We start from the raw sequence: 288358 nt of genomic DNA, 5'->3' as shown, positions 1-288358 counted from the left end.
AGTTACCATGTTTTGGTGCCTTGTTTTATTTTTATTAATGTAAGCAGAGTCAGGATGAGCATCATCTGGTGGTGAACTGTAGAGAGTGTGGAAAGAATTTTAAGAATTTGCATTGGCATGCACCACCCCCCACTTAGCATAACCCCACAGCAGCTTGGGATGGGACTGCTTTGTGACAGAAATGACTCAACCTCAGTTGGGTGGTACTTGCTAAACATGGGACATGGGTTCCAAAACCCCATGAATGGAGAGAGGTTGGGGACTGGTATGGGTACCTGATAGTATGGGTTCCTTTAGAGGGTCTGGAACACCAATTACACATCCTCCTCTCTCCAATGTTAAAGAGTAGAGCTAATTTTTAATTCTATTAGGAGTCTATCTAGAGACTGCTGAGCTGAATTCATGTTGGGCCAATGGTGCACCAGCACCAGGGCTCCCCTACTAAGAGCTGAAATCACTGAAAGAGCTGAATTGAGATCACGGAGTGCTGTGCTAACTAGTGGGGGAGCCTGAAGACCTATTGTTAAGCGGCTGGCAGAGCAGAGCAGTTTGCAGTGTGTTGGAGCAGCCCATGGAACAGTGAGCGGAGTGAAGTGGTTTGCAGGGACAGCTGGAGGAGCGGCACAGCTGGTGTGGTGGAGCTGGTCGTGGTGAAGGCTGCAGCAGAACTCCACGGAGAGGCAGAGCAGTTGGCCCTGGACCACGGAAGGTGCCCCTTAACACCCTGTGTGGACTTCCCCCCCTTTCCACCCAGGTTGCGGGGGGTAAAACTCTGCAGATAAACTCTCAAATTCTGGGGTGGCACTGACCAGAGACTTTTGGGTTGTTGGACTTTGGGGTGATTGGACTTAAGACCCTAAGGTGAAAAGGACATTGCCAAACGTACCTGGGGGTGGGGTTTTTTTTGTTTGTTTATGGTTTGTGTTATAATCCTGTTTGTGGTGTTTCTCCAGTGGGATGCCGCATTGTGTCCTTCCTTTATTAAAAAGATTTTGCTACACTCAGACTCTGTGCTTGCGAGAGGGGAAGTATTGCCTCCTAGAGGCACCCAGGGGAGTGTGGTATGTAAGTGTCCCAGGTCACTGGGTGGGGGCTCGAGCCGGTTATGCATTGTGTTACTGAAACAGAACCCCTTGTTGCTGCCAATTCAGAGGGGCAGAATGCTAACATTAAAAAGTATATTTTATTTTAAAAATTGACTGACATGCCTTTGAGTTCTGAGTAAACATTTAAATTAAAAGTAATAATTTTCCTAGCTCACCTTCTGTTTATAATCATTCTTCTAGAACAACTGAGAAAGGACTGTAAACTAAATGTCGTTATTTGGATATTATACTACATTCGGTAATGTAAATTGTTAAAAGTTCCACATAATGTCAATTAAATAAACTCCAATTTGTAGAGATGTGAGTACTCAAAGTTTCCATTGACTTCACTAGGAAATGCAGGTTCTTAGTGCCTCTAAAAAAAGGCCAAACTACTTCATTACCATAGTGTGGACTAAAATCCTGGCTAGATAGGCAGACTTGTTTAGGCAGCTAAATCTGCCTAACTTGAAGCAGGCACACTTGCAAAGTTTGGCCCTATTATTTTACACATAACAAACAGTGAACAGTTAGCCATGGGCCATATGCTTAGATGAAAGTCATATTAAATAAAGTCATAATAATCATATTAAATAAAGCCAGAATAAAGCAATATAAAGAAGTAAAGAAACAATTGAAAAAAGAGATGAAGGTGCGTCAGTTTCTATCATTTTATTGTTCAACAACCTCACACCAATAATACATTTTCCTCATCTGTTTCCAGATTCTCTTTGTGCAAAAAAAATCATATTTAAAGAAGATATAAATAACTAAAAATTAAGTTTTAAAAGTGAAATGGCACCTTAACACAACAATAGTAAAAATAATGAGACTTTCTGATATTTGCATATATCTCAGAATCTCACGGAGAGTAAAGCTGATAGCTTGCTAGTTTATAACATAAGATTAGAGAATTAATATAAGAGAGAGCTGTATACCTACTTGTTAACTCTGTTACATACTGATTCCTTCTCAGAGCCTGCTGGGGCTTTCCTAAGATATAACTTTACTAGTCAAGTATGCTATAACGTGATTTGGCCTTCTTCCAGCCTGAAACAAAGATGCCATAGTTTTACTTTGACCCATAGGTTAATCTGACTTCACTTTGCTCCATGAAATTAATTCTAAAAACATAAGAAATGAATTTTCCTGATCAGTTGTGCAAATATGATTAATAAAAGACATCTTTTTCTGTTTAAACATCACAGGGCCTTAAATATCTTCTAGTAGCTTGGAGACAAACTTTTGGCAATGGAGTGGATTGTACATCTGAGTGGTTCTGAATCATTGCAGAGATCAACCCATACGTGCATAATTCTGAGTTCACAGGGAAGCTGTTTAACATTATCTGTTGGTCTCCTACTCTTCACAATCAGTGCATCAGGAAGGGAAACCGTCATCACAGCCCTGACACTGTAAGAAAGGGGTCTGAGGAAGACACAGCTATTCAGTGGCAAAAGGGTGCTATATGGGTATCGAATTTCATTGAATGCCTGGATCTTATTAGAACGGCCTATAGCATGTTTTTTTTTCCTTCCTTATAATGTCTGTATACACACACAAAAAATGTGTTGCACTGTAGGAGGTCACTGCAACAAGTTATATTCTGTGATGCCAGCCAGTGAAATGTCTAGTTCTGGAGAATATACTTCAAATACTTAGACATATACCATGTATTACATGTCATGCCATGAGAGTTCTCATAAAAGCTTTTTGTCCAGGCCCATGAATTAATGGGCCAGCTCAACTTGTGTCGGTCTGTGTGTGCATAAGGAAAAATGAATTTGGTCACATTTTGTGCAATCGCTGGGGTAAGATTTTCAGTGTTGGTCTAACTCTGCTCCCTTTGCAGTAAAAGGCAAAACTCCTTACAGTGGAAATAGAGGGAAACCAATGCTGAGTGCTCTTAACAAACCCACCCCTCATATGCATTGTAAAATAAAGGCATACACTAGTAGCATGGCTGCACAGAAGGAAAATAATAGAGACCAGAAACAGGGCATCTTCTACCATGGACACTCAATAACCATTAAGAGGGTGGAGGGGAATCAACTCCCAGCCTGCTCAGGTTTCAAGGTTAAATAAATGTTATGTCATCTTTGTGAAGAGAGCGAGAGAGAGTCATCTTCACAGCAAAGATGAATGAGTGGGGGAAGCTGTGTGTAACAGAGAGGGCCAGAAATGTCCTGGAGGGGGAATCATTTCAAGATTTCGGCAGAGAGCAGCTCTGAAGGCATATCTTGTATGTAAGAAATTATTGTCACTTTCCTTTGGTGTAAAATCTCAGTGTTGGCAGTTTTTCATCCTGTATGGTCTAATCTCTTTCCAGGCCAGGTTTTTCTGCCCTGAGCTCATTTGTCATACACTGTAAACATGACACATACTAATATAGTTGAAGCACAGAGAGCCCCCAAAAGGCCTCACGTCATTTCTCATAAAGGGTTCATCATACTTCTCAGCAGGAAATTGTTTAAGATCTTGTTAACTTAGGTACCACAGTATGTGTGTAGCTAGTATTTTGGTTTGCATGTCCTTGTTACCTGGGAGGAGTCACTAAAGCACTTCACAAAGTATCCAGGAATTGCCTCTTCCTGCACTGAAATACAGCCTCCCCCACCCCCCAGCTGAAATATGCCAACTGGTTAAGGCCCAACTTGCAATGAGAACTGCGTGAGCAGCTCTCTGCTCCCTCCCCCTTTCCCTTCCTCCAGCCTTGAGCTGAATATGTGCAGGGTTCTGCCTGTGAAGTTTGGTTTACACATTTCATGCCACAGCAACATTACACAATAATTTATGTAGCTACTGGGCTCTTAGGTAGTTATAAGGACTCTTACTCCTTGTGATCTAAGCAAGGAACTGAATACTGAGAAGCATGTGGATTTATATGTACACAGATTTAGTTATTTATTTATGGGTGTTGTAGCTGGGGGTAAGCTTTACAGGAAAGGCATGTTTTACAGCTTTAGCCGAACCCCTGTAGACTCGGTTTCAGTCTGATCTCATCTGTCAAGGAATCCTAAAGCTGGAGTCCTACCACTGACAATGTTGTGTCCCCAAAGCTTGATAGTCTAAACAGGAGTCTACAGAATGAAATCTACTCAAATGTTAATGGTGGCTGCCAGGAAATGTACCGTGTCTCTGCAAAGAGAGTCTTACAATTATGATGTGTCTAGACACAAGATAAGAAAAGGGAGAGGAAGTAAGGTGGTCTCTGAGCTAGCTAGCTCCATATCCACTAAGGATGGGATTTACTTAATGCAGTCAGCATTGCCCTAGCTCTGCTCCTTTTAAAGACATTGGGAGTTTTCCTACTGACTGCAGTGGAAGCAGGACCGGCTCCAGGCACCAGCGCAGCAAGCAGGTGCTTGGGGTGGCCAACGGAGAGGGGTGGCATGTCCAGCTCTTCAGGGACAATTCAGAGGCGGGTCCCTCAGTCTCTCGGAGGGAAGGACTTGTCATAAACAGATAGCTAAGGGTTAATGTTCTTTTACCTGCAAAGGGTTAACAAAGGGAACCAAACACCTGACCAGAGGACCAATCAGGAAACAAGACTTTTTCAAATCTGAGTGGAGGGAAGTTTTGAGTGTGAGTTCTTTGTTCTTTGTCTTGGTTCGGTGACCCTCTCAGCTCTGAGAGTGATCTTTCTATCTCCAGGCTTTCTAATCTTCTGTTTCCAAGTTGTAAGTACAAGGATAGTAAGACAATAGGTTTATATTTTTTTTTGTATTTACATGTGTGTAGTTGCTTGAATGTGTTAAATTGTATTCTTTTTGGATAAGGCTGTTTATTCATTTTTTCTGTTAAGCAATTGACCCTGTATATTGTCACCTGATACAGAGACCATTTTATGTCTTTTCCTTTCTTTTTATATAAAGCTTTCTTTTTAAGACCTGTGGATTTTTTTTTTAGTGGGGGCTCAAGGGGATTGAGTCTGCAGCTCACCAAGGAATTGGTGGGAGGAAGAAGACAGCGGGGAAGAGAGAATCTCTTTGTGTTAGATTTACTAAGCCTGACTTTGCATACCCTCTGGGTGAGGGGAGAGAGAGATTGATCTCTCGGTACTTGTGTTTCAAGGACTTGAAGCAGGGAATCTCCTAGAGTACCCAGGGCGGGGAAATCTGGGAGGAGGTAAAGAGGGGGAAGGGAAGTGGGTTATTTCCCTTTGTGGTGAGACTCATGGCATCTGAGTCTTGGGGGTTCCCCAGGGAAGGTTTTGGGGAGACCAGAGTGAGACAGACACTGGAATTCTGGCTGGTGGCAGCGATATCAGATCCAAGCTGGTAATTAAGTTTGGAGGTTTCATGCTAGCTTCTCATGTTCTGAACTCTAAGGTTCAGATCTGAGTAGGAGAGTTATGATAGGACTGGCTGCCGAATTGCCGCTGAAGAATGAAGCACGGCAATAGAGCTGCCTCTGATAGCGTCTTTTTTTTCTTTTCTTTCTTTTTTTTTTTTTTGCCACATGAGGTGGCAAAAACGGTGGAGCTGGCCCTGAATGGGAGTGGAGTGAGGCCAATACTGAGCCCTTTAGTGTAGAATTTCAGTAGCGTGGCAGATTAAGACCAAGACTTTGAATTCTGCCCTGAAATGAACTGGAAGCCAGGGTATTTTAAATAGTACTAGAGGCATGAATTGGCTCCTGCTTGTGATATCTGTAGTTCACCAACTTCAGTCTTCAATTTAACAATTGCATGTAGGTCTCTGTGTAGACTGAGTTGCAGTAGTCTCACGAGAGAAGATGAAAATGTGGCTAGGATCTTATCTAAGAGCAAAAGGTCTGGTTTCCTGGACAGTCAAATATTGAAGGAGATATTCCGCACTATGCTGGCAATCTACATGTCCTGTCCTGTATAAGTCCAACATGAGCCAGAACTTTGCACCACTTTGACAGTCTATGCCCCTGAGGTCAGATGTCCCCAGTTCTTCTGCTGGCATAGCCACACCACCTCCCTGAAGGACGCTAGCTATGCCAACAGAATCACTCCTCTGCCAACATATTTGTGTATATACTGAGGGTTTGGTCCACATAGTTATGTTAGCTAGGAGGTGTGTTTTTTATGTGCCAGCATAATTTAGTGTAGATCAGGCCTCAGAGTCAGAGGAAGAGGGCTGCAAGTGGTATAACCTGGCTCTTCTAAATCAGAGATGGGGAATAAACCAGACCTGCCTGAGCTGTGGATGGAGAGGTTAAGCATAGGTAAGGGATGCGTGTGCAGGTCTCTTTGTTGTTTTGGCAAAACAAATCATGCTTTGTTTGAAGCTGTTTCTGTGTCACTGCAAATGTACACCGTTACAGGCTCCTAACAAAAAATATTGCAGGGTCCAACCCCAGTTCAACTGCTGAATTAGTCTCAGTTTGTCCCCAGGGGGTTGTAACCCAGGTCCTGATCTGAGAGTGGGCCATCCAACGAGAGTTAAAGGCCTGAGGCCTGACACCTGTGGGCAGGGGGGCGGGGAGTGCACTTGGAAAGACCCAGAGAAGGGACAGCGGTGCAACTTGTCTGGTAACCATGATGGCTGCTTAAAGACTTTAATACAGTGTAACAACTTAAATCGCTTTAAAAAACAACAGCTGCTTTATACCCTTAAAGCTGCTTAACATTGCATCTTAAAGCGGTTAAAACTCTTCAGGCACTAGGGCTGTTCCAGCACCACTGGTTCAGACCCACAGAACGTTTGCTGACCTGTGCAGTTGTACAGGGTTACAAAAGCACCCCAGGCTCATCCTGATTTGGGGTGGGTTTAAGGTTCCATTCAGGCATGTTATTGAAGACTGAAGGCAACCATCATCTCCTTGAGGCAATACCAGCCTGCCTTCTCTGCTAGGCCCCTCGCCATCTAGCCCACCCTGTTACTGAGAATCCCTGCTCTCGGTGACACTCAGTGGGCTATATTCTGAACCATCCCTATGGTTTTCCTCCTTCAGGCAGGAGTTCCCCCCAGTTTACTTCCAGGAGCTGGGGTTGCGGACTTGGTTCAGGCAGTTAGTAACTCCCTCTTTCCAACAAGAGTTCTCCTAGCCCTCCACCCAGAGCTGGGGGTTGTGGTTTATGCAAGTTGCAGGGGGTTAGCCAGGTGCATCTTCAGCTTGGCCCTTTTTCCCAATTAACTCCTCCAGCTTAGAGCATTCAGTAGGCAGTGTCTCACTGGGGTCTCGCTTCTATGAGGGAGGAGGCTGCGTATACACTGGTCCCTTTCCCAAAGCTCATCCCAGTTGGTTATGAGAGAGGGGAACCTTGCCCTACCCACTCCTAGTCCCAGACCCCTTAAAAACAGTAAATGGGTTTTCCTCTCAAATGCTACTTTATTCCTGGGACTGTTTCCTCTCTCCTAGTTTTGCCTAAGTCCTTGTTTGTCACACTTGCCAAAATCTTAAAGGATCATACTATATAAGAGTGGCGGGCTGACCCCTACTCACTGCTAGCCTTAAGGGGCAAATCTCCCCATCACAAGGCCTTTGTCAAATTCCCAGTTTGTTTCATCCAGCAAACACATTCAGTAGTGAATGTCTTCTAAAGCTTTAGCATTTGTAATCTTTTACTCCTGCATTTTGAACTTGAATTTGATATAAGAATTGTACACATTTTTTTGTAAATTAGAGCTGTGAATGCATCTTGTGTTGGGGTATTTCTATTGCTGGTCAAACTTTTCATCTAAATGATTTTTCCCTGCAATGTGGCTTTTTGGCTAAATGGAAGTATTGATCAACATTTTTTCCTTTTGTCGCGTTTTCAGGTTTTGTTGAAAACAGCAAAACTGAAACTTTTCATTCTTTGATAATCAGTAACCAAACTTTTAGGTTTTGGGGTAGTTTTTTTTTTCAGTGAAAACTTGAAATGTTTTGAAGAAATTTTTAATTGAATTGTAATTGAAAATTTGCCAATTACACCAGTTAATACTTCATGTTTGGTGACTAAAATGGCATAAAAGTAAACCCATATTCAAGGTTTAGATCTTCTCATTTTCATTCATTTGGGCCAGATCCAACTCCTCGTGAAATCAGTGTGAGTCTTTTCATTGACTTGAATGGGAATTGGACAAAACTCTTTATGCACACATTGGAAGAGTTTTCTAATTTTTTAGAAAGTTTTTACTCATATTGATCTCTTTGTATGTAGGTTTTTTTAAAAGAGGGGTAGCTAATGAATTGGGCAGGCCTCTTTTTTTGAGCTCCTTTGGAGATGAGGGTCAGAGGGCTACAAAAGCAAAGAAGCTAGAAGGTGAATTTGAAGGGTGGGGAAACACAAATTTCCTCTCATAGTTCTGCCAGTACATCTAACCGGTGACTCATAACACCTGCAAATCCCAGTCCTACATCACATCTGAGCAGATAATTTGGAATTATGTCAAATGTTATAATAAACTGTGTTTGGTTTTTTTGCAGTTGATTGGTAGCCTCTGTGAAATTAAGATACTGACACAGTTCACGTCACCCTTAACAATAAGTGGATGAGAATCTCGCACCCATAAACTGACAGGTTTATCATAGAAGCTGAGATTTCACCAGAGTTTAAGAGAGTAAGGTACCTAGATATTATGAAAATTCAATGGGAGCTGGGTGCTTCATTCCCTTAGTCTCTTTTTAAAATCCTAGACTAAACCACTATGACTCTCAGTCCTCAATAGCATTATTAAATATATATGAACCAAAAAGAGAAAATAACTCATCTGCATCCAATGAACCAGACCCCTCCTCTTTCCTATTGTTGCCTACCTTTCCTTGCTTAGCAGAAGCCTTCTCTCCCACCAAGATATCCAGTTCCTTTTCCCTTCTTATAGAATTGTCTCCAGTTCTAGTTTACTGCAAGTTTTTGTCTCCTGTTTGTGACCTCCTGAGCCTATTTATTTTCCTGGCCTGCCTGCAATGGCTCCGATACAGCCCTGAAATCTTTTGAGTGCTTCCCCTGCTACAGTTGACAGGAGCTAAGCCTTCTGGAGTGCAATAGCTATGCTGCAGGCAGGCAGTAGATAAAAAAAAAAATGAGTTCCGGAGCTCTGTGAACATTAGTGGTGCTGCATATAAGGAGACAATGGAAAATAAATACAGCTAAATGAAGGAAAAGATATTTACTTCAGCTCTTCTAAGCTTTACATTCAGGCAGACTCTCAAGTGGAGCTAGGGCAAGGGTGGAACCCCGGTCAGCAAATGGTGCCCCTAGAGCCGCCTATGCTACAGAGTTGAGTCTGAGTATGATTTGACTCCTACATTTAAGTACGTTAGTCCAATAAAACATTTTTATTGCAATACGCAAAGCAGAGTTGCCAACCATCTGTAAATTTACAGAAGGCTATTAATTTCTTTCTTAAATACAATGCATCCCTTCCCCCAAAAACTTCACTCAACATAAATTTTAAGTTTATAGAGAGATGTATTACAGAAAAAACATTTAAAAATAATGTCCACTATTATTCACTTTTTTGGCACCATTTCATACAGCATTTCAACATAAATACAATATTTTAAAAATGTTTAAATAAAGCTACAGTATTGGTTTAGAAATCCTTTTGTTTTAACCAGATAACTTTTCCTAAAGATTATAAAAAGTCAGTGTTAGGAAAAAATTAGACCACATCAGTAAAATGTTTGCCTTGTTTTAGTAAATTAACAGTTGGTTTGTTTCTTCTGATATAAAGTGCCAGGTTATGAAAGTCAATGAATTTCTTAGGTTCAAGGATGTCAAAATACTACTCCAAAGGGGACTGGATTAAATGATCCAGGAGTTCCCTTCCAGTTCCATGTCTTATGGTCCTAATGGTGATCATAGAAGGATACTTTAGAAAAGTTCAATCAAAATCCCAAGTCCCAAGAAGTTACAGCCAAACAGCCATATTTAAAAAGAAACAAACAAACTAGCTTTTGCAAGGCTTTCTTGAAATTCAGTTACCATCAATATAATTGAAACCAGAGATTCTACATAATAAGTTATCGATTGCCTTGCAAATAACTCCTAATAGAGCTGTCGATATTCCGCAAAGTAAATTGTGTTAGACCGCAGGGCCTACTTTCATTGTTAAATTTCTAAAATTTAAGATGAAAAGAATACATTTTACATCCATTCCAGATGGAAAACTTTTTACCTCACATATATTTTGCTACATATTTGATTTTGCATATTGCACACATGCAAAATATGGGAGACTACATGACATGCTGTATGCAACAGGGTATGCAAACCCCACTCTGGGCTGAGAAGGCTTAAAGAACAGTGCAAGGCCCAGATAGCCCCACCCATCCAGCTCTAGAGAGCATGCTTCCCCTGGAGACAGGTTTTAAAAGGGAGCAACCCAGCTCAGAAGGGGAAGAGTACAGACCTGCCCTGAAATCTCCTGCTGAAAGGGACTGGAGAAGCCTCCTTGAGGGGAATAGGACTACATGTTGAACCCAGCTGGGGCTAATGGTTTGGTTTCTTTTTCATTTTCCTTTTTTTCCTTATCTGGGACCAGAAACTGAGGGAGTGAAGCAGTGGTGGGAAGTGATGTAGGGAGGGTAGGCCAGAAGGCCTTTCCAGAGGCCAAACACACCTGGCTTGGATCCCAGTGGGCCTGGGCTCCCCTACCACTGCCTTCATGACCGGGTGGGTGCTAACCACTAGGCATCCAAGGACCCTATTAAGGACTGTAACTGAAATAGTTCAAAAGTGACAAGGTTTCTGACTGCAAACGATATATAGCTCTTGAACAGTTTGTGTAGAGAGAAAGTCACTTTGTCCTTTCAATTTCTGCATGATTTAAACAGTTCTTATGTCACAATGGCCATTCACCTAAAGGCTGTACTCAGTCTGCTTTCACTTAATAATAATAATTATTATTATTATATTAATATAATATTTTATTTTATTATTATATAAGCTAGGGAATTCTATAGTAGTTGAGTTCTGGAAGATTTCTAGACCTCCCAGTCTGTCCATTAAGAAGGCTCACACCTCATAAAGAAATGCAGTGAATAATACAAAATTTCTCTTTCAACTGAGAAAAACATCAGTAATGGCAGATTCAAGCTCTCCCTGCCTTACTCAGCATATCATGATGAACCATTCAACACCTCTGATGACACTGTAGAACAGACAGACCTTTGCAAAATGTAGGTGATGATATCAACCATGTCTTTTCTGCCATGTTGACTGGAAAGTCTCCACACTGTGCTGTTTGCTCTGACTGCTTCCCACTCCTTCCCTCACACCCTTGTCATCTCAGTCTCATGCATCTGGCCCACAGGGGGTTTTCAGCTCAGAGCCTAGGTTCTAGCTCAAGTCTGAACATCAGTATTGAAGTCCAAGCCCCATGAGCCCAAGTCAGCTGACCCCAGGCTCTGAGACTCAGTGTCTTGGGTTTTTATCACAGTGTAGACATACTATTACTCTCCTTCATCCTCCACTGTGCCATGGGGGGAGGCATAGCTCAGTGGTTTGAGCATTGGCCTGCTAAACCTAGGGTTGTGAGCTTAATCCTTGAGGGGGCCATTTGGGGATTGGTCCTGCTTTGAGCAGGGGGTTGGACTAGATGTCCTTTGCAACCCTAATATTCTATGATTTCCCTTCCCTTGTCTTTTTGTTTAGCTGATCTCAACAACAACAACAACAAAATATCACATGACATTTTCTGTAATCACGTTGATGGCTTTGCTAGTGTGTTATACTCCTCCCACCACCCCACGTTCTGGCTACCTGGACACTGCAAAAACAGTGTTCTTAACATGGGTCAACAATTCAGGTTAAAATAGCAGTGACAAAATGGTGACTCAGGTTAACAGCTTGAGTTCAACCCAGGCTGCTCTATAAACTGTAACTCGAGCTGTTAACTCAAGCTAAAAGCTGAGTTGCCATGTCTTCACTGCTGTTTTAACCTGAGTTAGCTAATGCAGGTTAGCTAGCCCTAATTAAGAACATACTTCTTTTTGCAGTGTACATATAGCCTCTGTCCTATCCATTAAGATTGTCTCTTTGGGGCAGGGATTGTCTACCATTGTTTGTACAGGGCCTAGCACATAGAGGTCCTTTCTTGGTTGGTCCATAGGTACTACCATAATAAACAGTCACAGAGTTCAAGGCCAGAAGGGACTACCAGATCATCTAGTCTTCCCTCCTGTATATCATGGGTCACCAACACTGCACAGTGCCTGCATACTAAACCCAACAACCAAAATTAGAACAAAGTATTATAGGCCACAAGAGACTAGAGTATTATGTGCCACAGACAGAGAATAGGAGGACCCAGGGTGCACCAGTGCTTGAGGCCTCTTACATGGCAGGGAAATGATTAAGTGAGATATACAGGGATAATCCTAGCAAGTGACTTCCACCCATGTGTTGCAAAGAAAGGTGAAAAAAATCCAATCTGACCTCTGGGGAAGTCCCTTCCCAACCGCACATACGGTGAGCAATTGAACCCTGAACATGTGAGCAACAACCAGCCAGCCATGCACCTCAGAGAGAGAATTCTTGATGCTACCTCAGAGTCCTTGCCCTCGTCCTGTGTCTGATCTCCAGCCTGGCCATCCCTAATGCTTCAGAGGAAGAAGATAAATAACATATTAATAACAAAGGGAACTCTGCATTGCTATTGAGCTAAATCAGAATTTCAAATCTGACTATTATCTGAGACCATTCTATATGTTTCTGCTTCTCCCTATGTTTATTTCCATTATGTGGCTGCTAATTGCTCCAGAACATAAGAATGGCCATACTGGGTCCGAGCAAAGGTCCATCTAGCCCAGTATCCTGTCTACTCACAGTGGCAATACCAGCTGCTTTAGAGGGAATGAACAGAAAAGTCAATCATCAAGTGATCCAGCCCTTGTTGTCCAGTGCCAGCTTTTGGCAATCCAGGAAAATGCAGGATCCAGGAAAGAAAAGTATCTTCCCTCCATCTGTCACTTATACCAACCACTGCAAGAATTGCTTGGTATATTAATGGTGTTTTCCACAGAGCCAGTTAAAAATTGTTTGACTGAAAAAAATCAGGCAAAAATGTGTTTTCAATGACAACAGAATTTGTGTGTAAAAATGTCACTTCTGTGGAATTTTTTGTTTTTTGCTGAAGTTTCAAAACAAAAGCAATTCAGATGTTTTAAAGTCTTTCATTCTGAAATTGTGGGAAAAAATCCCCCTCTCTTGCATCTTTTAAAACCATTTGCCAGGTGGAAAACTAGGGGAAGGTTGAAAAAGAGAGAGAGAGAGAGCTCAAGGAAGTGGAAATTGTGGGGGAACTAAAATTTTAAAAATTGTAGGATTTTTCTAATCAAAACAAAATGAAATTGAACAAAACAAATCTTTAGTTTAAAATAAATAAAAATTTGCAAAGCCTGTTTCTTTTAAATCTCCGCTCTGGTTTTCAGCTTCCTTGAAAACATCAAGCATGAGCCGTCACCCGATGTAATGGTATTATGGTCCTATTTGATGTGGCAAATCCTATGTCCCCAGATATGCAGGCACAGACTGTCTCTTACCCACCACACAGAACCACAGCCATTGACTCAGAGGACCACTGAGCTAGTTTTACTGGCTTTGCAAAGCTTTAAACTACATGTGTGGATTGCCGCATTCCATTTTTACAATCCTAATCCAATACATGGTAACAGCTGCATGTGTAGCTAGAGCTGGTTCTTTCATGGAGGCAAAACAAGTGATTGCTTATGACAATACAATATTAGGAGCAATTAAGGTGTTTTGTAACTGTTTCTGGTGCGGATGTGAAAACATGGTAGAGTTTGACATTTTGCAAATGGCTTGAACTAATGACTCGAACTGGGGGGAGGGCTCATAAAACTATGTGGACCTTTTTTTCTTTCTGTAGTTTAGATCCATGTTTCTCCCCCACCTTTATCCCCCTCTCCCTGTGCCCCCCAAGCATAATTCGATTAAAAATGAAGGCATGTTTTCCTACTCGCTAAAGGGAAGCAGGTGTTATGTATTAGAAGCTTGGCTGGCACAAATGGGTGCCCTGTATACAGCATATTAGTTCATCCTGCATGTAGATTTTTCATTTGAATCTGTCTGTCTCCCACTCTGATCTCTTTTCCTCACAATTTATGGGACTTTTTTTCCTAGTCTTCTTTCCACAGTTACCTCTGTGTATAACATGAACTCAATAACAATAAACTCAAATTCTCAGCATTCAGGTGAGTTCAACATTAAACAAAATGAGGCCACTCACTTCAAGTTTATTCACAGAAAAGTGAATGTGGGTGGCCAGAGCTATCCATGCATTTCCCATTTGGCCCAAGGCACCTCCAGAATAACTGCAGAAACAAACACCACTGCTTCTATCTGATAACAGCCAGCCTGTCTACTGCTTAGGATGACCAGACAGCAAATGTGAAAAATTGGGACAGAGGTGGGGAGTAATAGTAGCCTATATAAGAAAAAGACCCAAAAATCAGGACTGTCCCTATAAAATCGGGACATCTGGTCACCCTACAAGTGCTTTCCTCAGCAGCTGCCAGTGGGGCTGCTTAGACCAGGTCTACACTCAAAAGGAAAGTCTACCCAGCTATATCACTCAGAGGTGTGAAAAATCCACCCCCCTGAATGTAGTTAAGTCAACCTAATCCCCATGTTAGGTTAACAGAAGAATTTTTCTGTAGTTACCTAGCTACTGCCTTTCAGGGAGGTGGCTTAACTACCCTGATAGGAGAATGTCTCTTTTTGCTGCAGTGAGTATCTATACTGAAGCTCTCCAGTGGCACAGTTATAGCACTTCAAGTGTAGATAAGCCTTTGGTTCAGTGGTCCCTAAACTTTACCTTGCACCCACCCACCCCATCTGCGCCCCCACCCCCCAAGCCAGAGTGCAGACAGGAGTAAGGGGGCTGAGGTGGGGGCCACATCTGGGGGTGTGGGGTGGGGCCAGGAGCAGAGCCAGCACCCAGGGCCCCAGGTGTGGGCCAGCAGCCAGGACTCCGGCAGGGGGCCAGGAGCCCAGGGTGCAGGGCCAGCAGTCGGGGCCAAGGCCAGGAGCGGGGCTGGGTGGCATTCCCCCCTCACCCTTTGTGGGGCTGGCCTTGGCCCCAGCTGCATCCCCCTGAACATTCCTCCACACAGCTGAGAGATCTCTGCTTTAGTTAGTATAGTGTTGAGATTCAGGCTGCATGCTTTGCACTGCATTTGGTGATTCTCAGATCTGGTGTTCTCCCCTCTGCAGTTGAAAGTGCATAGCCATTGGAAATAAAAACCCACATCTTTTAATTAAATTTATTTAAAGCATGCCTTTATAAAAGACTGCCCTATACAAATCCCTCCTACCGCATCTCACAGGTAGAGCTGGCAGGAAAGAGGGTTTCATTGGAAAATGCCAATTTGTTGAACCCAAAATGTTTTGCTGATACATATCAGGTCTGATTAACTTTTGATGATCCACAGGCAGGGTTCTGCCTAGTTTCCTGAAGTTGCGGAAGACCTCTGGAAGCCCTGAGTTCCTGTTGTAGAGCCAGGAGCATGGAAGGCTGAGAGCCTCAGCAGGGAGCCTGAAAGCCCTGAGAACCTCAGATTGAGTCAGGGCTTCCAAGGTCCCTGCCATGGAGCTGGGTGCCTGGGAGCCTTGGCTCTGTTGGGAGCCTGGAAGCCCTAGAGCAGAGGTTCCCAAACTTTTCTTATTGCATACCCCCTTCCAGATCTACCAGCTGCCCACATACCCCTCCCCTTCGTATCACTGATACTTTGTGTGTTCTTTCTTAACACTACTTGTCTTTAACTGTCTGTCCATATTTCACTGTTATGTACAGATATAGTTATAGTGTGACATAGACAACCAAAAAAAACCCCCTAAGTTCTAAACCCAGTTAGACTGGAGAGTTGCTGGGCAACTGATCCTATCCTGTACAGTGATTGGAGTGAGGACTCTGCACATCAGCATCTCTATGTATATGTGTTCTCACTGGTACATCTTGAAGTAAATTAAATACCATATTTCATATAACAAACTCTCACAGAGTTTTTAAGCTTCGTCTGAGTAGCCTATCATGAAAATGCAATAAATGAAATAATTGAGAAATAAAATCCACCATTACACAATTTCTCTTGTCTTGCATACCCTCAGAGGTACACACACTAGAGTTTGGGAACCCCTGCCCTCCAGAGTGAGAGCCCTTGTTTGACATGGGCTTCCAATGCTGCCAGGCTCCCAGCTCTGTGGCAGAAAACCTAGAAACTCTGAGACCCCCAGCTCAAGCTGGGGTTTCCAAGTTTCGTGCCGCAGAACTGGGGGCCTGAAATCTGGAATGGTCTTCCAGGGTCTGTAGCTCTGGGGTAGCCCTGTCTTGAGGACTGCCCTGGGCTGGATGCCCCAAGGCTTCCAGACTCTTGAGCCAGCTAACTCTCTGGGCTGCCTGACTTCTGCAGCCTGCTTTGCCAGTTGCTCCAAGTAGTCTGCTGGTCCAGAAGTCTGGAAGCTCTGGAGTTACAGCTGACATTCAGTGGTGATCAACAGTGAACCTGACAATCATGTCAATTTCACTCTGCCACTGATGGTTCCAGGGAGCATTCCTCATTTCTGAGTCATCATGTATCAATTTTGCCAAAACAATTCTTTTTTAATTTGTAGTTTCAAAGAAACTTTGAAAAATTGAAATTTGCCACAAACCAGAAATTCCAAGTTTTAGCCAGCTCGACTCACAGGTAGTCTCTGCACACATACACACAACTGTCCAGACTCTAAATTCGCAGGTTGAGATGAACATAAGAAAGGCAAGAACTGCCATTATCCTGATCAGATCACATCCTCCAACTGATGGAAATATAAAGTTTCCCCATTATTGTTCAGGCAGAAGTCATCACCAAAGCTTTGCCTCAGAAAAATATTAGACCCCCGACAAATTCTGAAACTTGCTAAGACTTGATCAATACTGAAAAGTCACATCAACATAGCGACAATGGCCACGGTGAAAAAAACACATCCCTGTCCAACATAACTATGCTGCCATAACCCACAGCATAAATGCAACTATGCTGATGGAAGCATGTTTCCATTGACCTAGCTACCATAGTTCAGGGAGGTGATGTTCCTTTGCTGACAGAAAAAGCCCTGCTGTCTGTGTAGGCTGCATCTATACTACAGGTTGCACTGGGATAACTATGTCTGTATAGTCTCTGTAGTGTAGAAATACCCTAATAAAAAACTCTACCTATCCTAGATGTAAAGGAATCAATGAAACACTAACCACTCCCTGAAGACAATTTATGGGAAGTCAAGCACCAGCGGGCTACCTCCCACCTTACTGCCCACACAGATCGTCAAGATTTTCAGATAACCTATGGGAGAAGAAATTTGTGCTTGGTGGTGGAAAACTAAGACAGATGCACTCACAAATAGAGCTGGTTGAAACTTTCTGAACTTCAAATAATTGAACATTCAATTTTTGACTAAACCTCCTAAAAATATTCAACAAAAACTGTTGGTATTTTTTACCTGCCCTAGAGATAGGGGGATTTGAAAAAATGTGACTATGATATTGACCCTATTTCCTTGAGAAATCTCTTCTCCCTCCATGACTATGACCTCCCGTGGTGACTATGTTCCACTAGAGCAATGAAATTGTCAACCAACGGGTGGAATCTTGAGAGTGTAGGAGAAAGAAATTTCACAGCAGGTGAACCTAAACTGTGCAGGTCACTCTCGGAAGAGAAAAGAATGGTAACGGACATCAGTGTTCAAACTAAGAAGTCATTTCTGCCTTCTAGCTTTCTCACAATATGTTAGACACACACACAAAATAAACTAATGGAGCTACTTTTCTTTCAAATCAGGAAAGAATAAAGTCAGGGGGTGTGTTGTTTTGATTTCTATTTTTAAGATATTGAGAGGCACTCAAATGCTACTGTGCAAAGGATCAGATAAGTAGGCAGGTCAATATCAAACTGAGAATGTCAAAGATCCCAAAGTTGTGGATCTGAGGTGCTCATCTCTATAAGAAACTGTTGACTAGAATAGGAGACTAGAAAATGTTTTAAATGTGTTCTTCCTGTGTTATGTTTATATCAAAATAACAGTAATTTGTTTCTCATCTCATAAAGATAGTAGAATGGTCTTCTGGTTAGGGCATTTGACTGAGAATCAAGAGACATGGAGTCAACTCCCAGCTCTGTTACAACATGCCTGTGTGACCTTGGGGAAGTCACTTAATTTCTCTGAGTCTCAGGTCCTCATCTATGAAACAGGGATAACAGTACTTCCCTCCTGCACAGAGGGGTTTTGCAGATAGATCCGTACATACGTAGAAGGCATTCAGATGCTGAAGTGATGGAGACCATAGAACTAGAAAGAAATTTGTATTTAGCTCTTAATCTTAAACAGTGTTATTTCCACTGTTCCTTGAACAAACACATGCAGTTGAAGAGTACTATTTTCTACACTATTTCTCTAAAATAAAAATGTAATTCTTACACACTTTCCTTTCTTGAAGACATAGTATTTTAGTATTTTATTAGAAACAATACAAAATAAATTAAAGGCTGGGATGATTTAGCTTTGAGCAGGGAGTTGGACTAGATGACCTTCTGAGGTCTCTTCCAACCCTAAGGTTCTGTGATTCTGATTCTATGAAAGCTCAACTGAATTACAATAATATAATTTTAGTCTGAACCAAATTGGTTTTTCTGGTCAATGCACAAAGATGTTTCAGGCATACAGTAGGTGTCCTTTCCAGAGATGACTTTGAGTCTCAGAACAGGAGGTGACTGGTGATAAACTGAGAATTTTACAAAGAATAGATAAACAAAGGTATTTCAGGAAGCTTAGGAAAAATAGAGGGGAAATCGACACACAATTAAGATATCAACTGATCTAAATAGTTGAAAGTATCAGGTACAGTATTGGAAGTTAACAATGAAACAGCACAGAAACTGATGTAGGAGAAGTACTGATATTCCCCAGTCAGGTAAATTTTTTCGTGAAATGAGTGAAGACATTGACTCTGTGCTAGTCACTTCATATTCAGATGTTTGAACTGAAAAGGGAATAGCAAATATAATTCAACTGCATAGATATTATGAATCCTAACCCAGCAGGTTATTGGAATTTCAATAAGTCATGATTTACTGATTAAGCTTTTTGCTGCATTTCAGAGGCAACAATGCAGTTCTCATCCACTGCCTGGCGTGTCTGTTCCACTTGGAGATTTCACATGCATCCATTGTTGTGCATCGGCCTCTGACTTTTCACTTTCACAAAATTTCTAACCATGACAATAAAGCAAAAGAGCTGAAATGTATCTGTCTAATAGCATTTTTTAAATGGACATCCTAGTTCAATGAGTTCTACTTCATTTTAAAACTGTGAGATTTAATTAATGATAGGAGCTGGAGAGATTGTTGCAGGTAATTAAGATCTCATGAGGTAGAACTGATGCTCTCAACAATCCTTTAACAGTGATTATAAGAACTTGTTTAGAGCAGTAGCATTATATCACATGTATATAGATCAGAAGAACAAAGTAAGGAATTATCTGAGAAGGATCTAAACAGGTTTGCAATATCCTGTGAATTGATTCTTGGTGCCTTGAATTCTTTCTATAATATTTTCGTATAGCACACTAAAGGGAGATTGAAAATGGAATGTGATACAATACACTGTTTTCTAAAGCTTTTGCTGCTGCAAATCTCTACCAAGAGTTATTATTTGATCAGCACAGAGTAGACACATATTTATTGTAACTTAAGCTGCTCTGATACAAGAAAATCTGTTTTGTTTTTTCATTTCAACCAAATCCTAAAATGGTAAAAACAAGGTAGCTGAAATTAATTGAAAATAATGTGTGTAATTTAAAAAACCTATGTAAAGCTGTCTCTTGCAACTTCCCCTCCTCTCTGAAAACCCTCCCCCTTTAACTTAATATATTTACACTATTTTGTAATTTATAAAGAAATGCAATTCATATGTTGTCCCCATGGCCTGAGTGGTTAGCCAAAATTCAGGGCCTCTGTTACAATGAGAAATTGGTGATACGATAGGGATATATTCTTGGTATAAACTTGTTCAGTTACACAAAATATACACAAAGCCCTGTTTCCCTGAACACAGAAGAAACAAATAACAGGCAGTTTCCCTGCTCAGAAATCCCCAGCATATCATTATAGCAAGCACCATGTCCAAAGGAACCCTTACTCTCTGCTTTCATTCAAAGTCACACTCACATGCCATCTCCTGGCTTTCTGCCTCCAACACACATATAGTGTGTACTAATACCCTAGCCTTGCATTTGCGACCAGGGCAACCTCTATTAATATACCTGGGTTAGCTCTTGCATGCCTGTTGCCTTGGGCAGTTGCCACCATTGTCTACAGCTGTTTTTGCTACATAAGGCGCTTTATTTCACCTTCTGTAGAGCCCTAAAGAGTGCTTGGCACACCCATTGGCATCAGCGAGGTTTGTAATTGTCTTCGGATCTAAGATCCACCTGCTGGCCGCCACTAGCACCTTTCAGACTAACAATATTTTCACCTCCTATTTTTATAGCTATCATGATGCTTATATTTATAATGAGTGCTTTAGTAGCATGGAGACCTGAGACTGAAAGATGCAAAACATAAGAGAAAATCCCAAAAGTGTATTTGAGTTGTGCAGCAAAATCAGATCACAATTATATTAATTCATCTACATGCAGAGATCCCAGAGCTGAACCAAACCATCACATTCATGCCTTCCTTTATAGTGGACCAATTACTTTATCCCCAATATATTCAATGAGGTTCTGGGCCAGATTCTCAGCTGGTGTAAATCAGCATAGCTCAATTGATTTGAATTGAACTATGCTGATTTACACCAGCGAAGGAGCTGCTCTGGAGTCTCTGGCTATGGCTATGTTAGACAGCTTACAACAGCAGAGCTGTACCACTGTATTCTCTGTGTAGCCACTCTAAATTGACAGGCAAGAGCTCTCCCATTGGCTTAATTACTCCAGCCCCCACGAGCGGCAGCAGCCATGGCTCCTGCCGACTTAGTGCTTAGTCCACACTAGTGCTTATGTCAGCAAAAATTATGTCATAGAGTGTGGGGGAGGCTTATTCACACCCCTGAGTGACGTAACTTATGTTGATTTAAGCTGTAGTTTAGCCATTCCCTTTCTCCAGCAAGTATGTTCACTGATGGCTGCCATCATCCTCCCACTTTCTCCATTCCTACTTTCCTTATGCACTGAAACAGAGGCTTTGGCTACACTACAGAGCTCACAACAGCCCACTGTATCACCTGGCGGCAGATAAAGGAGAGGCTGAAGGCAACAATGTTCTTCATGATGAAGACAATTACAGAGTTTTAAAATTCAACTAATAAGTTTACAATTGGTGATGCAACTTGCTGCACTAGTCCAAGCCAACAGTAAAGAAGCAGTATAGTCCAGAAGAGGTGCACTGAAGATTCTTACTCAATAAGCTCCAAAGACTGATTTACGTGGAGCATGTATTCACTGTCCTGGTTGGAGAGTACTAGCTGCCAGATACACAATGCACTCCTCTGCTGGGAGCAATTAGTGACAGAGGCATAAATTGTAGCAATGACAAATTACCTGTGCTGTGGTTGGAGGTAAGTTCCCACTGAAGCACTAGCCATCTACATGTGGATATCACAGAGCTGACGGGAAATAAGGTGTAAAGAAGGAGGAAAAAAAGACTGTGATATAAGCAAGTCTCCTTTATTCCATGGTGATCTAGCTCAGGCAGTGCTTCATTTGTGCCAGGCCTTGCCGAGCTGAGCCCTGGCACCTCTCAGCTTGGCAGTTCATAGCCCCAGCACCTCATGGCTTGCCGCGTCAGTTATGAAAGTAAACAAAATTGCTTGAGCCCAGCATCAAATTGCTTGAGCTCCAGCTCTTCCTTCATTACAAATTAAGCACCGATCTCAAGGGACTAATGGGTGAAGACATGCTACTTGCTGAATAATTCAGTAGACATTCGTTGGCAATATTGCACTGTATAAATTACTATTATTTTCACTCTTGCTGTTTGAACTAACTCACAAAAGTTTCAGATCAATTTGTTTGGTGTGAAAGTGTTTCTGGCCAGTGGAAGCATCAAATCTTTTTTTAACGTGTTGGCATAATATGTTAAGTAGAGCTGACTGGAAATTGGAATTTCCATCCAATGAGAATTTGATATCTCAAAATTTGTTTTCATCTGAAATTGGGACAAAGTTGAAATATCAAAATTTTTCATGGAATGAAAAAAAAAAGATTCCACAATTTTCAAAGGTTTTGTTTCAGGTTGATTTGAAATTAAACTTTATCCACCTGAGCCAGCGTGGCATCTCCATTGGTTTCCTTCTATGTTTTCTCAAAGGTATGCTGCATTGTGATGTCTAACTTTGGACAGTCATTTCATAACTTAAACTTATGCAACTTAATTAATATTTGGGATGGTTAGGAATTGTTCATTGACATTTCTTTTTGGATGAAAATTGTGGTTTCTGTACAATGGATGTTTTCGGCAGGCACATCTCCCAAGAAACCCCTCATTCTCAAAGCCCAGGAACGGCTTCAGGAAACATTCACATCTCCAGACTTCATCTGTCCAGAGTAGAGTTTAAGAAGGTTGTGGTAGATCAAAGATTGGTTTGGAGGGCTGCAATTGTGTCTGTCTCCTTCCATCTTCTCCCTGCCCACCATGCACCATCAGAGTAGTCGTATACAATCTTACCTTATGTGAGGAGAGAAATCATAGCCCCACTTCTATGTGGAGAAGGAGCAGTTGCAAAGTACATTGGAATGGCTGGATCATTTGACCTAACCTTTTCAGGGGCATCATTTGCAGTTTGGCTAATCGAATAGCAATTTAACCCTTTCTGGAACAACATTGCTGTTTTGTTTTTCAATAGTAGTCTGTTGGAGGGCTGGCAACTATAAACACAGATTTGTTATAAATTTACCATTATATTTTAACAGAGCAAAAAATGATTTCAACCGTGACATATTTATGGGCACAGGGTTCTATATTATTGCATCTAACTTGTCTACAGGGGAATGATTACCGTCTGCATCTACACAGTGATACAAAGACATTACCTGACTGCAAAAAAAGTGACGTTTAGAGTGCCATAACCTCAGGCCATTCTTTGGCAGGCATTCTAATAATGCAGGTGCTCTTGGTCAGTTTTCCCACTGATTAAAATGTCATCTAAGGTGACAAATGAAATTTCTAGACCTCACATGATTTGATCCATTAATCTCCAATTTAATTCAATGGCAGAAACCTTAGCTTAAAGGGACCAGATGCAATGCGGCTTATTGTGTAATAATTAATGGTCACATAGGATTTTGAATGGTTAACTAACATAATCTGTTGATGAATTTGTGTTTTTAAATAAAAATTGCAAAGAGAGCTAAAATAAATCTGAGAATTTAGTATTAAGCCACATCTAAACATGGATTATTGGTTGTGTTATAATAGCTACACAAAATAAGATTGATCCACGTGGTGTAATTTTTTGCAGAAATAGTGTGGAATTGTGGTTTGTAAATCTATACCTGGAAAATTATGTTGGTGGTAATGGGTCGACAGCCACCTCTGAAGCTGTGTCATTCCCTATATCATATTCCATGGCAGGTGTCCAGAATCTGAGTTCAAGGTAGTGCTTGTTGTATGTACTTTACCAACCCCCTGTGTAGTCTGCTCATGTGTATCCTGCTGATGGTGAGCCAGCCAGGGATCTGGGAGAGTAAGGAGGAAGGCAGCATAGCAGCACAAAATCTAAATGTTGGATGAATCTGGCTCTCCAGGAAAGCCCTGTGGACCTTTGGAGATCCATGGGGCTTGTGAGCTGAACATATTGCCCATTCACAGGACTAGCAAATGCTCCCCCTGACCCAGACAGAATGATCTGGGAGAAAACTCAGTGAAGGAAATTTGAAGTGTGCTGCTCCTCCTTAGCCTGCCCAGTAGAACTTTCTATAGGTTGAGTTGGCCTAGTTCATAATTCCCCACAGTCTCTAGGCTGGTATTCTCAAAGGTGCCTGTGGGAGTTAGGCTCCTTTGAAAATCTCAATCCAAGTTTCTATACTTGCTAGTCTGCACTGTATTTTTATCATTTAGTACATGAAATACCATCTTGGTTTTAAGGAACTTTGTTACCATTTCAGCAGCTTTTCATTTAAATTATGTCTTTAATTAACCTGAGTTCATTCATTTCTGAACATTCCCTTCAGGATCAAGCACATTGCAAATGAGAGACCAGTTCAGCCTCATTTTCTCAACTCATTTTCTGCTTACATAGCAGAGACTGTCCATTGTCCTTTGTAACCAACTGTTCTAGGTTTGAGGGTTTACTTTTAAAAGCCACTTTCACAACAGCTGTATCTAACAATTCCAAAGTGATTATGAACTGGCTTTATGCACCTATCCTTAACCCATGTTAATGGATTTTTAACAGTGGGAACATTTCCCTAAACAGCCAGTCACTTACATATTTCTTTGTTCTGCTATAAGACACTGGATGAGCTTCCTACTCCTTTCAATAACAAGGTCAAGTACAATTTTACAGCATTTGCCAAGTGTGCAATTATCTCCGGCGCTGTGCAATGTCAGCACCACCCAAACCTTATAGCTCACTGTGACCTACCCCACTTGGAGAACCCTCTCCTTGAAATCCTCCAGGTCCCTTTTCTGAACTCACCAGTAATGACTTGTGACCCACCCTTCTCTCTACTGCTAATTATTCTCTGAAACTATCTAGCTGGTCTTCATATCTGAATGCAGGGTACCTAGCAGACTGCTGGTGCTATGCATGTAACAAAACTCCTTTAGATCCCTTAATGATGAACATCCTTGACCTCCCTGGTTTCCAGACGTTACCATCCCAGAAATATTTTGCAGATTATGAAAACCTGCTGGATTTTGCACAAAACCCCACAAAAGCTAAGATAAACTCTCATTTCGGGGGAATGTTTGTGTATTTAAAAATTTTAACTGTTTCTACTGCAGTTAAATTTAAACAAGAAATTCCTGGAAACATTTCTGTTGTTCTTAAGTTTAATACAAGTGGATCTTTACTAGGCTTAAATTTGGAACCAGATTTGACCTGATTATAAAGTTCTTACTCATTTCTCAGTAACACAGCTCTCTTCAATCTGAAATACGTTGCACAGCATTGTATTGATTCACTATGGGCTATTACTAAAATGAAACTATCTTATAGTCCCTTTATCTTGCAACTTATCATAATACATTATAGGGACCCTTCTGCTCCAATGTCTGTCTTTCCTCAAGAAACCAGTTCTCTATTGAAACAGGAGGATTATTAGCTTTCAAGTACTTATCATGGGGTTTCAAGAGGGACCTAAAAATAGTCTATTCTGATAACAGCTTCATTTGACAAATGTCAGGCTCTTCTAATGCGTCCCTTTGTAAGGCACAGGGCAAGCCAACATTTTCCCAGTTGTCAAGGAACACTCTAAACTGAAACACAATAGAATAAAACCTGACAGTGAACCACTGCTGCATCTATGTGCTGGTTATATAAGGTAACATCAGAAAATGAGTGTTTTTCAGATTAACTTTAATGTCAAGCCTGGTAGTATGAATATAATTATGGCTGATATTTTTATGCTGCAGATTGACAGACAGTTAGCAATAAATGCCTCATCTCCTGCAGAAAACGAGCAGACTTTCAGTAACCGAAAGAAGAAGAGTTTTTCCAATGTGAAGTATTTGTACAACTTTCATTCTTTCCATTTTTATTATTACTGCCTTGGAAACCCTCCATATCACTTTGTAGACTCTCGCTCTCTTCACCTCGCCTTTTTGGAGAGACTCTTGACTGTAGGTCTGCTTTCCATTATCTGACAATGCTTATGGCATTCATCCTCCAGCTGAGAAAGCAAGGCTTATGGTCTCCAGGGCAAATGGAGTCAATGAATCATTAAGCAGGAAGGGTGATTAGAGTGTTGCAGTGACTCCCCATTCAGCTGAACAGTGTAGTCAGGAGGGGTACACTGAAGATTTGGCCCCATGTAATTAACTCCACAATACACTTAATGTAGAGTGTGGTTCTTCAGCCACTTTCTGTGCAGGTCAGTGGATGGTACAGGAGTGCACCATGCCAGTAGGTGTTCAAGGAAGCAGACACAGTGGTCCAGATCCTTTGAAATTAGCCACCCAAATACCTTTGAGGATCTGAGCCAGTGTCTCTGGGAGTGCAGGGAAAGCATTGCCACTGGTGCTGTCTTTGAAAGAGCACAGCATGTTCTCTCTGCCCATCAAGATAAGTGGACAGAGGCCTTAGGGCCTGCATGCAGATGGGACTTTGATGACCTTGCTCCTTCCCTGCCTACCCTAGGGACTGTAGCACCATCTTCCCTGGTCTTTGCACTTTTTCAGAGTGCAGGAGAAATCTCCTTCCTCACACTCTAGTCTTCTCTCCTTTGCCTATTGTGACAAAGTTCCTCCTCTGCCTTGGTGAGTCCTGCGCTTATTGGTGGATTTGCTCACCTCAGAGATTCATGGCAGCATTCAGTTTGGCCACTTTTGCTAGTGGCTCAAACCTGCCATTCACTCAGCTAACCTCATCACTGGCCAGCATGGGAAAAGGGAGGAGAACAATCCTCGCAGTCTCTGCTGATCCACCCAGTGGGTTGGGGGACAGGCCAGGGACCTTCCCCTCTGGTGGGACCCACAGTCCAGGTCAATTCCTCCTGTATCAAATAGGGAGTTGGGGTGATAAGGGTAACCCAGACCCACCCTCTATTCCGGGTTCCAGCCCAGGGCCCTGTGGATCACAACTGTCTACAGTATTTCCTGTAACAGCTGCTGGACAGCCAGAACTCCCTGGGTTGCTTCCCCATGGCCTCCTGTCATAGCATTTCCTCTCAGATCTGAACCTTAGAGTTCAGAAAATGAGATTCTAGCACCTGAATCCTCTAAGCTTAATTACCAGCTTAGATCTGATAGCACTGACACCACCCAAAAATATAGTGTTTTGGGGCACTCTGTCCTCCCCAACCTTCCCTGGGGACCCCAAGAACTCAGATCCCTTGGGTTCTTAAAACAAGGAGAAATAAACCATTTCCCCCTCCCAGAATTTCCCTCCCTGGGCTATCCTGAGAGATACTGATCCAACCTCTTAAATCACCATATAGAGAAGCATCTCCCTTCTCTTCCACAAAGAGGCAAACAGATTCAAGGAAAACAGGGAGAGATTCTATCTCTCTCCCCTCCCGTCTCCCCCACCCGTCCTGGTGAGTTATCCCAATCCCCTGGAATAAAACAAGGGAAACGGGGGGAAAAAATCAATCAGGTTCTCTAAAAAGAAATCTTTTAATAAAAGAAAGGAAAAAGTAAAGAATTATCTCTGTAACTTCAAGATGTAAATATTACAGGGTCCTATAGCTTACAGACACCAGAAAGAGACTTTCCCCTCAGTAACAATACAAATCAACATATTACCAGCAACAACACATATAAAAGTTAACCAACCAGATCCACAATTGCAAATAGAGTAAAACAATCAAAAAGCCTAAACTGCCTGTTTTTACTTACTATTTGAAAAGAAACTTAGAGAGCCTGTAGTAATGTTGGGTCTCTGTCAGACCCTCCGAGAGAAGAACGCACAACGGACAAAGAACACACACGAAAGCTTCCCTCCACCCAAATTTAAAAGTATCTTGTCTTCTGATTGGTCTTCTGGTCAGGTGACCAGTTCCCTGCTTTGTAACCCTTTACAGGTAGAAGAGACATTAACCCTTAACAATCTGTTTTTGACACCTCCTCCCAACACCTTCTTTATCCTCACCTCAAGACCTTCCTTCTGGTGCCTGATGATGCTTGTACTCCTCAGTCCTCCAGCAGTACACCTTGTTACTCTCATTTCCTTGCACATGCCTCACTAACTGAAGTGAGGTCCTTTTTAAACCAGGTGCCCTGATTAGCCTGCCTGTCCTAATTGATTCTAGTAGCTTCTTGATCGTTCTGGAACAGCCCATTATCTTGCTCAGGGAAAAGGGACCTGCTTAATCTGGAGCAAATGTAGCTTCCTTCGATCACTCTCCTGTAGCCATCTGGCCTGGAGGTCGTCGTCTTTCTGGCATTGGAGACCGCTGCCCAGGACGCGGTGGAGAAGGGCCTGGCAGTGGGGGGCGTGTTCATCCCCCTGGAGCTGCTGGAGGACCTGAGTAGTCTTAACCTCCGTCCCTCCCTTCCTTCCCAATGCCGCCCTGCTACCCGTCATCTCTGCCCTGGGGAAACTTCTCTCTGTTGTCAGCCCTCTCCCACTGGGCTACAAAGACCCCGCCCTCTGTCACATCCTCTTGTTCCGTCAGCAGGTGCAGCCAGGACCGGCGCTAGTATTTTTAGCGCCCTAGGCGCACGGCCATTTCGCCGCCCCGCGCGCTGGTCCCACGGCTCCGGTGGACCTGCTGCAGTCGTGCTTGCACAGAGGGTCAGCTGGTCTGCGGCTCCGGTAGAGCTGCCACAGCCGTGCCTGTGGCAGCTCCACTGGAGCCGCGGGACCAGGGAACCCTCCGCAAGCACTACTGCAGCAGGTCCACCAGAGTCGTCTGCCGTGCCCCCTGGCAAAATGCCTCCCCCCCATAATCCTGGAGCCCTAGGCGATTGCCTAGGCTGCCTAAATGGAAGCGCCAGACGTGTGTGACAGAGAGGCACTGAAGGGGTCCTTCCTGATCCCCTACCAGGAGGCCCGCTACCGAGTGCATTACTGTATGGGGGAGGCCCGGTGCTATCTCTGCCAGGCAATGGGGCACATCTGGAGGGACTGCCCCTTGGCCCGTCATGGATGAGTGTCCAGGATCCCCAAGCCCCAGCAGGGCACTGGCCCCATCATCGCCAGGCCCCCAGGCTCCCCGGTGTCTGGAGCCACCCCTCCTCCTCTCCAGCCCACCACTGATCCTGCTTGGGTGCTGGGGGCACCTCCCCCAGCGCACCCAGATGAGCAGGAGGGCTCTGCCTCCACTGCGTGCACTCTGGCAGGGCCTGTGGAAGAGGGTGGGGTGGGGGTATTGCTGGGCATGGGAGAGGGCCCATCCCAGTGGGAATCTTTTCTCCCTTGGACCACCCCACTGCTACCTCCTCATGTCCCCGTGCCATTGCCCTTGCCCCCCACCCAACTCCTGCTGGCCAGCCCACAGATGATGCCGTGGAGGGCTGGGTCCGAGTACAGGGGAAGCAGGGCAAGTGGAAGGCTCAAGCTCCACTCCTTCAATCTGATGCAGAGGCCCCCCAAAAGACCAGGAAGGGGGCTACTGACACTGAGCCTTCTGCCTTGCCCCCAGGTGAATCTCCCCTGCTGGAACCAGCTGGGGACAATGTGGCAGCAATGGAGGGTAGCCCTGTCCCTCCTCCAGAGACCCTCTTCGAGGATACCTCCAATGGAGCCCCTCCTTCCCCCTTGTTACTTAAGGCCCCCACAAGCCCCAAGGCAAGCGTCGTTTTGGGTGCTGGTGAAGAGGTCCCTGGGGTGATGAGTGGTGATTTCCTCATCATCTTTGAGGAGATCGAGGCCCTGGGTCTGACCCCAGTCACCCAAGGGGAGGCGACCTTCTGCCAGTGGGCCTCGATCTGGGTGCTACCACCTCCAAGGAACTCCTGGTCTCTTCCACCAGCCCAGTCGCAGATAGCACCCTGCTAACGGCCTATTGAGGCAATGGCCAGTGCCACGCAGCTGGGACCTGAGTCACCAGGGGCATCCCTCGCTGCTGCCACGGGATGTTAGATGGGATGGGATTTGAGTTACTACAGTGACCCCGCCCCTTCATATGCTGCAAGAAGAGCTGCAGGAATTTCTTGAAGAAGTGAGTGGATCCCTCCAGCGTTGAGGGGATTTTCATCAAATCCTCTGTGCCGTAAGGGCCCTCTTGGGGAAGGGTACAGGGACTGTGAGGCAGGCTGCTTCGGCCTACCAGCGGGTCCACAGCTTCCATGACTCTTTGCTCCTACGGGGTAGCTCACTGTTTGCTGCACAGCCCAGCGGGGGCCATGAGCATTCCTGCCAGTGAGGATCCCCCCGAGCCTTCCTCATGGCACCCATCATCTTTGCAATATTAAATACCTGGGGCTGTAGGATGGATCTCTGCAGGATCCAGGTGCTCTCTTTCCTTCACGGGGGTGGGAAGGGAACTCTGTGGTTTTCCTGCAGGAGACTATAAGGATCCAGCCGTCGAAGCTACCTGGTGGCTGGAGTGAGGGGACAGGGTTTATTTTAGCCACCTCACCACCACTTCGTCTGGGGTGGCCACCCTGTTCTCCCCCGACCTATGGCCTGACGTGCTGGGGGTCGCCGAGGCTGTGTCAGGCCACCTGCTGCACCTCTGAGTCTGCATGGAGGGGATAATAGTCAACCCTGTCAATGTTTACACCCTCACATCGGGCTTGGAGCAGCTTCACTTTTATCAGCAGGCTTCCACCTTCCGCGGCTCCTTGGATCCTCGCGAGTGCCTGGTCTTGGGCGGGGATTTTAACACCACTCTCGATGAGTGGGACCACTTGGGGACTGAGCAGTGCCTGGGCATCCTCAGGGAGATTGACCACCATCCGGACGATGTCTCAATGTTCACCTTTGTCCAGGTGGAGGCACATCAGTCACGCCACTCCGAATTGGACCGCATTTACTTCTCACGCCGTCACCTTTCACAGGCCCACTCCTGCAGCATCTGGCTGGCCCCGTTCTCAGATCACCACCTAGCCACCATGATGGCCTCTCTCTGCACAGAAAGGCCAGGGCCAGCCTACTGGCACTTTAATAACAGCTTGTTGTAGGATGTGGGCTTCGTGGCGGCCTTCTGGGAGTTCTGGATGACCTGGCAAGGGCAGAGGCACTCCTTTCCCTTGGTATGGCAGTGATGGGACCTGGGGAAGGTGCGCACCTGGCTCTTTTGCCACAGCTACACATGGGGCGCCAGCCAACAGAGGGATGCAGCGGTAGAGTGGTTAGAATAGGAGGTTTTAGAAATGGAGAGGCATCTGTCTGACAGCCCCGAGGATCCATCCCTCTGCAGAGCATGCAGGGAGAAGCAGGAAGAGCTCCAGGCCCTCAAGGACCGTAGGGCCCAGGGTTCGTTTGTCCAGTCCTGCATCTGTCTCCTTCGAGAGATTGATCGTGGCTCCCACTTCTTCTACATCCTGGAGAAAAGGCGGGGGGCCAAGAAGCACATCACCTGCCTCCACATCACCTGTGTGGAAGGACCAGGGCCTTCTATGTAGGCATTTTCTCCTTGGATCCGACCAATCCTTATGCTTGCAGAGTGCTCTGGGATGGACTCCCGACAGTCAGCGTGGGCAACTGAGACCGGCTAGAGCTGCCTCTCACTCTGGCCAAGTTCTCAGAAGCCCTCCACAGCATGCTCATAATAAATCCCCGAGCATGGATGGGCTGATCGTGGAGTTCTACCACGTGTTCTGGGATGTCCTCAGCCCAGACCTTGTCACCATCTGGGCCGAGTCCTTGCAAAGCGGGGTTCTCCCCCTGTCATGCAAGTGAGCTGTGCTCGCCTTGCTTCTGAAGAAGGGAGTCTCCATGACCTTTGGAATTGGCGTCCCATCTCACTCGTCAGCACAGACCAATAAAGTCATAGCAAAGGCCACATCTCTGTGGCTGGCGTCTGTGCTGGTGGACGTGGTTCACCCTGACCAGACCTACACCATCTCAGGCCATACCATCTCTGATAATCTGTATTTGGTCCAGGATCTCTTGGAGCTCAGGTATAGGGATAGTCTGTCATTCGCCCTTCTGTCACTGGATCAGGAGAAGGCATTGGACAGGATGGACTACAGGTATCTCCTGGGCATTCTACGAGCATTTAGCTTTGTACCCCAGTTTGTGGGCTTTCTCCAGGTGCTGTACGCCTCCGCGAAGTGTCTGGTCAGGCTCAACTGGACCCTGACTGAGCCGGTCAGCTTTGGGTGTGGAGTACAGCAGGGGTGCCCCCTCTTGGACCAGTTGTATGCTCTGGCAATCGAGCCCTTCCTCTGTCTCCTCAGCCGGAGGCTGACGGGGTTGATGCTGTGAGAGCCAGAGCTGCAGCTGGTCATGTTAGCGTACACCGATGACATGGTCCTCATGGTCCAGGACCTGGGCAACTTGGTGAGGGTGAAGGCCTGCCAGGCCATCTACTCAGCAGCCTTCTCTGCTCGGATCAACTGGGTCAAGAGCTTTGGCCTGGTGGTCTGGGTCAAGTGGCAGGCGAGCTCCCTCTCACCCGCGCTTCAGGCCATCTGGTGGAGCGCAAGTCCGCTGCTCTATCTCGGCGTTTATCTTCCTGCCACGCATCAGTCTCTGCTGGAGAACTGGCAAGGTTTAGAGGGCAAGGTGGTAGAGCAGCTCCGGAAATGGACAGGATTACTTCAGTGCCTCTTCCTCTGAGGGAGGGCACTGGTGCTCAGTCAGCTAGCCCTGTCCATGCTCTGGCACCAGCTCAGCACCCCGGTCCCGGCCCTGGGCTTCCTGGCCAACCTCCGGAGGTCGATTCTGGAGTTCTTCTGGATAGGACTGCACTGGATCTCTGCAGGGGTCCTCCACCTGCCCCTAGTGTGCCTGTGCACTCAGGTCCATGTCTTCTGCCTCCAGGCTCTGCAGAGGCTCCTGTATGGTGCAGGTAGTCCGGCATGGAGAGTACTGATGCATGCCTTCCTGCACTGCTTCCGAGGGCTCTGATACGACCAGCAGCTCCTTTATCTCCATCGCAGAGGTCTTCCGTGAGACCTCTCCGGGTTGCCAGTAGTCTATCAAGACCTCCTCCGGACCTGGAAACTGCTCTCGGTGACCAGGTCCGTGGCGGCCACCGAGGGGGCAGATCTCCTTGCAGAGCCCCTGATATACACAACCACCAGCTCTGTGTGCAGGTGGTGAAGTCCCCCTTGGTGCACCAGAGGTTGGTCCTGGCAGAAGTCACCAGAGTTGGAGTCCTCCTGGACTATGACCGGGGAGACTGGCTGACTGGCTTGGCGCATGGGGCTCTCCAGGCCTCGTACTCCCCAGTGTGTACTTCAGGAGGGGAGGGCCACTTTATGGCCTACTGCTTGGGTTTTCCTCGACGGGTCCTGAGAGAGGGCACATCCCATCCACCCTCCATCCCAGGCCCTCCGGATCTTTTCATCAGGCCCTGCCCTGTGGACCCAACTGGCCGTTCCACCCATTTACCATGAGCCAGCTGCACAAGTTGCAGCCCATTCGGTTCTGGTCCACACCATGAAAACATCTGTACATGGTCGTGCTACACACCTTTCACATCCTTACCCTCGCGTCCTGCCCCATCACAAAGTGGCGGGACCTCCTGTCACCTCTGGAAAGTGAGGAGCCCCGGTGGGGCAGCCTATATTCCACCCTGGTCCCAAGGCCTACCGGGGATGTCAGCTGGCGGCTCCTTCATGGAGCCATGAGCACGGGTGTGTACTTGGCACAGTTCACTCTCCTCCCAGACACCTGCCCCTTTTGCGGTATGAGGGAGCTCCTGGTGCACGTATACCTGGAGTGCACCAGGTTGCAGCCTCTATTCTGGCTCCTCTTGGATATACTATTGCATTTTTGGTTGCACTTTTCCCCTCACCTGTTCATCTATGCACTCTCCATCTGTGGCCCCACAAAGTCTCAGGACCTCCTTGTCAACCTCCTCCTATCCCTGGCCAAAATGGTCTTCTACAAAACCAGGGAGAGGAGGTTGGCCGACGGGGTTTTCTGGGACTGTGGGGCCTATTTCCACTCCTCAGTCCTTTCAGGGATCCGGGCAGAGTTCCTCTGGGCGGCGTCAACTGGCTCCCTTGATATCTTCGAGGAGCAGTGGGCACTATCTGGAGTTCTCTGCTTTGTGTTCCTGTGCAGTTCTCTTTGTTTAGCCCTGTGACCTCACTCCCGTTCCTGTTATCTCATTAGTTGTCCCTCGCAATTATTTGGAATCCCAACATGTGGATCCTCCCCTTAGGCTGTGGGGAGGTCCTATACAGTGGGCGGGCTCTGCCCGCCCACTTCCTGGATCTCAGTAGGACCACTCTCCTGTAGCCATCTGGCCTGACCTTATCACACTACCAATCCAGCAAAGGACATAATGAAGGCCCTAGTCTTCACCATTGTAATTTGGAAGTTTGAGTGGTATTCAAACTGGCATCTGTCTTTAACAGTGAAAATTATTAACCATTGGAACAACTCATCAAAGGTCATGGTGGAGTCTCCATAACTGACTATTTTTAAATCAAAATTGGATGTTTTTCTAAAAGCTATGGAATTATTTTGGTAATGTTCTATGGTCTATGTTATACAGGAGGTCATATTAGGTGATTGCATTGATCCCTTCTGGCCTTGGAACCTACAAATCTAAGAGAGAAACCACTAAGAGGCAATAAAACAGATGAGTCCTTCCCTGCTTCTCCTTCTCCTGTCCCTCTCCTCACCCTTCCCTCTCTTTTAATTTAGTTTATTACAGATTTGTTACGTTGACTGACTCATTCATTCCTTGAAGAAACTGAATCTACGTTTCTGGAGGCACCACCTCCTGATGGTCAGACCTGAGACATTAGATTCAGGGAGCTGTTTTAGGTCTGAAACCTGCTACAGGGAGAGGATAGAAGTCTCCCATCCCAAATTTCCTGATCTTCACCTGATCTTTTTAATAAGTCCTTCTCACAGGAAAGCAGCACCTGCATCAGCAGAGATATTGCCTCCATAAGTTTTTTCTTGGTGATCATGGAACCCTTTATTCCCCCAGGGCTTTTCTGGGGAAGAGACCTTTGATTCCAAAATACTAGTGGCACTAAAAAGAATCCTCTGGCTGCTCCTTCCTTCAGGTTCTCTAGTAACGTTGTATTTTAATATTTAACAATGAGGTGCTGGTACCATGTATATAGTGGGGGTGCTGAGAGCCATTGAACCAAACTGTAAACCCTGTATATAATGGAAACCACTTCAAGCCAGGGGGTGCAGCAGCACCCTTAGCACCCTTAGTTCCAATAGCTCTATGTGTGCTAGTACACTGTAACTCCCAAAGAATTCATTGGCCATACTTTCACAGAGACGTTCATCTAGCTCTAGCTAACATAAATTGCAATGCTTCTCAGGTCAACCTGGACAACCAATTAAAAAATAATTAGTGTAGTTCATAAGCACATTTGTATGTAATTAATCTAAGTAAATGCATGCTAGCTCCTAAGAATTATTAAATATTTTTGTTAAAACCTGCAATACAACAGTCATGCCATGTGCTCATTAAAGCTTCAAAATTGCTGACACTACCTTCCAGGCACCTGATATTTAAAATGCAGAGAGCAGTGATAGTCACTTCTATATGAATAGAGGCTTAGAAATGAAGAATAAGAGGATATCCCTGTGGGTTTGTAGCGCCAGTAATTACTGCAAGTCAGGAGAACTACTGAAGCCTGTTAAGAGGCTAGTTTATACTGCCCTCTTCTGTGCTTTATTGCAGCACAGATATGGATTTCTTTTTCTGCCTTTATACATACTGTTTACGGGGGAGTTTGGATTCCATGAATAATGAAACTGGATTTGGTTCTTCACAGACTACACATTTAAATCCCTATGCTGTAAGTAGGAATGAGTACTTTACACCTGTCAAATTTAATTGACTAATTTCTGCTAGGAAAGTCATGGTGAATAGTTTTCCTTCTCTTCTAATGTACATAAGAAAGGCCCTAGTAGGTCAGACCAAAGGTCCCTCTAGGCCAGTATCCTGTCTTCTGATGGTGGCCAATGCCAGGTGCCCCTGAGGGAATGAACAGAACAGGTAATCATCAAGTGATCTATCCCTTGTCACCCATTCCCAGCTTGGGAAGATGCTGACCTTTGGCTCAATATACTCTCATTAAAGTCCATAGTAATTTTGCCCCTGGCTTCAGTGGTAGCAGACACACTAGTTAAGAAGGTGCCTATGTCCCACCTCTTACTTGTGCTCAACCCACTAATTGGCCCCATCATGCACAATGCTGAGTGTCCTCAACTTAGACTGTTGCCAGTGGGAGTTGTGGACACTCAATATTCTGGTAGAAGGTATTTGGCACCTAGCAAGATCAGGCACTAGATATATATGACTTGCCTGTTAAATGCTGTTGGCTAACATGGTAATACCGCATCTCAAATCTCCTTCCAAAAGTATGACCAAGGCACTTTTCACAAATTTCTATCAATACAAATATGAATGTATGTAAGTCCTGTGGCCTGAAGCCTCTGAAAGAAGGAAGATTATTGAATGAGTTCTCTGATGGCATGTGCTGGAGAGCAAGGGGAGTCGAGTGAGCAAGGCAGCATCTCATTTGCACATTAACTGTAGGTAGTTTGGGGATGTTATGGCATAATTTGACTAAGTTTTATACTTGGGGCTGATATTTTTTTGAGATTACCCTGTTGGAAACCCACCTGGGCAAAGCCTGGATAATGACTGAATATGAGGTCACCCTGATGAAAATTGAGGTTTGCTGAGGTGGGGTAAGAGGCCCTTGAGGGTGCTAAAAGGTATGGGGAAAGCAACTGCACTATTTTGTCTTCTGGTTGGGAATAGCTTTCTTGGTGGGGGGACTTGGGTTTCTAAAGCCACTGATCTCCTTATATCTGAAGGAGCTGAGCTAAGAGCTGTAATTGCCTTAGGTTGACAGAGCTGATAAGAAATTCCAGTCCTCTGCTCAGTAGCAAGTAAGAAGTCAGAATCTAGCGGCTATTCTATTCACCAGAGCAAGGCACAGTTGGGGACCTGCTCCCAGCAAGCAGAGCAAAGTGGCAATTGAATTCACCAGCAGGACACAGTTTCTAGAAGGATTGCTTCAAAACGAGCAGCAGAGCCTTACGAGCAGCTGCATGCCCTACCGTGGAAGCAGAGGAATTCACAGCTATGTCAGCCTAGCAACTCTGGTGAGGCCTCCCTGTCCTAACTACTGAAATCACTATAGCAGGACAGTTGGCAGAGCCCCAGAGCTTCCTACGAAACAGGGACCCTGATTTTCCTGAACTCCTGGAACGACAAACTGTAAGTGAGGAAGTTGGGGATCCATGAACTGAGATGGGAGTCTGAGAGGCAGAAAAAACTGCACCAGCCATTCAGTGTCCAATTGTTTGAAACTGTAATTATGCACACTGAGGTAAAATGGTGGTGGAAAGTGTTAAATAGTAAATATTTGTCCCATTTCAATCTGGTCTTTCCCTTTTCTCCCCCTCACCCCCTGACCCCAGTAAAGTTCATTTGTTTAAACCTCTATGCTTGCAAGTGGGTACAGATTTGGCTGGCAAAGTCACTCAGAATGATTATAGGTTCCCAGATTACCAGGTGGGGGCTCAAGACAAAATGAAAGATAATCCCCTAAAATAATGACCCATCCCTTGTTTCTGCTGGTGTGTTGGCAGAAGGGTTCTGTGACGGATTGGATCACAGAAACCCCCTTGGGAACTGCCACCTGATGTGCTGGGACTACCTCTGAGCCCATTTTCCCTGCCAGTTTGGGATTTCAGTGCCCTGCCTGGTTGTGCTAGACATACTAGCCTGCTACACATCCGAACCACATCCTCCAAAAGCTAGAGGCTTAACTGAAAACAGCTTAAGAAATGCTCCTGTCTCCAACACCCAGATACCCAGTTCTCAATGGGATCCAAACCCCAAATAAATCTGTTTTACTCTGTATAAAGCTTATACAAGGTAAATTAATAAATTGTTCACCCTCTATAACACTGATAGAGAGAGATGCGCAGCATTTTCCTCCTCCAGGAATTAATTACTTGCTCTGGGTTAATAAGTAAAAAGTGACTTTATAAAATATAAAAAGTAGGATTTAAATGGTTCCAAGTAATAACAGACAGAACAAAGTGAGTTACCAAGCAAAATAAAATAAACAATGAAAGTCTAAGCCTAATACAGTAAGAAACTAAATGCAGGTAAATCTCATCCTCAGAGATTTCCAATAAGCTTCTATTACAGACTAGACTTCTTCCTAGTTTGGGTCCAGCAGTCATGCACACCCCTGTAGTTAATGTCCTTTGTTCCAGTTTCTTTCAGGCATCTCTTTGGGGTGGAGAGGCTATTTCTTGAGCCAGCTGAAGACAAAATGGAGGGATTTCCAGGGGCTTATATAGCTTCTCTCTTGTGGGGGGAAACCCCTCTCTCCCCCTGTGTAGAATCACAGCTACAAGATGGAGTTTTAGAGTCACATGGGCAAGTCACTTGTCCATGCATGACTCACTTCTCTGCCGTTGCCCACATGTTAGCCCGAACGTTCCCAGGAAACCTCAGATGTGGATTGGCATCTATTAAGATCCACTGTTAGCCAAGTATTTCCATTTACTTGAATAACCCTTTCACACTATGTTGATCAAATCTGCCTTAGGTGCTTTCTACAGCAAACACTTTAAATACAAGTATAGAGCCGACACTCATAACTTCAGATATAAAAATTATACATGCATATGAATAGGATGAATATGTTCAGTAGAACATAACCTTTGCAAAGATATGTTATATGACATATCTAGCATAAAACATATTCCAGTGATGTCATAGTTACACTCATAAGCATATTTCTATAAAGCATTATGGGGTGCAACTTCACAGGTTCCATGTATTTTTACCTGAAATATGCTGTATAAAGTACTGAGGTGTTACAAAGGCCACCGTCTAGTACATGGCAGACTCCTTACACCAATAAGAACAGCTTTGTATTGGAACAGAGCTAAGTGTTCAGAAAGCAAACAGTAGATTTCAGGATGGCATAGCTGGAAGTCAACCTGTGGAACTCTTTGCTAGAGGATGTTGTGAAGGCCAAGATTATAACAGGGTTCAGGAAAGAACTAGATAGGTTCATGGAGGACAGGCAGGAATGGTGTCTCTAGCCTGTGTTTGCCAGAAGCTGGGAATGGGTGACAGGGGTTGGGTCACTTGATGACTAACTGTTCTGGTCATTCCCTCTTGGGTACCAGGCATTGTCCACTGTTGGAAGACGGGAAACTGGGCTATATGGACCTTTGGTCTGACCCAGTATGGCCATTTTTATGTACTTAAGTCCTGTGTTTTGAGGCAGAGGGACTTGGTGAGTGGTGTGTCTGGGCCATCTGTTGTTTGTTCTCTGTAAGGAATGAGTGGCTAGACTGTGGGCCCCTGAACAGACCAGATGAGAGAGGTTTCTGGGCTGTATGGCTGGGACCTTCGCATCTTTAAACAGACTCAGTGTTCGACATCTGTGTAGCTAATTCCTCCCTGAGAGCAAGGAGGTAGAGCTGAGCAGCAAGTTTTAATACCTGTCAGTTACCAGGCAAACGTCTGAGCAAGTGAACCATGGCTGCCCAGAGGATTCAGGGAGTCTGGGGTCTTTAGGGGCAGAGGGCCCCCTCCACCGAATCACTGCCGAAGACCTGGCACTTCGGCGGCAGGTCCTGGGGCGGAAGGACCCCCTCCCACCGCCAAATTGCCGCCGAAGACCTGGATCATAAGAAGCTCCATGGACCCAGGCCCCACGAGAGTTTTCCAGGGCCCCTGGAGTGGGTGAAGAACCCCGTTCCAGGGGCCCCAAAAAACTCTTGTGGGGAGCCCTGTGGGGTCCGGATCCTGCCCCTCCCCCCTGGGCGGCCCTAAAGTGAACAGGAGTGATAAACGGCAGGTTCGGAGGGAGTTTAGAATGGGAGTGTAGTTCCTTTTGTTTTAGGTATGGCTTTACATCAGGTTGCAGTTAAGGATGAATACCTGCTGTAACCTGCCTTGAATGTACTATGTTTTCCTTTCTGCTGGAAGACAAAAGAGATTTCTGATGCATTAAATGCAATCTGGTTGCCATTCTGGAGGTCATCTGGAAGCACAAGTTTCAACACTGCACAGCATCCAAGAAAATGGAAACTTCTTGGATAACCACATCACCACAGACACCAGAAGGGAAAGGACCAGCAACTAGGGAACTGAAGAATCAGACTGGAAATTTGTGACCAGGAGAAGAAAGAGACCTAGGAAGCAGTCAGTCAACTCCATTAGAAATAATGAATCATTATCAGGTACTCAGTGAGTCAGTTACAAAGGAACCTGTCTCTGGAGGAACACAACAGAAGGCTACAGGTGCATACCTGATGGGTATGCTTGAGGTATGAAGCAACAGTGACCAAGAGAGGTTCTTCAACCATCTTAGGAAGACAAGCAACTGTCATTGATAACTCTATATTAAGAAGAGCGAACAGAGAATTCTGCAAGGAACACAAGGCTGTCTTCCCAGAGTGAAAATATGAGCTGTAACCATAAAATTGGATGGGATTACAAAGTCTTCTGTCAAATCGCCACCAGTGATGATACACATTGGAACCAACAACTCGGTAACACTTTGAACTATACCAGTTATAGAAGACTTCTGGGATCTTGGAAGGGAGCTGAATAAGACGAAATTCTAAGTGATGTTCTCAGGGATACTTCTGCCCCACAAGCCAGAGAAGGGAGAGAATACTGGAGATGAACCACTGGCTGTATCATTAGTGTGAAGCTGAGAGTTTTGGTTTTGTGGACCATTGGGCCACATTACAGAGAGAGAGAGGAAGTATGGCTAGCATATCAGGAAGGCTTATCTTCTTGGTTGCAAATGAGCTAGAGCAGCAAGGAGGGGATTAAACTAAAAACAGTGGGAGAGTGCTAAGAAGGCAAATGCAGTACAAACTAAAATTCAGCATATTGTGAACAACTTGAAGAGATGAAACATTTCCTCTCTTCACATTCTTTGTCACATTTACTTTATGTACCAACGTTTAGAGTGTGGGTAACAAGCAAGAAGAATTTGAAATTATCATTGAGAAGAAAATGGCATTGCTAAAACCTGGTGAGACACTTTGAATGACTGGAATGTTAAAATCACTGGCTACAATTTCTTTAGGAAGAATAGAGTAGGTAAAAGAGGTGTGTGTGGTGGGGGGGGTGGCACTCTACATTAAAGAGACCATTATTGGTGAAGATAACATTGATAATTCAGATCCACACTATCTTGAATGCATTTGGGCCAATGTATTAATTAACAAAGCTCAGGAGGGGTTACTGCTGTGGTTCTGTTTCAGACCACTCAATCAAATCAGAGAACGGGATGAGTTTTTCCTTAAGTACCTGTCTATACTGTGTGGAAAGAAACATTGTGTTGTCTGGGGGACTACAGTTTGGGAGACATGCTGAAGGTCTCATGCAGCCAGTAGCAAATGTTTAGTGTTTCTAAAATGTATAGATGGTAATTTTCTAACACAAAAGGTACTGAATCCAACACAAGGTAACTGTATTTTGGACCTTACTGTGACAGATAAATATGAATCAATCACTGACCTGGAAGTTGGTAGTTGCCTAAGATCCTTATCTTCAAGGTGCTTCATGGCCTGGGCCTAGGATATCTAAAACACTGATGAAGATCGTGGTTGAAAACTTTGCTCTTCTAGCACGGTGGAGCTCTCTACAGTAAGAGTAAAGCTCCTCTGCGCTTGAGACAAAACTTTCTTGGGGGCCAGTTCAAGACTATGGCATAAACTCACACAGAGGACCGTTACACTCGTCACCACCTTCAACTCCAAGTGCAAGATGCATTTCTTTGACCTTGTCTTCTCTAATATGAATGAGTAGCATATATATTTTAATAACAAACATAAAACAAAAAACATGCCACAACAACAACAACAAAAAAACAACACACACACACACAGCCAGGGGAAAAAAATACGTGCCTACACAAAACGCACTTTTTCTCCCTCTTGGGAGAGGATGAGAATGCAACCAACATGTGACTGATGTTGGTCATGTTGTTTAAGGCCCTGCTGAAAGCTGCTCAGATATTACGGTGATGAGCACAGTATAAGAACCTAGCAAGAATTCTATTCTATATATCTACCATTTCTATTCAGCAGCTGAACGAGCTACTGTAACTCTATCCCAGAAGGATAAACTCTGCCTCTGGGCTTCCCGACAGGTAGAAAGAGTTCCTTGAACTTCTGCTTCAATTCCTCTATGTAGCTGTCTCATTTCAGCCATCACTACAGTTGCAATTAATGATTTTGGTTTCAAGGAGTGTGATCCCAATTACAATACAAATCTCACCAACAAAGAGCTAGATTTTTGTACTGTCTGTTTTACACCATCCCTAAATAAAGATTGACTACTAATAACCCCTAATGCAGCACTGATGCATTTATTTTCATTTCCAAATCAAGACAAAACATAATGTTGTGGTCCAGATAGTGACAGGTTGGCCTAAGCTTGATGTGGAACCAGTGTCATAGAGCAATGTTTCCCAAACATGGGTTGCTGCTTGTGTAGGGAAAGCCCCTGGTAGGCTGGACTGGTTTGTTTACCTTCCACATCCACAGGTTCGGCTGATCGCGTCTCCCACTGGCCACGGTTTGCTGCTCCAGGACAATGGGAGCTGTTGGAAGCGGTGGCCAATACTTCCCTCAGCCTGCGCCGCTTCCAACAGCTCCCATTGGCCTGGAGCAGCAAACCACGGCCAGTGAGATCCGCGATCGGCCAGACTTGCAGACGTAGCAGGTAAACAAACCGGCCTGGTCCGCCAGGGGCTTTCCCTACACAAGCAGCATCCCAGGTTTGGGGAAACACTCATATAGTATTTGATTTTAAGGTCGGATGGCACCATTAAAATCATCTTGTCTGACCTCCTGCATAACAAAAGTCGTAGAACCTCATCCAGTAATTTCTACATCAGGGTCAGTAATACAGCTAGGGAATAACATTTTTATTTATTTATTTACAGGCAATTTCAAAAAGTGGGGGGAAATCATTTTGAGTCAGACTGAAAATAAAAGTGTTTGGAGAACCAAAAAGGCAAAAAAAAAATAATTTCAGGTCTAATGAAACATGTCTGACTCAAAAAAAAAGTGCTTCTTTATTATTTCAAGTATTTTTTTTTAAATTAATTTAAAAAATAAAATTAAAGGATATTTCAAAACAAAAAGTTGTTCCAAATCAAAAGATCAAAACATTTCATTTTGAAAATGTCAAAACAAACCATTCTGATTTTGTTCAGATTTATTTTCTAAATGAACATTTCAGTGAAAGCAACACTAATTCTTGCCATGTTTCAATATCCCTGAATCTGTATTTTTTTGGACAAAAAAATTTGTCATTTGAAAGATATCAAATCTTTATTTAAAAACCTGAAATGATGGAAAATCTGCACATCCCTTGGGAATCATTTCTAATGGTTAATTACAATCCCTCTTAAAAATATAGACCTTATTTTCAGTCTAAATAAGTTTTAACCTTCAGCCATTGGAACTTAGTTTTAATATTGTTGTTGCATTGTTTAAGGAGCTCTCTAGTAATAGATGTCCTCTCTCATATAAGAACTTGTTGTTTGTGATGAAATTGCCACTTAACCTTCTCTTCAGTAAGCTAAATAGATTGAGATTTTTAAATCTCTCACTGTGAGGCATGTGTTCCAGTACTCAAATAACTGTTGTATTTCTTTTTCTGAAACTTCTCCAATTTTTCTACCCCTTTTTAAAAATATGAACCCCAAAACAGGATATATTATGGCAGTACTTGTCTTTCCAATGCCTATACAGAGTCAATATCACCGCCCAACTCCTTTTCAGTCCTCCTCAGTTTATACATCCAAGGATCATATTAGCTCTTGGATATAAAACCAAACACTATCAAGTCTCAGTGTTCTTGGCAAGATCCAGAGCTCTCCCAGCACATGGAAGAATGAGTATGCTTCCTCATCCGTTTGAATGGTGCAGCATACTTTCCCTTGTGTGCTCCCACAGCTCTTCTGGTGAGTGTGGGAGTGGACCATGGCCTGATGTCCTCCTTATATGGTTTTTTTCACTCCTTGGGGCAATAGGAAAAGGAAATCTGTGTATTCTCAAGAACTCAGGAACTGACTGTGATTGTCTCTAGCTCTTGGGCAGGGGTTATGTAAGTGGTGGATAGGAGAGGAAAGATATTTTTGTGTTCCTCACCACTGCACACCTAGACAAGAGCCAAGGACAATCTAGCCCTATAGATGTTGCAACAGTGCATATCAGTCATCATCTGTTAAGGCAGTCATGGAGTTAAATAGTTACTGAATCATATATAAAAGGAATTACTGATATATGAGTCTAACCCAATGCCTATTGACATCAGTGGAAGTCTTTCCATTGACTTCAGTGAGCATAAGACTGTGCCCTAAAACAATAGATTTTTGTTATATTTTAACAAATTGAATTTTAGTTCATTCAGAAGGAGATCAATAATGAACAGTTCCATTAATAATTACCAGGACTCTATACAAAATTTCATAAATTGTGTTGTGAGCTATATACAGCATGTGCTAGTTTTCTATAAACAAAGAAATTCACTCACTGTTTTCTAATAATAAGCATGTTTGGTAATTATCACTAGAACTATAAATTATTCATTACAATTTGAAAATCTCCCCATTTATGCCTCTGCTAAATTTGTCCCTGTCTTGTGATATCATAGCTACTTATTCAATGGAGATACCCTCTCCAGTAAAGAGACCTCTCTAACCTTATGAGTTCCCTTGCTATTCCAAGGTGAAAATGTTGCCGTTCCCTGTTGCCAATAAAGAGCAAGACTAAAAGCCAGCTATAATTTTCACTATCTACCACCAGTAAATTCAGACTGCTCCAAGACAGCACTGTTGCCAGTTCCTGCAATGTAGGTTTTCGGAAAGCCCCAAGACCTGGAGTCAAGTGATTACCTAAGATTCTCAGCTTTCATTACAAAAGTAAGTTTCTAGTCCCCATGCTTGTGAAGAAGAGCTTGAAAATGTGACCTGAGCATACACTGAAGCTTCAGAAACCAGAAGGTAAATTGAAAGAATCCAAATTGTATTTTTGTTTTTTAAAAAAAGCCCTTATTATTCGTAAGCTCATCTCATGATTTTATGAGGCCTGATGTATGATTTTTGAATGTTTGGGGCTGGCAGTACTGACACTGGACTACTGAAAGTGAAACCATAAGATAAAGAGCTATGTGAGATCTGACAGAGTTGTAATGCTGTTCTGAATGTGATTTACATTCCCCAATGTGAATGTGCACCAGAGCTTGGGTATATTAGAGATACTGTTGACAGATCACAGGACAGAGGTGAAGGAAATGAATTTTCAGAAAGCTAAGCTAAGTTTCTAAGCTGCTCATGTAAACCATCAATTGTGTGCCTACTGGGGCATGCAATTCCACTTGGACACAGTGTAAAATTTTCAGCAGGTAATGTGAAGGAGCAAAGGCACTTTTCCTAAAGAAAAGCACTTCAGCTACATGTCGGGGGGTGGGGGGAGCGGGAGGAGAGAGGTATACAGCTGCATTTTTAAAAATGGATACATTGAAATTTTGTTTTCAGTGCGTTCTAATATAAAACATATATTTGACATTTCTGAGTCTAGAGCTGGTGGCATCTGTCTTGATTCATTGCATGAAAAATAAGGCTTATATAATGTATATTATGACCAGCATGTGTGTCCCTTAAAATCAACCCACTTTTATTTTGGTGTCTAAATTTGACTTCCACCATCTTGGCCAACACACTGAGGATTCAACTGCGGAACCACCGGAGCTGAAAAGCATAAGTCTTTACAGCTTGAGCTAGAGAGCCAGTGTTTTAAGCTGAGAGCTGTAACTGAGCCTTATCACTTGGAGATCAGGCATGGAGGTGAAACTGTAACACACGCTGACCAGAGTGGGTCATATAAACATGGATTTAAATGCTTAACTTTGGGCACCAAAGTTTGGAAAATTTAGCCTGGGTATATCAACTCATGATTTACTCTACTCAGCTATTAGTAATATGGTTGAAGAACAAGATTTCAAAGATGGATGCCTAAGATTAGGCTCCTAAATCCATTTTTGGTACCTTATTTGAAGTGGCTTGATTTTCAGGGGTATTAAGTGACTCCACTTTCAACTGAATCTGCCTACACCCCTAAGGGGGAAACACTGTAAATATACACTGTGCTCTCTTCATCCTCCACCTCCCCCCACAACCTGTTTTGGGTAGCTAGTAAAGGATAGCCATCCCCTGTGTCAGACATGCCTTACCTCGTCTTCTCCTTTGTGCACCAGTGCAGGGGCTGATCACACGCTGTCCCTTTTTGAGTAACTCTAAGATTGCCTCTTTTAATTCCTCACTTGCAACTGTTTTAACCAGAACCCGGGGAGATAACAAAGTTTGCATGCATTTGGTGAACTAGTTTTAAAATCTTGGTTAATGCGCTAATCCAGCTTTTGTTCCCAGACCACATGTGAATGAATCCAAAGCATGAGTTTATGCTGTATCTGCAAATGACATTATAAAAAGCTCCATATCACTACTTCTTCATATCCTTCTCCTGGAGATTTGAACCTGTTACCTTCTATTCCCATGTCAGCTCTGGTCCTCCATCTACTTGAAGCTTTGATAAAAATACCAGAGTTTGGCCAAATTCCAGTGGGGGTACAAGTGGAGAGAAGGCTGATTTAGACCCCATATTACTTACCTACCAGTAGAGTGACCAGATAGCAAGCGTGAAAAATTGGAACGGGGGTGGGGGGCAATAGGCATCTATATAAGAAAAAGACCCAAATATTGGGACTGTACCTATAAAATCAGGACATCTGGTCACCCTACCTACCAGAGGAAGCTTGCTGAGGGCTGTGAATAAGAAATAAACCCATTGATATGGGAGATAAAGCTAATGAAAGATTTCAGATGAGGCTTTTCATACCTTACGTGTTCAAACACACTGCCTTTCTTAGATCAATCAAAATCTTACCCATATGCAGATTTCATGGAAATGAGATTTATTACACTCCATTTGGTTAGTTAAAAAATAGGAGGCATATATACAGTCATTTCTCCCCACAAGCTATAACACCTCCAGTGAAAGATGCGATAGCTACTATTTGTGATCCTTCCTTAATGCTTTTCCAGCTTGTCTCCAAAGAAATGCTATTAAAGGGATATTACCACATTTTAGGATACCTATGTAGTTTCCCACTCCTCAAAAGAAAAAAACCCTACTTGTTTTTGTCCTTTTGTTTTGAATATTGCTTCACATAGTTTTCTTCCCTTCCTGGCATTTTTAACATTCATCATTGTTGTTTGATTTTAAATGGGGAGTGTCTCTGTGTGTTCAGGAACTGTGTGAGTATAAAAGTATATAAATACCATTGCACTGCATGGACTCTTTCGGCAATAAGCCGCAGGTAATGAATCCCCCTGTGAGGAAAGGACAGGGGAAGAAATGTGTTTTCCTCCCTTATGTGTAAGTGATGGAAAATGGTGATTTATAACAATCAAATCAAATGTGCGTAGCTGTGGTGTTTAGATGTTGCTTATTATTAAAACTGGGAGCACCGGCTGTTGGGAGTCTGAAAGGACAGGAAACAGGAAGGATGGGGAAGAGTTGAGAAGGCAGAGTGAGAGTTACAGAGGGTGCAGCAGCAGCTTGGTAAAGAGGTTTCCACTTTAAAAATAAATTCCTGTTGAAGTTTATACGTTCCCTGCCTGGCTGATAAAACAGTAGCCTACTGAAGGCTGTTGTACTCACCAGAGTGATCATGCTTGATGACATCACATCAGGCATCATAGTGTGAAGTTCCCAGATCTGGCTCAATCCAGTGAATCCACAAATCTGAGCCTTGAATTATTTTGCATATTTCTATCATCTCCCCTCTTGTTCATTTCCTAACTAGTGTAAATAATCTCCTTTTTTTCAGTCTCTCTTCATATGAGATGTTTTCCATTTTGTCCACCTTTGAACCCCCTCTATTTCTGCCACTAACTTTCTGAGACGTGGTGACCAGTACATCACACATTATTCCAGATGAGCCTGTACTACTGACTTTTATAATGGCATTATACTATTTCCTATATTATTCTCCACTCCAACTCCTTAAGCATCCTAACATTTTGTTTACTGTTTGACTGAAGTCATACTCTCTTCATTGAACTGTACACAGTGATACCCAGTTGTTTTTTTTCCTGAGCTAATGAAATTAATTTAGAACCCTGTCGGGTGCATGTGTAGTTCAAATTATTCCCTCTAATTAACATTACTGTGCATCTGGCAACATTAAATTTAATCTACCATCACGTTGCCCATTCACTTCCATTGACTTCATTGGGGATTGAATCAGGAGGATTTAAGTGAGACTATATTAGGCACCAGCGCACTGGAGTGGGGATTCATCCCCAGTAAAGAGGAGTCAGTGTTTTAATCTCAGGTCTCCTTCATGTTTTCCAGTGAGTAAGGACATCTTTAAAACCCACCATGGGCTCTGTAAGCATCCACCGGTGGAGGCTGCAAGGGCATGCTTAGAAATTTTAGACAGCAAATGCAAAGTGGTGTGTATGACCGTTTGCGCACACAATGACAGAATGAATGGGGGATGGGACTTTGCTCACTACATCAGGAGCAAAGCGTTCCCCAAAACCTTGACCAGTATCTGGGCATACTGACAGGTAAATGAGTCATATGAGGATCTGACCATATTCTTTGCAGCTAGGACCAACCATGCACATGAAATTACTTTGTGTCAGTAACTATAGTGGTGACAGAAAATCACATAAGAATAAATACAACAGACATACATTTTATATGAGATGCAACACTGTTAAATACAGCATAGAGCAGGGTCCCAGAACCTCTTGTCAGAGCCCTCTCCTCTTGTTGAAAATCTTGTTTAGCCTTTATGGTTCACAGAAGAGCCCAAAGCTTTAAAATCTGATGAATATAAGTTTGGATAGCTTTGGAGATTGACGGATTTCCATGTTCCTCTTGAAATACACAAGCAACAACATGTAACACTATATCTGTCGGTGGGCTGTCAGCAGCAGGGATGGACCCTGGAACCTCTGGTTCAAGAAGCCTGAGCCACTACTACCACAGCTTGAGGCCACACCTCTTGGCTAGTCATAGCTTTGGTAGGCTCATCAGCATCTCTCTGTGGCCCAGCCAGGATGATCATACAGTGAATGGGGACATTTCAAACACGATGATTACTGTATATTTGTGATGTTATATATGTTATGTCCTCAGGTTGCTACCATGAAGAGTATTGTAAAAATGTTAGTGGTTCTTACTGCTAAAAACTAATGCCAGAGTTTTCAGCTACACAAATGGTACCGCATGAAATGGTAACCATGAAAAGCAAATTCACAATGAACCACACAGTGCCAGATTGGAATAAGAGCATTGCAAAGCTGATTTGTGGGCTGATGTTTTGTTTAATGTGGTTTCCATCAAACTGTTCATAAAATTCATGCCTGTAGCTATCCTCCATTCCTGTGTCCTTTGTACCTTCTTCTTGAAAATAACTTGTTCATTGAATTGCAGGAATGCAGAAAAATACTATCCAATCTACAGGAAACTGAGGGGTAATGTGTATAGATCACAGCAAATTCTCAACCAGTGGCAAAATGGTGCATTACACATCTGGATTACAACTCTTATTTGCATAGGTACCCATTGCAATTAACGGTGACACCTTCATATGTCTCTGAGACCTGGCTGGATGATGCTGAGGTCTAGTGTACATATGGCTCTTTTCAGCTGGAACAGGACAGCTGTGAAAATTCCATGTGGTGTTCAATGCACAAAGCGATTGGTGGCTGGGGTGAGGTTTATCTAAGCATCTGGATATTTCCAATACCTGTAACAAAGGGCCAAATTTATGTCCTTGCTGTTTTATAGGCCATCAGGTTCCATAGAAGAGGGTAGCATTCATGGCTAAATTCTCTGAACAAATGTCAATGCTGCTGCTGCTGAAATCCTCATAGAATATTCTTCTCAGGAATGTCAGCTTCACACCGACATTGGCGTGTGTCGACCTGTTAGTAATGAACTCATTGAGGTCTTGCCCTAAAAGTGAAGAACTTTCCTCTGCAGGGCTGGCCTTATGCTTGACCTTCTCTTTATTGTTTTGATTTGGATATTCTGTCACCCAGTTGAATAGTCTAACCATCACCATTAGACTGAGATTTTCAGTGGGGCCTAAGGGTGTTATGTTCTCAGTTTCCTTTGCAAGTTGGGCATCTCATATCCTTTGGCCCCTTTGCAAATCCCAGCCATAAAATTAGGGAACAGTCTGTAGCACCGCCAGAACTAATCTGTTATATGTGAGCAGATGAGTTATGTTTTGTCAGCTTTCTTGGTCAGCTTGGTGATGAATTGTCTCCAGCATCTTTATGCACCTTACATTTAAAAGATGAGAAAACATTAATGTCTTGTCTGTATAAAGTATGACGCTATAATATCATAAAGACTGGGATAGGAAGAGACCTCAGGAGGTCATCTAGTCCAACCCCCTGCTCAAAGCAGGACCAACACCAACTAAATCATCCTAGCCAGGGCTTTGTCCAGCCAGGCCTTAAAGGCATCTAAGGAAGGAGATTTCACCACCTCGCTAGGTAACCCGTTCCAGTGCTTCACTACCCTCCGAGTGAAATAGTTTTTCTTAATATCCAACCTAGACCTCCCATACTGCAACTTGAGACCATTACTCCTTGTTCTGTCATCTGCCACCACTGAGAACAGCCTATCTCCATCCTCTTTGGAACCCCCCCTTCAGGTAAAGGCTGCTATCAAATCCCCCCTCACTTTTCTCTTCTGCAGATTAAATAAACCCAGTTTCCTCAGCCTCTTGTCATAAATCATGTGCTCCAGACCCCTAATCATTTTTGTTGCCCTCCACTGGACTCTCTCCAATTTGTCCACATCCTTTCTGTATTGTGGGGCCCAAAACTGGACACAATAGTCCAGAGGTGGCCTCACCAGTGCCGAATAGAAGGGAATAATCACTTCCCTCAGTCTACTACCAACACTTCTACTAATGCAGCCCAATATGCCGTTAGCCTTCTTGGTAACATGGACACACTATTGACTCATATCCAGCTTCTCGTCCACTGTAATCCCCAGGTCCTTTTCTGCAGAACTTACTCTTAGCCAGTCAGTCTGTAGCCTGTAGCGGTGCCTGGGATTCTTCTGTCCTAAGTGCAGGACCATGCACTTGTCCTTGTTGAATCTCATCAGATTTCTTTTAGCCCAATCCTCCAATTTGTCTAGGTCACTCTGGACCCTATCCCTACCCTCCAGCATATCTACCTCCCACTCCAGTTTAGTGTCATCCTCAAACTTGCTGAGGGTGCAATCCATCCCATCATCTAGATCATTAATGAAGATGTTGAACAAAAACAGCTCCAGGACAGACCCCTGGGGCACTCCGCTTGATACTGGCTGCCAACTAGACATCGAGCTGGTGATCACTACCCATTGAGCCCAACAGTTTAGCCAGCTTTCTATCCATCTTATAGTCCATTCATCCAATCTCTACTTTTTTAACTTACTGGCAAGAATAATGTGGGAGACCGTATCAAAAGCTTTGCTAAAGTCAAGTTATATCACATCCACTGTTTTCCCCATATCCACAAAGCCAGTTATCTCATCATAGAAGGCAATCAGGTTGGTCAGGCATGACTTGCCCTGTTGAATTCATGTTGACTGTTCCTGATCACCTTCTTCTTCTACAAGTGCTTCAGAATGGATTCCTTGAGGACTTGTTCCATGATTTTTCCAGGGACTAAGGTGAGGCTGAGCGGTCTGTAGTTCCCCGAATTCTCTCTTTTTCCTTTTTTAAAGATGGGCACTATATTTGTTGTACCAATTATATTAGACCAGTAAAAACCAGCAGGATCTTATTAAAGGGGACAAGGCAAAGATGCCACATTTATTATGATAACAATTTGATTTATGACTAATAACTAATATCTTAATTCTTATACACACACATTATACCTAATACCTATACACACACACACACACATTCACATTATACCTAATACCTATACACACACACATACACACATTCACACACACACACCCACATTCATCAGGTGTTCTGCAGCTGCTGCATAGTTACCAGTCCTGAAGATAGCTTAAGTTCATGGCTTGATTTTGCAGCTTGGGTTCGTAGCTTGTGGCAGCTAACTGGCCAGGAAAGCTGGGCACAAGGCTGAGCTGGATCTCTGTTGGGCAGGCACCGATGTTCTTCCATGTTGGCAGCAGAATGTTACCCAGTCTCTCATCTCACCCTTCTTTTTTATAGGCTTTTAGTTTGGATTCAAAGTCTATAGGTCTTGCTGTGTCACACTGCCTCTGGGTTTAGATTGATCACTCATCAATTGCAGGCGTGACTTTCAGCCTTGAACCTGGCTTTGATCTTCCTTCTGTTGTTCTGTTGTCCTTTTCTTTTTAGGGTGGATGCTTCTTACTTTGTTTAGGGCTGTTGTCTAGGTCTTCAGCCGTTGGTATTTGAACTTTATCTCATCAGGACAGGCTGGGGCTGGAGGTTGATTCCATCTTCATACATACCTCATTCACACATCTAAACTAAACTAATAAGATTACAGCAGGGTTTGCAAAAATGAAGGTTGGAGGAAGCTTTTACAAAATGGAGTGAGTGTTTTAAAATGGGGTTTGAATTACAATATAGAACAGAAGTTACAGTATAGGCAAGTGTAGTGAATGGTGAACAGAAGTTACATTAATAAAGTGAACAATTGAAAACAATTTCATTTATCAGTTCTACATATTTGCCTTTTTCCAATTATCCAGGACCTCCCCCGATCACCACAAGTTTTCAGATATAACGGCCAATTGCTCTGCAATCACATCAGCCAACTCCCTCAGCACCTTCAAATGCATTAGATCTGGTCCCATGGACTTGTTCATGTCCAGCTTTTCTAAATAGTCCTTAACTTGTTCTTTCACCACTAAGGGCTACTCACCTCTCCCGCATACTGTGCTGCCCAGTGCAGCAGTCTGGGAATTGACCTTGTCTGTGAAGACTGAGGCAAAAAAAGCATTGAGCATTTCAGCTTTTTCCACATCATCTGTCACTAGGTTGCCTCCCCCTTTCAGTAAGCGTCCCACACTTTCCCTGACCACTTTCTTGTTGCTAACATACCTGTAGAAACCCTTCTTGTTACTCTTCACATCCCTTGCTAGCTGCAACTCCAATTGTGTTTTGGCCTTCCTGATTACACCCCTGCATGCTCAAGCAATATTTTTTACTCCTCTCTAGTCATCTGTCTAAGTTTCTACTTCTTGTAAGCTTCCTTTTGTGTTTAAGCTCACCAAAGATTTCTCTGTTAAGCCAAGCTGGTCGCCTGCTATATTTGCTTTCTTTTCTGCACATCGGGATGCTTTGTTCCTGTGCCCTTAATAAGGCTTCATTAAAATACAGCCAGCTCTCCTGATGCTGCCCATCAGTTCCCTGAGGGAGTCAAAGTCTGCTTTTCTGAAGTCCAGGATCCGTATACTGGAGTCCTCAGAGAAAACCTTGGTATTGCTGTTTACAGTAATTCCTTTCTTTGTGCTAAAGTTATTTACTTTGGAGCATGTATAATTTATATATAAAAAGTGCTTTTTATATGAGGGGAAAAATAAATATAAAATGTATTTTTAAAACTCACTGGTAACAAAGCTAGAGCACAATTATTTTCAAGTGCCGGAATCAGAGGCATGTTCAGCAAATGTATTGGCCTTTTTAATGTTCTGTGCTGTTCCTTACCCATGTTTTCAAGAACAGAACTGACCTCATAAACTTACTCTATGAAGAACAACATTTAACAGCCCAGGGGCCATTTAACTCTTTGTGATTTTTCAGAGAAGGATCTTAAATACCCATTCCCACAGTCTGATCAGGTACCAAGAATCATATAAAGGAGAATCAGACCTTAAAGGTGAATACAATTTCAGTGGAGCAGAGAAACTCTGGAAAGAAAGATTCAGTGTCTTCTTTGACATCTTCACCTATAGACTTTAAGGGTAATGGAGTTTTACCAGAGACTCGACAACCTCTGCAGCTCTAAAGTATGAAAAAGTCTTCTGTGGGAGCACCCAATGGGCAATCATGCTGCTGAAAATTGATCTCCATGCCATTGATCCACATCTGGTAAAAAATGAAGGATTGAACTAGATTCTTTGGAAACTGATATAGAAATGGTAAGTGCTGATAGTGGCACTGAAATTACCCATGATGGGTGTACATACCCCACACAAAGTCAGGCAGGGAAGTGGTTAATGCTCTGCAAAGAAAACCAAGCAGAGGGCTTGCTCTGCCCCAGCTAAGCTGCTCAGCCTGTCAGCTGGAAACAGAGGATGCAAAAGTCAGGATTTTCCCAGTAGAGCAGGGAATTTGGATGTCCCAATTTTTGGTGCCCAATTTCAGATACCGTAAAGGGGCTGGAATTTCTAAAAGTACTGAGGAGCCAACTTCTGAGAATCAGACCTCTTGAAGGTCACTCAAGCTGAATACCCAAAATCACTAGTCATTTTTTAAATCTAATCATAGTAGTATATTTTATTCCAATTGCACTAAAAACAATAAGAGGGACTGTGATGGGGTTTCCACTCCACACAAGACTTGAAGGGGTTAAGGTGGTCAGATGGGCCAATTAACTCACCAGGTTGCACCTGAGGGAGGAGTCAGGAAGCAGAGATTGATTAAATGAGGCTCAGCTGGGCAGGAACAGGAGTGGCCTGTATAAAGCCCAGAAGCTGAAAGTAGAAGGGGGCTGCAGGGACTCCCTGAGAAAAGGGAGTTTGGGTTGGCAAGCCCAGATAAGAGGGAGAGCCAGAAAGGCTCAGGGGAAAACCAGGACGGGATAAGATAGGACAGACTTTGACTGCTAATGAAAGGGTCTCTGAGTTGGAACCTGGAATAGAGAGGAAGTCTGGGTTCTCCTATCAGCCACTGCTGGGGAAGTTGCACAGACCACAGTGGAGAGTGGACTGGCTTGGACAGTTTCACCCTGAAAGACTTTGATACTCCGGGAAGGGCGGGGCATAGTGACCAGTCTGGAGGGCCAAGTCAAGAGGAGGAAGCCCCAGGACAAGAGAACCCCCTGCCCCAGCCCCAAGTCTCCTCCTGCACACTGAACCCCTCAGCCCCAGCCAAGAGCCCCCTCTTGCACCCCAAACTCCTCATACCTGGTCCAACCCAAGAGCCCGCACCCCCAGCTGGAGCCGTCACCTCCCTTCCCACCCCCTCCCACTGCCTGCATCCCAAAGCCCAGATGTTTTTTCTCCATTCATCCCTCTGTGAATAAATATTTCCCTTTCCTATATTCATTGTACTGTTCCAGGGTGTGTGTGTGTGTGTAAATATTTCCCTTTCCTATATTCATTGTACTATTCCAGGGTGGGTGAGTGGCTGGGTGGGTGTGTGTGTGTGTTCACTCTAGGGGTTTGGAACAGATGCCTCTGGGGTGGAAGAGACTTTCCCTGCTGCATTCCTGCATGCACCTTTTCTTGGCTGGAGCTGCCAGCAGAATAGACTCCATCTTGGCATTGAGGGCACTAAAGTTACACCTATTTTAGATGAGACTGTAAATAATAGTCACTATTACACAAAATCCTCACCCAGAGCCAAAATACAATAGCTAATTGAATTAAGAAATGGATTATGACTCCTAAAATAATTTGAATTGATTAATTGGATTAAAATAGATTGAATTGGCCATTTGGATTAAGGCATAATCAAACTTCTCCTTTGCCAAAGGATTTGAGTTCACAAGTTAAAGGGAAAAAAGATAAGGGACAAGAAATGTTTGTCAAAAAGGGCCTGGACTAGAACCCTTTTCCCCAGTCCAATTTAATGAAGCACACGTAATCTCTTTCCTAGTAGCTGAAATAACATTGTGTAATGGAAATGAGCTCAGCAACACCTCTGTAGTCATTATACAAGATAAAAATCCCTAGAAATCTGTTTAAATGTTAATAAATTGGAGGGGCACACTAAAAGGAGTAGCTAAACATTAAACACCTTACCAGCTATGCAAAGCTACCTTGTCTGTACTCCCTCCCATACTGGTTATTGATTTTTAAATTACATTGTCTTTTTATTACTTTTCTCTAAATCTGTCTCTGTAAGAACTGACACAAAATCTAATCAAACTGTAAGGAAACCATCCATTTTATCTAGTTATTCAGATGGTTGGTGAAGAACATCACAGCCCCTGGTTCTATTATAAGTAAGGAAATCAAGCAGCAGCTTGTTCTTTCTGATTGTAAAGGTTTTGCTATGGAAGCATCACATATCTAAAGATAACACCTGTTTAGGGATCTATTAAACAACTGTGTGGGAGAGAAACAAAACAATACATCAAAAGCAGAGTAATTTTTTATTGAAACACTTCTGCAAATCCAAGGCAAAGAACAACATTAAGGGTCTGATTTTAAAAACCAGCTTCCCATTGTTGCAATTGCAATTTTGCATCCACAATCTGTTGCCAGAGCTGCTACTTTTAAGGTGTCTTTAAAGCAATGGACACGGTTCCTGTCAGATGTTCTTCAACTGAGGCTCATATAGTCATGCAGCGATCACCAAGGCTACAGAAACTGCATTAGACTTTCACTTCTTCCATCAGTAACTCACATCAGGCTAAATGTTACCTCCCACCCCTACTTCAATGAGTGCAGAAGGTCTTCAGTGCAGCAGAATCTTCATAGTTCCTCTCCTCAGTAGGGCAGAGGCTATGTAGGGGTTAGCACATGCCATGGAGATTTGCTTCATCATAAGGCTTTCAATAGCAGTGTGGAAGGAAGATTAAGCATGCAGTGGGTGAAGGCCTGTGGAAGAAGCTGGAGAGGAGAAGGAGAGTAACCATTAGATTTGCCACTATTCATAGCCACAAGACCAAACCCTCCCTGAAGGAGAGCACACAGCCTATCGTCCATATAAGCTACAGTGGGGTAGCTTTGAAGACACCCCATGCTGAGCTGCCACATTTGAAAGGACAATTCTTTCCTTTTAGACCCTCTGATGTTTCCTTCACAGAGCCAGTTGGGCTGTAGTCAGGATAGGGCATCATTTGACCTTTCAATAGACAAAAGTACAAGTGTCACCAAAAGTGGTGATAGGATCACCTGGAGGAACCTCTCTCCATACCCACATAGATGATACTTGTACCTTCATCGTTGTGGAAGACTTGAAAGCCCAAAGCTGGATTAACTGGCACACAAGCTCAAGACTACTTGTGTATTTTTCTATATAATTTTCCCAACAAAATGCTGCATTCAGCAGAAATGTGACGTGAGTTAATTTTGTGTGAAAACCAAAAAAAAAAAAATTGTAGACTTTTATGGAACACATCAACAAAATTAACAGATAAAGGGGAAGAAAAGGCTACCATAAATCACATGCACTAGTCATAAATCAATGAATATTGTGTTAATCAACTATTGTCTTTAAATTAGGTTGTTACTCTTTACTGGGAGTTCCCCCCACCCTCCTTTTTTCTTTACAGAAAATGAAATTTATAGGACCATTAAAATTAGAATTGGAAAATAATCGGATATTTATTAATATAAGAGAAAAATGGCATCAGAATGACCAAATTCTTGTATATTGTATATATTCTTGTATTTTACACATTTCAGACTAATAGTAATATTTTATGATAGATCGTGTTTGTTAACACTTGAGATTACTACAAGAAAGAGATATTTCAGTTTCAGTTTAAAAAATAACATTAATTTGTAGTAAAGTTTTCTGAATCAAGACTGAAAGTTTTGGTTCTCTTTACCAGATGGTATGGGTAGAGCATATATATCTGGAGCAATATTGCATTTTTGAAAGTTAGAAGAAGAATTCAAAACATTTCTTTGAGTCACATTTTCCACATATTTTCCCTTTCTTGACATTACTCTTAGCAGCCAGCCTCTCTCTGCCCAGGGGCGGCTCTACACAGTTCGCTGGCCCAAGCACGGCGGCATGCCGTTGGGGGGGGGGCGCTCTGCCAGTCGCCGGGAGGGACAAGTGCATGCCGTGGGACAAGCAGACTCTCAACAGGCATGCCGCCGAAGGCTGCCTGCCTGCCGCCCTCCTGGCAACCGGCAGAGCTCCCCCCGCGGCATGCCACCCCAAGCACGTGCTTGGCATACTGGGGGCTGGAGCTGCCCCTGTCTCTGCCATAATAATGCTATACATTGCATTTGAAATCATATAAGAGAATGCTTTCTTTTTTTAGAGAATTTTGCAAGGTTCTGAACTCCCAGCATCAAGAGGAGTTGAAGGGTCCTCTGTATCTCGCAGGATCAGGTCCTTAGTCCCCAATCTAGAAAAACACTTTAGCATATGCTTAATTTAAGCATGGGAGTAGTCTTATTGATGTTAATGGTGGTACTCATATACAGGCATGTATATAAGTGCTTTCCTGTTTCAGATGCTACATAAATTGGCCAGAGAGAAATGTACTCCAACACTCTGGGCCTATTTTTCCCTGCTGCATAAGTATCTCTGGGTGCATCGTCAAATATAGCTCACCTTTGCCTTAGCCAGACAAGGAAAGGGAAAGAATCATCCAGCATCAGCATAATTATCAGGCCAGAACCATAAGAAATAATTCATAAAGTGATATTGACTTTGACCCAACCCCTTCCCTACCCCCTCTTCCCACATACAGTGAATCTGCCCATCAATCTGCTGCCTCCAGGTGTCAGAAATAAGCTTCTTCATACTGAAGTAACCAATTAAGTTTTATTGCTTTATTGATGCTGAAGATATAAAGTGTCTATGTACAGCATCTGTCATAAAATACTTGTTTAAAGCTCCCCTTGTTGGAGACATCAGTATTCCAACAGAAAGATAAGAGAGATTTAAAACTTGTGATGTGGATATGTTTTAGAATCTAATTACATGCGGTAGGAACAGATACAAACATGGTTTGCCATCAGATGTGCATTGGATCTAAGATGTAGTTATTTTCAGTGCTAAAATGTTTTCATAAAACAATCTTATGTGCTGTAGAATTAGTCATTTTTCCATCACAAATTGTTCCTTTTCTTTTATTTCTTTTCAAATGCAGTTCCATATTAGGTTGAATTCTTATATCCCATGCAGTAGAATTATTTTATAGATAATTCATCAGAGCCCGCAAAATATTAAATGCTGCTCCTGAATGGGAAAGTCCACTGTCAGAAGCCATCTCTGATGATAATGGTATTAATTTATAGAAATATAAAGAATAAACTAGACATGAGGAATCTGACTGTTATAAATCTGCCACAGATCAGTACAAGTAAACACCATTAAATAGAACTGGACTGTAAATATATTCACATAACAGCTTGTGACAGAAAAAGTTTACAAAGCAAAAGAGATTGCAATAAAAATAGAAAGGTATCTTTCGCGGATATCTTGATATATGGCCCACTTCTGCATTTTTCACATAAGAGCTTGAAATGTATTGGATTCTTCAAAGAAAAGAAAAGAAATACATGTTGCATATCTGATACAGTCAGGCAGCCTGTGTAGATACCAGGTATCTAGGTTATGAAACCTTTTATATTTAGGCAGCATTGCTCCTTGTACACTGTATGGGTATATCTTTTTCATTTGTGGATTTATAAATAACCTTTAGCGTTGAAACAAAACAGTACATCTATTGTCACCCCAAAATAATACACTCAGATTCGTGGAAGGTTCCATTCAAATGGGAGATGTGCATGGATCATGTTAACAGGGACGTTATCAGTTCTGAATGATTTTCAAGATGCAGGCTTGCTTTGCTGCTAACATTGTACAGTGCTGCAAATCAAGTGTGCCCTTAAGAAAGGTCAGAGTCAAGATATTTTAAATATCATGGGATTTTTTTCTCTTAATACAAAAGGCCAAGCTTTATTGAAAAGATTAGGAAAACTGCAATTGTAAATTCCACAAAACATAACTGGTTTTAATTGTACTGAAATAGATGGTACGTTATTTCCTTCATCTGTAAATATGAAAGTACTGAAAATGTGTTATATAACTGAACATTAAAACACATTCTTTTTCAGAGAGCCAAGCATATGCATCATAAACTCATCCTCCTACTTTTGAAAAGCAGGGAGCTGGAACTAAATATTAAACCAACCAAACCTATCCAGCCAAATATTCATTGATATAGCCCAGTGTTTCCCAGACTTGGGACGCCACTTGTGTAGGGAAAGCCCCTGGCAGACCAGGCCGGTTTGTTTACCTGCTATGTCTGCAGGTCTGGCCGATCGCGGCTCCCACTGGCCGTGGTTCGCTGCTCCAGGCCAATGGGAGCTGCTGGAAGCGGAGGCCAGTACGTCCCTCGACCCACATCACTTCCAGCAGCTCCCATTGGCGTAGACCAGCGAACCACTGCCAGTGGAAGCCGCAATCGGCTGGACTTGCAGACAGGGCAGGTAAACAAACCGGCCCCGCCTGCCAGGGGCTTTCCCTACACAAGCGGCGTCCCAAGTTTGGGAAACACTGAAATAGTCTATTCCCCAATCCTCTTTCCTTCTCTCTTCCTTTTTGCCTCTCCTCTCCCCATTTTCTGAATCTACCTGTCTTTCCAATGTCAGAAAGTATCATTTGGGCCAGAGTGGGGGAAAGCCTTCAGTATTCTTTTCTGCTGTTTGCTTCACTTATATAGAGACGGTGAGAGATGGGTGAGTAAAGCTTCAGAACTACTTTATTCAATAAGAATGGCAAAATTCTTATATATTTGCTATCTTTTATGTCCTGATCCAAATCCCACTGCAGTCCTTACAAGGCACTCGGCACTTCAAGGGATTGACCCCTCAGCTGGGCAAATGATGGAGGGGGGTGTCCTAAACAGATAGTTAAGGGTTAATGTCTCTTTTACCTGTAAAGGGTTAACAAACAGAGGACCAGTCAGGAGACAAGATACTTTCAAATCTCGGTGGAGGGAAGCCTTTGTTTGTGTTTCTTGGGTTTGGCTTTGTTCTCTCTGGATCCTAAAAGGGACTAGACATGCAACCACGTTTCTTGCCAATCTCCCTGCTACAGTCTCTTATATATTCAGAATAGTGAGTAGTAAGTAGAAAGACAGTTATAGTCTTTTGATTGTTTTCTGTATTGCAAATGTGTAGTTTGCTGGAAGTATTTTAAATTGTATTTTGCTGGGGGGAGGCTTCTCTCTAGTGTCTATAAGCTGAAAGACCCTGTAACTTTTACCATCTAAATTACAGGCACAACTTTTACTTTTTTTTTCTTTTTTATTAAAACTTTTGCTTTTTAAGACCTGTTTGATTTTTTCTCCATGTTGAGGCTCAAGGGAATTGAGTCTGTACTTACCAGGGAATTGGTGAGAGAAGGGAGAGGGGAAAGGTAGAATCCCTTTGTTAGATTCACAGGGCTTGAATCTGTCTATCTCTCCAGGATAGCCCAGGGAGGGAATGCCTGGAGGGGGAGAGAAGGGGGGGAAACAAACCTCATTTCTCTGTGTTGTGATTCAAGGAGTTTGAATCACAGTAATCTTCCAGGGTAACCTAGGGAGGGGAAGCCTGGGAGAGGCAACGGTGAGAGAAAGGGTTTAGTTTCCCTGTGTTAAGATCCAGAGGGTCTGGGTCTTGGAGGTCCCCGGGCAAGGTTTTGGGGGGACCAGAGTGTACCAGGCACTGGAATTCCTGGTTGGTGGCAGCTTATCAGATCTAAGCTGGTAATTAAGCTTAGAGGAATTCATGCTCTGGTACCCCATTTTTTGGACTCTAAGGTTCAGATTGAGGAAATATACCATGACAGGGAGAGAGGATTGTTTTATTTTTTTTTAAATCCTGAAAATCATTGAATATATTATTTTACTATTTTATTTGACCATCTCTCATTATGACCCCCGAATTTCAGATGTGTGCACAATTTGAATTTAATGTACATGTGGCATTTCAATAATTGCTTATACACATCATTTTTTTAATTATTATTTTTCTCCCCTATTTTAGGCCCCAATGTTGGAATTTGGTCCATGCAGACTCATGCACCCATGTAGAGTACCTGTGATTCCATACTAGCGTTAAGGTCCACCCACATGAAACATATTGCTCTGAAGTTGCATAACTTGTCACTTGTGTGTGCAAATACCTAACTGCATATGCTGTCACTTTAGCAGTATACCACAAATTAAGCATGCAATTTGAAAAGCGGGCCTTCTGTTCATTTTATACTGGAAGTTAATGACTGAAGTATCTAAAGGTAGGACACTATTATGAGGAGCAGGACGCACATATCTTGATGCATGGATGAAGTTAAACCATGTCCTCTACCCTTTTATAGGGCCTGATCCAAAGGCTATTGAAATCAATTGAAAGACTTCTATTGACACAGTGGGCTTTAAATCAGGTCCATAGTGTGTATGAATACACAGAATTGAAACTCTGAATTCAGAGAGAATTTTTCTTCAGACTGCAAGAGAAGCAAATGTGCATATTAAATATTTGCAGCTGGTGTAATACCTTCTTTTGGTCAAATCAGACCTCGTCTGGCCTTAGATTTAAGGGGCTAGCCAGTAGAAGCCATGCAGCACAGAGCATTTGTAAGTGTAAATGTCTGGATCTGCCCATGCTATTGGAGATGGATAGTGTGAAATAACAATTCTCATGTTTAAATGAATTGTGCACTTCATAGTGTCCAGTAGAAAAATCTAAGATGAAAGCATCTCTCTCACAATTTCTATTCCTCTCTCTTTCCCTCCAGGCATAAATTAACATATCAGATACCTGTCTGTTTAAACTGTCTCAGTGATTACTTACACTTGGAGTATAATACCTATCATTTAAACACGTGCTTGAAAACCCTTTTGTGTTGAATAACTTCCAGGACAATCAGGTGCTTAAGCAAATGGCAGTTAGTTTTATATTTGTAGTTGCAATATTATTTTAAAATTATTATAAATGGAAGATATATCCATCTTATTTCACTGTGCTTTGCACTCTGGAGATCACTAGTACCTTGCATACTAGAGATTCTAACATTAAAGTCACTGGATAGCTTCCAAATCCAGTGCACTGTTGCTATTTAGTTATTGTTTTTTAAAAGTTCCCAACATAAAGGAATCATTGGGTCAGTAATTCAAATGTATAGAAATGACAGAAACTGTTCCACAATTGTAATTAATGAGACTATTAGACTGAAGTAAGTTTTAAGTGATCTGCCTTTCCATCAGGCTATCAACAGATAGGAAAGGTAGGGCTAGTTAGACAGCATAGTCTTGTGCTTGGAGCATTGAAGTGTGATTCAGATATCACGTTTAAATCCCACTCCAGCCACAGATTTCCTGGGTGACTTTGAGACAGTCACTTAATCTACCCTATGCCTTAGTTCTTTATCTGTAAAACAGTAATAATTCTGTACCAGAAAAGTGTTACGAGAATAAATCTGTAAGTAACTATGAGGTGCTCAGGTAATGATGATGGCCTCAGAAGCACTATACTGCTATATTATTTATATATACCACTATAATGATGAGGACCTCAGAAGTATTGCAGTGTGTTTTAATATTTTCCTTATTCCACCCCAGCTTCCTTTTCTTAGCTCCAGCTTCCTCTTGGAACTCTTGCAGCTGCTAACTAGGGTTGCCAGGCATCCAGTTTTTGACCGGAAAGCCCAGTCAAAAAGGGACCCTGGCAGCTTCGGTCAGCACCGCTGACCAGGTTGTTAAAAATCTGGTTGGGGCTAGGGCACGGGATGGGGTTTGGGGTGTGGCCTCTGGGCAGCACTTTCCTCAGGTGGCTCCTGGAAGCAGCAACATGTCCCTGTCATAAACAGATAGCTAAGGGTTAATGTCTCTTTCACCTGGAAAGAAGTAATCTGAACCACGTGACCAGAGGACCAATCAGGAAACAAGACTTTTTCAAATCTGGGTGGAGGGAACTTTGTGTGGGAGTCCTTTGTTCTTGGGTCTTCTGCCTGTATGCTTTCTCAGCTATGAGAGGATTTCTATTTCCTGCTTTCTAATCTTCTGTTTCCAAGTTGTGAGTACAGAGTTCATAAAAACAATAAGGGTTATTGTTTTTTTTCTTTTGTATTTACATGTCTATAGTTGCTGGAGTGCTTTGAATTGTATTCTTTTTGAATAAGGCTGTTTATTCAATATTCTTTTAAGCAATTGACCCTGTATTTGTCACCTTAATACAGAGAGACCATTTTTATGTATTTTTTCTTTCTTTTTATATAAAGCTTTCTTTTTAAGACCTGTTGGAGTTTTTCTTTAGTGGGAAGTTCCAGGGAATTGAGTCTGTACTCACCAGGGAATTGGTGGGAGGAAGAAGTCAGGGGGAAATCTGTGTGTGTTAGATTTACTAGCCTGACTTTGCATTCCCTCTGGGTGAAGAGGGAAGTAATTCTGTTTTCCAGGACTGGGAACGGGGAGGGTGGAGTCCCTCTGTTTAGATTCACGGAGCTTGTTTCTGTGTCTCTCTCCAGGAACACCTGGAGGGGGGAAGGGAAAAGGTTTATTTCCCTTTGTTGTGAGACTCAAGGGATTTGGGTCTTGGGGTCCCCAGGGAAGGTTTTTGGGGGGACCAGAGTGCCCCAAAACACTCTAATTTTCTGGGTGTTGGCAGCTTTACCAGGTCCAAGCTGGTAACTAAGCTTGGAGGTTTTCATGCTAACCCCCATATTTTGGACGCTAAGGTCCAAATCTGGGACTAGGTTTATGACAGTCCCTCTAGCACCTAGGCACACGGGCGGCCTCCAAGCATTGGCTCCACAGCTCCCTTCGGCAGGGAATGCCAATGAAGAAGAAGGGACACAAAAGAAGGCCTTTTTGAGGCCCACCATATATGACCCAGCAGTGTCCCTTGAGGAATAAGCAGTCTGAAAAGAACTGTGGAGTCACCTCAAGACCACTAGGTCAACTAGCTATTGGACTGTCCCACTATAGTCTAATATTGTTTAGTTAGAGTCAAGCTGTGTAGATTATTTCCTGTAAAATTAAAGAATAGCAAATATTTCTGCTGATGAAAGGGTTTTTAGCATAAAGAAAGGGTTGGATTTTTAACTTTCTAGTATCCAGTTCTGCTGTGTCTGAGGTTTCAAGCACTAAGAATTGTGTAATCTATTGATAGCTACTAGTTTGATATTACAAAAACACCATTATGTTCCTTGCATGACTGGGAGTGTCTGCACAGGAAATGCTCATGGATGAGTTGAACTAAATTTCTCCTTAACCTTTGTGAGGGCTTTCAAAGATCAGAATTGAGGTCATTAAGAGGACAGTGTGGGGAAACTCACATGGCAGATATCTACACTGTTTGTAGCTTGTGGATATACAGTAAACTTCACTCTAAACTGTCTCAGTCCATTAATCATCACAAATGCAAATAGTTATAACCCACTAAGAGGCTATTAACCCTCTAGATCATCTGTTCAGTTTATTAGCTATCTTAATAAAGGCCCTGATTCTGAGATATGTGAAGTCTGTTTTGCACCCTTCCTGGCCCCCACAAAAAACGAATCACACATGATGCCTCTTGCTCATTGAGGATTCCCATTGTGTTAAAGAGTGTTTGGGTGGCATAGAGGGGTCATAGACTTCAATGCTATTCTTGCTCATAAATGCCAACATAGGGGCATAGACGGGGAAAAAGGAATAGCTAAAGTGTGTTTACAACCCGTGAACTCCAGTTTCTGGAATGACTTCTGGGGAGATGTGGCATTTAAAGCTAACTTGTCACCCCTCTCCTGAGCTACATCAAGCCTTGTCAGGCCTGGTCTACACTAGGGGGGAGAGCAATCTAAGTTATGCAACTTCAGCTACATGAATAACATAGCTGAAGTCGATGTACTTAGATCAACTTATAGTGGTGTCTTCACTATGGTGAATCGACTGCTGCCGCTCCCTCGTTGACTCTGCTAGCACCTCTCACCAAGCTGGAGTACAGGAGTCGACAGGAGAGGGCTCAGGGATTGATTTATCGCGTCTAGACTAGATGCGATAAATCGATCCCCGCTGGCTCGATCGCTGCCCGCCGATCCAGTAGCGAAGGCATACCCTTAGACCCAGCATAGGAGCTTGAGAAGAATATTTACAGTATAGACTTGCACCTTTTGGTATTTTGAAATAGTTTCATTTGGCTAAGATATGCTTGATTCTATTCTCTTCCTGTGGATGTGCATCAGTAAAGCTCTGCATTTATACCAGTGTAACTGAGATCAGAATTCAGTCCACTATATTTATATTTCAAAAAATGGCTGCTGCACATACACAGGGCCTACTTTCCATAAATTGGAGCAGTAATAATGCTGATAAGCTGTAGCGGTTGCAGAGTTGATGCATTATGATGTATTGAATGGAGCCACTGTCAATAATGACCTGTACAAAAAAAGAATACACATGGCGCTTTCACTTTCTAGGCAATTCGTTTCACCATTGAAAATTACCACATCTCCAGTAACATTATGGCAGTGACACAAGCACATCAAAAAAGACTATACTCTGACAACTACACATGATGCTAATTGCTTCCATGGCAACAGCAGAAGCAACAGAAGGCAGGAGGGAAATGAAAAACCTGTCTAGTGATGGGTCCTTAATGGAAATGACTTAGCCATATTCTATATATGGTATATATAGCTTTTATCGATGTTTGGTTGTTATTTTGCATACTAGTTTCCACATTATGAACTAATATCTAGCTCTTATATAGCACTTTTCATAAGTAGATTTCAAAGCACTTTACAAAGGAGGTACTATATCATTATCCCCATTTTACAAATGGGGAAACTAATAATAATACATCAAAATGAACCATATATTTTTCTTCTTACACTAAAACCCAAACACAAGAACAGTAAAGGATGAAAGTGAGAAATACCTTCTACTTACTTGCTAAAGAAAACAGTATATCAGCAAGACCTACCTCAACTTTTGTTACATACTGTCATTAGCACAGCGCAACAGCACTATACAGCTTAAGTCTGCGTTATTGCAGGACCTGCTGATCAACAAGAATTGTCCTCCAAACTGTCACATTAACTAAAGAGAATATGTACTCTAGCACCATCTAGAAAAATCACAAGATAACTCAGAGATCAGATTCTGTCACTGATATGAAATACCTGAGCTGGAAGAGAATTGTGGGTATTCATAAATAACTGAGCACACCAAGTATCCTATTTTTCTTGGAGGGCAAAGGTGTGCTAAGGTTCTGTTTGTAATATCCACATGATCCTTACACTTGTACTCTGACTGTAGGAGCAGGAGCTAGCTCATCTTTTATTGTATCCCGTGGCTTTGTTCCACGTTTGGCTCAAACGAGATGGAAAATATCTCATAAAAAGGATGTGTGTACAAGGGTTTCAAACGTAAACTATAATTTGTTAAATGTACATTTGTCTTACTTTTATCTGAAATGATTGATATAAGGAAGGAAACTACTCTTACTACTTTGAATACAGAGCTGGGAGCCAGAAACAACTGAGTCCTAATTCTGTCTCTGACCTTTTCTGTGGCTTTGGTCAAGTCACTTAACTTCTCACTTTTGATTTTCCCCACATGTAAAATGGGAAAATAATACCTACCTTACAGTGACGTTGTGAGAATTAATTCTCTCATGCTGAAGACCTGGCTTCTATTCCCAGCTCTGCCACTGGCCTGCTGGATGACCTCTGGCAAGTCACTTTGCCTCTCTGTGCTTAGTTTCCCCATGTATAAAAAGGGATAATGATACTGACCTCTTTTTGTAGAGTTCTTTGAGATCTCCTGATGTAAAATACTATATGAGAGCTAGGTATGCTTGTTGTTATTTATTATTATTTTATTTTTTTATTGAACTAAGAACATGTAACTTGGTTTAGGATATGAATCTAGTCTTTTATTTGCAATTAAGGTCTAATCTACAAACTTGATGACTAGCTCTTTTTGTGTGTTTCTCTTTGCACTTTATATTTAATTAAATATGTCAGAGTGTTAAGGTTTCATAATTAAGCACTCAAATATACTCCATTGCAGAGTGACTGAACATGTTTATTATATTTTTACATATTGTCACAGAAAGAGCTGAGCCTTTGAAGGGAGTTCAAGGCCTCTTCCTTCCCCCCCCGCCCAACCTATGCTAGGTTTTCTCCCACATCATAGGAATATTAGTCATGTGAATGTCACATGACTGCAAGCTGGAAGCAGGGCATGCTAGGGGACAGGATGTAGATTATAGAAGAGCTGCCTGAGAATACTATTGGGCAAAGACCAAGCCTGGATAATTTCAATGAGAAAAGTAAAACTTTTAGAATTTATGAGCAATCAAAATCAGGGGATCAGAACAGAAATCATTGTACAATACTAAACACAGAGGTCACTGTGCTTTATTTTAAAACCATAGTGGGTCAGATCCTCAGCTGGCGTGGATCAGCATAGCTCCAGTAACTTCATCGGAGACTATGCTGATGTACACAAGTTGAGGACCTGGGCCTTATTTCCTGGAGAACACAGGCTTTGAAAATCCCTTAGTTTGAAGAAATCTTACTTTCTACAGTCTTTCATTTTGAGATATACAATTATATTGACAGGTTTAGTTCACTAAATAGCAGGTGCCCATCAACATCATGAATATATCACAAAGCATCGCAAGCCAACACTTTAGAAAAAGTTAAGCACACTTAGCCTGAGGACAGGTCTACACTTAAAAAGCTGAAGGTCTTCTCCTATTGGCATAGTTAATCCACTTTCCTGATAGGCTATGTTGATGGGAGAATTCTCCTATCAACTTAGCACTGCGTACACCGAGAGTTGTGTCAATTTAACTGTGTTGCTCAAGGATGTGGACTTTTCACACCTCTGAGTGATGTAGTTATACCAACCTAATTTCTCAGTGTAGACTTGGTCTGAGCTTATCACTTCTACTGCCCTGGGCCCATGTTTTAAATCTGTCCAGTCCCAAATAACTTGCTCCATGAATATTTCCTTTACTTTAATTTTTCTAGTACCATATTTAGTTGTAAAAGCCAATATTTGTTTCAGACGATCTTCAAAGTGCTAGGATTTCATAGCTACTCATTTTGTACCATATTTCAAAATGCTGCTAAAACTGGTCATATTTGAGGAACAACTTTGTAAGAGAACTTATTTTTCACAAAACATATTGTCACAACTCTTACAGTGCAGATAACTTAAGGCTGGAAATTTTAAAGCACTTTAATTTTTGTGTGCAGGAAGGAGAGGGCCTCAGAAACTGAGAAAACCTGAATAAGTCACTAACCAAAATGTCTAATTATTTGTGACTGTGAAGCTTATTTTGTAAGCCTCTTATTGTTCGAGCCATACACCTTTTCGTGTCTCTACAGCCTTAGTCTCAAAGACATTTCATGCAGGGACAGGAGAAATTCTGTTTGAGGCTCAATCTGTCATCTCATATCTCTTCTATTTCTGTTTCATTGCATCAGTTCTTTGAAAATCCATAACATATAAAAGTCCTGTTCTGGGACTTCAGTGCATTTACACTGATAAATTAAACAGTAGTAAGTCACTAAGACTAGATGGTGTTCACTCAGGAGTTCTGAAGGAACTCAAATCTGAAACTTCAGAATGACTAACTGTGGTATATAAACTATTGTTTAAATCAGCCTCCATACCAGGAGACTGGAGAATAGGTTAATGTAAAACTTTTTTTTAAAAGTCTCCAAAGGCAAGCCTGGCAATTACAGGCCAGTACCAAGCAAATTGGTTGAAACTATAGTAAGGAACAGAATTATCAGACACATAGCTGAACATGATTTGTTGGGGGAAAGAGTCAACATGGCTTTTGTAAAAAGAAATCATGCCTCGCCAGTCTATTAGAATTCTTTGAGGGTGTCCACAAATATGTGGATCCAGTTGATATGGTGTACTTAGACTTTCAAAAAGTCTCACTAAAAGCTCTTAAGCAATGTAAGGAGTCCTGGAATAAAAGGAAAGATCCTCTTATGGATCAGTAACTGATTAAAAGGTGGAAACAAAAAGGTAGGAATAAACAATTTCCATGGTTCAGAGAGGTAAATAGCAGGGTCCCCCAAAGATCCGTATTGGGATAGCACCGTTCAATATATTCATAAATGATCTGGAAAAGGGGATGAACATGAGTTGGCAAAGTCTGCTGAGAATACAAAATTACTCAAGATAGTTAAGGCCAAAGCTAACTGGGAAGAGATACAAAGGACTCTCACAAAACTGGGCGACAGGACAAGAAAATTGTCAGATGAAATTAACTGTTGATAAATGTAAAGAAATTCACATTGGAAAACATAATCCCAACTATACATACAAAATGATGGGCTCTAAATTAGCTGTTAGCACTCCAGAAAGAGACCTTGGAGTCATTATAGATAGTTCTCTGAAAACATCTGTTCAATGGGCAGCAGCAGTCAAAAAAAGCTAACAATGTTAGGAACCATTAGGAAAGGGAGCAGATAAGAAGTCAGAAAATATCATAATTCTACTATACAAATCCATGGTACACCCACACCATGAATACTGTATGCAGTTCTGGTCACCCTATCTCAAAAAGTCATATTAGAATTGGAAAAAGTACAGAGAGAGGCAACAAAAAAGAGTAGGGTATGGAACGACTTCCTTATACGAAGAGATTAAAAAGACTGGAATTGTTCAGCCTGGAAAAGAGATGACTGAGGGGGGATATAATAGAAGTCAATTAAATTATGAATGGTGTGGAGAAAGTGAATAAGCCCCATCACATAACACAATGAAATTATAGGCAGCAAAAAGGAAATACTTTTTCACCCAATGCACAGTTAACCTGTAAAACTTATTGCCAGGAGCTGTTGTGAGGGCCAAAAGTATAACTGGGTTGAAAAAAGACTTGGGTAACTTCATGGATGAGAGGTCCATCAATGGCTATTAGCCAGGATAGTGAGAGATGTAACCCCATGCTCTGGGTGTCCCTAAGCCTCTGACTGCCAGAAGCTGTACTGGACATCAGGGGATGGATCACTTTATAATTGCCCTGTTCTGTTCCTTCCCTCTGAAGCATCTGGCACCAGCCACTGTCAGAAGTCAGGATGCTGGGCAGATGGACCATTGGTCTGATCCAATATGGCCATTCATATGTTCTATACTAATTCTTCCCTGGTAATGAAATTGATGCAGCTCTCCTACACAAGTTGAGAAGAAAGGAAAAACTGGATGCTGGGCCATACAGGGGGTGCTGCAGAGGACTGATTGTGAGATGCATCCCCTAATCTTCACCTTGCCCCCCTGGGGTACATTGGAGCTGCAGGGGGCTTCGTCTTCCATTTAATGGAAGTAACCTTCATGGTGTGATTCTACAACCACTCTGTAGATTAATGGGAGGATTACTTTCCCAGCCTGGGAATCACACTCAGATTGGGTGTGGATCTATGGTTTTGGCCCAAAATACATTTTAAAAATTGCTTTCAGAATGCAAGTATTATGTTCTAAGTGGCATTTGAGGACCTCCATTGATGCTTACAATAAGTTGAATTTGTGCTGGTTGTGTGGGCACAAGTTGTAAAAACATTTGTAAATTGATGAATGAGGGGAGTTACTTGAAATTGGCTATTCTCTTATATCACATTGTACATAACTGAAGCAAAGGTTGTAGATCCAGGGCAAACCAATGGAAACACATCTCAGCTTTCCACTTTATTGGCACATCATATCAGGGTTGGAAGGGACCTCAGGAGGTCATCTAGTCCAATCCCCTGCTGAGAGCAAGACCAACACCAACTAAATCATCCCAGCCAGGGCTTTGTCCTGCCGGGCCTTAAAAACCTCCAAGGATGGAGATTCCACCACCTCCCTAGGTAATCCATTCCAGTGCTTCACCACTCTCTGAGAGAAATAGTGTTTCCTAATATCCAACCTAGACCTCCCCCACTGCAACTTGAGACCATTGCTCCTTGTTCTGTCATCTGCCACCACTGAGAACAGCTGAGCTTCATCCTCTTTGGAATCGCCCTTCAGGTAGTTGAAGGCTGCTGTCAAATCCACCCTCACTCTCCCTCAGCCCCTCCTCCTAAGTCATGTGCCCTGGCCCCCTAATCATTTTTGTTGCCCTCTGCTGGACTCTCTCCAATTTGTCCATATTCTTTCTGTACTGGGGGGCCCAAAACTGGATACAATACACATCCAATATGGCACATCCAATATCCATATAGCACATGTTTCATAGCAGTAATAATAAGGTAGATTTTTTTTTGTACAACTGGCCAAATTCAGCTGTAAAAGAGAACCCTAGAAAAACATCTCTGAAAATCAGGCAACTTCTGGTTAAGTGTATAAATAGGGATTTCGGTGTTTAACTCAAAAGCATCAAATTAGCAAATATTGGCTTTTATGCTTTTAGGAGTTGTTGGGGGAGAGAGAGTTGTCTCCTGTCCTAAGATCACTAACGCTCATTGCAGCTGTGTCTTCTCCAAGCCGTCAGGCTCACATTAACTGATACTTCATCAATTTGGCCTGAGCTGCATTTGCAACTGAGCCCCAGGGAGAAAAGCAAATGCATTAAATATAGTACATTAGTCTACTAGAAGTCATATTTCCTTTAGTACTAAAGGAGCCTTCTCCAATCCAGCTGCATAAACCACAGGCACCAAGATGGCATAGAGTAACTTTTACTATTCCTCTTGAATTTTTCATGAGTGTGTCTGCCTATGCATCTCAAAGTCCAGCCTTTACTGCCCTTTACTTATCCTTATTCCTATGACAAGAGATGAAAAACAAGACTGATCTGGTCCCACTCCCCATTTGACTACAGGTGTCTGACATTAGGAGGTAAGTGTGTCTGATTTTAGTTGAAAAGGAAGGGGTCATTAGGGAATAGTCTTTCAGGGTGGAGGTGAGAATCAGTCAAAATGGACAGATGTTAGTTTGCGACTCCATAGCCCAATGTCTACAGAATCATGCAGTGCCAGAGGTAGACAGTTTGTAGTTGCACAGATGATCATGGATGATAAGATTTGCCTCAGGCAGGAGAACTATTGTTGCTTACTCTACTGAAATGCAGCCTTAGATATCTGTAGCTAAATTGCTTTGATTTTCTTTATTGTAAACTCTTCAAGTTAAAAGGGCAAAGCTCAATTTACCAACAATATGTCAAAAGTCAAAATATAAAAAGCAAGCTTTCCCCAGCTGACTTAAATGCTAATTTCAGAAACAATTTAATCTGAAATACATTTAACTCGAAGCTTACCAATCTCATCTTTTCCCATACAGTTCAAATCAAGGCTCAGCAGAACTTTCTCATTAATGCATCAAATAATGCAGATGTCCTTTTTTGCCCCCTTTGATGTGACATATGCTTCAATTTATTTTTAATCTTCTAAGTGGTGCTGTAAGTAAAGCCGCCCTGCGTGACATTTGAAGTTACTATTTCTTCATTGCTCTGGATCTGGAGAACCCTGCCAGCAGTGGCTAAACCCAGATTGAATCAGGCTGCTTAACCTAAACATCATAGAAAGAAAAACAGCATTTAATTGTGAAGACATTTACAAAGGTAAACACAATGTATTTGTCCCTTGTATTAAGACAGAGTATACTAAACCCTTGAAAATCCCACGTTTGCACTTTTCTCTACAAGTCACATTTCCACTGCAAGATAGTCTTTCAACTGTAGCTGTGTGGAGCAATAGTGTCATCCAGTGGTTAGCTGGTAACCACATACTTTTATTATCTCTAGCTTTCCCTGGGCAAACGTCCCATGCTTGCTGTGCTTCCTGAGAGATGACAGCCTGAAAATGAGTTGGCATGAATGACTTGCCCTGTTTGTCACATCGTTAAGTAATATTTCACATCAGAGCACTTTCTTCTACAGATGCAAAGCAACCCAAACATTTTGTCTGGCTGGGGACTGGAAAAGAAAGGAAAGAATTCCACTGAAACCTTGCTTTCTGGGGGTGGGAGGGTGAGCGTTAATTATTGGTTTTGCATTGTACAAATATAGCGAACTTTCAGCACTTGTAAACTTGTTTCCTCGGCTATTTGGAAGTTCTGTGCTTTGTGAACAGATTTGTTTTAGGATTTGAGCCCAGAAACTCTGTAGGCCAGTTTGTAAGAGGCCCTTGTGTGAGCAGACAGAGACAGAAGCTTGCTAGAAGCCTCCTTCGCATAATATGGCTGCGCAAGAGCCTCTCACAATAGCAGTCTCTGCACTCTTGGAAGCACAGAGAACTCTACTTCCTCCTGCTTCCCACGGGGATGGAGATGAGCTGGTAGGGTTGGGGGCATTGAGAGTATATCTGCACTGCAGCAGGGATCAAACCTCCCCACTCAGGTCAACAAAATCATGCTAGCAGGGCTCAGGTTAGAGCTCTAAAAATACCAGGAGGCGTGTGCCGGTTCAGACTGGAGCTCAGGCGATTGGTGGGATTCATTCTGAGCTGCAACATAATGCTCTCTGTACATTGTATTAAATGTGTGTCTATGACCTCTTTGGAGAAAGGATATTCGTTCCAATACTTTTAGTGAGTCTGCAAGAAGATGCTGTCAAGGGAAGAGAAGTCCTAAAGAACAAGACTTTGGGAAAGCCCAGTCTATAAAGCTAAAGCTCATCTTCCTAAGAATTCCCAGGTTCATGCTATATCCTCTGTCCCATCCCATTGCTTCAAATCCCTTTCCCTGGAGTGAAACTTTCAAAGGAAACTCAAGAATGTGATTCTCTGGTAGTCTTCTTTCACCTTATCCTTGATACAGGTGAATTTTATGGCTAGAGAGGGAGATTTTTCAAAAGCACCTAAGGGTGTTAGGAGCACAAGGCCTAAATATCTTAGGCCACAACTACACTGCATGCTTCTTTGGGCAGCCAGCAGAGTATGCACACGGGTAGCCCCCCTAGCATGGGTTTAAGCATAGGTATAGATGGTGAGGCATGGCTTAGGCGAGTACAGTAGACTCATAGACTCATAGACTCTAGGACTGGAAGGGACCTCGAGAGGTCATCGAGTCCAGTCCCCTGCCCTCATGGCAGGACCAAATACTGTCTAGACCATCCCTGATAGACATTTATCTAACCTACTCTTAAATATCTCCAGCAATGGAGATTCCACAACTTCCCTAGGCAATCTATTCCAGTGTTTAACTACCCTGACAGTTAGGAACTTTTTCCTAATGTCCAACCTAAATCTCCCTTGCTGCAGTTTAAGCCCATTGTTTCTTGTTCTATCATTAGAGGCTAAGGTGAACAAGTTTTCTCCCTCCTCCTGATGACACCCTTTTAGATACCTGAAAACTGCTATCAGGTCCCCTCTCAGTCTTCTCTTTTCCAAACTAAACAAACCCAATTCCTTCAGCCTTCCTTCATAGGTCATGTTCTCAAGACCTTTAATCATTCTTGTTTCTCTTCTCTGGACCCTCTCCAATTTCTCCACATCTTTCTTGAAATGCGGTGCCCAGAACTGGACACAATACTCCAGTTGAGGCCTAACCAGCGCAGAGTAAAGCGGAAGAATGACTTCTCGTGTCTTGTTTACAACACACCTGTTTATGCATCCCAGAATCACGTTTGCTTTTTTTGCAACAGTATCACACTGTTGACTCATATTAAGCTTGTGGTCCACTATGACCCCTAGATCTCTTTCTGCCATACTTCTTCCTAGACAGTCTCTTCCCATTCTGTATGTGTGAAACTGATTGTTCCTTCCTAAGTGGAGCACTTTGCATTTATCTTTATTGAACTTCATCCTGTTTACCTCAGACCATTTCTCCAACTTGTCCAGATCATTTTGAATTTTGACCCTGTCCTCCAAAGCAGTTGCAATCCCTCCCAGTTTGGTATCATCTGCAAACTTAATAAGCGTACTTTCTATGCCAACATCTAAATCGTTGATGAAGATATTGAACAGAACCGGCCCCAAAACAGACCCCTGCGGAACCCCACTTGTTATACCTTTCCAGCAGGATTGGGAGCCATTAACAACTACTCTCTGAGTACTGTTATCCAGCCAGTTATGCACCCACCTTATAGTAGCCCCATCTAAGTTGTACTTTCCTAGCTTATCTATAAGAATATCATGCGAGACCGTATCAAATGCCTTACTAAAGTCTAGGTATATCACATCCACCGCTTCTCCCTTATCCACAAGGCTCGTTATCCTATCAAAGAACGCTATCAGATTGGTTTGACACGATTTGTTCTTTACAAATCCATGCTGGCTATTCCCTATTACCTTACCACCTTCCAAGTGTTTGCAGATGATGCCTTTGATTACCTGCTCCATTATCTTCCCTGGCACAGAAGTTAAACTAACAGGTCTGTAATTTCCTGGGTTGTTTTTATTTCCCTTTTTATAGATGGGCACTATATTTGCCTCCTTCCAGTCTTCTGGAATCTCCCCCGTCTCCCATGATTTCCCAAAGATAATAGCTAGAGGCTCAGATACCTCCTCTATTAACTCCTTGAGTATTCTAGGATGCATTTCATCAGGCCTTGGTGACTTGCAGGCATCTAACTTTTCTAAGTGATTTTTTACTTGCTCTTTCGTTATTTTCTCTTCTAAACCTACCCTCTTCTCGTAAGCATTCACTATACTAGACATTCCTTCAGACTTCTCAGTGAAGACCGAAACAAAGAAGTCATTAAGCATCTCTGCCATTTCCAAGTCTCCCGTTACTGTTCCCCCCTCCTCATTGAGCAGTGGGCCTACCCTGTCCTTCGTCTTCCTCTTGCTTCTAATGTATTGATAAAAAGTCTTCTTGTTTCCCTTTATTCCCATAGCTAGTTTGAGCTCATTTTGTGCCTTTGCTTGTCTAATCTTGCCTCTGCATTCCTGTGTTATTTGCCTATATTCATCCTTCGTGATCTGACCTAGTTTCCATTTTTTATATGACGCCTTTTTATTTTGTAGGTCACGCAAGATCTCAAGGGTAAGCCAAGGTGGTCTTTTGCCACATTTTCTATCTTTCCTAACCATCGGAATAACTTGCTTTTGGGCCCTTAATAGCGTCCCTTTGAAAAACTGCCAACTTTCCTCAGTTGTTTTTCCCCTCAGTCTTAATTCCCATGGGACCTTGCCTATCAGCTCTCTAAGCTTACCAAAATCCGCCTTCCTGAAATCCATGGTCTCTATTCTGCTGTACTCCCTTCTACCTTTCCTTAGAATTGCAAATTCTATGAGTTCATGATCACTTTCACCCAAGCTTCCTTCTACTTTCAAATTCTCAACAAGTTCCTCCCTATTAGTTAAGATCAAGTCTAGAACAGCTTCCCCCCTAGTAGCTTTTTCAACTTTCTGAAATAAAAAGTTGTCTGCAATGCAGTCCAGGAACTTATTGGATAGTCTGTGCCCCGCGGTGTTATTTTCCCAACATATATCTGGGTAGTTGAAGTCCCCCATCACCACCAAATCTTGGGCTTTGGATGATTTTGTTAATTGTTTGAAAAAAGCCTCATCCACCTCTTCCGCCTGATTAGGTGGCCTGTAGTAGACTCCCAGCACGACATCACCTGTGTTTTTTACCCCTTTTAGCCTAACCCAGAGACTCTCCACCCTTCTGTCTCCTATGTCCATCTCCACCTCAGACCAAGTGTGTACATTTTTAATATATAAGGCAACACCTCCTCCCTTTTTCCCCTGTCTATCCTTCCTGAGCAAACTATACCCATCCACACCAACATTCCAGTCGTGTGTATTATCCCACCAAGTTTCAGTAATGCCAATAATGTCATAGTTGTATTTATTTATTAGCACTTCCAGTTCTTCCTGCTTATTACCCATACTTCTTGCATTTGTATAAAGGCATCTAAGATACTGGTTTGATCTCACCTCCCAGCTTTGCCCTGACCCTCCTTCCTCTCTGCCATTATAGCCCGTGCTCCCTCCTGTTTCCAACCCATCTCCCAGGTCTTGTTCCCCACTTACCTGTGGGCTTTGCTCACCTGTCCCCGTCGAACCTAGTTTAAAGCCCTCCTTACTAGGTTAGCCAGTCTGTGCGCAAATAAGGCCTTTCCCCGCTTCGAAAGGTGAACGCCATCTGTTCCTAGCAGTCCTTCCTCAAATAGCAACCCGTGGTCGAGGAAGCCAAAGCCCTCCTGGCGACACCATCTTCGCAGCCAGGCATTCACCTCCACGATGCATCTGTTTCTGCCCGGACCCCTACCTTCAACAGGAAGAATCGAAGAGAATACCACCTGCGCTCCAAACTCCTTAACCCGTACTCCCAGAGCCCTGTAGTCACTCTTGATCTGCTCAGCATCACACCTCGCAGTATCATTTGTGCCTACATGGATGAGTAGCATGGGATAGTAGTCAGAAGGCCGGATAATCCTCGACAAAGCCTCTGTAACATCTCGGATACGGGCCCCTGGCAGACAGCATACCTCCCGGGATGAACGGTCAGGGCGACAGATGGGTGTCTCCGTCCCCCTCAGCAGAGAGTCTCCAACCACCACTACCCTACGTTTCTTAGCAGTGGTGGCAGCAGTCCTCCCAGCCTTAGGGGTACGAGGCTTCACCCCCTTAACTACTGGGGGTGATTTCTTCTCTCCTGTATCAAGAAGAGCATAATGGTTATCTTTTACCACAACAGGAGGGTTCGCAGCAGCGGTGGAGCACTGCCTGCTGCTAGAAGTAACCAGCTGGCTGTGTCCGCCCTGAGCCTCCTCCTCCACTGGAGTGTGAAGCATCTCCTCCACTGGAGTGTCAGTAGTCCTGTCAACTGGGACAGCACCATCAGCTGTCTCCACATGGATACTGTCCAGGAATTGCTCATGGACATGGATGTTCCTCAGCCTGGCCACCTCCTCCTGTAGCTCTCCCACCTGCTGCCTGAGAGATTCCACCAGCAGGCACCTTTCACATTGGATGCCACCCCCAGCCTGGATATCAGTAAGTGGAAATTGCAAATTACAGTCTTTGCAAGCCCACACCAGAATCTGGGTAAAAGCATCCATGCTTTGGTGCTCTGTCTGGCTACAGGCGCAGGTGGAGGAGACAGAAGTAGTGCTAGCACAGGTGTTGCGGGTCCTCCTCACCATTGTAAGCCTCCCTCTGTCAAACTCTCTCAAAGTCCTCTCTGCTGTAAACAGAAAGGTTTTCAATGTGGTCAGGTTATGGGTTCAGGGGACCAATGGGTCACAGATGAGACCGACAAGGGACACCCCCTCCCTTCCTACTCCCCTTCCAAACTCCCTTGCAAAACTCCCAGACATACCTGGGTACAGGTACAGACATACCTGAAGAGAGCGAATGCACTACACTGCTCTCTATTTTCCTAAGATGTGTCTTCCATCCACACTTCTATTTTTAGCCTCCTAGGGTTGCCAGGCATCCAGATCGACCAGTCAAAAAGGGACACTGGCGACTCCAGTCAGCTATGCTGACCGGGCCACTAAAAATCTGGTTGACCACAGTGGCCGGCTCCATGTGGGTCCCAGAGAAGGGGCATGGCAGGGGCAGTGCCTTGGAGAAAATGTTGGGAGGGGAAAGGGTGTTTGGTTTTCTTCAATGAAAAAGTTGGCAACCCTACTCCCAGGGCTGGCTCCAGGCACCAGCGAAAGAAGCAGGTGCTTGGGGCGGCATGTCCGAGTCTTCAGCAGGAATTTGGCGGGTGGGTCCCTCAGTCCCTCTCTTCCTCTTTGAGCTGCCCCCGAAGATGCCACCGAAGTGTCGCTGAAAAGGAAGAGAGAGAGTGAAGGACACGCCGCCGAACTGCCTCCGAAGAATGGAGCAGCACGATTGAGCTACCTCCAAAGTGCTGCCGATAGGCTTTTTAAAAAATTTTTCGCCTCTTTGGGCGGCAGAAAACCTGGAGCCAGCCCTGCCTACTCCTCACTACTGTTGCCCTTCCCCAACGGAGAGCAAGGCTTCACCAGCCGCTGCCACAGGGAGAGGCTGTCAGTTCCCCATTGCTGGGGCTCTCCTCTACAGCAGGGAAAGACTCTGGCAGGTGGGAAGGCAGTGCGAACAAGGCTCACTCTGAGCCCACTGCCTCCCCTCTGCCACAGCCTTGCACTGACACACCTGTAGCTCCACGCCACAGTGTGGACACAGAGTGCTTTTCACTGCAGCCTGTAGCCACCCATACCCTACATGCTGCTGAAAGTGGTGTGTAGTGTAGAATTAGGCTTAAATGCTTTTAAAATCTCCCCCCAGAAGTTCTGACCATGTATGTGCACAGAAAACAGTGGCTTGCTGAATTCAGCAGGACAGCTAATTTGAATTAGCCTGAAGCATGTGTTTGATAAACCTAGAAGAAATCGAGATGTTTTATTTTAGTATATAGGCAGCTTTTGCTGCTGCTTGCAAGGCTGGAAAGAAACAAGACAAAGGTTGAGATAAGGAGGACAAAGACCAAACTTTATTTTTCTTGAGAGCTCTCCATAAGTGCAGCAAAATGTCAAGATGGGCAGGATGGTGTAACTCAGTAGGAACAATACATCTTTGAGAAAGCCTGAAAATGTTCCTTGACTAGATTACCTCTTTTACAACAAAGCTCATGAAATCATCATACTAAGTAATCACAGATAAAATGATGGGGGTAATTATGAAGGTTTTAGCCACAATACTTGAGATTGGCAAAAAAGCAAGATAAAAGCCATCTGTTCATTACCGATATTAGGTTTCCGTTTGTGCTGAAAATCTATGATATTTTAAGGCGCCTTGAAGCATAACTCAGCTTGAAGGATAATTTCTGCAAGAGCATACAGTGAAACAGAAGAGGGCATGTGTGATAGAATCTCTGCCAGTCCAGCTGGAACTGAGGGCTGGGGGTTGGGGAGAGGGACCAGGAGGTAATGTAATGCTCCTCAAAAGGTAACCTTAGCAGGAAAGTGTATTGTGGTAAGTATACTGAGACTCTAGCTGAAGAAAAGATGAAGGTTTTCTATTAAGCAATAGGTAACCAGAGCTTTATCACTGACCTATATACCCAGGAGCAATCGTTGGCTATCCTGCTCAAGGGCTATTGTCCACATCTTTGTATTGCAGTTCAGCTGAACCTAGGCTGGCCCTATCGTTGCTTTTCAAACACATTTGAAAACAAAGGGCCCAACAGGTGCTGCACTGCTGCAGCCAGCACAGAGCAAAGGATTTCTTTTTTGTAAAGATATAGTCTGATTTTAACCTGAAAGCCCTCTCCACCTTGCATGGAACATGACACGTTGGGAGGAGTTATGGTGGCACAATGCAGCCGTGTTAATAGTCAGCAGCTTGCTGGTGAGAGAGTCTGAGACAGGCAGAATGTAGCAGCTGAAGCTGCAACACATTGTCAGGGGGTGGGGGAGGCTGCTTGTTTCGAGAAGTGGTGTGTGGATGCATGTAAATGCATCCCTAATAGTAATGTGCCTGCCTAGAAAGTGCTAAACATCCATGGCAACCCAACAGCAAGGCAATAAATCTCCCACACCTAAATAAAGGGCCTCAGTGTGTTATTCCTTTTGCAGCTCTGGGATGCCTGTCCCATACAGACATTTCCCTAAAATACTGAGGCAGTAAAACTGCAGGCTGGTGGAGTGAATACTGGCTGGTTTGCCTACGCCTGTAAAACCCTTAAAGCCAGCTCTGTTGAAGCTTATGTGTAGCAAAAATATCCTCCCCCACTCACTGCCTGTAGCACCGTGGAGCAATTTAATCGAGTGACATGTAGCTCCAGTGAACAACAGAGAACATGCAGAATGGTAATTTTCTTATGATATATTCTAACAAATGAAATGCTCCAGACCACCACAGTGGAGGCTGTAATTCCATTGGAGGGTTTCTGGTGATGTTAGCCAGCCTCTTATGTTTTTCTCTTGGTGGAATTACAGCCCTGATATGTTCAACAGGATCGACATTACTGCTTACATTATCATCATCAGCTCCTGGTACTTCCTGAAAAGACTGAAGCTTTGAGGCAGCTTCTAAAGCTAAGAGATATTTAGAATAATATTTTAACTGGAAATGCAAAGAATAGAAGTAGCATGGTTAAGCCGTAGTTCTCACGATCACCTAGGTGATAAGTAGCTATCAAAAAACACCATGCTTTGGAATGTACCTTATTGTTTATTTCATCTGTAACTGTGAAGCTAAATTGTAGACTCTTAGCATCTGTGTGCCTGATTCACCAGAGTAAATCATAATAATGTCACTGAAGTCAGTGACATTATATTTGTATAAATCCATCTGAATCACCATCAGAATCAAGCCTTAAATGTACAATGTAATACTAATTCTAGGACAACTACTGACTGGTGATGAAAACCTCCACTGAATGAGGTTAGAACTTTTAAACCAGAACTATTTAGACACCACTGAGTGTGTGTGTGTGTAATCCACAGAAGGCTGCAGAACTGGTTTCTGCACTTTGTCAACTTTAGTAGCCTAAAAATATGCTGACAATAAAAGCTTGTTTTTAACAGTTGTGTAGGGACCTCCAGTGGGGAGATAAATAGAAGGTGGAGGTTCTTGATCCTCCTTCGCTCCCCTACTCAACATCTCCCTTCACCCAATTCAGCTGAGAAAAAAAAAAAAAAAGAAAGAAAGAAACGTTCAATGGCAGAAGTTCTCTTTTATTTTTGAAAGTTAATCTCCTCCAGAACCGGATCACCTTGGCTAATCCCTTTAACCACAGGCACATACATTTGAAATGGATAATTTACTTGGCATCCTGCCCTCAGCATACACAGTTGAGGTACATACGTGGTCTTTTGGCTGCTCACACTGATGACTATCTATTAGAAAAAAATAGTACCTGCTACATCATTTCTTGCCTCCCATTTTACAACAAGAGTTTTTCACTCCATCCTTTCTGGTGTATGGGGCCTTTTACTGCACCGTTATATACTGCAGTCAACATTATAATAGCACTTTTCTATTCCACTACTTCTATTCTTGGTTCCACGTTACACTGGCAACCTTTTGCTTCACTGTTTGTAACCCTACAGATTGCCAGAAGGATCTTTTACTTCACCATTTATACACAGGGTTCCACATTATAATAGGAGCATTCTACTCATCCCTTTAAATGCTAGGTTGCTGTTTGTTATACCAACCTGCTGCCCTATGCTATATACTGCATTTCATATTGTTTTGGAGGTTTTTCTAGAGCACAGTTGACTTTCTGTGTCCCACACCAACTATTTTATTTATTCACATTTACAAAGCACCTGTCCAGTTCTGTAGGTGTTGTGCAAAAATCACTCACAACTCAGCACCTGTCAGGTGCTGAATATTTTCTACTCCTGTTGATCACCTCCTGCGACACTTTCTCAGTTTGTCCAGCACTGAGAGTCACCATGTTAGACTCCCTCTTACTGGATAGCAGGGAGGTTTCTTATGGTAGCTAGATGTCAACTCCCTGACACTGCCAGCCCTTCAGCCACTCAAGCATTATCCTCGGGGCTCTGCCACCCCCTACTTTGCCTTCCAGGTTAATACTTGAGCTTTACCTACACTGGAACTTGGTTGGCAAAACTTCTGGTGTTCAGGAGTATTTAAAAAACACAAAACACCCTGAACGCCAAAAGTTTTACTGACAAAAAGTGCTGGTGTGAACAGCGCTTTTTGACAAAGCTGCTGCCGCTCGTTGAGGTGGAAATTTTTTGTCAGCAGGCAAGCTCTCTACACTGCGCTCCTTATAGCGGCATGGCTGTAGCAGCACAGCTATGTCACTAAAAGGTGTGTAGTGTAGACAAAACCATGGTGTACCCCAGTCCCTAAATTCCTCTGAAGCATCTCCCTATAGTACTGAGCCCCTGTCACTGGATATGAACAGAAATAACCAGGTAAGCTGTCTCTGAAGAGATAGAATTCACACTGACTTGTTTGATTCAGCTGAGATCAGCTCCAACATAACAACACAATCTTGGAATCTACTTGTAGCGAAAGCAAATATGTTTATTTGCAAAGATTAAGATTTAAGAGAGAGTGGCAAAGATAAAAATAGGTTACATGTAAAACAAAAGGTATAACACTTCTTGGAGTTTACACTTAACTCTAAGGGGCTAAAATCTTTGTCTAAAGCTATTTCTCACCTAAAGCACCCTCCCAGCACCACTAGCCCGCCCATGTGACCAGGACAGCTTTCACAACTGCAAAAAGTACTGTTCTTTTTGCTCTCCCAGTGAAGGATGAGAAAGGGGTCCTTTTTTCTTCCTCTTATTGACCAGTAAAACTTTGAAAGGCCCTCTTAAAATGCACCCCAGATAAGCAATGGTCACATAACCACCCCATACCGGAAACCTACTCACCATTATACTTACCTACATGCCTCCAGCTTCCATCCAGATCACATCACACAATCCATAGTCTATAGCGAAACTCTAAGATACAACCACATTTGCTCCAATCCCTCAGACAAACACCTACAGAATCTCTATCAAGCATTCTTAAAACTACAATACTCACCCGGTGAAGTGAAGAAACAGATTGACAGAGCCAAAAGGGTACCCAGAAGTCACCTCTACAAGACAGGCCCAGCAAAGAAAGTAACAGAACGCCACTAGCCGTCACTGACAGCTCCCAACTAAAACATCTCCAGCGCATCATCAAGGATCTACAACCTATCCTGAAGGATGATCCCTCAGTCTCACAGACCCTGGGAGACAGGCCAGTCCTCACTTACAGACAGCCACCCAACCTGAAGCAAATACTCACCAGCAACTACACACCACACAACAAAAACACCAATCCAGTAACCAAACCCTGCAACAAACCCCGGTGCCAACTCTGTCCACATATCTATTCAAGGGACACCATCATAGGACCTAACCACATCAGCCACACTATCAGGGGCTCGTTCACCTGCACATCTAACAATGTGATATATGACATCATGTGCCAGCAATGCCCCTCTGCCATGTACACAAATCTGACATCAGGAATCATAACATTCAAAAACCAGTTGGAGAGCTCTTCAGTCTCTTTGGTCACTCAATAACAGACCTAAAAGTGGCAATTCTTCAGTGAAAAAAGCTTCAGAAACAGACTCCAATGTGAAACTGCAGAACTGGAATTAATTTGCAAACTGGACATCATCCGATTAGTCCTGACTAAAGACTGGGAGTGGTTGAGTCATTACAAAACCTAAACCTAATTTACCCAATATTAATTTCCCCCGGCTGTTACTCATACCTTCTTGTCAACTGTCTGAAATGGGCCACTCTCATTACCACTTCAAAAGTTATTTTTCCTTCCTTGGCATCCTGCTGTTAAATGAATTGTCTTGTTAGACTGACCTCATACTTGGTAAGGCAGTTCCCATCCTTTCATGTATTTATACCTGCTCCTGTATTTCCCACTCCATGCATCTGATGAAGTGGGTTCTAGCCCATGAAAGCTTATGCCCAAATTTAGAGACTAACAAATATTAGTCTCTAAGGTGCCACAAGGACTCCTCATTGTTTTTGCTGATACAGACTAACACAGCTACCACTCTGAAACCTTAATTTACATGTAACAGAAAGAGATGTATCTTATCTTCTCTCGGTGAGGGGAGAGGGGGGATGACTGTTTCTCAACTCTGCCTGCTGCATCGTTTAAAACATATTTCCAGTATATACACACAATTCTTTACATGGTAGTAGTACATACACTGATTATGAGCACCAGTATGACATAGGTTTTTTTTAGGTACCTTATGTGATATTCTTTATAGATAAATACTGTGAAAGCAATGTGTGAAGTGTAGTGAGTTTGTCAGCCATGATAGGAATTGCTGACACAGAGTAGTGAACCCTTTGCCAACTGGCACCAATGAGCCTCTGTGTCACCTCCCCACTGGTCTCTCCAGATACTGTACTTGAATGTGTGTGAGAGTGCATGGATAGTGGTGGTGGTAGGGTTATCTCATTTAAATTGTAAGGGCTTTTTTTATTAATTTTGTAAAGTAACAAGGAGAATTATGGCACTAGATAAATAATACACTGAGCATACTGAATCAGGACAGAGCATGGAGGTGTTTACATTATCTTTGAACTGTGAACTGGCATTTGGATTCTAAGTAATTTAATAGAAAATGAGATCATTGCAATAGTTTTTTTGAACCAAACATGGTAGGTAGGAGGGATAGTCTAATGAACATGGAACTGCACTGGAGTGCAAGAGAACAAGGATTACCACTTCTACCACAGGTCTCTTGTATGTCTTTCAGCAAGTTATGTAGTCTTTCTTATGCTTCAATTTCCCACCTGTAAAATGGAGCTGACACTTCCCTACTTCACAGTTAAACATCCATTAATAACTCTGAAGTGCTGTGACAGGGTGAAACTCACCACACTAGAGCCTCCTGTTAGTCATCTTACTGATCAGCTCCACAGGTCAGTATGCTGATTCTTAGCGGTGTCTCACCCAGCGTCACTTCCGCTCCTGGACCTGTGTCACTCCGAGGACCACAGCATCCTCTTCAGGACACAGCCCTCCGGCTTTGCCACACTCTGCGCTCCCCCCTTCTGGGGAAACAGTACCACAGTCCAGCCACTTCTTCAGTGGTGAGTGGGGATGGGAGAGATCTGGGCCCGCCCACTACTCTGGGTCCCAGCCCAGGGACCCTGTAGATGGCATCCACATGTTGCATCCTCTCCAACCTCTCAGTCTATTTCCCTGGGCCACTTCCCCACAGCCCCAGCACCTTCATCACCCTTGTCTCAGGGCCTCAGGCTGCAACTTCCAGCTACCAGCTCTTTGCTACCCTGGTCCCTGCTAGCAGCACTGCTCTGTCCCAGGTGCTGGCTTTCTTCTAACTACAAGGCAGCCAGTCCTCCTTCCTTGAGCTCTAGGGAGCAACTGAACCTGCTCTGCCCTGCAGCTCTTCTTATGTGGGCCTGCCTGGCCCTGATTGGCTGCTCCTCACAGCCCCTCTCCTATTGGCTGCTTTCTGCACAGCCTCTCCAGGGCTCCATTAACCCCTTATAGGCCAGTGTGAGGCGGATGTCCCATCACAGGTTCTCAGATACTATGATGATGAGAGCTACATAAGTAGCTAGCTAGAATCTATAGAATTCTATAGCAGAGATAGAACTATCCATTCAATTCTGTATAATAACTTTTCTACAGGTTTTTGAGCTTTTTCATTTTCTGTTAAACTCTATAGGACCCTTCCATAAGGGAAGGTCCCTGAAAAAGAATTTAGGTTTACAAATTTGAGTCTTAAGATTAATTTGGAATATTAAACATCTTGGAATAAATGAAAGCACTTTATTTAGGGTGGCAATGGTTGGAGAATTAGTATTTTAAGCATGAGGAATTTCTGTGTTTATTAGAAGATTTTGACTGTTGAAGAGAAGATAAATTCAGCAGGACCACTCCTTACGTAACAAAACTTAGCTCAAAGCAATAGTACTAGAAAATTAGCCTTGTTCAGTTACACTCGTGTCCATATGTTGTGTTCATGATGGGAAATGGGAAAGAATGCAATTGGGAAGGGTTCATTCCTTTTTTAAATCTTGTATTCTGAGACTCCAAATATTCATTCTGGGAATACATTCAAAGGTGCAGGTTTGAGAGGTACAAACATGGCCAACTATGTTAGAATGAAACAGTTAAAAATTATGTTCTCTTAGCTAAAGTTGTACAGTAATAAAATTACTTTGTGATGTGCTTGTACATTTTTCTACTCCAAGACTGCCAACACGTATACACATTGGAAAGCAGAAGAACAATTCATGACAAATAATTTGGCAAATCTAACTCTGTTTTTGTTTGACTTTACAATTTTTTTAAATTTTCAAATGTATTCATCATTCAAAATGTGTGAATTTCTTAGGGCCAAATAGTGTTCTGGCTTACTCAGCCATATAGGGAAATAAGGGGGTTTAGGTACGTCAAAAAAAGATCATAAAGACAGAGCAAGTAACTTCTGTGAGGCTGTCAAATCTGCATCAGACTCCCTGGGCAGTGCAACAACATGTGGTCCTTTACTCGGGGCTAATAGTAAATCCATAATTTAGCTTTTAATGAATAATTCTTGATCTGTAGATCACATCTGAATTGTGAATAGTCACACAGTGACACATAAGGTACATAAGTCGCATCGTGTTGGTGACTTTTAGAACTGTCAAACACACACAAAGTGAGAATTCTGAATATCACAAACATACCACTTAAAATTCCCTTGGCCAAATCTCAGCTGGTGTAAACTGGTGTTGCTTCATTGATTTCACATTGCCCACATTATCTGTTAGTTATTTCATCCTATGAAGCAACAGAAACAAAACCATAAGATGTATGTAACTAACCAATACAGTGACTTTTGAATGGCCAATTTTTGAATTTTAAAAGCAAACACACATTTCAAAATTCACTTTTATATAACACTGATCACTTGAGCATAGCATTTGCTTTTCCTGAGCATTTGTGTCAGTAAGGCTTCAATACAAACGTGCATAAATGTGAATGCAAAAAGGTCATTAACACATTCCGACTGAAATTTGGTTTCAAATTAAAATAAATATTTGTAGACATATTCCACTATTTGTTCACTGCTTTTTCTCTAAGATAGTGTCTGGCACACACACATTCCTCTAAAGAGATTACAATAACCCTCAGTTATAATTTTACTTAACTCTTTATGATGTTTTTAATTAAAAAGGTTTTAGTGCTTTTCCAGTATGACATTTGATTGCACTCTAGATAATGCACCCTTGTGAACTCTGGCAAGCAATAAGCATATAGAAAATATATGAAAAAATTCTATAAGGAATTTCCTCTTCAGTGAAACAACAAATTCAGATCAAATGTATTCTTTTGAATAAATAACATATGCCAAAGCAAGATAGCTGAAGAATGATTTCCTGTCCAAAACATTGTACATACTCAACTGATTACATTTTCATTCCTTCTCTAGATTCAGTCTTAACTGCTCACTTTACCAAGCTTCTGAAATTTATCTGCACTAGTTTAAAACATTGATTGAAATGAAATCAGCTGCAGGTTGCTCATTGCCTGTGCGGAAAACCTTTCGCCTGATTCTTTCTTCATTTACACTGTTTTAATTCCTTTGACTCACCAGTCTGAGAAAAGAATCAAACTCATAGGTGTTTTCTCTTGAAGAAATTGCTGGATATGACTTAAAAATAATGTTCTATGTCTTATTCTCATGCACTCTTTCTTTATCCAGTTTGGTTGGCAATACTTGCAGTTTGCTCAAATGTGCTACCTTGTTAACTTTTTACACTGAGCTCTCATGTTGTGTTTCTTCCTGGAATGATGTAAATCAGAAAGCACCAATTCCTTTTATTAGAGATTACAAACCCTCTACCTTTATGGTTACATTTAGAAGTTCAGTTAGTGAAATTTTGGCCCTTTTGAAGACAATTGAAGGTTTATCATTTATTTCAATGAGGCCAGGTTTTCAGATAAAATCTTGTAACTTGAACTGTGCATTAATTAAATTTTCCATTTAAGAAATTCTGACATTTTGAAATTACCCAAAAAGCAAAATTTTGGAGAAAAAAATCATTTTGGGTCACTGGACATGTTCCATTTTCATAAAATCAAAATGCTTCATTTCTATTCCAACTTTTTTTATTTCACATTAGATTTCACATGTGCAGTTTAGTCAGAAAAAACAGCAGCAGTAAGTTACCCAGGTGAGAGATCGAAGGGGAGATTTTATTTATTTGAGAGGGGGTTGCATTTCAGACACTAATACCAATATGTCAAAAAGGCATCAGAGAACAAACCTCATAGAACACTTTTCTAACCCCACTCCGCCCCTTCATATCTTCCACACCCTCAATCAACCATTCTCCCAGAAAAAAAGCCTGGGGAAACAGGTGCATTTTACAGAACATACTGAAGGCTACCAGCTTTGGGATCTGGCAAAACCAAGGCAGGAAGTGAATTTCAAAGCCAAGAACCCCTCCCTGTGAATGCCTTTTGTATTTATTTAGATGGAATATGGGTCAAAGATGTTAACATAATTCAGTTACTGTCTAACATCAAACAGTGTTAAACAAAGTCTGGAGTTGGGTATACAGAGACCTCAGCCTGCTTAGGACTATGACAAACACATCATTAAAAATCCTTTTTCATCTTATATTAAAAATACAGAAAATACGGAAAACCAGTTAAAGCGTTTGAAATGTAAACCATTAAGTAAGGCTTCCATTTTAATAACATCTGTCTTTCCTTTCCCTTTAGCTGGAGAGAGTTTTAGAAAGATCTCCATCCCCTTTATTTGACAGTCTCTTCAATGGTAATAACTGTCCTTTTGAACAAGTTGGTATGAGCTGGAGCTGTTGCTGCTGCTGTTCGTCCAATCCCATTTCATTTCAGGTGGTTGTAGGGATTCAGCTGGAGTTGGTGAGGGTGGCAATGGCATCGGGGTACCTCTCTCTGGCCCCAGCTGGCCAGGACAGCCCTCAGGATTCCCAGGAGATGGTGGGGGTGGCAGCCATGATGGTGAAGCTTGCTCCAGTAACCTCCGTCTATTCTTCTCTGTTTTCCTCCTGAAGTATCTTTCTTTAAGGACCCACAAGGGGAATGGTGGATGGGATAGCCCAGTGCTTCATTTGTGCCAGGACAGTGCCCTGGCACATTTAGGCTTGATGGTTCATAGCCCTGGCACCTCTGGGCTTGCCGTGTCAGTTATGAAAGTAAAAAAATTGCTTGAGCCCCAGCACCTAGTTGCAGACGCGCTGGCCCTTCTTTCATTAAAAATTAAGCATTGGTATAGGCCATCCCCTGATTATTTTGTCTGGTTCTACAGGGTGGCATTTAACTCTCTTAACAATAAGACCAATCTTCCTTTTCCTGCAGTCCCCTGGCTCCAACCCCTGGGTGGCACTTTCCAACTTTACATCAAATGGGGCAGGGGTCCTTCACTACGCACCCCTGCTTCATTCCCTAAGTACCATATATCCTGTGCACTGCACAAGGCAGAGGTCCACCAGGAAAACACAGTATGTGCTCTTGTAAGTGGAGACTGCATCAATACATAAGCATAAAGGGGCTGAAGTAAGGTTGCTCAGGAAATTTTAAAACTGACATTTTCTAACTTTTGAGTGCTTGACTTCACACCTTTAATATTCTTTTGATATATTTCCTTTTGTTTGTTTTATTGCAACTTCCTAGGTTTTTATAAAAGCAAACTGAAAAATTAGAAATTCCATCATTTGGAGCTTTATTGACTCCCACATGGTTCATCATTAGATTTAAAACCTTTAATCTGCTGCACAGATCTCTGCCACTTGAGGGGGGCTATCAGGGGGCACGGATGTGGAGAGGGGTCAGGGCAGTCAGGGGACAGGTAGCAGGGGGGGTGGATGGGCCAGGGGTTCTGGAGAGCCTTGTCAGGGGACAGGGGTATGGATAGGAGTGGGGGCAGTCAGGGGACAGGTAGGGGGTGGGGTTTTAGGGGGACAGTTAGGGTAGGGGGGGTCTCAGGAGGGGGGAGTCAGGGACAAGGAGAAGGGAGGCTTAGATAGGGAGTGGGTTCCAGGGGGGCGGTTGTGGCCGGGGTCCCGGGGGGGTGATCAGGGGACAAGGAGCAGAGGGTGTTGGATGGCTTGCGGATTCTTGGGTGGCAGTCAGGGGGCGGGAAGTGGGAGGGAGTGGATAGGGGGTGGGGCTACCCCACCTCCATGGAGTGTCCTCTGTTTTGAAAGTTTAAATACGGTAACCCTAGACTATGGGTGTTGAGAGAGTGTATGTAAAACCCAACTCAATAGTAACAGTGGAGCCCTGACCAACACTGCCATAATGAGCTTTTACTACTGTTGTAAGGGCAAATCTCAATGCAGTCTGAACTATGGAGCCACAAGGTTGCTTCCATAATAAAATTTTGTAATATCTTTAACAGAATTAATTCACCTGACTCCTGCCATTATTTGCACCCTGAAAGAAATGGGGGAGGGATGAATTCCTACTGACTTGAAAGATTTTTAGGGATAACATATTATCAAATGTAGTTCCCTTCTTTTCCTTAATGATCCTATTTGGTTGAAAGACTGCTTTAAGGCATTCAGAAATGCTTTAAAAGCAGCAGGTTTTCAAGTACATATACCAAGTTGCAGCCAAGAGTGAAATTTTATAGCCCATTGCAAAAGTAAGACCTGATTATGGAAAATCTGACATGCCCTTAATTATAGCAGCCTGAACGAACCCATTAAAATAAATCACGCTGATAAAAGATTGGTGGCACAAAAGGCATTTCTGTAATATGATGTCAGAGCAATGACATTTGTACACTGTTTCAGAATTCCAGCAATCTTTTATTTTTAAGTCCCAGTAATGGGATTATAACATTGGCAGCATTGGTTCAAAATGATGACAGGACACTGCACATCAGCTCAGGCTGTATTTGAATAAAGAAAATATAAGTGCCATTAAAAATCAGAGATACTAGTGGGTGAGGTAATATGTTTTAGTGGGCCAACTTCTCTTGGTGAGAGAGACAAAATTTTGAGCTCCAAAGCTTGACTCTCACCAACAGAAGTTGGACCACTAAAACATATTACCTAACCTCCCTGCCTCGTGTCTCTAATATCCTGGGACCAGCACGTCTACAGCAATACTGCTTATTTAAAAAAAAAGACACTATGCTAATACAAATAATAATCATTAATAATAATTAATAAAAATAATAGCTCTACAGCTACTGAAGACTCCTCCAACAGGGATCTTGCAGGAGGTTTCCACTCCCTTTGTGCCACCCAGAAGCTGAGAGAATGGTTCAACATTTTTATCAAAAGAAATCAACTGCTTTTAAAAATGTCTGTCCCTTCAGTCGAAATGGCTTGTAACCTGTCCTTTTGATTTCCATGTTCTAACATAAGCATGTAACTTCTTATTTAAAAGCCACTGCTACTCCAACACTCTTTACTGTTATGGTGTATCATTCTAAAGCTGAACGGTTTTTAACAGAAAAACCACCCTTCTTAAATTTGAAATCGTCATAGTTAGTGCTCTTACTCCCCCTAGTGCTATAATTTATCTCCAGTGAATCTATAGAAATGTTAAAAAAAATCATAATCAAATATTGTTGAAACCTTTGGCCCTAATATAACCTGCTGCGGATTTGCTTTTACACAAGTGTGTTTATAATTTGATTAATAAAAAAAATTAAGACGTAAAAGGATTTGACATTGCAGCAAATCCATACACAGAATGAAACGTGACTCTCATTCCACTATCAAATAGGCAACATTTCTTTGTGTTTGATGGAATTTATGGCACCAAGCAGCTTGAAATCTGATTACTCATGTAAATTGTGTCTGACCATTTCCCTATGTGAAAAAAATTGTGTAAGAGACAGGAAATTCTATAATAGGGTGACTAGACAGCAAGTGTGAAAAATCGGGACACGGGTTGGGGGTAATAGGAGTCTATATAAGAAAAAGACCCAAAAATCAGGACTGTCCCTATAAAATCGGGACATCTGGTCACCCTATTCTATAAGCTTCCCCGAACAGTCTCCACCAGATTGTTTAGTCAGACAGAGATGGTGTTGGCCACCTTGCAGATAAGACCCCCATAGCTCACAGATCCACATCAAGCTCGGGGGATCTGCCAGAGACCCCTGTGCTGCATCCCCACCCCATGCAGTTCCCAGCATGGCTTCAGTGGGTTCAGTATCCTGACTTTCTCTTTTGGCCCCAGAACTGCCCTACAGGGGAGGCTCCACAGCACAGAGGGGCTGCCTCCGAATTAGCTTCACAGCAGAAAAATACTCTCAATACCAAGAGACTCTCCTCCTTTCCCAGTCTCCACACACATCACTGGGGATAATCAAGTTATATTTGCCTACAGATGCCACCACTAGGCCAAAGCAGTGCAAGTCGAGATCCTTGCTGCTGATGTGGAGAAGGCAAATAGTCTCCAAAAAGGGAAGTGTTTGATATAAAAATAGGAGGAATGTGTCAGAAGGAGGTGCTGCTGCTTCCCTATGCTACTATCCAATAATGTCATTTACACTGGCAGTGTTTTCTTTAAAAATTTTCAGATATTTCACACATATTTAAGTTGTTTTAGGAATGTTATTCCTCCTATTGAAATACATGAGAAAAATTATATTTCTAGTGTTTAATCCTTCTTTCCCCCACTTACAGCAAAATTCCCTTCTCAGATCTGAGTAGTGAATAGGTTGAGAAAGTCTGTTGACTTAACGTCTGCACAATTCCCATTAATGCTGATGAGAGTAGTGCCCATACACAGAAACGAGAATAACAGATTCCATATCCACTTTGGAGATTCCCTTAACTCTGCAGTGGAATTAAATATCAAAGCCCAAAGTGACCATCAGTAATTAGCACAAACCAAAATCTCAGATCCAAACACCCACAAACTTTGAAGACGTTCAGATCCAGCTTCAAACTTTGACTCATACCATCTCTAGAGATGATGCATGCAGCATTAATATCATTTGGATGCCAGGAGACAGCAGAAAACCACAAACATTGTTGATGTCCCAGCTCTTTGGGATCCATTCAAATTGGATTTTGATCTTTCCCTCTCACATTCAGCCATAACACAGACCTGACTAGGGAGCTTAAACTGGGAAGCAATTTGCATCGAACTCCCCCTTTCTGTAGGAAGGGGCAACAAGCCAAATCCAAGCAAATTTCTACCTTCCCCAAACAGCTGTTTCTTTCTAGAATAGGCCTAAAGGCAGGGACATATGATTTTACTGTTAAGTCCCTGTGGCTAATCTGCTACATTTATGCCTGGGGGAATTCTGCGCCAAATAACTTTAAAATTCTGCAAAATTCTCCATATTTATTTGTCAAAATAATGCAATATAATCACACCAGTTTCACTTATTTTTTTGTAATTCATTTAAACTACCATACAGAAAAAATCAAAATAACTGTTCAGCATTTCCTAAACATATGAAAGTTAACTTACAAATACCTGGTAACCAATACCCTGCATTCCAGTTATAATCCTGGATTATCATTTAAATTACATTACAGAACACCAAAATAAAAGTAAAGTAGAATATAATTTTAAATTGCTCAGACTTTCATATATGCAAGTCACACAGTTTTGCTAATCATTGTCCTACATTTTTTTTAAATGGGTAAGTAAAATAGATCTCAAGGTGAGATCCTTGTGCCACTCTGACACAGGAAAAAAACAAGAAAGCTAGCGCTTTCTTGTTTTCCTTTACATTACCAGCCAGAGAATAATTTTATAGCCTGGTTGTTAGGTCACCTTCCTGGGAGGTGGGCTACTCAGAGTCCAGTTCCCCTCCATCAATGACTCTTTAATTGTACCCGGCTCTCCTACATCCCAGGTGAATATTCTAATCACTAAGCTAAATGTTATAAGGTGGACAGCAGTGGAACCGCCTCTTCTAGCCATTTTGTGTGGAATGAAGCAGGTGCCTAACTCATTAGGTGCCCAAGCCTCCTGACCAGGAGAGGGTTCCCGGTGGTGTGTTGAAAGCAGAGAGAGGCACCTACTTGCAGCCCAGATTCAGGCTCCTCTCTATGAGGGAGGGATAGGGTTTAGGACATAACCCTCTTGTCAGTATCTCCTATTGGCTAGCTTAGATGGCTTCCTGCCTAACATGCTGACTTTTGTGGATCACAGTCTAAGATGCCTATCTCTCCCCATGAATTGTATAGGGAACCTAGGTGCCTAATTCACGCTTTGTCAATCACAGTTGCATTCCTGTGATTTTCTAGGTGTCTCAGGGTTAGGTGTTACAATGCTCAACATCACAGCACTTCAGTCCCTTTGTGGATCGGGGCCATAGTTCCTTGCTCCTGGTATGACATTCCTGTTGATGAGATTTCACTCTGTGTTTGTAGCATCTAATGTTCATCTTATTACAGAGAGCACAGTGATGAATGAGTGATGTGGTTTTAATTTTGTAATCCTTCGGCCAGAGTTGGCAGCAACAAGGGCCGGGTTCAGTATGTAGGGTTTCTTTTTAACAATACAATACAAAACCGACTCGAGCCTCCACCCAATGACCTGAGGCAATAGTTCCCTTCTCACAAGCACAGAGTCTGTGTTTATCAAAAAAACTTTTAATAAAAGAAGGGAAGTAACTCAGCATTAATTTGGGAAAACACCACAAACAGGGTTCATAAACATAGACCATAAGCAGAAGACCCACGCTCAAGTAAGTTGGGCAATATCCTTTTCCCCTCAGGTTCTTAAATTCGGCAATCCAAAAGTCCCTTTAATGTTCACCTCTCCACCAGCCACCCTGCATTTCTCTGCTGTCCACCCTGCCAGCCACTTGCCCACCACTTAACACAGCTCTCCATGATTTCAGCTGTTAGTAGGGGGAGCCTTACTGCTGCTGCACACTGGGTAGTCTCTTATATCAGAGACACTGTCCCAATACAGCTCTAATACTCAGACCTAAGGATCAGTGATTTCACCTCTACAGGGGGAAGAAGATTCTCAGCTGAGCCTAAAGTAGTTTTTTTTATTATACAGTGCAAAGAGAACAGCCCCTTAAGCAGGCCCCCCACACACCTAGGTACAAGCACCTATCCCCAACCTCTGTCCATTCACTGGGCTTTGGAACCCATGTCCCCTGCTTAGTGAGAGCCATTTAGTTGAGGGTGAGTCCCTCCATAGGGCTATGCCAAGTACTATTTTGCTGCCCTCAATTCACACAACAAGGATAACTACTCTTTATTATTCCTGCCCCAATAACAAGGAGACTGGGAATCCAATACCAGCCAAAAGTGACCATTTGGGCAAGCAGTCCCATCATGCTAAGCACCTAGCAGGGTGGGTGTGCCCATGCAAACAAGATCAGCTCCTAAAGTCCTCTTCCACAGCTCATCACTACATGTCAGCGGAGAGCACATTCAAACTCTATTACAATTACAATTGCCATGCAGACCTGGTTCAATTCAACTTTTCATTTCAAACAAAAGGATATTTGCCTGAAAACTGAAAATTTTGATTTTTTCATCAGAAAAGCAGACACTTTCTGCATTTTTATTTAATCAAAACCATCATTCTCTGTTGTCAGTAGCTATTGGTGTGGTGCTCTGCTCTTGTTCAATGATGATAACAGTCAGTTGTGTGCATGTTCCCTCTATGTGCTGTCCCAGCTCTGCACAGATAGCTGGCACAGCAGACCCTGAGAGAACCCCCACAGACCACAGACTCTAATAATATACAAAGGAACCCAAGCCAGGTTTATTGTCAAACAAAGCACAGTAATAGTTTCCCGTAGACTCTACAAGACATACTACAAATTTGTGCCCCTCGGCAATGGATCAGCTCAGTCAGTGGCAGGACTTTCCACTGCCCCCTAGGCTAGACAAAGATGTGCACTCCGGGACCTACTTTTATACAGGACAGATTACTCATCCCTACTGACGTACTGAAGTACAGCCCCTTGACTCACTGGGGGCTGTCTCCCTCTTTGATCATGTCAGTTCAAACAAATCGATCCATCATGTTGTCTTTTTGACCCGTCTTTAAGATGCACCTGCCTGTTCCTCTCTGTGGAGTGTTCTCATGCTATCTTGGCACAAGTTCCTCTTATTAGCACTTATGTGTGGATGCACCTGCTTCTAACAACCCTCTTCTCGCCGGCTTCTGTGAAAGGGGCCTGCCTTTGGCTCACAGCCCAGCTTTTGCTTAGCAATGCCTGGAAGTACTTTGGTTCAGGCTCCAGACTGGGCCTTTGATACAAGAGTTTATGTTTCAAGGCCTCATCTTACTACATTCTCCATCACAAAAAGGATTTGATGGAAATTTTTTTCAACCAGCCCTCTAGCTATATTTTGTATTTGTTTCTCTTACATGGAATTGAGCTTTTTTCCCGTTTCTAAGCTAAACCCTATGCCAATCCAAGTAGGGCTCTCTGCGGGAGCCAGGGAGATGGTCTCCGCCTCCCTAACAGCTGTAGAGGACCAGAAGCAGCAGAGCGAACAATGGCAGTGGTAAATATCAGTAAATGTGAGCCAGTTGCAGCACTGGCACTGCTCCATGGGGTGGGAGGTGAACGCATGTGAATGTACTTCTGAACTCAAGGTCTTTGCTGACCAAGAGCAGAACTGTGAGTCGGGTGCAGTGGAGGGAGACGGGAGTAGTATGTCAAAGGAACATTTGTTTGCTAGATTTTCACTCCACAAGGTGAGAAATTAGGCAAGGGACACTGCCCGATATACTCCAGGATGGGTATTTATTTTGCTCATGGTCACATGCTTTAGAATCATGGTTGTGGTGTTTTCCCAAATTAATTCAAGGTTCCTTTTCTCTTTTTATTAAAAGTGTTCTTTGCTATGCACAGACGCAGTTCTTGCGAGTGGGGAAATATTGCCTCTTAGAAGCACCCTGGGGTGCTGCTTAATTTTCCCAGATTCTGGGTGGGGGCTTCTGGATGAGTCTGTTTTGTATTAAGAGAAACCTTTAGATATTGAACCTGGACCTTGTAGCTGCCAACTCCACCAGGCAGAAGGGTTACACAGTTGCTAGCTAAAGGCAAAAATGTAAGTGACCTTCCTCCTCTTAAATAGCCTGTTTTCCACTTACTTACGGTTACATAGACAATAAAACAAACCTCTTAAAACATAGCATTATATACATGACACATGCATTACACAGGAATTATGCATACATTACATTATTGGGGAATACTCATATGTGGGACAGTTATATGCTTGAGTCCAGTAAAAAAATCAAAAACAATCAAGAGTGAGAAAGCTCAAATGATCACAGAGACATTTTTCTACCTTGATGCATAGTCAGAGCACTCACTTGTGCAATCATGGTCTCCCATGTTTACGAGAGATGAATTTAAACTGGAACAGGTGCACAGAATGAGTACTAAGATGAGCCGAGGAATGGAAAATCTACCTTATGAAGGAGACTTAAAGAGCCTGGCTTGTTTAGCCTAACCAAAAGATGGCTGAGGGGAGATATGATTGCTCTCTATAAATACCAAGAAGGGAGAGGAGTTATTTAAGTTAAGCACCAATGAGGACACAAGAACAATTGGCTATAAACTGGCCATCAATAAGTTTAGGCTCAAAATTAGGTGAAGGTTTCTAACCATCAGAGGAGTGAAGTTCTGGAACAGCCTTTCAAGAAGAGCAATGGAGACAAAAAACATCTGGCTTTACGACTGAGCATGATAAATTTATGGAGGGGATGATATGATGGGGTTGCCTACAGTGGCATGTGGCCCATCAGTGACTGCTGTAGCAAAAATCCCCAACGGTTGGAGACGGGACACTAGATGGGGAGCCCTCTGAGTTACTACAGAGAATTATTTTCCAGGTGTCAGGCTGTGGGGTCTTGCCCACATGCTCAGGGTCTAACTGATCATATTTGGGTCCGGAAAGAATTTTTCCCTGGTCAGATTGGCAGAAACTGTGGGGTACAGGTCACTTGCAGCTTTATACTAGTGTAAATGGTGGAGTCTCTGTAACTTGAAGCTTTAAACCATGATCTGAAGACTTAAGCAACTCAGCCAGAGGTTAGGGGTCTGTTTCAGGAATGGGTGAGATTTTGTGTCCTGCAAGCTGGGGTAAAGTGCCCCCCTACCCCAATTTCTGCTTCGCCTGCTGGGCATGGGGGGAGAGCTCTCTCCTTCTCCCGCTGTGCCTGCCTCCTGGCACACTTGACCCCTGTCCCTGGCAGCCAGACCATGCAGGGAGCAGGACCAGCCACTTCTCACACCTGCCACTCCTGGTCCCTGCGCAGCAGCTGCCTGAGAGTTTGACGGGGGAGGGGCCTGGGTCCAGCTGCCAGGTGAGATGAAGTCTCCTCTTCTCCTCCCTGTATGTTTCTGGCTTGCTTGGCTCCTATCCCTGCCATTTGGGCCAGGAGAGTGCATCAGCCACTTTGTTAGAGGCTCCTGAAATGTATTGTATTTCAAAATCAAAGTCTTGAAGAGCTAAACTCCACTGAAGACGTTTTTTGTTAGTCTCTGACTAAGGACAGTGTCTTCTCAGGATGGGTGGCTGTTAACCTCCCAATTTGGCAGTGATGAGACCAAAGAAACATATTTCCTGCTTTGTCTCATAGCAGCAGAAGGCAAAAATACCTTATGGTACACTGGGCTAAGGGAGAATCATTCCCAGGCTCAGGAAACCTGCCCAGGGGCCACCTAGGCTCAAAGGAAACCCTTCCATTCTGCTTGGCATGTCCAGAAGCTGTTTTTCTACAGAATGGGGAAAGCTTGGACAAATTTCCTGATTTCAAGCTCCCTACCAGTTGAGAGGGTTTGAGATTAAATATCTGCTCATACCTAGTCCAGGAAAAATGAGCCTCAGACAGGTGCAAATAAAACAGGAGGGGAAACATTTGCAGTGGTACTATAAAATAAACTTGCAACCCCTCTTTTACTTGCTGGAGCGCTGTGGTGGCATTCCTTCTTGTAAATAACAGGCACAGCAGGGTTCAGTATGGATCAGAAGTTGCATAGCTCCTACTACAAGACACACTTCCATGCTACAATAGTGATAATTGGTCAGTTGGAGCTGGATTAATTGACTTTAATGGGACTATTCACATACTTAAAGTTAAGCATGTACTTAAGCACTTCACTGGCTCAGCAACTGGCAGGATCAAGCCGTAAATGGTGCTCTTGTTGTATCTATATGGGACCAAGCCTAAGCTAGGGTTACATAAGTGATTAAATCAAAATCCTGGCCTCTTGCAGTATGTCTATAGTGCAGTAAAACACCCACAGCTGGTCCCTGTCAACTGACTTGGGCTGCAGGACTATACAATTGCTGCACAGCTGTCAGAGCTTGGGCTCTGAGGCCTCCTGAGGTCATTTACCTCCCCTAGCACTTTTTGTAAGATGGGGTGGCTGAGCCCTGCGACCTAGTTAAGTTCCAAATTAAACATGTACCACCTACCTAACCTGCAGCCACAACTGGGTATGATATTCTTCACTTCCTGTTCTAAATTGTTTAGTCCTACTGCTTCCATACCTGAGGAGAGCTGCATTTCAGTGGCTGCTAAAGAGACATCCTTATACTTCTTTCACCCACCTTCCAGGGAGGTTTGTAAATTATAATTAATATTTGTAAAGTGCTTTGGGATCTGTGTAAGAAAGAGGTTAGAGAAATCATCAATAGCCATCAATAATTATCAAGTATCTGTATCATTATCTTTAGCATTCTGGATGGGCCACGTGCAATACTCCATACAGAGCTTTAATTCTAACAAAGTAAAGAGAAAAGAAAGGAGCACATTAACTTGAGCAATCTTGTTTTATTGTACTGCCTGCTATATATCACGAGTAAATTAGCTCCAAGGAATGTGAATAGCCCATAAGTGTTATAGTTTGTGATCTTATTAGCTACATTTACCCTCCTTATCAATACATCCAGGAAAGGCAGAAGAACAGCCTGGCTTTACTGGAGCTCTGCCTGACCAAGGAGTACTTGCATTCCATGGGCAGAGCATTCAGTAAGGTTGGAAGAAGTAAGACTCTGAAAGCTACAGGACAAATAAACCAGTTATTGAACCTCTGATTATCCAAATTTGGTTATGCTCTCCACATCTGAAATTCCTTTATCCAAAACTGATTATCTGAATGCTTCAGATGTACAGTATAATCATAATTGTGAGTTCCTATTCTGTGTGTGTGTAGAGGGCCACCAGGCACTAATGCAATACAAGTAATTAAAAATAAGTAAACTAAATAAAATGTAAAAACACTTTTCTCCCTTGCACACACGCTTTGCTGTGGAGGGTAATACCATGTTCAGTCACACTCATGTACGCATTTTTTAGAACATTTATTGACAAGAGATATTTATAGAGCAATTGTGCTTATTTAATAAAGGAACAAATATAAACAAGATTAGAAATAAAATGCCATTTAATTTAGGTTTCCATCTTGAATTTCAGTTAGGCCCTGATCCTGCAAAGACTTACACACATGTTCAGCTTTATGCCTGGTGAGTAGCCCCAACATGAGTACTCATGTGTATAAAGTTGAGCTTATGCATGTCTTTGCAGGGTAGAGATGGTGTCCAGCTGCCTCTGCATAAAACATACCTCAGTACAGATAAAGTGCTGAAAAAACTGACTAAAATGAATGTTGCAAGTAGATTCTCCATGTCTTTCTGCTTTATATTAATTCCATCAAAAGGCCAGCAAATAACATTGAGAAATAACATTAATGCATTAATAATAGGTTTGGGGAAAAAAATCTATTTAGAAAAATATTCTGTTTATTATTTACAAAATGTTTTATATTTTGATTTCTCTCAGGTCCCTGTTTCTAACGTGCCAGTATACAGACTCTGTCCCCCTTCCACCTAAATCTCTTTTAAATGGTTTGACCTGCAATTCAGATCTTTCCTTTTTTTGTATTGACATATTTGTATTTATTTACTCAGGATCTGATTTTTCAAAGCCTGGTACTGAAGCATGAGCACTCATAGCTTCCACTGTCTTCCACAGGAGTTATTGGTACCAAGCACTTGGGAAAATCAGGCCCTCATTTATTTCACACCTCTGCAGGATGCCCGTCACTCTAATATCCAAATTCCAATTTTAGTAACCAACACTGGGACTGCGGTTTCCAGGTTTCTGAATGTTGGATCATTTAATGGCTTTACTGCTAGACTGAGTTTCAGATTCTCCTCCTGATTCTGCATTCCTTACACACCCAAAACTCACACTGAAGTCACTTGGAGTTTGGGTATGCAAAGAATGCAGGAGCAGGTTTTCTATGCAGTGATGGAATACAATAGCATTGTTAGAAATACCAGCACATTCCTATTACCGTCTCAGATACCTGGTTGGTCCCTAATGATTTGTTAGTGGCTGCACCAGAGATGGTGGACAGCACGTGAGTTGTGTTTTGCTCTATATACAAAAGTACATTAGGCAGCAATGAAAGAGTTAGTATAAAAACACTGTTTAGATTAGGTAGAGGAAAGGGGAGACTCTTCTGTCTGAGAATTCTGGAACAGCTTATTTGGATGGAAAAGAGCTGAGTGCAGTGCATTTCCAGGGAGGAAAAAAAGAGGACACAAAAGCAACTCACTGTAAATGTTGCCACACAAAAGCAGCTATAATGAACCACAGTGTTTTTTAATTAGGTACAAAACAGTCCTCAGAACCTCTTCTCTCGAGGGGCTGGCATCAACCTCTTGGCATCTAGGGTTCTCCATCCTTTTGTATGACTCTTCAACTCTATTTTTAAAAAATAAATACATAAAAATATAGCAAGTGATTAATTCTATAACTACAAACCGCCATGAAATGAAAAGGTATATCTGACTCTGAAAATGCACTGGCTGCAGAAAAATTCTAGAATGAAGCCAAGAATTAAATACATTGCAGCGTGTCACAAGGCACAACAAAACATGAACAGTTATTTATGAAGATGGGATTCACAATATGCACACTCACCGCCAAACCATGTTCCTGAGACATTGCAGAGGATATTTCTCTCCCCAGGTCTGTTTGTTTTGTAATGGAGGAATACAATAACCCCAGCACAGGCTCCTTTTTCTCTGATCTGATTTCAACTAGGAGCTTGTTGTTCCTGTGAGACAACTTTCTCACACCTTCCATTTATCTTCCTCCCTGCTGCATATGCAAACAATACTATGAAAACCTTGCTGCATGGTCCGCAAGCAATCAATTCTTATTAAACATGGCTCTTCCGCAACTAGCCTCTGAGGGGTGTGTGAGCAATGAAGGAGGTTGTTTTCTCTACTCCTGCAAAACGAATCATTTCAAACCACTCTGGCTTCTTCCTGACTCCCAAATCCAGGTTGACTGTATCTAATGAACAGTAATAACTAAGGGCAATATCTAAAGCAAGATATTGTACAGAGATTACAGCCAAGGGCATAATAGAAGGAAAGCCAAACAGCATCATACCGCCCTTCCCCCCTACACACATCACACACTCTCCTGCTCTTTCCCAGATCCTACTGCATGAAGTGTGTGGGGCTCGGGCTCTGTTTTTGCAGAGGAGTGTAGCTGAGTGTGGTTTAGGTCAAAACTGGGAGGATGGTTATTCTACCTGGCATTATACACCTCCAGATATGTGGAAGCTCCTGAGGACCTTCCCATGGAAGCTACTGTGGAGTACTGCAGTATTAAGCTCCTCATTTCCCAGCTCTGCAACTTCTATGCCACCAAACACCCAGGGAAAATGAGTACTACCAAAAAGCTACTGAAAAGGAAGCTGTGCTGCCAGTGTAAAGAGGGTCCTGGAGAGTGACACAGCTCCCTGTAGATACCCAGAGATTTGAACAGATTTCTGGATGTCTAATATCTAAGTAATATTTAAGGTGATGCCCCCTTTCCACTCCACTATAGTGAAATCCTCTGGAATAACACCTAGAGAACTCCATTCTGTGCGTAACTTATTTCTTCGCCAAGGAGGAAAGATGATTTCAACCCAAGCCAATAGGCTAGTCTTTGGCACAGATAATTAACGTATATAATATAGTTAACCAGAAAGAAAGTCCAATTAGCTCTCTCATGCTGGGATGGAAAAAATGCTTCTAACATTGTTACACTTTTCCCTGTAGCGTTTGGATTCTCCTTCCAGAGTTTTTTTTTAGTTCATGATCATATGTAACTAATGGAGCATAAAACATGATTTTTACAATTTGGTGAAAACAGTGAGATTTGTAGGGTCTCTTAATACATCATTGTCAAGGTCAATTTTAGGTTTATAAAATCTAGCTTAGGTCACAAAATCAGATAATTAAATTCTGAGAAGTTCTATAACTGTTTTATGAAAGTGGTCACCATTGCACACCCATAGAATTTTCCAAAAAAAAAACAGCTTAAGCTAAATTCTGTAAAGAATAATGAGTTTTCAGCCTTATGAAATACTTCTGCACATTGACAGTTATTCTGTTACTACAACAGGGCATGGTGATGGTGAAAATGCAGCCTTTCATGAGAGATCTAAAACCAAGCTTTTGGCTTCTTGCAGCCGTCAAAAATGTCAGTAATTACTAGAGATGGGCCAAAACTCCACCTTCACTATGAATTTCTTTGAACTTGGGGGAGTAAGGAAGTTATTCCTCACTTGAGGCCCATCAGCATATCCAGAGACTAAAACCGGCAAGATATACCCTTGTCAGTCAGTATTACTTGAGTAACAGGACAGTCTAGGCATGGAAATCCTGGCCCCAATGGAGTAAATGAGAATTTTGCTATTGATTTTAATTGGGTGAGGATTCCATCTCTTATTCGTTATTAAGACATACTTTTGGGGAAACAAACTGTTAGCTTCTAGCTCAGTTTCCTCCTCCGTTTTCTCCAGCCCCCGTCCCTGCAGTCTCCGGATCCGCTCCTCAGGACTAACTGTCAACAGCAGGACAAGATCAGGTTTGAGCAGGTCCTCAGGCCACTGGTACACCTCATGGTGAGCTGGAGGAAGATTCTGCACTTTTCCACTTATTTCAGTGGCAATTGCATAGGCAGCAGTGCTGTGCCAATACCTGTCAGAAAAAGATATAGGAGTGAGATGCATACATGACCATTTAAAAAAATTAACATGATAAAACCTCCTAATATAAGGAACTACTTATGTAAAAGAAATCAGTACCCTTTAATAATGCTAGCCTAATACACAGTCACAATGCGTGGGGGACCATGAGGATTTTGTACTCATAAATAATTGATCAAATTAATAAAACAAAATGTTTAATTATCATTTATCAGAGGAGTAGCCATGTTAGTCTGGATCTGTAAAAGCAGCAAAGAGTCCTGTGGCACCTTATAGACTAACAGATGTTTTGGAGCATGAGCTTTTGTGGTGAAAACCCACTTCGTCGGATGGGTATTCACCCACGAAAGCTCATGCTCCAAAACGTCTGTTAGTCTATAAGGTGCCACAGGACTCTTTGCTAATTATTATTTGTTACTGTTAAGTAGAACATTAGAAAGAGGTTATGTATTAGGCAAACACTTCTCTATCTCCAATAAAATCCAAGCTTGCACCAAAAACCAGCAAGTTTGTGTTTTCTGAGCCAGACCAAAATCAGAAACGTTCACTTTTATTTTTCAAAATCCAAACCCCAAAACGTATTTTGTGGATACTAATCATCCTGCTTAATGCTTAGGTGATGCAACAAATTTGGTAGGGAATGTGCAGTCCAGTCCTTAACCACATGTACAAACATGTGAACAGAAAAGGAGCTTTATTAAAGGTTATTAATTTATTTTATATAAGTGTTTCCCTCCATCAAAGAAACACTTATATAAGTGGATAGAAACGTGGATAGAAAGCTGGCTAACTTGTCGGGCTCAATGAGTAGTCATCAATGGCTTGATGTCTAGTTGGCAGTCAATATCAAGTGGAGTGTCCCAGGGATTGGCCTTGAGGCCATTTTGATCAACATCTTTATTAATGATCTGGATGATGGGATGGACTGCACCCACAGCAAGTTCGCAGATGACACTAAGCTGGCAGGAGACGTAAATATGCTGGAGGGTAGAGATAGGGTCCAGAGTTACCTAGACAAATTAGAGGATTGGGCTAAAAAAAAATGATGAGGTTCAACAAGGACAAGTGCAGAGTCCTGCACTTAGGATGGAAGAATCCCATGCACCACTACAGACTGGGGACCGACTGGCTAAGCAGCAGTTCTGCAGAAAAGAACCTAGGGATATGAGTCAGCAGTGTGCCCTTGTTACTAAGAAGATTAACAGCACCCTGGGCTTCATTTGTAGGAGCACTGCCAGGAGTGCTAGCGGATCAAGGGAAGTGATTATTCCCCTCTATTTGGCACTGGTGAGGCCACATCTGGAGTACTGCACCCAGTTTTGGGCCCCCCATTACAGAAAGGATGTGGACAAATTAGAGAGAATCCAGCAGAGGGCAACAAAAATCATCAGGGGGCTGGGGCACATGATTTATGAGGGAACTGGGCAGAAGAGTGAGGGGGGATTTGATAGCAGCCTTCAACTACCTGAAGGAGGGTTCGAAAGAGGATGGTGCTCGGCTGTTCTCAGTGGTGGCAGATTACAGAACAAGAAGCAATGGTCTCAAGTTGCAGTGAGGGAGGTCTAGGTTGGATATTAGGAAACACTATTTCACTAGGAGGGTGGTGAAGCACTGGAATGGATTACCTAGGGAGGTGGTGGTATCTCCATCCTTGGAGGTTTTTAAGGCCTGGCTTGACAAAGCCCTGGCTGGGATGATTTAGTTGATATTAGTCCGGCTTTGAGCAGGGGGCTGGACTAGATGACCTCCTGAGGTCTCGTCCAATCCTAATCTTCTATGATTCTATGATGAGGAAGTTTTGTTTGACAGCTGATTCCATTAGGACACCAAATAACTATTAATGCCTTTTTTCAGGTAACAGATCAGTTGTTTACCTGATTATGATTATTTTTCCAATATGAAGATAGGTTGGACATCTGAACTCACACCTATATCTCCTTCATTAATAAAAATACACACATTTGAATAAATACATGTCATGAAAATGGGAAGAAAAATATGAAGATGCATAAACAAAAACAAAGAAGTTAGACTGAGCCTTATTTTCAGAGTTACTGATTAACCACAGTTTACAGTTGTGTGTACTCAGTACATCTAAAATAGACCCCTTAGGACCTGATTTTTGAAAGAGCTCAGAACGAGATTTTCAAATGATCAGCACCCAGCAGTTCTCACTGTGACACTTATGGCCAGACTTTCTAAAGAGATCAATCACATTGGCTGCTCAGCTTCTTTGAAAATCTAGCCACTTATCTTGGTTCTTAGATGTGGGATGAGCTCCTTGAAAAATCTGGTTTCAGAGTAGCAGCTGTGTTAGTCTCTATCCGCAAAAAGAACAGGAGTACTTGTGGCACCTTAGAGACTAACAAATGTATTTGAACATAAGCTTTCGTGGGCTACAGCCCACCTCTTCGGATGCATAGAATGGAACATATAGGGAGGAGATATATATATACACATACAGAGAGCATGAAAAGGTGGGAGTTGTCTTACCAACTCTGAGAGGCCAATTAAGAGAAAAAACTTTTGAAGTGATAATCAAGATAGCCCAGTACAGACAGTTTGATAAGAAGTGTGAGAATATTTACATGGGGAAATAGATTCAATGTTTGTAATGGCTCAGCCATTCCCAGTCTCTATTCAAGCCTAAGCTGATTGTATCTAATTTGCATATCAATCGAGTTCAGCAGTTTCTTGTTGGAGTCTGTTTTTGAAGATTTTCTGTTGCAAAATTGCCACCCTCAGGTCTGTTATTGAGTGACCAGACAGATTAAAAAGTGTTCTCCTACTGGTTTTCAAATGTTATGATTCCTGATGTCAGCTTTGTGTCCATTTATTCTTTTGCATAGAGACTGTCCAGTCTGGCCAATCTACATGGCAGAGGGGTATTGCCATGTTCTCACCTTTAATTCAGTTGGGGCACACCAATCTGGCACCATCCCAACAATCCCACATTTGATATTAAATTACCAAACATAATTCTAATATCACATCAATCATACCTGCAATTTGTATGCTAACTATTAGATCATGTGTCTCCTTTTCTGGTTTTTATAAAACTTATAGCATTATCTTACGATTTTAGTAGCATCATACAACAACTCAATTCTATAAGTTTTTCGCAAAGTTTGGTATTTTTTTATATTGCTTACACATTTGGTATTTAAAACAGAAGCATATAAGGAGTAACACTGCAGTTTTACAAATTCAAAATAACATTGCCCATTTAACTCCATTTTATTCTGTTACTTGACATACAACATCATACCAAGCACACATCTGAGATCTTAGTTTTTCTACAGCTTTTTCAACAATTTTATACTTTTGAGCAAGCATACCTTTTGCAGATATTATCAGTCTAGTTTACTGTTCTACTTGGTCTAGTGTGCTTTAATTAGTTTGTATTTCCATATCCCAATCTGTTATCATTTCACTTTATTTTCCTTCAGTTTGGCGATGTTAATCTAGAGTGAGTCATAAAGATGGAAAGGACTCAAGGATCAGTATTGATCATACATGCCGCATGGAGCCAGTCAGTTTCACCTCTGGCATCTGCCTGATGGTATGAGAAGGATTCTGCTCCCAGAACCCTCTTTCGCAGTTCAGTCATGTCAAGCCATGTTCTCCTCATTCATTCAGGATGGCCATACCAATTTGTCACCATTACAACAAAAAGAGTACTCATATTTTTAACAGAAGAATTGAGGAAATAACATTTCTTGATTATGCTAATGAACTAGTAAATTGCACAGATTAGGGGATTTAGAGGACTGCTCTCCACCTGCACTGCTATCTTTTCATCTCTGTAGGGCTAAGTGTGTTTTAAATTCAGTCACTTCATAAGAACATAAGAATGTCCGTACTGCATCAGACCAATGGTCCATCTAGTCTAGTGTCATGTCTTCTGACAGTGGCTGTTGGCAGATGCTTCAGAGGGACTGAACAGAACAGAGCAAGTTTTCAAGTGATCCATCTCCTGTCATCCAGCTTCTAGCAGTCAGAGGTCTAGGGACACCCAGAGCATGAGAGTGCATCTCCGACCATCTTGGCTAATAGCCATAGATGGACCTATCCTTCATGAACTCATCTAATTCTTGTTTGAACCCAGTTATGCTTTTTGCCTTCACAACAATCCCTGCCAATGAGTTCCACAGGTTGACTGTGCATTGTGTGAAGAAGTGTTTCCTTATGTTTGTTTTAAACCTGCTGCCTATTAATTCCATTGGGTCACCACCTAACACAAGAATCAGGGAAGAGGTGAACAACACTTCCTTATTCACTTTCTATACCTCATTCTTGATTTTATAGACCTCTTTCATATCCCCCTCAGTCATTTCTTTTCCAAGATGAACATTCCTCGTCGTCTTAATCTCTCGTCATATGAAAGCTGTTCCATACCACTAATCATTTTTGCTGCCCTAGTCTGTACTTTTTCCCATTTTAATATATATTTTCAGATGGGGCAACTAGAACTGCAATATGTATTCAAGATGTGGGCATACCATGGATTTATATAGTGGCATTATCATATTTTCTGCCTTATTACCTATCCATTTCCTAATGGTTCCTAAAGTTATTTTTTTGGACTGCCGCTGCACACTGAGCAGATGTTTTCAGAGAACTACCCATAATGACTCCAAAATCTCTTTATTGAGTGGTAACAGCTAATTTATACCTCCATCATTTTGTATGTATAGTTGGGATTATGTTTTCCAGTGTGCATTACTTTGCATTTATCAACTCTGAATTTCATTTGCCATTTTTTCCCCCTGTTTCGTGAGATCCCTTTGTAACTCTTCGCAGTCAGCTTTGGATTTAACTCTCTTGAGTAATTTTGTAACATTGGCAAATTTTACTATCGGTTTACCCCTTTTCCCAGATCATTTATGAATATATTGAACAGCACTGATCCTACTACCAATCCTTGGAGGACCCCCACTATTTACCTCATCCACTATTAAAACTAACTTTATTCTTAACCTTTGTTTTCTATCTTTTAACTAATTACTGATCCAGGAGAGATCTTCCCTCATCCCTAACTCCTTTCTCTGCTTAAGAGCTTTTGGTGATGAACTTTGTCAAAGGCTTTTTGAAAGTCCACTCACACTGTATCAGCTGGATTTCCCTTGTCCATATTTGCTGATACTCTCAAAGAATTCTAGCAGATTGATGCAGCACGATTTCCCTTTATAAAAGATGTGTTGACTCTTCCACATCTTATCGTGTTCATCTATGTGTCTGATAGTTCTGTTCTTTACTGTAGTTTGAACCAATTTGCCTGGTACTGAAGTCAGGCTTACCGACCTGTAATTGCCAGGATTGCCTCTGGATCCTTTTTTAAAAATCCATGTTAAATCACCTATCCTCAAGTCATCTGGTTATAGAGACAGATTTAAGTGATAGGTTACATATCACATTTGGTAGTTCTACAATTGCATATTTGAGTTCCTTCAGAACTCCTGAGTGAATACCATCTGGTCCTGGTGACTTATTACTGTTTAATTTATCGTTTTGTTCCAAAACCTCTGCTGAGAACTCCATCTGGGACACTTCCTCAGATATGTCACCTAAAAAGAATGGCTCAGGTGTGGGAATCTCCCCACATTCCCTACAATGAAAACCAGTGCAAAGAATTAATTTAGCTTCTCTGCAATGGCCTTGTCATCCTTGAGTTCTCCTTTAGCAACTCAACTGTCCAGTCACCCCTCTGATGGTTTGGCCGGCTTCAGACTTCTGATGTACTTAAAAAAAATTGCTGCTAGTTTTTGTATCTTTTGCTAGTTGCTCTTCAAATTATTTTTTCACTTGCCTAATTATATTTTTACATTTGACTTGCCAGAGTTTGTTCCTTCTATTTTCCCAGTATGATTTGACTACAGATTTTGTCTGTACCTGCCTTTTTTACTCTGTTATATAGCCATGGTGTTGTTTCTGGCTCTCTTACTGTTTTGGTTTTTTGGGGCAGCGGTTGAGGGGGGACACAGAGGCTTAAACTATATTATAGTATTCTTAAAAAGTTTCCAGGCAGCTTGCAGGTATTTTACTCATGACTGTTCCTTTTAATTTCCATTAAATTAACTTCCTCATTTTTGTGTAGTTCTCTTTTTTGAAAGTGAAATGTTACTGTGATTGGCATTTTCCGTCTACAAGGATGTTAAATTCAATACATTATTGTCACTATTACCAAGTGGTTCAGCTATGTTCACCTCTTGAACCAGATTCTGTGCACCACAAAGGACTAAATTATGAATTCCCTCTCCCCTTGAGGGTTCCAGGATTAGCTGTCCCAAGCAGCATTCATCAATGGTGTCTAGAAATGTAATCTCTGCATCCTGTTCTGAGGTGAAATATTCCCAGTCAATGTGGGGCTAGTCAAAATCCCCCATTAGTATTGGGTTTTCTAGTTTTGTAGCCTCTCATTTCCCTTAGCATTTCTCAATCATCATCAGCATCCTGATCAGGTGATCGGTACTATATTCCTACTGTTTACTCTTACTATTCAAGCACAGAATTTATATTCATGGAGATTCAGTGGTACTGTTTGATTCACTTAAGATTCTTACTATATTTGACTCTATGCTTTCTTTCACATATAGTGCCTCTCCCCCACCAGCATAACCTACTCTGTCATTCCTCTCTATATAGTGAATCCTGATATTTCTGTGTCCAATTGATTATGATTGTTTCTATGATGCCTATTATATTAATATCCTCATTTAATAAGTACTTATAAAAATGTTCAATATTTAATTCTCTAACTTCATGTTATGTAACTGAATGGGACTCTTTTTTGTTTCACTGTTTCTCTTCAGTTCTTACCTATACTTATCCTCTTCTATCCTCTCCTTTTTACCTGTAACAAATTCTCCCCTAAGGTATGTGCCTGTCCAAACCATGTGCTCCTCTGCTCCAGTCGGCTTTCTCCCAGCCCTTAGTTTAAAAATTCACCTGCAATCTTTTTAATTTTACATGCCAGCAATCTGGTTCTGTTTTAGTTCAGGTGGAGCCCATTCTTTGATTATATGGTCCTCCTTTTCCCAAGGGATCACTGGATCCTACTAAACCTAAATACCTCCTCCAAACACCATCAAATCATCCATGAATTGGGACCCTGAAGTTCTGTCAGTCTAACTGGTGATGTGTGTGGAACTGAAAGCATTTCAGAGAATGCTACTATGATGGTCTTGGAATTTCATCTCTTACCGGGAAACCTAAATTTGGCCTACATAACCTCTCCTCTACCTTTTCCTATGTCATTGGTACCTACATATACCATAACCACTGGCTCCTCCCAAGACCCACACATAAATCTATCTAGGTGTTTCAAGAGATCTGCAACCTTTGTATCTTCAATTTACACTCATCTAAAACATCCTTACAGCCAGCTGCAATTGGCAGTCTGCACTCTCTTCAGGTTTGTTGCAAATAGGCAGTAGTGTATTAAGGAATCTTGCACAGTACTTACCTGCACTACGCCTGGCTGTTCGAGACCTGGACTTTTAGCCATTCGCAACACAGTAATGGAACTGCTTTGGTAGCTACAGCATCGTCTTTTGAGACATTCAGCTGCTATAATAATCTGGTTGTTGTGCTTCATGACTCAAGTTGATGCTGATGACAGTACTACTGTGGCTAAAAAGGCCGATGCGCGAGTGGCAGTCCTTTCCGTATGACGTGCATAGGTAGCTCGATGCTGAGGAAGAGATTACAATCTGTGCCGGCTGAGTCTACCACTGTTTACAACTCAACCGCTGTGCCTCAAGATCCATATGGCGGTAAATCTTGAACTGGGAACCTCTTGGTTTACTATTGCGCACCAGCATGATCCATCTGTTGCTGATGACTCACAGCTGTCAATGTCAATGCTGCACTGTTTCAAGTTATGCTTCCTCCACTGGCTTATACAAGCTGGTGAGAAATGCACTCATAGTGTGTCCTTGAAGTGTTTCTTCTGGCTGCCTTGTACTCGGTTGCTGACTTTCAGTTCAGCAAACTGCAACTGTTTTGACATTCTAGTGTCACCCATCCTCAATATGTGACCATAACTGTGATGAGATAAGCATGGCTTCAATCCCTGTGCAGTGACTACATTACAGAATTTCATTACTGGTAACTTTATCATGCCATTTGATGCAGAATATGTCATGCAGATGTCATAAATGGAACTCTTCTAGAAGCTTATATGATGTAGCAGGTCAAGGTTTCACAGTGATACAAGTTGGACAGCACAACTGCTTTTTAGACTTAACTTGGTTTGAAGCTTAATATGTTGCTGCCAGACTCTGCCTGAAAATCTGTCAAATGATTAACTATCTTTGTTGACATGACTTGTCAGCTCCTTATCTGGATGTAGTAACATCATTTCACAATGTATTGCCAAGATAGCAGAAGTCTGTAACGGCATTTCGCTGTGTTGCTGATGGTGACTGTTTGTTTCACATAGGGTTTCCCTGGCACAGGTTGATACATGACCTCCATCTTTTTCAGATTGTCAGCCTGTACCTTTCTGCAAACTCTGCAAATCTGTCCATAAGAAACTGTATCTCTTCTAAAGTATGTGCTTCTAGAACACAGTCACCAGCACACAGCGGCTCACGAACAATTGCCTCAAAGACCTTCACAGTGCAAGCCTGTTCAGATTAAATAATTTTCCAGAGGATCGAAAATGTATCCCAATACCAGTGCTCAGATCCCCTATAGCATCACTGAACATTACTACATACAAGAAATTATACAAAAGTGGACCATTTACACAGCACTGTTTTTAATATCTTTAGTGATAGGAAATGGGTCAGCCAGAACACTATCTAAGCAGACTTTTTCAAGCATGCTATCATGAACTAGCCTCAGAATGTTGGTGAATCTGATGGCCTACAAATATCATAATATGCGTGGTTGAAGACAATACTATCAAGCTGCCTTTTTCATATGTACTTAAACCACCAACCAGAATTAAGTAGAAATACATAAATATTTTCCAGGCTACCACCAAAGTAATGCTAAAGACAAGAAAGATAACTCAAGTAGCTTTGTTTGTCCCACTGAAAGACTGGATGGTCACATTCAAACAACAGGAAAATATTTTTTTACAAACCTGTCTACAACCACAGGTGACTTGGTGGATGCTTTTGCTATTTCTGAAGCAACAATGTAGTTGCCCAGAGCATAAAATGCCCTCCTGATGAGTGTTGGTTCATCATCAAAAGTCTTCCTCCACTGGCTGATACAAGCTGGTGGTGACCTTAAGAGAAGTGCATTCAGTGAGTCATTGACCGACTGGGTTACAGTTGTTTTGCCTGCAGTTAACATACAAATAAAAACAAACAAATCTTGAGACATAGCATGGCACATCTTAATTAGCTTTCATTTTTAAAAATGCAAAAAAAAAGTTCTTATCCTTTAAGCTGGAAAACACATTTTGATATATTTATCTAGCATCTTACTACGAATCTTGACTGTGTTGTTAGAGGATAGGGTTTTGACTATGTCACAGTACGCTTCTATCTGACTATTCAAGTTCTTATCACAGTTTCTATGTAGTACCCATAAGAGTATATCAGAGTTATATTTGCTGGAGGGGTTATCTTTACCTGCATCCTGTCTCTTTAAGGATTTGGAGCTCTGCTGAAGAGATCAAAGAGAATACAGCAGTGACACAAGAAGTGATCCCAGGAAGGTGGTTGTATGTTGTGCTCCAATGAGATTGAGCTGGTATGGGACTTGTCTAAGGTGTGTTTGTTTGTTTATATTATAAAAACCCCACTTAGAACACCCTTGCTTTGGAAATGTAATACCCAGTCAAAGAGTCATTTTCCCCTTTTGCCTAGCCTGACTCTATTGCCCTTTAGGCCATCTACACATATGGTAACTTCTCTACATTTCAGTTTCAATAACGTTATTAACATGGCAGGGTACACAGATGTTGCCGAATTAATTCCTGGTATCATTCTGTTCACTTCAGTGGAGCGACACCATGATGAATTTTGCTCCCCGTTTTGGTTGGTTCCCTACAACTGAAAATACAGAAGGCATAGCTCTTCAGAGGCATTAGGGTGACCAGATGTCCCGATTTTAAAGGGACAGTCCCGATTTTTGGGTCTATTACCCCCCCACCCCATCTTGATTTTTCACATTTGCCGTCTGGTCACCCTAAGAGGCATATACAGTACTGTTCTGGGAAAAGCAATTAATGATTGCTCAAAAGCACCTTGATTCTCCTCTTCTCCAAGAGACTAAGGACTGCACTGTGTACCACAGCTCTTGTTTCCAATATTCGACTTTGCCTACATGAGTACTCTTCCAATGACATTAGTAGGAAATTTGCATCTGAAGTGAAAAATTGCTTTGGAGTTGAGATGCAAATCTGGGCGGAGAATTTTAATCTTTGTGACTTGCTCCTCTGGACTCCAGCAAACACTTCTCAAGTTCTATTTTTGAACATCTCATGAGCCTTAAGCATGCACAGAAGTCACATCAGACATTATTTTAACAATTATTCAGTTGTAATTCTATATTCACATTATGCACCTACCTGTTGCATCTAATCCTTCAATAACTATGACAGGAAATTCTCCCTTTTTTGACTGCTTGGGGCATTTATCCACTAGATCAAGGACAGCTGTGGCTTCAGGGATGAACGATGTGCACTGTAATTAATGTAATACTGATTACTCGACAAGCAATCTGGTACACAGGTATTTTTCAAAAGACCATATTTAACTGGAAAGGGTGCAGTTTAATACAGAAGGACAATACAATTTTAAGACAGACACAAGAATCAAAGTCTTTGATTTGAACAATCCCAATCTTTGACCCAGATGTGGTGATTCTGCTCTATTTCTTCTTGAAAATAATGATAAAAAAAAAAAACAAGCAAGAAGAAAACAGTAAGGAAAGGTGGAGTAAACTCCTCAGGTGTAAGGGCTGCTAAAGTTATTCTGAAAAATTATCTGAAAGCAAGGAGGTAGCATTTTAGATGGGACTTCATTAATCATTTACTAAAAGTAACCTGTTTATGTACATGTAACTTATTACACTCAAGAACTTAAAAGAGGAAGTTTTGCTTATTGGATAGGGCACTGTGCTGGGACTCAGGAGACCTGGCTTTGCGATAAGCCTGCTGGGTGACCTTTGGCATGTCACTTTATTGTTCTGTGCCTTGATTTCCCCTTCTGTAAAATGAGGATAATCACGTATACCTCATTTGTAAAGCACTTTGAGATCTATTGATGAAAAGTGCTAGTTATTATGATCCAACAGCCTTCCGGCCTGTGCCTGATTTCATGTAAGCTGGTGTCATTCAGAAGTAATGTCCACTTAAGTCAGTAGAACGACTCTGGGCTGTGAGTTCAGATTCAAGCCCTGTCACTTCTACACCAAAAATAAGACCCTGGGGATAGTAGGATGCAGTGTCCCAGATGGAGACTCCAATTGCTAAGCAGGCCCAGGGGTTAAGCAGGGAAAATAGATCATGGACCTGATCCCCCTCACTTAGGCCAATGTCAATTCGACGTTGGCGGTGCCGGGGCTGCACTGCGAGAAGGCTGCAGGCGCAGAGCCCCTGGGGAGCCGAGCAGGTGCAATCAGGCTGAGTTTCATTTCCCTCTGAACGGCCCCTGGCCGGGATCTTACCTGCTCCACCACGCTGCGGGCGGCCTCCAGGGAGTGGAACACGGCGGCGTGGCTGAGGCCGGGCACTGCGGGGTGCAGCGGCGGCTCCTCAGCGGCCACCACGCGGGCTCTGCGGAGCAGGTCTCTGCCGCCCGCCCCTCGCAGGGCCCACAGGCACTGCCACAGCTCGCCCCGCTCGCCCGCCTCGTACACGCCCAGCAGCGGCGGCGGCGGCAGCTCGCCCAGGCCCCGCAGCAGTTCCTCCAGGGCGCGCTCGGTCTCCGGGCCCCCCTGCGGGTCCTGGATGAGGAAGCCCTTCTCCAGCGCAGCCTGCGCCCCGTAGCAGAGGAGCCCCAGGACCCGGCACCTCCCGAACGGCCCCTGCCTCAGCCTCTGCTGCAAGCGCCGGTGCAGCCTGGCCATCGGGACGCTAGGGGCGGCGGGGACGCAGAGGGAATAGCACCTCCCCGGAGCGGGCACAAAGCAGCGGGGCTCGGGGCGGCCGCTGGCGCCGGCGCTGAGGGTGAAGCAGACCAGGTCCGAGCCGGGCCCCTCCACGGCGAAGCACGGTCCGGCCTGTCCGGAGGCGCCCGCGGGAGGCGCCGACATGGCGGAGAGCGCGCGGGGCAGCAGCGTGAGCCGGCCCAGCCGGCTGGGATGTAGCATCCCGCCACAGCCACCCGGAGAAACGAAACCGAGCCCGCGCCAAGGCCCCGCCGCCCCGCTCCGCCCCCTCCCCGGCACGGGCGGGGAAAGGGAAACCCGATTCGGGGGTGGGGAGAACCGAAAGCGATCGGCGGTTTGTTAGCCGCCAGCCCCCCAGCTGTCGCTGGGGCTTTGAACTGGAGCTGGAAACCGCCCGCACAGCTGTCACGTTAGCGATGCGCGCAGCTTTTGTAGTCAGCAGCGGCAGCAGGTTCTTCTGCAGAGCAACCACTACAGAGAAACCGAGCCCTCTTGCTTCTGCTGGGAAACCGCCCACAATAAAAGGAGGACTGGGAGGCTATAACGAGCTGTTTGTACATTAGGTGATGACGGCATCTTTGTCAACAAGCAGTTGGGAGGAAAGAAACGGAACTCGTCCAGGTTGCAAGGGATTTGGAGTCCCGTGTTTGCAGATGGAGTGTTTATGTTCCCACTCAGCTCAAAGAGCTGACTGCATTGCTTGCCAAGGTGCCCCTCCACACGCCCTTCACCGCGCAGTCAACTTTTTAGTCCACTTGGAATACAGTGCAGCAGCCAGAAAGCAAGTATTTTAATAGGGCTACATGCTGTTTCCTTACTGAAGTAGCTCAGATCATAAGACGCACAGCTCTCATATCTTATCTGGGTGTGCAAGACAGGCTCTTCCTGTAAAAAGAAACTTACACACACCCGGGAAAGAGAGGAAATCAGCCACCCAAATAGCCCAGTAATAATGACTATGTGAAAAATCACCTTGAGGAAACCTTCCAAAAGCTTGTTGAGTTATCATCACAAATGGAAAAGGGGGGTGGGGAGGACTAGCATCCTATCAGGAGGATTATCATTACACCTCTACCCTGATATAACACTGTCCTCGGGAGCCAAAAAAATCTTACTGCATTATAGGTGAAACCGCATTATATCGAACTTGCTTTGATTGCCCCGGAGTGTGCAGCCCCGCCCCCCCGGAGCACTGCTTTACCACCGTTATATCCAAATTCATGTTATATCAGGTCCCATTATATTGGGGTAGAGGTGTATCTGGTTCTGCTTCGTCCATTTTTCAACAGGAACATGGAGATGGAAATGAAATCGGCAGGCAGCCCTCATCTTTTCAGCAGTTTATCCTCCATTTCTAGTCAGGAGCTCTGTGTATGATGGCAGATAGATTTCTATGCAAATATCTATGTAAATCCTGCAGATCATACGGGCTGACTTCACTGAGTGGGGATTTTAAATAGCAAGAGCATATCAACACTTAAAATATACTGTTTCCTTGAAAATGTCCCTAGCAATAAAACATTGGGGCAAAAAGTAGACAATACATAAGGGTCGTATTGACTGCGGTGAGAGCATAGGGGGATCCAAACAGTCTCTAAATAGAATAAACTGCTTTGAAGCCATAAACCCTGTTTAACTGGCCAGTTAAGGCAAGTTTACAGCACCTTTGCATTATCAGAGCAGCACAACACTGCCAGACCCTAATGTGACCCAGTACTTTTTGTCTTCAGTGTCTTGAACACTATAGTTATGGACTTAAATATACTGGAAGTAAAACTTTAAACTAAATAAATGAGACTAGGCAGGAGGCATTGCATAGGCACTCCCTGTTTCTTTAACAATTTTCCATTTAACATAGCTATGGATACAGCTAAACTTGCTTTAGTCAATTTTAACATTCACCTACTTTGAAATAGGAACCAGAAGCATCCAAAGTGGGTTCCAGAGTTATCTAGTTTTATGAGAGCTTCTGTAAGTAACTTTGTTTGAAATGTTTTCTAACAATTGGCGAATCACAAGAGAACTTGTGCCTTCTTCAGAAACAATAAAGTAATGGAGTTATTTGTAGATTTCTTTAGAGTAAACTTTTATGCTCTCAATGCCTATGTAACGGCATGTCTACATTACGAAATTAGGTTGATTTTATAGAAATCAATCTTTAGTAAACCATTTTACAGAATTGATCGTGCATGTCCCCACTAAGCACATTGGTCAGCAGAGTGCGTCCTCAATACCGTGGCTAGCATCAACTCACAGAGTGGTGCACTGTGGGTAGCTATCACACAGTCCCCGCTGCCCATTGGAATTCTGGGTTAAGCTCCCAATGCCTCGTAGGGCAAAAACATTGTTGCGGGTGATTTGGGGTACGTCATCGGTCTCCCCTCCTTCCCTCCCTCCTTGAAAGCAACAGCAAACAATCATTTTGCACCAATTTTGAACAGCTAGACACCAGGGCAATTAGAAGAGCACACTGAGGAACGCTGTGCATCAGAGAGGCTTTGAAAAACAGTTTCATGACTCACCTGGCTACAGTGTGATAGTTGTGTTGTTTGTCCTTGATGTAAAGCCACTCCCTTTGGTGAATGTACTTTCCTGGAAGCCAATTCCCCTCCCCTCCTTTGACTACAGCTGACACAGGAAATAAAGTATCAGAGGGGTAGCCGTGTTAGTCTGGATCTGTAAAAGCAGCAAAGAGTCCTGTGGCACCTTATAGACTAACAGACGTTTTGGAGCATGAGCTTTCATGGGTGAATACCCACTTCGTCAGATGCACGCAGTGGAAATTTCTAGGGGCAGGTATATATATGTAAGCAAGAAGCCGGCTAGAGATAACGAGGTTAGTTCAGTCAGGGAGGTTACACACCTCTTCTAGCAGTTGAGGTGTGAAAACCAAGGGAGGAGAAACTGCTTTTGTAGTTGGCAAGCCATTCACAGTCTACATATCTACACCAGCGACACCATCACCGGTTCATTCACCTCCACGTCCACCAATGTAATATACACCATCATATGCCAGCAATGCCCCTCTGCTATGTATATTGGCCAAACTGGACAGTCCCTACGGAAAAGGATAAATGGACACAAATCAGATATTAGGAATGGCAATATACAAAAACCTGTAGGAAAACACTTCAATCTCCCTGGACACACAATAGCAGATCTAAAGGTAGCCATCCTGCAGCAAAAAACTTCAGAACCAGACTTCAAAGAGAAACTGCTGAGCTTCAGTTCATCTGCAAATTTAACATCATCAGTTCAGGATTAAACAAAGACTGTGAATGGCCACATACGTTGGCCAAACCGGACAATCTCTATGCAAAAGAATAAATGGACACAAAGCTGACATAAGGAATTGTAACATTCAAAAACCAGTAGGAAAACACTTCAACCTCTCTGGCCACTCAGTAACAGACCTAAAGGTGGCAATTTTGCAACAGAAAAGCTTCAAAAACAGACTCCAACAAGAAACTGCTGAACTTGAATTAATATGCAAATTTGACACTATCAGCTTAGGTTTGAATAGAGACTGGGAATGGCTGAGTTAAGTATTCTCACACTTCTTATCAAACTGTCTGTAATGGGCTATCTTGGGTATCGCTATAAATATTTTTTCTTAATTAATTAGCCTCTGAGAGTTGGTAGGACAACTCCCACCTTTTCATGTTCTCCGTATGTGTATATATATCTCCTCACTATATGTTCCAGTCTATGCATCTGATGAAGTGGGCTGTAGCCCACGAAAGCTTATGCTCAAATAAATGTGTTAGTCTCTAAGGTGCCACAAGTACTCCTGTTCTTTTTGTGGATAGAGACTAACATGGCTGCTACTCTGACACCAACAGCAGTAAGAGACAGGTCTAGGTCTATGTGACTGATGACTCCTTGCTAAGAAAAACAGATGGGCCTATTATCAGAGCTGATTTGGAGAACAGAAGGGTGTGCTGTTTGCTGGGTGCTAAGATACAGGATGTGGACCTGAGGCTGAAGAGTATAATAATGGAGGCAGGAAAAAATCCACTGATTGTGCTTCATGTGGGAACAAATGATACTGCTAGATTCTTTCTGGAACACATCTAGGCTGACTATGCCAGACTGGAGAAGTTGCTTAAAGAAATGTAGACTCGGGTGATCTTCAGTGGCATTGTACTTGACCCAAGAGGAGGAGAATGAATGCAAGACAAGATTATGATGATCAACAAATGGTCGAGGCAATGCTGCTGTAAGAAAGGTTTTGGGATGTTTGACCACTGGGAGGCATGCATGGACAAAGGACTATCTCATGGGTTGCACTCCACCTGAGTAGGGTGGATGGAGGATGGCACAAGTGATTAAAAGAGCTTTAAACTAGGAACTCAGGGGAAATGGTTGGGAGATGCTCATGTAATCTCCACGCCTGAGTCTAATATTGCTAGAGAGGCAAATAAAAAAACAGAGAATACAGCAATGGAAAAAGAAACAGCAGTGAATAGGGGAATGGACATTAAGAGGAAACATAGTGACAATACCAATTACACTAATAGTCAGGTAGGCAATACTGGCAATACAATACTAAAAAGTTCTATAGCCATATGAATAAGAAGAAAACAAGGAAAGAAGAAGTGGGACTGCTAAGAACTGAAGATGGAGTGGACTCTTGGAGATTAAAGATAATCTAGGCATGGCCCAGCATCTAAATGAATACTTTACCTCAGTTTTTAATAAGGATAATGAGAAGCTTAGGGGTAGTCACAGGATGGCTAATGGAAATGAGGATATGGAAGTAGAAATTTTCACATCCAAGGTGGAAACCAAACTCAAAACAGCTCAATGGGACTAAATTGGAGGGCCCAGATAATCTCCACCCAAGAATGTTAAAGGAACTGCCACATGAATTTGCAAGCCCAATGGCAAGGATTTTTAATGAATCTGTAAACTCAGGGGTCATACCCTATGACTGGAGGATTGCTAATATAGTTCCTATATTTAAGAAATGGGGGGGAAAGTGATCAGGAAAATTACAGTTTGACCTCTATTATATGCAAGGTTTTGGAACAAATTTTAAAAGAGAAAGTAGTTAAGGACATAGAGATAAACGGTAATTGCGATAAAATCCAACACGGTTTTACAAAAGGTAGATCATGCCAGACTAACCTGATCTCTTCCTTTGAAATGAGAACTGATTTTTTTAGACAAAGGAAATGCAGTAGATCTAATCTACCTGGATTTCAGTAAGGCATTTGATACAGCTCCACATGGGAAATTTTTAGTTAAATTGGAGAAGATGGGGATTAATTTGAGAATTGAAAGATGGATAGGAAATTGGTTAAAGGGGAGACTACAATGGGTCATGCTGAAAGATGAGCTTACTAGTGGAGTTCCTCAGGGTTTGGTCTTTGGACCTGTAGTGATGCGGCCTGGCTCCCAGACGCCCCGGAGAATGAAGAGCCCAGCCGGAGGCCGGACTGGGCGGAGCTACAGAGCTCTGACCCCGCCTCGTAAAGGGTCAAGCGCCGACCCAGAAGTATAAAGGCAGGCCCTCCGAGCTCAGTGAGGACCCAGCCATCAGAGGGGCCGGACGTCTGTGACCGAGCTCCCGTGGGGAGGCCCGGCCGAGCCTGCCCCACGCTCGCTACCTGGAGGAGGACTGGCCAAGCCTGCCCCGCTCCAGCTGCCCAGAGGTGGAACCGAACCTGGCCCGTGCTCACTACCACCTACCCCGAGGACCCGCTGAGCCCGCCCGTGGACACTCACCCTGAGGAGCCAATGGTAGTTGACCCCTGCGCTGACACCACGACGACCCAGGTAGGTCCTGAGGAGGAGTACGGAAGCAGCCCGGGGGCAGCCGACCCCAGTCAGGCTGCGGAGTTGCCGGAGCCAATGTCAGTGTGTTGTGGCCAGGATCCCCATCGACACAGCAGCAGACTGCCTGCCGCTGCTAGGGCCCCGGGCTGGGATGCAGTGGAGTGGGAGGGCCTGCATCCCCCCTGCCACCCAGTGTGTGAGTGGCAGACTCCACCTCTCCCTGGGCCTGAAGAGGCCAAAGCTGAGAACTGTTATTGCTCAGCCCTGCTTAAGGACCTGAGCCTATTTGACTTTGCTGTGTTTGCTGCCCCACCCTGACTCAAGGGCCGGGCCTAGAACTGCTATTGCTCAGCCCTGCTTAAAGGTCTGAGCCTACTTGACTTTGCTGTGTTTGCTGCCCCGCCCTGACCCAAGGGCTGGGCCCAGAACTGCTATTGCTCAGCCCTGCTTAAAGGCCTGAGCCTATTTGACTTGGCTGTGTTTGCTGCCCCGCCCTGAACCCAGGGCCTGGGCTGGACAGACTGAACTGCTTGCTCGGGATAGTGAGGCGGCCTGGCTCCCAGGCGCCCGGAGAACGAAGAGCCCCTCTCTCGACAGTGGACCCCCTTACAGGACCAATCTCATTTAACACTTTTATTACTGACCTTGGCACAAAAACTGGGAGTATGCTAATAAAATCTGCAGATGGCATAAAATTGGGAGGTATTGCCAATACAGAGGAGGACCGGAATATCATACAAGAAGATGTGGATTACCTTGAAAACTGCAGTAATAGAAATAGGAAGAAATTTAATGGTGCAGAGTGCAAGGTTGTGAATTTTGAGACTAACAACAAGAATTTTTGCTATATACTGGGGATTTATCAGTTGGAAATGACAGAGGAGGAGAAAGACCTGTGAGTGTTGGTTATCACAGGATAACTATGAGCTGCCAATGTGATGCAGCTGTGAAAAAGGCAAAAAGAGGTAATTCCAGTAGAGATAGGGAAGTGTTAGTACCATTATACAAGGCACTGGTGAGATCTCATCTGGAATAATGTGTGCAGTTCTCATCTCCCATGCTTAAAAAAGGGGCAAATTCAAACTGGAACCAGCTCCCATGTACATCTCAAGTACACTGCGTACTTGACTGGCTTTTAATCGGCAGATCTCATGCTCCGCTGCATCCAGATGGGCATCCAGGATGTAAGTGCTCACACCATCCATTCTGAGTTGGAACAGATGCACAGGTGCTTGCTTCTGTCCTCCTCATACAGTACTGCTACTATTGTCACCACTTCCACAGTTTGTGCTGAATAGGGCTTGACAGTTCCTTGCAACACTTGCTGTGAAAAGGGCTGAACAGCAGTGTACCCAGTCTTTGGGAGGCTATCCTGGTAATAGCTACTTCCATTGGCAGCCCAGATGATTAAACCTTGCTCCTTTGCTTTACTGAAGCTGGGTTCGATCCAGAAACGTGACAGAATGACTAGGTCCATTGCTGGAAGTCGGCACTCAAGTTCCTGGCGTTAGGTCAGCAATGCATACGGTAGTATGCTCAACAAGGATGATCTCTGCACTGTGATGTCTCAATTCAGGAGGTTGCGGGTCCAGTTGGCCAAACAAGGGGATGACACCCTGCCCTCGTTCACACGACCAGAGAGGATGTACCTTACTGGGGTGTCGGAAGTCCTGAGGATGACAGGTGACATCCCTGCCAGGTACTCCGAGTGGCTGAGTGCCCAAACTACAGAGTACCTCCCTTTCGCAGGCACCGAACTACCTCTTGACTTCACTCACAACTCTGGAGCCATATGCCACCAGCTGCAGCCCAGTCCCCTGATCCTGCAGGAGGACTGCGCTGATGCCACTGTCAGATGTTCCCAGTTACAAATAGTATGGACAATTGGGTTTAGGGTAGGCTAAGGCCGATGTCTTTTTTGGGGGGGGAGGGGAGGAGGAGAGGACATATTTGCATGTATAAGACAAAGACCCTAAGATCTGGACATCCGGTCACCCTAACCCCAAGCATCAGCTCGAGACTGGCACACAGGTTGGGGGGTCGGGTGACTGGAAATTTTGCATCACTTCTTCAAGCCTGAGGCTGCTCTGCCTTGGGCTGGTCCTCTGAGGCCGTATTAACTTGTGCCAGCTGTGAGCACCCCCAGAGAGGGCCTTTATAACAGACAGAAAATCCCCAGGAAAGGGGGAGAGCAGGAGGTAGGAGCCCAGGCTGGAATGTTCCTCCTTATGGGCCAGCTGCACAGCGCCCTGCTGCTTTACAGCCCGAGGGTGTCCCTCCCCTTATGGCTAGTTGTGAAGATGCACACACCTCGATCACAACTGCTGGCTGGAATGCGGTTTGCAGACACGCCATGTGTCGTCTAGGGGATTCCCAGGGGGGCATACCCGATGCAATCAGAGCAGTAGGGTAGCGCTCCGTTCGTATGGATGGGAAGCAGGGCTCTGACCAGCTGAAACCAGAAGTCGGGCATATTTCCCAAGCGCCGGTTTCGGAGCCTGGCGCAAGCCTGTGCGGGGCAAGAGCCCAGAGTGGGGAGGGGGATGCACAGCCGGCAGCTGTAACTAGGTAGGGAGTCGGGGTGGCCCGGTGTAAACGGGCTCGCCGCAATCTCCACACACACCTTGCCCGCTGCAGCCACCCGGGGCCAAGTTTCGCTTCTCCGTAAAGGAAACCGAAACTGCCCCCTTCCCTTCCCCAGGCAGCAGCGCCCGTCACATGCTCGCCGCTATTAAATGGGGCCCGCGCCCCTGCCAGGCTCTCCAGAGGGCTGCAGCCCAGCGCCAAGATGCACCTGGCCGAGATGCGTGGCTTGCCCCAGGCGCTGGCGATGCTGCTCCGGGTCGTCCAGGCGCAGCTGAGCGCCCTGTGGCTCTGCCTAGCGCCCTTCTCCTGCCGGCTCCGGGGGGCGCTGCTGCCGGGGAGGAGCCCCCCGCTGTTGGAGGAGGGCGCTGGGGAGCCGGGTGGCGCCGAGGTGCCCACGGTCCCCATCAGCGTCAACTATCACTTCACTCGCCAGTGCAACTACCGCTGCGGCTTCTGCTTCCACACAGCCAAGACCTCCTTCGTGCTGCCCCTCGAGGAGGCCAAGAGGGGGCTGGCCATGCTCAAGGAGGCGGGTGAGTCTGCCGCACTGCTGGCCCTGGGACCTCCGGGGTGAACTCCGCTGCTGGGACCAGGGCTGTAGGCTGAGGGCAGCAAATACTCTGACGTGGTCCAGATTATGACTGATTGCTATTATTATTAATAATGATTATTTTAAATATATTATCCAAATGTTGAATTTAATGGGGAAGGGAATTGACAGAATTCCCCCTTTTGATTAAAAAATTCCCTAATTCTCCCTTCGCCTGCACCTTTTTCTACTAGCCCTGAATTAAAGCTGTGACCCAGACCTAAAAAAGCCCAGCAGAGTAGGTTCAGTCTCCAATTCTCTCCTTATTCAGTCATGTGCTGAAAAAGTATTGAAAGTACAGTATAGGGGACAAATTTGGAGCAGTGCTGCTGTGTGGCATCTTCATAAAATGTAACCAAAAGTTCTCCCGGGTAAAAAAACCAAAAACCTCCTTTGCCATTTCAGATGAAGAGGTTTAGTTTTGGTTCAAATAGGAGGGAGCTCAAACTGCACCTGAAAGTTAAAATCTAGTTGCTGCCTTAAAAGTGAGAAGATACAAAAATTGCAGTAGAGGCTGGTATCATCTAGAAGTGGGGAAGCAAATCAGACTTGTAAAGGTCTGGTTTACAAGTAAAGAGGATTGATTATTATATTATTAGCCCACATTTTCAAAGCTTGAGTTCCTGAAGATAGCCTGCTAAATCCATAAAGAAAGTATCTAAATGTGGATTTAGGAGTAGCTTTTCAGATACCCTGGTTTGAAAATATTGTCCTTATAATTTAATGATTTGTAAATAATCTTCAGTACAATAATGTGCATGGTACTTTACATCGTGAATAGTGACCAGGGGTGAAATCTTGGCTCCGTTGAAGTCAATGGGAATTTCATATGTTTATGAAAATCATAGCAAAACTTTAGCAGAAAAAGGGGTTTCCCCTCTTCATACATATTTGAAACAGTTTATTGAACTCAACGGGAGCTCTATGGACTGTGGTTCACCATTAGTATATCTGTGCAAATCATCTGCATTCTTCTGTGCATATGTTGTGAGAAAAAGGTCCCAAAACTTAAATTGATCCAATCCAAATAGCATTTCTCTTCTTTTGTCAAATACTAGGTATGGAAAAAATAAACTTTTCAGGAGGAGAGCCATTTCTGCAAGAGAGAGGAGAATTTGTGGGCAAATTGGTCCAGTTTTGCAAGCAGGAACTAAAACTGCCAAGTGTCAGCATTGTGAGCAATGGCAGCATGATTAGAGAACGATGGTTCAGGCGTTACGGTAAGGAAAAATGATGTATATGTTTATAAAGATGCACAGGTTTCAGGAATCTTTTCAATTCAACTTTATAATAAGGAGTCTGTGGATATTTTTTAATAATATATTTACAGTAAATGCAAACAAAACCAAATAGTTTTATATGTACTTTTAGATCAGAGGTATTTAGACTGACTTTAAATACATTAGCCCCAGGTGTCCCCATATCTGTGTAGAAGAGGGTGTGTCACCTTTGAGATGCTCTCCAGTCCTCCTAAGACCATGTGGAATCCTCTTTGATAGGGTTCCTCATGATGGGTTTTGAGGGTGTGCTTGAAGGTGGAGGGTGGCAAAGCTGGGGACTTAATGACTCTTTACTGCAGACATTGAATATAATTTAATGTTTTGTCTATTTCAGGTGAATATCTAGACATTCTTGCAGTTTCCTGTGATAGTTTTGATGAGGAAGTCAATGTTTTAATTGGCCGTGGACAAGGAAACAAGAACCACATTGAGAATCTCCAAAGATTGAGAAAGTGGTGCGAAGATTATGCTGTGGCTTTTAAATTAAATTCAGTAATTAATAGATTTAATGTTGACGAAGATATGAATGAACAGGTTAAGGCACTAAATCCTGTCCGATGGAAGGTAAGCAAGAAATACAAGGCCACATGTTCTCTTCCCAGGGAAAGGGGAGAACCAGGAAGGTAGGGTTGCCAGGCATCTGGTTTTTGACTGGAATGCCTGGTTGAAAAGGGACCCTGACGGCTCCGGTCAGCACCACTGACTGGGCCTATAAGAGTCCGGTCAGTGCGCAGCTGGGCTAAAGCAGGCACCCTGCCTGTTCTGGCTCCGCACGGCTCCTAGAAGTGGCTGCATGTCCAGCTCCTAGGTGCAGCGGTGTCCACGGGGGCTCCATGCACTGCCCCAGCCTGGAGTGCTGGCGTCGGCTCCACAGCTCTCATTGGCTGGAAACCCCGTGGACAATGGGACCTGCAGGGACAGCGCCTGTGGGCATGGGCAGGGCGCAGAGCCCCTTGGCCCCTCCACCTAGGAGCTGGACATGCCAACTGCTTACAGGAACCGCCTGAGGTAAGTGCCAGCCAGCTACAGCCTGCACCCTGAACCTCCTCCACATCCCAACACACTGCTCCAGGTTGGAACCCCCTAACCTCCTCCCACACTCCTAATCCCCTCTTGCACCCCAACCCCCTGCCCAAGCCCTGAGCCCCCTCCTGCACCCCAATCCCCACATCCCCAGCCCCACCCCCGAGCCCACACTCCCAGCCAGAGCCCACACCCCCTCAACACCCCAAACCCTTCCCCCGGCCCTGAGTCCCCTCCCATACTGTGAACCCCTTGGCCCCAGCCCCCTCCTGCACCCTAAACTCCTCATTCCAGGCCCCACCCCAGAGCCCACACCCCCACACCCAAAACCCCTCCCTCAGCCCTGAACTTCCTCCCATACTATGATCCCCTTGGCCCCAGCATGGAGTCCCATCCTGCACACCAAACCCCTCATTCCTCGCCCCACCCCAGAGCCTGCATCCTCAACCGGAGCCCTCACCCACTCGCATGCCCCAATCTCCTGCCCAAGCCCAGAGTCCCCTCTCACACCCTGAACCCCTCATTTCTGTCGCCATCCCAGAACCCGCACCCCCAGTTCAAGCCCTCACACACTCCTGCACCCCAAATCTCTGCCCCAGCCTAGTGAAAATGAGTGAGGGTGGGGAAGAGTGAGTGATAGGGGTGTGTGTGTGGAGGGAGTAGGGTCAGGGCCTCAGAGAAGGACGGGACAAGGGTGTTTGGTTTTGTGCAATTAGAAAGTTGGCAACCCTCCAGGAAGGGGGCATGGTGGAGCAGAGCTCTACTATGCCTGATCTTCCAATTGGGTGAGAGAGAGCTAATTTCTGATGGCACTTAGTATCAAGGATCCGTAACCGAATCCCAGACAGGCCATCTCCCTCACTACATTTGAGTGACACTCAGATACTGTCAAGAATTTGCCCTTTTGTGTTATTTGCAAGGAAATATTTTTTTACCATACAGAAGTCTGGTGATTTTGGGACATATAGGGAACATCATGGTTTTTTTATAGGAAAAAAAATGGAAAATGTCATATTACTTTGAAAAAAGGAAGAAGTCTGAATACACAATATTAATTATTATTAAGTATATTTTTCATTAGAAAAGTGTGAAATAGCTGTCCTCTTTAGTTTAAAATCTTGTAAGGCTCACATGCTTTTAAATGTGCAAAGACACATGGAAGAGTCTTTCTCAATAGTTAGAGCCTGATCCTCCACTCTATTACACTAGTTTGCAGCATTTTAATTCCATTGAAATAAATATAATTGAACCAGAATAAAACTGGTGTAACAGAGTGGGGCAGTTTGATCACTAGGAAAAATGTTATAAAAGAAATCTTGGCCCCACTGAAGTGGTGTCTCTCATTTATGCTAGTTTTACGCTTCGTGGTATGCTGGTGTCATTTCGTTGACTTCACTGAAGATTCAGCCAGTTGAAATCACTGTGAAAAGAGAGACCCAGGGCCTCTCAGTCATGGTGGAGTTTATGTTTTGTTTTTTCCTATGGTAATTATGACAGATAATACAACCTTCATCATATACTTTCTGTCTTTCAGGTATTCCAATGCCTGCTCATTGAAGGAGAGAATACAGGTGAAGATGCACTGAGAGAAGCAGAGAAATTTATTATCAGCAATGAAGATTTTGAACAATTCCTAGATCGCCATAGAGAGGTCTCATGTTTAGTACCAGAATCTAATCAGAAGGTAAAATGAAGCTATTCTTTGATAATTCTTTATTATCAGAAACTAGAAAATAGCATGATAGCTAATGCTTTGCTTACTAATACTTCGCTTAGAAGTTAGACAATATAATTCCTTTAGCAGCTGTTTTTTTTATATTTGGAGAATTTTTTACAAAAATCTATTACATATGGAGTGAAAAGCACATAACACTGGGATACTTACAGTTATGGAGCCCAATTCTGCCCCCATTGAAATCAGTGGGAATTTTGCAATTGATTTCTGTAGTAGCTGAACCAGGCAATGTTGGTGGTACTAAGGTAGATTGGAGCATTAAGAATACCAATAGCATAACAGTAATAGGCTAGGTTTTCTAAGTGAAAACCTGCATAGTGAATTTAAAACAAAATAAAACAAAAAAGAATCCAGAGGAATTTAGTGCCAGATCACAACATTTAAGGATGATTACATTTTAATAGATAAGTTTTTTAAAATTCAGAACCCAGTTTTCAAATGTGGATGCCTCAGTAGGCTACATCCTTCCTTTTGAATTTCATATAATCATTTAAACATGTAAAATGGGTATTCACTGTACTTATCTATGTGCTGATGTGAACATCCAAGTAAGTGATTGTATATATTTTAAAAGCACCTGTATCCGTTTGAGCACCCATATTTCATAGATTCATAGACCTAAGGTCAGAAGGGACCATTATGGTCATCTAGTCTGACCTCCTGCACAATGCAGGCCACAGAATCTCACCCAGCCACACCTGGAACAAAACCCTAACCTATGTCTGAGTTACTGAAGTCCTCAAATCGTGGTTTAAAGGCCTCAAGGTGCAGAGAATCCTCCAGAAAGTGACTCGTGCCCCATGCTGCAGAGGAAGGCGAAAAACCTTCAGGACCTCTACCAATCTTCCCTGGAGGAAGATTCCCAACCCCCAAATATAGCGATCAGTTAAACCCTGAGAATGTGGGCAAGACTCACCAGCCAGCACCCAAAGATGAATTTCAATCTGATCCTTAAACCAAACAAAAAATGGTAGTCAAGCAACAATTTGTTTTTTCGTAAAAAGCCACTTTCATGGTTCTCTATCTGCTACTCACTAAGAGCATGATCCAAAGTTCATCGAAATGAATGGAAAGACTCCAACTGATTCCAAAGGACTTTGGATCAGGCCCTAAGGGAATGGATACTTATTATGCCTATACCTTACTTATCCCCTAACTTTCACTAAAAGCATAGATTTTAGTTTGTCTAGTAATTTATAGTTTTTTTCTATGCTTTTACAGATGAGAGACTCATACCTCATTCTGGATGAATATGTAAGTTTTTGTTTGCTACTTAATGAGTTAATATTTCTCTATCAGTTAATATGGGCTAAGCTATTATTCATGGTTTAGCAGGCTAAATTACAAGTATTTCAGTTTAATTTTACCCCATACAGTACTTTCCACATGTTTCTGAAAGAATGGCCTGCTACATGTGGATGCAAGGAAATTGTATTCATCATCATAAACATTTAGACAACTCAAACACAGGACCTGATCCTGCAAATGGACTTGAGTGAGCAGCTTCACAAGTGCATAGGGGTCCACTTGCATGCAACCAATTGCAGGATCAAGATAATAGTTTACATGTCTGTTATATTTGATCCTCACTGTGAAGTTCAATTTGCAGACCTAATTTGTGTGGGAATGTGTATTCTTTACCTATATGTAAACTAAGCAGGATATTTTCTAACTCTCTTTGTACCATCTTTTAGGAGAAAAAAAGACTCTGGTCCTGCAAAGCTTTACTCATGTGCTTAACTTTACACTTGCGAGTAGTTTCATTGGCTTCAATGGAATTACTCTGCATAGAGCTAACCATGTGCATGAGCCTTCACAGGACTGGGGTTTAAGTTAATTCATTTTGTAGAAATACTCCACTTTTAGCCACTTCCTAATTTTCTTAATCTATGAATTTCCTAGATGCGTTTTCTGAACTGTAGAAATGGACGGAAAGAGCCTTCCAAATCTATCCTGGATGTAGGCGTAGAACATGCTATAAAATTCAGTGGATTTGATGAGAAGATGTTTCTGAATCGAGGAGGAAAATATGTGTGGAGTAAAGCAGATATGAAGCTAGAATGGTGACTCAAAGTATTTTTTTATTGCACATGAGCTTTGTAGTACGATAATAATAATTATTATTTTTGACATGAGTATTGTATATTTGTTTCTTATTTTTATGATTTATATATATGCCAATACCATTTTTAATTAAAAGTAGAGTAATGTTAATTGCAGAGAAAATAGTGTGTGTAACTTTAAATTTTAGCTTACTTAAAACTAATCTTTTCGAAATTTAGATTGTTTTCATCTGCTGTGTGCTCAGGGATTGCTAAATAATTATTGAATTTAGATATAAGATGATCTCCCAAATCTAGTACCTACCTAGTCTCTTAAAATTCTTAGACTACACCTTCCACTATGGTAAAATATATTGTAAAAATATATGTAGTTCTAGGCATAAAGAGTATTGCATTAAATTAGAAAAAGTTATATAGGAAATAGTTTAAAATAATAAATTAGTGACTCAGAAAAACAACAAATGCAACATCATAATATATTTCTTTAATGACCAGTTAGACAGGTAGATTTCTTATCATGAAGCTTGTTCTGCCTAGTTCTTAAGAAATAACAAGTTGCAATTCCAGGCTAGCTCACTAGGGGGCAAATCAGTAGCGCTTGGAAGACAATGCTGACATTTTCTTGAGTAAGAACTATTGAATCGGGCTAGTTACCATAATATATGACTGAGACATAGGCTAAATTAAGTTAAATGGAAACCAGTGCCAAGTGAAACATCCAATTTTCACTCTGCAAGCATTTATTTGTGAAAGTGCATATTTCCTCCAGTATTTGTAAATGTGATGCAGGATGCAATTTTCTCCTGTTTACTAGAGCACACTACTTTTGTTAGAGGAGAATATGAATTTTTTCCCAAAACATAATCATGTTTTTACCCTTGATGGCAAACATTATTTCACTGGAAACTAACCATGTTTCCCATGGGAAATAGCCTTTTGTTTTAATAAAAAGTATTCAAGGTAAAAACCAAATATTTTGCTTTTTACATGAATTCACTCAAATCTTACTTTTTAAATTATTTTTTCCTCACATCCAGCTCTCGTGGGGGAGCTCTTTTTAGAGAGAGTGGACAGAATTCTGTAAGGCTGCCTTGTGTTAAAGAAATGCTAGAGTTATTTGCTGTATATTTTGCTAAGCCAGTAAGTCAGAAACCACAAAGTTCACATACCATATGTCTTCATTTAGAAGTCAGCTTGGCTTAGTAATCACCCTTATTTAGTAGCTGCACCAATAACATACAAACTGTGAGTGAAACCAATTAAATTTAATAACAGCCACCTTTGATTTAAAGGGGTAGCATCAACTTGAAATATAGTAAACTCAAATACATGAGTTCGAAGTAATTTCAGTTATTACACTTGTGCCTGAGCCCCCCTGCCAATCGTGGTGGTTTTACAGTTATGTTTTTCTACTTTTAAAAATGTTTTTTTCTCTTCCTTATTTTTTGTGTGAAAAACCCTACAAATGGGCAACTCACTGATGATCTGATCCCGCAGACACTTATGTGTGAGTAACTTTACTCATTCAGATAGTCCCACTGAACTTAGGCCTGGATCCTCAAAGATATTTTGGCTCCTAACTTCCATTGAAATCAGTGAGAGTTACGTGCCTAAATATCTTTGAGGATATGGGCCTCAATGCTTACAATTACTTACATGCATAAGAGTTTGCAGCATCTGGGCCACAGCATATGTCCAATGCTAGTGTAAATAAATAATAGAGAAATATACGTTTTCTCGAATTTCTTTCAATTATAGTACTTTTACTTCTTGTTTTAACAATAATAGGTAAAGTATTTTCGGAGAGAAATTAAACTTTTAATTTCACTCTTTAAAGCTGCAGCATTAGATGATCACAATGGTCCCTCTGGCCTTGGAATCTATGAAAGGGAGAAGTAATTAAATGTAATAGAAGTCACAGCTTCTAGATAGTTTTATGGTATTATGCCCAGCTGAAAAAATGGGGAAATATTTTTAAATAGTAATTCCTTAGGTCCGTATTTTATTTTCCTAACCATAATGACGTAGAGTCCTTAAAGAACAAAAGAGTGTCGAGAGAATTCTGCAATCATTACGTTGCCTATACATAGATTTTTTTTTTGCCCTTCAAGGCATTTTAACTGCTCCAGATAGAATTAAAAGGCTTTATCCCACAATCTTTAGGTGAAATTCCCCAGGAGCTCAGTTGGAGTTTTCCCTGAGTAAAGACTGTGGGACGACACCCAAAGTATATACTTGTGTCCTTGGGTATGATATTTTCTTATGGCTAAAATCTTGGATCCAGCATATATCCTCTGCACCCAGTCAGCTGAGGAGTTTGAATTTTCTGTGATTGCTGGTCTAGCCCCAGCTTGAGGAATGGCTAGTGTATCCTTGTATCATTAAATCCATGAGCCTACTGCTAACGCAAAATGCCTGCTGTGTAGCAACATGCAGGGAGCCTCCTCAGGTATGAGCCACACACACAGAAGTATACAACCTCTATGCAAAAAGCAACGAGTCCTGTGGCACCTTAAAGACTAACAGATGTATCGGAGCATAAGCTTTCGTGAGTGAATACCCACTTCATCAGACCCCTATGCAGACTCTTTTAATCTTGCCACCCTTCTTGCCTCTCTGTCATTTATACAAGATAAATGCAACAGTTTTGCTACAGGAATAAAAGAGTTAGAGAGCAGAAGCTAAAAAGCAAATAGAAAAGCAACTAAAAAACAGTCAGACATTTAGAAATATTTGAAAAGAATGATAAAGAGCCAAAATTTTCAGAGTGCTATGAAGAGGGTTCTGATTTGTGTTCTTACTTTTCACATGGAATTCAGTCCTGTGGGATTTTCATCATCTTTACTACAATATGCAATAAAAAAAAACCCAAACCCACTGTATGTGGTATTGCTTCAAAGGAGATGGAAATTGTCTGCACCAAGATACATCACAATGAGAACTTGCTTTAGTTTTTAGCATACTTTGAAGGCTAAACCTTAGCAGTGAATAGACACTTTTTATACATTTTAAAATTGTAGGTGCTTCTGAATGAAAAAATCCTTGTTGTTTAAAGTTTTAGTTTTTTTACTGTAACAAAACGAAGAGTTTTTATCAATAGCTATAAGTTTCAGTATTAATCTAGAATGATGTGTGCTATTTTTACACAGATCCAGTATATAGATGTGTAAAATATATATGTAAAATAAATAAAATATATAAAATGTATATAATGTGTTCCTATTAGAACAAGTTGTATATTTTAGGTCCTGATCAGTTATATACGTGCTTGACTTTAAATATGTGACTTTAGGTCTCAATCCTGGAAACACATATGTGCTTAACATTACTAGCATGAGTAATCTCATGGTAGTTAAGAACATGCATATGTGTTTGCAGGATCAGGCATTAGCTTGCACAGTAATTTGTTAGCACTTTTATTGCTTTTCGTATTAGGAAAAGTGACAGGTAGAAAGAACTCAATGCACTTGAAGTCAGTAAGAATTTTTTCTGAGTAAATAGTGTAGGATATGCCCTATTTGATGTGCTTAGCTTTCATTATAAAGTGTAACTGTAATATTTTAGTGTGTTGCAGAAATATGATGTTGAATTTATTTATTATTACTACTGAAATTTTTTAAATGTTTTGTAAAAAGCTTATATTAATATATTCTGCATTGTAATAAAGTCTTTTAACTTTCTTAAATGTACCTATAGTTTATTTTTGTAACATATAACACAGAACCATATAATCTATCATATTCCCAAGGAGTGTTCAATTTTGAATCTAAGGTCCTAGTTTAGCAACAAACTCTGTAAGAATGCCTTGACCATGCAGAGCTGATTGCAGGATCTGGGGCTAAATGTAGATTATTTTCTTACTGCAGTGCATTTGTTATGTGGGACTGGGACACAAAAAATTTGGGTTCTATTCCCAGTTTTACTACCTTGGGCAAGTCACATCCTGTCTCTTTGTCTCAGTTTCCCCATCTATGCAATGGGGATCATACAAATCACCTTTGTAAGTCCTTTCAGATTAACTGACCAAAAGTGCCGTGTAAGAGCTAGATATCAGTATTATATGGCTGAGTTGATCCTCCGTGTTATAGGAACAAAATTATGTTACATTGTATTGTCAACCTGACAGGCTATCTTGCTATATGTATTTGAAAGGCACAAAAGGGCTAGATCATCTCTTTGCCTGTGCAGATAGAAGTGACAAAACCTGGCGGCTCCAAGGTGCGAGTAGTTGAAAGTGATACCTATATAGCATCATCCACCTATCTTTGGGGTACAGTGTAAGCTCCTGCATTGAGGTCCAAAAGATTGAGGTTTCATAATTCTTTAGGTAGGCTTGCATGGCTGGCCTTACTATATTTTGCAATACTAACATTTTCTCTCCCAATGGCAGGGATGTAGTCTAGTTGATTTAAAGGAATATTTCCCATTTCTAATGTCTATGATTATCTTCTCCTGCCACTGTTCCTCTCTTGGCTTGTGCAGAGAGAGAGAGAGAGACCAACCGGCCATTGTTTAACGTCCCTTCTAAAATCATTAATGTTCCTCAATAAACTTTTCCTCCTGCTTCTTTAGCAGGCAAATCTATCCTGCATCTGTCTTTTCTAATTTCAATAGTCTCTGTTCAACTGCTGAATGATTTGATGAACCAGGAAGAGAGAAAATGGTGCAGGAACCAAGCATTCAGATATGGGGTGCTGGAAGCATTTTATAGTGAGGCTGCTGATGACGGAACGTGTTTGTTATAACTACTCCAAGCCAGCAGCACCGCTAGTTCCAGCATCACTGTTCAGATACTCAGGGAACGGTAACGTAGACCACTTAGAAATAGGGAAGTTTTAAACGTGGGAGACAGGGTATGCCTCGCCAGCCTTGCTGGCAAAAGGGAAGCACGTTCCAAACTGTCCCCAAACGAGCCCCGCAATAGGGAGGCTGCGTCCACATGGCGGAGACTTGTGGGGGAGGAAGTGGGAGGATGTAGTTGTAGTGGGAACGTGGGGTCGGCAGAGGGCGCCCACGTGGGCGTGCTGGAAACCTAGCGGCCGCTTCTAGGCAGCCAGTGAACGGCTGCAAAACCACTGGAGCTTAATGGCGTCTTTGTGCTTAGATTAGCTGCTGCCTCCCCCCCGCCACCTGGAAAGCCCCGAGCGGCGCAACTTGGCTGCGCGGCTCACGGAGCAGGGGGCTGGGTTCGGAGCAATGCCCGTCGCGCGGCCGCCGCCCTGCCCAGGCTGCTAAGTGTGCGGTGCATGGTCCATGCAAGCGGCTGCAGGGCGCAGGCGGCGCCCGTTTTGGGGAGGCAGCCGGCGCAGGCACGGAGGCGACAGCAGCATCTCTTCTTTCCCGCCGAGGCTGCAGCGGCAGACGGGTAAGGGGGGCGGAGGGCAGCATCCTGGGCATCCCTGTATCGCCCCAGAGGCGGGGAGGTGGCGTGAACTTGGCGGTGGTACTTAGGCCAGTGGCACCTCGGAGCCAGCCGCGCGGGGTGTGTTGCGGAGGTGGTGGGTGTCAGAGCTGTAGAGCCGCCCCAGGTGGGGTTGTAGGTTAGGCCAATGTGTGGTGTCGGGCCCAGCACCCAGAGAATACTTGGGGGATCTGGGTCTGTCCTGCCCTCTTTTGCTCCATACCCGCGGTGAATGAATGGCATGGCAGTGAGCCACGGCGTCTTCGGGCTGTTTCGTGCCCCAGCAGTAATCGCGCAGGAGAGAGGCAAGAGTGCATTGATATTGTGTGTGTGTGTGTGACTTCACCATTGTAGCCTCCTGTCCCAGCAGCACTGGCGCCCACCCTTCTTGTGACTGAGCTCAATTGCTGCTACTGCCTGTGGTCCTATTTGTGCAGCCCCCCACCCCCTGCACCTCTTGCCCCAGAAGCAGGCAGGTGTGGGGCGGAGGCTGGGGTTTGCACAAGCCCAGCAGCAGGAGGAAGATGCAGCCAGACGGGCGCAGCCGCCTCTGCCACTTATCTATCCCGATTCCACTCGGCTTGTTAGCCAGGAAGAAGCAGCGAGACAATCTCTCAGGCTAATCCTTTCGAGCGACAGATTTTCTGCAGGAAAAAAAGGCAAGAGTTGCTAGCCCTTGGCTCTGCCTGGTGTTGTGAAGTGTGGTGGAGGAGGAGGGTTGGCTGTCTGGAGGGGGGGGGGGGGGGGGAGGTTTTTTTTTTTTTTTTTTTTTTGGTGTGGGTAGTTGGCAGGGTGGTGGCCCCTCTGATCCCTTTGTGCTGTGTCCAGCTTTCTGTTATAAAGGGAGGAGGTTTCATTTTGTTTCCCCCAGACTTCTCCACCTGTGTCTACTGCAGGTGGGTTGTGATCATATGAACAATTTGCCTTTGTGCTGCAAGGTGGGGGTGCAGGTTTCTTGTAGGGAGCTGGTGGCCTAACAACCCCAGAATAGGCAGAGAGTCTCAAATTATGGTGGAAAGAAGAAACAGAGTTAGTGTGTGTGTCTGTGTGGCCGCTACCTCAGGGGAACAAAAAACTGACAGAAGGCTCCATGCACACTCCAGTCCTGGCCATGATAGCCCCACTCACTGTGAATTCAGCTGCTGCTATTATTCTTGGTGTCCATGTTTTAAACAAAGCCTTATGAAAGGGCTTGCAGGAAACCCATCCTGTGTCACCAAGGGCAGTTAGTGATTGCATTAGGGAGAGCTGGCTGTAGGTTGGGTGGGAAGAAATGAGGCTGCCCTAGTGTATTGTGCCGTGCTCCTCTGTGCCCCTTTTGTCCCTGGCTGTTCAACTGTACTTGCTTTCTGTGCTGAACAGGAACCTAGGGCACAGTTAGTTAATGTTGTAGGTCACCATAGGGTTTTTCAAGTCCACTTACATAAAGGGCTCTATTTTAGTCTACACACCCCCTGTACAAGGGGGTGTGAGCTCCTGTCACTGGTTTGAGGTCTTTTTTTTTTTTTTTTTACAACAAGTCTTAAAGAACTGTGAAGATTTTTTGACTTTTCTTTGCCAGAAATGGTATTATTTCAGTTTAAAGAACCTCTGGCAAAGGCTGTTCAATTCTAGAGACATTATCAAACTATACCAGCTATTATGAAAGATATACCGTAATAAATGAGGAAAAATTGCTAAAGATGTTATAGCTCACAGAGGCTGTTTACAGGAACTGTAACTTAAAAAACCCTGATCATACTCCATACTTATTAACACTCATATATCTTCTGTGATATGATAGTGAGAGAGGAACTAAACCATTTCAAAACAATTTTGTATCTTGAAGGAAGGAGAGCTACCTATTACTGAATAGTGATGGGAACACGTCTCATAGGGAGAATGAATAAGCGTGAATCCTCCTGAGCTATGGACAGCAACCATATCTTTTTAGTCAGCGTTTTAGGGGTGAAAAGGTTTGGCTGGTTTTGGGTTATAAAAGTGGAAAAAAAGTGGTTTCTGATTTTTTTCCCCCACTGATACAAAAGTGATATTGTCCTTGATCTTATCAACACAGGAATAAGTAGTAACCAGATCGTAACTAGCCTGACTTTTCTGAAAGGTTTACCACCCTCAAATTCATTTGAAAAAGGCAAGCACTATATCACTGTGGCTACGTCTACACTACAGCATAAAATCGAAATTACTAAAACTGGTTTTATAAAACCGATATTATAAAATCGATTTTATGCGTCCACACTAAGGCACATTAATTCGGTGGTGTGCGTCCATGGTCCTAGGCTACCATCGATTTCCAGAGCGGTGCACTCTGGGTAGCTATATTAAAGGAATGAGACCAATAACTTCGATTTCCATCCACACTAACCCTAAATCGATATAGTAATATCGATTTTGGGGTTACTCCTCTCGTTAGGGAGGAGTACAGAAATCGATTTTAAGAGCCCTTAAAATCAATTTAAAGTGCCTTGTAGTGTGGGCGGGTACAGAGTTAAATCGATTTAACTGTGTAGTGTGGACCAGGCCTGTATGTAGTACTTGCCCTTGGACCATTGAATTGAGGATAGAAGTTGATGAGGAATGAAAACCGACATTATACATTTTAATTTCGATCACATCCCTAGATGATCAGTCACTTCCTTTTGTGAAACAAATTGAGCTTTACAATGATAATTTATGAGTGATGGACTTATTTTTGGTTTGTTTACATGGTGAAATGATTTGTTTGTAAGAGTTATGTCTTAATTTGATGGCAGGAGAGAGATCACTTGATCATTACCTGTTAAGTTTACTCCCTCTGGGGTACCTGGCACTGGCCACTATAGGCAGACAGGATACTGAGTTGGATGGACCTTTGGTCTGACCCAATATGGTGGTTCTTATGTTCCCAGACTGGCTAGCAATAGTGCTTTGGAGATGAGATGAAGAAAGGGACAAATCTTTCTTTCTTTGAGGACAATGAGTTTTGCTACTGATTTCAATAGGGAAAAAATTAGGCCAGAAGTGTAGGTCTGGTTCATGCTTTATTTCACCCTTAGTGTCGCCAGTGTCCTGCAAGTAATCTTTCTTACATATGTATCTTTGTATTCTATTATGCCAATGTTAATGTGTAATTTGACATTCACTGATCTAAACTACAGGTCATGATGAATATATTTACAGTAACAAAACATACCAGGTGTGTATGTGTGTGTGTCTCTTTATACATGCACACACACTGATTGCCAGATTGTACATTAGTTGTAGACACTGCCACAATAAGTGTGAGGCTGATAAACTTTGATTTTAAGCTAATAAAAGATGTTTTCATTGTAATCGGACAGTTTGATAGTAGATTATCTTTTTCTCACACCAATGTTGGTAGTTATTGGGCTAGAATGTCTCGATGTTTTGTATTATGTTAGGTACCCATAGACTTTTGGGTAGGAGATACCCTATTAATACTGTTAACTTTGTCCACTTTCAAGCTTAAAATATACAAAACATATATTGTAAGGAGCCATTTGGAGAATTACAAATACATAGTTGGCTTTTATTACTACTTTTTCTAAAATCTTTTCATGTATCAGATTCTGTGGTTGTGAGAAGTGTTCATAATGTAATACGAGATTTGACATCTATCCCCCCAGCTAAACTCTTAGCCTTGTACTGTTGACTTAAGCATCAGTTTTGGCTGCACAAAACATATGTTGGTAAGAATGGTGCTAGTGTACCTGGCGTTATCTGGAAAAGGCCCACAGACCTTTCTTGACCTGGGAGAGGCCTTCTCCTGTTGGACTTCTCAATGCTCATCCATTGCAAAAACTAACCCTGATCCTATGAATGGATCCCCACAGGCAGACCCTTCTGCCGTTGTGGATCTGATTGCAAATTTAGGGCCTAAGTGTGTTCCATAAGCTTTAAAATTTCTTACCATCATGAAAATTAGGCTGTAGTATTAATAGTATGTGGGTGGTTTCTTGACCACATTGTTTTCAGTTTCCTTTTATAACTCTCAAACTGCACAAACCAGTTATAACCTAGCACAGCACTTAGTTTCAGTGGTTTAATAATTCTATATACTACTTGGTCTATTGTCAGTGTTTTTATAAACAGCTGTCTCTAACTAGCTGTGCAGAAGTGAGTCACTGATGTGCTGTTCATCTCCCTGGGAGCTGGTGAGTTCCTTTCTGAAGGAGGACAAACTAGATGATCATAACGGTCCCTTAAACATCCTTAAAAGCTATGACCTTGGTACAGCTTTTGGATACATGGTAGCCACGCTGCATTCACATTACACTAGTAATGGGAGTGGTTCCCTGCTTCTGGAAGCCATTTATATAAATTCATGTTAGCTATGCCACAACCTTTCAATGTACACTGTGTGTGAATCCTGGCGCAGTCAGAGAATTCTTGCAGAACGCAGACTTTCAGCTAGCCCCTTTAAGTGTTTGCAGATAGTGAACTTTCTAATCACACTAGAGTTGCCTGAGAGGCCAAGTTTTAAAGATCTGCTGAGAAAAAAGGAAGGAAAAAAGAGAGGTAGTGAGAAAAATAAAATGATGTGTAGCCATAAAGAGAGGAAGGCATCCGAGGAGTAGGTTGGTCCTAGGCTCTAGAGAGGCAGCAGCAGTTGCTGCATTCGTTCTATGACATCCCTTATATCTTGTTACTAGAAAATGAGAACCATGGTACGTGAGGGATAGTCACTTGCTGGGAGTCTTATTCATTGAGCTCTTTAGTTATGCTCCCTGTGGGCACTACTGCAGCAGTTAAATGTGACCATCTCCTGTGGTATCCAATAGAAACATGTACTAAATACTCCATCATAAGTTACTAAATAGCTATTTCCTCCTCTCCAGTTTTCTATGTAGCACATACAGGAACTTCCCTCCAGTAGTCCTGTCATAAACAGATGATTAAGGGTTAATGCCTCTTTTACCTGTAAAGGGTTAAAAAGTTCACCTAGCCTAGCTAACACTTGACCAGAGGAACCAATGGGGGAACAAGATGTTTCAAAAGGAAGGAAGGAAGTTTTTTCCTTTGTTTTAGAGTTTCAGTTTCGGCTGGAGTGAAAAAGATCAAGAAACCAGCCTCTTATCAGAGAAGTAAGTTTTAGAAAGGGATAAATAGGTTTATGTTTATTTTCTTTGTAACTTGTCTTGGGTACCATTAGGGAATTATCAAAATTGGGTATTTGGGTATATTTTTGTGTAACTAAATTTGTGCCTAGGGGAACATCCTCTGTGTTTTGAATCTTTTGTCTGTGAGAGTAGCTGGTATACTAATCTCTCCCAGAGGGTTTTCTTTTACCTTTCTTTTCTTTAATTAAAAGCCTTTTTCTTAATGCCTGATTGATTTTTCCTTGTTTTTAGATCCAAGGGAATTGGATCTGGACTCACCAGGGAATTGGTGAAGGAGTCTCTCAAGGCTACCCAGGGAGGGGAAAGTTTTGGGGGGACAGGGAGTGATCCAGACACTGAAAATTCTGGATGGTGGCAGTGATACCAGATCTAAGCTAGTAATTAAGCTTAGAAGTGTCCATGCGGGTCCCCACATCTGTACCCTAAAGTTCAGAGTGGGGAAGGAACCTTGACAAGTCCCCTCCCCACGTGCCTGGGAGAAAAGATGAGGCCTTGCAGGGTGTCTGGAAGATAATCAGATCTGGACTCTGGTAGACCAAGGGGGAAGCAAGTGCAGGTTTCTCTCTTCTGTACTGAGGGGAGCTCCAGTTTGAGTGCCTCCCCTGACTGCAGGGCTCTGGCTGTACTGCACATGAAGGGAAATAGGCTACTAGGTCCCAAACCACTGCAGTCATTAAAGGTTAAATCAACATGTTGAGTTCCTGTGGAAACTTGCTGGCAGCCAATTCACACCTGAAGCACTGGGGTTATGTGCTGGCAGCACAAACCTCCATTCAGAAAATAGCCAATGCGTTCAGTAACAGCTTCAGTTCCTGTGGTCTCAAAAAGCAGCCCCAATAGAGTACATCACAGTCCTCTGATCTTGAAGTGACAAGGGCATGGGTATCATATAACAAAGTCCGTGTCCTGTACCCTGTGAAGACTGTCACCATCTGATCTAGGTGGAGCTCCGCTCTCAGACTTCATCCACGCCTCTGTCTCTAACAGACACTAAGTAATTTGCATGAGCAGGATCGGTTGAGTTAGAGACAAAAAACAGAGTGTTTTGTGTATGCTGAAGATTGCCTACTCTGTCTCTTCCCTAAATCCCTGATGGCCTTAAATACTCATTTAGCAGGAGAAGTACGTGAGGATGAATTAAGCAGGGGAGCATGTAGCCTGTCACAAGACCACTATAGGTCCACCAGTAGCTGTCACAACATTAGGATGCTCCCACACATAATTTCTGCCTTTGCTGTTCACCAGACACTGTCATCCATACTGCAGCTGCCAGTTGGCAGTGAGGAGCAGTAGAGAGAATACCATGGGAATCTCCGTCATCCCCGGTTACTAGTCTTGTAGCCCACTTTTACTGGCCCTCTGTCGGCTCCCTTCCCACTAGTTGCGCTCCGGACTTTGGTGGAGTTAGCAGCACACCCCTGTAAGCAATTCCATCCTGCCCAGTAGCGCCTTCCCTAATGGTACTCCACGTAATCCTGAGTAAAGAGTTCTGTGGCATTATTCTTCTCAACAGATTACCGTGGAAATGTATCGTCTCCAGACACAAGCGATGCAGATGAAATCAGTATTATTGGACAACCTGCACCACATCCTCTGCGTGCCCCCTGATTCCAGACTGTCAGTACAACCCAATCAAACAGTACAAACAGATGTTATTTCTTTATGGCAGTCTGCTGTCCTTTGAGACTAGCAGAAGTGCCACGATGTGCTGATGAAGCTGTCTATGCTAGTGCTGATGTTAGGGATATCATCTTGAGACTTGCTTGGTATCTAAATGTAGCTTTTTGGCAGACCAAATTCTCTGTCCTCCCTGAGTGTAACTACTTCCCCAACACCACATACGTATGACTGGTGAAGACAGTTAATGCCTTTTTTATGTGCGGCTGCTGCTTAATGCAGCAGAGAGGCCTGTTGCCAGAGCTTTGCCACAGAGACAGTTACAGGAGCTGAACAAGAATCAGCTCACATGCTCTGCAGCAGCAATCAAGTGTGTAAATTATTTTGCATATGCTGAGAGAATTAATCTCTGCACCTAGCAAATAAATCTTAGGTCTTGTCTACAAATTTTATAACACTGCAACTAAGACAGTTTAGAAACTGATGCTTTTAACATAGTGCAGTCCTTTAGTGTAAACTCAGTTTTGCAGGAATGTAGATGCTTATGTCAGTATAACTTATTCCCATGAAGTACTATAGTCTAGTTTTTCAAGACATGATGCCTTCAGATAAGGCTTGTATGGCCCCCAAAGGAAAAGGGTTGTTTTCTAAAATTCTTTTAATCCTATGTTCCCTGTTACTTTTTCAGGAGAGTGTCAATGTCCTGTTTTGTTTTTGTTTTGTTTTTTTTCTCCAAGTCTTCCACCTGATATTAAGTGTTACAGTCATCTAGTCGGAAGTCTGAATCAATGCCATATGATTTGAGGCAGTCGAACTATCCAACGCATATTGAACTTTTATTTGTCATTCCCAACGTCAAAGCGTTTACATTCAGTCCATACAGTTTAAGAAGCAATGCTCAAAACTTTTCTCAAATAAAGTATAATATGGTAATTTCCTTTTATTTTTCACCTTTTTGTGACTATTCTGAGTGTTGAAAAAGAAGCTAATTATTTAACTGTTAACTAAGCTTTAATCTGAACATTGCATCATTCCGAGTCAGAGTGATGATCCAAAAACAGAGGAGAAGAAAGTGGCTGTTTTCCACCTAGGTATATTATAATAGAGGGTACAGAATTTAACCCCCCCGCCCCCCGTCTTTGCTGATGTGGGCGTTTGTAATAGTGTTTTTCTGAGACCCAGACAGAATTCTCCTTGTCACTATCTCACTTGAAGGTTAGTCCCTGAATCTAGAACATGGCTCTGCTTAGTCTTCTTTCTCTACTCCTGAATTCAGTTTGTCGTATTTCCCTCTTTTAAACTCCATGTGCTCATTTGCACAAGCAAGATGATCAGTCTATGGCCCTGTCATTTCCACAGCCCAATCTCTCACACTGGCACCTGTTGAATACTAATTTTTTTTTTTTTTTGCTTTCATTATGTTTTAACATTAATTTGGTAACAAACGAAGGAAGAAGCTGCTGAAGTATTCGTGCAGTTCCAGTCACGTATCCAGAGCATTCTGGGTAAACTTCCCTGCCCCATTTCATCTGGACTTGTTCAGATTGCTAATGTAGGGCCAAATCTTGTCTGGACTTAATCTGCATAACCCCACTGATTTAATGGGTATAGATGAGGAAAGATGTAGCACAAACTTGAGTAATGTCATACTGGCTACCTTGTTTAATTAGAGGGCGGGCAAGTGATCCATATTTAACTGTTCTTAATCTTTCCTTGTAAATCAGTCCCCAACTTGCTTACCAGTTTTGTTCCTCTTCTCTGTTCGCCTTAACATTTTGTTAATATCTCCTCCTAGGATGCCCAGGAATTCCAGGAGCAATCATATTCTAACTCGAAGTATTAGGTTGTGGTTAAGGATACGATTCTGTCATGGAAGTCACAGATTACATGACTTTTTGGGACCTTTGTGACTTCTTCTGGGGCAGGGCTGGAGCAGCTGTTAGCCCCAGTGCTGCCGGAGCAGTGGCCCCAGGACTGAAGCAGCAGCTGGGGTTCAGTCAGGCCCCCTGGGGTGGGGGTAGCAGTGGTCAGCCTCTGCTGCAGGAGCAGTGGCAGGGCTGAAACAGCTGCAAGCCCTTGACTGTGCTCTATTTGTCCCCCCCCCCTCCACCCTGGTATTTTTAGTAAAAGTCAGGGACAGGTCACAGACTTCCATGAATTTTTGTTTATTGCCCATGACCTGTCCCTGACTTTTACTAAAAATACCTGTGACAGAATCTCAACCTTATTTATGGTTGTACTAGCCATGGTTAGGCAGTGACTGGGAAAGCACTCTGCCTTTGGGGGTGCTTAGAGAGTGAGAATGCCTCTGTGGGTACTGAGGCATGGTGGACAAACACAGGAGAGGAAAGGTGGTCAAGTGGGTAGGGCATTAGCCTGGCTCTTGAGGCACCTGGGTTTGATTCCATACTTTGCCACAGGCTGCCTGTGTGACCTTGAGAATATCACTTAATCTCTCTCTGACTCATTTTCCCCATCTGTAAATTGGGATAATAATACTTCCCTAGATCATCGGGCTGTTGTGAGGATAAATGCATTAAAAGCTGTAAGGCACTGAGAGAGTACACTAATGAAGGCATGTGACAACTTCTTCTCCCTTAAGAGAGTGGCATGTGTTGCCCTAGACAATCAGTGTGGTGGAAGGGTCATGACTAGTGTTCCACCCATCCGTGCTCGTTTTGCTGTCTAGTACTAGTGGAAGTGCTGTGGATCCATCTTTTTCCGCTTGGGGAGAGCAAGTTTCTGGGTGATCATACTCTGGTGCTCAAGGGAGGTGGGCATTCCTTTTGACCTGGACAAGAGCTGCCAAAATCTGGCCCAAATAATTTTGCTATCCCACTCCTCGTTATCTTGTTATCATTAAAAGTGTTAGGTATAGCAACCGATATCCACCTCTTCTTCTCTTTTTATGGACTTGATTCTCCACTACCATGCATCTCGTGAAATCATTTAAACCTGTGCAAAGTGAGAGTGAGGCCATGGCTACACTTACAGTTCTGCAGCGCTGGTAGTTACAGCTGTGTTCGTACAGCTGTGTAGGGCCAGCGCTGCAGTGTGGCCACACTGACAGCTACCAGCGCTGCAGTGTGGCCACATTTGCAGCATTTGCAGCGCTGTTGGGAGTGGTGCATCGTGGGCAGCTATCCCAGCATTCAAGTGGCTGCAACGTGCTTTTCAAAAGAGGGGGGTGGGGTGGAATGTGACAGGGAGCACGGGGGAGACAGAGAGAATGGATTTTTGGAGTTGACACTGTTCTCAGCTCCCTGCCTTGCAAGTTCTAAGGACTGGAAGACACACAGTTCCTACCTTCAATCATTTTAAAAGTTCTGACCCCCTTCCCCCACCCCTCTCTCATTCACTAAATGCAAATTATGTACTCCTAAATAGCTGTCAGACCAGATAAGCATCTGCTCAACATGGACTTCCCCCTCCCCCTCTGCCGTGTGAGAGTGCTGTTTCTCTCTTCAAGCAAACAGCTGTGAACATTCCAAAGTAATTCCCCTGCCTGCCTCCGCTCGCTCAGCAAACAGGAGCTGTGTTTGTTTTTTAAATAAGCAGTTTGGCTGAACTCCGAGCTCCCCCTTTCTTCCGGTTTGTTGTGGACAGGAATTCTGGGATACCTCCTTATACCCCGGAGGTCAATAAAAGCGCTGGTGGGGTCCACACTTGCTGACCAGCGCTGGATCACCAGCGCTGGAATCCCTACACCCGAGGCTCGACCGGGTGTACAGCCAGCGCTGCAACCAGGGAGTTGCAGCGCTGGCCGTGCTTTGCAAGTGTGGCCACATCCTAAGTTGCAGCGCTGTAACCCCCTCACCAGCGCTGCAACTCTCTAGTGTAGCCATGGCCTGAGTCTACCAAGCCAGAGCACACATGTGACACCCACTTGCACGGGTTTAAATGGCTGAGGGTATGGCTACACTTGCACTTCAAAGCACTGCCGCGGCAGCGCTTTGAAGTTTTGAGTGTGGTCGCAGCACCAGCGCTGGGAGAGAGTTCTCCCAGCGCTGCACATACTCCACATCGCGCTCCCAGCGCTGCGGCACTGTTTACACTGAGGTTTGACAGCGCTGTATCTTGCAGCGCTCGGGGTGTGTTTTTTTCACACCCCTGAGCGCGAAAGTTGCAGCGCTGTAAAATGCCAGTGTAGCCATGGCTTAAGAATCCTTCCTCCAGGTTTCAGTAAAATTCTCTAAGCTCTTAATCGTCAGTTAGGAGAAAAAATCTAGTTGCTCTTGCTTGTTACGCACTCTCCTTGCATCTCTGAAAAGACATTTTTAGCACAATAATAGCCCACTTCTGAGTCGTTCTCTTCTGTTTCAGGATGGCATTCTATTTAAAACAAACTTGTTGGAAGACTAGTTTCATAGGGAGCAATGCAGTGTAACTGGAGTGTATGTTAAATGTTTTAGGTTAAAATCAAGCTATGACAAATCCTTAGGAGACATGCAAGTCTAAAGAGTGCCATCTTCTCAGCAAATTGTCTGTTAGTCCTAAATATTTTTTCCAGTCATTTAACATTTCCATTAACTCCTCAGACAGTTGAAGCTCAAAGATTTGAATGAAGCTTTGCACATCTGGTTGATGTTCCTTTCTTTTGATTTAGGCTAGCTACTATTAAACACTATTTTATTTCCTGACATTTCTTATTGTTGTTGTTAATAGTAATTGGATTCTCCGGGGTGGCTCTTGTTACCCAGAAAGTATTGTTTTTGCTTAATCTCTTTGCAGGCTGCCACTGTGCTGGCGTCCAAGCCAACACAGAGCTGCTTTCTTTGCCTTTGTCCTGCCTGGTCAGCATTGAGTTGAATTGTCCCAGCCAAAGACAACAGTTCTTGTCAGCAAGTAAGAGGAAGAGGCAAATCGTTGTATCAGGGACAGTGCAACCAGCAGACGTTAATAATAGCCGTGCCCCTTTTCCCTGACAGGCAAAGCTGGCACTGGTAGCCGTTTGGGAGGATGAAGGAGTAGGAGGGTCATTCAGGATCTCTGCTTTTCTCTCTTCCTCTGAATTTCATTTTATTTCCTCCTTTGAATTCCCATGTTGGGCTGACCCATTCTTTCGGCTGAGGAGGGCTGGGTGTCTGTCACAATTCAGTTGATTCCATGCTTGACCTGTTAAAGAGGAGTGAGAGAGTTTTGTATTGTGCTGCCGCTGACAGAAGGGCAATAACATTTAAAAATTCATTAATGAGATGCCAGAGTGGACTTGTGGAAGAAAAGGGATAGTTAGAGAATATGCATCTGTACTTATCGCAGATGGAGCTAGCTATAGTTAACATTTAAGTCCAGATGCTTTCTTGAATGTTTGGGTATTGCTTCATTTGTTCATGTATGATACACCTGTCAGGCAGCAGTAACATGGGAAGCATCCAGTCACCATAGCCTTACTAATATTTATGACACGTTAGTGTGTTTTTTAGCTGAGTTCGATATGAACAGGTCTCTTGGTGACTGAGTAAATTCTTGTTCTTTTCCAACAAACATTCATTTATCTTTATGGTCAAAACTGGTTTAGGGAGGTATATTTAGAGGAAGCACCTGTTCAATAGACCTCTGCCAAGTCACTTACAGTCCCAAGCTTTAAAGGAAGGATCATCCAGTGGTTAAAACACTATCCTAGGGCTTGGGGGAGACAGATTCAGTTCACTGCTCTGCCACACAGTTGCTGTGGGACCTTGGGCTTCTTATTTAGTCTCTTTGCCTCAATTTCCATCTGTAAAAATGGGGATAATAGCACTTCCATATCTTATAGGGGGTGAGAGTATAAATCCATTAAAGATTATGAGGTGCTCAGATACTAGGGTGGTGGAGGCCATATATGTACGTACCTTAGATACATCTCATTTAAAGATTTCTGATAGAAAGTATCCTTTGGGCTCTACTTTTTGTGGTCCCCTCACTGGCTTTGTAGCATAACTAGCAAACCCTAATCCCGGTTCTTTACTGACACATACAAATCAAGGACATATCTGTAAAAACTGTATAGTCCCAAACTGCTCCAGGAACAATGGACCTGTATTTTCCACTGCCTTATATCTTGTGTATTGTGTAGTCATCTGCACCAATGCAAGGCGTGTGTGTAGACCACTTGCAAATGGGAATAGTCTACTCACTCACACCAGCAGTAGCTTTACACCTGCTTTGCACAAATGTGGATGACACACATGGTGTAAGGAAGTGGAAAATTGGGGCCCAAAGTTTATCCAGTGCAGAAGAGCCACAAGAAAGAAAGGTATCTTGTACCCTATTGAAAGCTAGAAAACAATAACAAAAGGGGAGGAGGGGAGAGGAAGGTGCCAGAGGTGATGTCTGCCTCCAAGCTCTGCTGTAGCAGTGTTTTTGGGGTAGTGATTGAAGGGGGAGAGAGCTACTTCTCCCCTCACATGATTGGAGACAACAGAATTGTGGTGGGAGAGAGGTGTGTGTGGAAGTCACTGTCCTCCATGGAGGACAGTTTTCTCCTTAGTGTTTTCAATTAGGAGAGGATCCTCCTCCAGGTTGCTTCATTGATTTCAGTGGAGCTACTTTGATTCACACCAATGAAGACCTGGCCCTATGGGCCCATTTGAATAATCCACGCTTTTCTTTCCCACTTCCACCTTCCTTCTCAAACTATCCCAGTGTTTATATGGTAGAAAATTGCAGATTGCCTTTCAGTTTCCCCTACTAAAATATATCCCAACTCTTATTTTCCATTAGTGGGTGAGCCCCCCCTTTTGAACATAATGTTTTATTTACAGAAGTTTCTCGTTCATTAGCCCGTTCGTTTATAAGCCAACCCCCCAAGATGGTTAGGTAAAAATAGGAAAAACTGTATGATCCTTTCATAAGCTGACCCTGTATTTCAGGGGTTGGCAAACTTTGGCTCCTGGCCATCAGGATAAGCTTCTGGTAGGTCAAGACATTTTGTTTACTTGGAGCATCTGCAGGCATGGAGCTCCTCAGCTCCAAATGGCTGCAGTTTGCCATTCCCAGCCAATGGGAGTTGTAGGAAGTGGCGTGGGATTGGCTGGGAATGGCGAACCGCGGCCACAGGGTGACAATGTATTAGATATTCAATGATTCCATAGAGTATAAAATCATCAAATTTTGTTGTAGACCCATTTGTAAGCCAACCTCCGCTCTTTGATGCATCACTTTTTTACCAAAAATATTCAGCTTATGAACGAGTATGTACAGTATATTTGTGATGTTAAGAACTAGGCTTTGCTTGTTTCCTGCTAAAAACAGTAAAGGGTATAAATGAGTTAAGAAAATATGTGGCTTCTATTTGATTTATTTATGTTTAAGATGGAACTCTCCTTGAATACCAAGATCAGGATGCTCAATGTACATATGTATAAGTAGTTGTGGAAGAGACGATCACAATAACTATCTGCTGCTGTAGCACCAATGAATACTTAAGGATTCTAAGCAAAAATGGAGAAGTCACTATCCCTGTAATCGCAGAGTGTTCCAGTCATTTAATTTTAATATGGTTGCAGTGTTGGGAACTCTGTGTAGGGATCAGAAAATGTTTCCTGAGTTGCCTGAGAACTCTTCCAAATATTGTGTTCCCATATATTCTTTAAAGTAGCTGCATCTCCAACAAAAACAAACAAAAAAGCCCTCTCCCTTCCTCCTCTTCCTTTATTGTATTTTCATTCATCAGTCCTAGACATTGAAACAAGGAGAATGGGACAGTTTGAAAATGAAGGGTTATTTAATTAGATTATTTCAATAAGGTACTTTATTTGCTTTTCTTGAGGCTTGGGAATGTTAACTAAGCTATGCTATTTTCTTAGCTTCATTACAAATTCCTCAGCAATCAAAGAATGATGTGCATGTAGTGGTCCCCCCCCCAACACAATGTGTTTTGGCAGATGTCTTCTATTCTGGGTAATACTATGTAAGCAAAGCACATGCTGTAAATACAAAAGGAATGGCTTCAAAGCAATCTGTCTGAATAGGAACAAGAACACTGGACATCTGATGCATGCTAAAAATTCAGACACTGTATTATCTAAGATACAAGGACTTTATGCACGTGTAAACGGCATACCATCCCAGGGGCATATGATGGAATGATAGAGAGGGAGGGACCTTTTCTTCATCTGGGGCTGTCCAGTGCTCCTCACATTGGTTGATCCAAGTTAATTGGGGCCTTTGGTTGCTATCATGGTATAGATATATAACAGCAGACTATGCAGTGCAGGGTCAAAAATGATTTTAAATGACCCCATTTGTAACTGTTTGATATGATGATTATGGGCTGGCAGGGCAGGATGCCTCAGAACTCTGATTGCTTCCCTCCACTTTTCTGCCTCCTACTTTTGCCCTTCCCTGTCCCAGTCCTTTCTTTGGCTATAGAGGACTGGACGGCACTGTTTTCAGAACTCACTAGTATCGCTTCTTAATTGCCTAATAAACAAGTTCATTGTTTTGGTAATTGGAAATATTCCCCTTTTCTGCTTCCCACAGTCTGCTGCAGGCTAGGCACTCTGCCATCCAATTGTTCTTTGTCCAAGTAGCCTCGGGAGCGAGGTACTAGGATCAGCACCTAGTACCTGTAGTATGTCTCAGGGTATGTCTACATCTACAGTTTTGCAGCGCTGGTTGTTACAGCTGTATTAGTACAGCTGTATAGGGCCAGTGCTGCAGAGTGGTCACACTTACAGCAACCAGCGCTGCAAGTGGTGTTAGATGTGGCCACACTGCAGCGCTGTTGGGCGGCTTCAAGGGGGGTTAGGGGAACGCGAGAGCAAACTGCGGGGAAGCAGGTCTCCTTCCCCGCGGTTTGCTCTAGTGTTCCGAACACCCCCCCGCCCCAAGCAGGTCTCCTTCCCCGCGGTTTGTTCTCGCGTTCCCCGAACCCCCGTGCAAGCAGGTCTCCTTCCCAGCGGTTTGCTCCGGTGTTTTTTGAACCCCCGTGCAAGCAGATCTCCTTCCCCGCGGCGTGCTGTCGCGTTCCCCGAACCCCGCTGCAAACCGCGGGGAAGGAGATCTGCTTGCACGGGGGTTAGGGGAACGCGAGAGCAAACCGCGGGGAAGGAGACCTGCTTGATTACCAGAGAGGCTTCCTCTGGTATGCTGGGATACCTGTTTATTCCACGGAGGTCAAGAAAAACGCTGGTGAGTGTTTACACCTGATGACCAGCGCTGGATCCTCTACACCCGAGTTTCAACGGGTGTACGGCCAGCGCTGCAAACAGGGAGTTGCAGCGCTGGTGATGCCCTGCAGATGTGTACACCTCCTAAGTTGCAGCGCTATAACTCCCTCACCAGCGCTGAAACTTTGTGGTGTAGACAAGGCCTCAATCTTAACTGGCCACCATGCTAATTTTAAGTTTTGAATATATCCCCTACCTTCCAAAAATATCCAAATTAAACTGCATATTTTGCCAAATCCAACCACACAACGAAGGAAATGAGCAATTAAGCTTTCCAATATTCCATCACTACTTACCCATACCTTCTATTACTCAACCTCAACTACCTCTTGCCACCATCCACAGCTCTCACATCCCCATCCTTAACTTGAGGAACCCATCACTGGGCCACGTTGAAGTGTTTTGATGGTTAACTTAGGGCATGTCTAAACTTACTAGTAGTTCGGCACTGCTGCAATCGATTTAGGGTCCGGTAAAGGCACACTAAATCAATGGGAAAGCACTCTCCCATTGATTTGTATACACCACCTCCCTGAGAAGCGTAAGGGAAGTAAACGGGAGATGGTCTCCCTTCGACACAGCGCAGTGTAGCCACCGTGGTCAGTGGGTCTAACTATGTTGACTTAAGTTACGTTATTCATGTATCTGAAGTTGCGTAATTTAGATCGATTTACCATGGTAGTGTAGACCAGCCCTTACTGTTGAAGTGGCTCATATAAATGAGTATGCATGTAGTTAGCGGAGGTGTGTGTACATTATGGGAGAAATTGTTTCAGATTGCAAAGGGTGGCTGAGAGAATTTTTTTTTTTTTGATAACGTTCATAGAATCTTAGAATATCAGAGTTGGAAGGGACCTCAGGAGGTCATCCAGTCCAACCCCCTGCTCAGGACCTAATACCCAACTAAATAATCCCAGTGAGGGCTTTGTCAAGCCTGACCTTAAAAACCTCTAAGGAAGGAGATTCTACCAGCTCCCTAGGTAACCCATTCCAGTGCTTCACCACCCTCCTAGTGAAATAGTGTTTCCTAATATCCAACCTAAATCTCCCCCACTGCTACTTGAGACCCTTACTCCTTGTTCTGAAAAGGTATGTGAGGCAGAGGTCTCTCCGAATCTGAAATCAGCCCACCAAGCAACAATGATATTTTGCTCTTGTACAGAACCTTCCACTTGAGAATTTCAGAGCATTTTGTAAATGTTATTGATAGAATCTTTGATGCCCATTGGAGATGGGTAGTTATTCTCTCTTACAGATGAGGAAACCAAGGGGTAGAGGTTAAGGCTAGAATGTAAATGTTGGTGTTTCACTTGTGACATCTAGGGCCTGATTATCAGAAATGCTGAGCACCCACAACTCCAAGTAAAATAAGCAGTCACTTCATGTGCTCAACACCTTTTGAAAATCAGGCCTTAGGCATGTCTGTGTGGTCACCCAAAATTTATTGAAACTTAAAACCATAGACCTAAGTGTACTGCTGAATGGCATACAGGAAGTCTGTAGCAGAATAGGGAATAAAACCTACATTATTCAACTCCCACCTCTGTCATAAATCCACTGTCCTCTGCTGATGAATGCAACATCTTTGCTGAAGACAGTTATTTAGTATAAAAACTAGGGGGAAAGGGAGGGAGCACCAAGTGTGCAGAATGCATTAGTTCTGCAGTTGCATTGAGGGGCCAACCAATCTAAATACTGAAACTGCAAGGTGTGAGTATCTTTCAAAGAGAGACCATGTTCCACCATGTGCTGCCTCTTGCTTGACCACATGATCCACTCTGCAAGTAACTGAGCCAAGTTTCTTGTCTTAAGTTCCCTGTAAGCTGCGTGGCCATGCAGCAGGCTGTCAAGGGTCACACAGGTGGGGAGAGGCACCTCTGCTCCGGCCCAGCTCTGCTGGAACTGTCATGGCCGGAGAGAGGCACCTTTCACTGGCCCCGACTGCTCCTTCGAGAGAGGGCTGGAGGGAGTCCTCTCTCCCTGCCGCAGCCCTGGGGCACCCTGCACCCCTAACCCTCTGTCTCACCATGAGCCTCCTCCTGCACCCTGAAACTCTCATCCCCGGCCCCACTGCAGAGCCTTCACCCCAGCCAGAGCCCTCATCCCCCCAACCCTCTGCCCTAGTCCTGAACCCCCTCCCTCACCCCAATCCCCTCATCTCCCACACCCCAACCCTCTGCCCCAGCCATGAGCCCCCTCCCACAGTCCGAACTCCTCGGCTCCACCCACACCACACATCACCTCCGTATTGGTGCACATAACAAAATTCATTTTGCATATGGATGTAAAAAATTAGAGGGAACACTGTTCTTGTGTGTGTTTTGTTTTTGACGTCAACAAAATTATGAGTGTTCCTCTTCCATACCAGCACTGCCTTACCATTCCCACCGACTAGTTTATGCACTAGCCGTGTCTGGTTTGGATATAGTCACGGATCTGCTCCTCTTACGATGCCACTGCTAATAACTCTTCCGCATGGATGGTCTCTGGTTGGACAGGAATTGCCCTTGTACCTCCCAGCAACCCAGCTAACATTTTATGAGAGTTAAGCCCCCAATGTGTTGAAGCCCTTAGAGTTCTTTCTGTTTAAGGACTGCAGGAGTGTGGGCCCCGAATATTTAAAATCAGACCATGAAGATTCTTCTTTTCATTTTTTCCCCTTCATATGTTTAACAATAACTGTGCTGTATGTACATTTCCCAGTCTTCAACCTCTTCTTTTCCCTTATTAATAACTATTAGAAAGAGGCTGTATTAATAACAATGTAGAATTATAGATTAGTCTGATAGCCTCTTAAACACATGTTTAGTGTTTTAAATGGAGAGCTACTTTTAGCTGTTTTTCTAAATGTGAAAGAAAGACTTGGTGCAAAACAGCTCATACAATTTCTATTGTGTTGCCCATGCTGTAGCACTTGACATTTTCCTTCAAATATTAGTTAAATTCTTTTAACGTTTTGCCTTGAAGCACTTAGTTAGCAAACCATCTGAGAAAATCAGTTTTCTATTTAGTGTTGCCCTCTTAACAAACCTGAGATGGGCATCCTGCATGTTCCACGATAGGAATCCTTGCAAAGCAGCTGATATTTGCTCAACTCTGCGGCAATCGGGGAGAGGAATGACAAAATCAGAAGCATATTCAAAACCTTCTTACAGAGGAAAATGTCAAGGCCCGATTTCATTATTTTAAGGATGGTGCTCAAACATTTATTTTTTGCAAGTGAAAAACAAAGACAGGAAAGCCACTGTTCATTCCAGCTTCTGAGCGCTAGGTGTGTCACAGATTCAGGGGAAAAATCATTTGCCACTAAGTGCTTAATTGTCTGTGCTTTGCTGTTGTGCATAGTAGAGTAAAACCAGTTCTAAATGCAACCAGCCATTTTCAGGAGTCTAAAAGAAAAGCATTTTTTTCTGTCTGCACCCATGAGAATGTAGGGAGTTCTAAGAGTTGTTAGATTCAAGGAAAAGCTATTAATTATGCCTCCCGACATATTGTGTTGTGGCAGTAATGTATTTCTCTACTCCCAATATGTACAAGCTCAGGTTCACCTATGAGATATTAATGTGAATGGATCCATTAAACTATCTTTGAGCTTTTCTGTCCTTGTGGTTTTTATAAACATAAAGCACGCCCCCATCAGACAAAAAGCATCTTATTGTCATGAATCAGCCGAGATGAGTAACCATGCCATACTTGTACTTGCTGTTGTACTTGCTGTCAGAGTAAACATTATTCAGTTAATGCTGGGAGATATTGAGCAAGGATCTAGAGAGGCAGAGGGTGGGTGGAATTTTCAGAAATGCTCCTTGTCAGCTTAAATCAGCTACTATTCAAGTCAACTGGAGTCTTACCTTTGATTTGAATAGGAGCAGAGGTTTAAATGTCCCACCCTAATGTATGCGATACCTCATCATACACTTTCTCTTGTGTCCGTGCATATATGTGAGCTTGTAAAACATGCTTCTGCAGCTTAGGTATCAGGAGGACAGTCAAGCCATATACAATCCCTACACGTAGTGGGGGGGCAGGGGTGTTTTTTTGTTTTGTTTTTGAGTCTCGATGGAAAAGTGCCGTATATACTCATTCATAAGCTGAATATTTTTGGTAAAAAACTGACTCATCAAAGAGTTGGGGGTCAGCTTCTAAACAGGTCTACGCCAAAATTTGATGATTTTAAACTCTATGGAATCATTGAATTGAATATCTAATACATTGTCGTTTTATATTCTTGGAGTGTCTGCAGGCATGGAGTCCCTCAGTTCCCTGTGGCCGCGGTTCGCTGTTCTCAGGCCACTTGGAGCTGAGGGGCTCCATGCCTGCACATGCTCCAAGTAAACAAAACGTCCCAACCCGCCAGTGGCTTATCCTGAGGGCCAGGAGCCAAAGTTTACCAACTCCTGAAATATAGGGTCGGCTTATGAAAGGATCATTGCTTTTTTGCTATTTTTGCCTACCCGTCTTGGGGGGGGGTTAGCTTATAAACAAATAGGCTATTGAAAGAGTATATATGGTAGTTAACTATTCTGTATCTCCTTACTGAGGACTGGGGAGGAGGAAGCTTCCAGCTATATGAGCATGTTGTGGATGCAAAGCAGTCATCTTTAGAACAAGTTCCAAAATTTTAATCCAAGGCTTTATAATTTACATACTTTTAAATGGTCATCTTGTTTTATAAGCCATGTCATTTAAATTAAGGAAACCCAACATTTTCTTGTGCTTGGATATAAATTTACTTCAAGGACAGATTTTTCAAGTGTCACCACCAAGAGATGACTTTTATGGTTGCAGTTTACATATGAAACCTGTCTTCTCAAACTGAATGCAAGTAATCACCGCAAAGCAATCCAATGATGTTTTTTAAAAATAATGCTGCTGGATGACTCTGTAAGTAGTAAGTAGCTTGTATTTGAAGTGGAACTAGAGCTGCTGGCAACTGATCTGCCCTGAATTCACTCTCTTTCCTCCACTCTGCCATCCTGTTTTATTCAGTAAAATGCTCAAGAAATAGATTAATTTTGCTCAGTACTGAGCAAATTTATTCAGTTGCCATGTAATGGCTACTGCAATCACATTGATAAATGAGTGGAAAGTTTGTTTCAGTTCATTGTAGCTTTTGTACACAGTATCTCAGTATTCTGTATGGAGATGCTATTTTGGATCCTATAGAATATCCTATAAATCACAGTATCAGGGTAGCCGTGTTAGTCTGGGTCTGTAAAAGCAGCAAAGAATCCTGTGGCACCTTGTAGACTAACAGACGTTTTGGAGCATGAGCTTTCGTGGGTGAATACTCACTTCGTCGGATGTATTCACCCACGAAAGCTCATGCTCCAAAACGTCTGTTAGTCTATAAGGTGCCACAGGATTCTTTGCTGCTATACATCACAGTCACCACTACTAGAGCTGCAGTATACCAGTAAGAGATATTCCCCCACCCTCCCTCTGGAAGGCTGCACAATGCAACCTCAAAAGTATATTCTGTGTGAGGACACTTGCCCTTTCCACACAGATACTAATACAGCCTGCACTAAAAAGTGAAGACATGGAAAAAGAGTTAATGGTGTGAATTTTAGATTATTTTGCTGCAAGCAGAAGTGCCACAACGTCATAATTTAAAGGCTCTTTGATCACAGGGAACAGTTAGTTCTAGTTTTGTACTAGCAATCTCAATAAAGTTTGACCCTTATTTTCCAGCCTTTCATGCTCTGCTGATCCAAATTCCCAGACTGGTTGGCTTTCTCACAGGATCCCCGTGACTGACAAAGGCGAGAGTGTTGTACTAGGAAATTGCATTATCTGTCTTGAAAACATTTGGCCCATACACAGACAGACTCAGTTTCTAATGCAACCATTCTTTTATAAGAATGTTATGCCAATAGGAGCTAGAAGAAGATTTTTAGTGGTGGGTTTTACTGACTGTTTGGAAATGCTGGTTTGTTTGACTTCTTTATAAAAATAAAAAGCATAGGCCAAGTTACATTAGAGAAGGAAATCTGACGGAGTCTGTTTTTAATGTAGGTGCTTTAAAATGAAAGGCTTTGTCTCTACCAAAATGAGCAGAAGATGACAACAAAATGTACATTCCAGTTAACCTCATGTGCTCTGGACTCCACTATGAAGAGAGATTTGATTTGGTGTTATCATTTGGCTAGCTGCAAAGTACAGTTGCATGTTGGTGTCTAAAGTGAGTCGTTTTAGCTTACGTTTTTCACATCTTCAAAACAACCTGTCAGATTTTATATGTGCTGCTCAGTTTAAAAATAATGTTACATAATAAATGCATTCTCATTTTTAAGTAGCTCTAAAGCTATACTCCAAATAAGAAATTATGAAAGTTACAAAAGTTGATTTCCTTTTAATGGTAGACACACATCTGTACATGTTATGAAGCTGCTGCTGTTGATACACACAACAGTTGTGTACACAGTTGACTATAAAGCTACAGTTTTGCACTTGGTCAGCTCAGTGTACCCTAATACTTTTACTGCCTTCTAGTATAAGTAATGAAATGTACCGTTTAGCAACAATTGTAGTTTGTAAAATATCACCTTATAATTGAGATTAAAATTAAAAAATGCTACATTATATAGTTAGTCTGATACAAACCTATATGCAGAAAGTAGATGAAATTTCTGAGTTCTTTACCTCCCAGCCCTGCAATTAATGTTTTTGGCTCCTTCCTACTCTGCAGTCTGTGCCATCTCTATGTTCATGCATCTTCTAGCAATAATATTGGAAAAGGCTTTATGTTTATATGTGGTTTTTTGCTATAGTAGTTGTAGAGTGGCAGCTTTTTGTTAATTCTAGTGGCTCAAAATATACACTTCCCCTTCCAACTCCTCTTATCGATTTAGCCCTGGAGAATGAAATCATGTTCTATTTCGCTTCATCTAAGCAAGTTAGATAACCTTGTGCAACCAAAATGTTGTAACAGTTGCTTCATTTTGAGGAGTTTGTGGGTTTTACATAACAAGTTGGGGGTTTAGTGAGGAAATACTTCTTTTGGGTGAATTTTAAAAATATTGTTTGGTTGCAGAGCTCTTTGAAATGTTTTCATCAGCAGTTTTTTCTTTTTGATCACAACATTATTTTTCAGCAATGAAAATTTTCATTTTGAAACGTTTCTTGGTTTTTTTTCATTTTTTTTTCACTTTTCTAATGGAGGGAAAAGGGGAGGAGAATAAAAAGGAGGGGAGGAGAGGGAAAAGGGGAGGAGAAAAAAATAAAACAATGAAATAAAAGTTTTGAATTGAAAAAATGAAAGTTTTCATTTTTGTTTTAATGTTTTTGTTAATTAAAGAGAAATTTAATGCAAAACAAACAAAAAAATTAGTTTGTGAAATTTCCCATGAAAGTTCAAATATCAGCCAGCTAATTTAAACTTAATTCTCCTCACTGGTCGTCTAGCTCATCTTTTACATCCTAGTTATTGATCTGATTTGCAGCAAATATATTCATTAACTAAAGCTGCACTACAGCTGTAGCGCTGCAGTGAAGACATTTGCTATAGCAATAGAGGGATTTTTCTGTCACTGTTCTAAATCCACCTCTTGGATAGGTGGTAGCTAGGTTGACAGAAGAATTCTTCCATCACATGTGTTTTTTCTTAGGGTAACTAAAGTGCATGGGGTATCCTGAGGTAAAAGCTTAGTGAAGATAAAACACTTTTAGTTTAACCATAAGGTAAAGTCACTGAGGTAAACCCCAGCTGAAAGTATAGGGCTGATGCTGGAAGTTTATATCCTGGTATAATTGAAGTGCCTCATCTTCACTGTGTTCTTACCTTGGAATAGCCCTGAATTGGTTGGTGGGTTCTTTTTTTTTAAAGAACATTTTTAGTGGTGAAGAAAAGACATCAGATATTGGTCTGTGTGGATATGTGTACCCTGCAATTAAAACCTCATGACTGGCCCATGCCAGCTGATTCAGGCTTGTGGGGCTTGACCTAAGGGGCCATTTAATTGTGGTGTAGATAGATGCTTGGGCTGAAGCACAGGCTCTAGGATTCTGCAAGGTAGGAGGGTCCCAGAGCTTCGGCTGCAGCCCTAGCCTGAATGTCTGCGCTGCAATTAAACAGCCCCTTAGGCTGAGTCAGCTGGCACAGACCAGCTGTGGGTGTCTAATTGCAGTGTAGACTCTGTGTACAGCTTTCAGGATGAGTTTGCAAATCTTGGCTTGATACTAAATCTTTTCCTAATACCTGCCTACTTTATTCATTGTCACTATAATTGTTTGTTCCACTGTGATTCTCCTGAAGGGCTACTGAGATCTAGGGTATGTTGCTAAGGGTCTGTATTGAAAATATTCATGGTATGTGGATGATGAAAGGGTTATCTTGACGCTCCTAACATCTCATCTCATCCTGAACAGTTCTTTGGAGCGACTGCTTCAGAGAAACCATCAGAAGGGTAGCTTCATCCTTCCTCCAAGTAAGGAAAACCCACATATCAGTTAACTAAAAGGAAGGAATCCTTCCTGTGATGCTCTGATCATGGCTTCATACAGCAAATTGTGACTTTTTGCTGCACTCCATTTTATTTGCAATTTATGTTCACTTATTCTAATGACTGTACTGTGATGGTACCCTATTCTTCATGAAGATTGTATTGCTCTGCTTTACACAGTAGAAAAAAGCCTTTGGAGAAAAACTGACATACATATACTGCCAGATGATATTCTTGAATTTGACAAGATGCTTCCATGCTATTTCAGCAGCTTGGGCATACAAGTGGGCTGACTGCAGAGCCAGTAGGATGTTGAAAGACTGGTTCACTCTGTTTAAGGGCTGATCCTGTCCTGTAGAAACTGAGCTTGGTAAATTTATGGAAAGAGAGAGATGATGGGGCTGTCTACAATGGCATGTGGCCCATTGGTGACTGCCAGTAGCCAAAATCCCCAACTGCTGGAGACGGGACACTAGATGGGAAGGGCTCTGAGTTACGACAGAGAATTATTTCACATGTATCTGCCTGGTGGGTCTTGCCCACCTGCTCAGTGTCTAACTGATCACCATATTTGGGGTCGGGAAGGAATTTTCCCCAGGTCAGATTCGGGTTGTTGGAGGTTTTTTACCTTCCTCTATAGCATGGGGCATGGGTCACTTGCAGATCTAAACTAGTGTAAATGGTGAATTTTCTGTAACTTGAAGTCTTTAAACCGTGATTTGAGGACTTCAGTGACTTAGCCAGAGATTAGGGGTCTGAGATGGTTGAGGTTTTGTTGGCTGTTGTTACCTAAGTTCCCCTGAAAACCAACCCAGGGTCACACTTGTATTAGTTTTATTACAATGCCGCTGTTAGGTCAGATAAAAAATAGATGGAGCTTATTCATACACGCACACATTTACTGCATTCATACCCTCATGCACCCACATATTTACACAGGCAGAGAGTTACCGGAGACAGCATGGAGGCCGAGAAGTCGAAGCATGGTAGATCTGGTGTGTCTGTCTGCGGTCAAGAATCCAGGCTGCTGAGAGAGTCAAGAAGCAGGAGCTTGTGTGCGTGCCTTCTTCCTCTTATTTTGGAACTGGGCAGCTCCTGTCACGTACACTGAGGCCATGTCTACATCTAAAATTTTGCAGCGCTGGTTGTTACAGCTGTATTAGTACAGCTGTATAGGGCCAGCGCTGCAGAGTGGCCACACTTACAGCAACCAGCGCTGCAAGTGGTGTTAGATGTGGCCACACTGCAGCGCTGTTGGGCGGCTTCAAGGGGGGTTCCGGGAACGCGAGAGCAAACCGGGAAAGGAGACCAGCTTCGCCGCGGTTTGCTCTCGCGTTCCCGGAGCCACCCAGCAAACCGCAGGGAAGGAGACCTGCTTGCTCGGGGTTCCGGGAACGAGAGAGCAAACCGGGAAAGGAGACCCGCTTCGCCGCGGTTTGCTCTCGCGTTCCCGGAGCCACCCAGCAAACCGCAGGGAGGGAGACCTGCTTGCTCGGCATTCCGGGAACGAGAGAGCAAACCGGGAAAGGAGACCCGCTTCGCCGCGGTTTGCTCTCGCGTTCCCGGAGCCACCCAGCAAACCGCAGGGAAGGAGACCTGCTTGCTCGGCGTTACGGGAACGAGAGAGCAAACCGGGAAAGGAGACCCGCTTCGCCGCGGTTTGCTCTCGCGTTCCCGGAGCCACCCAGCAAACCGCAGGGAAGGAGACCTGCTTGCTCGGGGTTCCGGGAATGAGAGAGCAAACCGGGAAAGGAGACCCGCTTGATTACCAGATGCTTCCTCCTTCCACGGAGGTCAAGAAAAGCGCTGGTAAGTGTCTACATTGGATTACCAGCGCTGGATCACCAGCGCTGGATCCTCTACACCCGAGACAAAACGGGAGTACGGCCAGCGCTGCAAACAGGGAGTTGCAGCGCTAGTGATGCCCTGCAGATGTGTACACCTTCAAAGTTGCAGCGCTGTAACTCCCTCACCAGCGCTGCAACTTTCTGATGTAGACAAGCCCTGAGTTTCCTTTCTGTGTCTGTCACCTAGAAACATTCCCAGACTAGTTCCCTTCATGCATACCAGGTTCTTCTTTTCTTTTCAGCACTTCATGACTGCCTTCTCAGGGCAGATTGTATCAGACACACCTATCTCCTTGCAGTTCCTCTCCACCCAGTCCCACATACACTCCCTTGTTCACACTCCCTCATTCTCACTCTCTCTGAGGGATGGGATGTTACAAAGCTTGGAAGTTCATACAAGTGGCAACCTAAAAAGGCCACAGAGCTTGCAAAGGTTACAAAACTTAAAAGGCTATGCTAACAATAACTGAAGTTACAAAGTCTGCAAAAAGGTTGCAGAACTTAATGATGAAGGTACAGATCTTACAATTGCATTTGAGCGGAGGCTTACATAACAGCTGTAATGTGCAGGAGGTGAGATTAGATCATCACTATGGTCCCTTCTGACCTTATGAGTCCATAAACACTGGTCAAAGCTGCTCATGTGAAATGTCAGAACATGGTATCTCTGAAATTTTGCTCATTCAGATGGTATTGATTTTTGAACAAGCACACAGATTAATAGGTGACAGGTAGGGTTGGTGGGAGAAGGTTAAGAATGCACAAACTGTTTTTGGAGGCGTATGCCTAAACAGTGTGGTTATTCCAAACATACTTTCTATGTAACCTCCTACATTAGGGGACAAATGGAGTCATACAGCTCAGAGCTAGTTAATAGCTCTCTTCTTGTCCACAAAAAATGTGTATAATGGAGGATAAAGCCATTGACTATGAATGAAAGCTTGGAAGTCAGTTGAATTACTATATATACAGCAAAACCTCAAGGATACGGACTGACCAGTGAACTGGACACCATGTGGAACCAGAAGTAATCAATCAGGCAGAAGTGGAAACAAACAAAATCCACCAAATACAGTACTGCAGGGGTTCTCAACCTTTTTCTTTCTGAGGCCCTCCTCCAACATACTGTAAAAACTCCAGGACCAGCAGGAGATGGGCCTGGGGTGTCAGCCACAAGGGGGAGGCTCCGGGCTTCAGCCAGGAGGTGTTGGGGCTGCAGCCACAGAGTGGGAAGGGCCCAGGCGGAGGGGCTTGGGGCTTCTGACCCTCAGGAGCACTGGGGCTTAGGGCTTTACACCTGGGGGAAGTGCTGGAGCTTGGAGCTGAAGCCCTATAGCTCCGTTCCTGACATCAGCCCCATGGGGGGAGGAAGAGGGGCAGGGCTCAGGGCTTTAGCTACGAGGGGGAGCACCAAGGCTCCTTGTGGTTCTGCTCCTGGTTTCAGCCCTGAGCCCTGGTGCACCCCCACCCCTGGCTGAAACCAAGAGCGGAGCTGTGGGGAGCCCCAGAGCCCCCTGCGGTGCTGAAACCAGGAATGGAGCTGCAGAGCTTAATCCCTGAGTCACAGCACTCCCCCCAGGTCTAAAAGCCCTGGGTCCCAGTGCTCCCGAGGGTCAGAAGCCCCAACCACCCCCCACTTGGGCCCTGAGAGTCAGAACCCTGACCAGCCTCCCACCCCCTCAGTGTTGCAGCCCCAACCTACCCACCCCTGTGGCTGAAGTCCCTAACATCTTATTCAGAGTTATGAACATTTCAGAGTTACAAACAACCTCCATTTGCAACGTGTCCGTAACTCTAAGGTTCTACTGAACTGCAGTTGTGACCATTAAAAGCTTTTTAAATAGCTGCAGTGATGTACTTTGCTGTAGCAGAGGGAATCAAAACCTCCACTACTGTGCTTTGGCTTTGCTTCAGATGCTGCTGCAAATGTCACTTCTTTTAAGAAAGCCTTAATGATAGCAGGGGCAGTGGAGCATAATGATGATTTTTGATAAATTGTACAATATTAATAGTTTAGTTCCAGTAACAAACACCTACACACGTGTTGTTTGATTTCCTCTTTTTTATTAAAAATTTACTTAAACCTTGGGTAATGTAGTCAAGCTGTTATGAAGAGTACAGAAAGGTTCCTTTGTTGTAGTTTCCTGTATTCTGATTTGGAAACTTTGATAATTGATGGGTAAATTGGGATTCTGAAGACGTGTAAGTATAACCTGCCTACACAGGTCAAATGGCTTATTTATGGCCTTGAAAAGGAAGGAAGAGCCATCTTGCAGGGGTGTTAGAACTTGTTCTGTGGTGAGGGCCAAAGTACCTTTTTTAAATTTATAGTCTGTGGGCCAGAACTACAAAATTAGAGCTATGTGCTACCCATAGTCCACAGCAGCTCTCCCTCAGATAATGAAGGAAAGCGTGTACAAAGATTGAGGATAGGATATGACCTTTATGTAGTAGCTAAACTTTTCATTAATAAAGTTATACTAGGCCCCTTTAGAATCATTACTCCATCTCATTTTTTGTTACTTGACTGTTTGCACATTTGTGCAAATGTGGCATTCCACTATTAAGGACGTTTCTACACTACAGTCTTAAGTCGACATATATTAGGTTGACTTACAGCCACACAGTAATTACTGCGGTGGCTGACGTCCACACTGTCGTCCTCCTGTCAATAGTGTGTGTCCTCACCAGTAATGCGTCCACCAACTGAAGAGGGGCAGCGTGGGGGGCTGAGCGCCAAGGCTTTCAGCTCTCTGCAGCTCCCTGCCAGGAGCCTAGCTACCCCCTGGGCTTCTGGCCTCCCTGCTCCCAGCCGGGAGTGGGGACAGGGCAGGCACCTGGGGCGTTTCACTTCCAGCAGGGAGATGCGAACGCAGAGTCCAGTCAGCTTCTGTGCTCCTGGCAGAGAACTGATAGCCGGGACCACAGAGGGTAGTGAGGAGCCTGGGCGGCAGCCCAAGTCAGGAGCTGGATGGCAGCCCCACTTGGAGCGGAGACCAGCAGCAGCCCAGCTGGAGACAAGACAGCTAACAGCCAATGTAAGGGATGAAGTGTCTACACAGACACTGTCACCCTAACTACACCGCCTAAGCTCTATGCCTCTCGGTGTAGTAGGGCACTTGCATCGGCAGGAGCAAGGCTGTAGTGTAGACATTGATATAGTTAGGTTGACATAAGCTGTCTTATGTTGACCTAACTCTGTAGTGTAGACAAAGCATCAGATGCACAGTAGCGCACCTAAATTACTTAAAATTGTAGCTCTGAAAGAATCAGAGCGGTAGCCATGTTAGTCTGTATCCACAAAAACAAGGAGTCCATTGCCACCTTAAAGACTGTATTTATTTGGGCACAAGCTTTCATGGATAAAGAAGCCTACTTCTTCAGATGCATGGAGTGAAAATTACAGAAACAGGCTCAAATATTGAGATGAATAGGGGCAGATTGCATCTCGAGTTTTGTTTCAGCCTGTTTGTCTCCAGACAAATGAAGGAAAAACAGCATTGGTTTACTGTTAGTTCAGATTAAGTTTTCCTCAGAATGATAGGGCTATCCATTTACTTGTTTGTTTTTTCTTTTAATGAAAGTTTATATTCTCCAGAATCAAAACCTTTCATTCAGGCCAGATGAATGTCTGATTTGTGAGAGGGTGTCATGTATGAAGCTAGGTGTCTGAATAGTGTGGTTCAATGTGTGTGTGAGAGGGCAGTTTTATTCTACTATGAGGGGACTATGAAGAGTTGTATAATCCAGTTTCATCACCTACTTCTCTAAGTGTGAGGTGGGAAGAGGGAGCATAGGGAAGTGACCAGTGCTGGCACATGCCTCTCCATCGAGGGAGCAGAAACAGCAGCAGCCTGGTGCTGGAATGGGGGCAATGTAAGAAATGGGAAGAGATGCTGGGAAAGCTATTGTGCATAGAGAAGGGTTAGATGCTCCCACATGCTTACCAATCCCTCCATTGGTTGGTCTCCTTATATGCTGCATAATCAGGATGCATTCATATAACCAGTCTGGTTCTTAACCTCGTGTGTGTGGAGAATCATAGAATATAAGGGTTGGAAGGGACCTCAGGAGGTCATCTAGTCCAACCCCCTGCTCATCTGTACACATAGATAGAGAACCATATTCATGGTAACACAAACTAGCTTATTTCCGTAGATTTTATGAAACTTCCTTTCCACCTTCTAGCCTGAGGATTAAGTTTACAGACCATGCTCATTTAATTTACTTTATCACATCTGAACTGCGCCATCAGTAAATCAACTCCCCCCCTCCTCCAAGGAAAATCAGTTCTGATGCCCTGCTCACGTGTGCACATCCTACTTACTACATCCTGGATTCACCTCCCGTCCCCTGGTGATGCATATATATTGGGCTTCTCCCAACTCCCCTACTCATGAATTCTGGCTTTTCATCTTGCATGTCTCATTCTAACCTCACTGGAAGCAGTGGGAAGTGTGGCTTTCCTTCCAGCACAGGAATCACCCCTAGGGAACTGGCTGCCCAAGTGCTCTGCATCTTGTTCAGGAAAGGAGTCCTAAGCCTCAGCCCTGCTCCTCCAGCCTTACCCACCATCTTCTGGTCAGGAGGCTACTTTATAGCTGTTACTCACACATAGTAAATGGTCAAGTTCAAGGTCTGAGTCCTTATCGTCAAGGCACTCCTTGGCCTGGGCCCATGATATCTTAAATGTTATTTAAAGTTCTAAGAGGAAGACAGTGGTCTATAAACTCTGAACCTTTGGGCACAGTGGAACTTCCTACCACAAGAGTAAAGTTCATCTCTGCGGGGGACAGAGCTTACGAGGGTGCTGGTCACAGTGTGGAATAAACTGCCCAGGAACTGTGAAACATCACAAACCTAATCACCTTCTGCAGCAAATGCAAAGCACGTGTCTTGACCTTGTCTTCTTTAACGTAAACACAGAGTGGCATGCATATTAAGAAAAACAAAACACTCCAAACATAATCCTACCAAAACAAAACATTCCACTGTGCATACAGTTCTCCTGAGGAGAGGAAGAGATAACAAACCACATGTGCTAGATGTGTAGTCATGTTGTTTAATGTACTGCTGGAAGGTGCTCAGATACTGTTGGAATTATTATTTACACAGGGTATTACCATGGTGCTAACTTGACCATAAATTCCTTTATTAAATCCAGAGGTCAAATGGTATTTATACAGTTGCTCTAAACATGCCTAAAAAGCCTAAATAATAAGAAATTTAGCACATCTAAACAATAACAAAATATTTTATAAGAGTTTGATCAAGATACTGACAAACCCAGGGTTGCTTAGGCCCATATTGGTTGGCTCCAACTTTGTCAGGCAGGTATTAGCAATGAAGCCTTTAAGTGTTTACTTTTTTTATACTCTTTAACAAACAAGTGATGTCATTGCCAATTATCGGCTAAGCTAAGGTCAGATGAAGAAGTTTCTTATATAGCCAATTATTTACTGCACCTGGTACCCAATTAACCATGTTTTATTTCTATCACTTCAGCCCGAACCTCAAATAAGAGAACACTGATATTTCAAAGGGTCACTACAAATTTAACACCACAACTCTTCTTTCTCATTATCTCATTCTTTTCGGTCACATTCTTTGGGCCTATTGCACATGCAAATACTTCAGCTCAATTTAAAACCCCCGTTTATCAAAATGTAATATGGACCTATATGCCTACAGGTACTATGGTGATGAGTTTGGTATAACAGTCTATATAGACTAGAATAGACCCTCTTCCCTCTTTAACGAATGAACCCTCAGTTCTCCCCACCCTTCCCAGAAACACATGAATTCTGGACTCCACCCTCATCCAATAAGTCAATCCCCAGAGCTCATCAGTTCAGAGCTTTAATGCTCTTACCACTTCTGTTTCCACTGCCACTGTCCCAGGCACTAAGAGGTCTTCCTTCTCCTGGCGCCTCCTCTGCCTTTTCCCTTATGGGAGCTCTACTGTTTGCTCCACTTCTGGAAAATCAGCAACCACTCTGCCCCTCCCTCCCTTCCTGTTAAAGTAGCAAACGCATTTGCACCTCTCTGCCTTGTGAATTTCCCCATCCCCTCCAGGGAAGAAGCCAGTGACTACTTAATCTGTTCACTCAGGCACAGTTTTTTTCTCACTGTGTGAGCAGATGACTGGGTTATATCAATTATTTCTGGCTTCCCTTTGTGAGGAGAACAAAGAAGAAATTGGGGAACCTTTAGCAGTGAGATGTTTCCTCTCTCTCTAGCACTTTTGTTTCCCTAATAAAATAGCAGTCTAGGAAAATCTCAGGGGTTCTTTGAGAATTTTGCATATACGTAAACACTAAAATCAGACTTAACTTTTACCAAAGTACTTGGAAGGCTCCTATCTTTCTTCTGTCTGAACACCTTCTTCCTCCACCTCTGATTGGGACAGACAAGTTGAGTTCTAGGATCAATTCAGAAGTATGGTATTCATGGTATAGATCCTCTTTATAGATTATAATAGCAGTATTTGAAATGCAGTTTCTATTAATAGTCTCTTAGATTGCTAGGTGGAATAAAATCAACCAAGAGGCAGCAGTCAGATTGAGTTTGTTGTTAGAAATGACTAAAAACAACCCCCAAATGCTAATTTAAGTAACAGAGTGTAATTCAGGTTGTTCAATGTACAAACTCTAGCCTGAGTGCTCTTGAAAAGCAGGTCCTAAGTTTAACTTTCAGATGGTAAGTCAGACCAGCATGACTATTGTTTCACTGCCATGTTTATATTAAGAAAACGGTGGTCATTAAAGTAAATAGTAGAGAGCAATAATTAGAGTTTACTGAGAAATGAAACTTTTTTGGTACAGTGGATATTCTTTAAATAGGAGTCACTGTCCCAAGAGCTGATTTTGTTTTGCCACATGACTCAGATCAGGCTCCAGAGGACTGCCTCATCTGTGATCTCTCTGAAAGTTGAAGAGAGGGCAGAGCTCAGTGGTTTAGGTTTTGGTTTGATTTGGAAAATCATGAGTTGAACTTTGAAAGATTCCTGTTATCTAAAATATTCAGCAAATAGTCTCTTGAACATGTACAATATCTTAAACAGCAAATTTTGAATAGAAATTTGAATAAGTTTTTGCTGAACCACTTTTTATTATTGTTGTTTATTATTTAATTATTGAAATAATGCTGAGTGGGCATGATCACTCCTATTTATGTCCTACAAAATCCAGGACTCAAAATTGTTCATACACGTACTATTTCAGATAACTTCCTTTCCAACTAACCATAGAATAAAAGACTGTCTGTTAGTTTAAACAAATAAAAATCAAGATTGGTGCATTCTCTATGGTAGAGAATTCAGTTTGCAGTAATGCTGTTAAATTAATTTTACTGTTTTGTAATTTTATTTGTATTGCAGTCGTGCCAAGAGGCTGGGGACCCATTGTGTTAGGTGCTGTAGAAATATATAACAGAAAGACAGTCCCTGTCCATAAGGGCTTCCAGTCTAAGTCTAAAACCAGAGGCAATAGGTGGATATGAGAAAAAGATTAGGGGATGGGGGTGAAGGTGCATGGGATAGAACAAGGGAATAGTGACAGTCATGAACAGTGGAATAAGAATCAGCCACAGTAAATTAGCTTCTTAATTGTCAAGTGTTCATTGGACATTGTAGCAGAGTGACTTTAAGAAGAGGTTTAAAGGAGGATAATGTAGTGGCCTTATGGACCTTTATGGGGAGCGTCTTCCATGCATGTGGGGTTGTATGGGAGGATGCACAATGGTACATCTCAGTGCTTTACATTTGAGTATTAAATTTTTTTTGTAACAAATCAAATGGCTAAATCTGGCAATGACAGTTTCCTGATCTCAAATCAAAACTCCCTTTAAAATCAGATGCTGATGACCCAAACAAGCATGGTGGGTCCTTACCATTGTGAACTTTGTAAAAGTACTTTATTTAACTAAATCCTTTCTAAGATGATGGGCTTGAACTTAAACTCGCCTAAAAATATTTTTCCTTCTAATGCTGGAATAAGTGTCATTAGACCTGCAATTAACTGCAGCACGGCTGAACTTTTAGCCTCCTTGCTGAAGAACTAACAATGAGTCATGAGTAAGCACATGCGCACCCTTTCTCTGCTCTGCATACTTCATATGAAAAGTAGGTAGAGCATTGAAATCTGCTGAGGATTCAGTTTCTAAACCCTGTCTACATAAAATTACAGAGCAGCAGGTAGAGTGTATGGACTTAGCAAAGTGCACTTGTTGTGTGTAGGACCACAAACCAACACAAGCCTAGTCTAGCTACCTGCCTTCGTACAGCATGATTATCATGCCAGGACTTTGAAAGCCTGCTTTTTAAACTGCATGTTCTCAGTGCTTAGTTTCAGCAATTATCAGCTGCAGTTGATTCCCATCTTTTAAACAGCCTGCCCTTTAGGATGAATTGTGTGTGTATTGAGGCGGTGTGAGGGGGACGAGGCTATGTCTACATTGCACACACTGGTGGTGGTGGTATGGAGACTACATGTATCTACACGCCTCAATGAAAAGCAGGCTGCATCCACATGCTATATGTAGCTGCATGCCACAGTGAAAGGCTCTGACAGGGCAAGGGGGATGCAGTGGGGAAAGGCTCCGTCAGCGGGAGGCAGCAGGAGCTACCAGAGCCTTTCTGCATTTCATCTCCTCTGTCAGAGTCTTTCCCTGCAGCAGAGAAATACCATGGCAATGGGACACTGCACTGCCAAAAATAGCAGTGTAGATGGGAGAGGCACAGCTCGGGCATGTAGGGTTCAGGGTGGTGTTACTTGTCTAAGTAGTGTCTCACTGTCTACACTGCTGTTTATACCCATGCTAGGGTTGCATATAATATATGTACTCTCCGTGTTTCTGTAACGGATGTGCAGGGTAGATGTACTGCACTGTAGATGACTGTGCACTGTATGAAGAAGAACTTCCTTTTATTTATTTTAAACCTGCTGCCCATTAATTTCATTTGGTGGCCCCTAGTTCTTATATTATGGGAACAAGTAAATAACTTTTCCTTATTCACTTTTTCCACATCACTCATGATTTTATATACCTCTATCATGTCCCCCCTTAGTCTCCTCTTTTCCAAGCTGAAAAGTCCTAGCCTCTTAATCTCTCCTGATATGGGACCCGTTCCAAACCCCTAATCATTTTAGTTGCCCCTCTCTGAACCTTTTCTAATGCCAGTATATCTTTTTTGAGATGAGGAGACCACATCTGTACGCAGTATTCAAGATGTGGGTGTACCATGGTGTAACCTGGCGGCCTCACCCCCGCGGCGCCTCTTACTGGTCGTCGTCGGGAATTAGCTCAGTCCAGTGTCCAGAGCGCCCTCTGCAGGCCGGTGATCCGCTCTTCCAGCTACTGGTCCCGTGTCCCTCCCTAGGCCCTTTTACATAGGGTGATGCCCCTTGGCAGTGACCCCTTGTTCTCAGGGTCTCCCCTCCCTAGGGAACCCCCGCCCTCTATTCCCACCTTGCCTCAGTGTATGGCTACTGCTAGTCATTGTCTAGCTCCACACCCTGGGGCAGACTGCAGTATCAGCCAACTCATCATTGACGAGGGTTTGGCCCTGCTGCCCTGGCCTACCCCTGGGTTGCCTCCTGCAACCACCACGACCTCTTGGCCTAAAGCTAGGTTGCAGCCTGGGCTCCAGACAGGAGCTCCCCAGCTCCTCTGCCTTCCCCAGCCCTGCTCCACTTAAGCACCCAGTCTCCAGCTCCCTGCAGCCAGGTCCATCTCCCTCTACAGCTAGAGAGAGAGAGACTGTTTGTGCTCCTGGCTTCTCTGCCTTATATAAGGGCCTGTTGCTCAGTTTGGGACGTGGCCCTGGCTGCCGCCACTTCCCCCAATCAGCACACTCCGGACCGAAAAAAGTTTTACTAACAAACATTCTTTAATTAAAAGCTTTTCTTGTTTAAGAATGTGATTTTTTTTTTTTTTTTTTATTCTGGTGAGACCCCAGGGGACTGGGTCTGGATTCACCAGGGACTTGGTGGGGAGAAAGGAGGGAAGGGGGAGAGAGAGGTTAATTTTCTCTCTCTGTTAGGATTATTTTCTCTCTCAGGGAGAGCCTGGGAGGGAGAGAGAGGAGGAGAAGGGGAGGTAAATTTTCCTCTCTGTTTAAGATTCAAGGAGTTTGAATCACAGTGATCTTCCAGGGTAACCCAGGGAGGGGAAGCCTGGGAGAGGCAACGGTGAGGGGAAGGGTTTACTTTCCTTGTGTTAAGATCCAGAGGGTCTGGGTCTTGCGGTTCCCCGGGCAAGGTTTTGGGGGGACCAGAGTGTACCAGGCACTGGAATTCCTGGTTGGTGGCAGCGCTATAGGTTCTAAGCTGGTAATTTGAGTTTAGAGGAATTCATGCTGGTACCCCATCTTTTGGACACTAAGGTTCAGAGTGAGGAATTATAACATGACAGCTTGTAACCTTTAAGCTGACCTCCCAAGAAAGCTATTTGGGTGCTTAATTTTTGGAATTCCTCTTTTAAAATCTAGCGCAGGCCTAAGTTCCAGATGTATTTTCTTTCTTTTTTGTTTTTAATAAAATGTATCTTTTTTAAGACCAGGACTGGATTTTTGGTATCCTAAGAGGTTTGTGCATATGTTGTTTAATTAGCTGGTGGCAACAGCTAATTTCCTTTAATTTCTTTCTCAGCTCTTCCCCGGGAGGGGGTGAAAGGGCTTGAGGATACCCCACAGGAAAGAATTCCCAAGTGCGCCTTCCTGGGCTCCAAGAGGGGTTTTGCATTTGGGTGGTGGCAGCATTTATCAAGCCAAGCTGTAACCTTGGGAGTTTGACAAACCTGAAGTGGCAAGTATTAATTTTTAAAATCATTGTGGGCCCCATCTTTTTCACTCGAAGTGCCAGAGTGGGGAATCAGCCTTGACATGCCCGGTTAAGGTTTTTCCCAGACACAACTGTGTCCTGGAGCTGGCAATGGCTACTGCAAATTATCTACCTGCACTGTGACTGCATTCAGTGTAGGAGTTGTAGCTGTATTGAATTCTTTAATTGGTGGACACAGTAGATGTGGCAGCTTGGTTAGAGGTGTGTTTGTGAGTTGAAGAGATGGGGATTACTTGGAGGAGCCTTACAACTGGGATTATGTTATGAGATCAGGGTTTGTGCCCACGCCATGTGTGTAAGGAAAGGAAAGGAGACCATGTGTTCCCTGAGGAACTAGTTTACATAATTTTATTGCAAAGTTGTGTAGGTTGTCCAAACGCACTAGGGTAGGGGGTGGGGGTTGTCTCAGGAATTGTTGGTAGTGAGCTGGCATATGAGAGGAGTCTGTGGGTTTGTTGATAAATAAGAGAATGTATAGTTTAGATGGTATCCTGGGGGTAGAGAGTGAAGTGGCTGTTAGATTTTACAAGTGTGGCCTCAGAGTGCGCCGCCAACTCTTGCTGGTGACCGCACTGGTCCTTTTTCCTAAAATACTCAGTTAACTTTAGGAAAAACAAATAAATATGCATGTATACACACCCAGTTCATTGTAGTTTATTTATGTAGGTTGTTGGAGGGGTTTTTTTTGCATACTCAATAATTACAAAAAAATGCTGTGAAAAGTAATATTTGTATGTTTAATGTCACTTTTCACAGCAAATTCTGGCAAGTTAAGAGCTGGATGGAGAGGTGGGGAGTGAGGCAGAGAGGATGAATGGAGAGGTTGGAGGGTGAAGCAGCAGAGGCCAGGGATGATGGATGGGGGAGCCCTGCCATCGTGTGGTGGGGTCAGTGCCTTGTCAGGCCCCACTGGAACCCAGGGTTGTCATAAACAGATAGCTAAGGGTTAATGTCTCTTTCACCTATAAAAGGGTTAACAAACAGTGACCTGAAACACCTGACCAGAGGACCAATCAGAAAACAAGACTTTTTCAAATCTGGGTGGAGGGAAGTTTGGGCGTGAGTCTTTTGTTCTTGGGCTGTTCTCTTTCTGGGCTCTGAGAGTGACCACAGGAATCTCCAGGCTTTCTAATCTTCTGTTTCCAAGTTGTAAGTACAAGGATAGTAAGACAATAGGTTTATATTGGGTTTTTTGTATTTACATGTGTGTAGTTGCTGGAATGTGTTAAATTGTATTCTGTTTGGATAAGGCTGTTTATTCATTTTTTCTTTTAAGCAATTGACCCTGTATATTGTCACCTTGATACAGAGACCAATTTTATGTCTTTTTCTTTCTTTATATAAAAAAAGCTTTCTTTTTAAGACCTGTTGGATTTTTTTTTTGTGGGGGCTCAAGGGGATTTAGTCTGCAGCTCACCAGGGAATTGGTGGGAAGAAGAAGACAGGGGGAAAGAGGGAATCTCTTTGTGTTAGATTTACTAAGCCTGAATTTGCATAACCTCTGGGTGAGGGGAGAGAAATATTTGATTTCTCGGTGTGGTGTTTCAAGGACTTGAAGCAGGGAATCTCCTAGAGTACCCAGGGCGGGGAAATCTGGGAGGAGGTAAAGAGGGTGGAATCCCTTTGTTTAGATTCACGGAGCTTGAATGTGTATATCTCTCCAGGAACCCAGGGAGGGAACACCTGGAGGAGAGGAGGGGGAAGGGAAATGGTTTATTCCCCTTTGTTGTGAGACTCAAGAAATCTGAGTCTTGGGGTCCCCCAGGGAAGGTTTTGGGGAGACCAGAGTGAGCCAGACACTGGAATTCTGGCTGGTGGCAGCGATATCAGATCCAAGCTGGAAATTAAGTTTGAAGGTTTCATGCTAGCTTCTCATGTTCTGAACTCTAAGGTTCAAATCTGAGTAGGAAAGTTATGACAAGGGTCAGTGCCTGCAGCTGCATGGCCAGGGCTTGGAATTGGCACCCAGGTCCAGGGATCAGCACCAGCTGCCATGCAGCCAGGGGTTGGCACTCGGAGTCAGTACCCGCTGCTGTGTGATCGGGGCCAGGGATCGGCACCCAGGTCTGCGCTTTGGGTTCTCGCACACTGCTGCACAGCCAGGGCGAGGAGTCTGCTTCCTGGGGCAGCACCCACCGGAGCGTAATGCTGTGCCACCGAGACTGGAGGTCGGCATCCAGGGCCAGCTCTGTCTACACTGACGCTTTACAGCGCTGAAACTTGCTGCACTTTGGGGGTGGGGGGTCATACCACTGAGCGAGAAAGTTGCAGCGCTGTAAAGTGCCAGTATAGACAAGCCCTGGGGCTCAGACCTCCTCAGAAAGAGAAGCTGAGAATGGGCTCTCATGAAGGGAACATGGGGAGCCAGGGCCCCCAGATCATCGCGCACACATGGCAGCAGAGAGTGGAGGTCAGATGTCCAGAGAGGCAAGGCATGCCCTCTCCAGAACCTGGCTCACATAAGGGGGCACATAGAGCAGGGGGCAGATCTCCATTGATGGGCAGGGGTCCCCCAGATCCTGAAACACAGATGAGGGGGTAGGGAATGGGGCTCAGACATCCCCAGAGAGGCAAATCCCCTCCTTAAGCTCACATGAAGTGGGACAGGGAACAAGGCTCATCGCCCCCCCCCTTCCTCGGAGCATCAGGACCCAGATCCTGACACGGGCAGGGAGTGGGGCTCAGAAACTCCTGGAGGCAGCACCCCCAGATCCCAGCTCACAAGTGGGATAGGGACAGAGGCTCATAATCCTGAGATCTTGGCGTGCGCACACACTGAAGGGGAGAATGTGGATTTGACAGGTGCCCCTGCCCCTATTCTCCCCCAGTTCCACTGCTACTCAACTCTGTGTCCCTTACCTGAGACCCTGAATCATTCTTACCACCCTATCACCCAGTCCCATTTATCTTCCTACCTTCCATGCAGCCTCAAACTCCTCACCCTTATTTCCCCACTTCTCCACCCCTAAAATGCCCCTCCCCTGCCAGCATGCATTCAGTTATCTTTTACACATACGTTCCCCCAAAATAAATCCCCCTTACAGAGACAGGTTTTGGCATTATGCAATCCACCTTTTCCCAAATTTCTGGGACACTCTCTTTAACTGAGGCTATGGCTACACTATGAGGCTTTTAGCGACACGGCGTCTACTGCTACAGCTGTGGCGCTAAACGGCGTGCATTGTAGCTGCTGTTTGTTGGCAGGAGAGAGCTCTCCTGCCAACAAAAAGCTTCCACCCCCTATGAGCGGCAGTGGCTTTGTCGGCAGGAGGAAACTCCTGTTGACAAAGCACTGTCCACACTGGTGCTTTTCATCAGTAAAACTTCTGTCATTCAAGGGGGAGTGTTTTTAATGCCCCTGAATAACAAAAGTTTTGCTGCCAAAGTGCCAGTGTAGACAACACCTGACACTGTCAAGTTCAAGGGACTACTGCTTATCTCCTTGAACTATCCATCTGTGGACATGCTAAATAAAATCAGTTGGGTGCCCAGTAGGCTCATGAGCCTTCGTGTGCCTAACTGGAGAAACAAAATCTTTTTCAAAGGAAGCTTTAATTTGATTTTTCCCAAAGGTCTGGTGGGTGCCATGCGCTCTTTGAGTAACCCTGAGCCCTGGCTTGATCTCCATCTGTGAGGAAAAATAGGTTGCCAGAATCTATTTTAAAAAAGCTGTTTTGGTTTTTTTGGGGAGAGACTGTGTCTGGAGAACTCCTGTGCCCCGTGAGACCCACCAAATTTCGAAGCAGTCCAGATAACCATGTGGATTTCAGAGCACTTAGAAGAGCCAAGCTTTAAACAGAGAGCTGGTTTTAACCTCAACTGTAGAAGCGCCACAGATAGTAGTGATTTGACTACAATATATGTGGAATCTGTCTGACTGTTCTGTCATACGGTGACAGCATTTTAGCAAGACAACTATTTAAGGCCTCTCTGCCAGTAATAATGTGTAATTTCAGTTGTCAAAGTATAGACTGGTTGAATGCCTCATGGTTTAGAGAGAGAGTTTCTTGATACTCTACCAAAAGCAATTTCTCCTCGGAACATGTAATTCTGAAACATGCAAAAGGAGATTTAGGACCAAATGCCAGTCTGTTCTGGAGGCCAGTGTGGCTGAGCCATTAACAGTGCCATAATAGAATTCAAATCCACATTAGTGGACTAACAGAGGGAAAACAAAATTCTCAGGACTATTCCCTGAAGGGAAGATTCCTTCCGGATCAGTCTTCTGGTGGGACAGTCTGACTTTCCCCGTATGGCGAAGGCAGGACGACATGACCTGCGACACATAATTGACTGATATACCCAGCCATTTTGAGTGCCATTGTTGTGCACGTCTTTGAATATGAGGCTGAACAGCTGGAACTGGGCTCAGAAAAGGAGAAAGATGACTAAAGAAGTAAGAGGAATTGGAGGATGACATGATCAGCGTGGGAAGGAATTTTTGCAGCAGCACTTTATGCAGGGAAGATGATGAGAAGGAAGAGGAATGGATCAACTTTGGAGAGAGTATATAGAAAAATAAGTCACAGGATGGGGTGAGGGGAGAACGCGAGTTCTCAGTGTGCAAGCTTGGGTGGCTGGAAGGACAATGAAGTTACCATAGGTGATGGAGATGAGAGGCAGAAGCAATGGTTTGGCCATGTTATACATGGAATAATCCCTAGTATCATCTAGCAAGTGATGTGAGAGAGACATTTGGAGAGGGGGAAACGAGAAATAGCTGAGGGGATGAGGTGGTAAATTTGTGAATCTTCAGCCTAAAGAGAGTAACTGAAACGGAAGGAGCAGCTGATGTCACTGACAGTGCTAGCTGCCCCACAGGGAGAATGTCTGGGCAGGACCTGGGTGAGGTTTCCTCAGTGCCTCAGATCAGAGGCTATGATCTTGTTGATCTCTGATGTGATAACTTGTACAGTACATTCAAGCCTAAACTTGATTGGCTTTATTTGCCACCATATTGCATGAAAAAATAGCTGGAGTCCCCAAGTAGCATTAGTCCATGCTAAAGCCAAATGATTGTGGCGCAAAGGTTTTAGAAACTCTTACACTGTGGCTATGGAGGAGGAATGGAAGAGGTTATTTGCTTCAACCCTTGCAAGTTGGTCTGAGCAGTATCATTTGCTGAGCTTCTGGATGTGATATGAGAATTTGTGCCCCGCAACTTGTGGTTTGGATCCACGCCATCTCTGTCTGCTGAAGTCTAACAGGGCATTACTGGGCTCTTGCTGCTATGCAGAATGCAGATTGGTCTGATGGAGCCATGTGCATAGCCTTCACTTCTGAAGTCAGTTATTAATGCTGACAGTCTGTCTAGCATTTGACATGGATCTAGTCTTCCATTTTTGGTCAAGATTTTAGAAGAGGTTGGGGAGAGACAAGATAGTTCTTACAGTGCTGTAATGGCCAGAAGAAGTGTAATGGCTCCGTGATTGTTACTGCAGAGAGACTGCACTGGTGGGGTTGATCAATGTTACCTAATCCTTGGATTAGTTATGATTTTGTAATGCTTACTAAAGCTGGCTGGAGGAAAACACACACAATATTTTTCATGAATGTCCCTCTCTCTTCCCCTGTGTATTGATGATTTTTTCTGACAAGCCTTATGGCATACAGTCATTTTGCTTTTTTACTTGCCTTCTTCTAATAAACATTGCTTTCCTTAACATACCCTCAGCCTGTTAATGGGGTGAACCTTGTGGGACCGTTCTCTAAAACAAGGAAAATTTAAATGTAGCATTGGGGCAAAAGACTTGAAGCGCTTAGTCAAAGATAGTGATTCGGAAAGATTCTCCTTCTGGTAAAGTGCTGCAAGGATTTTGGCTGCAGTTAGGCTGGGTAACCACAGGAGTGCCAGGAATAGGAGACCACAGGTTACAGCTAAATTAACAGGGTTCTTCTTCGAGTGATTGCTCATATCCATTCCAGTTAGGTGTGCGTGTTCGTCGGAAGAGTTTTACCCTAGCAACTCTGGTGGGTCGGCAGGTCGCCCCCTGGAGTGGCGCCACCATGGCGCTGGATATATACCTCTGCCGACCCGTCCATTCCTCAGTTCCTTCTTACCACCCGTGTCGGTCATTGGAACAGTGGAGCGCGGCTCAGCTGTCCTCCACTTCCCTAGCTTCTCTCCATTCGTCGCATCTCTTGTTGTGAATAGTTGACTTAGTTCTTAGTATCCTAGTTTTATAGTTTTACAGTTGTTAGTTAGTGTTGTACATAGTTTAGCGGGGTTTGGGCTCAAGCCCATCCCCGCACCCGGTGCCGGGGCCCATGCCCGGTTCACCAGGGTTTAAACCGTGCTCAGCCTGTAAAAAGCCGATGCCCACAAGTGATTCCCACGACTCTTGCTTAAAGTGCCTCGGGGAATCGCATATCTCCGACAAGTGCCGCATTTGCAAGACCTTTAAGCCGCGGACTGAAAAGGAGAGGGACTTTCGGTTAAAGACTCTCCTTATGGAGGCAGCCCGTAATCCTCCATCCTCGGCACCAAGCGCTGACAGCGCTTCTCCGGCACCGGACCACGCCGGCCCCGCCAAGACACATCGGCACTGGCCTTCTCCGGTGCAGGGACCTGATCGAAGGCCTTCATCCTCTTCCACACCCTCGGTGCAGACTTGCCCGGATCGCCTGGCACCTACCCATGCCGTGGCACCGAAGCCTGTGGTACCATTGACTCCGGTCCTGAGAGGGCCATCGAGTCTGGTCCAGGAAAGCTCCCCCGTGAGACCCATGGTCGAGCTGACGGTCCCCTCCACGCTGGAGACGTTCTCGGCCAGGGACCTTATAGCCATGACTGAATTGGCCCTGCCTCAACCCCCGGCACCGCCGGTGCGAATTCTCCAGTCCAGAGGCAAGCCTGCCGCTATGAGGCCTTCTTCGCTGGAGTCGATGAGCTGGCACCGATCCCGATCCAGGTCTCGGCACCGCTCCATATCTCATGGCTGGTCCCGATCTCGACGCCGCTTGCAGTCCTGGCACCACTCACTCAGGCCGCATCGGTCGTACTCGCGGCGCAGATCCACCTCTCGTCCCGGTTGGTACTCTCGGTACCGTTCCGGCTCCAGGCACCGCTCCCGGCACCGAGACTCTCGCAGCTGGTCCTGTCATAGACGATCGAGATCCAGGTCGGCCTCCCAGCACCGCTCTGGTTGCAGGTCTTGGTCTCGGCACCAATACGATTCCCGGTACCGATCCCCGGCACCGAGAAGATCTCCAACGACGGGAGCGAGGGACTCATACCAGCCTCGCTCGGCTCCTCCATGGCCGTCCCGTCAGCCGTCCCTGTCCTCTCAGGCGGACAGTGTATACGCCCCGGACACTGAGGTGCCTGCCGGCTTGTTCAGTGAGCCTCAGCCTCAAGAGCATGGTCTGCAGCAGTGGGGGTTCTGGAAGCCCTGGGCATACCATCAAGCCCAAGGCCCTCCCCCAGGTCCACCGCGTTCGACAGCCTCGGAACACAGGGCACCGGAGGCCACGATAACCTGCCCTCCCCCTCCTGCTATGGAGGAAGGGGTGACCCAGCCACAGGACTCCGAGCTCCCCAGGGAGACGGACACTATGCTTCAGGCGGAGCCCTCTTCAGACCCGCTCGTTCCAGGTCTCTCATCTTCGTCCTCTCCTGACGAGGCGGTGGCTGGAACCTCATCAACCGACCCTCCTCCAATTGACCTCAGGGCCCACCAGGACCTCCTCAGACGTGTTGCACAGAACATGAATTTACAAGCCAAGGCGGTCCCAGAGGTCCAAGATCTAGTGGTGGACATACTGTCATCCGATGCCCCCACTAGAGTGGCTCTCCCATTTATAAAAACCATACAGGCCAATGCCACTACAATATGGCAGTCTCCGGCCTCTGTTCCACCCGCTGTGCGAGGAGTAGAGCGCAAGTACATGGTGCCCTCAAAGGGCTATGAATATCTATATGTACATCCTCCTTCTTGCTCCCTCGTCGTCCAGTCGGTTAATGAGAAGGCGTGCCATGGCCAGCAGGTACCAGCCCCTAAATCGAAGGATGCGAGACCTATGGACTTCCTTGGACGTAAAGTTTACTCTGCGGGAGCTCTCCAGTCTTGAGTGTCCAACCAGCAAGCTCTCCTTAGCCGCTATAGCTACAATACCTGGCCGGCAGCAGACAAATTTAAGGAGCTGCTTCCACAGGATGCACAGCAGGAGTTCTCTGCGATCCTCGACAAGGGGAAAAAGGTCGCGAGAACCTCCTTCCAAGCTTCCCTGGATGCTGCAGACTCAGCTGCCAGGACTCTGGCCTTTGGCATGACTATGCGCCGTATCTCGTGGCTGCAGGTCTCTGGCCTCCCCCCGGAGCTCCAGCACACGATTCAGGACCTTCCGTTCGAGGGTCAAGGGCTATTTTCGGACAAAACTGACCCTAGGCTGCAGAGTCTAAAAGACGACAGGGTCATTATGCGTTCGTTAGGGATGCACACGCCCATAACTCAGCGCAGGCCCTTCCGACCCCAACAGCACCGCCTTTACCCTCAACCTCAGCAGAGACAAGACTTTGCCAGACTTCGAGGCAGAAACGGCTGCCGGAGACAATCAGGCAACCAAGGGGGCCAGAACCAAAGCTGCTCCGAGCCTCCCCTCGGGCCAAAACCTTCCTTTTGAAGGTGCGCCCAAGGTCGTTATACCAGTTTATTTGAAGGATCCGTCCCCACCCTTTTCCAACCGGCTTTCCTTCTTCCTCCCTGCATGATCCCAGCTAACGTCAGATCGTTGGGTCCTACGCACGTTGGAACTTGGATACCATCTGCAATTTATTTCAACCCCCCCCTTCCATCCTCCTCCCTCGTCCCTTTTAAGGGACCCCTCTCACGAGCAGCTCCTCCTACAGGAGGTGCAAGCGCTCCTCGCCAAAGGAGCCATAGAAGAGGTACCAGAGCACAAACGGGGCAAGGGGTTTTATTCCCGCTACTTCCTGATCCCCAAGGTGAAGGGAGGTCTCAGACCAATCCTCAGTCTGCAGGAACTCAACAGATACACGGTAAAGTAAGTTACGTATGGTATCCCTGGGGACTATTATTCCATCCCTGGATCCTGGAGACTGGTATGCTGTCCTCGTCATGCAAGATAGCCATCTTTCCACCTCACAGGAGGTTCCTCCGGTTCGTGGTCAGCCGGCAGCATTTTCAGTTCGCAGTCCTCCCGTTCGGCCTCTCTACAGCTCCAAGGGTATTCACCAAATGTATGGCTGTAGTCGCCGCCCATCTTCACCGCAGTCAGATACACGTCTTTCCGTATCTAGACGACTGGCTTATCCACGGGACCTCCGCGACGCGAGTCATCAGTCACATCCGCATTGTCAAGAATCTTTTCCTACATCTAGGTCTAATGATCAATGTGGAAAAGTCAACTCTAATCCCCACTCAGAGGATAGAGTTTATTGGTGCCACCTTGGACTCGACTCTTGCCAAAGCCTGCCTACCACTGCCACGGTCCCAGGCTCTCACGGCCATCATCCGGAGGCTGCAAGCGGCGCCGCTAACTTCGATACGCACTTGCCTCGCTCTCTTGGGCCACATGGCGGCCTGCACGTTCGTAACGAACTACGCAAGACTGCGCCTATGGTCCCTCCAATCCTGGCTCAACTCGCAATATCGTCCAGCCAGAGATCTTATGGACATGGTCGTCACCATTCCCTCGAACGTGCTAGACTCCTTCCAGTGGTGGCTAGATCCCACCATGGTGTGTGCGGGGCTCCCGTTCCACCCGCCCGAACCCTCGGCGTCCCTGACAACGGACACATCGTCCCTCGGTTGGGGGGCTCACCTCAGGCATCTACGCACCCAACGCCGTTGGTCACCTCACGAGCTGGACCTCCACATCAATGTCTAAGAGCTGAGAGCGGTCCGCCTCGCTTGTCAGACGTTCCGGCAACACTTGCAGGGCCGTTGTGTATCGGTATTCACCGACAACACAACAGCCATGCACTATATAAACAAACAAGATGGCATGAGATCTTCACCCCTATGCCAGGAAACCTTACAACTATGGGACTTCTGCATAGCCCATTCCATACACCTCGTCGTGTCCTTTCTCCCAGCAGTTCGGAACACGCTGGCGGATCGCCTAAGCAGATCCTTCCTGTCCCACAAATGGTCGCTTCGCCCAGACGTTGCTCTTTCACTCTTCCGGAAGTGGGGGTTTCCCTGGATAGACCTCTTTGCATCCCGCGGGAACAGGAAATGCCAGGCTTTCTGCTCCTTTCAAGGCCTCTCACCGGGGTCGATGGCGGATGCCTTCCTCGTGCCGTGGACAACGCACCTGCTCTACACCTTTCCACTGTTTCCACTCGTGCACAGGGTCCTACTGAAAGCGCGCAGGGAAAAAGCCCGCTTGATCATGATAGTTCCAGCGTGGCCTCGGCAGCACTGGTACACCATGCTGCTAGACCTATCCGTAGCCGACCCTGTTCCCCTGCCTCTTCACCTGGACCTGATTACCCAGGACCACGGCAAGCTCCATCACCCGTACCTTCAGTCGCTCCACCTCACGGCGTGGCTCCTGCGTGGCTGACTCGCTCTGAGCTGTGTTGCTCCACCCCGGTGCAGCAGGTACTCCTGGGTAGCAGGAAGCCTTCCACTAGAGCTACATATTTGGCCAAGTGGAAGCGCTTCACGTGCTGGTGTGTGGAGCGGAACTTCCTTCCCACTGAGCTATCCGTATCTAAAATCTTGGATTACCTCTGGTTCCTCAAAGAACAGGGCTTGGCGGTATCATCTCTGAGGGTCCACTTGGTGGCCATCTTTACATTCCACCCAGGAGAGGATGGCCGCTTGGTGTTTTCCCATCCGATGGTGTCTAGGTTCCTTAAGGACCTAGAGCGCCTCTACCCTCAAGTACGCTGCCCTGCCCCAACATGAGATCTTAACCTGGTTCTTGCCAGACTTATGTCCCCTCCATTTGAACCGTTAGCAACGTGCTCCCTTCTCTACCTCTCCTGGAAAACCGCTTTCCTGGTGGCCATCACGTCTGCAAGACCGGTTTCTAAACTTCGGGCCCTCACGGTGGACCCCCCTTATACGGTGTTCCACAGAGACAAGGTGCTGTTGCTACCACATCCGGCCTTTCTTCCCAAGGTGGTATCAGCCTTCCACGTTAACCAGGAGATCTTTCTCCCTGTTTTCTTCCCACAACCGCATTCGTCTCGCAGGGAGCAGCAGCTACACTCCCTTGACGTTCGTAGAGCGCTTGCTATTTATATAGAACGAAATAAGCCATTCCGCAGAACCCCCCAACTCTTTGTCGCGGTGGCTGAGCGGATCAAAGGGCTTCCTGTCTCCTCGCAGCGCATTTCCTCCTGGGTAACGTCGTGCATCCGCGCCTGTTATGACTTGCCTTATGTCCCATCAGGCCACGTGACTGCGCACTCCACCAGGGCTCAAGCTTCATCAGCTGCTTTCCTCGCGCACGTGCCCATTCATGAAATCTGCCGTGCAGCGACCTGGTCCTCGGTCCACACTTTCGCCTCCCACTATGCCCTGGTTCAGCAGTCTAGGGATGACGCAGCCTTCGGCTCCGCCGTATTGCACTCTGTGACATCTCACTCTGACCCCACTGCCTAGGTAAGGCTTGGGAATCACCTAACTGGAATGGATATGAGCAATCACTCGAAGAAGAAAAGACGGTTACTCACCTTTGTAACTGTTGTTCTTCGAGATGTGTTGCTCATATCCATTCCACACCCGCCCTCCTTCCCCACTGTCGGAGTAGCCAGCAAGAAGGAACTGAGGAGCGGACGGGTCAGCAGGGATATATATCCAGCGCCATGGCGGCGCCACTCCAGGGGGCAACCTGCCGCCCCACCAGAGTTGCTAGGATAAAAATCTTCCAATGAGCGTGCACGCGCGGCGCGCACACCTAACTGGAATGGATATGAGCAACAAATCTCGAAGAACAACAGTTACAAAGGTGAGTAACCGTCTTTTTCTGCTTGCTGTGATTAAGGTTTTTTCTGCTGCAGAAGTATCCACTTTAAGAGAATATGAAACATCTGAAGCCATTTAGGTTGTCACCCACATTATTGATATCTCCATGCAACTGTGATGTGGGCTCTGTTGCTAGCACTTAAATAGCAGAAAATGAGGATTTTTTTAAAATGTACTTTGAATCTTTCATCTGAGGGTTTTAAAGTCCTTTACACACATTGAGTAAGTTTCACCATACCTCTGGTAGTTAAGTATTTTGATTCTGTTTTAGACGTCTGGAAACTGAGCAAAAAGGGTTAAACAACTTTTCCAAGGTGACAGAGGAAATGTGAGCCAAGACTACATCTCAGGACTCCAAACCCTTTCTTTTGCATACTTTTGTGTTTCTTGAATAAGGGTCTGTCATGTCTTTAAATATATTGCCTAGCTTCAAGCTTCCCAGGTTTTCCTCTTCTTGCCAACTGAGAAAAAACACAACTTGGATTTAGAGCTAATTGGGCATTGCATATGCATGGCAGTTACTTTCCTAAGAGCCTGAAATTAACAAGAAGAAAGTCCTTGTCATATGTTAGGGTTTGAAACTTGTTTGGTAGGTTATTGGTATAATACAGGAACACTGCTCCTTGTAAATCCAGGGGCCAGGAGGAAATAAGAGATGGGAGAAAAGAGAGGAGGAAACTGCATGCTAGGAAAGACGGGAGAGGGAATAGAGAGGCAGATTTTCAATGGGTAATGCTTAGGAGAGAATTCCTGAACCCAAAATGACAACTAAAACTGGAGTCCTTGTATCTCAGAGAGCATGGGGGACTTTCCATGTCCCCATTCCTGTGGCTGCCACCACCACAAACACACACACAAATCAGGATATGTAATGTCCTCTCTGTCAGTACGTTGTCTCAGAGTTTTGATTTTGGTGCAATTTTAAGTCCTTTACTATGTCTCTTTTTTATTAAACTTAGACTGTAAATGCCTCAGGCCAGAAACTGGCTTTTTATTATGTATTGGAGCAGTGTCTAGTTCCATGGGGTTCTGGTCTACGATTTGATAGAGGTAAGGTGCTACCTCAGTACACATAATAAATTAATATCTGCTGGCTATTTCTACTCAATTGGAACTTAATTTTTTAAGTACAACTTGAGCTTTCTTTGTAAACCAGTGAGCTATAGCTGTGTACCTTTTTTTGTCACGACTTTGAATGTGAATCATATTTTCAAGGCTGGTGGCTATAAACAGTAGAAAACAACATGAAAGCTTAGTGTAATTGTCTCCTTTCTTGTGATAGAAACATAATCCTACTACACTCAGCTGGGAAAATAGTTCAGAAACAACAATCAGAACTTGTTTTTTGAATATATATTAAAAAATGAAGGCAGCAAGATGTGTCTTTTACTTGGAAGAATGTCTCCAGATTGTTGCCGATGCTTTCTTGAGCATCTGTTGAGATGTTTATTCACATCTTAACTCCCTTCAGGAAAGATTGCATCATTCTGCTTTGATTTATATTTGACTCTCAGCAGAGTTCAGTCTCATTCTGCTAATAGTTGGGCCAAGCCTCCTTGTTTCTGTGATCATTACACTAGCTCCATTAATTTTAAATGTCTGCTTCTGATCTGAAAGGCTTATTACTGCAGGTTGCTGTCTCTATGGTGGGCCATTTGTTTATAGATTATTGGTTAGCTAATTATAGCATTATTAAACGTAAAATCTAATAGGCCCTGGCTGCTGTTTGATATGCATCACAGAGCTTGGAAAGCTTCTGAGGCACTGTGACAGTTCTTGTGGTACTCAGGACTGTGAGTCAACTTGTTACCCCCTTCCGCTAGCCAGGGGAGTCTTGCTGGTGGTAGCTGGGTGTCAGTTTCCTGATGTTGCCAGCCCTTCGGCCAGTCAAGCACTCTTGCTTATTTATGCCAGCTCTTCTTTCCCCTTGTAGGTTAACAATAGGTACACCTCAGTCCCCTTGAATTGCTCCCTTGTGAGATCCAGCCCGTGACACTGGCTACTCACAGAGATTCCAGATCCTCTGCCCCCAAGAGGCAGTGTACCTGAGTTTGCTTCTTTTGCCTTAAACCACTGCTCCTGTAAACCACACAGCACTTGTGAGCACTTATTGTAAGGCAAAAGTGGGTTTATTTAAGAAAGAATAAAGATTTACCTAGAAATGAGAGAGAGTGCTGGAAACAACTGGTGATTACAGCCCAAAACAAAATAATAAAACGTGAACTTGGGTCAACGCTTATCACTGGTTATCTTTCCTATCTAATAAAGCAGCAAAGAATCCTGTGGCACCTTATAGACTAACAGACGTTTTGGAGCATGAGCTTTCGTGGGTGAATACCCACTTCCTCAGATGCATGTGCATCTGAGGAAGTGGGTATTCACCCACGAAAGCTCATGCTCCAAAACGTCTGTTAGTCTATAAGGTGCCACAGGATTCTTTGCTGCTTTTACAGATCCAGACTAACACGGCTACCCTCTGATACCTATCTAATAAAGTAGGCCACACCCATCCCCACCAATTTTCAGTCCATTACAGAGCTGTCTGGTTTCACAACAACTGTTCATGAAAGCATCCCTTCTTCCGCCCAGGGTATTCCTCCTTGAATGCATACATAGCATTTCCCTAATCTGTGTTTATACTGAAAACTCTCTTTTGTTTCTATTCACAGGCAAGGAGAACCTCTGCCTTGTTCCAGAGTTTCTTTTCTACCTTTAAGTGGGTTGGATTTGTTTTGTTTTTTGTCTGTCATCTCTGACAGTTTTCTATTTACTGTTCTAGGATGTGGCCAGGGTAAACAATAGAACCTTGTGATACCTTGCCCTCTAACTAGGGATGGATGACCACTCCCTCTTGGTTGAATGGGTCGTCTCCAAGACATATTCCCCCAATGACTAATTTGTACTCCAAGTTATAAAGCATACTTTCAGTATAAATACATTACTCCATAAATATTATCCGCATGTACATCTTACAATGATTTTCACTCTTGACAAGTTATGAGCTTGCTGTGGATGTTACTATACCTGGATAAATATCCCATAAGGTGTGTTTGTCAGGTCTGAGGTAAGAGCTCTTCGCAAATAAATTTAGCCCCTCTTGCTAGTATTTTATACTGTGACCCAATAGTCATAATAGTTAAGAACCTATTGAACTTCAAGGAGTCTCTGGCACTTCTCCCTTTTTGAGGTGAAGAGCTGTGTTTCAGGGTAGGGTTTTTCAGGTATGGGTTGCTTGGGGGAGAGAGGGGAGGACATTTGGGTAGAGGGAGTGTCCGTGTTGTATCATTCTTTCTATGGTGAAAAGGCCTTTTTGTAAAAGGTTTTGTGGTGTTTCCTGAAGTCTGTCAGACTCTTCTAAATCTCTTCTGGAAGACTGTTCCATAGCTAGATCCCCTCAACAGAGACGGCAGTGTCTGCAGCTCTCCTGCCTTTTGTCCTGGGCTTTTTTGAACTGCACGTTGTCCCAGAGCAATGCAGCTGCAACAGTGGTTTGTAGATTGAAATTCAGTTTTTAGTGTAGCTAGGGTTTGAGCTATTCATTGTTGTGATGAGTAGGGCCAAGACCTTAAATGGCTATCAATAGCTGGCTGGGATCTGGGGACTTGAGCACAGGTCTGATGAGCTTACAGCTGCCTGAGCCAGGGAGAAGGGGCCAAAAACTACATTCTGTACCAGCTGGAGCCTATGCATTGTCTTTGCGTAGCTTCAAATACAGTGAGTTACAGTAATCCAGCCTGGAGGTGACCCATGCGTGGCTCACTGGCCAGGTCCTCGTCCAGGAGAAAGAGACAAAGTTTCTTAGTGAACTGGAGGAGAAGGAAGGCATTTTTAAACAGTAGTACCTGGTCATCCAAGCTTAATGAAAATGAAGCAGGGCTCTGAGGCTCCACACCACACCTCTTTGATAAAGGGGGTACTGCATGTCTTCAGTTGGAGGTGGAGGACAGTGTCTAAGTTCTTCAAAGCAGTTTGTCCCTCCTGACCAGTAACACTTCAGTCTTGCTTGTGTTCAGCTTGAGCCAGCTGTTCTTCATCCCAAGGCTGATCTCTTGTAGGCACATGAATTTTGTAGTGGTGGCCGTGCTTACATTAGTAGAGAATGCATCATGCAGTAGCTCCAGCTGAACGATGAGCTTGATAGAGAAATTACCGGATGGGGTTCTGTTGCCTGTGTTATTCAGGGTCCCTTCTGGTCTCAATCCGTGACTAAGATAGCTAGTTGGAGGCCTCTTGCATGTTGTTGGCAGCTGAACCCGTGGAGTCTCACTATCTCTCCCAGTGAGAAGGGTGATAGGGTTAGGGTTTTCACAGAGAAGGAGCAGTTCCCCATTACCACTCTCTCTGCTAAACTTTCTAGCTGTAGGCTTATTTGAAAAATGGAGGAGCGGGAGGAACACCAGTGTACTTCTTGGACAGTGCCCTGGCATTAAGCCCAGAACCCACAGTTAACTGGTGGGATTGTGGAGGAGGTCAGACTAGATGATCATAATGGTCCCTTCTGACCTTAAAGTCTATGAGCTGGGGATGGTGCAGGGATTTTTATCAGGGAGCTATCCCAGGCCTCTGCATTCTTCTCCCTCCCTTTCTGCCCATCTCACATTATTCCCTTCCCCATCCCGCCTCCCAGCCTCTTGGTTGCTGCAGGTTCAAGGGAAGGTCTCTGCTATTCTACCTCTTCTCAACTTTTACACACACACACTCCCTCCCTCCCTCCCTCCACTGAATGCTCCTGTGCCCAACTGCTGCCATCAGATTTTTTTCTTTTATATTCACTGCTGCCTACAGCGTTCTTAATAACTGTTGTGCAACAAGCTGGAATTTTGTTTCTTTCATATTGCTTTTGCTTGGCAAAGCTATAAGAAGCAGCAGAGGCCCTGCAGCTGCATGTAGACTCAGGAAGATGCATAAAGGCCAGAAAAAGTGTGTTTTTTCCATAATGACTTTATTTAGTTGCATAAGTGGGTGGTATAGAATAAATCGTAGAATAAATCACAGAGCCTTTCACTCACCAGGGCTTGCTTCCTACACACTGGGGTAGTAGGCCACATGCATCAAGCTTTTGGGATAGTCTTTCTAAAGACTACTTTGGCACATTTATTTGTACACGTTAATCAAAATTGGGGGGGCAGTATTGCAGAAATCTTAAGTCTGTATTTTATTTTTTATATTGGTTTATATAATGTCTTCTCTTTTTTTTTTCTGATGTGTTTTGAGGGAGGGGACTTTTATAGTTTCATAGTTAGTAGGTGCTTTCCATTATAATCCCAGTTTTTAAATCTTTTCCCCAGCTGTGCCGTAACTAAACCAGTGTGCCTGATATTTTGCATCTCAGTTTGTGCTAGGATAATATTAACCTCAAATGTCACCAGAGAAAAAGTTAGACAAATGACATGTGAGAATCAAGCATTCAGAAAAGTAGATTTTCATGTCTTGAATGTTTTCCTGACTCTCTCTTTGGCTTGTCGTATCTCCAGTATAGTTTATACTAGAAGCTGCACATTTTTTTGTTTCGTTCGGCTCAGAGGGTTAGTCCAGCTGCACTGTAGGTGAGAGCGAGTCTCTCATCCAGGTAGACAGACTTGTGCTAGCAAGGCTTCCACTGGTACACTAAAAATAGCTACGTAGTCGTTCTGGCACTGGCAGAGATGGGTTAGTCACCAAACCTTCGACCCCCTCTGTCCCTTGGCTCCAAGCTCAGATAGCAATCCCAAGCCTCTGCTGAGTTGATTATAGAATTGGCAGAACTAACGAGAAATTGGAATTGCTCATTTATGAGCATGCATTTGATATAGGTGGTATTACTGAAACATGGTGATATGAGTCGCACAGTTGTTAGAACGTTAAAATCAGTGGTTAAAACCTATTTACAAAGGATCGAATGGGCAAAACGGGAGGGGGAGTGACGCTTTGTCAGAAATGGCATTACCTCTTTCTGAGTCGCTCGTAAGTCTATTTAGTTTAACAAAGAAGAGTAAGGGGTCACTTGATTATAGTCTATAAATATCTACATGGGAAACAAATATTTAATAATGGACTCTTCAGTCTAGCAAAGGTGTGACATGATCCAATGGTTGGAAGTTGAAGCTAGACAAATTTGGACTGGAATTCAAGTGTAAGTTATTAATGGTGAGAGTAATTAACCATTGGAACAATTTACCAAGGATTATGGTGGATTCTCCATCACTGACAATTTTTAAATCAAGGTGGGATGTTTTTCTAAAACATGGGCTCTAGGAACTATTTTCGGGAAGTTCTATGGCCTGGGTTATACAGGAGGTCAGAATAGATTATAACAGTGGTCCCTTCAGACCTGGAATCTATATAGGTAATGGTGAGAGAATCAGACTTTCACTTTTTGGAAGCAGTTTATGTGCACATTAGGTGCTCAAAATAAGAAGAATGCCTGGCCACCTTGGGCAAGTTTGACACAGGCTACATCTATGCAGGGATAAACAAACCTATGCTGGCATGGAGCAGCTAACTCTGGCTTGCGGGGCTCAGTCTCCAGGGTTGAAAAAAATCAGTGTAGATGCTCGTGCTGGAGCCCGAGCTCTAGGACCCTGCAAGGGTGGAGCATCCCAGAATTCGGGCTCCAGCTGGAGCCCAAACGTCTACGTTGTGATTTTTTTCAGGCTCATGGCCTGAACCCAGGTCAGCTGACCTGGGCCAGCGATGACTGTGCTGAGGGTTCTTCATTCCTGTGTAGATATACCCACAGAAACTCCTTGACCAAAGGTTCCCTGTTCGTTGTAAACAACTCTCATCTCACACCTGACAAACTTACGATTCCAAACATGTCTTGCAGGGTCTTTATTCATCCAAGTAATGTAAAATGTCTTCAGAAAGCTTGTAATTTGTCAAGACTCATAATTCTTGCGCAATATATGGGAAATACATAAGGCATAATGTAACTATTGAAAGTATGCTTTATAGTCTTGATGTAAAAGTTAGTCACCAGGGGACAATATGTTTTGGTGGTGGCCCATTCATGCAGGAGGCAATTGTCACCCCCTCCTTCTTTAGGTGGTGATGTAATTCAAGGCTCAGTTGTCTACCCTTGCTCCATCTCAAAACTATGAATGGAAAACCATCAGAGAGAAGTGTAAAACATTCAGACCACTTGGAGGTGAAAAGGAAACATTGCATTAGACAGAGTTTCACCCTGTCAATCAATAAAGACAAAGGGCTTTTTCAGTATAACAAGGAAGGGGAAAGACTGTCTAAATCCTTTCACATCTTAGGGGGCAGGAGGGATGTTCTCATGGAAAAATTGGATTCTGGTTCCTGTGGAGCCAGTCAACTGTGCAACAGACTGAATTTGGGGGGGGTGGGGGCGGAGAGAGAACCTATGTTATTAGCCATGAAAAGTAACTGTTAATAAGTGTAGAACCAAGTTAACGTTTTATGGTTTGTTTTGTATTTTAATCATTTGTTTTCATCACGCTGTTTTGTTTCTATTTAGCTCTCTATTCTTTCTTAAATAAACCTATGTTTGTTTTATTATAACAGTTCACAAGTCCTGTGTGTGATATGGGAGCGGGAGACGGGGGGGCGGGCGTTAAGATAAAACTAGTAAACTGGGGTTTATTGCTCCTTCACGAGCAGAGGATCTAGTGTGTCTGTGATTAGCCAGTGTTAGGCACTGGATATCATAGGAGAATGATTCAAAAGGAGTCAAGGACTAGGGTGCACCTGTTGTTAATCTGCAAGGCAAAGATAGAGCTGGGATAGCCCAGAGGAGAGTGCTTGAGTGGTTGAAGTCTGGTGGGGTTAGAGAGCTGACACCCAGTTACCACAGGTAAGATACTCCATCACCAGCGTGAGGGACTAACAACGTGACTCCCGGTCCTGGGTGCCCCGAGAACCTTCCCAGCAAGTCTTTTACAAAGGTACTTCGATGCTGCTGATGCAGATAGGTGTCAGGTTTGGAAACCCCACTAACCTGAACAGGGTAAGTACCTAAGTCCCATTGAAATCAAATCTGGCCATTCTCCTCATACCCCAGTGATAGAATGAGGATAATAGTACTTCCTGCTGTGCAGGGGTTTTGGGGGGATAAAGATTCTGAGGAGGCCAGATACTACTGTGATGGGGGTGAGGAAGGCATGTAAGTTTCTAGGATAGCTACCATTCCTGAGTCACATGTCTGCTTTTATAGGCCTACAGTCCACAGCAGATGGATACAAAGATGGTATAATTCTTTATTTTATTTAGTGTTTTTAAATAACCCAATCAGAAATCTCCTGGCACATGTATAGGCTGGCAGGTTACTTGGTCCTTAGACAAAAGGCCATCAAGCTGCTCAGCTGTGAGAGAGCTCCTGTAGTGTAGAAGACCCTGGGTCAAGGTAAAGGAGCTGGAAAAAGGCCAGGCAGCAAAACCCAATTTATCTGTTTGATTTATGTTGGACTGTTTTGAGAAATAAACCCATCCCTATAAAAAGAGCCTGAAATTTTGCTGTGGGAGCTTTATTTGTAGCACTGGGTGGTGAGTTGGCCCACCAATATAAATACACCTGTAGTTCAGTATAATCCATTATACTACCTTGCAATCATATTTTTTTCCAGTTAGGCATCTGGAACGTTAGTACAGCATTGACAGCAATTGTATGTAGATACTACAGTGATGATGTACCTTAGAAATTCTTATTGCATTAATTATTTGAGATTTATGCAGGTGGGCATCCGCTTCATTCCTCCCTCATTCCATGCACCATCCCCTCTGCCTTTTAAAGATCTTGAAACATTGTGGCTTATTTTATCAGTAAATTAATATTGCCATTTACCTTCACATAACAAGTAGAAAAGATTGCCCAAAGGCAAGGCGTGCTACAGAAAGCCATTTTATCTTCATTATGTTGCTTTGGATCATTGGGTGTTGCACAGAAATAATGAAAGTAAATATTAGGTTCGATGAGAAGGTGTTTTTCTCCCTTCTGAATGTAAATACGTAGGTGTTTAAATAGTCATGCTACATTAACAGAACTCTAAAGAGTCAGTGAGTCACTCTTGGGACTGATTTCATTTCCAGGTAGCGATGTGCAGAGCATGGTTGGTAATTTACAGAATCAGATAGCTGTGAGGCAGCTTATTGATTATATGTGAGAGAATAGCTTCTGGATCACTCAGTAACGTGAATACATCGCTGCTCATGATGATCTCTTTTCCCAGCATTCAATACAAAGCTATTCCAGAAGAGGAAATGTCATGCTGGCATGTCTTACAAATTCTCTGCCCAATGGTGTGGACCAAATTTTGCTCAGATGTGTGCATGAAACTGCCATCAACTGCAGTAGAAATCTGGAGGTGAATTTTAAGATCAAGTTGTACTCTTGTGTTCAACCCTCCTTATGAAGGTTCAGTTATGCAAACTACTACTAATACCTGAGGAGTTCTCATGCACCACATACTGAATTGACAATTCTCAGAACATGTATAATGGTCTAAATTCACAATGGGATAAAATCTGTTAAGTGAGTGGAGCATACTACACTGGGTAAAAGGCTCTACTACTCTGTATTTGAAATATGTTTACAGGGTCATTTTCTAGGTGTCCCAGCTCAACCAGCAGGTATTTAGGCACCCAGCAACAGGTGACCAACTGCTTAGACTTTTCTTGTTCTTACTGTAAGCAACATTCTGTGTCACTAAAAGACATAGGAACACACTCTGAAATCTTAGCATCTGTAGCTAGAATCCCCTGGAAGAATTACTCTGATGAATGGATTTTGACAGAACATGCTTTTGTCTCTGCTTCTGTTGTTTTTGGTAGCTGAATTGTGTCTTATTATGTGTAGGGATATTTTGATGTGTTGATTTGTTATTTATATTGTGGTATTTTCCCATATGTGCCAAGCAAGCCTGAAGAAGGCCCCAGCTTGTACCCTGAAGAGCTTAATACGCTGTAGTTCCCAACAGAGAAAAAAGACAATGCTGGATTTGGAAAACATTTTTCCACTAACCAGTAGACAGGTTTCTTTGCTCTTGGTTTTACACCACAGATAAATGTGGGTATTTTCTTACCAGTGGGTGCCAGACTTCCTTACTAAGAATACGATAGTAAGAACTTGGCAGAGATTCAAGTTGCAGTGGGTAAACATTTTGGAAGCCTTGGATTAAGATTGCAGAAAACCAGGAGAAAGATGTAAAGACACATACTCTCATATGTCTGTTTGTAAAATGATGAGAAGTCAAGCATGAAATGCTGTAATATATTGAGAAACTGAAATTAATACTTGATTAAAAATGCCATTAAGTAGTAGTGATTCTTGAAATGACTATGGGAACAACTAACTGGTTTTACATCATTGCATTATAAATGCACTTGATGTTTATCATCAATTGTTGTGTGTCCTGTTGTCTCAGTTTGACGGCTGGTATGTCAAAGGTGCTCTAAGCAAGCCTATAGTGGCACCCTCTGCCTGCCATCTGAACCTTGTCAAATTCTGCTTACTTGTATCTTTAGAGTCCCACTGAGTTCAAGAGGCCATCAGTTAAATAACAGTTGTATTAGGTAACCGATTTCTGCTGCACCCCTAGGGTGCTTGCTTGAGACAGGTGTCAGTGTCACAGAGGAATAGCTGAGGGAGAAGAGATGATGGCAATACAAAGGAAGGCTATTCAACCCAGTTATAGCTCAGGAGAGAAGCTGTCACAGTAAGACTGTGGAAGGACACCGTGGACAGACAAGTGTGGGGAGTGGAATTGTCCCCAGGCATGTGCACCCTAGTGACTAAACTCAGATTTGCATAGACTGGTGTATTTAGTTGCGGTTTTAGATTGAGTTGCATAAGCACCCACCCCTTCAGCGTGGGTTGGAAATGTCACAACAACCTGTGGCATTTTGGTCTTCCTGAGCCATGCAAGTCCATCCCTAACTCCCGTACATGTCTTTCCCCACTGCCTGCTGTCTGTTACCGTAAGCAACACATGCCAATGAACAAGAGCCTAAATTTGCCTAGTGAAGTGCATTCTTATGTGGTGCCAGTACAAACACTGTGTGCAGTCATTCAAGCTCAAGTGCTTCATGGAATGGTGTGTAAATGTAAACAATGCCAGGTAAAATTAGGGGTTGGTGTGGAGAAATTACTTTTGCTGATGTTTATTTCTCTAATGCATACAGTGGGGATAAACAATAAGGAAACTGGCTAAAGTTCTTCAAAACTTTGGTTTGAGGCACCTGGAGATGTCCGAACTCAGAGTGTGTCAAGTCAGATTGCATAGCACACCACAAGCCATTATGCCATGCAGTCCTCCAGTACTTTTATATTTTCTTTGAAACAGCATGTCAGTGCTCACAGGTAACAATCCAGAATGTTTTTTCTCCCCCATGGCTACATCAGTTTTCACTAAAAATAAATACGATGGGATACTGCTTTTTGTGCCCTCCTCTCCACGTTAAAAGGGCATTTTCTAGCGGGTTGGAGACTGTAAGGTTATGTCTGTGTGGCTGCTGGGAGCAAGCCTTCCAGCCCGAGTAGACAGATTCGTTCTAGGTCCACTTGAGCTAGCACACTAAAAATAGTGGCGTGGATGTTGCCACTCAGGTGACAGCTCAGGCTGACCAGGGTCTCGCTCAGGTGACTAGCCGCAACATCCACACTGCTATTTTTAGTGTGGTAGCTACTAGCTGGGCTGGGAGACTCTCTCCCAACTGCAGTGTAAACAGCCTAAGCTTCCCTAACAGATGGATGGCTAACTTCAAAAATTCTGCTCTCTTCAGTGAGTTTGTAAACTTTCGGGGAATCGTATCTGCAATGTAGCAAATATCAACAGACTTGGGCTTTAACGGTTAACATTTCTTTGAACGCTGTATGTAGGTTGTTTTGGAGCAAAATGACACCTCTTGCTTGAGTTTCTATCTAAGCCTTTACACCAAGTTTTGCAGAGTGCTAACATCCGAGTCTCAGCTTCTGATACTTATTGCAGCTCTGGAGGTGTTGGGAAATCCACAGATACAGAGTAAGATAGATCCATGTGCTTCCTGCCTGTTTAAAGCCGATGTAGAAGCGTTATGGCCATTTTTGGAGCAGTCAATGCTTCCCTGAGGGAAGACAAAGTACTGTCGTATCTTGCAAAATGTAATGTAGATGCTTATTCAAGAAACCATTTTCTAATGTAGATAATCTCTCCAGTTCTGTCAGCCTTTTATGGAGCTCTCATTTTTTTGGAAGGTTAATTAACTTCCCTGGTATGGTGAAGCACTCCCAGCAGTATCCGGAGTCCTCATGTCTTTGAGCTGAGGTACTTTTGTTGAGTGCATACTCTGAGCAGGTATGTTTTCTTTCTAGGTAAGAATAGGCAACTGTTTGTCTGACCTAATCTCTGTGTCATGTGGGGTTCCACAGGGTCCTATTTTGTCCAACCTGCATGCAGGGGGAATTAGTGAGGCAGTGTGGGTCTCAGTGTGGTCAGTATCCTGATGACACCTAGCTTTACATTCCAGTCTCATCTAAAGTGAGTGCGAAGTGACTGTACCCAGTATCTAATGGAGACTGGAGCATGGATGAGGACTAGCCCATTCTGATTCTCTCTCTAAAATCACTCTAAAATTAAACCAGTGAAGTAGTCAGCCTGCCACTGATACTAGAAACAAAAATATCAGCAAATATTGGTTCTTGCAATGCAGTGCCTCTTTAGGAATGGGCGTAGTGAATACTGAGCAATTCGTGAAGGTGATTCCTATCAGAGTAGAGATTCTCTGCCAGTCTGTTCTTCAGGCATCCCTGTGCCTCAGCCTCTGCTACAGAGCCTCTACTGTAACGATGACCAGATGCTTTTAATGGAAACAACACCCAACTTCAAATGGTTTCTCTGCCTGTCTCTTTGGCTACATCATGATTTGCATCATATTCAGCTCTAATAATGCAGCGCAGAGGCAGTGCACATATCCCAAGAGGGGAGAACTTGGCTTTTCTTTTTAAATAAGCAAGCCTTTCAGAGAGGGGTTTACCTCAGCCAGGAGAACAGGTGAACGCAACTTGGTGCCTTTTTGAAGCATGAATTAAAGAGGAAAAATGAGGGTGTCCAGGGCTTTACTGTTGTGAAAAATAATGCTCATGTGCATTTGATAGCCCTCACTTTGTTAATTTTTCAACCATTTAAGTGTCGCTTTAAGGATCAGAGCCTGCAACTGAACAGCATAAGCAGCACGTCACAGCTATACACAAAAGCCTTGTGGAATTTGCAGTTAATTACTATTTTGGTGTGACTTAACAATGGCTGAACTGAAATATTGTTTGTTTGCCTCTGATCATTTCTGCCATGAGCAAAGCCTTTTCCAAAGTAAGTATATTAACACTTCATGGAATTTTTGGTGCTGGAGAGTGACAATTCTTTAGCCAGAAAATAGATAAAGCCATAAAAGCCTATCCTGTGCTATCTCACCACTGTGCCTGAACACTGGCCTGGAAGATCTCCTCCAAGGACGAAGAGGGTTATTTAGTCCTTGGTCTTTCGAGGTAGTTGATAGAGGTGCTAGTGAGAAGCAATTATTTGTGGGTTTTTTGAGTTAACTGCCCACTGAGAATTGGATAGAGCCCACACATTCGTTTCATACATGCCACCAGAGCTAACTGTTTCAGATTTTTGGTCACTGCCCAAATGAATCAGAATTAAATGAATGACCTACAAGTGAACTTTTATGACCAAGTTATAAACTCATGCATTTAATTGAAATTCTGGCACTGTTGCACTGTGGTGCTATGCTTGTTCATTCATGGAAGGCCAGAGCTGAATCCCCTTGAAGCTCGTGGAAAGATTCCCAGGGCCAGATTTAAAATTTAAGTATGTAGGCGCCTAAAGATAGTTAGCCACCTAATGAGATTGTGTAAAACAAGCTAGCACCTAACTCCCACTGACTTTGGTGGGGCTTAGGCACCTGCCTTTCTTAGGTTCTTTTGTAAATCCCATTAGGCACTTAAATGCCTTTGTAAATCTGGCCCCCAGTGACTTCAGTGAGCTTTATATCAGGCCCTTATGTGGGATGGAGGATAAAATGAGGGTGAAAGGAAGCTGATATACTGTTTGGAAGAAAGATGAGGGCAGAATTGTGGGCCAGAAGGGGGCGATGTTGGAGTTTAGTGTGTAACTTCCAGCAAAGAGAAATCTGCAACTAATGGGATGTTTCCTTGCCTACTATCCCCGTGATCACTTTGCTTGTATGCTACATCCCTTTTCCGCACTTCTCACGTATCCTTTATCTATCTAGATCATATGTTCTCTCAGGTGTGGGGCTGTATCTTTGAGATGCACGTAATACAGTACATTGTACACTACCACAGTACACATTATAATAATAATTTACTGTGTTTAACTTCCTAACAGTTAGTAGACAGCAGTGGATATGGAAAATAAGGCCTTGCACTGCCCAGGAATGTAGTAAGGTTGTGATGGAAGTGTTTTATTTTTTCATGTTTGTTGTTTTTTTTCAGACTGCTCTGCAATGACTACAGCAAGATACAGGCCTACCTGGGACTTGGTACTTGACCCTTTGGTGTCCTGTAAACTCTGTCTTGGGGAATATCCCGTGGAACAGATGACAACAATAGCACAATGCCAATGCATCTTCTGTACTCTGGTTGGTTTGCTTTTTTATTGTGTGTATAAAAAATGTAGCCTAATAATATCTCAGGGTCAGGATGAGGCATTGTTTTTTATGTTGACTTTAGTAGAGTACAATTCACTCAAAAGTGTTGTAGCTGCAGACGGTCCCCAAAGCATTGGAAGTACAACAATGCGATGGTACCCCTGCGCTCTGGGTGGGCATGCAGGGGTCCTGTGCAACTTCCAGTCTGAAAATCTCCCACAGCTAGGCTCATGTTTCCCAATGTGGAGGGTGAATGTGGCTTACAGGGTGGCCAGTGACAGGAGAGGAATTATCTGTTACATCTGCAGTCACACACAGGTCCAGTGGTCACAAATCCTTGTGTAATAGGTGTGTCAGGATTATACATCCTATTAAAGTCAAGGAGCTGGAATTCTGTCTGTGCAAAGGCTACAGAGCTGCCTCATGCCCTGTTTCTGATTTTTCTCATCCTGTTTTTTCAGGCTGTGTGTGACTTACACTTTTTACATATAAAAAGATGAAAAATCAAGGAGTTACAGGTTATCTGTCAAACATGTTTGTTTTGTTTTTCTTAATTTGTGTGAGCAGCAGTTAGAGCCTTTGAACTGAGAATTAAGATCTGTGCTGCACTTTTTAACCTAGAGCTAGCAATTAATTTTATGCCCCACCTAAAAAGGGTGGGGAAGCAATTGGGATAATCAAGCAGTATTTCGCTGTGGATGTTTACCTCCTTGACCACTTTACTCAGAAATTATAAACTATCCTCTTTCCTTTTGTCTGTTGTTTGGATCAGAGGCTAGGCCCTCTTTTGTGTTTGGAAAGTACATGGCACAGTATGGGTGCTTATGTCAACAAATAATGAACAACCCAAGTTTTGTAACAACTCTATATCAGCACTGCCTTATTGCATGAGTACATGCCTTGGGTGAGAGAGGGGAAAGAGCATAGTGACAGTTAAATACAGGATATTGTATGTTTGTAGTTGTCATGAGCATTTAAATGTGATACTTAGCAAGCGCCATCATCCAAACTCTATACAGAAATCAAATGATTAATGTTCTCAGAGCTGCTCCAGCTTGGTGCGGAGTGCCCCGGAGTCGTCAAAAGACTCAGTGCTGGGCAAGCACTGCAAGCTGTTGGCCCCAGAGAAAAGTAGGCCCCAGCACTGCTCATCCTCCGCAGTGCGGCCCAAGGCCAAGCCAAAAGAAGGGCATGGACATTCCCCACAAAGGAGACTGGCGCCATCTAAGGGCCCAGGCACCGGAAAGAGCGGGATGGACATTTGTACCAGTGCACGCCACAAGTCCCTCTGAGTCCAGTCATAAGTGAACTCAGTGAGGATGACGGGCTTGAGGGAGTAATGGATCAGCCCTCCACCCCTGACACCTTTGAGGCGGCAAAGGGCCACCTCAGGTTGTCAGTGGTGAGCCCGCTCCCGATCAGGGAGAATCCTACAGCACTAGGGCCCATGGTGCTGTCAAGGAGAAAGCCGGCAATGGTGTTCGAGGTCACCGTCCCGGCATCGCTTCTGGCGTTAGTCCCGGTCGAGCGTCAAGTCTGTGGACTCTGTTACCCCTGACACAGAGGGAAGCCTCAGTACTGGAGATGAGTCAGCACACGGGGTTAGTGCAAGGGACCCGATGCTCTCCAGCACCCTCCAGAGACCAGCACCAGGAGAAGGCAAGCCGGTCATCACCGAAGGCTTCTGGAAGTCACCAGGCCCAGTCCAGGTCTCGGAAGCACTGATACCAGTCCCATTCCCGTGAACAGCGGTACTGGTCCCGTTCCCGATCGGCAAGAAGCTGCTCATCGACCTCCCACCAGCACAGACCGACGGCACTGCTGTGGCCTTTGTGCTCGGCATCTCCAGAATCGGGCGCCAACCTGGGCCGGTGCAGTTATCCGCACCGGACAGCAGAGAATACCTAGCTGGATGGGAACCCCAGTGGGGACCACTGGGACACTGGCCCTTCTGGATCCCCTGGGCCCACCACCAGCAGCAAGGGGCTCCCTCCAGGGCCAGCCACTCAGTGCACCAGTCCCGGTCCCCACACCGACGCTTCTCTGTGCAGAAAGCCATGGCATCCAGACCGCCTGCACCATCGCCAAGTGAGACCCCAGAGAAACCGGCACCGAGTCCGGTGCCGCCCCAGGGTCAGCTGTCTGGGCCTGAGCTGGAAGCTCCTCCTTCAGAGGAGGGGGACTAAGGGGACCAGCAGGAGGAAGTGGAGCAGCTGCTGACCTCCTTGTGATCCCTGGATGAAGCAGTGGCCCGTACAGCGGTATCAGGACCTCTGCCAATAGACAACAGAGCCCACCAAGAGCTGCTGCGTAAGGTTGCTCTTAACTAGGGGTTACAGGCTGAGGAGACGGTGGAACAGGAGGACCCCATGAGCCCAGAGGGTCCATTCAGAATAGCACTTCTACTTGTTAAGACTGTGACGGAGCAGGGAGCGGGGCGGATTTGACCTGGGAACGTTGCCGGGGAGTTACATTGGGGATTAGAAGGAAGCTTCCTGAGCTGTAACCTGAGCCAGGAGGGGTGGGGAAGAAGTGACACCTTCTGTCCAGGAGACAGAACAAAGAAGAGGAGCAGAGGGGAGGGGGGAGAAAGCTGCTGGAGGAATTTTGGGGGTCAGTTTGGGCTGGGTGATGCAACGCAGAGAACCTCAAGCTGGGGTCTAAGCTCCCTGAACCCCCCAGAAGGACTTGATTGAGGAGTTCTGGTTGTACCTACATACTCTGCTTGGGACTGTGTACCTGTCGTCTAATAATCCTTCTGTTTTTACTGGTTGGCTGAGAGTCACAGTGAATCTCAGGAAGAGGGGTGCAGGGCCCTGTCTCCCCTATACTCCATGACAAAGACCATACAGTCGAACTATAAGACTGTATAGCAGACCCTGACCTCCAGCATCCCAACAGCCAAAGGTGTGGAACGCAAGTACTTCGCCCCGTCAAAGGGGTACGACTTCTTGTTTTGCCGCCCAAGCCCACGTTCCCTGGTACTCAGCAGTAAACGAGAGAGTGCCATGGGCAGTAGGCCCCAGCCCCTAAGGCCAAAGAAGCAAAGCGCCTGGACCTGTTTGGCAGGAAGGTGTATTCCTCAGGGAGCCTCCCGTTGAGGATTGCTAACCAACAGGCCATCCTCAACAGGCATAACTTCAGCTCCTGGGCGGCAGTGGGGAAGTTTAAGGACAGCTTCCCGCAGAGTTCCCAACAGGAGTTTACGGCGCTGGTGGACGAAGGCAAGGCCATAGTGAAGACCTCTCTCTCCAGGTGTCCTTGGATTCGGTGGACACGGCGACCAGGACAATCGCATCTAGCGTGGTCATGTGACATTCGGCGTGGCTGCAGGAGTTCTGCTGCCTAAGGTCCAGAACTCGCTCCAGGACCTCCCATTCGAAGGGTCCGGACTTTTTTTGTACCAGAACGCAAAGCTGCATAGCCTCAAAGACTCAAGGGCCACACTCAGGTTGCTGGGTATGCACACCCTGGTGACCCAAAGAAAGCCCTTCAATCCGCAGCCGCTTCCTCAGCGTCGCTAACAACCTCGTCCTAGGCAGGAGTCCTACCACAAGTGAAATGGGGATAACAGGAGGCAGCGCAATAACTATAGCTCCAATAGGCCAGGCCGGAGCCAAGGCCAACATAAGTCTGAGCCCGACCCTAAACCAGGCTTTTGAAGGTGCGCTCGAGAACAGCGTACCGAACCAATCACCAGATCCCTCTCCTTTTTTCCTGGATCACCTGTCCTGCTTCTCTTGTGTGTGGTCCAGTATTACGTCAGACCACTGGATGTTACGCATGGTACAAAGTGGTTACAGGCTTCAGTTCTCCTCCCTGCCTACCCTTCACCCCTTTTCCCTGTCCCTCTTCAGAGACCTTTCTCACGAGCACATCCTGGAAAAGGACGTTCACACACTCCTACAGGCGGGGGCGGTACAGTTGATGCCAAAGGACCTAAGAGGGAAAAGTTCTACTCACGCTAATTCCTTATTCCCAAGGCCAAAGGAGGCCTTCGTCCCATTCTGGACCTGCGCGGGCTCAACAAGTTCCTGGTCAAGGCCCGGTTCCGCATGGTCTCTCTGGGCACTATCATCCCTTCCCTGGATCCTGGGAATGGTACGCTGCCCTCGACATGAAGGACACGTACTTTCATATCGCCATCCACTCAGCGCATCGCTGATTCCTGCACCTCAGTGTGAACCAAGAATATTACCAGTTCACAGTTCTCCCGTTTGGCCTAGCTGCGGCACCACAGGTGTTCACAAAATGCATAGCGGTGGCGGCGGCTTTCTTACGGAGGCAGAGGGTTCGAGTTTACCCGTACCTTGACGACTGGAGGTTCGGTCCCATGTACAAGTGGCCTTGAGACTATTCTGCGCACTGGGGCTCCTGGTCAACACTCCCAAGTTCACCCTCATTCCAACGCAGAGAGTGGAATTCATAGGGGCAGTCCTAGATGCGGTACAGGAAAAGGCGAGCCTCCCAGTATCACGATTCCTGGCCGTCCAGCAAGCAGTGAACTCCCTGTGCCAGTTTCTCACTACAATAGCCAGATGCTGCCTGAGGCTGCTGGGCCACATGGCAGCATGCACACATGTGGTCAAGCATGCCAGACTGAAACTCAGGATGCTGCAGTCTTGGCTCACCCATGTATACCGCCTAGGCAGGGATCCCCTGGACTTGATAGTGACAGCCTTGGGAGGACGTGTTAGACTCCATGCAGTGGTAGCTGTCCGAGACCGTGGTTTGCAAAAGCATCCCCTTTGCTGCACAACAGCCAGACCTGAAGCTTGTGACGGACGCGTCAGACCTCAGATGGGGTGCTCACCTAGGAAACCTCGGGTCTTGTGGTCGGGAGCAGAGCAGTCACTCCATATCAATATGAAGGAGCTCAGGGCAGTTGGTTTAGCCTGCCAGACTTTTCACTCCACTTCGAGTGGTAACAGCTTGACAGTTCTGACAGACAGGGCGACCGCCATGTTTTACATAAACAAGCAAGGCGGAGCCCATTCCTTGCTGTTCTGCCACAAGGCTCTCCTCCTCCTGGAACTTCTGCATAGCCCATGCCATTCACCTCGAGGCGTCACATCTCCCAGGGGTGTGGAATGAACTGGCGGACCACCTCAGCAGGTCGTACCGCATACAGGAGTGGACGCTCAGAGCGGACATCATGTATTCGCTCTTCTTCAAGTGGGGATTTCCCCAGGTAGACCTGTTTGCTGCCAGGGCAACGCCCAGTGCTCACAGTTCTGCTTGTTCCAGGGCAGCAACCCGGGCTCAATAGCAGACGCGTTCGCAATTAAAATACGCCTTCCCCCCCGCTTTCTCTGGTGCACAAGGTCCTGCTCAAGGTGTGCAGGGACGGAGTGGTGGTCATCCTTATCACCCTGGCTTAGCCCCACCAGCACTGGTTCGCCATGCTCCTGGCGCTATCTATGGAAGCCCCGGTAACCCTGCCCCTACACCGGGATCTCATCACGCAGGACGGAGGGCGGCTCCTCCACCCCGACCTGCAATCACTGCATCTGACGGCATGGAAGCTCTGTGGCTGAACGCTTTGGAGAGCCCGTGCTCCCTCCCTGTGCAGCAGGTTCTACTAGGTAGTAGAAGCCCTCTACCAGGGCGACTTACCTGGCCAAGGGGAAAAGGTTCTCATGCTGGTGGGGCCCTAACAGGTCCAGCCACGCCAGTCTCTGGTGCTTACCATTCCAGAGTACCTACTGCACCTCAAGAAGCAGGGACTGGCCCCGTCCTCTATCAGGGTGCATCTGGCGGCCATCTCCGCCTTCCACCTGGGGTTTTCAGGGGCTCGGTGTTCTCCCACCCAATGGTGGGGCAGTTCCTTAAAGGACTGGAGAGGGCGTTGCCTTACTCATGCCCCCCAGTTCCCCCATGGAATCTCAACTTAGTCCTTTCTAAGCTCATGGGGCCCCATTCAAGCCCCTTGCTGCCTGCTCTCTGCTCCACCTTTCCTGGAAGGTGGCATTCCTGGTGGCCATTACCTCGGCCAGTAGGGTATCTGAGCTGAGGGCACTCACCTCAGATCTGCCATATACAGTATTTCATAAAGACAAGGTACAGCTCTGCCCACACCCCAAGTTCCTCCCAAAGGTGGTCTCGCAATTCCAAGATATTTGTCTGCCGGTGTGTTTTCCCAAACCCCACGCGGACCCGAGTCACCACAGTCTGCACTCCCTGGATGTCTGTCGAGCGTTGGTGTTCTACTTGGAGCGCACCAAGGCCTTTCATAAATCCACACAGCTGTTTGTGGCCGTGGCAGAAAGGATGAGAGGCCTCTCGGTGTCGGCGCCGTGGATTCCCTCCTAGATTACAGACTGCATTCGGGCATGTTATGACCTCTGAGGGTCATGGCCCTGGTGGTCACAGCCCACTCAACCAGGGCTCAAGCAGCTTCAGCGGCTTTCCTGGCACAGGTCCCAGTCCAGGAGATCTGCAGAGCAGCCACCTGGTCCTTGGGGCATACCTTGACGACACACAATGCGGTCGACCAGCAGGCCCGAGAGGACGTGGCGGTTGGCAGGGCAGTCCTCCGATCAATTGCTCCATGACTCCTACCCTCCTCCGAAAGTAAGCTTGTAATTCACCTAAGGTGACATGGATGTGAACAAGCACTCGAAGAAAAAGGTTACCTACCTTTTCGTAACGGTTGTTCTTCGAGATGTGCCATTCACGTTCATTCCATCACCCGCCCTCCTACCCCTCTGTCAGAGTTGCTGGCAAAAAGGAACTGGAGGGGGTTGGGCCAGCGGGGGTAGATATGCATGGCGCAGTGGCGCTTGCTCAAGCGGGGGCCCCCTGCCGGCCCAACGGGAGCTGCTAAGGGAAAAATTTCTGACACTCATGCATGCCTGCAGCACACGCACACCTAATGTGGAATGGACATAAACAGCACATCTCAAAGAACAACAGTTATGAAAAGGTAGGTAATTTTTTTTTCCCCCCGTCTACCATTTTGGTAGCTCTTGTAGTTGTATACTAGCACTGAGATTGTTTGAGTTGAAAAATTTCAGTTTTGTTCTGTGCTGTGAATCTTTTATTTCCATATGATGAGTTTAGTGAATGCTGTGGATGCATTTTCTATCCTCGATGTCACTGCTTTCTTCAAGTTATTCTTAATATCATAATTCCATGATTTCGAATTGGGGAAAAAAATGCTAGTGTGAGACCTGGGACAAATACTGTGCCCATTCAGTTAAAATAAGAGTTGCTTCATTGTGCCCTTGTTTAGGGAGTGATTGGTCAAGTATGCAAAAGGGTATGAAATAATTCCATGCAAAACCAGTCTGTTGCCCATATTTTATATTAACAGCTAGGTTTTGCACATCTTTATTCCCTAAATCAGCTGCTGAATATTTTAGTTTCATTTCACCTTAACTTCCAAATGGTAGCCCAGAGAAGAACTGCCACACCAGGTATGTTTCCCTGACATGTTCCCTACTGTTGCTCACTTCTTCCATTCTTCCTGGTAGAATATCATTATTGCTTTCTATTTCTAGATAAATCATTAGGAAGTGCTGATAAACTGTGCCCTAGGAACAGTTTAAGTAAACTTAACACGGAGACATTAACTTAGTGTCTCCAATTCAATCAGGTACATTAATCAGTTTTTAGAATTAGCATTTGTTTATCCTCGATAGTCTGCTCAGGATGGTGCATTACACAAAAACCTAAACAGTCTATCTCTCTCGGTACTTACATGGCCCTTAGCGCAGTAGTGTTTGAGGACTTCAGAAACATGAATGCATTTATTCTTGCAAGCTCCCTGTGATATAGGGATATATTATCCCCCTTGTAGTGATGGGGAATTGAGACAGCCTGACAAGCGGTAGACAGGAAGTCGGGGGCAGAGCTGGGAATTCAACTGAGAATTCATGAATGCCTTAAACACAAGGCCTCAGTCTCTGCCCTGAAGCATTTACTGTTTAACAAATTGCATTGAAGACTGCAATTGATTTTACCAAGAGCCAAATCCTAAACCTATTGAAATCAGTGGAAAGGCTTCCATTGACTTCATCAGTCTTTGGATTACGCCCTAAATACAGTAGACTAGTGAATCCATTGTACAACTCCTCCAGTGTCAGTGAAAATACACCAGCAAAATGTTTAACTCAGTATGTGTTTAAGCTCTTGACAAACCAGTGCATGCAAAGTTTTTGTCCAAGTGCTATGACGGAAATACAGAATAAGAAAGAAAAAAATATCATAGCACATTGGTTAAAAAATGTGAATGGTATTTTTGTGGTGATTTTCTCGGTGTTAGTTCTAGAGTCACTTTCTAATGTATTCTATATATAGAGAGAGAGCAAGAATATTTTACTCTCAAAGCGGTCTTTCGGTGCGGTACCAGCAGAATGAATGCAGAACTTAGATCAATGTGCTGATTTGCACAGACAGAAATATTATAGCGTTGAGGAATCTTTGATCCCTATATGATCCCAGAAGTGCTAGTGTCAGAATCTCATGAAGGATTATCTCCTCCCAACATTAACACAATACCACAACATTGCTATTTGGAAAGATAGAATGTGGGTATTGTTTCCTTTTGCATACTGGCTGACTTGCCAGTGAATTGAATGGAGCTGATTATGCCTTATCAGCAGAGGAGTGGCAAAGACACTACAGTTTCCCATCATATTATATTTAGTCAATTGTGATTGTTTTTACAGTATTCCATTATGGGCTTTTTCAGTGTGATTGTTAATGCACATACAATGACTGTGAGCTCTCTCTAAATTTTGTGTACACAGTGAAATCCACTGGGAATATTTCAGCTGCTGTGTAGTGTGGTACAGTTGCAAAAATCTAGGAAATGTGAGGAAAATAAATTACCTGCTGTTAATATCCTTTTGACTGCTGGTCACAAGAAAAGCTGTTATCTTTGTCCTCCTGGAAACCAAACTGTGTCTAAGCTATTATCATTTTTAAAGCTAAATTGCATTTATGTTGGCATCTGTATTCAAACTGCAGATTTTTAAAGTCATTGCACTGTCTTTTTTTATTAGTCTCCTTCACCAGTGAAAGTTAGCGAACAGCAGACCGCTCATACAGTGCTAAGTCTTCACTGCAATGTACAATCCTAATTTTGGGGATGTGGTGGTTCAATTAATAGTCACCTAGAGCTGGAAAAATAAATCCATACATTTTTCCTTTTAAAACCAGCACCTAAACACTGTACTTATGAGCACCATAATCCTACTTTGTTTGGGATCAAAGTGCATCAAGGGCCTCAAATTTTTGCTCTAAGAATATTCGCATTCAAATCTTTTGTTTGGTTTGATTGTTGGGCCAAAGCCTCACAGTCATTACTTAGTCCTTTGTCAGGCTTCGGCTTGACTGGATAACAGAATGGGTTGACTAGCACGTTCTAAACCTCAGGACTGAAATATTGATCCTGTTGAAGTAAAAGGCAAAACTCACATAGACTTCAGTGGGGCCAGGAGTCACTCATAATGTAGCCAAGGCCAGTTGTAATTTTAGAACCTACCAACTGGTAAAGCTAACATCTCTGGGCGGGGTGCCTCGGCTTCAACTCAACAGCTTAGCGCATGCTAAAATACAATTGCCTCCTCTATGCTCGAGGTTTAGAATGTGCTAGCTAGCATGTTCTGAATAACACCTATCATACTCAAGACAAACCCTTGGGCAAAGCTCCATTTGGTTTTCCCATTGTTTATAACGTTTCTGTTCTTGGACTGTGCCTATCACCATGAAATCTGAGTGCCTTTCAGAGGAGCTTTTTGTGACATAGAACCACAAGACACAGATGTTAATTTTCTTCCTTCGTCTCCCCAGGGGGCAAATGTGTGAGGAACTTTTTTTTAAATGAAATCCATCTTTTGTACACTGTGCTATCTTTTTATAGTATCACGGACGAGGTCAAAGAAGCATGTGTGGCATTTGCAACAGAAAATGGTGAGGTTTGAGGTGGTGCTTAGACCTGCAAGAGTTTGTTCCACAGCCTTGGACAACATCCCAGAAAGTTCTGCCTTCTGCACTGAGCTTCACCCTTGTGGACAGCTCCTTCGGGCCTGAAGAATGCAGATGTCGCCACAGCCCTCATCCTGCAGATCTCACTAATCTTTTAGGAATCTTAGACTCTCTCTTTCTTTGTTGATTTCTCAGTCAATAAGATAGAACCATATGAAACAGTCTTTCACTTTGCTCTACATGTGGATAGTCTCCACCAGCTGTTACTGGGTCCCTTTCACCAAGAGTACAATCTGCCTTTCTTTTGGCTTTCCTGGTTCTACCAGCTGCCTGAGTAACTCAGGTCATTGCTTTATTTAGGCCTCTTTTTGTTGTTGTTGCAGTTTAAAGATACTTACCTTGTGACGGTAGGGTCTCCCTTTCCTTCCTATACCTAGCTTTCTTGATCTTCTGAAGCTGTCAGTGATCACTTTCCTCTGCCATCATGTTTGGAACAGAGCATTCAGAACTGCTTAGGTCTTGAATTGGGAGACAAGCAAGAGAGAGAGACTTAATTATCTTGTTCTCCTTCATTCCAAAGCTACAGCTCTCTTCTCCCCTTCCTCCTGCCCCCCCCACCCCCCCATGCAGACTGAACAAAGAACAGTGTGGAAGTAACCAGGTAAGGTTCTCTTCCTTCCCAGTTAGGCACTGCTTTATCTCTGGTTGCTGGGGGAAACGTATCTTCGGAAGACAGCTCCCTGCTGTTCTAAAGCAGGGCTCTTCGTCCCCTCCACTGAAAGGAGCTATCCTGATTATTTTAAAGTGTGAGGGTTTAAAAGAAAAATTTCCTTTTTGAATATTCACAAGAATTAGTAACTTTTCAACAGGCATGTTATTCTTCACCATTCCATTGTGATGCATCGAGCCCTTTCACTAAACAAATACAAACACTTTGTAGGCAAGATGAATAAAGCAGACTTGTAGCAGTGTTTGTACAGCATCTAGCACAATCAGTTCCTGATCCATGACAGGGGCTCTGAAGTGCTACCACAATAATAACAACAACAATAATAATAATTAATAATAATGAAGTAGTCTAATCCCAGAGGAATGAACTTGCAGCTGGGAATCGTGGGCTCCTGACTTGCTGTCAGGCCTTGGTCCAGTCAGTTCACCTCACTCTTTGCTATCATGTTGCAAAATGAGATTAATACTTATCTTCATCATTTGGATGTCATGAAAACTAGTGGGTTGTTATCTGTGGGTTGGAATATGTAAAGTGAAGGCCAGACATTTCCTGCAGCTATACATTTCTCCAATTCCTACAGCATTCATCCTATTCTGTCACAAGAAATCTTCCTCAAACTGCATCATAAGGGAATATGTATTCTGTTTGCATAACAAGGGTTTTAGAATTCCTTCCCACATATGGGGTTGTGGAAAACAGACTAAAATATTTAGTTTAAAGTTTTTAAATGTAGTTGATATGAATCAAAATAAAATTGTTAGCTGTTATCTTGACCTATTATATGTATTTTCTTCAACAAAAGCCTCAAACCCTTTTATTTACTATTGCTTTGGAAAAGTTGGAGTTTTCTGCCCTTTTTTATAATAGAAGTGCTGAAAAAGTATATATAGGAGCAGCTGATATTGCTACAGTGGCCTTGGATTCTGGCTTGGAAATACTATTGGTGGTGATTCACAGTACTGAGCAGTGTTAATGAGTTTGTGGCAGTCTCATGTCATAATTCTGACTGACAACAATTTTCAGAAGAGGGCTAGAGCATGATTCACGGGGACCTGAGACCAAACCTAGATATGAAGTGTGGGGATGCAGTGGTGTGTGAGAGCCTAGGCAGCATGAGGTGAGTGAACTGGGGCTGGTCAGTAAGTCAGGGATGGGGTGATTCTCCCCAAGGCCTTCGCTGTAGCAGGGAGGGGAAGGGAGGTTCAGGGAGGGGGAACAGGCTGACTCACGCTGGGACTCAGTGCAGTGGAGGGTGGGGGGGTTGAGTATCAGTTGTGAGGTGTGGGGGGGGGGGAGTCCATGCCTTGTTCTCCCCAGGCTTTTGGATGCAGGAGGAGAGGGGCTGGGCCCAGGCTTTTCTATTCTACCTCAAACACCCTGCTAAGAGCGAACATCTTTTCCTTCTTCCCTGGGTTTAATTGCGGCCCTACCTCCCCAAATGCCACCTATGGATGAGCTGCTTATAGCCTGAGGGAAGTGAGTTGCAGCTCTGCTCACCTCGCTGTGTGTTCTTCGGAGTACAAAGCCCTGGGTGGGGGGAGACTGAATGGGATATCTGGGGGGCAACAGGCTGTCAGTGGTGGTGTCATAAACAGATAGTTAAAGGTTAATGTCTCTCTTACCTGTAAAGGGTTAAGAAGCTCAGTAAACCTGGCTGACACCTGACCAGAGGACCAATAAGGGGACAAGATACTTTCAAATCTTGTAAAAGCAGCAAAGAATCCTGTGGCACCTTATAGACTAACAGACGTTTTGGAGCATGAGCTTTCGTGGGTGAATACCCACTTCATCAGATGCATGTAGTGGAAATTTCCAGGGGCAGGTGTATATATGCAGGAAAGCTAGAGATAATGAGGTTAGTTCAATCAGGGAGGATGAGGCCCTGTTCTAGCAGTTGAGGTGTGAAAACCAAGGGAGGAGAAACTGGTTTTGTAGTTGGCAAGCCATTCACAGTCTTTGTTTAATCCTTAGCTGATGGTGTCAAATTTGCAGATGATCTGAAGCTCAGCAGTTTCTCTTGAAGTCTGGTCCTGAAGTTTTTTTGCTGCAGGATGGCCACCTTAAGGTCTGCTATAGTGTGGCCAAGGAGGTTGAAGTGTTCTCCTACAGGTTTTTGTATATTGCCATTCCTAATATCTGATTTGTGTCCGTTTATCCTTTTCCGTAGTGACTGTCCAGTTTGGCCGATGTACATAGCAGAGGGGCATTGCTGGCATATGATGGCATATATTACATTGGTGGACATGCAGGTGAATGGTGTGGCTGATCTGGTTAGGTCCTGTGATGGTGTCGCTGGTGTAGATATGTGAGCAGAGTTGGCATCGAGGTTTGTTGCATGGATTGGTTCCTGAGCTAGAGTTACTATGGTGCGGTGTGCAGTTACTGGTGAGAATATGTTTCAGGTTGGCAGGTTGCCTGTGGGCGAGGACTGACCTGCCACCCAAGGCCTGTGAAAGTGTGGGATCATTGTCCAGGATGGACTGTAGATCCCTGATGATGCGTTGGAGAGGTTTAAGCTGGGGACTGTATGTGATGGCCAGTGGAGTCCTGTTGGTTTCTTTCTTGGGTTTGTCTTGCAGTAGGAGGCTTCTGGGTACACATCTGGCTCTGTTGATTTGTTTCCTTATTTCCTCGTGCGGGTATTGTAGTTTTGAGAATGCTTGGTGGAGATTTTGTAGGTGTTGGTCTCTGTCTGAGGGGTTAGAGCAGATGCGATTGTACCTCAGTGCTTGGCTGTAGACAATGGATCGTGTGATGTGCCCGGGATGGAAGCTGGAGGCATGAAGGTAGGCATAGCGGTCAGTAGGTTTTTGGTATAGGGTGGTGTTAATATGACCATCACTTACTTGCACCGTGGTGTCTAGGAAGTGGAGCTCCCGTGTAGATTGGTCCAGGCTGAGGTTGATGGTGGGGTGGAAGCTGTTGAAATCGTGGTGGAATTTTTCCAGAGTCTCCTTCCCATGAGTCCAGATGATGAAGATGTCATCAATGTAGCGTAGGTAGAGAAGGGGCGTGAGTGGACAAGAGCTGAAGAAGCGTTGTTCCAGGTCAGCCATAAAAATATTGGCATATTGTGGGGCCATGCGGGTGCCCATAGCAGTGCCACTGATCTGGAGATATATATTGTCATCAAATTTGAAATAGTTGTGTGTGAGGATAAAGGCACAGAGCTCAGCAGCCAGTTGTGCTGTGGCATCATCAGGGATACTGTTTCTGACAGCTTGTATTCCATCTGTGTGTGGGATATTCATGTAGAGAGCCTTTATGTCCATGGTGGCTAGGATGGTGTTTTCTGGAAGGTCACCAATGCATTGTGGTTTCCTCAGGAAACTACAAATCTTGGTGGAGGGAAGTCTTTTGTTTGTGCTCTTTGTTTTGGGGGTTGTTTTGGAACTAAGAGGGACCAGACGTCAATCCAGGCTCTCCAAATCTTTCTGAATCAGTCTCTCATGTTTCAAACTTGTAAGTAACAGCCAGGCAAGGCGTGTTAGTCTTATTTTTGTTTTCTCAACTTGTAAATGTTCCTTTTTGCTGAGCGGATTTTACCTCTGTTTTCTGTAACTTTGAACCTAAGGCTAGAGGGGGTTCCTCTGGGCTATATGAATCTGATTACCCTGTAAAGTATTTTCCATCTCGATTTTACAGAGATGATTTTTACCTTTCTTTCTTTAATTAAAAGCTTTCTTTTTAAGAACCTGATTTGATTTTTCCTTGTTTTAAGATCCAAGGGGATTGGATCGATGTTCACCAGGAACTTGGTGAAAAAGCCTCTCAAGGCTGCCCAGGGAGGGGAAGGTTTTGGGGGGACAAGAAGTGTTCCAGACACTGAAATTTCTGGATGGTGGCAGTGTTACCAGATCTAAGCTAGTAATTAAGCTTAGAAGTGTCCATGCAGGTCCCCACATCTGTATCCTAAAGTTCAGAGTGGGGGAGGAACCTTGACAGGTGGTATTAGTGGGACTTTCAGTGGAGTTGTTGGTGGGGTGGAGGGAGCAGTAGGGTTAGCAATGAGGGTGAGGGAAGGGCTAGGGGGGCAGTTGGGGTTGGGAGCGGGGAGGCTTCCTGAAATTAATTTGAAAATGTAGGTGAATATGTCTGGAACTCTTATTTGGAAATGGGACACAGCAGTGAGAGAGTGACGGCAGAGGGCCCAGTTCAGTTATTTGTTGCCAGAGCATGAGCACAGGGGATAGGCACCCTGGTTCATAGACTTTCTCTCCCATCACACCACAGTGTGACCAGAAAAAAAAACATCACACAGCTCCCAGCTGTTGTATGTTGTCTTTGTACAGATGGACAAGGTGCCTGGATAGCAAGGCCTAAAATGTTGGTGGAACCTGGCCAGGTAGGTTGTAATGCACCAACTATCTGTGTGAACAGACTATCCATGGTGACCCAATAACACCTTATGGGGAACGCTGTATAGCACTCTGTTTAGAACTGATTTGGTGTATGTACCGGAGTATTATTTATTTTCCATTATTATGGTCAGGCCCTTGGCCCCACGGTACTGTGCACAGTGCAGACACCCAAAGAAATATGGTCTCTGTGCTCATCTTCTGAGAAAAGAAGTGATTTACGAGGGTAGGGGTGATGGGTGACAATCAAATATGTAGAATTTTTGTATACGTAGATTCACTTGCAACTTCTATCCTATAATTCTAAGTACATAAAATGCCAAATATCCCCATCTGCTCCTCCAGCTATTATAAACTGGCTGATTTCTTACAAGCATTGCAGCAAAGATGAATCCTGAGGGTGTTATTCTTACATATACATCAGCGAGACCTTCCAAGCTCAGTGTTTCCGTTCCTCTTCTTACTTGAGATATTTGACTGGAAACAGGCTTTTGTTTTTGAGCTCATTTGTTTCCTGCTTGTTGGTCCTAACCTGGCATGCTAATGATTTCCACAGCGATCAGTTATAATGTCTCAAAGGATTTTTAGCTTCAGCTCTACTACATGTCTAATGCTTTAGAAGCCAACAGGGCTTCTCTTTAGAGAAATCTTTTTCTACACAACCCCATCCTTGATGATGGAGCAAGAAGGATTGTACATGACTTTGACAGCCGTGGTTTTAGGAACACCTTCCTCTGCCCAAACTAGTGCAGAAATCCCTTAATGCAGTAGAATGGCAGTTGTTCTGCCCAGGGTAATAGGTTGCAGCAAGGCACAGCACAGAGGAACACTGTTATTTTCTGGATAGCGCACACAGATGTTCCTTGGGGGTGTTTGCTGCATCAGTGGGAAAAGGAGCAGGGACATGACCACCAAATTCACGGTGCATTTTGGTCAATTTCACAGTCATAGGATTTTTTTAAAAATTGTACATTTCATGATTTCAGCTATTTAAATCTGAAATGTCACAGTGTTGTAATTGTAAGAGTCCTGACCCAAAAGGGAGTTGAGGATTGGGTCGCAAAGTTATTGTAAGCTGGGGGGGGCGGGGGCGGTACTGCTACCCTTACTTCTGTGCTGCTGCTGGCGGCGGCGCTGTCTTCAGAGTTGGGCAGCTGGAGATTGGTGGCTACTGGCCAAAAGTCTAGCTGTGAAGGCAGAGCAGCTGCCAGCAGCAGTGCAGAAGTAAGGATGGCGTGGTATGGTATTGCTACCCTTACTTCTGTGATGCTGCCTGCAGAGCTGGGCCCTCAATCAGCAGCCACCACTCTCCGGCCACCCAGCTCTAAAGGCAGCGCAGAAGGGTGGCAATACCGCGACCGCCCTGCAGCTCCCTTTTGGGTGAGGACCCCCAGTTTGAGAAATGCTTGTCTCCTCTGTGAAATCTGTATAGTGTAGGGTAAAAGCACACAAAAGATCAGATTCCACGGCGGGGGAGACCAGATTTCGTGGTCCATGATGCGCTTTTCATGGCTGTGAATTTGGTAGTGCTCCACACATGCTTAGTGGGGTTTATGACTATGTGATCTGTTGGCTAAAAACCCCTGGGTAGTGGAAGAGCTTGGGCAGGACTTACTAGTACAGTCCATGGACTATATTGGTAGCTCTGCCCCCGCACCGAGTGTTTTTTTTAATTAGTGAATTTGCACAACTGGAGGTCTGTTGGCCACTTCACTTCCCTTGGTTCCACTAGTTGAGGGGTAGTGTTAAGTTACGTCCAAGATTTCATACAAGTCCTGCTGGCTAAAGCTGCTTAGTGGATCAATGTGCTCCCTGGTTGGTGCCACCTACTTTTTGTACCATATTGGGTCTTTGACACTGGAATTGTGGGCACCTTCCTTCACTGGAGCCCCTATTCTAAGCAGACCACTCAGTACTGAGGGACCTGTAGTGCTGGTTTATGCCAACCAGCATAATTTGTCCACTCATTGAGTATCATGGCTCTGTTGTCACCCAGGAGAGGGGTTGCTTTGCTGACATGAAACATGGAATCAGGAAGACTCTGGGTGTTACGGATGCTCTTTGATGGTGTCTTCTGTCTCAGGGCCACATGTCAACTCAGACTAAGATGTGTATCTATCAAACAGCAGTGGCTTCTGTCCTTTTGTATTGCTCTGAAACAGAGGCCTCCACAAAGACATAGTGCTGGATGCTTTCATTGTGAAACAGCAATGATATATTGAAGGCAAATGGTGATGTCATCAGGTTACAAATGAGGATGTCAGGCGCTGGAACAACTAGCCTCCAATGTCTTCCCAAGTGACAATGTCAGCTCAGGTGGCTTTGCCATCTGCACCATATGCTGGAGTCCATAATATTCCACCAGTTTGTGTTGGATCCAACAAAAGATGGATGGAGAAGACCTTGCAGAAAGCCACATGCACACTAGAGGGGTGTCATGGCTTCTGGCCTTCTCCCCTTTAGCCTTAATATAGAGCTTTGTTTCAAAGAACAGGTCTATAAAAATGATCATTTTCAAAAAGGAATAACTAGGATAAAGATCTGTCTAGCACACATCTGTCACCATGGTATCTAGGTGAACTGTGGGAATGGATGCCATAATATATTACTTGACTTTTTAGTAGACATATGGTCAATCACTGCTGTTTTAAGGAGGAATCCCTCCCACAGTCACTTCAGTTGCCTTTTACAAATCTCTCCATGATTAAATGTGCATAGATGTTGTGTAGTAAATTGCTTGTCAGCCAAGTAGGATTAGTGTGGTGCTAAGAAGAAATGTAACTAGATTTGTAGATGCCACAGAGCATCTTGCGCACTGAAGAAGCAGTGATGGGGGAAGGGTGTATACTGGAGCTTCTCAAGGTTAAGCACCTTCTCTTTCAGTGATTACAGAGCAGTGGTCGTGCTGGTAGCTTTGCTGCCAGCCTTTTACACAGTAGAGCCACACAAGCTATTAGATGAGAAAGAAGCTTAAAAACAGCGAACAAAACTACCTTTTTGTATTTTCCTTGTATTTTGCTTTAGGAATACATTGCATACCATGTCCCAGCTCTGCTGTTAAGTCAAAGGCCAGACACTGGGAGGTGGGTAAAACTGTCTACCAGTTTAAGCACTTCATCTACTAAACTGGCTGCGAAATTGAAATTGTCAGTCTGATATGATGATTAATGTTACATAGGATATCTTGCTATGTGCTGCAGCAAGGGCATAAATACAGCATTGCTGAGTCTTCCTTAGAAAGGAATTTCTTCTCCCCAAATAAGAGAAAAATAATTTTACATGTGAGGATATGCAACAAAAATACACAGAATGATCGTTTTGTAAAGCAGAAGATCATCTTTCATAGCAAACACACACAACTTTGTAAAATTTAACTATTGCAAAAAAAGAGAGAGATAACATTGTGTATCTGTTACTTCCATTTCTCATCTGTCTCTCTCAACTCATCACTGTAGCATTTGAGCAGCTGTCTAGTATCGTTTCACCAGAAGAGTTACACATGGCTCAGAATGTAGATTGGGAGCTGTAACAAACCAAATGTAAACTGCTCTGAGACATAGGACATCACAGATTTCATTCTTTTACAGAGTTTAAGGCCAAAAGGGACTATTATGGTTATCTAGTTCAACCTCCTTCCTAACATAGAACTTAAAATGTCAACTAGTAATTCCTGCATCTAGCCCAGCAGACACCAGGCAGTGATGAGAGCATCACCCCCAGCAGCAGTGAAAACAGGAGGCAGCTCCCCCTGCATTCTGCAACCATATGTATGATTGAACTGAGGGAGCTTCTTCAAGAAACAATGCTCCTGACAGCAGACAGGCTCCTCTTAAAGCAAGCAGTCAAAGGACAGCAACATTCCTACAAAATCCATTATATTCAAAATCCTGGACCACTGCATGAAACAAGAATTCTTCCAGACAGCAGCCTGGAGGAAGGGTTAAGGGTGGTGTGTAAGGAGATTTGTTGGACCAGGGAAGGTGTGTGGGGAGGAGGATGATGATGATGGTCATCTCAATTTTTGAGGATTTGTCAATCATCATAGTTTGTATTAATGGGTCTTTACATAACACCACAGCCCAGTTTGGGAAGAACATCCCTTCACTGAACTGGCCACAGAGCCATTTGCCTAGTTGTATTGATTGCTTAGTTGTTTCCATGCAGGGCCGGCTCCAGGCACCAGCAGAGCAAGCTGGTGCTTTGGGCGGCATATTCTATGGGGCGGCATTCTGCCCTAACCTAGGGCAGCACGACTGGTTTTTTGTTTGTTTTTGTTTTTTTTGGTTTGCTGCTCCGGCCACCCTGTAGGGGGCGGCATTGCGGAGGAGGGGAGTGCCCTGCAGCAAACTGGGCAGGGCAGCCCCTGTTTTTCCCTCTCCGCCGACTGGAGCGGAGCAGAGCCCTCCCAGCAGGCGGCACAGTGGTCAGGACCGCGGGACAAATGCCCCGCTGAAACCCTGGCCGCCTCCTGCTCTCTCTCTCTCCCCACTCCCTCCCCTTCCTCCCCACTAGACTGGGTGCACATTCCGCTGCACATCTGCAGCACAGGGTGTCCCCCTGCACCCTGGCTCCGGCTGCCCGGCAGGGTTTTTTTTGTTGTTGTTTTTTCTCCTGCTTTGCTGCTCCAGCTGCGCTGGTTGTTTTTTTTTTCCCCCCTCCTGATTTGCCACTCCGGCCATGCCCCAGGTTTTTTGTTTTGTTTTGTTTTCTTTCCCTGCTTTGGCACTCCAGCCGTGCTGCAGGTTCCCCTCTACACCTGCTTTGCTGCTCCGGCCGCGCCACAGGTTTTTCTTTTTGTTTTGTTTCCCTGCTTTGGCACTCTGGCTGCGCTGTAGGTCCCTCCCCCCTTGCTTCTCTGGCCACGCTGCTGGTTTTTTTGTTTTGTTGATTTTTTTCCCCTCCTGGTTTGCCACTGCGGCCGCGCCACAAGTTTTTTTGTTTTGTTTTCTTTGCCACTCCCCGCGCTGCAGGTGTCCCTCCTGCTTTGCCACTCCACCCCCCCTTCTTCTTTTTTTTTTTTTTTGCTTGAGGCGGCAAAAAAAGCCAGAGCCGGCCCTGTTTCCATGCCTGGCACTGTGCTTCCAGCTGCTCCAAGTGATTCTTCTCCAAGTCATGGACACTCAGCCTTACGGTGCCATGCAGTACCATCAGTCGCCAGTTGCTCAAAGAAATGTATGTTTGCCCAGATTTTGTTTGAGTGCCTTTGAAACATTACATGTGCCCTCCTCGCTTATGATTGCGGGGTTTTAATTCAGAATGTAAGACTTGTGTTAGAACCATAGCATTGTAGGGCTGAAAGGGACCGTAAAGGTCGACAGGTCTCAGGCATTCAAATTACATGGCCAGTCCATCTCAACTGGCGCAGATCATATTAGTCTCGATGCTGACCAAATCAGCTTTCACCAGGATTTCAGTATTGGAAACCTGGTCCTGCCATTTGATGCCCAGCAATCGCTGTAGGTATCACAGATGGAAACGATCTAGCTTTTTAATGTGTTGTTAATAGGTCCATGTTTCATACCTATAGAGCAATGTCATGAGGACAACAGCATTATAGACTTTGGTGTTTTGTCTACACAGATTCCATGTTGCTTCCAGATTCAATGAGAGAGGTGACCATATATGCACTGGCTTTCTTAATTCACGCATCCACTTTGCGGTCAATTGTCACTTAATTGTTCAACGTGCTGCTAAGATAAGTAAATTATTTGACAGCTTGGAGCATGATACATTCCAGGCTTATTGAGGGATCTTGGTAAGGTTGTTGAAGAACTGGCTGATACAGAACTTTAGTTTTCATTTGACAGATGGTGAGGCCAAAGTTAGTAAGTTGATAAGCACAGCTGTTTGTGAGATCTTTTAGTGCCGGTTCAGAGTGCACCATCAGGGCACAATTATCCAGCATGTTCCTGGATCAGCATTTCTATCCCCTTGGTGTTTGTGTATAGATGAGCAAGATCGAAGAGCTTACAAGCGCAGAGGTGTGTAAAGACGCCATTTGAAGCACCACAAAGGGCTTCTTTCAGCATCACAGCAAAGAATAGACCAAAAAGGCTAGGAGCAAGGACACATCCCTGCTTTACCGCTTTTATGATTGGAAATGGATCTATTATAATTGCCAAATTATGTTAATACATTTGTCTGGACATCCAAATTTAGCCAGCAGTTTCCAAAGGACAGTGCAGTGGGCTGCATACAATGCCTTGTTTAGACTGAGAACCACAATGTACAAAGGTTGGTGATGTTTCCTACATTTTTCCTGTAATTATTGAATTATGAAAATCATGTCAGGAGTGCTCCACCGAGCACAACAGCAGCATTGTGACTCAGAACTTTTTTGATGATTTGGGTCAGGAGTTGGTTCAAGAGGATCCGTACAAGAATCTTGCAGACCACAGAAAGTGAAGAGATACTGAGATAGTTATCACAGTTGCTCTTCGAGTTTTTTATAAATGGTGACAATGCTGGAATTTTTCAGTTGTTGCGTTATCATTTCCTGAAGCCAGATATGTGAGGAAAAATTCAAAGAACTTGTGAATGAGATTTCCTCCATGTTGGAAAACATAGGTTGGGAAGGGATTGGGACCAGTGGATTTATTATTTTTCATTTACTTAAACAGCCTTTAATGCCTCGGCTCATATGGTGGATTGGCAAATTGTGTTGGGAGGCGGAAAGTGAGGACAGAAGGAAGTGGAAAAGGCAGGGAAAATGGTAGCATGTGCACATATGCAGGGGAATGTGGAGGTCAGGAGCTGAGGGAAACTGGCCACACTCTGGCTGCTTTACTCTCCCTTGCTGAGAAACAAAGGTATCATGAGTTATGAAAGCAGCGAAGAGTCCTGTGGCACCTTATAGACTAACAGACGTGTTGGAGCATGAGCTTCTGTGGGTGAATACCCACTTCGTCGGATGCATGTAGTTATGAAGAACTTCTCTGAGCTGGACTTCCATCACCTCAGGTACTGATCTACTGAGACTAAAGAATTAATGTTTGTATAATTAGTTCACAGTTGCCAAGTTTACACAACTGCAATGGTATGTTTAAATTTTGTTTGTTTATTTACAAGTTTTAAGTATTGTTAGTAAGAACACATGACCAAGTTAATGGATATTTGTTTTTTTAGATACAGATTATTCTTCTTAGTCCAGTTACAAGGAAAATAAATATGCTGCTTAACATGTTGGTATTCACAAGAGCCTGCATATAGCAAGTGGATGCCTTTGTCACTTTCTCTCACCCATTCCAGCCAGTAGGCAGCTAATCTCAATTCCCCTTCCCTCCTAGGAGATTTGTTACGTAGCACTGATCATTTTACAGGTAATTTTCAGTGATTGCATTCAAACAGCAATTCATGGATAGTTGGTTTTTTAAAATCACTTTATTCCTAGAAGAACAAAGGGGCAATCTTACAAAAAGTATAACAGGAAGAAAATCCTACAGTAATTTTACTGGGATGGTTTAAAAGTGATAGCATCAAGGTTAGTTACTGAGCCCTGGATTGTGAACTGGGCACCATAATCCGTTTTGTATTTCAGTCCCTGTGTGGACATAGTGATGTGCTGATGCAGTGGAGAATTTCTAACTGTGCTACCAGTTTTGGTTTTCTAACGCTGGTGGCACCTCATGCATTCACTTCCAGGCAGTGGGTGGAGGAGAGATCCACCCAAAAGGAGGGAGCTCACACTGCTGCTTCTTCAGCCCCAGGAGCCTCTGTTTTATGGGAAAGGGAATTTAGAACAGAACCTTGCCTGAAATAAAACCCCTATGGGACAGATTCTGCCTGACACTTACTGGCTTCAAGGCAGTTTCTAAGCAGATGTAGCAGGAGAAGCACATTTTGGCTTGGCTAGTATTAAGAGTATGGGAAGCTCAGTGTTAAATTAGTGGATAGAGAAGGCACTGACTATTGGACAGGCAGGGATGAGCTACTCCCTTCCCTAGAGGATGTTAGAAAAGGGAATCAGATGTTTGACTGGCTTTGGCAAAGGTCCCAAACAGGGTGGTGAAGAGAATTGCCAAATTAATCATTAATGATGGTAAAGTGCACTGAGCTCGAAGAGCGTTCTTTTAAGTGCTAAGCATTGTCATTAAATATATATGCTGTTTCATCTGAATCCACACTCACCTTTTACAGATGCGGGGGATGGGAAGAGCCGACGATGGCACCATGGTAGGACTGATACCCCTGCCACTGGTGGTGCTGAGATCCACAGCCCAGGGCCCTAGTCTCACAGATTTCAGCTGTCTGTGGTACACCTCTACCTCGATAGAACTCGACCCGATATAATGCGGTAAAGCAGCAGGGAGTCTCAGGCCCTTTTAAGTGCCGCCCGAGCCCCGCTGCTTTGCCGTGTTATAACCGAATTTCTGTGAAGCCCTGCGCCCTTTAAATCCCCACCTGAGCCCCGCAGCCAGAGCTCCAGTGGTATCCCCACAGCAGCTGGAGCACCAGGCCCTTTAAATCCCCACCGGGAAAGCTGGTCCAGTCTGGGACGGCGTACTGGACCAAACCCAACATAACGCGGCCTCACCTATAAGGCAGTGAGATTTTTTGGCGCCTGAGGATCGTGTTATATCTGGATAGAGGTGTAGTTGCCAGCCATACTTCCAGCAGCCCTAACCCCAGCAGAGCAGGAGACTGTAGCTCAGAAACATTCCAGGAGCCAAGCATCTCCTGAAGTGAATCCCTGTCTTTGTTGCTTTTGTTCTGACAAAGGCAAGGAGCTGGGCCTTAATATATTGTCTGCAAAGACGCGGAGTTACCGTTGCTGTGGAAACAGTAATTTTTAAAAGTATCAGCTATTCAGTTTCTTTCTGTTTTTCTCCAAGAAGCTGAGTTATTGTTTCTTCTGGAAAAAAAACACAACACTCCTCATAATGTGGAATCTGACAAAAGAATTTGTTGGGCTATAAAGGGCTATATTGCCACCAGTGGAGTAACACACTGCAGTAGTTGAAATGATGATGTTGGGAGAATGCGAGGATTTTGCCACAGTCGCAAGAGGAGGAAGTCAAAATATCTGTGTGGGATTAAGAACAAATCCTCACAAAGGAGCCATGCAGGCAGGCTTAAAGAATGCACAGTGTGCATAGGGAAGACTGAAGGAGCAGAATATAAATGTGGATCTCTGCAGTTACTGGGTGCATTATATGTGTTGGTATGATTAAGACTGGAGAAATTGTTCACCACTCATTTCAGTTGAAAGCCAAATGAGAGTTCTTTTAAAGTTTTATTTAATTATTTACTTGTGATTCTCCCCTGTAGAGCAGAGAGGGAAGTTTGAGTTGCTCTTGTATTTCTAAGCATAACATGAATCTACATGACTCATGTTATTTCTGGCACTAGGTTGGTTGGGTTAGTTTGATCCAGCTTCTCAGATACTTACCGTTGCACTGAAAATACTCAGTTATTTGAGGTGAAGTAAAAAAGTAAAAGTGAGATGTTGATGCTTAGGATGCTTCTATCAGTTGGGAGATGGCAGGACTAAAGTGCTATTTATAATTTTGGTATTTTGTTTCCATTGCCTAGAACTGGAGTAGGATGGTTTAGTAGTTTGATCTTCACCTAGGCTCTCTGGAATCGGTGGTTTATATTCCAGCAGGGTTGACTCAGCCCTTCTCTGTTCCAAGGCAGATTGTGGGAGGGGAAGATTGATTCCAAAGAAGAGTTTTGTGAAGGAAAGAGGAGGTCCAACTTCTCTAGCAGCAGCTTGGCGCATATTGATGTGGTGGTAGCCCTCTCTTCCACATGGGAGAGGGTGAGGTTGGGGAGGGGACTGGATCTGGATCAAGCCTTTAACTCAAAAGTTAGACACAGCCAAGTTTTAAAAATTTCTGCCATTGACCTATGGTACTGACATCATAAATCAAGAAGGTGGAAGCTGGTAAGAGCGAAGCTGAGGAGAGAGCCAGGGCAAGATGGTAGCTGAGGGGAAATAAGACTGGCTAAGGGTTAAAAAGAAAAGCTAGTACATCACATAGTATTGGCTTAATCTGATCCCTCTGTGGCTCTTTTCATAAGTAAAGAGGTTTGCCCTTAGCCCAAACCACCCCTGTCCTTATACGACCCTTTTAGAGACCATAATTTCAATTCTGCTATCTCTAAAGCTCAGTGGGATCCTTTGGGATGAAGAATACTATATCTATCTATCTATCTATATGCAGCATTATTATTATTTATTAATTTTATAATTGTTTTATTATGCAGGACATTGATATAGAAATAGCTATTCTTTTTTGAGTCCTCATTTGTGCATTCTTCCTTCACACTGAGAATGAAATATATCCTCACCAAGAAGTTCAGATAGTTATTTTCTGTGTAATGGGAAACAAGCCAAATAACCTTTCCCATTCTGTTATATTTGACAGATGACTGTTAATGGGTAGCTACTGCTTACTAAGCTGTTATGGTTTCCGGTGATATAAATCTGAGGGATTTATGAAGACTGGTTAATCTAATTTTATCTTTTATTTTCCTAACATTCCATTTTACTTGCCTCTTATTTACTGTGTATTTTGTAATTGAGGCAGAGCTGTCTAATGACTAGAGCATGGAAATGTATTTCAGGAGATATAGTTCCTGCTACTTACTTAGTTTAGTGTATATCTTTGGAAAGTCTCTGAATGTGTTAGTCTGTTTCTCCATTTGTAAAAGGGAGATAATATTTACCCACGTGTGCAAAGTGATTTTTAAACCTTCAGATGAGCAAGTCAAAGAAAGCATGAAAAATTGATATTTGGAAGAATAGTTACACCCTCCTCTTTTACAGTGCCTGAAACAGTATGTGGAACTTTTAATCAAAGAAGGTCTAGAAACAGCAATTAGTTGCCCTGATGCTTCCTGCCCAAAACGAGGTCATCTACAAGAAAATGAGGTATGTTTTTACTGCACGTTGGTTCTTTCAGAATATTCAGACGTGTCTTGCTCAGGGCATATTACAGCTGTTGTTTATTGCCAGCATATGATTTAATCATTTATAAAGGTTGAATGCTGGGTCTCCATTCATTTGAAAGGCCTTAGATTATTGCTGTTCTAATTTGTAATTTCTCTTTTTTTATTTTAACAGATTGAGTGTATGGTTGCATCGGAAATCATGCAAAGGTACAAGAAGCTACAGTTTGAAAGAGGTACAGTATGAAACATCAGTCTTTACTCCAGACCAATGGCTGGCTTCCAAATCTATGGGAATAGTGTTACCCCCACATTGATCCATGTCACAGAGATCATACTGTGGTCCTGTGTATGTTGGAGCCTTATATGATTTGTGAGCAGAAGAAAGCTCAAATTGTTTCTTCCTTTATCTGCTAGTGCATGCATGTTACCATGTACCATGTGATGGAAACTGAGCTGCAGACAGAAAACTGCTGCATATTGTATTAGTATGTTACTGAAAGGGGAATTCTCTGGGCATCATGTGCTTGTATGCTTTATATAGCACTGATGGTAGGATGGCAGTACCTGGGACTGTATAGAAATGTAGGGGTCCTCTATGGAGCCAATCTAAGTTTGGGTGCTGGAATCCTGCAAGAAAATTAGTGTTTGCAGTATTATAGCTGTGTTGAGTCCAGGGGAGCAGAGAAACAGGGTGGGAGAGGTAATCTCTCTTTTTGGACCAAATTCTGTTGGTGGAAGAGAGAAGCTTTCAAGCTACACAGAGCTTTCTTCAGGTCTTGGGTAACTATTGGTGAGGCATAGTGACAGGTGTATCTTGTTGATTCTGCTCTGACTATGAGGGGTTTGTGTGGCACTCTAGGAGGCAAAGGGAACTTGAGTCTGGGTGGAATAGCTTGAGAACTGCTAACACTAGGGGAGAGAACTTAGACTGGGGTTTATGTTTGGTTATGGTTCTTTTAGCGACAGATCCAAAATCCACTGAATTCAATGAGATTCTTTCCATTGACTTCACTGGGCTTTGGATCAGGCCCTGAGTTACCAGTAAACCAGCCTCCAGGAAAACGAGATACTGTTCTTTTGCATTATTTTTATTTATTTTATTAATTTGTCATCTTTATTATGGTAGTGCCTACCAATCAACTTTAAATGAGGCCCCTTTGGGCTGGGCGTTGTACAAACACTTCTATTGTGAGAATTTCACATGTCGACCAATCTGAAATAAGATCTGTTAATTGCATAATTTTGTTCAATAAAATTGAAAATATCCCCTCCCCTTCTCAGAGACGGTTTTAATCCATAAATTAAAAATGAACACTAACTTTGACTAACAAAGTTATTACAGACAATAAAAGGGAAGGGATGCAGATCGGGTAAGTAAAGAAAACGTCAGAGATCATCTGACCAATCTGAATTAATTCAAATGAGCAGAGCCTGATGCTATTCACCTCAAGAGTGCTGACAGAATTAGCTGAAGAAATCTCAGAGCCCCGGCAATAGTAATTGCAAACTCATGGATGACAGGAAAGGTCCCAGAAGCCTGGAGAAGGGCTGACGTAGTGCCCATCTTTAAAAAGGAGGCACCGGGGACCTATAGACCAGTCAGCCTGACCTTGATACCTGGGAAGCTATTAGAACAATGTATAGAACATTCAGTCTGCAAATACCTTATGGATGGAGGGGTAATCACTAGCAGCCAGCATGGATTTATAACAACAAATCATGCCAAACCAACTTGATATCCTTCTTTTACAAGATCTCTCGTTTGGTGGATGGGGGCATGCGATGGACATAATGTACCTGGACTTTAGCAAGGGTTTTGACATGGTCCTACGTGACTTTCTGATAAGTAAGCTGGAGAAATGCGGGCTCTGTAGAACTGCCATTAAGTGGTTACATAATTGGTTAAACAACTGCAAACAAATAGTAACTGTTAATGGAATTATGTCAGATTGAAAGAGATCTCAATTGGTTTCACAAGGATCTGTTGCAGGGCTACTTTTATTTCACATCTTTATTAATTACCTGTAGATGGGTATAGAGAGCATACTGATCAAATCTACAGATGACACAAAGGGGTTGCAAACACTTTGAAGGGTAGAGCTAAAATTCAAAGGGATCTTGAGAAACTGGAGGACTAGGCTATAAATGAAAATCAACAAAGACAAAGGTAAGGTGCTACACTTAGAGAATAAAAACCAAATGCACAAATATAGAATGGGAAATAACTAGCTTGGCAGCAGTACTGCTGACAAGGATCTGGGAGTTATGGTGGATCACCGCCTCAACATGAGTCGTCAGTGTGATGCTATGGCAAAAAAAGCAAATGCAATTTTTGGTTGCGTTAACAGAGGCATAGCATGTAAGTCGTGGGAGGTGATAGCACCATTCCACCCAGCACGGGTTAGGCCTCAACTGGAGTACTGTGTCCAGTTTGGGTCACCACTATATAGAAAGGATGTGGAGAAACTGGAAAGGATCCAGAGGCAAACAACAGAGGAGATCAAAGGGATGGAATGCAAGTCATATAAGCAAAGTCTGAATGAACTTGGGGGTATGTTTAGTTTGGAAAAGAAGAGATGAAGTGGAGATGTGATAGTGGTCTTCAAATACTTGAAAGGCTGCTATAAAAAAGATTGGAGAAAAAATTGATTTATTTTGAGGCAATGGATTTAAACTACAGCATAGCAGATTTAGATTAAATCTCGGGAAAAACTCCTTAACTGTAAGAACAGTAGGACAATGGAACAGACTGTCTTGGGAGGTTGTGGAAGCTCCTTCTCTGGAGGTTTTCACAACACTGGATAGCCATCTGTCTTGGATGATTTAGGCACAACAAATCCTGCATCTTGGCCGGGGTTAGACTACATGACTTTTGTGTTCCCTGTGGTTCTGTGATTCTGTGAGCAATGTAAAAGCAATTAGTTCAGGCAATCTCCAGAAGTGCAGTGTTAGGGAGGTAGGCCCGCATTTGCAAAAGTGGTCTCTAATTTTAAATATCTCTGATACTGGACACATCTGCAAATCAGGCCATAAGTGACTGGCCAGACAAAACTGGAGGCCTCTTTGGAAAACAGCTGGTCTGATGAGCAATCTGAGCATGTGAGCATTCTTAAGCCGTATATAATTAAAGGACATTCCTGTAGCTGTCATTGACTCTGGTTATTTTATACTTTTTTTTTTTTTTTTTTTGCAGAAGTGCTTTTGGATCCATGTCGGACTTGGTGTCCATCTTCTGCCTGCCAGGCAGTTTGCCAAGTACAAGAATCAGGGCCTCAAAATCCCCAGCTGGTCCAGTGCAAAGCTTGTGACATAGAGTTCTGCTCATCTTGTAAATCCAATTGGCATCCAGGACAAGGCTGTCAAGAGAATATGCCAATCACCTTACTCCCAGGAGAAACAAGGTACAGTACTGCAACTTGCCCAGTGACAGCAGCACAGGTCTACTTGATGTGTAACAGAGGAATATAACCTCGTCTCCAATCAAGAGTCCATTTTCTGCTGTTTGTTTTTTAAGCGATTGTCCTCAGCAGCCATTCCAATTCTTTTCTTTTAAGACACTGTGCTTGACACAGAGATGGATGGTGATGGCTCCCTTGGTGGCTTGGCTGCCCCACCGCCACCATCAGGGAGCAGGTGGAGCCAGTTAAAGCAGCACAGAGGGACGACCCAGGCTTCTGGCACCATCTGCAGCTCTGCTTGCCCTTCCATCTGTTCTGTTGATGCCAAAGACACATTCAGCCACCTCAGGTCCCCCTGCCCCCCACTGCTGCTGCTGTTCCAGGGGCTTGAGGGTTGGTTGATTCTGGTTTGCTATTTTAGGAGGCCTCTGTCAGTTGCACCATGACTGCTGCTCTTCCGGGAGCGAGGGAGTGATTCTTGAGCCCTGTTGAAGGCAGCATTAGAAGACCAGTTAGCAATTTCCACCGGTAGAGAATGCAGCTGCCCACTTGAATATGTATGTACATAACACCTGTGCTCAGGCTTCATCCCTGGCTCCCTGTTCACTTCCTGTAGCTGTTCAAGATGTTGGTCATGATCGTTAAAGCCATGAATGGTCTGGAGCTTGGCTATTCTCAAGACTGCCTCTCCCCCTCTATCTTGTAGTGACAGCTGACTGGCTAGGTTGCTCTTGTTCTCAGTTCCTGGGTAAAGCCCTACAGAGCCTGCCGTGGGACTCTCAGCACCCCTAGATTTGGTACGTGCTCTCACTCAAGCTCAGCCAAAGCGCAAGTGTGGTGAGCTTCATGGCACGATACAGGACTTGTATGTTGTGCTCAACATTTTTCTTGATTTGTGTTTCTTTTCTGTAGGTTTAGAACATTTGGCAGTTGTCCTTACAACTTGCTGGCGACCATTGTCCCAGCAGCAATTTGTGCCAGCACGGGCTGGGAATGACAAATGTAATTTGTGTGTTCAGAACATTTTCCCATGGCATGGTTGTCACGGGGGTGTGTCTCCTCTGATCTATCAGTCAGGAAGTAATAACCAATCTGGAGTCAGGACTTTGTCCATTCCCCTCCCCACCTCTCATCATCCTACAGGCTGAGAAACTACCTGTTGTTCTCCTGCCTCCCATTGGAGTAGCTGCTGTCAACCCTTTGTCTGAGGCTCCGTCCTTTTTTCCAGACCTTACAGAGTCCTAAAGCCTTCACTGAGCAGGAGGAGCTTGAAGATTCTTCCAGGAAATCAGGGAAGAAAAAATGCTCCTTTGATGCCCTCTCACTCCTGCTCTTTGACATGGACCCATTCCATGTGGCGTGAACCCCCACTTTTGTGTGATAGTACTGCAGGCAGGAGTGAGATCGAGAAGCAGCACTGTGAACCAGGTGTTTGCACTGTGATTCAGCAACTCCTTGCCAGCACTGGAGAGAGGGAATATCACAGATAAGGCAATTTCCTGCAGTATCTCTGGGGAGATCTTACTGTATGAAGTTTATGTATCGTCATGGGCCAGGAATTGCATGTAATTCCCTGCGGGAGAGTGACCACATCTCCTCTAGGAACCAAGAACAGTAGGGGGTATGAGGCAAGTTCACTCAGGTTGTAACACCTCCAGAGGGGGGCCAGCCCTTGCAGAGGCTCATATCTGATGGTTCAGACTGGATTATCCAGAGATCAGGAGACAAAGAAAGGGATAAATACCCTGAGTTTAAACTGACTCAGGACCTTCTTTCTGATCCAGCAAATGGACAGGATCTGCTGTTGAAAGGGGGTGGGGTCAATCCTTCCTGGGAGGGTTTGGAAGGACTTTGGCCCACTGAGGCCCCACAAAACTGAGGGGTGACCCCGGTAACCTTTTAGCATACAGGAACTCGTATTGTTTTTATATATTTTCTCTCTGATGCTTTCACTTTAAGATTAAATGTGCTTGTTTATAAAGAGCTGTGTGGTAACTTACAACTGGGGGCAGTTCCTCTCTTGTCCTTCGGAGAGAAAGCAGATGCTGGCCTGCTTAGGCAGTCTGACTTGCTGGGGCAATCACAGAGTAGGCAGGGAACTGTGCAGCCCGGAGAAACCCTGGTTATGATGGAGTCTACCCAAGAGAGTTACAGCTGAGGAACTGAGAGCTTTCAAGTAGGTGCTCTCAGTGGATCACAGAGGGAAACTGCAGATGTGGTTGCCCTGAACTGTGACAGAGAACTCAAGGCTTGGAGGAACAGGGTATCCAGGAAAACCCAGTGGACTTTGGCTTGGAGAGGAGAGTCCTAGGAGAGGATCCTCATGGAAGCAAGACACACCCAGTCTCTCCCTTTGCCTTCTCATCCAGGGAATCCCTAGGCCCGTGGGCCATGGCCTGAGTCAGCTGGGCATTGTCAGCTTCCCTGTTCTCCACACTGAGATCCTTTCTCCTTCTCCCATAAGAAACAAAAGAGGAGGAGAAAGGCAGACGGACTAGGCATGTAAAAACCTGACTCCAGATTGGTTCCCACATGCTCAGCTGAGAGCATTGTACGTACACACTTATGTCACAGATCATAGAAAACAGTTGGTAGATGAGAGATGTGTTTTGTCTGGTAAGTGCATAGCTGTTTGATAGGCACTATAAAAATTAATTGTTGTACTAGAGCTGCTTTCTGGGTACTTAACAACAAAACAAAAAAAGCGGATAACAAAACTAAAATGCAAACCCAGATTTTATTCAGTTAGGACTTTATTTTTGCTTCAGACACACACGGGTGCACACCTTATAAACTTTTGCGAATGTCTTCCCACAGTTCTATGTATAAAATGGAAGATGATGATGCTCCCATCAAACGCTGTCCAAAGTGCAAAGTTTATATTGAGCGAGATGAGGGTTGTGCCCAAATGATGTGTAAAAACTGCAAACATGCCTTTTGCTGGTACTGTCTGGAATCTCTTGATGTGAGTATACACTGCGTGCTCCGGTGCACATTGTAAGCTTACAAGTTTGTTATGCTGACTTGAGACTGTCCTATGGATATCCTCACTAGCTGCTCTTTCACATTCTGAGTTTCTTCTGAACCTTCTGTAACACTACTGTTAGCAGCTATTTCTTTGCTAAAGTGCATAGGCAAGGGCAGAGCTGGACCTTAGCTGGTTACTTGATGGTACTTGCCCCACCTGAAGAGCTGTTGTGCTGTTCACCCTCTCCATAAATGAGATGGAAAGAAGTTAGTGTAATTTGAAATTTGATGAAAATTATTCTTCCTTTGCTACCTCCATGTTGCAGCTACATAGTTTGTTTCTCACTTTGTGCTGAATACTGTACCATGTACACACACATCAGACAGCTCCTTCCTGAAGAATTTATATTCTAAAGAGTGTTTTCAGAATGAATATATTTGTATTTCATTTAGCTCCGCATGATAGTGTAAGGTAGCCCTAAATACAGGATCCCATGTAGAGCGTCAGTATTCATTTTAGTGCTGAACTTCGGTAGTGAGAGTTGTTTCTTGATGTTGATTTGTTTTGGTTATTAGATCTCTTCTTCAGGACAACGTAGGAGAAAAAGCCAATGAACTGATGTATGAAGAACAAACAAGCCAATATCTTATTGTGCCCAAGCACTGGAGTATATACAATATGCTACATCTATTTCCACATATTAGCCAAGGAAATGTTTTATTGCAAAGTCTAGTTAACAATGGCAGAGGAAATGTTTCATGTCCCAAAAATGTTCCTGAACTACTCCAAATCCTGCAATTGTTATGTTTGAGTGCCTTACGGTTAAGTTTTAAATCCTGGGTACTCCCATGCTTAGTTAAAATTAGAGGTCCCCTGTGCCTGCGTTGGTTGCTGTACTGAAGTGTGACCAATCCAGATCTGGAAGCAGATGCATCGTTCTCTGTAGAACTGGGTAGATATCTGCCTTGGTTTGCTTTCCCAGCTGCAAAAGAAGTGCCACATTTGAGAGGCTCGGGATCCAAGAAGTAGCTTTCCTCTTCCCATGTTCTAGACCTAGCATGGCCAGTATTTTCAAATTCTGTTGCCTGAACTCCTATTTAGGCATTTAAATAAGCAGGTTTATTTTCAGAAGTGCCGAGCACCAACTACTCTATTGACTCCAAGTGTGGGTGCACAGCACTATGGAAACTAGTCTGCTTATTACGGTGCTAGACTGTATGCAATCAGGTTTGAAAATGTTTTTATCCATATAATATCGCTTTTCCTTTCAATTCATTCCCTGGTTAGAAGATAGGACCTTTTATTTCCTGAGAAAAAGGATTCTTAGTTGCACTTGAGACCCAGTGGCTTTGCTAGACAGGGAAATCCATATGACCTGACATCAAATAGGGGAAGGAAGGGGGAGTACAATATTAACTTGATGTGTATGGAAATCTAAAAGACACAAAAATAGAGAGATTAGTTCTTCATTTGTTTATTGCTGTTGTCGTCTTGCTGAAGGGTTCCCACAGTGCTTTACTCTGATCTGCATTGGACTTCTCCAGGCACAGCACACTCATTCTCTTTATTACCAACACGTGCTTTGTTTGTATTATGTTCCATCTTATGAAATCACTTCCATAGTAACCCAGTGGGGAGCAACTCTGGTAAGGGCTGTTCAGCGCTGACGCCTGCAAGAATACAAATCCAATTTCAGTTGGTTTTCCACTCTGAAACTTTTCTCTTCATATTCAGTGCTTTGCAGGGATCTTCAAACTTGCTCCCCTCCGTTATATTTTGTTGTTGTTTTGCTGCCGCTATCTGCTCCATCTTGAAGGAAAAGAGACTCTCTATTAATTGCTAATGTTTCTGTTTAATGTTTCATAGGATGATTTCCTCCTTATACATTATGACAAAGGACCTTGTCGAAACAAGTTAGGTCACTCCAGGGCATCTGTTATCTGGCACAGAACACAAGTAGGTGCAGAGCTTTTTAAAACTTCATAAATGTTCACAGTAAAATGGGTTCTTTTTCTCTCTCTCTCTCTCTTTCTGTTGTATCTACAAGAGATCAAATGAAGCATGTGAGTCAAAGTGTCTTAACCATTCAGCAGTTGAGGGAAGGGCATTGTGGTATAAGGATAGACATTAACCAGGGAATAACACAGTCAGACTCCATCCTGGATTTTGACTCCTAACTGTCGTGACTGGTCGAATTTATTATTATAAAGTTGTTCCTGGTTTGCTGAGTCTGCATGGACACTAGGTTGATTCCCTCCTCTGGTGTCAGTCAAGCAGTAAAGAGCAAAGGATTTTTGTACCCTGCCCCACTTCTTCACCTGCTTCAGATTTCAGTCTCTCCCTGTTTCACAGTGAAGCAGGCAACAGGCATATCTCGCTGAGGTGCCCTCTGTTTTTTTGTGTCAGTTTCAAGAAATGTGGAGGATGCAGTATGTGACTTGGGGGCCTGGCAAGCCCTGCAGGGGAAAAGTGGAGACAGTTCCTTGACTTAAGAAGCCATTTCACGGTTGTCATGCTGGTACTAGGTGTGAGCAGTGGGGCTAGAACTTGGAACCTCTGTGTTTCTAGCCCTGTGGTAATCTACTAGGCAGCTCATCTGTTGTCAGCGCACTATCCTCTCTCTTCTCAGGGGAATGCTTCAGTGAAAGGTAGCTTTTTTATTTTTATAAATAGAGTAGAAAACATTTGAGACAGAATTGCATTAAAAGGATTTGTAAAATTGCCCCACATTTGCTGAAGTTTAGTGAACTCTAAAACAGGCGGATTTTGAATGAAAAGAACTCTTGTTACAAATATTTGCCCATGTCTATTTCTTCCATCATTGTAATGATTGCTACACTGCACTAGGGTGTAATTGGTTACATGACTGATGTTGCTGGCATTGCTAATTAGAAAAACCGAGGTTTCAAGAAATGTGGCACGAGCACCTGTTAATTGGATGACATACAAGAGCTGTTATGCTCAATCCTAAATTTGAGACTTTTGAGATTTTTGATATTTTGATATTCTGAGAATTCCCATTGAAGCCAGGTTAGTGAGCACTATGGTTGCTAGTGTTTGCAGGATGGGGACCCTTACGTTAAGCATTGTTTGAGTATTACCCAAGAGGAGCATAACATAACATCAGAGTGAAAGGCATGATGCTGTAATGCAAAGTGGTGTACTTCCAGTGCAAAAATCACTTCTAGACATTACATGTGCTAGGAAATAGCCTGTTGTTCAATAGCAGCTTAGTCCACCCAGTGGAACATGTATCACTGATTCTCACCAGACAACCTATTGACCTGATCTTAAAAATCCTGGGTAAATTCACTGACTGGCATATCTGAGCTGAAAGGAAAATGTAAACTGGCCTCCTGTTCAATTGTAAAGAGCGCTGTTTGCCAGTCTACTATATTGTTAAATTTCTGCTTGGCTCTGCTCAGCTAATGGTGCCCCATAGTGCACACAGAAAAGATTGCACATGGTGACTAATTGGGTATGTGCTATTGCCAAAGATCAGTATGGGCCACAGCTGCAGCTCAGTAGCATTTAAAGGAAGCTCAGGGAAGAATCTAGGCTTTGCTTTCACCCTTCAGTGTCAGCAGGTGCCCCAAAGATATTAAGTGCAGACACATCAGATTAGCTGCCTGTCTGACACAGGGATGTGTGGTGATAGGTACTTATCACATCACATTTTAAAGTAATTGTCTTTTGGCAAAAAATAAAAATATTAGGACAAAGAAATTTGAGATTGGTGTCTCTGGAGAGCCGCAGCTAAGCTTTTTATTTTAAAATAAGAATCCTTGTTACTATTACATAATACAGCAGTGTGCACCTCACTTCTCAAACTTAATTTTGTTCAACAGCGCCACCTGCTGAACTCAGTATTGATTTTCAGCCCTGGAATAAAAAATAGCTGGATAAAGGAAATTGCAAAAAGAAATCCAGTGTTCAGGATGAAAAATAGTCCCTGGTAGAGGAGGTATTAGTAAGCCTGTTAATTTAGGTTTAGAGTATAGTTTCTACACTATGGCAAATGAAATATCTGCCAATTAATCAGAATGTTTAGTATCTGACAAGAGCTGGGAGAAGAATTCCTAATGAATAACGTGATGGTAGTGTTATAGTTTGTATTACCGTAGTGCCTAGGGAGCCCTAGCATTCAAATCGCAATTGTTCATGAGCAGATGATGATTTTTCACAGGTATTCATTGTTCACAATTATTCTGTGAATAATTTTTGGTGGGTTTGTTGAATGACTTGCAGGCAGGTTGTTGCAAGCAGACCTTCCAAAATCTACTCTCTCATTTGCTTAGGGCATGTAGGAAGCTTTCTCAGGCAATTAGCATCAATTTAAGAAAAACCTATAACTTTACAAATGTGAAATGAGTGGAAACCAGTGCAGAGTTGCCTCACGTAATTGTGCGGTGTTTCTGCTGCTCAGAGAAGAGCCCAGCAACCCAACTACAAGTGTTGGATTGGGGTTTGGTGGGTCAGAAAACAACCCAGCCCAACCCTCTCAGGCTCACGTTGGGTCGGGTAACCTCTGATTATCTTCTCCTGCCCGTGGGGTTGGTGCAGCAGCAGCAGCATGCCTGACTCCTGCTGGCAACCGCCAACTTGTTGCAGTGTGTGTGCTGTGGGTTGAGTGCGCCAGTGAGATGCAGTGCCTCTTGCTCCACAGAGCTCCCAGTGCATCAGGGAGCAGCGGCTGGCAGAAATGGTGCTCACAGCGGCCACACTGACCCCACTGCCCGGAGGCAGTAGCATCAGTGACAAATTTGAGGGGGTGAGGGGAGTGTTGGGGTTGGATTGTAAAACAACTGAACTTTCTCAGGCTCAGGTTGGATAGATTGCCCGAGCAGCCCTCTAGCTCCTAAACTGTCGATTTCCACTACTGTTGTTGGGATGGTTGTGGGCAGCAGTGAAACTGATGAGAAATAGGTCAGTTTCATTCTGTGCTGCAGCAGGCACTAGAGCTGTTCATTGAGAAGCGCTCAAAAAAAAGGAGGCTGTGGGAGGAATAGAACCACTCACAACCTTGTAGCAGCCAGGAAGCTGAAGGAGAAATAGACTATGGTGAGATCACCCTACCATTCTATTAGCCGTCAGGAAGCTCGGGTTGGAGGAGAGAGTAGAAAGGAGGAGAGAAAATACTCCTCCCTTTCAGCAATCAGAGGGGAGAGATGGGGGATCAAGTGTATTATGTACCTGCTAGCCAGAAGCTGATGCAAAGTTTGGTGCCTCAGAGCAAAGTCCCAGAGACTGCTCCTTGGTAGGAAAACCAACACCTTCTTCCCCTTTTTCTATCAGCTGTGTGGGTGATTGTATTGGGTTTTTTCAGTGACAGAGGAAAGATAAAGGAACTCAAACTCTAGATTTGTTGGCACAGGTAGTGCTTAGCAACCTCAGCTGTATAAAGATTTAAATCTTTCAAGGGAACTTTAAATGTGTGGTTACTGCTTGCAAACAGCATGTGACTACATTAAAATGTCAGTCAACATTTCATATAAATACTTGTTTACTGATAGGTACTATAGAAATATCTAAGATGGCTTCACACTGAATTTTAAATTGTTTAAGACCAAATAGTTGCTCTCTGAAAGGAAAACATTGTCCCTTCTTGAATATCTGTAAGAATCTGTCAGTGGAACTTCCCCAGTATAAACATGTTTGCCCTTAGTAGCAGAATTCCTCAAACACCTCAGATGCTAAAGGCTTAAAATTCCCATTTTATTGAGCAAGAAAGAAAGGTAGAACTATCCACTTGAACTGAATAAGAGTGGGTAGGTGCAGGAGACATAGAAAAGCCATCCTTGTCTTTTTGTTCAGTGCAAATTAACATCTGTTTAATCTAGGGTGTGTAAACGTATGCATGCGGGCACTATTGAACTTTGTAGGCAACATGATGTGAATTCAGACTGATACAGGGGAAAAGGACCATTGCAGTCTAGTAACTATTTTCCCAAAATTAGAGCCTGCTACCATTCTCCCATTCTGAAAATTAGTAATCACCTGTTAACTGTAGTTATGTACGTTTTATTAAACACAAAAATCTTCTGTGATGTACAACTATAGTGAAATCCTGGCTCTATTGAAATCAGTGGGAGTCTTGCCATTGACTTCAGTGGGGCCAAGATTTCTCCCCTAGTGCACTGACTTTGTGTTGGAGCAGAATTTGAACTCTGTGCCAATTGCAGTACTGACGCATGTCATTTTTCCATTGTTTTTTCAGGTGGTGGGAATCTTTGCGGGATTTGGTCTACTGCTGTTAGTGGCTTCACCTTTCCTTTTACTTGCTACCCCATTTGTCCTTTGCTGCAAGTGCAAATGTAATAAAGGAGATGATGATCCTCTACCTACCTAGATCGTGAGAAGATGGGACTCATCACACACATATTTTTTCCCCCTCTTGCACTTACATTGTTGTAGCCTTACTTCCCCCATCTTGCTTTTCTGTGACAGTGCCATAATTCCAGGAACTGTTGTTAGTACAGTTACATAGACCAAGTACTAATAGGTAAAATAGTGGAAGGCAAGTCAGGTGTTTAGAGGATGTTGTGGAACAAGATAAGTGTCTGAAATTAAGAGATGAAGATACTCTAGATAAAACTAATGGTTTCATGTTGCCCACAGAGGCTATAACGGTGGACTAGGAACTGTGCTATGGTGCATCAGCAAAACAACCTAAAAACAAATCAAATCTAATTTTTTCACATATACATTTGCATCAAAATGAGGTGTCTTATTGATATTCCTATGAGTCACCTATCATTTAAATGTGGCTTTAATATATCTGTTTATTACAACTGTGTTTTTATTAATATTGCAATGGCAAAAACCTCTTTAGTACTTGTTTTTGCAAGTATAATGGAAATAAATAAGGTGCATATTGGCCATCATATGCCTTTCTTGAATTTTGGAGAGGTACAGCTGGAATTGCTGCCTTCCAGGAATTTTAAGAAGTTTTACATGCTATTCAATCAAAAACTACATTTTAAAAAATAAATATATGAAAGCTGCAAGATTGAGTGGTGTCACAAACCTGCTACTTAATCAAGATTCTTTTAAAAACGTATAGTTGGTGTTGATTACCACTGGATCACAAGTCTTTTTCTGTGTGGTTAATTTTTGCTGTTAAGGAGTCTGGTACACTTACAGAGCTACATAACTTCTAATCCAGGTATCTCAATCTTTTATTTATATATTAAAAAATCCTGATTAAACCAAATGTATAAATATCTGTGCTATTGAATATTTGAAAGTTCAAGATAGCTCGCTTCTGTCTTAAACGCAGATATTGGGGGAAAAAATTACAGGACTTATTCTGCTTATCACCAGATTCTCAGCTCAACAATGATTTCTGTCTTTACAATATATGAAAAGTACTAGACATCCTTATAATTAGTAATTAAACCACCTGGGGTGTTCGTGAAAGGTCTGTCTACCATTTACAATATATACTCCATTTCCCAGAGTTCATATCATATGTGCTGTTAATAATCATACTGTGAGAAAACAAAACAAATTTCTCTTCAAGGATTAGTTTGTTTTGTTCCAACATTACCTTATGTGGCATCATTTTTCTTCTCTTTTTTTTAATTTACAATGTTGTAAGTTTTCCAGGGTAGTAAAATGTCCAAATTAACATATTGTTAATATACAGAAATTACTCTTCTGCAGTATTTTGTAGAAAACTGTAAGAGACCCCTTTGTAAATGCAGGCTTCAAAAACAGCAAAAGAATTTGACAAAAATTTAATATAATGGCCCTGATCATGGAATGTGGTACACATGGGCAGATCTGTGTCCACACAGAGCCCACTATTCTGCAGAGCATGCTAGTGGAAGTTAAACTGTGTTTGAGAACCTAAAGATATAATGGAGTAGGAAATGATGCAGTGATTGTATATGTGGAAGTCAGTGGGGCTCACCACCTAAGACATGGCAGGATCAAGGCCGCAAAACATAACAGCAGTCTGACAGCGCAAAAAAATTGTTTGTTCTGTTTGTTTTATGTTTAGTTTTAGTTCGCATATCTATTATTTGAACAGAAATGTTGCAGGGAAAAATTTTTGAAAGCCCATTCACTTTCAGTGAGATGTAGACTCCTAAGGGCATATGTCACTTTTGAAAATGGGAAATAGATTCCCCTAAATCACCTAGGTACTTTTGAAGATTTTCTCCTCTGTCCAACCTCCATATTCTTGATTTTAAAAAATATTAGTATTTCAAACTGGCTAAATGAGAAATGCTTGCAGGAGATCGAGAAATTGTTTTGTCTTAAGATGTTTGCCATCTTAAAAAGGTTGATCTGATTACAAGCAATGTTAGTTGTAAATTACGTCATTAGCTTTGTATTACAGTGTGTAATTCAGAATTTAATGGCGAAATCCTGATATTGAGGGTTTTGTTTGTTTTTTTTTGCTTAGTTATTCAGAAATAACATGGGAGGGCTGGATGGCTCACAAGAGTTTATCAATGGGACAGGCATACTTTAACTAGTCACCACTGGTCAGCCCTGGTTTCACTGGCTAATGAGGTTTCAGTTTCAGTCCAGCTCCTCCTACAGGATGTGTGTCCTTATTGCAAAAGACTGACCGAATTAGAAAAGCACCCTGATTCAGGATAGTACTAAACTCACATTGTCTTGAATCATCGTTTTGAGGTATATGATTAATAGGTATGTACCGCTGGATGAATAACTAGTTTCTCCAAATCTGAGGCATGGTATCAAGGTAGTGTGGGAAGGCTTGAATTCTGGCCCTTATTCTTCAATCCTGATGTGCACCGAACAGATCCAGTTGCAGCATCAGAGAACTTTTTCAGTGGGCAAAACAGACCCAAGGTTTCCTGGACTAGCAGTTCTGCACTCCACTTGTGTGAGCACTTAGCAACACACCATTTTCCTTTAAATCACAAATGGTTCTAATTGGCAGTTCCAGCCAAGAAACTGGTTTTAGGGGGCCTATCAATATAGTATCTGAGGTATTGTGGCATAAAGATTAACCTGTACTTTCTTTTTTAGAAGTAGTCTTTTCAGATCAGAGGTGAAGCAGGGCAGTGTTGAGATTCTGTGATGCCCTTGGTAGAGAACTTCACTCCTCACAGTTGTCACTGACAGCTTTGCAGAGTACTAAATTTACTTCAAAATTAAAGAAGAAAATCCCACAGTGCATTATAGGTGCAAACATTTTTAAAAGGTTAGATTTCAGTTGATGATCACCATTAACACAGACACAAATGCCTGGGTTTATCTGATCATATCCAACATATAGGACTGTGTCTGATCTCAGCATGCTTGGGTTCACGATAGTAGATTTCCAAGCTGTCAGCTGATACAGCTTCTTGACATTTGGATAATAATGTGTGTATGTTCACAAAAAAAATGCTGTAATCACTTTCAGGCATGCTGAATATCATAATCTTACATCTTATTTTTAAATTTTACCACTACAGTTTTGTTTCCTTAGAGTGGATGTCTTCAGTAATCACTGATTTACAAGCTCTGTTGATGCTGTGGCATTTACTACCCTGAATGTATTGTTTTAAACTCTGACATTACTGCCCCATAATAGTGGGTTTAAATATGCTCATGCCTTTGTTGCATTTCTAAGGAAAATATTTATAACAGATTTCAGACAATCTGTTATAAACCTTCATCAGAAAATAGAAACCATGCAGTTAATCCCAATTGTTTCATATCTATTCTACTGTTTACTTCATTTGCATTGCCTTAAATGCTGTTTTTAATGACATTTAACAGAGCACATGGTTTGCATGTGCTATTGGGAAGGATGAGTTTCTAGTGGTTAGAGGAAAAGACAGAGTGGAGCCAGGGTAGTTGTTTTTTTCCCTCCAGCTCTATTGCTGACTTGGGGCTCAGACCTGTTCTGACTGAAAAGAGTAGCAAAGTGCTCCTTTTGACTTCAGTAGGTGCAGGATTGGGCCCTCACAGTGTTCTTGGACAAGTCACTTATCCTTCCTTAGTCTCGGATTGTTCCACCTACTTTACAGATGGATAACGCTCACCTACCTCACAGGGTTGTTGTGGGGCTTTATTATTTTTAAAGCTTTTTGAGATTCTCTGACAGAGGACATTATATAAGTACTTAGCAGTGTTATTTTATGTTAATATTTCAGTTGTTTCTAACTACCTTCAGCATGGATCCTCATATTGTATCATGCAAAATTATATTTTTTTTCTTTCAGTCATCATCTATCCTAGAATATTTATCTTAAAATCATGGTGGATCACAAAGAAGAACTGAATGGCCCAGTTCTTAGCATAGAATTTATGACCTGACCTGCAGAAAATATTTAAAATTAAGATTCCTAAAATATTCTGTCTGATGAAGAAGGACGAGGGGAACGATATTCCTAGATCAGATGAGGCTATTACACTTTGTGATTTTAAAATTTTGTGTGTAGGAAATCAAAAATGGGGTTGTGTGTATTTTCTAGGTTCTCCCTTTCCTATTAAGGATATACATATATTTAATAAAAAGTATTCTTCATCCTGATAATGTACAGTATGCATAAAGCTTCACGCCAGTTTGCTTTTTGAAACCAAACTCCGTATGTTTCCTGTATATCTATATATTCTAAAGTCTTACAAAAATGGACAGAACATGGAAGTTGTCACACAGTGACAGAAAAGATATCAAGAAAAGCCTGCATCAGTGCTTCTTTGCTAAGTAAAGCATGCTGTTTTGTTTAAAGCCCTGTGATCTTCATAATTGCTTTGATTTATGTCTCTCTTTTACAGAATTCCAGGAACATTAGGTACAGGAATGTGCTACATAACTGAACTTTTCTTGCTTATTTTACCGTGGATGTATTTTAATTTTGTATAGAGATACGCATGAAGGAGTCATGCATATGTATAAATGATGATGCATTTGACCAGTGTAAAAATAAGTTCTGTTTATGGTATTTGAAATGTAAGTACTTTTTGTGCCACTAACACTGTGATGTATAAAAGAGCTGTTGAATGCCTTTTAATGTTGTGTTTTGTACTTTGAATCATACTGAAAGTTTAATTTGTAATTTCAATAGATATTTTAAAAGAATGCGTCTCCTGTGATTCTTCAGAGTTGTGGCTTGTAATTATTAATACACAATTAATACAATTAAAGAAAAATTAAATATTGTTACAATAGTTATTTATATCATCTGCTCCTTCCATCAGAACAAAGAAAAGAGAAAGCACTCACTATGGGTCCGGTCCAATCCAGTGATCGTTTCAGTCAGTTGGAGTAGGTTTTAAATGGGTTAATTTGGTGCTCCAAGCATTAGTTTGGAATACCTATTATCCAGAGCACCACAGGTTCAGGTCACAGCAAGGTCAGCTCTGCCCGTCACCTTCCCACGGTGGGTAGTTTGAGTTCCTGTCTATCCAGTCCCTGTGGTGTTTCACACAGTAACAAAAAATTGCCATACTGGGTCAGACTAATGGTACATGTAACCCAATATCCTGACAGTGGCTGGTGCTAGATGCTTCAGAGGGAGTGAACAGAACAGGGCAATTTATCAAGTGCTGCATCTCCTGTCATCCAGTCCCAGCCTCTAGCAGTCAGAGGTTTAGGTACACCCAAAGCATGGGGTTGTGTCCCTGACCATCTTGGCTAATAGCCATTGATGTCCTCCATGAACTTATCTAATTCTTTTATGAGCCCAGTTACACTTTTGGCCTTCAAAACATCCTCAGGCATTGAGTTCCATAAGTTGACTGTGTATTATGTGAAGTACTTTCTTACATTTGTTTTAAATCTGCCTATTCATATCATTCCGTGACCCCTGCATCATGTGTTATGTGAAGGGATACATAACACATCCTTATTCACTTTGTTCACACCATGCATGATTTCATAGACCACTATCATATCCCCCTTTAGTCATCTTTCCTCCAAGCTAAACAGTCAGTCTTTTAAATTTCTCCTAATATGGGAACTGTTCCAGACCCCTCATCATTTTTGTTGCGCTTTTTCCGTCCTTTTTACAATTCTGATAAATCTTTGTTGAGATGGGATGACCAGAACTGCTGGCAGTATCCAACGTGTGGGCATACAATGGATTTACATAGTAGAAAATATCATAATGCTGTCTTTTTATCTCTCTCTCCTAATAGTTCCTAACATTTTGTTAGCTTTTTTGACTGCTGCTGCACATTGGGCAGATGTTTTCAGAGAACAATTCACAATGACTCAAATATCTTTGAGTGGTAACTGCTAATTTAGACCTCATCATTTGTATGTATAGTTAGGATTATGGTTTCCAATGTGCATTATTTGCATTTATTAATATTTTCATTTGCCGTTTTCTTGCCTAGTCACAGTTTTGTGAGATTCCTTTGTAACTTTGCAGTCAGTTTTGGACTTAACAGAATCTTGAGTATTTTTGTATCATCTGCAAACTTTACCACCTCACCGTTTACCCATTTTTCAGATCATATTATGAATATGTTGAACAATGTTGATCTCAGTACAGATCCTTGGGGAGCTCTGCTGTTTTATCTCTCTCCACTGGGAAAACTCTTTATTCCTACCCTTTCCTACCTTTTAATCTGTTACTGATCCATGAGAGGACCTTCCATCTTATCCCATGACTCCTTTCCTTGAGGGACCTTGTGAAAGGTTTTCTGAAAGTCCAAGTACACTACAGCCACTGGATCACCCTTACTGGCACCCTCAAATAATTCTAATCTCTTAGATTGGTGAGGCATGATTTCCCTTTACAAAAGCTGAGTTGACTCTTTCTCAACATATCATGTTCATCTATGTGTCTGATGGTTCTGTTCTTTACTGTAGTTTCAACCAATTTGCCTGGTACTGAAGTTAGGCTTATTGGCCTGTAATTGCCAAAATTGCCTATGGAGCCTTTAAAAAAAAAAAATCAGCATCACATTTATCAGATGACTTGAGGATAGCTATAAAGACTTATTTAAGCAACAGGTTATATACCACAGTAAATAGTTTCAATTAACTGTTTAATTTATTAATTTGTTCCAAAACCACCTCTGCTGAGACCTCAACCTGGGACAATTCCTCAATACATCACCTAAAAGGAATGGCTCAGGGAATCCCCTTCACATCCTCTGCAGTGAAGACCAATGCAAAGAATTCATGTCACTTCTCCACAATGGCCTTGTCTTCCTTGAAAGGTCCTTTGGCACCTCAATCATCCAGTGGCCCCACTGACTGTCTGGCAGGATTCCCGCTTCTCATGTTTTTTTAAAAAATGCTGTTAGTTTTTCTGCTTTTGTTAGTCGCTTTCCAAATTCTTTTTTGGTCTGATTAATTATACTTTTACACTTGACTTGCCTCAGTAGGATTTGACTAATTTTTAAAGGATGTCCTTTTGTCTCTAACCACCTCTTTTACTCTGTTGTTTAGCTATGGTGGTGCTTTTTTGGCTCCCTGGTGTGTGTGTGTTTTTGGCTTGGTTTGGTTGTGGGTTTTTTTTTTTGTATTTTATATTTTGTGGTATACGTATAGTTTGAACCTCTATTGTGGCGTTTTTTGAAAGTTTCCATGCAGCTCTTGTGACTGTTCCTTTTAATTTCCATTTAACTAGCTTCCTCATTTTTGTGTAGTTCCCCTTTTTGAAGTTAAATGCTACTATGGTGGGTTTCTTTAGTATTTTCACCCCTACAAAGATGTTGCATTTAATTATGGTCACTATTACTGAGCTATATTCACCTATTAGACAGATCCAGTGTGCCACTTAGAACTAAATCAAGAATGGGCTCTCCCCTGGTGGGTTCCAGGACTAGCTGCTCCAAGAAGCATTTATTAATGGTGTCTAAAAACTTTATCTCAGTATCTCATCCTGAGATGATATGTTACCAGTCTATATGGGGATAGTTGAAATCCCCATTATTATTGGGTTTTCTGTTTTTGTAGCCTCTCATCTTTCTGTGCATTTCTCAGTCACCATCACACCATCCTGGTCAGATGGTCAGTAGTATATGCCTACTGCTTTACTCTTATTAGTCAAAAGCATGGAATTTCTATCCACAGAGACACTGTGGTATTGTTTGATTCATTTAAGATTTGTACTATATTTGACTCTATGCTTTCTTTCACTTATAGTGCCACTCCCCTACCAGCACAGTGTACTCTGACACTGTCATTCATATATAAAAAAACAATGTCCTAGTATTACCGGGTCCCAGTGATTATGATTGTTCCACTAAGTTTCTGTGATACCTATTATATCAATATCCTCATTTAATACCAGGCATTTCTAGTTCACCCATCTTAATATTTAGACTTCTAGCATTTGTATACAAACACACACAAAATTTGTCAGGCCCCAAAAGAGACCTATAAACTTCAAAAAAGAAGGCACATGGCAAGCAAGCACACAACAACAAACAGACCACAAACTCACCCCAAGGATCACATAGTTGCTTCTCCTTCATCTGAAGAATTCCCTTGCTCAACTCCCCTGTTTGCTGATCCTATTTGCTAGCTCAACAGCCAGTTAGATGAGACCTTTTAAAACCCAAGTCCTGTCTTCTGCTTTGTCTGAATACCAGCGGTTATATATACCTCTTTATAAGAGCAGATATTTACTCCAGTGTCCCTGACCAAAATTTCCCTGCATTAAATACGTTAAATTTTGCCTATGTTGCTAGTCAGAAGTTGGGGGAAATACAATTCTCCTCTCTTGCACCTCATAGGGTCTTTCTCACTGGACAAACGTTGTCTCCCATGTCCGTGAAAGCTACAATGCCTGAACTTGTTAAAGAATTATATGTGCAATTACAGCAGTGTGCAGGGGAACAGGATGATTGTGTGTGCCAGTGGCCACTTATGCATCTAATGGGCCACTTGCACAGGAAATGGCCACTTGCACAGGAAGGTACCTGATTTTATTGCATACAAAACAGGGACACAACTTATGTACATTTTAAAAGTCAACTCCACAGGATGACTGCCCACTTATTATTCCTTTCATCCTTCCTTTGTAGCTGAATGTGGCAACTGTTCACACACAATCGGTTTAGATGTTTCAGTCAAGCATTTGGGTAAATGGTTCTGTAAATACCACAGGGCTTCCTGAAATTATTATTCAGATTGTATTTCTAACACTTGCCCAGTGCGGGAACAATCCTTATTCTCTGGTAATTCCACCTTCTGTTCCAGCAGAATATGGTTCATAATCAGGATTTGTTTTGGTAAGTAATTCCCTTTAGGGAAGAGGTTAAGTTTTCAGAGAAGTATGCAGCTTGCAATCAGATGTGCAGTCCAATTGTTCAGTCTCATGGGCATTTCCACAGCCACTATGCAGATTTCAACATATTCTGTTTTTAGAAGGATTTCCTGAGCTGTGCCTCTAACTGTGTGATCATCCTCCTGTATGGCATCTCAGCAGTCAAGGAATTCACTGCATCCCAGAGAGAGCATGTGAGGTATTTTAGCACAAACCTCAGGCAATATGTCCAGTCTGTCACATTTGAGATTCATCTTAAAATGGCAGCCAGAGACTTATTTATACACAACAGATACAGAGGTAGTGCAGGCTTTCCCAACACTAATCCAGAACCACAAGAGAGTGGTTCCATCCTCCAAGCCCATTCTGTCCTTGACCTTTCTTCTGAGACTGAAGGATGCCAATCACACTAGCATAGTTTTTACAGCAATTTGGATGAGACCAACTCATTTTACTTAGGCCATGAAACAGCTGATTGAAACTTTTGGTCACTCCTGACCTAGGCTTGATTTAAAATAGTAACTTTGAGAAGTGAGGTTGTATTTTGAAACCAGTTCCTTTAGCCGTACAGAGGCCACTTTGGGGAGGACCTTAAAACCAGGATTCTTATTTGGCTCTAGAACAAAGAGTACATCCTGAAAGATGCCACTTTTGTAGCACTCAAATGTTTTTGAAGAATTTACTTAAAACAAATCACAGCCAGGTTATTCTGCTACTGTATGTTGTTTCCTGAGTAGTTCCATCACTGTGTCTGTGTGATATTTATATAATGAGTACATATGCCACATAGTCTTTAGATAAAGCAAATCAAACAAACTCGCTTCATTGTTAGCTGCTATTTGTTTCCTATTTGAATAGAAACTCTTTTTAATCGTCTCTTCTAGAAAATAGCTCAGAGGGAGTATTTCAGGCATTTATTTGCTGCTCACACAAGAGGAACAATGTAAAACTTCTTCTGCTAATTAGTTTCTTTTCTGGTGTCCCCAAATGTGATCTGTTTTTCAAAACCAAAATAAAATTCATACTTAAATCAATGCAGAAGTACGAAAATGGGAAAATATTTCAGGGGAGAGGAGATCCCCAGCATACACTGTCTGGCTACACAGGCTTTGTGCTGGTTTCCAGGATCTGAGTGAATATATCTAGGTATAACCAATATTTTTAGGGTATGTCTACACTACAATGGCACAGCTACAGTGCTGCAGCTGTGCCACTGTAGTGTCGACACTTCCTACACTGATGGAAGGGATTTTCTGTTGGTGTAGGTAATCCACCTCTCCAAGAGGCAGTTGCTAGGTCAATGGAATAATTCTTCTCTCAGTCTAACTGGGTCTATTTTGGGGGTTAGGTTGACCTTTTACAACGCCCAGTGTGAGAAATTTCTCACAGCCATGAGAGATGTAGTTGGATCAACCTAAGTATAGGTGTAGAACAGACCCCAGTTTTTCATTTTCATGCACAACAAATTTTCTCACACTTGCATACACACACACCCCATCTCTCATATACACACAATATCTCTCACTCACATAAATGATGAGTGTGTGTGTGTGTGTATCTTCTAGCCTGCATAGCACACTTAGGTTAGCTGGAAAAGAGAGCCCTCTTTCCCAACTATAATTCTTTAGCACAACTAATTCAGTTTTTTCTAGTGCAATGTTAATTGTATGCAACAAATGTACTGAGACAGGTGTTATGACATTTTTTGAAATATTCTATATTATTTGAAAGAGGTACTGATTTCATTCCTTTTGTAACAGATGTTTTGTTACCCTTTTAGTGTTGGTAATTTCATTTTTGTTTACACTCCTTCCAACCGGAAGTTTGGGGAAGTGCAACATGGTCTGAGAAAGAATCTTGTAGAATTGGGTGCTCCGGGATGTCCAAAGCCCACTGAAATCAATTAGTCTTTCTATTGACTTCAGTTAGCTTTGAACTGGGCCTTAGGTGAGCAATAAATGACTACATGTTCCTCTTTGTACTCCTACAGATCTCCTGTAGGAGAGAAATATCTGACATGATTTTATCAAAAATCATTTGCTTCAACTATCAGGACCTATTTTAATGTGGTAGAATAGAACAGACTGACTTCAAAAATGACACATACCTCTACATCGATATAACACTGTCCTCGGGAGCCAAAAAATCTTACTGCGCTATATCGAACTTGCTTTGATCTGTCGGAGCGCGCAGCCCTGCCCCCCGGAGTGCTGCTTTACCGTGTTATATTTGAACTCGTGTTATATCAGGTGGCGTTATAACGGGGTAGAGGTGTATATGAAGGAGAAAGCATAGTCCATTTTGCCTAGAAGATTGCAGGCCTAAATTTCTCTAAGTAGTTGAAATTAAACTGTGTGGAGATCCAGAAATCAAACCTTGCTGCATTTTATTCTTGAAACTGGTTAAAAACAAACAGATTATGTTTTTCTTCCGTCCCTTGAGCTGATGTTTGTGGGTTTTCGTGTATGGGAGAAATGCTTGTGCTGCCTAAAAATCCCAAGGTCCCATTATACTTCACGAATGACTCTGTCATTTTGTGGGATCACCCACAAGAGAAACACACAGCATTTTTGCAGAATTCCAGCTTAAAATTGTCGGGGCAGAAGGCTATAGTTTAGCAATTTTTTTTTAATACTTCACTAATTGTTAGTGTGTTCATTTTTAAGTGCAGTAGAACTGCCTAGCTGTAGGGCCAAGTGAATGATACCTGAATAAGAAAAGAATAGGGTTAGGATTTTCTAATACACATTTAAAAGCCCAAATCTATAACTTGACTTTTGGTTGAAGTTTTCATTTTCATTGGTTCTGTTATGAGCCAGCAGGGTGCACTCTGTGAACACAATATTAAACCAAGTAAAAATAAAAAGTAAAAACCAAGTATGCCTTTGTCAATATTTGATATAAATACAGATGAATAAATCTCACTGAAAGCTCATACTCTTCAAGCAGAGGTTCTAGCCTTAATTTGAATAAGGAGTGGCACAGAATTAATTGCAATGATGTAATAGCTAAAAATAAAGTTAATGATGGACATTGCCAGCTTGTACTGCAGTCACTCTCTCTCTCTTTGTATGTTACAGTGTTCTTTGGTTGTGAAGAATAGATGATCCTTTTCAGAAAGGCACCAACTGTAACAAGAAATCACTACATTCTTTCGGGAAACTGAAGTAGGTATAGAGAGAAGTTTGGTGTCCACGGACAGCAGAAGAAAGATGTAGATAAAAAAGAGGTCTTTTCTACCTGATGGCCTGGTCAAAGGGCACTGAACAAGTGCCAGATCTGAAAAAGCAGTTGGTCCAAAACAGTTTATGCATTGGCAAGTATATTGCAGAACTGACAGATCTCATAACTCACAACAGAGAAATTATTCTCTTGCCTTCTCACCCACCCACCCACCATCCCCAGCTTTGGTAGCTATGGTTCTAAATACAGATGTTCAGCAAAGACAATGCAACTGTTAAAATGATAATTTTCTCTCCATTTAACAGTCACAACGTGAAATTTGGCTGAGAAGTCAAGCTACTGTTGGTACCTGCTGTGAGTCCTTCTGCTTCAATTTTACTAGATCTATTTATACATCTTCCAGTGCTGGTGTCTCTTCTCCCAAAAATAGTCTATCTGAACAAGACAGACAGAGTAATAAACAAAATAAAATGTTAGTTTCTTTCTTTTTCTCATGTCTTGAAGTTGTATATCCAAATCTTGTCAATACCAACATCAAGTTGTAACTTTTCTTAAATGTGCATTAATAATCTTTGGTGCTGCAACGTCCATGTACATGTCACGTGAGGACTGGCAAATGTTCACCATCCCAATAGTGGTGAGAGAGTTTCTGGATCTTATTAAGTGAAACCTGTTTGGGACCCCTGTGAAGAACAAGTTGTGCTTCTCTTTGGCTAAGGACTCCCTTCTTCCTTTGCATGATCTTCTTTGACAGATCTCTCAAGTATTCTTCTTTTCATGGGACACTGCTTTTAGGAATTTTTAGTGGTGCAGTGTGTCTCACCATCTTACCATTGTACTGCTTTCATATATACCATCACCTGCTGCCCAGCTGATGACTTCTCTTCTCATTGCCTGCACAGCCGGCTATACCCAAGTGGTAGAGGATGGCATACAGAGAGAATGTGCCTACTCAAACTCATCTGCAGCTTGTTTGGTGCCAGATGTGACTCTTCCTCTTTCTTCCCCGCTCTCCCCCATCTAAGAGATGTGCTGCAGGACAGATGGACAGCTGCTGTCTCTGGACCAGTAACTTGTAGAAGATGCAGGACTTCTGGGGCTTGCTGAAGTTTTCTACTGCTTGAAGCAATTAAAAGCAGACAGGTAAGTGGAGACTGGACAGAATGGAGAGATAGGGAAAGAGCAATGGAGAGAGAAAATTGGGGGAAAGAAATTATATCCCCTACTGTATCATTGATTTCAAATTTCAGTGATCAGAACTGTCACACTTTTTGGCGGGGTCTTTGCTATATCAGTTTCCAATGTCTCCCTGAGACCGGGAATCTGCAAGGCAGAGAAGGGAGGCCTTGTCAGGAAGTAAGCTGTGCGTGGGTTACAACAGACCGATACCCAAATGGGCAGGGCCACTGGCTATGAAAAGCTGGCCTAGATCAGTGGCTCTCAAACACATTTTTTGCTGTTGCTGCAGAAATTCCCAATAGCTGCAGTTGTGACAGTTAAAATATTATACTAGAGATAGTCTAGTTACTTGGAAGTGCCAAGTAAATAAAATAATAAACCTTTTCAATGTAAAGAGTAATATGTACTATTAATAATACCACAAAAGTTACACAGTTATTACTAAGTACATCAATTTAAAAAAAAAAGTTTGTAACAAAATTTCTCATGTCAAGCTCTGGAGTTCGTCATTGCACTGTATCATTACTAAGGGCTATATCATGAAACGATTGTCTGGTTGAACAGAAAGCACTGAAGGTTTGATGAATTCACCATCTGAAAATGGGTTGCAGTGCTGCCAATGGAATAACTTGCCTTAAGTGTTGCTAGACGTAATTCATCCTTTCAGGAAGCAAAGTCCTTCAGTTTCTTTAGCTGTTGAATTATTTCACTTCTGAGTATATGCAAGAGCTTTCTTATGGAGAAAATTGTCACCATAATATTTCTCTACTTCTGATTCATGAGTTTTATAAGACCCTGCATGTGCCATACAATTTCATCTCACAACGTTCTGTTTTACATATAGTACAAATTGCAAGGGTTTTGGATGAACTGATTCCAACAAAACTCAATACTTTTCTGCCCCCTCGCTATTATATACCCTCTTTTCATTGCATTAGTCATGGCTCCCTAGCAAAAAGTGGTGCCAACAAGCCAGAGTTACTGTTGTTACTCACAGTGGGTTCAATATAAGCTGGTTGCTTTTGTGCTTCCTTTTTAGCAAACAAGTTTTGTATATCCATAGCAGCCAATGAAAAATTTGAAGTTGCTGTTGTGGTGGGGGCTGCCCTCGCTAGTGGTTCCTACCAACTGGAACCTTTGGGCTCGCTTGTGCTTCCCACATAGACAGGTTGCTCCTTGGGCCTGTCCCTGCCCTCATGTTCCAGCTCTGTCTGGCTGTATCCCTGCCGTAGCAGCAGCTGCAGCTCCCTGCTGAGCCCCTACAGTCACTGTAGCACCTGCATTCCCTGGCCAATGCTGCCAGCCTGAGAGATGTTTGGGATTCAGCCCCCCAGCAGCAGCACCATGCAACCTCTCCAGGTTCTGCCTGGCTCCTCCCCCTGCAAGCTGATTAGCCCAGAGCCAGCCAGGTGGCCCGTGATTAGTAACACTCCCCTCCTCTAAAGGAAGGCAAGCTGGGAACTCTGGCCAATCAAAGCCCTGCCACTGCCCCCTTGTCAATCAAGGCAAAAGGGGTGGGGAGAGAGGACTGGTTCCCTCTCACAGCCAGAGGCAGAAGTGATGCTATACTACACAGCCAGGCCCAGCTTGGGCTTGAGCTGATGCTATTGCTGCAGGGAGCAGAGCCAGTGGCCTTGGGCAAGGACATCTGGGACTCCAAAAGTCACGGTAGCTGCACCTGAAGTCCTTGAGGGCTGCGCTTGAGAATCCCTGGCCTAGAGACAGAGACTTCCAGCCTATTAATGACCAAAGTGCATCCTAGGAAAGACAACGGAGAAAGTGGGTGTGTACCAATGCCAATGACACCATCACCTGTGCAAACATCCTGAACCCTTCTCAGTCTGGCTCCAGGCTAGAGAATGGAACTAAAACAGCTCTGGTTGCACTGTGGGTAACCGTTTCATGGGAACAGATAGAGATGGAACAACGATTCTGATACGATGCTATCTACTGGTCACATTGATTGCTCACTCACAGGTGGCTGCTAACCAGCCTACTTGTCCTGGCAGGAGTCAATGGAGTTTGGGAAGATTCCTTCATTCAGTTCTTTCTAATTGCTCCCAAAATGCCTGGAAGATGGTGCTGTGCCTCCTGGCCAATGGCTAGACCTGAAGAGTCTATTAGGGGTCATTCACTACATTAGTCTCTCTGTACATCTATGTACAACCACTGGGGGAGATACTTAGTTGACAGTGGCAGTTATGCAACGATGTGATGAAGACATGCAGGTGCAGGGCCAGCTTTAGGCCAATTCCACCAATTCCCCTTAATTGGGCCCTGCGCCTAAGAGGGCCCCGCGCCCAGTGAGAATCTCTTTCCTGGCTAGTGGTGCCTTTTTAATTTTTACTCACCTGGCGGTGCTCCAGGTCTTCGGTGACACTTCGGTGGGTCCTTCACTTGCTCTGGGTCTTCGGCAGCACTTCAGCGGCAGGTCCTTCAGTGCCACCGAAGACCTGGAGCAAGTGAAGGACCCGCTGCCGAAGTGCCACTGAAGACTCGGAGCACCACCCGGTGAATACAAGCCCCATGTGTGTTTTATGTTATTTTTTTATGTATAGTCATCCCTGCCGGGGCCCCGTCGAAACTGTTCGAATTGGGCCACGCACTTCCTAAAGCCGGCCCTGTGCAGGTGTATTCTTTTTATCCATTGCAGACACTTCCGTCTCAGGAATAAAACTGGGGGGAGGGGAGTGCATGGACCAGAAAGCACTGGTTTCAATTAAAGCCAGGAAAGACTGAAGAACTGGTGGTAATAAAAATACCCAGTTTTTTTCCTCAGTAGATCTCAAAGTGCTTTACAAACAGAGGTAAGTCTCATTCTGCCACCTGTGGCTAGGAAGAAGCTTGTTTCACCCTTTTGGGTGAAGATCTGGCTGTACTAATTTATGCATTTTTCCCCTTTGATTGGACGTACTGCAACATTCTCTACCCCACCTCACACAAGAAACTCACAAAGACGCTATAGCTAGTCCACAAGGATTGGCCTATCTTATAAGTGTAGTGAGCTGAGAACTCTCTGCACCTCTCCCAGCATTCAGTGTAGTTTTAAAACTTGTAAATCACTTTATATCCTGCAGTAAGAATCACCTGGCATCCCTAGTCAATGGAATTGATGTCCCTATAGTCCCAGTTTGACCAGCAGTCATCTCCCGTAATCATTAGGCTGAATCAGATGAGTTGCCACTGATGCCCCAGTTTAACTCTACATTGTTATAGAGCCTTTCATTCCAAAGCACTTTACAAATTGGGTGCAGAGAATCCTATGGAACTGCAGAAGGCTTGGGGATAGAAGGTACAGTCAGCTGATGTGCTGCACATTGCACAGCAGTGTTCAGGGAGGGGAAACAGCACCTTGGGAGCAAACCCCTCTTCTATACAGAAGGTATCACCGTCAGGGCCATCCCTAGAGGGGGTGCAGGGCCTGGGACATAGATGCTGAGTTTCTAATCTGCTGGGGGGGTGTGTGCTCCCCCTGGGCTCTGTCCAGGCCCTGTCCCCACTCCACCCCTGTCCCCAAGGCCTTAACCCCGCCCTGCTTCTGCCCCACCCCACCTCTTCCCACCATGCCTCTTCCCCGCCCAGTTCCCTCCCCTGAGCGCGCTGCATCCTCGCTCCTCCTCCCTGCCCCCAGCACCTCCTGAGCCCATGAAATATCTGATCCGTGGCAGGTGGTAGGCGCTGAAAGGGAGGGGGGGTGCTGATTGGTGGGGCCTGCCGGCAGGCAGGAAGCACTGGGGAGAGTGGGAGGTTCTGGTAGGGGCTGCCAGTGGCCATTGCTTACCTCCTCACTCCCCGGCTGCTTGCCTCTCTGCCCACCTCCTGACCCCATTCATGCTCCCTCCTCACCTGCTTCCTCATGATTTTATCGAAGTGCTGGGCCCCCCAAAGCACAGGGCCTAGTCACCCTGATTTGCCGTACTCATGGAACAGCTCTGATCACTGTCTCTTTAAAGTCCATAAACAGCAGCCAGCACTTGAGGGCCTGAATCTCAATTGCCCCTTTGGCCCCATCATGCTGCTTATAAAAGGGCTGTAAAGCAGGCTGGTCTCCACTGAGTAACACTCCCTTCTTGGTACTCTCCCAGTGATGCAGAGCCATTGCAGCCCCCAGCATAGGGAGTGTACAAGGGCATGTCTGGAGAGCACTGTGTTCTGGCTAGTCTCAGTGACTGCAATAGCCCATGGGGCAGATTTCAGCAGCTTAGTTATCAGAGCAGTTTCTAAACGTGGGAGTGTTTACCAAACCTCACTTCAGGGCAACAGAAACAGCCACAGAAAGATTAAATAAGCAACATTTCCCAATTAATTTGTTTAACCCAGCAAGATTTTTGAACATATTCCCTCACACAGGCTAGCTGCTAAATTGATCATCTTTTGGGAAAATGTAAAAGGTGGGTGTTCTTGTGGTTTATTTTACTAAAATTGAGTTTTCTTGTAATTTTAAACACAACAAAACAAGCTCTTGAGTGAGACACAATGCCTTTCTGATTTCCTTTCATACATGGTGTCATGGCAACAGGAAAAATTCAAAACTAATCATAATCTAGACAAGATGGCCTCTACTTATATTAGATGTTGGTTTTATCCTTGCCTTGTGATTTTATTTGTGCCAAAACAAGATCAATGGAATTCTTTGCTGCTAAGGATTTTGTTTTCCAGTGGGTAAGTCTTGTGGTCACGAATTTGAGCATGCAGCAAGCTGTCAATGGAAATTATGATTTAGAATAAGTAAGATTTTAAAAAAAGACACAAGACAAAACAAGATTAAAAAGGAAAAGGAAGAAAAAGCAGGAAATGATGAAGATAAACTAATCTTGTTAAACTTTACTAAAGGTGAAACCAAAATATATGCTCTTAAGCAGGAAAAGCACAAATGACAGAGATTATTTTTGTATGCATACATAACATTAGAACATGTTTCAGGTTAGAAATATTTGGTACTTCCTTTTGATTAGGTGATACTTCAGCCTCAACAACAAATTGATATTGTGCAATGAAACCTTAAATCAAAACTCAATTTTTTGTACCATAACAAGTGTTTCACTCACTCATTCAATGCTATGCTGCTCTTCTTTGATACTGCTCCACAAAATAACAATTTGCTTTCAGAATTTATTTGTGTTCTCTTCGTCAGTGGCCTTGCTTAGGATTCACATATTACATAGATTGGTAGATGTGGGTTCCTTGCAAAATCCAAGTGTTTGGTTCCCTTTACCAGAGATCCTGTGAGCTTGCCATGACTACCAGATCTCGCAGCTCACTACCAATTTCTTAAGGCCATTTCTGAATGACAAAGCATTATTGCTAATCACAACCCTTCAGAACTCATAACCTGCAAAAATCAAGAATATGTTATAAAAATCATAGCATTTTAAAAAATAAGAATTTTTGGATTCTTTGTTTGCCTAGTTTTCTGTCACTAGGATTCATATTTTTAGGCTTTTCTCCACAACGAGAGCTAGAAACATAATATTTTATGAAATTAAAGTTGAGACTCTCATATAATCACATGACTCCCAGAGCTGGGGGTTTTAAGAAAATCACCAAATGTTACAAGGCTTATATTGCACATGTGCAATCCACAGAACAAGAGTTATTTACTGAAATGTTATGGTGAAAAATTTCTAAATCAAAATAAATCTGAGAATATCATTAGCTGCTCAAAGACAATTCATGAGCTGAAAAGCCACAAATTATTAAACAGATTATTTGCTATAATTTATTTGCGCAGCTCAATATTGGGCCAATGCTATCCCTAAAGTTACTCCATTAAAAGCAATAGTTTGGAATTTATGCGAACCAGAATCAAGCAACAGCATTACTGAGAACAGCCCTAGGAACTATATAGAGAAAGAGATAATTTTAAAAAACCTTCCAAAATAAAGAAAAAAATGCTAGGCTATCATTAGCTGTTCTTCTGTCTTGAGAAGGCTGAAACAGGGAAATAACTATTTTAATGAGATCTCACAGGTGACATATATTTTGTGCATGTCATACAAGATATTGCTAAAGAAAATGAAATAATTTAGAACTAGATTTTGACTTAAGAACCAGCCCTAAGCAGGAGGTGGTAAGTCAGCTGCACTAACCCAGGAGTAGCTCCGGGACGCTCTATGACTCAGACACATTGACTTCCCACTCATTCCATAGAGAGAAAAAGCAAGCAAGTAGCCCCATTTACTCCTATCATAGGTGCCGACTCCGTGGGTGCCCCAGGGCTGGAGCACCCATGGAAAAAAAGTAGTGGATACTCAGCACTCATAGGCTGCCCCCCAATGAGCTCCTCCTCCTCCCCCCTAGCACTTCCAGCTCTCCACAATCAGCTGTTCAGCAATATACAGGAGGCGCTGGGTGGGAAGGGGCCCGGGCAGGGTGTGCTTGGGGGAGGGAGCAGAACAGGGCAGAAAGTGGCAGGATGGGGGGCAGGAAGAGGTGGGGCAGGGGTAACAGGTTGGGGGCAGGGGTGGAGTGGGGGCAGGGCCTGGGTTAGAGCGAGGGTTGGGCACCCCCCAGCAACTCAGAACACCTGAACATGAAGTCTGGGTGCCCCTCTGAGGGTCCTAAGGTGGGTTATTACTTCCTCTTCACTAGCATGGGTATGTAGGCTGAGTCCGAAACCAGCCTTAATGAAGTAAAAATAAAGAGAAGTTTAATATAATTTAATTACTGTTTTTCCCTGTGAGCCCTTCTTAGACCTTCACTGATGTAAGGGATCTCTTTTTCCCCTATGCTTTCCTACCTCCTTATTGCCCCTATATCTATCAGAGGTTTTGCAGTTGGGTGATGTGATATACCCCCTCCTCATAAAAGCTGAGCAAAGACTTTGTAGCTGCATTCCCAATCTCTCTCTCTCTTTCTCTCATCCTTTGAAAAACACAGTCATGACTTTCATTCTTTGCAGGATGGTGCTAAATTTAGTTGCTCTTTTGTTTACTATAATGAGAGAGAGAGGGTTTTTTATTATTCCCACATCACACTTCAGATGTTCAGTGGTTGTGGACTTGAGATTATAGACAACAAAGGATTATTGTGGGCACTGAAAACCATTAAAATATGTGGAATTTCTTTTTCCTGAATGCACACTACTTAAAAAAAAAAAAAAAAGCAATATACATGTTTTAATTACAGTAGAACCTCAGAGTTATGTACACCAGAGTTAGAAACTGACCAGTCAACCACATACCTCATTTGGAAAGGGAAGTACGCAATCAGGCAGCAGCAGAGGCCAAAAATAAAAGGCAAATACAGGACAGTATTGTGTCAAACATAAACTACTACAAAATAAAGGGGAAGTTTAAAAAACAAAATGTGATAAGGTATGGAAACTGGTTCTGTGCTTGTTTCTTTTAAATTAAGATGGTTAAAAGCAGCATTTTTCTTCTGCATAGTAAAGTTTCAAAGCTGTATTTAGTAAATGTTCAGTCATAAACTTTTGAAAGAACAGCCATAATGTTTTGTTCTGAGTTATGAATAACCTCCATTCCTGTGGTGTTTGTCACTCTGAGGTTCTACTGTATAGCTCTTTTAGATCATTTTAATGTGGTGCTTCAGGTTGCCTGGTAGTTTTCTCCTTGCTCATCTGTTTAAAACCAGGATGGTATAAATCTACTTTGGGTTGTGGAGGAGGATTTTTGTTTTTGTTCTGTCCATTTCTTAAAATTATGGAGACCCGTTTCAGGGATTGCATTTGCCAGTACTGTAACAGTCTGTCAGAAGTAGTGTAGATATGTTTCTGGTACGGACAAGCAATGAACACTTTGTGGCCATGTCAATTCTACTTATAATTAAGGCTACAATTTACTCACAGATATTTTTGGTAAAAGTCATGGACAGGTCACGGGCAGTAAACAAAAATTCACAGCTGTGACCTGTCCATGACTTACAGTAAAAACATCTGTGATTATATCTTGGGGGTATGGAGGGACTGCTGGGGTGGAAGACGTCCAGGTGGGGCGCTGTAGTGGGGGGAGAGAGGAGGATGCCCAAAGCCAGCATCATCAGCTGCCGGGGGCTGTGGACTGCGGCTGCTCCAGCCCACTGCCCAGGGATCACTCCAAGGGGCTGTGGACCACAGCTGCTTCAGCCGGCCTCCTGGGGACTGCTGCTGGGGCCATGGCTATTCCAGCTAGCCGCCCAGGGACCGCTGCCAGGGCCAGCCACCTGGTGACTGCTGCCTGGGGCCGGGGAGAATTGCTGCTGCACTGGCTAGCTGCCCATGGACCGCTGCCTGGGGCCAGACCATGGCTGCTCTGGCTGCACTGGGACCGTTGCCGAGGGGCCACCCAAGCAGCGGCTGGTGTGGCTGTCCCCAGGGCCACCTGAGCAGTTGGCCCAGAGCCAGGTGGTTGGGCAGTCCTGGGGTCAGCCACACTGGCCACTCCAGAAGTCATGTAGGTCGTGGAAAGTGACGGAATCCATGATTTCCATGACAGACATGGAGCCCTACTTATAATGACCTCTCATGGAAATTTCATGAAATCCCTGAGACAGCCAATGCAACCTCAGCTTGACTCAAAGGCAGTGTAGAGCGCATGATAGGGTAACAGACTGGGAGTTGGAGATCTTGGTTCTGTTCCAGTTTTGCAGCTGACTCTGTAGGCAAGTCACATAAGCTCTCAATGTCTCCATCTGTAAAATGGAATATGGATACTTATCTTTGTTATAAGCTTTGAGATACATGGATAAAAATGCTATATGAATGCTATGTCTTATAGTTCTTATTGTTCATTTCACCTATGGGAGTTTTCAATGGGGGCAGAGTTTCAGCCATTTGGTACAATAAGCAATCTAAAGGAGCTTTCCATGTGTCTCAGATACATTACAGAAAGGACAGGGTTAAAAAACTAATTTAAAAATTATGTCAGCTAACACTATTTTGCTGCCAATCAACTTATTATCTAATCTATAAAATGATTTTTAATATCATTTAAATACTAGGAACTGATCCATGTGAACTGGAAATATTTGTTTCAGATGTATATTTTAAATGGTCTCCTGATATAGTTAGTCCTGTAGAGAAGACAGAATCTCTGAACTCTTGATGTATTGCCCTATTGGTGTTTTAGAGATGACTCAAAAGTGGAACATGAGCTCGATCTCTTTAACTTACAGGCATGTTCAGATCCAATTGCTTCAGAAGGATCCTCCTTTTTTGAAAATCCTCATGTGGCACTCCCCAAAATGTTGAGATGTATATACTGCAATTCAGAACTAAGCCTTTGGAGAGACTCCTCTATCCATGGAACAGCTTGGTAACTTACAAACTAAGATTCACAAGGTGACTAAAACTAACAGCCGAGCCTTACTTCGGTGGGGCCAAGAAACAATAAAGACTGAATCTAACAATTTTGCAGCCAACTCTGAAGCTGGGGGTAAAAAAAAAAGTGCGTTTGAAAAGATTAGTCAAGACAATAGACTTGAGAGAAAATTCCAGAACTGGATGCTGTGTGTGGGCTAAGCAGCTGTCCAGCACATATTTGGCCATGAATGCTGGAGCACATACCAAAAAAAGATGCAAATACATAACAATCAACACAATATAAGAGGCATGGGGCTCCAGATTAGCTTAGAAGTTAATACATTTTAGCAAAGCAATTTTAGTAGTATCTAGGAGCCACAATTCCCCCTAACATCCTAATGTCACATGCTGACCACCAACTTGATCCTATCTCCTTGACTGCTACTATGTCTAGCACTCGTGTTTGGTTAAGGTGAGCATAAGGATTTTTCACTTCTGGTTTTTTTAAAAAGGTGAAAACATATATATTTAAAAACAATATGCTGTGAGTTGCTCTGTTGCAGAATATTATGGGACCAATACTCTCACTCTCTAACACATTCAAAACTCAAATCTCTGCCCTATCTAGCTTCAAGTTCCATGAGACACTGTATTTTACCTCGACAGGACTAAGTACTTCAGGACTTCTCCTAGTCTTTTCATCTTGATCACAGAACTAATGAATGGACATCTGATCTCTACCCAAAGGCTAATTGGTCTCAAAATGCATCTTAACCTGTTATGACAGTTCAGAGACTTGTCTCCCTCCTCAAGTGAATGTAAAACCTTCCTATCTCAGATGTCTGCAGAACAACCACCTGGTCTTTGGTGCACACATTTTCCAGCACTAAACTATCATACCTGCTTCCAGAGCTGATGCAGCTTTCACTGATGTGGTTCTACGGTCTGTACTGAATCCACCGCTTCGGCTGTAATTGAGGGACAGCTTGTGTTTTCCTGCAGTGCAGTACCCATAAGGACACTACTTGAAGAAAGAGGAGAGGTTACCTTGTACAGTAACTGCAGTTCTTTCAGAAGTGTGCCCCTATGAGTGCTTCACTACCCGCAGTCCTTCCCCTCTGCCTTGGAGTCTTCTTACTGGACTCCCATGGCTGAGAAGGAACAGGACGTCTGCCTTCCTTCCTCTCCCCCACCCCAGTATACCTTTGTATTACAGCACAAGGATATCTAGTGTGCAGAAGTGGACTCACAGATGCTGCTGAAAAAAATCTCCATTCAAGAGTGCATAGGTGTACTAATATCCTGGGGTGGAGCACCCAGAGGAAGAACTCCAGTTACTGTATAAGGTAAGTAACCTCTCCATCTTTTCTTTCTAGAGTGATTGAGTTAAATATTAACGTGTTATTTATGGTCAGTCCAGAATACATCCTGGAGAGCAGCAAGGTGTCATTACAGAGCGCCAGTTTGAGGTGACTCATTTTGTTTTATTCTGGGTACAGAATGTCAAACCAGCAAATGGTTAAATAAATAAGAGAAGCTGCTGGAAATGACAAAAACAAAGGAATTTGCAGCACAACAGCAATAGTCTTCTTGATAATCCAGTGGCATGACACAAACCCCAGAATATCGTGGACCTAAATCTGAGCAGGTTCTGGAAGAGGCATCTCAGCTAAGATTGGAGAGTGGGATGGGGACGAGGCAGAATATAAAATATCCTGAACAAAAAATGTGTGAGGGATCACTATCTCTTCACCCACCTCCTACCTTTTCTTTGTTCTCTTTTCTACGTCCTGCTCTATTGACAAAGGGCTAGACTTGTTGGGGGGAGGGATAGCTCAGCGGTTTGAGTAGTGGCTTGCTAAACCTAGAGTTGTGAGTTCAATCTTTGAGGGGGCCATTTGGGGAACTGGGGTAAAAATCTGGGGATTGGCCCTGCTTTGAGCAGGGGGTTGGACTAGATGACCTCCTGAGGTCCCTTCCAATTCTATGACTTGTTTCTTTTGCACTGCGTGAGGGTTGCTGAGTAGCTGAACTGCCCCAGGAGGAACCTTGGCTCAGGGAGGCACATTTCCACCTGTGCACCTCTCTGCTGTGTAGGGGACGAGCAATCATTTGGCTGCAGCCCTTGCAAGAGTAGTTTACTTCCTCCCAAGCTCTGCCAGGAGGCAAGGCTTCCCCATCCATTCCTGTCCATCTGCTCTCTGAGTTGAGTATCTGGAGTGCATAGTGCCTGGACCTAAGGTGCATGTTGCCCTAAAGTGGTAGCACCAGGGGTCTTTCTCCTCTGCATAGCTAGGTTTAGGCTAGTCACTAAGAATTGGGACTTGAATTTTTGGAAGGTGAAGACTGAGAGCTGAGTTGCAGTATTGCCAACCCCAACCCTGCTCCCACCCTGCACCCCTTCACAGCACTGAAACCCAATGTGAGGTTCATTTCAAATGAGAGAAATGGAAAGCAGCGGTTTAATAGCTCTAGAATTTGTGTTATTGTTTTTCATTGGAGCCAGCGAGCTTTGCTCTTTGTACAGCAAATAGAGATAATCCCACCGAAAACATGCAGAGCCAACCCTGCTGCTCATCTGTTCAGTATGGTTCATTTTCATCAGGTATTCATTTACTATTTTTTTCCATTTAAGGGCTCAGATTTCAATATTTCCAGCTCAAACCCAAATGTCCAAATACATATTTTAGGACCTTAGCAGTCTAAATCAATACCATTTTATGTAAATATTCCCTCTCCCTTTCTCCCAAGCTTCCATGTCTCCACGTTAGGGTCTGACTTCCAAAGCAAGCACAAAGCATTGATATAAAAAGCCATATGTCTTCACTTGGAATATTTGTAAGTGGTTTATAGTATCCTTTGTTCTATTGTATCTGGCTGATCTTTGTTATTTTTATAGCAAGTAATCATTTTAAATGTAAAATGATGTATTAAGTTCAAGTATCATGATGACTGATGTGTGCTTTGATGGCTTTTTATTCTAAGATGTGGAGAATAATAATTCTTTATAATATGTCGCTCCATAAGAATTGCTTATTGTATTTATCTGGTCCTGAACATTTCTATAGGCCAAGATGTTATTTTATGACTGTATAGGGAGCTAAAAACCTGGTTCAAACTAAATACTCATACCATCAGCATTAACATATTTTTGGCAAGCTCAAGCTCTCAAGTATTTTTGGCTAAATCCAAGGTTCATACTTACATGTAAGTTTCAGGTTTTGTCTAAAAGCATAACCTTCTCCCCTGTTTGTACTGTTCACTTACTGCTATTCATAGATTCTTAGGCCAGAAGGGACCATTGTGGTCATCATCTAGTCTGACCTCCTGTATAGCACAGACCATAGAACCTCCCCAAAAATGCTTTAGGAAAAAACACCCAGTCTTTATATGAAAATTGTCAATGATGAATCCACCACAACCTGTGAAAAATTGTTCCAGTGGTTAATTACCCTCATTGTTAAAAATGACACCTTATTTCCAGTCTGATTTTTTTCTAGCGTCAGCTTGCAACCATTGGATCATGTTATACTTTTCTCTGCTAGACTGAAAAGCCAAATATTATTAAATATTTGTTCCCCACGTAGGTACTTGTAGACTGTAATTAAATCACCCCTTAAGCTTCTTTTTGTGATGCTAAATAGATTGAGCTCCATGAGTCTATCACTGTAAGGCAGGTTACACTGCTCTACAGCCAAAATGCTTCTGAAATAAATGTAGTCCAACTTTACTAATTCTGGGTCACTGAGAATGAAAATGATGCTTAAAATTGTTGATTGGCTCTAGTTTTCAAGATATGCTATTGGGTCAGTATATACGACTCTTGACTTGGGAATGGCGGAGGAGAAGTGAGTTATAAAGGGAAGGGATCTCAATTTAAACCAGAAATGACTAAAATACATCTTTGACTGGATCTATGAATAAATCTATGACTGGGTTTGGACAGTACTTGCTTTTTAGGCAAAACAATGAATGATGCAATCTGAAGCTGGTATTGCATCATACATGATATGAATTGCATCATGTTCCTAGAAGTCATGGATGATGCAATCATAACGAAGCTTACATCATTCTGCTGAACAAATTGCCCTATATCAGCTCTAGAAATCATACAGTGTCGTGTTCTCTTATTTGTCAGTGTTTGATTTTGCAAAGGGACACATTTCTGTTTAGCCAAAGTGAGCAGAGATGCCTCGTACTTGTGTGAACAGTGCAGATAACTTCTGCTATGTTTGTGGTGAAGTGACTTTTGCATCACAAAAGCGCAGTCTAACCACTATGGTTAAGAAAGCCTATCACGTTTATTTTGGCTGCAAAATTGGAGATCAGGACAAGAGGGGGGCCCCACCCATATGTTGCAACACTTGTGCAACAAATCTTCGCCAGTGGTTGAACAGGAAAAGGAAATCTATGCCTTTTGCAGTGCCAATGATTTGGAGAGAGCCAACAGATCATAGCAGCAATTGTTACTTCTGCCTGGTGCCTCCAGCTGGGAAAGGTGTGTCAAACAAGAAAAAGTGGACTGTGCATTATCCAAACATTCCATCAGCTATACGCCCAGTACCCCACGGAGAATGACTGCCGGTTCCTGATGCACCAGAATCATTCTCACTTGAGTCAGATGAGGAAGAGGAAGAGGATGAAACTTCTGGTCCTGAACCATCAATGTCACAGGACCCACATTTTCTCCCATCCTCCTCCTCTGAACCACACCTCCTAACACAAGGTGAACTGAATGACCTTGTCAGGGATTTGGAACTACCCAAGAGTAAGGCAGAGCTGTTGGGCTCCAGACTACAGCAGTGGAATCTCCTGGCAGGCTATCAGGGCAAATGGAGCCCATCAATGCTTGCAGACTATTGCTGGACAGTGACAAGAGATGCTCCATTTAATGAATACAAGAGACAAGCCAAGAAGCGCCGAGTAGACACTGAGTAGGAATAAACTATGTCCATAATAGTTTTTTGCCTTTTGTTTCATAATAAATTTTATTTATAGAACCCTTTTGCTGATTTTTAAAGTGTTACATAAACAGGACAGGTGAAATATTATCATGTAAAGCAACCATAAACCCATGAAAAGACCTAGGTTTACAATTTATGATTAAAACTCTACTATCTACACAATATACATAGACATAAAATATAAAAACTTAAATATCTTAGAAACAGTAGCCAATCAGTTGTTTTAATTGTCATATTTGAATTCAGCACATCAAAATACATAATAAATATCACATTTTATCTCTGAAGCAGACGACTTCTCAAAAATTGTAGACCAGTGTTATCTAATCCTCATGGCTCTTCTCTGAACCCTCTTTGATTTATCAACATTATTCTTAAATTGTGGGCACCAGGACTATACACAGCATTCCAGCGGTGGTCATTGCACCAGTGCCTACTACAGAGGTAAAATAACCTCTCTATTCCTACTCAATGTTCCCCTGTTTATGCATCCAAGGATGGCATTAGCCCTTTTTGGCCATAGCTGCTCACTGAGAATTCATGTTCAGCTGATTATCCACCATGACCCCCAAATCTTTTTCAGAATCATTGCTTCTCAGGATAGAGTCCCCCATTCTGTGAGTACGGCCTACGTTCTTTGTTCCTAGATGTATACATTTACATTTAGCCATATTAAAACACATTGTTTGCTTGCACCCAGTTTATCAATCAATCCAGATTGCTGCCTATCAGTGATCTGTCCTCTTCATTATTTTCCATTCCCACAGTTATGTCATTTTCAAACTTTATTGGTGATCATTTTATATTTTCTTCCATGTCATTAATAAAAAAGGTTAAATAGCATAGGACAAAGAATGGATTCTTGCAAGATCCCACAAGAAACAGACACACACACTGATGATGCCCCATTTACAATTACTTTTAATTCATTTAATGTCATGTTAATTTTGCATCATTACATTTTTTTAATCAAAATGTTGCGCAGTATCAAGTCCAAGTATATTACATTAACACTATTACCCTTATCAACCAAACTCATAAACAAATATCCAGTTAGTTTGACAGTATCTGTTTTCCATAACCCCAAGTTGATTGGCATTAATTATAATATCCTCAATCATTTTTTTTATTAATTGAGTCTTGTATCAGCTGCTCCATTTTCTTGTCTGGGATCAGTGTTAGGCTCACAGGCCTATAACTACCTGGATCATCCTGTTTACTCTTTTAAAACATTGGCACAATGTTAGCTTTCTTCCAGTCCTCTGGAAGTTCCCCAGCATGACCCAGGAACTGCGTAGTGCCAAGTGGAAAAGGGCAACGATGGGATATGCAGGGGTTACAAGAGTTTCCCGAGTCTGGTATTTATATTCTGGCTCACCAAAAGAGTGTCATGTCAGGTCTCAAATTAAAGCCACTGTCACACTGGTGATCTGTCTCATTGCAAAACACATATATTGATATGTGTAAGGAGTTATGTATATACACTGAAAACTATAAGTTCCATGTCCAGGGACTGGTCACCAGAAAAGATGAAAAACAGGTTTCCTGTCAGATAAGAAACATTTATGTAGGTGGCTGATTACGCAGAAATTAAATATTATAAAGTACACAATGTGTCTCCTACTACCAGTCTGAACTGAATGTTAATGTAGGATTGTTAAAATTTCAAAGGAAAAAAACTGACAGGAAGAGGAAAACAGTGGCAGGGAGGGGAAGATCCTTATTTTGAGGTGTATGTCAAAGGTTTGCTCTACTTTTGGGGGGACAAAGAAGACAGCCAAGCATCCTTCACCTAGAAAGTAAGTGGACAGTGTGTTTGCTTCATGAAAGCGGGGTCTCAACCTAGCTTGGTTGAAAATGCTGGAGAACTTTGGGTAGGATAAGGTTCTTTAGATGGGGGTTAACCTGTTACTTAAGTTAAGTCTCTAGAAAGCAGGCTACAGTTTTGTTATGTATGTAACCCTTTGTTTCCAATATTCTTACTTATCACTTGAATTTCTGTTTTTGATAATAAACCTATTTTTGTTTCCATTGTAAATATATCTCAGCTCTGTGGTGTTAAACAAAGTGATGATCCTGAGTTGAATCGTACAAGCTGGTGTGTGCTGTTTCTTCAGAAATGGCAGGCCTGGTAATTCTGTGAGTGTCCTGTTGACAAGGGGCTAGATTCTGCAGGGAAAACTCTGACAACTTGAAGGCTGGTGTATGTCTCCTGCTACTTGTAAAAGGGATCAAGGGCTGTGGAGACCTGGAAGTCAGTGCTTGTGCTGCCAGAGGCTGGGGATTTCAGGAAACTGATCCACAGCAGGCACAGACAGGACTTCCTCACATTGAGGACAGGTGTCTGTGAGGTGCCTGACAACCCTGAGTATTCCTGGAGAATGTCACATCCAGTGTCCCAAGACTTATTGAAAATCAACATTAACAGTCCAGCAAGATTCTCAGTCAGCTTTTTTAAAACTCTCAGATGCAAATGATCTGCTCTGCTGATTTAAAAATATCTGATATTCCCCAGACCTTTGATGAATCTTGTGGTTGTGGAGTGAGCAAACAGAAAAAAACGCTCAATAGTAGTATGAAAGGCTGTTAGGGCTGACAGATGAGCCTTGATTGAATTAAGAGACAGCCCTGATTTCTTAAGCTGTAGCAGATACTCTAGGACGAGTGGAAGTGGGGCATATTCAGGCACAGCATTGTGGAATTCGCACCACTGGGCAAATCTTATCTACATTTGAAGGTAAGTAGTTTTGGTGGAAGCTTTTCTACTATTTAATAGTATGTGTTGCACCTTTGCAGAGCAGTATGATTCTATCCCCGCGAACCATCGAGGACTCACACCTTGAGGCAAAGAATGCCCTGGGAAAGGAATTGAGGAATGGTTGGGAGATCTATTAGAGGATAGAGAACTAGATGAAACAGGAAAGAGAACCACACATGCCTTGACTATGTCAAAGCTATTAGAATGACTCTGGCCCTGTCCTGCTTGATCTTTTTATCACCTTGAGGATGAGAGGCATCAGAGAGAAGTCATAAACAGTCTGCCCATCAAAGGCAGGAGAAAGGAGTCCCCCAGGGAACTGCAACCTAACACCCTCCCTTCCCCCACCCCCTGAGCAAAATAAGTGGCATTTTTAAATTTGCAGTTATGGTAAAAACTGTACTTCTGGAAACTCCCCAGGCTGAAAGATTCCAACCAGAACCTGGGGATCAAACACCCACTTGTAATCTTTGGAGAAGCACCTGCTAAGCATGTTGGTTGTGCTATTCTGTAGATGGGTAGATACATTACTGAAATCCTTATATAATGCTTTATGCACCAATTCCACAACTTTATAGCCTCAGTGGAGCGGGAGCAGGATCTCACCCCTCCTTGCCAATTGAAATAAAACATGCAGGCCACATTGTCAGTCATGGCTTTGGTGTCTGATGAGAGGAAGGAAATGACAGGCATTTCTGATCACTCTGAGCACCGGAAGGTTGATATGGAGGGTGGTTTCTTGGGGTGACCATCTGCCCTGTGATGTCAGAGAGCCGAGATTCACCTCCCATCCCAAGAGAGAGGCATCCATGTTCACAGTTACTGTTGGCGCTGATTGGACAAAGGGCACCTCCTACCCCTACATAATGATAGACCTTCCACCAGTCTAGAGAATGTTTCACTGCTGGGAAATCAACATTTGGTTGTCTAGAATATGTCTGTTGTGTAAGTAAACTGTTTTGAGCCCTGGAAACAGCCGAGGCATAACCTCATATAGGTCTGTCACAAAAGTGCAAGCTGCATGTGACACAGAAATTGAAGGCAATTCTTAAGAGGTCTGTGATTAGAGACTATGCCTCTTCCTGGGAGATTCCATGGGTCTCTGAAATCCAGAGAATTGTATAGGGTGGAATCTTTGGATTGTTTGCAATCTGTTCAACTTCCATTTGTTTGCAGGAGTGCAGATGCCTAATGAGCATAAAATGGCCCTGAAATCATTAAGGGTATATAATGATTCATCAGTTTTCTCCATAAACAACTTCAGTCCACCAAATGTGAGATCCTCTACTGTACTCTGGAATTCTCTGGGAAAGAAAGACAATTGTAGCCAGGAAGCCTTATGCCCCACAACTGCCATAGAATGGAACAGGCCACCGTGTCTGCAGCATCAAGAGCTGCCTGCACTGATGTCCTTGCCAGTAACTGTCTTTCAGCAATAGTGGCCTGGAATTGTTCCCTTTGATCTGGAGGAAGGTGTTCAATAAACAAGGCGAACTTCATGTCGTTGGTGAAGTTGTATTTGACCATAAGCACTTGGCAATTTGAATTGTGGGATCACAGTTTAGTCAATGAATAGGCCTTCCTACCCAGGAGATCCAGGTGCTTTTGGTCTCTGTTATAAGGGGTGTGGTTTGCCCCCACTTGTTCATTGTGTCAACAAAAGAATTGGGAAGAGAGTGAGATATAAGTAATTCAGAGTCTTGGATGGGGACATCATCCTTCTTACAAGTGAGTGTCACTATAGAGGGTTTGCCATATGGTCTTTGTGAGTTCCAGCAGAGCCTTGTTAATAGCAAGGACAACTCTAGACAGTGTCACAGAGGACAGAATGTCCAACAGATTGGATCGGATTCTCTGACCTTCTCAAGAGGTCAGATTGCCACCTACTTAACAAGGTCCTGGAACTGCCAAAAAAACAGCAGTAGTGAGGTTCTTCATTACCTAGTGAAATCACTAGAGCTGAAATCATGAAGAACTAGGCTTAGTGGTGGAACCTCAGAACATGGCATCTCAGCAAAGGCAGTGGCAAGCACAGGCAGCAGTGACAGTTTGGAGTTATGACAGTGGTGGAGACATCACTTGACAGCCATCCCCTGGTGTGAGAGGAGAACCCACCTGAATGCACTCCTGGACTCTGGGATTTTGCTGACCTTGGATAATAAACCGTGAGTGGGGTGCAGCAGAGAGAAAGTGGGTGTGGCATGTTAGAGATATTCATTCCTTGCACTTTCACACGGCAAGGTGGGAAATTGAAGCAAGGGACTACTGCCCAAGATACCATGGGGGGAGTGTTTACTTATTGAATCTTTGTGTTTTTTTCAAATGAATGTTGCATTCCCTTTCTTTATAAAAGTTTTCTTTTGTTATACATAGATTCAGTGTTTGTGAGTGAGGAAGTATTTCCTCTTAGAGGTGCCTGGGGTAGTGTCAGTGGTGCAAGTATGGTGGTACGGTATGGTACGCCATACCTGTAAGATAGTTATAGCTGGTATGGAATACCGGAAAGACACCAGAGGAGCCCATCCCCAGCCCTTCCATGCAGCTGCATCTCCTGAGTCCTCCTGCCTGAGGTCTGAATAGCAGAGGAAGGGCTCAGGACGATGGGGCTGAGGGCGGTACAGACGCATTGGCGGAGCTGCCGGCGTGGGGCTGCTCAGCGTCCCCACTTTCTGCTCCTTTCACCACTGCAGTTCCGGAGAACCTTGATCTCCCAGGAACCACAGCAGTGAAAGTAGATGAACATGGGGCCGCCAGACGGCCCCACACCAGCAGCTTCTCCAGCATGACTGTACCACCCCCAGCCCCACCCCCAGCACTTCCATGCAGCTGCATCTCCTGAGTCCTACTGTCTGGAGTCTATACAGCAGAAGTCTCCAGCGCAGCAGGATGATGCGAGCCCCCTCCCAGGTAATGTGGGATGTATGTGGATCATGGGGAGAGGGAGGGGAGAGTGCGGGGGCCCAGGGCTGGGGGCTGAGAAAAGTGACTGGGAGGGTCATATGAGGAGGTCATGTACCTCCTTTTCTATCCCTCCCATGAATGCAGTTTACCAGCAAGAAATGATTTCTACTTGCACCACTGAGTAGTGTTTAATTTTCCCAAATTTCTGGGTGGAGGCATGAGCTGGTTCTCTTTTGAAGTGTTCAGAGAAACATCTATATATTGAACCCAGCCCTTGTTGCTGCAGATACCACCTGGCAGAAGGATTACAGATGTTCTTGGCAGCTGCAAGTGTTGAACACGTTAGAAAATCAAGCCCTAAGCTCTCAAGTTATGGGCCTAAAACCTGAGTCACTCAAAATCGGTGGACTTTGAAAATATAGAGAGGCAAGGAGGGTGAAGTAATATCTTTTACTGGACTAACTTCTGTTGGTGAAAGAGACACGCTTTTGAGTTTACAGAGCTCTTCTTCGAACCTGAAGCTCGAAAGCTTGTCTCTCTCACCAACAGAAGTTGGCCCAATAAAAGATATTACCTCATCCACCTTCCCTCTCTCATATCCTGGGACCAACACACCACAACAACACTGCAAGCAACTTGAAAACATATGTCTGTCTAACTCAACTAAGGCTACAGAGGGAGGTTACATCAGCAGTGGGACTAGAATGCTCAACAGCTCCATGCTATCATACCCTTACCTAGTCCACTAGCTTGTGTCATCTCTCTCACTACTGAACTGTTTCCCACCCTTGTGTCCAGAAGTTGCATTAGCTGTCCCACAGAGAAGCTGGCTGGGCGGGAGCTTGCATTGGCCTTAGTGCCATCAATGGCTATCTTCACAGCACCTGGTCCAAATGTTTTTAGGAAAAAATCCCAGTGACAGACTTTTAAACATAGCCATCGCTTTAGATTATCACATTCATCTTCACAAGCGAAAGGGCTAGAAACTTCCTGATTTAAAAATGTGGAAGATGAGATTGTCCACTGTATTTCTCACAATCCAGGGATGTGGGAGGGAAAGTGTAGCCCCATGTTTTGCAAGCCCCACCAGGCCAACTCTGTTTGAAGTGCTGTGGGACAGTATTTTCACCTTAAAGGGGCAGATCCTGTTTGTCAGACACTGGCAGCAGCTGTCTAGCCCTCCACCACCAGTGAGATGGCATCTGTGGCACAGGGTCTTTGAGGTGGAGGAGGAAAAAGAGCCTAATAGAAGGAGTATCTGGGATCCAAGAGGGCTCAACAAAGTGTTCTGAAGGAAGAAGTGAAGTGAATCCAAGAACAGTTAGTAAAAGACTGAGATAAGGAAATGTAAGGGGAAATATAATGCCCCATGTTAGTGCCAAACCTGTGAAAAAAGACAGTTGAATTGTCTAAAAGGTAAGATATGGAGCAGGGATGCACTAAAATGATAGCCTTGTAATGCCATACTGCTTCTCGCAATGTGGTGTACCAGGTGTGACATGCTGACCGGGCTTATAGTGCAGTGGAATACTTTTCTGGTCAGCTACAGGACTTGCTATCACTGCAGAGATCAGACACTGTTTTAGGAAAAGTTTTTATGATGGGAAGGAAATAGCAGACAACACAATTTGCTACATCGGGTTTATTTGGGGGATAATAGTCTTTTTTCTGTTTGTCTCCTTATTATTGTAACAGAATGAAATCATCTCTAAAAAGCCTGTTGCACTGAGGCATTTCCTGATGCTAGAGAGCTTTGCTGAACCTATACATTCTGTTCTGAATAAAAATAAATAGCAGCCCTTGCTCCCAGTATGTAGATCAAAGGGAAGATGGCATCCATATGGATATATTGGCAAGCCACTGTTTACCAGGTGTCACTGTATTCTTTCTCAGTTCCTTTGGGTGGCTGTGAGCTAGATAATTATATTACAGAACAATAACTGCGCTGAGGACCAATAGCCAGGGTCAGCAATACTTATGCAAATCTTGCACAGATTGATCTCACACAATGCTTCACTGGCTTTATGTACCAGCTGGACCTAAACTTTTCCCCACAAAGAAATGGAACAAAATCCCATTAATGTATTTGTCCTTTGAGGTTAAAAAAAGAGTGCCAGCTGCACTTTCATTTTTAGAGCACATTTCTTTTCATCATCAAAATGTAAGACAGCAGCAAAAATTATATAAGGGTAGTGGCAGCAAAAAGATGTCTCATGAATTTATCACAAATGGGGGGGTGGAATTATGGGGAAAAAGAGAATTGTTCCATATAAATGCTGTCATAAATAGAGCATTAGTTTTTGGGGTTTGATTTTTTTTCAGTTGTATGCAGTGAAAAGAGAAATAAAAGAAACAAAAGAAACAAGAATCCCCCCCCAGTTAAGTAAAGTATGAAATCCTTTTGTTCATATCCTAAAATAATATTTTACTTCTGACTGTATATTTTACTGCTTTATGTTGTGAGAGAAAAAAAACAAAGGGAAGAGAAACAAGGCATAGGAAGCAAGGGAAAGATGACATGCAAAGAGTGACATGGCATACAAGAGGATCACTACATGAAGCCAGGAAATTGTCACCACATAGCAATGACATCAGTCAGTTGTTTCCACCACTGTTTCACCATGTCTATCAGAGTACACATACCTCCCCATGATGGCTTTGCAGACTGATTCAGAGCCCACTGAAGTCAATGGGAGTTCACATCAGTGGGCTTTGGGATCTAGTCCATAATGATGCAATGACATAACAGAAGTATCATGAGGTCATAACTTAACTTTGTTTTGAAGGACAAAATCTAACAGGTTCCAGGTTCCTCACACAGAACTCTTTTCTCTGTTAACAGTAGGAAGGTTGAATGGACAGTTTGCAATAAAAACTGAATTCATTGACCACTTATTAAGAAGGTGCTAGTGAGGACTCAAGTAGAAAAGCATGTGATTGCAGTGGTTAAGGCTGTGTTTAGAAGAGTGAGGGATCTCAGGGAGCTGTGAAGCTGCTCTTTTATAAATAACAGAGCATCTGAACTCCCTTTTTCAGCTGCCACCACAGAGCTCCTTGGTGGATTCATGTTGCTGTGTCTGCATTTGGAAGAACTGAACAAATTCATCCTGATGTTACATCCCATTGACAGTCTTGTAGCACTTGACAGTGTGAATGAATGTCCATTTCAAGTTGTTGCTTTATCAGTGGATATGCTCTGGTGACATCAGAAGATTTTATGGTTCTTATAAACATATACACACACATTACATCATTTATATGCATACAGCACAATGACATTTGTTTATAGTAAAGATTGCAAGTTAAGCCTGAATTATAAAACTAGTTTTGCTCCTCCTCTCTGCCCTGGATTTACTATAATTAACCTGTTGGAAAACTATTTCTTCCCTTCCTCTCAAATGTAGAACTTCTCCACTTTCCCCTCCAAAATTATGCTGGACCGATGTCCTGGATTACAAGAGCAACAGTGCTTAGACACTTAAAAATATCATGCTTTTAATCTCTATTGTCTCATGCCCCTGAAGGGTCAGAGATGGGATGTTTACCCTTTCCCAAGAAGTTCAAGACTGGGAGTATGGACATCTGACTTCTCTTCCCAGCTTTGCCACAGATATCCTGCATGTCCTTGTTCAAGGAAGTTAACCTTTCTGTACTTATTAACTTAGAAGCTCAGCTGTGACTTTGGCAGCAGTTTGTGGCCCAGCAGGCAATTTCAAATTTATTTTATTAAAAAAAAATACAGGTTCTGGAATGTAGATTAATGGAAAATGGGTTAAAAGTGGCTGAAAGGTCTTCAAACCATCACTAAGGTATCTGCATGAAGGGAAGGTTATAGATATAGAATCATGGAAATGTAGGGCTCGAAAGGATCTTGAGAGGTCATCTAATCTATTCCTCCATGCTGAGGCAAGACCCAAGTACACCTAGACAATCCCTGACAGGTATTTGTCAAACCCCTGTTCTCAAAAACCTCCAATGACGAGGATTCTACAACCACTCTTAGTAATATTCCAGTATTTAACAATCCTTACAGTTAGAAAGTTTTTCCTAATATCTAACCTAAATCTCCCTTGCTGCAGATTAAGCCCATTACTTCTTCCCTACCTTCAATTGAAAACAATTGATCACTGTCCTCTTTATAACAGTCCTTAATGTATCTGAAGACTTACCAGATCCCTTCTCAGTCTTCTTTTCTGAAGACTAAACATACCCAATTTTTTAACTTTGCCTTGTAAGTCAGGTTCACTAAATCTTTTATCTTTTGTGTTGCTCTCCTCTGGAATCTCTTCAGTTTTTTCCATATCATCCCGAAAGTGTCACACTCGAAACTGGACACAATACTCGAGTTGAGGCCTCCCTAGTGCCCAATAGATCAGGCCCTTTCCATTTACACCTCTACTCTGATATAACGCGACCCGATATAACATGAATTCGGATACAACGTGGTAAAGCAGTTCTCGGGGGGGGGGGGGGGGGGGGCGCGGGGCTGCGCACTCCAGCAGATCAAAGCAAGTTCGATATAACATAGTTTCACCGATAACGCAGTAAGATTTTTTGGCTCCCGAGGACAGCGTTATATCGGGGTAGAGGTTTACTTCAAATGATTTGGCTCTATGAGGGTTCCATATGAACAGCTCTGGGCAATTTAAATGTTATATCCGTTAATAAGCAATAGCTACAAAAATAGTTTTCTTGTTAACCATTTTTACAGACCACCTTTTATTTTATGAAGGAGAGATGCAAATTAGAGTAGGCTTATTACCAGGAAAGGCTATCATGAGCTCTTTGGCTTGGATGAGAAAAATTATGAACTATTTTTGAGATGTGTATTTCAAACATGAACAAAATATGTTTTATTAGGCTTAAGCTTTTCTAAAGTTAAGTATTAGATTTATGTCAGACTCCCTGGCTACAACACTGCCTCTGGCTCCAGTAGAATGGGGTCTGGCTCCTCTGTGGAGTTCTATAGCAGGGGGCTTCTGCGGGTCCTTAGCCCTGATCTAGGCTTATATCAGCAAATATTTTAAGCCAGCTTTAGCAAACAGGTAGTACTCAGCCAGAATATTCATATTTGTCAGATGAGTCATGTGATTTTTATTTTCTGTACATGAAGTCATTCTTTTTCATGGACAGTAGAGTTATTGTCCATTCTCACTGAATAAACAGTATTTTTAGTCTATTATCTCCTATCATTATTGTAATGTTATTCGATAAAACTAAATGCTTTATTTGTTCGGTAGAGTGACAGAGTATTTCCTTAACAACACAACATCATTGTGTGCCTTAGGAAACAGCTGCACAAGCGAGTAAAGTGATGACACATACTTGGAATTTTCTCCATCTCTCAACCACATTTTGATGAATATCCCATGAAATGAATAAAAGCTATCTGCTGTAAATGTCAGGCAGGTGCTATCCAGCTGCACACCAAACATGGAAAGTCTATTTCATGAGAATCTATCTACTGTATCTCTCTCTCCAGCTCTGTACTGTATCTACTCATCTAAATCTTTTCTATCCCATCTATCTAAATGACATCTATCTAATCTATTTCAGTTTAATTAATCTGTCAGATTTCTTTTTACTTTCTGCTTCACGACTGTACGATGCAAATCCTTCTATCAAGAGTAGAGAGAATAGTTTATTTTGTGGATTCAGAGTGACTGGAAATACCCACTAAGGGATATACAAAAGAGCTCATCTCCCATTTAGGCACTCCATTAAGTGGCCAGATTTTCCAAAATGCTCAGCATGGTGGACGTTGAGCTGTCTTGAAGAATGGACCTAAGGGCCCAAATACTACTTATGCATGCCAAAATCTCATGGACTTTATGGAAGTTTTGCCTGTATAAGGAATATAGGACAGGGCCCGAAAGGGAGTTTTTAATCCCTTCTTCCTCCAGTTACTGTCAAAATTATTGTGTTGGTCTCAGTCAGCTCCCAAGCAAATTTTTGTTTACTTCATGAAATCTTGCTAATAAATGCGATGGTCACCATGTGGGCAGGACAGGGACAGAATAGCTATGGTGTGCCATCCCCTATATGCCCGCATTGTCTACAGGCTGGTGAGAAGTGGTTAACATAGATGGAAACAGAACTAGAAGTACTTGTGGCAAGTGGGGTTTAGCCCACGAAAGCTTATGCCCAAATAAATGCGTTAGTTTCTAAGGTGTCACAAGTACTCCTGTTCTTTTTGCTGATACAGACTAACACGGCTACCACTCAAACCTGTCACCATAGATGGAAACAGTTTGCCTGAAGAGCCAAGGGGAGTGTCTTAGCCCTTAGTGAAAATGGGTAGGCAAAACTGACACACACAGGTGTGCTCAGAGTCAGCTTCAAGGAATGAGAAAGACCATGCTGTGCCCAAGAAGGGTAGGCACCATAGGCGCCAACTCCATGGGTGCTCTGGGGCTGGAGCACCTACAGAAAAAAATTGGTTGGTGCTCAGCACTGACTGGCAGCTTCCCATGGCCCCGCCCCCCTGCTCCAGCTCACCTCCGCCTCCTCCATGAGCGTGCTCCCTCATCCTGTTTCTCCCCGCTCCCTCCCAGTGCTTGCGCCATGAAACAGCTAATTTGCAGGGCAGGGAGGGAGGGGGGATGAGGGGGAACACAGCAGGCTGGGGGAAGAGGTGGGGCCGGGGTGGGAATTTGGGGAAGCGATCCAATAGGGACAGGGAGGGTGCGGAGTTAGGGCGGAGACTTTGGGGATGGGGTTGGAATGGGGGCAGGGCCGGGGGGTGGCACGGGCACCCATCAGCGCTGGAGAAAGTTGGCGCCTATGGTAGGCACCATTCCCCAAACTCTCTGTTGTTCTCACTGCTGTTTGGGGGACGTTTACCCAACACCAGCCTGCACTCTACTTGACTGTAGCATATCCTTTGTAGCACATAGTGACCTAGAGGCCATAAAACCAGCTGATAAGTAGGAGAGTTATTTTATTTGCCTTAGGTGTCGGGAAGAAAAAAAAATCCCATTTACTGTAGTCTGGCAATGAGGGAGGAGGCAAGTTCTTCACTTTCCTGGAGCTGTTGTGGTGCAGAAAACATAGCCATGTCCCTGCCATTCATGCAGAGTGTCTACACAAGGTTGGATGTTTGTGGGAAAACCAGTGCGTAATTTGTGCCAGGGCTGAGTCCCAGTACCTCTAGACTTGGCAGTTCATAGCCCTGGCACCTCTGGGCTTGCTGTGTCAGTTATGAAAGTAAAAGAATTGTTTGAGCCCCAGCACGATTTTCATTAAAATTATGCACTGGGGAAAGCAGCATTCACTCTCATGCACTACGATCCAGCTCTTTTCTTTCTAATACCAGTGTAAATTGGAAAAAACCCTCCATTTTGACCAATGTAATTATGTGTAAAGTCAGCATAAGTGACAGCAGAATCAGACCTTGAATATTTACTGTTCAGTCTATCTGTGACCTGATTTGAACCCAGATACCCAGATGTGAAAAGCTTGTGAATAAGCATATTGTGCTAATTCTTTTCCTTTCCCCTGACTAGAAAAAGTACACAGAAATTGGGAGTTTCTAACTCTGACAGTACCTTAAATGCAGTATTTATCTATCTGGCAATCCCAACTCTTATCTAATCTGTCTGTCCCCATCACTATAGTTTTACAATCTCCAGGAATTCTGTGGATTAAAAAAAAGTGGGCTCCTACCTATAAGATTATCCAGGATCCTTACAAATGTTCTGTTGCCATTGACTATTTATACTGAGAAAGTTTTGTCTGGCTGCAGTAGTTTAGGGCAGTTTTTTGAAACCTTCCACAGGAAAAATATTACAATTATTTCAATCCCAGTACAGCTCTAGTGTATACCTAAAGCACCTGTTAGCTCAAATAGCAAGGCTTTCCTGAAATAATGCAATGAAAGAACAATGGGTTGTCTTGCCCCGGGGGAGTGTCAACAGGACGGGCCTTCTTGCATAGCAGTAAGGGTCCACCTTGGCAGTTATGGGGTAGGAGAGTCCGGGGCCTCCCACTCCTCTGGGTTTCAACCTAGGGGCCCTCTTGAGGACCATTGGGCAGGAGTCCACTACCACTGTTCCAGTTAATGTTCTCCCCTGGGCCTCTTCTTATTGCTCTGCCCCACCTTTGGGGTGTGTCGTGGCTGGCAGTTGTCCCTGGCTATCTCGTCCCTGGGTCTCGGAAGAGTAGGGAGTCTAGACTCTGTGCAGCAGATCTGCCTCTGGGACTGCCTTCCTGGTATAGTCCCTCTGCAGGAGCAAGTGCAGGTCTATCTCCAGGCACCACTCTGCTGTGTTTTTAAGTCCCGCCTCCAACTGGAGCATGCCCAGCAGGCCTGTGGTTGCAAAACTGTTCCCGTATCTTTTGATCTCCAATGTGGGATTTATCCACAGTATCACAGGGGGGTAAATGTCAGATGAAAAAAATTGATTTATCACTGTGACAAGTTTCAGAGTGATAGCTGTATTAGTACGTGTCAGCAAAAAGAACGAGGAATACTTGTGGCACCTTGGAGGCTAACGAATTTATTTGGGCATATGCTTTTGTAGGCTAAAGCCCAGTTCATCAGATGCATGGAGTGGAAAATACAGTAGGAATATATATATAGAGAGAGAGAGAGAGAGAGAGAGAGAGAGAGAGAGAGAGAGAGAGAGAGAGAGAGAAATATACACACATCTATACAGAGAACATGAAAAATGGGTGTTGCCATACCAACTCTAACAAGACTAATTAATTAAGGTGGGCTATTATCACCAGGAGAAAAAAAAACTTTTGAAGTGATAATCAGGATGGCCCATTTCAAACAGATAAGAAGGTGTGCGCAACAGTAGGGGGAAAATTAGCATGGGGAAATAGTGTAATGACCCATCCACTGCCAGTTCTTATTCCAGCCTAATTTAATGGTGTCTAGTTTGCAAATTAATTCCAGTTCTGCAGTTTCTTGTTGGAGTCTGTTGAAGTTTTTTTTGTTGAAGAATTGCGACTTTTAGATCTGTAATTGAGTGATCAGGGATGTTGAAGTGTTTTCTGACTGGTTTTTGAATGTTATAATTCTTGACATCTGACTTGTGTCCATTTATTTGTCTGGTTTGGCCAATGTACATGGCAGAGGGGCATTGCTGGCACATGATGTCATATCACATTGGTAGATGTGCAGGTGAATGAGCCTCTGATGGTGTGGCTGATGTGATTAGGTCTTATCTATTCAAGGAACACCATCATATGTGGAAAGAGTTGCCAACGGGCTTTGTTGCAAGGATAGGTTCCTGGGTTAGTGTTTTTGTTGTGTGGTATGTGGTTGCTGGTGAATATTTGCTTAGTCTCGTTAGAGTTCGTAAGGCAACACCCATTTTTTCATGTTCTCTGTGTGTATATCTATCTATATATCTTCCTACTGTATTTTCCACTGCATGCATTTGAAGAAGTGGGCTTTACCCTATGAAAGTTCATGCTCAGATAAATTTGTTAGTCTCTAAGGTGCCACAAACTTCTTTTTGCTGATTTATCATTGTGAATTATCACAGGCACTGTATATCATATAAAATATCGTGTAAGTGAGACAGAGAGAACCTTTCTTGACTGAAAAGCCTCATAAACTAGGGTGACTAGATATCTCGATTTTATGGGTACAGTCCCAATACTTGGGGCTTTGTCTTATGTAAGTGCCTGTTCCTTTCCACCCCCTCTCCTGATTTTTCACTTTTGCTATCTGGCCACCCAATCATAAACCGAATTTGTTATGTTCTCTAATGTGTATCACTTACATGCAGGACCGGCACTAGAGTTTTTCGCGCCTTAGGCGCACGGCCATTTCGCCGCCTCTCGCGCCGCTCCTGCGGCTCTGGTGGAGCTGCCGCAGCCATTTCTGTGGAGGGTCCCTTGGTCCGCGGCTCCAGTGGAGCTGCCGCAGCTGTGCCTGCGGGAGGTCCACTGAAGCCGCGCGGGACCAGCAGACCGTCCACAGGCATGCCTGCGGCAGGTCCACTGGAGCCGCCTGCCGCCCCCCCCCCCCGGCAAAATGCCGTCCCCTGAAAATCCTGGCGCCCTAGGCGATTGCCTAGTTCGCCTCAATGGAAGCGCTGGCCCTGCTTACGTGAAAAACTCCTCTTGTGTGTGTTTAATTCATTACTTCCACCCTCTCCATGCTCTCTCTAACACGAGTGCACACACACACACACAATGTGTAAATTATGGGAACTGATAGTAAATAAAATAATGGGGCTGGGGAAAAAAAAAAGAGGGATCCTGTTCAATAAATTGTTTTCAACAAGATATTCAAAAAATGTCCAACCACCTGGACAGAACATTTTATAGTGAACATTTTTGAGAATATATTTTTTCCACTGAAATTTTAGTGTACAGTGGCAGTTGTAAGAAGTCACCTTACAGGATCTTCTGTTTCCCAGCTAAAAGCATGTCCCCTAGTTGTTTTGAGAGGGGGGTTAGATTTTTTTTTTCACTCAAAGTATAGAAATAAAATCAATAAGGCCCTGTCCTGCAAACTCTTACACAGGGTGTGCTATATAACTTAAAGGGCTACTCAAAAGATTAAAGTTTGCCGGAGTGGGACCTATGTTAGAAATAGGCTGGTGGTAGAATATTAAGGTTCTAAGAATCATTTGAATTGACTTTCAGTGTTTATCTACTTCCATTGTAGAAGCAGCACCATAGTGTCTTTGTACTGATTTCTGTTTTGCACTGGAAGCAGAAAAATCCCCAAATTTACATCACATAATTTGTGGGTGAAGATTGAATTGTCTGAGGATTTTCATATACATATGTTACTTAGTTTGCGTTAAAATTAATGAAAAGGAAGACCTTTAAGAAAATATTTACCCTTGTGTCTCAGCTTTTTATAGATCCTTTATGCTAATGAATGACCGGTTTGTTCTTATTCACATTTTCTGTATAGTTAAAACTCTTCTAGTTAGTAATAAATATACATAAAGAATTAGAGTTCAGTTAATCAGAATTATTCATGATTGATTTTTGTGTTCCCTGCCATTCTATTCAAAAGTTTCCCTTACTCAAAATGGCCATGATCTCCCATATTTTACAATGAGGCTGATGTTACCAAATGAGTTTGAAGTAAGTCAGTAAGAATAGTGATTATTCAATGAGGGGTTTGGAGTGGGGGCTAGTAAAGATGGTTACCAGTTCCCACTGGAACTGAAACAACAGGCTGTCCACAGGGAAAATGGCTGCTAGAGCATTAAGAGAACATGTCAAAGTTGGAATTAAGCTTGAAACTGAAATGATGCCTTTTTGAAAGAATTGAGAGCTATTAGCTACATTGCTCTCATTATGGTGATTTATGCTCCCACAATGCTCTCTCCCTACATACAATCCTGGTAGTTAAGATCAGATGACGGGCTTGAGTTAACAGTGCCTGTTTAGACATTTGAGGGCTAGTAGCAGAGCATTCTCAACTTTGGAATTTGCTTCCCATTGGTCCAACAGAGGCCAAGCCTGTTTAACTGAAGGGCACAGTCTACAATCCACAACTTTTATCTGCAGATGGTGTAGAAAACCTGTAGTTAGATAAATGGACTCGTTTCTCTTATGATTTAAGGTTGAGGTATAGTTGGGTCTGATCTAAAGCCCTTTGAATTTAATGGGTAATGAAGTTTCCGTTGACTTCAGTGGCCTTGGATTGGGTCCATTGTATGCAAGTACTACTAGGATCAGATATTTTTTAAAATGTCCAGTCAAAAGAGCTTTGCCAGATGCTCAGATGGTTTTTATTTAGTTTTGCAGCCTCAAAAAGTAGTTTGAGAGGTTCCCCAAAACCTCAAACTCCAGAAGGTTTTCCCAGTTGTTATTCACCTTTTAAAATATGAAAACGTTGTGGCAGATGAAGATGAGAGAGATTACCAAGAACACAGCACTGGGAATGTTTGATTTTCAACTTGCTGCACTATTATTGCTTCTAAATGAAACCAGAATTTCATATGCAGTGTGGTGGATTTTCCAGGTCTCTAGTGGAGATGACACTCTTCAGTGCTTTTATAGTAACATTTCTTTTCTTGACAGGCACTAATGCTCTTTCATCTTTCTCAAAATTCCTTGAGCTTTGGTGGAATTTTTAAAATGTCTTGATGGCTGCACGACTGCCATCAGTGATCTCAACACATATTTGGGCATAGTGCCGTTCCAGCACTAACTCAGTGTTACTGCATAGGCAGCAGGGGAAGCACAAGAACAATACATTATTTTGGTTCCAGAAAAATGTTAGATAATCTTTTGTTTTTAACTTTTTTATTATAGGGGCAGCGCTACTTCCTCATTCAGATGTTTCCAAAATACTCACTCTTTCTCCAGTGCCCACAAGAATGACTTTAGATTATAAATAAAGAAAACAATCAAAACAAACCCAAACTAACCCATCACCTATCGTCTCTGAGCCCATCCAGCTGCCAGCATAGTCTTCCCTGACCTCACAGTCAACAGAGAGAAGGTGTTAGGATCAGTGATGATCCAGGTTTAAGTACTCAGTCTCTGCAATCTCCTTTTTTTAGATGCTCAGGACATAATCCCCAATTCTGACCCTCCCTGCATCCAGTCCTTAGCACCAAGTGCACTTATCCTGGTCATCAGCCTTGTCTCTATGACCCAACTTGTCAAATGTGCTGCCTTTCTTCCAACTCCTGGATCCTTCCAGCCTCTATTCCATCCATTGCATTCCACCAAAACTGCTCTCACCAGGGTTTTTAATGACCTCTAAGGGTCTTTACTTCATCCTCATCCTTCTTGTTTTCTCTGCTGCTTTTGCCAGTGTCACTCCTTACTTCTAAATGTCCTTATCCTCCTTACAATTTTGTAACTAAGTCCTCTCCTGGTTTTGATTCTGCCTCCCTGGCCATTTCTTCATTGTCTCCTCCAGGAGGTCCTCCTCCTTTCTCCCACTTTCCACGGTATCTCCTTAGGTTCTATCCTCCCCACACCTTTTATTGTTTTAAACCCTTTCTTTGAGTGATCTGTTCACATTGCTTAAGCTACTATCTCTCTGCTGATGATTCACAGATTTACCTGGCCACTCATGGCCTATCTCTATCCACTTAGTCCGGCATTTCAACATGTTTCCCTGAAATCTCCTCCTGAATATCTCATGGTCAACTTTAATAGGCAAAACTGAATTCCTAGTCTTCTTCCTGAAACCACCCATATTTTTCCTCCTCTCTGTTATTGTTAACAAATCCACTCTCCACCCAGTATCGCAACCATGGAAGCTAGAAGAAATCTTTGACGTGTCTGTGTAGAGCTACATATCCAGACAGTGTCCAAACCCTCACTTCTTCCCCCACAACTTTTCTAAGGACTTTTCTTTCTGTCCTTACACCTAAAACTTTCATCAAGGTTTCATGATTTTCTCTCCTGATTATGGGAACCTCCTTTTCTCGGACCCACCCAAAACAACCATGGGAATCGGTCTGGCATATACAAAATGCAGCTGTTAAGACTGCCCTCCTTAACCATCCTTCTGACCACAGCATCCCTCATCCTGAATCTCTTCGCTGGTTCCCCCTTCTTCATTGCATCATTCTTCTTCTCCTGGCCTTCTAGCTTCTGCAGAACTCCTCTCCTCCCTAATTCTCTGCCCTTATTAGGTTTTTTTGTCTTTTTTACACACACACAACACTTCATCCTCCTCTGCTCTGCCAATGATAACAGCCTGACCACACCATTTGTCTGTTTCTCCCACCACCATCTCTCAATGTACATGGAACACCCTTCCTGAGCTAGTCTGCAAGACCACCAATACCTCAGCATTCAAGTCTCCCATGAGGTCACACTTCTGTGGTAACATCTTCAGGAAATCTACTGGCTAATAATGCTGACACAAAGGAGCAATAGGAGATATAAGATATAGCCTGCCTATAATGTGGCCTCGTGAGCAGAAAAGTGGACTGGGGACCTGGGTTCTAGTCTTGGTTCTGCCACTGTTCACTTCTGGGTGATTTTCCACAAGTTGCTTCTCTTCTCTGTTTCCTACAGGAGAAATGAGGATAATGATACTGATCTCCTTTTGTAAAGTGCTTTGAGATCTACTGATGATTGGGCTGGCTCTAGCCATTTTGCCGCCCCAAGCACAGCGGCATACTGTGGAGAGCGCTCTGCCGCTCGCCGGTCCCGCAGCTCCGGTGGACCTCCCACAGGCGTGCCTGCGGATGCTCCACTGGAGCTGCGGTTGACCTCCCTCAGGCATGCCTGTGGATGCTCCACCGGGCCATGGGACCAGCGGACCCTCCACAGGCACGCCTGCGGGAGGTCCACCGGAGCCGCCTGCCGCCCTTGGCAGAGCACCCCCCGCGGCATGCTGCCCCAAGCACACGCTTGGCACGCTGGGGCCTGGAGCCGGCCCTGACTGATGAAAAGCTCTTTATAAGAGCTAAGTAGTATTATTTATTTTAAAATACTCTTTGCTATCTGCTTTAGATCCTAAATTCTTCAGAGCAGGGACATTACTTTCTTTCTGTTTTTTTTCCCATGCCTAGCATGTTGTGGGCTCTAAAGGAAAATAAGGATAATAGTTAATAACTGTGTCTCTTAGGAATAGGGTTCATCATGTGACTTGTTCAGGGAATGTCTTTATTTTGTTTAAGGCCAAGCCCATTGTTTGTGCTAAAGGAAAAAGTACACAAAAATATCAATATTGTGAGGTGAGGGGAGGCAAAGATAAATTACATATTTATAATCAGGAAGGGATTTTGGGGTAAGTCTCTACTTTAAAACTACTCAGAGAAGCACATTAGGCAAGCAGCACATCAGGCAAAATAATTTAAAAATCAAATATTAAAATAGGCAGACACCACCAAACTGCAGATCAAAGCAGAATGCAGCCTTGTACTGCTATGCACTCTCTCTTGACTTTACTGTTAGTTGTGGTTCCATGCTATTCTAAATCCAAAGGGACAGCTTTACCTTCTGTATGCTTCACTTCAGCATTATGTGCATTTAAAAATAATTCATGACCTTTCTGAAGGATATTAGAGAGATTTACGGAATGCTATTTGAGTTGTCATGATGTAATGGCAACAGTTGAAGTAACATCTGTCCAGGTGTTTTTGATATGTAAAATGTTCAGGCTTTCAAAATTCTTTTCTCTGGAATTTTACAAAAAACACATAAAATATAGTCTAAGCTGATATAGACATGTTTATTGCAATTAGTCATGGCTATGTTGCATCTTCAGCTTTGAAATGCTTTGATCTAGACACCAGGTATGAAAGCCTGGCCCCACTGAGTTTTGCCACTCACCCTGCATGCTTTCTAGTCTCTTATGAAACTAGCATTCAGCACTAAGTACCTCTTTCGTGTATTTGAAATGTTCTAAGAAAGCCACTGTTCCATATATGGCTAGAATGGGCTGAATTCATCTGAGGAATAAGTTTTTGAAACCAGCCGATTATTTTTATCTATTTTAGAATTTTAAATAATAGTAGTAAAGATTATTGTACCTCATGCCTTTGAGGAGACAAAATCAGCACAATAGGTAGATGATAATTTATTATTTATGATGTGTCCCTTCAGTAAGTGGGGACAGTTCAGTAAAAAACATTGTTAAATGCATGTGCTAAAATTCAGATGTAGCATTAAATGACAGTAATATCAATGT

At 43.5% G+C, this 288358-nt stretch overlaps 3 protein-coding genes across 7 annotated transcripts; 2 read left to right on the top strand and 1 right to left on the bottom strand.

The window, feature by feature from the left end:
* Positions 1 to 101273: 101273 nt before the first annotated feature.
* Positions 101274 to 118176, bottom strand: CMPK2 (cytidine/uridine monophosphate kinase 2). 3 transcript variants are annotated; one of them, XR_003999488.1, is made up of 7 exons: positions 116613 to 118176; positions 115513 to 115627; positions 114076 to 114277; positions 106856 to 106918; positions 104740 to 104973; positions 102914 to 103093; positions 102613 to 102694 (listed from the first exon to the last, which is right to left on the bottom strand). XR_003999488.1 is itself a non-coding variant. In XM_030555481.1 (6 exons), exons 1-6 carry the CDS (start codon positions 117255 to 117257, stop codon positions 102571 to 102573), a joined length of 1383 nt encoding a protein of 460 aa, XP_030411341.1. In that variant the 5' UTR covers positions 117258 to 118171; the 3' UTR covers positions 101274 to 102570. The 3 variants fall into 3 exon arrangements, 2 of the variants coding, with proteins under 2 accessions (XP_030411341.1, XP_030411343.1); XM_030555481.1 differs by lacking the exon at positions 102914 to 103093 and having other exon boundaries at positions 101274 to 102694; positions 116613 to 118171; XM_030555483.1 differs by lacking the exons at positions 102914 to 103093; positions 106856 to 106918 and having other exon boundaries at positions 101274 to 102694; positions 116613 to 118169.
* A 7405-nt stretch (positions 118177 to 125581) lies between these two features.
* On the top strand, positions 125582 to 135798 carry RSAD2 (radical S-adenosyl methionine domain containing 2). Its single transcript, XM_030555480.1, has 6 exons — positions 125582 to 125956; positions 127071 to 127232; positions 127627 to 127856; positions 129850 to 129999; positions 131272 to 131304; positions 131953 to 135798. Exons 1-6 carry the CDS (start codon positions 125626 to 125628, stop codon positions 132115 to 132117), a joined length of 1071 nt encoding a protein of 356 aa, XP_030411340.1. The 5' UTR covers positions 125582 to 125625; the 3' UTR covers positions 132118 to 135798.
* Positions 135799 to 137108: 1310 nt separating this feature from the next.
* On the top strand, positions 137109 to 244417 carry RNF144A (ring finger protein 144A). 3 transcript variants are annotated; one of them, XM_030555478.1, is made up of 9 exons: positions 137396 to 137478; positions 159422 to 159587; positions 200909 to 201054; positions 226856 to 226960; positions 227153 to 227213; positions 230174 to 230381; positions 233196 to 233343; positions 235213 to 235302; positions 239564 to 244417. In XM_030555478.1, the coding sequence occupies exons 3-9, from the start codon at positions 200920 to 200922 to the stop codon at positions 239693 to 239695; spliced, it is 879 nt and encodes a 292-aa protein (XP_030411338.1). In that variant the 5' UTR covers positions 137396 to 137478; positions 159422 to 159587; positions 200909 to 200919; the 3' UTR covers positions 239696 to 244417. The 3 variants fall into 3 exon arrangements, with proteins under 3 accessions (XP_030411337.1, XP_030411338.1, XP_030411339.1); XM_030555477.1 differs by lacking the exon at positions 159422 to 159587 and having other exon boundaries at positions 137109 to 137478; XM_030555479.1 differs by lacking the exons at positions 159422 to 159587; positions 200909 to 201054 and having other exon boundaries at positions 137425 to 137478.
* The last annotated feature ends 43941 nt before the right edge of the window (positions 244418 to 288358 follow it).

Source organism: Gopherus evgoodei, chromosome 3 (genome assembly GCF_007399415.2).
Source record: "Gopherus evgoodei ecotype Sinaloan lineage chromosome 3, rGopEvg1_v1.p, whole genome shotgun sequence".
Lineage (NCBI taxonomy): Eukaryota > Metazoa > Chordata > Testudines > Testudinidae > Gopherus > Gopherus evgoodei.
The sequence above is the reverse complement of the archived record's forward strand: the minus strand, read 5'-3'. Positions and strand labels throughout refer to the sequence as shown.

Excerpts from the sequence above, each read along its gene's own strand:
- CMPK2 (XM_030555481.1), bottom strand. The coding sequence starts at position 117,257 with ATGCTACATCCCAGCCGGCTGGGCCGGCTCACGCTGCTGCCCCGCGCG. Across the intron at positions 115,628-116,612 it reads CCCGCAGCGTGGTGGAGCAG|TGCACATCGTTCATCCCTGA; the intron begins GTAAGATCCCGG and ends CATTAATTACAG. Across the intron at positions 114,278-115,512 it reads TGAAGGATTAGATGCAACAG|GCAAAACAACTGTAACCCAG; the intron begins GTAGGTGCATAA and ends TGTTAACTGCAG.
- RSAD2 (XM_030555480.1), top strand. The coding sequence starts at position 125,626 with ATGCACCTGGCCGAGATGCGTGGCTTGCCCCAGGCGCTGGCGATGCTG. Across the intron at positions 127,233-127,626 it reads ACGATGGTTCAGGCGTTACG|GTGAATATCTAGACATTCTT; the intron begins GTAAGGAAAAAT and ends TGTCTATTTCAG. Across the intron at positions 127,857-129,849 it reads TAAATCCTGTCCGATGGAAG|GTATTCCAATGCCTGCTCAT; the intron begins GTAAGCAAGAAA and ends TCTGTCTTTCAG.
- RNF144A (XM_030555477.1), top strand. The coding sequence starts at position 137,367 with ATGCAAGCGGCTGCAGGGCGCAGGCGGCGCCCGTTTTGGGGAGGCAGC. Across the intron at positions 201,055-226,855 it reads AATGCATCTTCTGTACTCTG|TGCCTGAAACAGTATGTGGA; the intron begins GTTGGTTTGCTT and ends CCTCTTTTACAG. Across the intron at positions 233,344-235,212 it reads ACTGTCTGGAATCTCTTGAT|GATGATTTCCTCCTTATACA; the intron begins GTGAGTATACAC and ends AATGTTTCATAG.